Here is a 288,358-nt window from a genome sequence, read left to right on the forward strand (position 1 = left end):
TTCAGGAAACATAGGCTCTAGCTTGGAGACAAAAGATAGAAGTAGGTAGTAGATTTAGTCCATGATTAGGATCATCTGTGAGATAATTTATAGAGGCTTCTCTCTCCTGTGGCTTAATGTAGAATTAAGCACTCCCTCTGAAAGAACAGGTCCATAGTCTGGGGGTGCTCCTGGATCCATCTTTGTCGCTAGAGGCCCAGGTGACTTCAGGGGCTAGGAGTGGCTTTTACCAGCTTTGGCTGGTAAGACAGCTGCAGTCATTTCTGGACCTGGATAGCCTGACCACTGTTGTCAACTTACTGGTAACCTCCAGGCTGGACTGCTGTAATGTGCTCTATGTGGGGCTGCCCTTGAGGTTGGTCTGGAAGCTGCAGCTGGTGCAAAATGTGGTGGCGAGACTGGTCACTGGGGCAGGGTATCGCCAACATGTCACCCCGCTGCTGAAAGAATTGCACTGGCTACCCATTTGCTACGAGGCCAAGTTCAAGGTTCTAGTTTGATGTAGAAATCCCTATACAGCTTGGGACCAGGATACCTGAAAAGCCATCGTATCCCTTATATACCCAGTTGATCACTGTGCTCTGCAGGTGAGGGCCTCCTGCAAATACCATCTTATCAGGAGGTCTGTTCTGCACAACATAGGAAACAGACCTTTAGTGTGGTGGCACCTACCCTGTGGAATTCCCTCCCCTTAAATATTAGACAGGCGCCATTTCTGTTATCTTCTTGGTGCCTATTGAAGACCTTCCTCTTTCAACAAGCCTTTTATGTTGAGACCTTATCCCAGTCTGCGTCTGTGTTGGAATTGCTTTTTAATATGTTTTTAAACCTTTTTTTAAAAAACAATGTTTTTAACTTTTTAAAAAAGATTTCTTGAAAGCTTTAAAAATGTTTTTAAAGATGTTTTGTTTTAATATATTTTAAAGTCTGTTTTTATGATGTTTTGAAGTGTTTTTAGTGCTTTTGTTTGCCGCCCTGGGCTCCTGCTGGAAGGGCGGGATATAAATCAATCAAACAAACAAACAAACAAACAAACAAACAAAGAGAACAACATCTATTAACAAAGAAGAGGAAGAGAAGTGAACTAACACCCACCAATAGGAAGTTACACCACAGTAAACAGGCATAGAGGTGTCCCCAAATTCTGGCTAGAAGGGAAATTTCCCTATTAAAGGGCATGCAAGCTTGCTTATCCCAACAACTTAGACCTAGGTGGTAGCCTCATGTACCTTCAAACCATACTCTGAGACACTCTGTATGTGACACTGCCTTAATGTGCACATTGTGTGTGTGTGTGTTTAATGCCCCCTCTTTGATGATCTTCTGCTGGGCCTTGAAGACCTGGCTCTTCAGGCAGGCTTTTGGGGTGGGTTAAGTTTTACTTACTGTTGGTTTTAATGTTCTAATGTAATTATATGTTTTTATTATGTATGTCGCCCAGAGTGGCTGGACAACCAGACAGATGGGCGACTAATAAATAAATAAATAATTCAGTAATAATATGACACATGAGCAACCAAGCAGAAAATAAATAACTGTAGAGGACTCATGAAAAATAGTAATAAGAGGGGGGATTAATGGAAATTAATGTCCATTAATTGAATGGAATTAATTCAATTCCACAAGAAATATTTGATTGGGATTAGGCCTACTTTTTCTTTAACATTTGACCAGAAAAACTAACATGTTTTCATCTAGCATTAAAGATATCAGAACTGAGAGAGCTGGGATAGGAAGAGAGTATGCAGTTGCTCTCCCTTGCTGTTGTTATGGGCCTTCAAGTCGATTACGACTTCTGGTGACCCTATGAATCAGTGACCTCCAATAGTATCTGCTTATGCTGCTATGCAAAAAAACCCCAAGCATACGTAAACCGAATTCTTATCACAAGCCAGTAATTGCTCTAATTTTCTTGGAGTCTGCATAGGAGCCTTACTGAAATGAATAAACGTTCTACAGCAGCAGCACTTAGTGGGTTGTATCCCATGGCTTTTCCACGACATGCCCAAAGGAAGTTATAGCTAGGGACAAGACTGAGACAACCGAGACATTTGCTTGATGTGTTATCGTTAACTAAATAGTAAATATGCTTTCAGAAGTGCTTTCAATGATGTAAATATTTGTGCTTGCAAAATTCTTGCACCAGAATGTCAGCGAACAGATTGTCACCATAAGGCTTATTCTTTAAAGCTGCATTTTTATTCTACTAAATTATCTATGTTAAAAACAAATCTGTGCCTGGTGTGGAATTTTACTGCAGCAAGTGTTACAAGTAGCAGAATGCATGACATGTAAGAACAAGTGTTAGGAAACATGGAAATAAATTAGCACATAATTTACAAAAGCAAATAATAATAATAACAATGTAACAGTGTACCACATTAATACTGAGTATAAAATAATAAGCAACTAATCACAATAATAGAAAGGTTCTTTTTTCATTCTTTACTGTTAAGGAAATGTGATATCCATACCATTAACGATGATCCCTTAAGATGGAATATTTCTAGGAGTGTACATTTTGACATGATGTACAGGCTTTTTTCCCCGTATGACAGCCTTAGTGTCAGTGACATTGCTCAATGGAAATACCAACAACACAGTGTGAGTTAAATACCCTACTACTGAATTCCTAGGTTTCCCATCTTTGCGTAGCCTACACAAATGGTCCTGTTGTTATTATTCAGAAATATAATATTTTTAATATTTTAGCTTAGATTACATATATATGGCTATAGTGTAGCAGCAGCAATGTTCTGTGCTGTGGAAACGAATGATTTACCTCTTTAATTCAGGCTTTTATTTCAGGTCTGGAGCTATATCAGTCCATTTGTAACCCAATACATTCTGCATTTCATTCCCTTTAGTAATGAAACTCAACATTGCTCCAGGGAGTTTTGTAAATTCCAAACTCAGTGCTCTTCTAAACTGCCGAGTAAACATTGGACTCCCAGGTCTTCTAGCACCAATGAAAGAGCAAAATGTGTTTGCGGAAACACTTTTTGCAATGTCAATGTCCTATAAGTGAGGTAAAAGGAGTTTTGTTTTGAATAAATCCCATCATTTCATGCTGATTGAAAAGACATATAAACTAATGAATGTATTTATGCCTCAGAGCAAGCCAGAGTATGATAGACTGTAGTCTCTTGTCTGGAAAATACCCATGCAATATCTATCCCTTCTATTATTATTTTACTTAGCCAAGGCATTTTAGCACCAAGATATTTCCTTATTGGACATGTACAGAGGTCATTTACTCATTAGCTACACTGCCCTCAGGCCTACATGTTAACTCCCACATGTGTATAGTTTTCCTTTCTAAGCTTCCGTGTCAATGAGAGTGAAGGAAATTGCAACTGAGCACCAAATAGCTCCAAGTAAACAGATTTGCCACATATGAACTCTACTGCTCATAGGTATATGAAAATGAAACATACTGTCAAGAGGTAGAACATGACAAAAGTTGGATGGTTATGAATAAAAGGATTACAGAAAACCCCACTGATGGATTACCAAGGTTTCCTCACACACATATAGTACAACTCTCTTTCTCTTTGTTTTTCCTATTAATTCACATTAGTAAATATTGTTCAACACATTTGGCTTACTGCAATTTGTTAAATATACTGACATATTTAGATATCATATACACGTTATAAAAACTTGTCTCATTTTTTATAAAAGTGCTGTTTGACTTCTAGTATTAATACAAGGTGGTGGTGTTCACATCATCTCAATTACACTACAACAAAGGAGGCAAGTTGGACACAAAGCACATTCATCAAGTACCTGCTACAAATTGCAAGTGTTCAAGTACAGTATAATAATATAAACAAGTACCCACTTTCCTTATCTCTTTGTTGTGTCACTGACAAAGCAGGGAATGAGAGAGAAGTATGGCCATTAGTATTAGCTCCCACTGGATTCTGGAACTGATTTTACCCAAGGAGCTTGGCTTCACATTGAAATACAATTCAGAGTATTAATATATTGATATGGTGAATATAAAAAACTATGGTACTTAGACTTGAAAGTTCCCATAAGTTATGTACTCTTTGGTTGGTTGTTCTGTAAGAGTCTCCAAAAAATAGGCATATACATATTTTCTCTTCTCCATGGTCTCTCATAAATCAGTGTTCTCCTATTATATAAATGAAGGAAAAACTGGAAAGCCACTGTAATTTTCAGCATGATCAGCAGAAGAGACTCTACCCCACTACAGTCAGTTTATCATGAGTAATTACAGAGTAACAAAGCCAGTTAGATGTTTGCAGAATGGATGATTCTTTGTAACTGAAGTTAAAAACAGTGAATCTGATGATAACAGCCTTAAGCAGTGAAATAGTAGGAAATATGCTATTCACAACTGGAATATGAGCCATTTATTGAATGGATATATTCCCTTGTAGTGGAAATCCTGATTTAAGTGTGAAATGGCAAGATGGCTATAAACCTGCAGCACATGTTTCTTTAATGTTGGATGCATCTAGGAAATTCCTGTTGCATCTCTTTACTCTTATGTTTCTCATCATTTTAGTTTAGCTTTAGATATGGCTCACAGCAGTCTTCAGGAAATATGGATTATTCTCTAGAGAATGAAACAAAGGAAAATACATTTCTTTTACTTCTGATTTATAATTGTTCCTAAAATAATATTCCCAAGCCCACTTCTTGAACTTAAGTTGTGGTGCTATGTAGTAAGATAAAATAGTTATTAATTATAAGCTATGACAACATTTTAAAAATTCTTCTTTACTTCTGTAGTTGACCAAACCATAACAGCTACATTTTAAACAATATTAAATACAAATGTATTCAGTGTCACTGCTAAGTCCATAATAAAAATTATCTTAATGGTCCAAGGAGGTAAACAGACTAGTGGATTTTGTCAAAAGCACACATATGTTCCACCATAAGTTACTCGCTATGCACTGTGTGTATTTTTCCATTTTGGCATGCCCTCCTTATATTGTGTCCAGCACTTTGGATGAATAAATCCCACTTCACAGAAGTTAAAATAATATTGAAATTCTATCAGCTGAGGCTGACCAGTGGTTACATTTTCCACAGGGTGATGCATTTACAAGGACATCTGTCTGGTTGCATTGTGCAGCAATCTTTGATAGACACATTTCCACAGTGAAATAGCAAGGCACTTTCAATTTCTGTGGGTCAATGTCCTTGGCAGGTCTTGCAGCACATCTGTCTGAAGTATGCTCGACTGCAGAACTTGAACTTCAGCACCAGTGGGCAATAAGCCACTTTGTTCACATCTTTGCATTCTATTGGAGGCATACAAAGGCAAAATGATTACATAAATTAAAAAAAAGCACAGAGGAAAACAAATAAGTTGCTTTTGTATCTGTCCTCTGCATGAACTTCACATTCTGATACAGCTTACTGCATGCAAAATAACTTTAAAATTCAGACACTGCACCAAGGCCTTTACCAACAGCTATTTCCAAGCATCCATTTGTTCTTTAGGGAACCAATCACTAGAGATTGTTAAAAAAAAACCCAAAAACCAAGGTTTTCTTCACAGGTATTTACAGCATTTCCCCTCGAAGTCTAGTTGGTATCTCAATAAGAAGTTATCCAAAATCTAAATGAAGTGGTGCTGTTTACTGTCTTGTTTGGGAATTGATTCTTGAACTAAAACATGTATTGCAGTTGTTGATGCCTCTTAAAATAAGCAGAATTGCTAAGTGCATTGATAATGTGAGTTCAGAAAATTGATGGCCTAGCTGTTACTAATGTAGCATACATGGCTAATGTCAACATGTGGGAAGTATTCTATATGTAGGCTCTTGGGTAGCCTGTATTATGGATGGAAGGATCTCTCAATTTTGGTTCTTTCAGTTTCTCATTTTTCCAATCTTAAATTCAGTCCTCCACATTTCTGTAGCAATTTTTTTTTAAAATATCCTCATAAAACCTCTTTAGTATCTTAGTGTGAATTTCTCCCTATTAACACTTTTTTGCATGCAGTTTTGACTAAGGTACATATTTTTGCAAGCAATTTCTCCTAGTATAATACATTTTTGTATGTTATTTTGACACATATATTAATTGTTATGAATATTTTCCCCTAACATATGCATTTCTGTAAACATTGGTTAGAGAACTGCATTGCAAAATTCAGGTAAGTGCAAATTTAGAAAAGTGCCTGTGTTTTGGTTCTCATATTGCTTTGATAAGTGCAAATTTGATAGATTTGGCTTGAAATGTGAAATGAATTGAATTTCTCACCCATCCCTAGCCCCCTATAGTAGATGGCAAAGGTCTCCCTAGAACAGATATAACAGAAGACAAAGAGATTCTCCTACTAAGCTCTGAGCTTCTGCTGGAAGGAAGGGCGGGATATAAATCAAATAATAAATAAATAATACTACCCACAATGCATTATCTATTGCTTTCCAACTGCAAAACAGTGAGGATTGGCATGGGTTGCTTTTGTCTTTTTGTCTTTTTATTTTTTAACTTTGCCAAATTGAATATGTAACATTAAATAAGAAACATATATTGAAATTTGAAATAAATTTGAAAAAAAATTGCAACACATTCAAGTAGGAGCATTATAAAAGCAATACTAAAGATTACAGATACCATAGCAAAATACAATATCCAGGCCAGCATTACAAGAGCCTACATAAGAGAGTCTTTCACCCTAAACCACAGTAGTTACATGGATATAGACATGAACCATGTATACATAAAAGTATCCTCACTAATCAGCTTCTTCAGTAATCTATTGTTTTGCTAATTTTTCAGCTAAGGTGAAACCAAAGAACACAATCCCTTCAGTGAAAGCTCTACAGATGTCTAACAGCTCCTAGATATCTCCATTCTGGCTGCCACTAGAAGAAATGTTATAAAATCCTTATGAAGCACCTTCACACCAGTATATATTGACAAAAAGTCTGATAAAGGAGCTTTTGGAATTGTTTGCATTGTTACACTGAATATGTGCTCCAACACAAGATCCCAAAATAAACTCATATTAAAGCAGTGCCACGATAGGTGCATAAGCATTCCCCTAACGTCACAAACTAAATTACATAAATAATAATTTTATCTCCTAAACAGATACCAATAATATGTTCCCTGATGGAGGCTAAAATTGCCTTAAAAAGCACCTTTTCCCAAATATTGTCCCAGGGGGTGTCAGATATATGACTCACAACTATTCTTGTCAAATATAGATTTATACCATTTGGTATAATAAAAATCCTTAGGCAGTTAACATAAAACCCAGTGACATCAAAACACTGTGGTTTTAGCTATCGAATGATGCATTCAGAATATTATAAATCTTAGGAATTATCCCTTTCTGGTGATCTATTTGTTGAAAGCACTCCCTTTCCGATAGAGGGAGGGACCTGTGCACTCCTTGTCTAAAGCTCATGGAAGGCTCTGGGCTGGAAGTATTTGCAAGTAGCTGAACCCTTGGGTTTGGAGCTGCACTGAAACCCACTCTGTGCAAAGCAGCTTGTCCTGTTTGAATAGATTCCTTATACTGCAAATACTGGCTTGTTCCCACTTTTTGAACTGCCCATATTTTTCCTCCCTTGCAAAGAAGACAACTAATGGAGATGAATGTCTTGTTCCATACTTTCCAATGCATTAATGTGGTTTTAAAAAATGGGCTGTCAATCTTCTGCAGCACTGACAGTGATAAAGAACTAAAAAGGAAGGCTAGCAGTCTCAGGCTTCCAGAGACATGCTCAATTCCTGGCTTTTGATTATTACTGGAATGATCCCTGGTCTGCATATAGATGATTTTAATTAATACCCTAGATCATTTGTCCCTGCAACTGCTGTACAGATAATGCTACTGGCAATGCTACTGGAAGAGAAAATTAAACTTTGGCAGAAACATATTTTTTATTGCAGAGATTCTACCTAACCATGACAAATTTAAAGTATGCCAAGAACTAAGATCCTTTTAAAACTTTTTAAGAAGAGGGTCATTGTTATGTTTTCTTAGTTGACTTAGGTGGTGCTCAGAGGTGGCTGTTATCTCACAAACAAGTTATTCAGATATGATTTTTTTGTGGGCGCAATTGGCAAGCAAATATCCACACACAACTGTTCACAGCAGTTGGCAGAGTTTGACTAAATATATCTAGGCTGTTCTTTTGTCCCTTCCCTCAATAACCTCTTCCCCACCCTCCCCTACCTTTTAAAATTCTGTGCATACACACAGGTATCTCTGTGCACACATACTTTTGGAACAAATCAGAGGGAATGCCAATGAGAGCAAAAGCAAATGCCCCAGTCTTAGTTATCATGTTTCACAATGGCAAAATAAAGGCTTCTGCTTGGGGTGGGGGGTGTTTTGTTTTTTAATTTTTTAATACTGAGGTCTTGTGCAAGACTGATATTTGTCTGACTAATACCCAACAAATAACAAAGAAAACAGTGGCTAGTAGAGTTACCAGGTCTCTAGTTTTCGGCCGGAGTCTCCGGTTTTTTGGGGCCCTTCCGGCTCTCTGGCTAGCACCCCATAATCTCCAGACTCTCAGCTTCAATTAAAAAAAATTAAGTTTCTAGGTGGTCTGGTTCCCAAGATATACACCAAAACGTCAGCCGCTGCCCCCCGCAACTGTTTAATCTATTTAACTGATACGATGCTGAAGTTGGTTCCTAGTTCCCAGTTCCTTATTTGCTTGAAAGTTCAAAAAACTAAAAAAAAAGAGTTGACAACTACAGCAACTTCAAACCAAACTTAACATGTCTCTGAACCCCAAAATATATGTTGGGGTACCCTGTATGATATATCACTGTGATCGGGGGACTCTCCCCATCAAGAATAACAATCATTTAGGCTTCTGATATTATCATAAATACATAATGATGTCATAAAATAATAAAAACATAAGTAACTGGGGGTGCCCACCGCAAACTCTGCTCTGGGACAGGACAAATCATATACCCCAGGAAAAGGGAGGGTGTCCTCTACGAGATGCCACTGCGTCCCGCCTGGCCCAGAGCTTCTGCAGGGCGCAGGGCACGGAAGAGGGCATCTATGCAAAATCAAAGCAGACCAAAACATACAGGAAAAAATAAATAACTGGGGGTGCCCACCCCAAAATCTGCTCTGGGACAGGACAAATCATATACCTCAGGAAAGGGGAGGGTGTCCTCTATGAGATGCCACTGCGTCCCACCTGGCCCAGAGCTTCTGCTGGGCGCAGGGCACGGAGGAGGGCATCTATGCAAAATCAAAATGGACAGAAACACGTAGAAAAAAATAAGTAACTGGGGGTACCTTCCCCGAAATCTGCTCTGAGACAGCACAAATCATATACCCCAGGAAAAGGTAGGGTGTCCTCTATGAGATGCCACTGCATCCCACCTGGCCCAGAGCTTCTGCTGGGTACAGGGCACAGAAGAGGGCATCTATACAAAATCAAAGCAGAAAAAGACATACAGGAAAAATAAGTAATTGTGGGTGCCCACCCCAAAATCTGCTCTGGGCCAGGACAAATCATACACCCCATGAAAGGGGAGGGTGTCCTCTATGAGATGCCACTGTGTCCTGCCTGGCCCAGAGCTTCTGCTGGGTGCAGGAGAAGGATGAGGGCATGAATCTTCTTACTCTTACTCATTTCGCAGACCTCTTTCTGAAGTGAAGGGTCAAATCTGTAAAGAAGTTTGGAGCAGCTACATTAAAAGATAAGGGCAGGGCATTCCAGGCAGGGGATTGCCAACCCTGCTTGGATATGGATGTCTTTGCAGAGGATCCCTAGTCAAGCTTTACCAACAGCACAATCCAAACTTTATCTACTCAGAAGTAAGTCCTATGGGGGCTTAGTCCCTTAATACGTGTGTTTAGAATTGCAGCCTTCAGGGGCATCCATCTTTACTCCCAAATGCTCCCATCTAACATCTCCACAACACTAGGCTCCTTTCTTTCTACAGTGACCTTCTGGTGACTGGCCTGGCCTGAAGGCACTTAAACCCTTCTTGCCGAAAGCAAGTAGGCTAGATTAAATGTTCCCTACCCAGGCTCCATCTTTTAGCTAAAATGTCTAGCTTAATTTCCAGTCAGATTTTTTTTTAATTGTATGCTTCAAGCAACTGTGATTGATGCATAATGTATCATGCTTAATGACACCATTCGGGCCCACCCTGTGACATCACTCGGGCCCACCCCGTGACATCACTCCAGCCCGCCCCTAAAATCTCAGGTTTTGGGATGCATCTGACCTGGCAACCCTAGTGGCTAGCCTTCTTTTGGAAAATACACATGGGTGACTGTTGGAATCATAAAGATTTGGGAGGATCATGTTGGTGGGTAAGAAAGAACAAATATCCTCCATTTATTTTGCAAAGCACCTCATACTTTAAATAGTAGCCTTCTACATCCACTCCCATCAGCTGAATCTGTACTGTGAAAATCTCCCTTATAATCTGCCTCTATATATGTGTGTGTGTGTGTGTGCACGCGCGTGCACGTGTGCATGCACATGTGTGTCCAATTAATGCCAATTCCAGACATTAATAAGGACAAGTGCAAACCAGATTGGGCAGACTTCAGCTAAAGCATTTATGTCTGCATTTATTTAGGCTGTATTTCTTAACAAGATCCAAACCTGGAAGTTTTATAGAAATCAGGCCCAGAGTGAGGATTCGCCCAGAGAAAACCAGGTAAAGTCCAGATTCCTCAACTGGAATGTGATGTGAGTGAGAGCCAGCTATCCACCCCCCCACTCCCTACTGCCTTAGTTTCCCACAAAATTTGTTTGTAATAAGCACACACATGCACACTAACATACACAAGTAGATAAAAGCAGGGAGTTGGGTCTTTAAAACACCCCTCCCAAAATGAACTTTTCCATGAAGTTCATTTGCCTAGACTTTACACTAAACTGAAACAAAGCCTACGTACATATAACTGTTTTTATATATGTAATTGTTTTATATATGTCATGTTATGTTGGAAATTGCTTTGAAATGCCTCATAAGAAGCAATTCATAAAATGAATAAATAAAACTGTATTTGCTGACATTCATCCTTTGTTAACCTCCTCCTACTCTTTTTGTTTCTTCCACTGTTGAAATTTAGACTGTATGTTCCTCTGGGCGAAGATCAGTCTCTCTCTCTCTCCCTCTCCCTCTCTCTCATGTTACTCTGAAAAGTGCTATGTGTTCTGTTAGTTCTGTATAAATAAATACTCTGGTGGCTTAGATCCAAAGAGCCACACTACTAATACTGCATGCCCAAAGGAGCTTTGGACTCATGCCACATGACAAACCTGTTTTGAAACTGAAGCAGTTTATAACATGTCACAGGGGCTTTCAATGCAAAGGCGGGAGGGGAATGACAACTTCCAGTGGGCACACTGAAGACTGCAGGCAAGCCAGAAGTAGCACTTTGGATCTCAGCCAAAATAGATAAAAGCCAGTTCCCACAGTTCCTTCACACCAACAAACGGAGCCCAGGGCTATGCAAATAAATGTGTCGGCCTATGGAGAAACAAGCCAGCTCCTAAGTAAACAGGTTGCAATATGGAAAAGCATGATTGGGGGCGGGGAGCTTTGTGGTGCTGATGTACTCCTTAGCCATGGTTAAGACCAGTTGTGGCAATTCATACAAAGGAAAGCAGCTGAGGGAAGACAGTGTGTGGCCCCTGGACTGTCCTGGTGAGGGGTAGACTGTTATGACTGCATCTATTATAAAGTAGTTACTCTGCAGGAAGAACATTTATCCATAGAAGATATTTTTAGACAAATAAGACTGCTTCCAGCAAAGTCAAAATATTACCTATTTACCTGACACGCAGGATCTGGTCAAAGTGTACTTTTATGTATTGCTACTGTGAAGCATTTACATTTCAAAACACTGTTTTCAGTTATTGAAATGCTTTAAAGGACAACATAAAGGAAATTGCAGATTGCATAAAAACAGATGAAATGATATCAGGATACTGTTTTAAGTGACCTTGTAAAACCTGTCTTCAGCTGTCATATGTACTTAAATTTAAAAAAAAAATCAGATGTGCTATATCAAATACATGCTGTCAGTATCTCACTTTGAATAGCAAACGTAATGTTAACATCATCACTGGCACCTTGCCAAAACCTAGCTGAAAATGCTTTAATTCTCCATTTAAACGTCTGTATAACAAAGCTAAAGCAGATGTTTATTGTGACAAGATGTCACCACCTTATTTCATCCATTCTTACAACTGTAGATCGTTGTTTCTGCTCATTCATGGACAGATAGTTATAGACTGCCAAAGTCAAAACTGAGTATAATTTTAGCAGGATGGCTATGATGCAAGCTGCTGGCAAGTAACAAACTGAATACAGTTAATTCCACTCATGTTTTGGATGCTTTTTTACAGACAGCTTCCTAAACGTAGGAGGCAAAAACTGCCAACCATTTAACATAGACAAAGCTACTACTTATGCTAATAGCATCTAATTTCAACTTCACACTCATTATCTAGAATAGGAATAGATCTAAAATTCAGGAACATAAGCTATAGCTCAGTTCTAATGTTTTCTTGTATGTGAACTCCACCTATTTGCATGTGATAATGCACATGTCAAAATGTCTCTCTCTTTAAGGGCCAGTTCACATAAACATGTATATTCACCTAAACATGTGTACAAGTGCCACTGAAAAGCACTGTATCTGAGATAAGAAGGTTTCTGTCTGTGCTGTTTGATCTGTGATGGCTCATTCACATACGTATTCACTAAAAGACAAAAAACCTTGCAGTTTAAGATCGTACCTATAGCCCACAAATCTTTCTATCAAACTTTTAAAAGCAGGGGAATTGGGCAGCTACAGTGAATGCACCAGGGGAGCAGGAGACCTGACCTTCTCTCTGAGATATTGAACTGCCCTACATATTTGTCAAAATGCAAACACAATTTGGGTTGGTCATTCACAGTCCAATCCACTTCCTGTGTAGCTTGGAAGAATTTGGTAACATGTGCCTCTGAGCATATGGTGAGTGGTGGCAACATCTGCAATCAGCCCAAATAATAGAAAGAAGACATGTGCTGTGCTGTGCTGATCTTGTTTTAGCAGGGAGGAAACAACATTATTAAGACAGTTGATATAGTTCAGATGGTCACTTTAATTATGTCTGATTTACTTTGCAATTTTAGTGAAGTTTCTTATAGGAAGGGAGGGGAGGTGATTGGGTGGGTTGGCACTGGGCACAGGGGAAGCCCTTCCTTTCTAAAAGGAAAAGATTGTGAACAGTATCATTGCTTTTCAGCATTTCCCCCACCTTTTTATTCTAAGGCAGACACATGTAGCCTCCCACCCAAATTTAAACCAAAGCTGTCCCTGGCCACATCCACACCAGGCCTTTGTTTCACTTTGGGCAGTCATGGCTTCTCTCAAAGAATCCTGGGAACTGTAGTCAGTGAAGGGTGCTGAGAGTTGCTAGGAGACGCCGTGTTCCCCTCACAGACCTTCAATCAGAATGGCTGACTGTTAAACCAGTCTGGCTGCTGGAGCTCTCTCAGTGGAACAGGAGTCTCCTCTCAGCATCCTTCACAAACTACACTTCCCAGGATTCTCTGAGGGAAACCATGACTGTCTCAAGTGAAATCAAAGTCTGGTGTGGGTGTGGCCCCCTGATTATGCAAGCTCAGCAGCTGTGAGTCTAGTTTTTAGAATGCTGACAGTTGGTTCTTACTGAGCATGCCCAACATTATCATAGGGTTCCAGCCAAAATTTCTTAAATTAATTAAACATCAGCCAGGCATTTTTTTAACTTTTAAACTGCAGAGGATAAAGGTCAGAGTATGGGGCAAGGTCAGTATAAGGATTACAGGTACTCTGTGAACATGGCTGATATTTATTGAATTTCAACAGATTATGAGAACTATGACAGAAAAAAGTCCAAAAGGGCTCTGGGGTTTTTTTCTTTCTTTTTAGACTTTGACTGTTTTGTGTATCGCCATGAACATTTACAGGGTTGTTAAGCCAGCGTTTCTGAGTTCAGGACTGTAAGTTTTGCAAGGTTTTGTTTTGAAATGAGCTTATGGGAAGCAGCAGAATAACATGGGGGTATTTTCAATTTAACATTGCGGAATGTGAAAAATCCCCACTGGCTATAGTATACAGCCACTCTTGTGGCTGTATAATCTCATCACAATTATGCAGCAACATACATGCCTGTGTGAACTGGTCCTAAATGGTGATATGACACTGAATTAATTTGAAGTCTGTCCACCTGAATTTATTGCATGGCAAAAGTGGAAGAAACCACAAGTTCCAGTAATCTGCCACTTGTAATGAAATAAGAAATAATAGTGAGATATTCCTTGCAACAGAAGAACTTGCTGTAAGTGGAATCTGCAATAACTCTGAATGAATAAATTCTCTAATGAGACTGGGAGTAATATGATACATGGGAAGCTATAACATCCTTTTGGTTGCATCTGTATTGCGTTACTTCAGACATACATTTTGTGAACACCTGCAGTTTGACCAGTTCAAAAGCCAATATCCACACTGAAAATTCCACCATAAATTGGAAAAAGCACTTATGCTGGGCTCAGATAGTCATGCTAAAGTGGGCTTCTTTAAAATTCAAGGGTGCAAACCATTGTCTTTCCTGAAGAGCAGGATGCCCCCTAACAACACAATTCAAAACTTGCATTGGGTGATGGTTTTGTTTGGTTTCCTGAGGTATAAAATGGGGGTATGCCTTCTTGGGGTTTGAGGTTATCTGAGTATTCCTAGGAACATGGATCATATACCTTCATGCTTTTTGTATTGATTTGTATGAGGAAATTGATGGGTTTGCAGCAGGCATTTTTTAGCTTTTGGTTCAATTTCCAAATTCTGACTCCATAGGGATGAAGCCAGTAATAAGTTTTCCTTAGAGGATTAAAAATATCCAATTTTAATTAATAAACAGAAATAGAAGAATCTTTGGCTCTACAAAATAGTTAAGTGGAATTGTGATTAAGGAACACAATACTTATCGCTAAAATACTAATTTAACTTCAGGCGAGTGCTCTCTATCGAGTCTACTCAGCGGCAACGAAGACAGCAAAGAAAGAATACTTTGCTGCTTCCGTTACATCTTTATTATGCCATCCAGCAGAGCTATTCTTGGTAGGAGGTAGTAGAACCAAATATTGCTTGTTGTGACTTGTTTGCAAAGCATCTTGAGGAGAAAATCACTTGTATCCACAGAGACCTTGACTCCACTGTTATAGCAGATAAGTGTCCAGAACACTGTCTAGTCCTGTTGCATTGGATGAGTTTCAGTTAGTAAGGCTTGAGGACATGGACAAAGTGCTCAGTTCAGTCTAGCTGACCACCTGTGCTCTTGCCCCTTGCCCTTCATGGCTGACAAAAACTAGCAGGGAGGGGGCAGCTGGCTGGGCCAGGGAGATTAATGCTTCCTTGTGTGTGTGTGTGTGTGTGGGGGGGGTGATCCATGACTCATTAAAGAAGGGATGGTAAAACCATTCCTTAAGAAACCCTCATGGGCCAGATCCAGGCTCTCTTGGATGAAACTGATTTTCTAGATCCATTTCAGTCAGGGTTTAGACCCAGTTTTGGCACAAAAACTGCCTTAGTCACCCTCTAAGGTGACCTCTGTCAGGAGAGAAAGAAGGGTAGTGTGTCCCTGTTAATTCTCTTTGATCTCTTAGCAGCTTTCAATATCATTGAACATGGTATTCTTTTGGAGCGACTGTCCAAGTTGGGAGTGGGCAGCACTGCTCTGCAGTGGCTCCAGTCCTACTTGGATGGTCATTGTCAGAGGCTGGTGCTTGGCAAATAATGTTTGGCTCCATGGAGCCTTCAGTGTAGGGTCCCACAGAGTTTGATTTTATCTCCCATGCTGTTTAACATCTACATAAAACTGTTGAGTGGGGTCATCCAGAGTTCTGAAGTATGTTGTCAGCAATATGCTGATGACACACAACTCTTCTTCTCCTTTACATTTGCAGGTGTGGCACTGGATGTGCTAAATCCGTATCTTGCCTTGGTAATGAACTGGATGAGAGCCAATAAACTGAAGCTTAATCCAGGCAAGTCTGAGAAAGTGTTAGTGGCTGGTTCTCTAGACTGGATGGATGGGATGTAGCCTGCTCTGGGTAGGGTTGCACTCCCTCTGAAGGAGCTGGTATGCAGCTTAGGGGTACTTCTTGATCCATTACTGTTGCTTTAGGTTTAAGTAGCCTCGGTGCTGCACAGTGCTTTCCATCAGCTTCGATTGATATCCAAGCTGTACCCCTAACTGGGCAATGACAGTTTAACTTCTGTTGCTGTGCTCTGGTAATCTCTAGGTCAGACTATTGCAATTCATTATATGTGGGACCAGGGGTGTAGTCATCTGGGGTCGCAGGGAAGGTGTAGACCCCTTACTTTTTGGGAGTGGGTCCCAGCAGGGTCCCTATGTCTCCAGTGCTCTACAAGCCAATCAGCCTGAAAGAGGAGCATGTTGGCCACTGCGAAGAATCTTCTGGAAGCTTTTGTTGTTGTTATATGCCTTCAAGTCGATTACGACTTATGGCAACCCTATGAATCAGTGACCTCCAATAGCATCTGTTATAAACCACCCTGTTCAGATCCTGTAAGTTCAGGTCTGTGGCTTCCTTTATGGAATCAATCCATCTCTTGCTTGGCCTTCCTCTTTTTCTACTCTCTTCTGTTTTTTCCCAGCATTATTGTCTTTTCTAGTGAATCATGCTTTCTCATCATGAGTCCGAAATATGATAACCTCAGTTTCATCGTTTTAGCTTCTAGTGATAGTTCTGGTTTAATTTGTCCTAACACCCAATCATTTGTCTTTTTCGCAGTCCATGGTATGCACAAAGCTCTCCTTCAACACCACATTTTATTGTCTTATTCTTGCTGAACTTCATCCTGCATTCATCTCTTGTAAGACACTGAGAGCTCACTTTATTGATAATCTTAGACAGCTGTATAATCTGAGAAGGGGGTGTGGCGTGACTATCATAAAGGGACCTTGTACTTCTGAATTTGCCACTACACTATTGTGTGTGGCTCTCTTTGAAGACTGTTCCGAAACTGCAGCTGGTGCAGAATTCAGTGGCCAGATTGTTGACTGGAACAGGATAGTCTAAACATATAATCTCAATTCTGGCACCACTGCATTGGCTACCAATTAGTTGCTGGGCTCAATTCAAAGTGCTGGTTTTAACCTATAAAGCCTTATGAGGCTCAGGGCCCCAATATCTCAAGGACCATCTCTCTCCATATGAACCAACTTGGACCCTGCAATCATCATCTGATGTCATCTTCATGTGCCCCCTCCTCGGGTGGTAGCAATGCGAGAACAGACTTTTCCAGTGGTGGCTTCTCACTTGTGGAATGCTTTCCTCAGGGAGGCCCGCCTAATGCCACTTTCCTCTTTACCCAAGCTTTTGGCCGTTAATTTGAAGGGTTTCAGGTATATGTGGCCTCTTTCAGTGGGATGGGATCTGTAAGACCTGTCTTTTGTCTGTATAGATATGTTTTTAAGCTTTCATTGGTTGCATTTGTTTTAACGTAAGTTGCTTTGGGTCACTTTTGTGAGGAAAGCAACTGACCAAATAATAAACAAACAAACAAACAAACAAACAAATAAAAGCAGCTACTTAATAGCTAAAATATTAGGTTTTGCTAATAGTTTTCTGCATATTATTGTCTTTTTAAAAATTATTTATTTATTTATTAAATTTATATCCCACCCTTGGTTGCAGTAGGAGCCCAGGGTGGCAAACAAAACACTAATAATACTCTAAAACATCTTAAAAACATCTTTCTTTCTTTCTTTCTTTCTTTCTTTCTTTCTTTCTTTCTTTCTTTCTAGATTTCTATCCCGCTCTTCCTCCCAGTAGGAAACAAAACAAAACATCTTTTTAAAACACATCTCTCTTTTTTGCATTAAATATATTACAAAAGCAAACTCACCTTCCGTGTTGGAAATGGGAGTACTATCACATTTGCTTTCACACTGCTGCATTGATGGAGGCCGTACAGTATCTGGACAGTCACTGGATGCTTGCCCAGTATATGAGAGACATTGCACAGTTCTCATCTGCTGCCCAAGACCACACTGTGCAGAACACTGTAAAAGATGGGATATGAAATAAACAAAAAAGAGAAGACAAAGGTTGTCATATTTTAAGTAATAAACAGAAAAGCAACATGTTGAACCCATTCACATGCACAAAAGAGAATGCTAGGTAACTGATATTATGCAATAGTGTCATCAATGCCACACTGTAAAAATGTCAATTGGGCAGTGTGTTCTACTTTGATAATTAATAAGGACCCACTTACTATTATACTTCTCTCTAAGCAGCCTTTTTTAAAGCCAGGGATCACTTCTTTCTATTTTTTCACAAAATATCCCCAGCTGCCAGCCCTGATATGCTGTCATTTGAAAGCTGCAACTGACCATATGGACATGCCTGGACCACATGGACATGGAAAGGGGGACATGCCTGGAGACTATAAAAATATAATCCTGATTTACATAAAGGATAATAACTACAGTATTTCTGGATTCTAAAAGAAGCAGCCATTTACATTTTATCATTTTTAATATTTTTATTTCTATAGCATACTGGCTAACATTTGTCATGAAATGTACATTCATATAATACATTTTCCAAGAAATTTTTCAGAGTGTGATTATTTGATTCTACTGATACATGGATTTTGTCTTCTGCAATTGTGTGCAAATGTTTCAAAATATGGGAACCACTTATAGTTTGGACATAACACAACATAACATAGGCAGCTGGGATGGGAAGTGTGCCACTCACTAGCAGACACATTACTGGGAGAACAGGTCCTGTGATATTTTCAATTCTTATACTACAGGCACATTACAATTGAATTTGAAAGGGCCATGCTATATAATTGACCACTCTGAGTGACAACTGTGCATTTATTACATAAGATGATTTTTTAGGAAAGGCCTGAAGTGAGCAAATCGAAAATATGCCAATTAACATAATAAGGGAAGTGGCTTCTTAGTCTATTTCTTAGTTATATTTGGCCAAATTGTTGTAATGCAAATAGTAGTTTGCACTTCACAATTAGTGCAGAATATTATGACTATCAACTGGGGTAGATACATAATGAACAGCTCGATAGGTAGCCCCCATCCCTTTAACTTTACTGGGAATGAAGTGACCAGTTTTTTTTTTTGCAGTTGCTTTTTCCACTAATTGTAGATCTCTTGACATTTCTCTGTTGTGTGGAGTCTACTCTAGAGTAGTCTAGACTGTAGTCTCTACTTCCCAGAACCTTTGGGGACTAGCAATAAGCTCTACTTATTTCAATGGAACTCTTTTACACTAGGAAGTGAACTGAAACTGATATCATACATGACAACTTATGTTTTTGTGGCAAGTTGTGATCACTTAAGTTACTTTTTATCTAATACACTGTCATGCAAGGCAAACAATAATTAGTACAAATAATCACTTTTTTTTTTTGTTACCCAGCAAGTCTGCATGTATTACCTGTCCCCAGTCTCCAGATACCCATCGTGGTGGTGGACATCTACCCAAGCTACAACGCATGCGAACTGGTGGCTTGTTTTCTTCCTGGCAATGTACAACTGGAAATGTTTTTGAAAGGTCACTGCTTTTGCAGAGAACAATACGATGCTTGAAACCAGGACCACATTTTGGAGTACACTGAAAGCAAGAAACATAAATATGAAAAATGTAAATGTGAAAAATTAAATAGCCCCTACAAGGATGTCCCAAGGGCCATAGGATATATTGATTCTCTGACCTTGGAGAGGGAGATCTGATGTCAGATCCTCCCTCCCTGCTGCCACTGTAACTTCTGCAGTCCTGGCCCCATGGACACCAGTAGGGGCAAAATGGGGGAGTTGGGCAATTTGGGGGGTTGTTCGGGAAGGACCGGAGTGGGATAGAGGCTAGTTCCAAAAGATTTCATGCCTTTCTAGTCCCCCTAACACAACCCCAAGCCCAGTGGAAATTTACACCAGCTCAGGAACTAGTGTGAATCTCTCCCCTCACTCCAATGGAAGATAGTTTTACTGAAATGAAAAAAAGGGAAAGGATGGAAGACTTCAAGAGTGTTTCTGTGCCTTCACTTCTGTCCTGTAGGTGGTTAACTAGCAAGTGGTTAACTGCCTTCAGATTCCTCCCACCTTAAGTTTGCACAATAAATCATTTTCCTCTCAAATAAAGGTGTCCATTACATCTATAACTCAGGACCTACCCCTCCCACATGGGTCACCAGAGTTCCTCCCTCTTCCCCCTACCGGGCTTGTCAGAGCTCCTGCCTCCTCCCCACCCACAGGGGTCTCCAGAGCATCCCCTCCCTCCAACAGGGGTCACCAGAGTACCCCCTTCTCCCTCCACAGGGAATTCCAGAGCTCCCCTTCCTCCCCACAGGTCATCAAAGGTCCCCCTTTTGTGAGCATGACACTTTCAAATATATATATAAATAGAAAGAAAGAGGTTTAAGCTGCAACCACTACTATGGCATCCATTGGTTGCTTCCACACTAGCTCTTTTCTCTGGAATGGCCATCCTTTGTTAATTTAGTTATTATGGAGAATCCAAATTATTACTTTCTACATTTATATCCTCAGATTTACACACTTTCCCCTCCCTTCCTCTGGTGCAGCTGCAACCAGATCAGAAGCACCCATTTCTCTTTTATGCTAGCTGCATTTACCCATTATGTCATAACTCGGGAAATTCTGGTTAGTTTAACGGTATGCTGAATACCACTCCCCCCCTTTTTCAAGAGAATAATGCATTTTATGTATTTTAAGCATTTTAATTTACTGTAATGTTTGTGTTTTTATTGTGTATTTTATTATACATGTGTGCAATTTTATTGTAGCCGCCCTGAGTGCCCTATTGTAGGGTAGAAGGATGGGATAGAAATATTTTAAATAAAATAAATAACCAGACTGAGTTCCCTGAATTCACATTTAAGAGTAAACTCCAGATTTCATCATCAAACCTTTATGACATACTCCTATACTTCATTTACACAATTTAGAGAGCTTTGGGATACAAAGTTGGGCCTGGCAACCAAGAGGTCTTCTGTATCTAAAGTTGTGGAGGGAGGAGGGTGAATTCCACCTTGTGGTTTTTCCCATTACAGAGTTGCAAGAACACCTGCCCTTGGCTGACTTTCTCTTCTCCTAAAGATACAGGATCAGTCTCAGGCCAAGAACCTGGCAACCCTACCTACCTCACATGGCTGTTGTGAAGATACAGAAGGTAGAATTAAAATGGCTGCAAAAGGAAACAAGGGCTGCAATCCATGTCTACTCAGAAGTAAGTTCTATTGGGTTCAATGGGACTTACTCCCAGGTAAGTGTGTACTCATACACATTTGCTTGGGAGTAAGTCCCAAATCCAATGGAACTTACTTTTGAGTAGACATGTATTGGATTGCAGGTTAGTCCTTATTTGATTGTTACGTGCCTTCAAGTCAATTACGACTTATGTGACTTACGGTGACCCTATGAATCAGTGACCTCCAATAGCATCTGTTATAAACCACCCTATTCAGATCCTGTAAGTTCAGGTCTGTGGCTTCTTTTGTGGAATCAATCCATCTCTTGTTTGGTCTTCCTTTTTTTCTACTCCCTTCTGTTTTTCCCAGCATTATTGTCTTTTCTAGTGAATCATGTCTTCTCATTACGTGTTCAAAGTATTACATCCTCAGTTTCATCATTTTAGCTTCTTCTGATAGTTCTGGTTTAATTTGTTCTAACACCCAATTATTTGTTTTTTTGGTAGTCCATGGTATCTGCAAAGCTCTCTTCCAACATGTTATATTATAGGCATCAAATTTTACTTGCCTTAATCAGACTGATGCATCTTTGTACTATAAAGTGTCATATTTTCTCTCCTCCCCCGCCCCCGCAAATTAGTGTAGCTTCAAGGCTTCAATCAGTCCTTAGGCTTATCCACATGGGAGCATTTCTTCATAGCAAATACCATTGTAATAGATTTGCAAGGTCCACACTTCACGCCCCATAGCAGCTTCAAATCTGTTGTTTTCCATTCACACAAGTAGGCATTCTTCTGGGAAGGATTAGTGTCACTGTTTTCTCGTGGTCCTGCCCTCTAATTTTACATTTTTACTCCCTCTGGTTGCTCAGTTACTGGGCATGTGCAAGTATTTTTGACCTGTACAGGATTTCCGCTCCCTCCTGCCCCTACCACTTCCTGAAGTTTGGCAGTTGAAAAGAAGCGGGGTCATCTGCTTCCCTTTCTCTGCTGTCCCTTGCTTTTTCCGAGTTAATTTTTCCCTGCTGGAAAAACAAATATATTGATATTTTAAAGAAAATATCAGTATTAGTATCAATATTTTGAGAAAATATCAATACCAATATCGACATTTTCTCAAAATATCAATATCAATATTGATACTGATATTTTCTTTAAAATATTGATATTAATATCAATACTTTTGAGGTGACTTTAAAAAAAAATCAACTTAGATTTTTTAGGGAAAAAATTGGAAACCAGGCACAGAGAAATGTTACTTCAAAATTCTCTCTGCAAAGATTGAGAATATGAGAAAGAATGATAAAATCCAATGGCAATTCCCATCGCTTATTACAAGGAGTGAAGGAAGTTCACTCAGGGAGAAACGGAGGAAAAAAGGGAGGGCTGCAGCAAATGGTGAAGGGGGAAGATGGAGCAGTTGGAAGTTGCTAGATAAACTGGAATTCATGGGAGAGTTAGTGGGTAGAGAAAGGGGAAGAGCTGGAAGTGATGATTCACCTGCCCACTAAAAACCATAGAAGCAAACTGTTTCAAAGACATGTGGAGCAGAGTGGAGCTGTATTGTTCTAAACTTTTCGTATTATCAGTGGATTGGGTTAGTACGGATTTACAGGGAGAAAACTGTAATAGTTTCTGTTTACCATTAACATCATGTGAACCATGCAAATTAAAAAGAGATGTGAGTAGCACCACACACACACTAAATCACAGTGTAGATGAGCCCACCTTGCCTAATTAGTACAATCCTACACCCAATTTGTTTTACCTGGGAGTAAGTTCCATTAAACATAAAGAAATTTACTTCTGAGTAGATTTGTAATATTGTACTATTTTTAACAAGTACCTGGACAAGTGCCTGTTTGGAACTCTTTGCATTTCCTATGTGGAGGGGATTTTTTAATTTTCACAAAAGAACTTCCAGGGAATACCTTCCTTAGAAGACAAAGATGCACCCTGGTTGTTAGGAAGAAAGGAAGGGCAGGAAATAAAACTGGAAGCAGCAGCTCTTTAGGAGCCTGGCTGCTTGCTGCTGCAGCTTCTAGCTCACCCCGAAACTGGGGCTATGAGGAGGCTTTTAGCTTTGCTCCTTGCTCTCTCAGCAGCCCCGCCACTTCTAGGCAGCTAGCTAGCAGTGGTGGTCTCTCATCTCTCCACTGGTAAGAGAGGGGAGGTGGGGAGGGAGGCAGAGGCTACCACTCAGAGCTGTGCGTGCCAAATCATGTGCAAACTTCCCCACACTCTCTGTCAGCCAGCAATCATAGTCTCTCTCACGCAACCACCTCCCAAACCCTGCCCTGCCACAAATCAAACATTTTCCCTTGGGGTGCAAAAAAGTTACAACTGCAAATGCAGCCAAGTGCAAACACAGTATTAACACACAGAGAGACTCACACACACTCAAGTCATCATCTCTCACCTCCACAGTTCTTCTTGTCCATTCTGTTGCTGCCTTCTTGCCCTCCAGCTCCTTTCTCCCTCCACTCCATTCTTCTCCACCACTGTCCATTTTTTAAACCATTTCCCCCCCCCACTCCATCCCCACCTCGCTCTCCACCTCCTCCCTCATTGCCTCCTAAACACCCATAGAGCATGAGGGAAGAGCAATGCTGTGCAGAAGCATGTGATTTTTATCCACGAATCAGAGGAGCAGAATGTTTCCCCTGCTCCCCCCCAAGTAACGCCCAAAAGTAATACTGGAAACATTACAATTACAGCTCAAAAGTAATGAAGTTACTCCTTGTTCTATGACAATCAAAACGTAAAGAAATTAACCACTCATTCCTCAAGAAAGTAATAAATTACAAGCAATTTGTTTTTCCTAACAAATTACTTCCAAGGTCTGCCCAAGATAGAGGGTAGATGGAATGGGGAAGCAGTGTTTGAACTGGTCCCACATGGGTAATAAAGCCATGATCCCAGACATCTCTAATTTAGCATACTGTTAACCTGGATTTGACAATGAATGAAAGATTCTGATGTGTATGAAATTTGTTATTTTATGCATTTGTGAGGTTACTCACTTCCGACCAATCCAAAGGAACCCATTGTGGAGGGCAAGACTGGTTGTTACAGGATTCTTTTTCAATTGGCTGGTGTGTTAAACAATGACTACTGTCCAAAGTCTCCTCTTCAGAGGGTCCAATCTTCCTGATACACAAAACTGTTCGTGATCGCATTCCACCATCACAGGTCTTACTGCATTCAGACCAATCTCCTATAAACCATCTTCAAGAAGAATATTGGGGGGGGGATTACTTATTCAACAAATGAAATTGATATTCACATAGTTGACAAGTACACAAATTGAACATATCAGCATTTAAAACATCCAATGCTCCCTTAAGTCCCATTGGAAATATACTGATAAGATTCTCAGGAGAGAGACTATAGGAAAAAAGTGTAAACACAAAATACAGCAATAAACAATTTTAAAGAGTACTCATATATTGTTGCACAACAATAATTTTTTCAGAAAGCTTTTGACAATAATCTGTCACTGATGCATATTGTTATGGGATAAGAGGACAGATATGCTTATAGACTGGTCTGTAAAGCAAAATTGAAAGGTTATGGTGAAAGGCTAAAGTTATTTTATTTAGACTTGGACTTTTTAGTTTGGTGGGGTAAAAATAAATTGAGTGTGGAGGACAGAAGTGATCATGAGACAGGTTTATAAAATTATTGTCAGAAGAGTGTTTTCCTTTCCCCTCTCCTATACTACTAGAACTTGGGGCCACCTGGCAATGTCAATTTGAGGAAGGAAGTGCTTCTTTACACAGTGGCTCTTTTTGCACATAACGCTAAGCCAAACTATGGCTTAGCATGACCAAGCAAATGTGGGCTCCAGACAGGAATTGCAGCCACTTTACTCCTCTTCCGGCCATTCCATTGCTGTGCTGTATTGAGATAAGCCATGGTTTGGTTTAACATGTTGTTCCAATCCTGGCTCATGGTTTACCTCTCTCCAGATAAACCACAAGCTGTAACCATCATCTGTCTTATGATTTATTGCTTGCCGTTTGTCTGGGAGAGCTAAACCACAAACCTAGATTGAAATAACATGCTAAGCCAGGGGTAGGGAACCTTTTTGGCCCAGCAGGCCAGATCCTCATGTACCCTCCCACCCCTGTGGGCCAACTTTGACAGGTGGTTGGACAACTCACATGTCAATCATAATGATGTCAGGTGATTGACACCTGTCAAAGTCCCTTGCACACTTCCCAAATGCTTGCTGGCCAGGCGGCTATTGGGCCCTTGAGAAACACTGCACATTTTATGTGTGAATGAAATCTCTGCATAATTAATTTGTGATAGCTCTTACTTCTAGATGACTTTCAAAAAGGATTAGTCAGATTTATAGAAGTAAGAACCATCAATGGCTAAAATATTCATGCTCCTAGCTTTGTGTCTTCCTAATAAGAATGATTTCTATGAATTATTATTTATTTTTTAAAAGTGATATGCTGTCCTTTGGTATTGCTACTCCCAAAACAGCGAATAGTCAAATAAACACATTAACAATAAAATGTATCATTAAGAGAATGATATAAAAAGAGAAAAGCAGTTTAAATAAAATCTCAGCAGCAGAATAAAACTAAGAAACTCAGCCAGAGTTTTTAAAAGTTAGGAAAATAAAAAAATCTCTGCCAGAACCCAGAAAGATGCAAACCTGGGCATAAAGTATTCTTTTTTTATTGCTTTGATTCAAGTTAAAAAAATATATATGGTCAACATATAAGCACAAATATGCTGTATTTTCTAGATCAGGGGTTCTTAACTTGTGATCCATGGACGCCTCAGCCTCCCGGGGTTTGTGAACTGGGCACAAAAATCAATTTCAAATGCAATAGAATTAATTGTATTTGTTTATTTATGGAGATCCATAGCTTTCTCAGATTCTCAAAGGGGTCCATGACTCCAAAAATGTTAAGAACCACTGTTCCAGATTGTTCTGTTTATATTAAATATATGGTTTGTTATATTTATATGAAAAAATAAAAAGAATAAAATACAAGGTGCATAAAGAGCTCAGTGCTTAAATGATTGCATAAAAAGCAGATTATCAATTGGATTCTGATCTTTATCAGGCTCTGAACTGACATCTCTCTCTAATCTCTAGACCCATAATTTGCCACTACAATATTATATTATAAATAATCAGTTACCTCATGTACTAAGTACTTACTCGGGTGGGCAAGGCTCAGTATTGCAGGCTCTTTGATTTTCTGGTGGTTTACTATCAGGATCACAGTAATTGTTCTGTACTATGGAACTGTCATCCAGCCTTTTGCACACTATTTCTTGTTTCTGTGCACCTTGGGAAGGACAATTAACAGTGCTTATCATTAAGCAGTGTTTCCATTTTGACTTTCCTTATTTCAGGCCAACATAATTTGTGACCCATCAAGCCAAATGACGCCAAACAGCTATACAAAGCAGCCCATCCAGGGCCCAATGGACCTCCTCAGTTTGCTGTCTTCCAGGAGCTACAAAAGTAGGAAGAATGTCAGTCACCTGGTAGAAGGTTGGTGGGCTGCATTCAGCATGGCAGGACACCTACCTTAGTAAATCACTTGTGGTCTGTAAATTTCAGAAAGTACAATTTGATTTGAAGTTCCTGTACCACCGCAAAAAAGTTTAGTTTATAGCAGTGTTAAGCAACCATGTGAAAATATAATGAATGCTACCTTTTTCTAACACAATGAATATTTTTAGTATACAACAGATTGTTCTTACTGTACATCTAATCCCTGGCAAACATCTGCATGCTGCGTTTAAAAAAAATACAAATAGATACTACATGGCTGTATTTCAGGTCAGATTTTTTCATTAAATTAATAAATTAAAAAACAGTATGCATTGTATCTTTAAATATTACAACAGTATAGAATTCAGTATTTTCTATTTGCAAATCATATTCCTTGAGTCTTTTCTTTGTTATAATGATACAGCCATTATTGTTCAGTGTATACTTTTGTTTATCAAACAATTTCCTTAAGGAGTAGGGTACTCCACAGCACAGATGTTGCTCCACTGTCACATCATCTTCTCCATTTGCATCTCTTTGACCTTGCGGAGTTGCCTCCACCTTTGCAATGAATGGAAAGTCTCCTCACATAGATTCAGAGTTCACGCGAAGCTCATATTCAGCATGATTGTCCTTTCCAGTGTACACAATGCAACTTTTCAGAGATTTAGAAAAGGGAAAAAGTATTGGGCTCCTCCCTTGCCCATCTGCCCCTTGAGCAGTGGCTCCATTTATATTCAAAATGGGAGCTGTGGTTAAATATAGGTTTACTACTCAAGATCTTAAACCATAATTCATTCCTGGTTTATGATCCTGGTTAGTAAACCAGCAAACCACAGTTCCTTATTTTGGATATAACAGGTAACTGTAGTTTAAAAAGACCAGGACTAAATCATTGAAACTGACATGTGAGGGGTGCGGACGTATGCACATACAATGGTAATTCCCAGCTTAATAAATGATGATTTATTAAATCAGGAATATTCTGTCTGAACTGGCCTATTGTCTCATGTTTCTATCTCATAGGATGGGCTACAGGTCATTGATAGACTACATGCTTTTCATACATAAGGCCCCAGTTTAACTGTTTACTTCCAGTTAAAAGGATCTCAGGTAATATGTCTATGAGAGCTGCTGCCAGTCAGAAAAGACATTAATAGGCCAGATTGACCAATGGACTGATTCAGTGTAAGGCAGCTTAACATATTGATATATAAATGAACACAATATATCCAGCAAGGTGTATGTGTGCTTCTACTGTGTGGTAGAAGCAGCTCTGCTCCCATGTGCCCAACCTGGATATTGTTATCTATTCCACTCCTGTGGAGGTAGACTTTGGTGGAGTACTTATTTTCTGTCCAGTTGCCACAGTCAAAGCCAAGATAGCTAGAACTGTCACTGACTCTGGTTTGGAAGAAGAACATTGTTAAGCCTTCACATGCAAAGATTCTAACTGCTATCAAGTCAGCTGTTTATGGGATGAATTGTGAGCCAGGAGCTGCTTTGATCACTCAGCCTAAATGCTGCTATCTACTTTGCTGCAGACTGGTTTGGGGGGTGCTCCAGGGGTGTTTGGTGTTTACCCTGCTGTCACCGCTGAAAAGGTGTCATCAACAAGTGCTGAACTGTGCTAGAGGATACTAGTCATCTGCCCCTGCCTTCTAGCTTACACAGGTATAGGGTGAGGGAGTCTGTTGGTTTTGTCTAGGGTTGGAGATCTACATGTGGAAAGCTGCCTTGGATGAGACTGAAAACAATTTTATTCAATTTTCCTAGTTTATCTCCAGAGAAGTTACACAACAATGTAATTTTTAAAAGAACATTGAAAGTCATATTAACAGTTTATAGGCCTGAGCATTTTCAGACTAAAACGTGCAAGATTTAAATCCTTACACTAAATATATATGTCAATGTCATTACTTTAATTTTTCAAGGGATGTAAGGTAATTCAGAACCTTGAAGCTAACAAATCCTGAAGCAAATTCTTCTGTAACCAAATGCTTCTAACATATTAGTTCATATCTTCTGGACTGTAGGGTACTCCAGGCAGAATGGAGAGAAATTCAGCAGGCCAGACACACCTGCTTGCTAAGTAAAATGGCTAACAGAATATGTAGGTGAAAGATGCTCTGTAGCAAAAGCCCTTATTTTCCCTCTTCCAGTTAAACTTCCTAATGTAACACATGCATAAACAGAGCTCCACAAAGATAATCCAACATGCTCAAAAGACCCACACTGTAAAGAGTAATAACATGGTGCAAACTGCATCATGTTGAAGTCTCTTCTTGTTTCTCCCGTACAGGTTAATGCCAGTGGAAGTCTGAAGATGGAATAAACAATATAGCATGAACTGTCCAGGATATCTTAAGGACCGCCTGATCCCTTATATCCCAGCCTGCTTGATCCTTTACATCCTAGCCCGATCACTGAGATATTTGGGGGAGTCAGTGTAGTGGACCCAAGCCTGTGGAACTCCTTCCTAATTGTGATGAGACAGGCACCCATTGTGTTGAACTTCAGGTACATGATTAAGGTTTTGTTTCCTCAGCAGGCATTTTAAGGTAGTGCTTGGTTTCATGATAATTTTATTGTTTTATTTTATGTATGGTTCATTTTTAAGTACACCACTTAGAAACATGAATAACTGTGGTATACAAATGTCTTAAATAAATAAAAATAAAATAAATGAACCAGTAAAATGTTCCTATTAATGGGATGAAATTCTACAATATTTTCATTAAGAAGATAAATAACCATGGGAAATTGCACCCAAACTTCATTAGATCGAACAATCCCTCTTCCCACTACCCACCCACTGTGCTTTTCTTTAAAGCTGACTGTTTAAGACATGGGGATTTGATCAACAGATGTAAGAAAAATGACTCATTTGAAGCCTTGCTGTTACACAAGTTGTTGAATCATAAAAAATCAGACACCCAAACCAGAACAACTTGGGTCAAATCTTCTGTTTCCTACCTGATTATTCTTACTTACCCACATTTCTTAAATCCAAGGCAAGCACTAAAACTGATGTTTTCTTAGTTAATCTACTGTTGCTAGGAATCTGTCGTCCATCATACTTTACAGCCTTGGCTACCTATTAGTTATTAATCTTTTCTGGTTGAAAATATCTCATACTGTTTCTGTGGCAACTGTGATGTTATCTGCAAATAACCACAGGTCCTGCCATCTCAGTGCTTACTCAGTGGTTTCTAATTGAAGGAGCCTGGATGTGAGTGAGTCAACAAAGTATTCAGATATGACTAAAGAAATGACGGTTAGTCAGTGATAAATTAAAGCAACTGGACCAACTTGTGGATTTATTCATCCTGCCTAGTCTTATGCCTCACAAGTTCATGACCCAATTTATTGTATTTCTCTTCCACATTCCTACAGCTGCAGTGTGGTGCATAGGGGCTCCTTGATGGTATTCTGGTCTTATACCCACAACTCATATTTTTCAGTGGGACATTATCCCTGGATTCCTGTAGGTTGCTGCTAGTTATCTACCCACACAACACATCTACCCCCTTCACTGGACTCACCCCCTCCTGTTTACCTGTTGTCTGACCTTCCCTTGGCTTCCCATAGGACAGTGCCTTCTTTTGTCTTCTCCTGTTTTTAGCAAAAGAAATCTCTCTCCTAAGCTGCAGAACACAAACCCTGGAAAACCCTATAGCTACAATAAGTTGAGCCAAGAAGGAATTTGAAGAGCAAATTGCTAAACACATAAAAACTAACAACATATATTTAAACACATAAGAAGTAGGAAACCAGCTGGAGAGTTAGTAGAACATTAACTGACAAAGGTTTAAAAGGATGGTTATGATTATTATAAAATTTATATCCTGCCCTTTCTCCCAGTAGGAGCCCAGGGGAGCAAGGAAGTAGGAGCTCAGAACAGGAAGGAAGATATAAAAATTACAGAGAAACTGAATAAATTAATTGTATCAGTCATCACTGCAGAACATGGTGGAGATATGTGGAAATGGTTCAAGGTTGTTATAAGAACTATGTCAAAAAGAGGTGACAAATGACAAGTGAAAAAAAAGATTGTTGTTGTTATGTGCCTCCAAGTTGACTACGACTTATGGCAACCCTATGAATCAGTGACCTCCAAGAGCATCTGCCATGAACCACCCTGTTCAGATCTTGTAAGTTCAGGTCTGTGGCTTCCTTTATGGAATCAATCCATCTCTTGTTTGGCCTTCCTCTTTTTCTACTCCCTTCTGTTATTCCCAGCATTATTGTCTTTTCTAGTGAATCATGTCTTCTCATGATGTGTCCAAAGTATGATAACCTCAGGTTCATCATTTTAGCTTCTAGTGACAGTTCTGGTTTAATTTGTTCTAACACCCAATTATTTGTCTTTTTTGCAGTCCATGGTATCCACAAAACTCTCCTCCAGCACATTTCAAATGAGTTGATTTTTCTCTTATCCGCTTTTTTCACTGTCCAACTTTCACATCCATACATAGAGATCGGAAATACCATGGTCTGAATGATCCTGACTTTAGTGTTCAGTGATACATCTTTACATTTGAGGACCTTTTCTACTTCTCTCATAGCTGCCCTCCTCAGTCCTAGCCTTCTTCTGATTTCTTGACTATTGTCTCCATTTTGGTTAATGATTGTGCCAAGATATTGATAATCCTTGACAAGTTCAATGTCCTCATTGTCAATTGTAAAGTTGCATAAATCTTCTGTTGTCATTACTTTAGTCTTTTTGACGTTCAGCTGTAGTCCTGCTTTTGTGCTTTCCTCTTTAACTTTCATCAGCATTCGTTTCAAATCATTACTGGTTTCTGCTAGTAGTATGGTATCGTCTGCATATCTTAAATTATTGATATTTCTCCCTCCAATTTTCACACCTCCTTCTTCTTGGTCCAATCCTGTTTTCCGTATAATATGTTCTGCGTATGGATTAAATAAATAGGGTGATAAAATACACCCCTGTATCACCCCTTTCTGATGGGGAACCAATCGGTTTCTCCATATTCTGTCCTTACAGTAGCCTCTTGTGCAGAGTATAGGTTGCGCATCAGGACAATCAGATGCTGTGGCACCCCCATTTCTTTTAAAGCATTCCATAGTTTTTCATGAGAAAAAAAAAGATAAAATGTGGGAATTCAGTGGTGAATGCCTGCAGATGGAATTGGGAAAAGCAGGGTAGATGTCTTTGCTTACTTAAAATGTTTATATATCTTTCCATCAGGAATTATTCCAAGGCAGTTTACAAAAATAATAAAACCATCCAGTCCAAGCCCCTAAAACTTTGTTTCACGTTGCTAGGCTTCAATACTGTAAATAAGCTAAATTGGGAGAAAAAGCACCTAGAGAAGGGCAATAGAAGAAAAGATGTTGTGTGGGACAAGGGTTCAATTCTTTGAAGTCTAGCCGCAGAGACAATTTGTTTGCAAACTCACAAATCTGTGAAATGTACAAAATATTATATAGTAAATACTAATGCTTCCTCATGTCTAATACAGCCCTTTCACTATACAAATCAACACCCAGCAACTTGCCTATCTAAAATTTATTTTTGAAAAGCTGTGCGGAGGATGTTTAAAATGTAAAACCAAGGTCTGTTATGTTAGTTTTAAATGAGCACCATTACTTAGTCCAAAATAGGATAATTTTAATAAAGCTAGTGGGGTGTTGGCTCTCACTGGGAAGAATCCTGAAGCCAAGCAAGACAACCCAGATGTGAATTGGCCAGCCAAAACACATGTTGATCCAGTTAAAAATAAGCTCTTTTGTAAAGCCATGTATTATTGGATTTACTTTATGGTACAATACTGGAAAGTGCCTAGATATATTTCAAAACCACTACTACCTCACTGAAATGCTACTGTAAAGTTTCCATTTAAAAATTATTACTACAAACAACAAATTTGTTAGGTAACAGCCATTTACCCCAGTCCATGGACATATGAACATAGCATAGGTTTAAAGATGTTTTACACCAATATTTCAATTTTCAAATAATCCTGTACATTCAAATTTGTAAACCGCCCAGAGAGCTTCAGCTATTGGGCGGTATATAAATGTAATAAATAAATAAATAAATTTAAATTATATTGGACCCTTTGGTAATATTTGTTGTCTTTAATTTTTTTGATTTGCAGTCTGTTGATGCTCTGGAGCTGTTTGCACAATGCCAGCTAAATAGGGAGAAATCTTTTTAGCATAGGGGAATGACTCACACACATTTGAGAGATTATAGGTAAAACCCCTCAGGACACACTGAGATGCAAATACCAGTAGAGGACAGTGTGGTAGTAGGGTGGTGCTTACCTGACCTCCCAACAGCTGAGTCACTGCTGCTTCCCAGGAAAGAGAGGGGGGAATATAAATATGAACAACATGATTATGGCCCTTAAAAAGGTATTTATCATGTTAAAATACTCCATTAATAAAAATATATTTTTATATACCCAAATGACACTACCTAGAAGAAAACCAATAGATGTGGATGTGTTCATGTAGCCATTATTACATTTTTCATGGAAATCATGGAAAGATGCTGATTACAAAATATTTCTCCATATCAGACAAAATATCAGCAAGGATATTTAAATGGAGCATGTTTTCTCATCACTAAAGGGGGAAGGATTACAAACATAGTAAAATTATGAGAAAAGTCACCTATAGTTAAATTACATGGGTCAGCCAACAAATCTGCCATCACTGCCAATAGGCAATATATGAGATACTGTAATGGTCTGGGAAGGAACAATCATTTTATTAATAACCACAACTGTTAGTTCTCAGCACATAGCATTTTTGTTTCTGATAGCCATGCTGAAGAGCACGTTTAATGAGTACCCATATTATCTTTCTATTACCAGGAACCACGTATACTACCATTTCTGTTTTTTATATCACTTCAAATTTCAGAAGCATTCTGCAAAAAAGCTCATAAAAGGAATATTCTACCTTTGAACAGATAAACTGTATACAAACAAAAAGCTAACCAGTACACTTTTAATTTTGAAGGATATTTGAAAAAAAGGCTCTTAATTATATTCAGTCTCAGCTAAAATATGTTTTCTATCTAGCTAATCTTTCAGCTTTGTTGGGAGAGTTCTTACCTCCAGCACAAGTAGCAGAACATTCTGACCAAGGTAGGTGATTCCATGTAAAGCCAGCTTCACTGTCGCCACTGCCAGTACGAGAGATGGGAACATTGAATTTATACCTTATCCCCAGGTTTTGCTCCTGTAGTAAAATCTGTAGTTGAAAATAACTGGTTATACCATTAAAACACTTGGGAAAGAGTGCTGTGATATTTAAACAGTAGCTGCATTTGCACTAGACCTTTACTTCCAGAGAACATTTTCAAAAAACCTTGCAGTGTTTCTAGAATTTAGAATAATTACTTTGATATTTCCAAACTGAAATAGCTGAATAGCGTGCACCCTCGTTCAAGTGCAGCATGGTTCCTCATGCCATCGCAAGGGAACAACAAATAGCCAGGATACAAGAAAATGTCTTCCAAAGTAAAACAGAGGTTCTGAAAACTCAATGAAATTGTGCATGAAAGTATTTCAGAACACAATGAATAAACACTGAAGCTACTAAAGGACAAGAGCATAACTTTTAAAAAATGTGTATGATTGCAACTGGAATATTTGTTAAACCTTGGGAGGAACACCGACAAAGCTTTCAATACTTGTTTTACACATGCTCCAAACAAAACTAGACTTTGGGTGAAATCCAATATTGTGCAAGCAGACTCTCCCTTCCTCCTCCCCCACCCCCAAATCTGTTCGAGGGTTCCCTAACTCTCTGGAGTAGATTTTGGGGGCGCATAGAAGGAAGGAGAGCAAAGGGAAGCATGTTGGACAAGGAGTGTGTTTCACAGGCACAACTGGATATCATCCTGGGTTTTAAATACACCAGTTTTTCTTTATTTAGACAATATTATTCTTATTTTCTAAACCAGATCTGTCTCATCAGTCAAATGTGACAGGTGAGTGCAGCCGCACACCTGTCAAAATCTCCTGTGCTTTGCAAGTCTCCCCACATTTCCTTTTTAAGCTGCTGATCTTGGAGGCTTAAAATGGCAGTGCAGGGACACTCGCAAAGGGTTCTCTGAAGCTTAAAATGGGAGCAGGAAGAGACTTGGAGGGCCTTTTTCAAGTCTTCCCATGTTTCTGTTTTAAGCCTCCAAGATTGGAGACTTAAAGGGGTAGGGGAGAGACTAGCAAAAGGCATTTTGTGAGTCTCCCACATTCCCCTTTGAAGCCACTGACACTGGGGGCTTCAAGCCTTTTGAAAGTCTCCCTGTTCTCCCCTTTTTAGCTCCCAATCTCAGAGGCCTAAAAGAGGTGCACAGGGAGACTTGCAAAGGGCTCTCCAAGTCTCTCCCCTTTCCCCTTTCAGTCCCCAATCTTGGAGGCTTAAAAGGGCAGCGGAAGTAGACTCCCAAAGCCTTTTGCAAGTCTCCCCACTTCTTTTTAAGCCTCTGAGATTGGAATGGGGGTGGAGAGACTTTCAAAAAGGTTTAAGACAGGCTGAAATGAGAGCACAGGGCCTGTCTTGAAGCCTTTGCAAAAGTGCTCTTTGAAGTAGCTCACACATAAAAGGTGCTTTTGCACAGGGCTTTAATCCCTGTCCATCAGTTAATGAGCAAATATTAAATCCTGCTGCCTTGTCTGCATGATCCTGTTCCCTGCTGGTGATATCAGCTGCTGGGCACAGGTTGGGGAAAACAGCTTTGTGGGCCACATTAGACCCACTAATGGGCCAAGATTGGTCCATAAGCCAGAGGTTCCCCACCCCTGTTCTAAATCAACAGCATTTGCTACTTTCTGTTATATTTTAAATACTGTTAACTACTTCCTGCCAGCTTTATATAAAAAAGAAGTGACATACTAACAGTGCAAGCCTGTACATGTTTACTTGGAAGTAAGCTCAGTGAGTTCAGTGGTATTTGCTCCAAAAAAAGTGTGTATAGGATTGCAGTCTAAATTGTGCTGACTCCAAGGGTATGGAATGAGCTTGCCAAACTCCCTATTATCAGAGACTATTTTTAGAGAAGTTAGGGAACAAATTGGTACTTCCATGTTTGAAATATCTACATGTTTTCTTAATTGAACAATTCAACAACAATAATCTGAATTAAATCCATCAAAGCTCTTGCTTTCTTGAGGGTGAGACAATGCATCACATAAAGCAAGCTTGGCATATGAAGAAAATATGCATTATTATTTTTAAAGACAGCAAAAATGCTATTGCAAGTATCCATGAAAAACGCATTTACTTTTAAATTCCTGCTAATAGGCTTACATAATCTTATTCCCATATAATGTTTCAATTACCTACCTAACATACTCTATCACTTCTGCATATAACTATAATATTAAGTCAGATGGGACTATGCAAGGAATAAATTCCAGAGGGAAACTGGCCTTAAAGTAAAAGGCAACAAATGCAAATCATAAGCAGCAACATATACAGTTACTAGAATCCAAAGAGTTTGAGCATGTTCAGTGAATTCTTCTTATTTTGCACAGTCCCATGTATTCTTACGAACTGCTTTATAAACTCTCATTTTCAAAGTAGTTTGCTATGTTGCAGGAGGGTACAGGCTGTCTGAGAAATACCACTCCAAAGCCCCTGTGGGCATATGGAACTAATTGAGGGTACATGAAATAATCTAGATTTTGGCTCAAGAATGGTCAAAGCAGCATGGAAGAGGAACATGTGAAGAACAGGGAAATCATATCTTCATGTCTAATGAAGGACAAAGCTCAAAATCAAATAATCTGATCTACTCTTCCATGTGTGTGACTTCACTTTTCAATTCCAGTCGGCTAGACAATAAATCATATTTATTTTCAAAAAAGGCAATTAATTTACCATTACTATGAGGTTTTCTGAAATAGGGCCAAGGGCTTCCAAAGATTCTGGTTCATCTGCTGGTCTTTTGTAATGGAAAGCTGTCCCAGCAACATCAAATTTTCTAGGCCAGTCGATAGTCCAGGCACCATTAATGTAATAGTCATCCTCCTCAGATTTTAAAGCTTAAAAAAATGCACAAAGTGACTAAACATAGGAAACAGCAAGTATAATAAAGGCCACAGCTAACTAAATAATTAGCTGACAGTAGCATATATTTCAAGTCAGATGTAAATTGCAGAGGCTCTAGGTCTCAATGGTCTGATTCAGACATAATGCTAACCTATGCTGCAGAATTATGCGTATGAGTCTTGGACTCATCAGCTCCCCCCTCCCCTCTCCTCCTCTGGTGTGGCTTTGAGGAAGAAATTGGAAGCTTTAATTTCTGTGTTTACCTAGTTTGAGTCTATCATTGTATTCGAAGCTGGACAAACTGTGGTTAGCTGTAACTATTGTTTATTGAAACAAGCCAACTTCAAACTGTGATTTATCAAGTCAGTCTGTTTCTTAAACCATAGTTTAGCTTCTGATCTCCTCTTTATGACCATGGTGTACAAGGAGGATGCGATGAAGGAGTACACAAAATACTTTACATACATAAAGATACCAGTGTATACAGTGGGCACAAGTTTATATTAGTACAAAATATTGTTCCTCAAGATTTCTGATATCTATCGCTGTCCAAAAATTTGAGATAGAAACCAGACCATTCGTCTCACCTAAAGCTGGTTTTCCTGGGTATTAGGCCATCAGATGGGCTGTAGAGCTGCACAGTGTCCAAAGGCAGGAATGCACAAGAATGAAGACTTGAGCTTCTCTCCTTCCAGTCCTCACTCTAGTCCATTCCAGACGAGACCAATACAGGATATACTCCCAGCACTCAAACAATGAGCACAAATAACAAACAAGCAAAAGGCAAAACAAAGAAGGAGTAGCCAAAATACATGCAATACAATTTTAACTCCCAAACCCAAATGTAGTAAAAACAGTCTTAGCAAAACCAAATGTAGTAAAAAATAGCCTTAGCATTACAAGATGTGTAAAGAAATAACCACAATAAATTATTTTAAACAAGTAAAAGTACCATCAGAGACATACATGGAAAAAGACAGCCCCCTAACAGGGAGAGTACTGATGATACCCAGGAAAACCACCTATCAGGTGAGACCAATGGTCCATTATCCCTGGGTAGCATGCCATCAGGTGGGATGTACCAAAGCAGTCCCAGCAGGGAAAGTTCATCCAGGCTGCCTAGACCTGAGGCACTATTTGTTGCAGAACATGCCTCCCAAATGAGGCATCAACAGAAGCATAGCTATCTCATAGTACCTAATAAATGAATTTGGTATAGATCAGACAGCTGCCTTACTAATATCTACAAGAGGAGCATTAGTAGCAAATGCAGCCATAGAGACCACTGATCTCATGGAGTATCATGATATTACGAGGCACTGGGAGCTTCAGGGATTCACAGGCCAGGGCAATGTAGGCCCACAACCAGCAGGATAAAGTGGAACTCGAAACCTTCCTTCCCAAAGTCCTTGGATGAAAAGTGACAAATAGTGCTGCAGTCAAATGGATGTCCTGGGATGAGCAAGGTAGACTTTGAGGGCTCTGTGGTCATCAAGTGAACGCCAAGACTTCTCCAGAGGGAGAACCAGAATTGGACAAAAGTATGGTAAGACAATGTCTTGAACTCACTTTAGGCCTGAACGATGGATCAGTACATAAAATGACAAGAGTCTGTGTGGAACACACATAGCCACCCACTCCAACACCCACCAAGCTGAAGTGATGGCAACAAGAAAAAGCACCTTAAAGAAAAGAATTTGCAAAGTTATAGTCCTTAGAGTAGCCTTTCCCAATGTTTGGGTCCCCAAATGTGGCTGGACTACAATTCCCATCATTCCTGATCATTGGCCATGCTGGCTGGGGTTGATGGGAGTTGTAGTCCAGCAACATCTGGGGACCCAAAGGTTGGGAAAGGCTGTGTTATAGGCTCCAATGGAGGACTTGGAAGGGCATGCAACACCTTCTGCAGACTCCTTGAGGGGAAATGGTGAATCACTGGTGGTGAAAGCAGGGCCACCTCCTTCAAGAAGTGTTTGACCAGAGGATGAGACCCCAGGGAAGCTTGTGAAGGTGTAGCCAACAAAACTGAAGATATGCCAGCCAATACAAGGTGTTGGGCTTCAGACCCATCTTCAGCCCTTTATGAAGAAAATCTGTGCGTCTAGAAAGACAAAAACCTCGGGAACACACCAGCTGAAAAACAAAGACTATGGATGGTAGAAAGCTGCCTGGAAGCTGGGATGGTATTGATGACCTCTCCGGAAAATCCCAAGCAGATCAGTTGGTACCACTCAAATGCCAGGCCATCAGGCTCAACCATTCAGGATCTGGATGCCAGATTGGCCCCTGTGACAGAAGATCCAGCCTTGTTGGTAACCTGCTTGGATCCATGCCCAACAGGGTCAGAAGGGCTGAAAATCATGGCTGATGTGACTAGTATGGAATCAGGAGAACCAGCTAGGTGCGTTCCTGATGTGGTTTCCACAGGGCACCAGAGGAAAGGTTTATAAGCAGGCCATTTGGCCAAGTAACCAGAAGAGCATTGACTGCCTCTGCATGCGTTTCTTGATACCTTGAAAAAAACCAGTGAAGTGGAGTGTTTTGGTTTGAAACAAACAGATCCACAATCAGAGGGCTGAACAGGCATTGTAGATGGCAAAAAAGTCCTATGTCCACCGATGGAACGAGGACCGCAGAAAATGAGAGAGATGAAGCCTCATGTGTCTGGAGTTGACAATGTCCAACTGGAAGGGCAACAGCACTCACTGGAATGGACGAGTATGGTGGGGAGCCCAAGGGACGATCTGGATGGTTGGCACAAACAGATCCAGAGCTTTTGGTAGAATCATTATGTTGGCCTCCTTCTGAGACATCAGAATCATGCCATGTCTGTGAATTGATGAAATTTATTCCAGAAACAGATAAACCATGGCTCTTACAGAGCCCAATATGGCCCCCAATTGTTGGAGTTGTTGGGTGAGGGAGAGATGACTCTTCTCCAAGTTGACCAGGAAGCTGTGATCCCTCAAGGCTATGAGAGTGAAACAGAATGAGCTGAAATCTCAGTCAAACTGCCCACCTGCACTAGCAGGTCATCCAGGTACAGGTAGATATGGGTACCCTGGAGACAGATATGTACCACCAGCGTAAAATGGGTACCCTGGAGACAGGTATGTACCACCAGGGTAACCATAATCTTGGTAAACACTTGGAGCTGATGAGAGGCCAAATGGCAGGGCCTGGTACTGGAAGTAAGCTTGGCCAAATGTGGACCTCAGGAACTGCCTGTGAGCAGGCAGTATCAGCATTCAGCACATGGAGATAAACTTCTGTCAGATGGATAGATGCCAAGAAGTCCCCCTCCTGATTCGCCTGCATTATTAATGCTAGGGGCTCCATTATGAAACACCGATATTTCATGAACCTGTTCAGGAATTTGAGGTCTAAGATGGAGCTCCACAATTTGTCTTTCTTGGAAACCACAAATAAGTAGACTACTGAGTAAACTTTGTCTGGTTTCACCGGCTCTATCACTGCTATGTCCAGAAGGTGATGAATGGCCTCTGCCATCACAGCTCCTCTCTCTTGAGAATTGGCTAGAGGAGAGGGAAAAAACCTGCTGGGAGGAAGCTGTTGAAATTCTATAGCATAGCTGTGAATCATCAAGTCCCTTACCGAGAAGTCCATTATCGCTGTTGATGACCACCTTTTCTAGCAGAGGAAGATGGATCTGATCTTCCTGTGGGCTGGTTCTGAGAATGGCCATGGAAACATTGCTTGGTCCAGGAACCTCTTGAAAAAGGAAATTCAGCTCCTCCCTCCAGGCCACACATCACAAAAGGGTAGGAAGGAGTGGTATGCCGTGAACCCATGGAAAGCCCATTGATCATTCCTCTTTGTAGTGGCCAAAATGAGTTTTTGCTTGTCCTTAGGACCCACCAACACAGATTTGAGGGCCTCATCTCCAAAAAGCGTGGTACCCATGTACTGGACTGTCAAAAAATTGATCCTGGATGTAGTGTCGGCATCCCAGTGACAAAGCCAGACGGGCCATCAAGCCACCACACTGGCAGACATGGCACAGGCTGCCAACTGTATTGTGCCAAGGGTTGCGTTGGCCACAAAAGCAGCTGTCTTGTGTAGCTTTATCAGATATTTCACAATTTGGCCAGGTCTGGGTTAGGATAATCTAAAAGTTCATCCAGGAGCATCATGGAGATTCTAGTAAACAAAGACACAGCACAGTTCACCCAAATGGAGTATGCAGTGGCATCATGAGTCTTTCAGAAAGCAAAGTCCAACCTCCATTCAGAAGTATCCTTAAACTGAGAGTTCCTTCTTTAGGAAGGAGAGCTTTGAAGACCAGACTAGAAATTGGCACATTCATGGCTGGGACTTTCAACAGGCTCATGAATGCAGGATCCAATGAATACTATTTGTTAGCATAACCTGTCACCCAGCAGGCATGAAGTGGATGAGCCCATTCCACCTTTCCCAACTTGTCCAAGGGAGTAGGCACCAGAACTGAATTAATAGAAGACTTTCGCACTTTCAAACCCTTGGCATCCTTAATCAGACCTGGGGTGGGCTCTGAAGGAGCTATCTCAAGATCCAATACATCAAGGGTCCTGTGAAACAAAGGCAGAAAGTTAGCCGACTCAAGACGCAGATGGGAGGAATCATCCTCCACCTTAGATTCTCCACTCCACTGATCAGCATCTCTCTTCAGGATCTGGTAGGTCTGCCATCTCAATCTAGGATAATTTGACAGTAGTTCCTGCCTCTAGGAACAAATAAGGGATTAGGAGAAGCATCAGAGAATACTGGGAGTTGGAAGGCTCAATGCAGGAATCCAAATTAAAGCATATCCAACAGGTGGCTGCCTAGCTGCCTCTTGAATTCCTCCAGGGCTGGAGAGCGCATCACCTCCCTAGGTAATTGGTTCTATTGTCATACTGTTCTAACACTTAGGAAGTTTTTCTTGATGTTCAGTTGAAATCTGGCTTTCTGTATCTTGAGCCCATTATTATGTGTCCTGCATTCCAAGAGGATTGAGAAGAGATCCTGGCTCTTCTCTGTGTGACAACTTTTTAAGTACTTGAAGAGTGCTATCATATCTCCCCTCAATCTTCTTTTCTCAAGGCTAAATATGCCCAGTTCTTTCAGATTCTCCTTATAGGGCTTTATTTCCAGTCCGCGGATCATCCTCACTGCTCTCCTCTGAACATGTTGCAGTTTGTCTGCATCCTTCTTAAAGTGTGGTGTCCAGAACTGGACGAAGTACTCAAGATAAGGCCTAACTAGTGTCAAAAAGAGGGGAACTAGTCCTTCATGCAATTTGGAAACTATACTTTTGTTAATGCAGCCTAAAATAGCATTTGTCTTTTTTGCAGCAATAATTCCAACATATCCTCCATCTTATAACTGTGCACTTGGTTTTTTTCCCCTAGGTGTAGAACTTTGCACTTATCCTTGTTGAATTTTATTCTGTTATTTTCAGCCCAATGCTCCAGCCTATCAAGATCACTTTGAATTTTGTTTCTGTTCTCCATGGTATTTTTTAATTTATTTCTCCAGGGTATTAGGTATTCCTCCCAGTTTTGAATCATTTGCAAATGTGGTAAGCGTTCCCTGGACCTCCTTATCCAAGTCATTAATAAAAATGTTGAAGAATGTTGGGTCCAGGACTGCTTGTTACTTCTCCCCACTTTGAGAAGGAACCATTGATAAGCACTCTTTGAGTACAATTCTGTAGCCAATAGTGGATCCAACTGATAGTTGTTCCATCCAACCCACATTTAGTTGGCTTGCTAATCAGAATATCATGGACACTTTGTTAACAGCTTGCAGAAGTCAAGATATATTACGCCCACAGCATTCCCACAGTCTATCAGGGAGGTTACCTGATCAAAAAATGAGGTAAGATTAATCTGGCGGGATTTGTTCTTGATAAATCCATGTTTGCTTCTAGTAATCACTGCATTGTTTTCATGCTGTTCACAGACTGACCGCTTTATAATCTGCTCCAGAATTTTCCCAGTGCTTGATGTCAGACTGACTGCTCTGTAGTTCTCAGGTTCCTCCTGTGTGTCCTTTTTGAAGATAGGGACAACATCATGTCGCTCCTCAGATGGACAGTGCAGGCGGTACCCACTTACAAGCCGTGCTGAAGGTTGAGTTGATGTAGCGGGCCTCCTCAGCTCAGAAGAAATTGAGCTCAACAATGCATCCTTCAACTGAAATAGAAAGTCAGGAGTCAGGTGGAAATCCTGCAGGAGGCAAGGAAGACTGCTGTTCAACAGGATCAGCAGGCTGACAGATGGATGGTGCTTCAGATGAAGGCCCCGACTGAACAGGACCAGAAGCTAACCCTGGTACTGAAGCTAACCCAGGATTCTCAGATGTGGGAGCAGGCTGGGCAGGAAGCAGTAAAAATGCAGATAAATGCCAGCTGGAACTACTGGTGCAGCAAAGAGTGGGCTGAAAAGTCCTCATCTGAAGAGATAGATGGTGAATGAAAAACCTCACTCTTTCTCTTCATATTTGGCATCTTCTAATAGCAGCTCCTCCTCCATAGCAACATCAGAAGCTGGCATCCCCCCATGGGGAGCAGGGCTACCCATGCAGCAGGCTCATCTGGCAGCAGTCTGTCTTGTAGAAAGTTTAGAAGTTGATTTAGAGGGCACCTGCTTGGAGATTTTGCACTTTGATGCCCTGGAACCAGACACGGGCTGAGAAGACAGAGATGTAGCCAAGTGCGCCACGTCACAGGCCTGTAAGACTTTTGGGTGCAGCTTGACCAGCCATGATATACACAGACACAGTACAGGAGTGCGGTATCCAAAAAATCAACACACCCACATTGAAGGAGGGTGGTGAAGCTTCAGTCAATGGAGGAGGCACTCAGAGAAATTTAGCTTTAAGATTAATAAAAAATATTTGAACCACTTAACTCGAGAGGAGGAAGGATTATTATTATTATATTTGATTAATATCCTGCCCTTCCTCCCAGCAGAGTAAAAACAGCATTGAAATTAAAATAAAAGGGTGGAGGGAAGCAGAGATGGTCAATCTCAAGAAAAAGTGCAGGGGGAAAATGGAGACAAAATGGTGGTGGGGGAAGGCAAGGAATAAGAAGCCCAATCAAAATGGTGCCGGGAGCAACAAGGGCGGGAAATCAAACAGCAGAGAGAAGAAAGGGGAACAGGAACCAGGACAAGAAAGCAGGCAACAGCTGCTGTAGAGGACAGAGCTGCAGACACAAGTTCTGAAACAAAAAGAATGGGAAAGAAAAGCTGCCAGAGCAAATGGGGGCTAAAGAAATAAAAGAGCCACAGCCATGAGCTCCTCCTGGGTCAAGCAGGCGAAGAGGAAACAGCAAGCAGAGGCTGGAGAAACAAAGGAGCTGTAGCTGCAAGCTCCATGGAGAAACAAGAAGCCATAGCCGCAGACTTCATGGAGGAATGGGGAACCACAGCCATGAGCTCTGCTGAGGAAACCAAACTGCCGCTGCAGCCTCTGTGAAAACCAAGGGAGCCGCAGCCACAAGCTCTGGTGAGGAGAAGCCAGACAAAAATCCTTCTGACAGGCAAGGGAGACAAACAAGACTAGGAGACAAACATAGACCAAGGGGTTTTTTTAAAAAAGTAAGGAAAACGCAAGGATTAGCAAGGCTAAGGCTCAGGGAGATCCACCTTGAACAAAGGCAATAATGGATAGAAGCAATGACAGGAAGGAGCAGCTCATGTCTTGACTCCTGTACATTCCTGCCTTCAGACGCTAGGCGGTGCTACAGCCCACCTGATGGCATGCTACCCAGGGAAAATGTAATTCTACCAATGGTAGATCTGGCTGACTAAGGCTACAATCCAAAGCCCTCTTCACCCCAGGCTGTAGGTGGTTTGGATTTAGTGGAGGCATCCCTCCATTTGATCAGCTGTCCTCCTGCCACCGTTGGTGCATACCTCCCTCTTCTGCCCACCAAATGTGCAGGTGGGTAGAAAGCCTGCCAGTGGTATCCCTACCAGTGTAACTTGACAGTAGGCCTCAAAACAGGGGCTGAAGCAGGCTAGGATCCATTTGAACCCAAGCCACTCTCACATCTGGCACTGGTCAGCAGATGGCTAATCCTGATTTTTGCAGCAGGCTGAAGCTGGTGCAGGGATCAGGCCCAATTTGCCTCTCCTGCCACCTCCAACGAAAGTAATTCCACTACACTGCAGAGCCATAGCTGTGAGCAATTAGGATTGTTCTGCAAGTGGGATCCAGCTGCATTCATTTAAATCATTCTAGTTTTTGTAATTCAGAATATACAAACCATGTAAGAGGAAACAACTTTGCCTAATCTCCAAATAAAGTTCTTTTGAAGACCAATCGGTTTCAAGTATAACACAAACAAATATTTGCAAACGTTTGAAATTTGGCAAAACTCTGAAGTCTCCATTTACATTTCAAATGAAATTAATGTTTTAATTTTGAGTATGAAATTTTACCACAAAATTCAAAAATTGAGTGCTTTAGAATTGTTTGCATCTATTGATTGCATTGATTTTTGCAGGCACCAAATAGAAAATCTGTTGCATATTAACTTTCAAATGCTCTCAGGTACTAAAGTCGTTATATGTCAGTTTTCAAATATTGTCAAAAATACTATTTACCATCCCATGTAAGCTAGAATCGAATGTTAAACTCTGTGATATGTCAGTGATCAAATATTATGAAATATTGTTGAATGTCAACTATCCAGTAATAAACACCATTCCATATTGACTATCAAATACTGTCCAATATTAAACAGTTAAGTTATAGATTAAAAAAATACAGATATAAAATGTTAGGTAAATATTCAGGAAACATTCTAGCAATCTGAGAACATTCAAAACAAAAATCAAAGAGGAAATTTTGAAGTACAATATTTGAGACTGAACTTGAGTGCTGCCACAGCGAAGGCTTCACTCGCAATAGCTTGGTATTTAGAGTAGGGCTAGCCAACATGGTGCTGTCCAGATGTTGTTCATCTCCAACTCCCATCAGGCCCATCACAGCATGACCAATGGTCACAATAATAGGAATTGTAGTCCAATGTCTGGAAGGCACCCTGGTCCACAGGGTGCCCTGGGAACATCCATCCTGTGGGCCAAACTTGACCCAACCAGCCTTCCCATTTGGCCCCAGAGGCCATTTTGGGTAAGCCACACCTACCCACTCTACATCTGACATCATGCATGATATCAGGTGGGAGCAGGCAAAGGCAAGGCTTCAAAGGAACAATTGAGAGCTGAAAGTGACCTCTCAATTGTTTGTTTGTTGGAGCAAGGTACACTCCCATCATCTATCAGCTGATGGGCAGTGGGAGCATGCTTTGCTCTAGGTGGGGGGACCTATTTCCAGTAAAACTACTTCTAAAATGGAGAGGGGAAATCTCAAGTTTAACAGCGGTTTCAATGGAAACCACTGCTCCCTCTAAGTGCTGTGCTTTGAACCTCCAGAAACAGAAGGTTCAAATACTAACACTGGAGCTGTTTGAAAGTCCTTTTGCAAAATGCCCTGCACTACTCTCTGAACTTCTGGATTTTAGAGATTTAAAGAGCAGCATGGTGCTGTTTGCAAAAGAGCTTTCAAACAACTCCAGCATTGCCTTTTGGAGTCCCAACAACTGGGTTTCAAAGTGCAGCCTTGCCTGATGTCATAGTGACATCAGGAGATTGACAGGTGGGAAGCCCTGCCCACCTGTCAGATTTGAATCTCCAGGGGTAGGGAGATTTCCCATCCCTGGTTTAATGATCATGAGCATTCTGCAACCAGCTTAAACTTGCCAAGGGTTATCAAACAGCTTTTAATATCCAGGATCCAGCTTAAGAAATTTGCATAAATCAATGTTAGCCTTACTTTCTAGAATGGCGTCCACAGTATGATCTGTTTTTAAAATGATGACAAGGTTACTTTCCAAAGATATGTTGTTTTCTAATTATTCTTTTGTGGCAATCATAGTACAGTATAACTCCAGCTCTCTAATTACAGTGCTTCTTCTAATACTTTGTTTGTTTTGGCTTCCATTCTATAACAAGGTAACTACAGAGATTAAAATATCCAGTCGGTATCTTCGTTCTCTAGGGTGTTACAAGGTAATATTTAACAAACATTTTTGCTACTGTGGCTGTAATATGGACTTTGTGGCTTGGGACCATAAGCTGGGGAAAATCACTTGTGGTAGTTGCATTCAGGGACAAAGCTAATGTAGAACTGCTCCAGGTTTTGCAGACAAAACCTAAAGTATACTATTTCATAGAGAAAGAGGGAGGGCATGGGCAACACAGCTTAATTTTTTTTTCTACTTCACTCCCTTTTCTTGTATGACAGCCTTGATTCCATCCTATGTGCTAGCACTTGCCCTTGACACTTTTGAGGTGATACTAAACCATTTTCATTAATGCCACACTACACAGGAAGTGGATTGGACTGTGAAAGACCAACCTAAATTGTGTTTGCATTTTGACAAATTTGTAGGGCAGTCCAATATCTCAGAGAGGAGGTCGGGTCTCCTGCTCCCCTGGTGCATTCACTAGAGCTGCCCATTCCCTGCTTTTTAAAGTTTGATAGAAAGATCTGTGGGCTATAGGTACGTTCTTAAATCACAAGGGTTTTTTGCCAGTGAATTAAATAACAATTGGGGTGGGAAAGAAGGATCAGGACTGTGGTATGCAAGATGAGGAAGTTAGCTCTTTCCACCATATGAAATTAATCCTCCTGAAGGTGCTGCTGGCTCCAGAAGAGAGCTTCTGTGGGGACCAACAAAAGCTTCCCATCCAAAGCTAACAGCAGTTTTGGGGTGGGGTGGAAATGTTTACCAAGACTATAGCAAGGGAAGCATTAAGACCCCCTCCATACATACCATACCCTTCATGTTGCTATTATTTAAAAGAAAAAATGTTAAAATGCCATCACAGATACATATATTCAGATGTTTAATGGGGTTAGGTAAATAGATATAGGACTGCAGCCTTAATGTCATATGCAGCCATAATTCTGTGCAATTGTATGCAATCTGTTGTATGCCTTAGTTTTGTTATTTTAATCCAACCGTAATTTAATTTTCATGCATAACATAATAGCATCTTCTTACCAATATAGTTCTTTGACACAGCCACTTCTTTTATTTCAATGTGAACAGAACCTTTTGGAATTTGAACCACTTCCATGTAGCCTAGAAAACAAAGGTGAAGCTTATTTTGTTTTGTTGTATACAACTGTACCAATGCTTGTAAATTTCCTAGGAATTACAATATAACATTGAAAGGATTGATATAGTCTCAGTGGTGTTTCTTATGGCAAAGGACACAGAAACAAATGATTATTCCATAGGGCTGAAAGAAGCAGAAATGCCACTGTCCAGAGTCCTACATTATTTCTAGATTGTTCTTGGATTCTCCTCTTCATAAATTCATGTCCCAAGTGGGTCACACTTCATTCCCAGAAATCATTATGTTCATTATCTATATTTGCTACCCATATGTGATAAGTAGACATTTTAAGACAATATTACATAGTGTTTGTAGTGGGGAATGATGAAAGGAAGGCTCATTAACAATATTGAGTCAAAAGCAGGCCACAACTTTATATTAACCAGCACCAGAATAGTTTGGTGACAAATGGACAAGGACTCAAGCACAGGAAAAGCCCAGTCATGCCCAATCCAACAACTGGATAGAAAGCATTGAAGGAGAATGACATCTGCCAGAGTCACTCTTATCTTTAGCTCCTTCATGAACTCTAGCCATTTTATAAAAAGTTTGGTATATGCCTTCACGCTTACCTCCTCTTGGCAATGTGTCATTGAAAAAGCCTTCGATAGCTTCACATGTACTCCCATCTCCTCCACATACCCGACACCTGTCTTCTTTAGCATCAGATCCCAAAATATTGTCACATCCAACATGCTGAAAATAGGTGAAATCAGAATAATTATGTAATAAGGGAGTTTGCTGAGTCCCCAGTTGAAAACACTGGTGGTGGTTCTAGAACTTTATGGCCAAAGTAATGGCATTCTTAATTTATTCAATACAAAACTGTTGTGGAATCTCTTGCCTTCCATGCATTTTCTATTTTATGAGAAACCACAAATAATAAAAAAGCTATTATTTCATTACACACCCATCTTAAACATTTGCATTGCCTATCTTTGCATTGCATATTACATTACATCATGACACAGAATATTCTGTAACAGTGTATTGGTGTACCTGTTGTTGTACCCCATCCTAGGTTCTTGGATATTGATGCACCTCAGGATCAGACTGTTAATTTCTTTAGTAATTTTTTAAAAAAAACCAACAAATAGTAGTTAGAATGGGTAGTATCCAACGTACTGCTAAGTCATGGTCCCATCAGTGCAAGGAGGTCCACTTCAACATCCCTTTCCTCCCTGAATCTGTTCTAAGGGGTTCCCCCAACCCTCCACAGTAGATTTGGGAAGGGTGCAGGGTGCACACAGGGGAGGGGAGGAGTCCTGTTGTACAAGCAGAAATCCTTGCACTGATGCAACATGTTAGTTGAATACTGCCCAATATTTTCTAGTTTCCTTCATGCACTTGAAAGCATGTTTTTTGTTTTTCAAAATTGTAGTTTTACCTAGGATGCATTCAGAAGCAGCATTCCAGAGACGTTCTGAATGTTCTGCTATCACCAGTTCCTCTGAGAATCCCCACTCCAACCCAGTTACTGAAACTGGGACAAGTGCTGCTAGTATGGAAACTTCTCCCACTCCCACTAAAAAGGATGAGTACCAAAACAGTTGATCATTGGCAGCTCTTAAACAAGAAGAGTTGCTGACAGGGCAATGTTTTTAAAGTATAAAGTGTATTATTGCAAAATATTTTGTAACTTAATAAGCAATATGGCACCTTGCATTCTCCATTGATACAAATATCCAGTGAATCTGCATTGCACTGTGTTCCATCTATCACTGCAGGGGCACGTTCAGTATAAAAGTTGTAACCTTCTGCTAAGCAGTTTAATGCACATGGTTTAACCCCACCTAGACAAATAAAAATATTTTTAAAGAATTCCTTAATTTGAAGCATTAACAATCCAAAACTTAACATTAACATAATTTCCCCGAAATTGAGACACATAGATTTGTAAACTCGTATGTTCAGAGAATGTAAGTGTCATCAAACCTCCCCCAACAGTCTTTGCACAAGACTGGCACAAGCCACAGTGCTGCCTGATGCAAGCTACCACCACTGCTCCTCCCTGCCACTGCCTGCCCCCTTTCTCTCCCCTCACTTTTAAAATTTTTGCCAGGCTTGCACAATATGGTGAGCGAGGAGAACAAATGCCCATTGTTTATTGCAACTACTGCAACTGCTGTTGACACCAGCGGCTACCCTTGCAAACAGCCTTGGTGCCTGCTGCTGACATTGTACTCTCTGTTGCAACCAACGCCTGTGGCCACAGCAAACAGCCTGAATAATAAATTCCTTAACTATAAATCCAGCTTCAAAGCTATACATTTAACAATGATGGGGATGGCACTGAAAAATTAACATGGACAAAGCTTGTTCTAGGCTTAGGTATTTTAGCCATGCCTGCTGTGCAGTACTCAGTGAATTTTGTTTTTATTTGGCCAGGTGGGCTACACCACTCTTCTTGTTTTGGAAAAAAAAGATCACTTTATAATCAATGCAAATATTCTTTGACAGAGATTCACAAATAGCTTGATATATTTATTATTTGATTTATATCCTGCCCTTCCTCCCAGCAGGAGCCTAGGGCAGCAAACAAATATAGGCCCAAAGAGTACTAATACGTAGCACTGTAAACTCTATTGTTGCTATTTATTGCATTTATTATTACATTTATATCCTGAGTTTCCTCTAAGGCATCCAAGGTGGCATACATGGTTCTCCCCCTCTCCATTTTATCCTCACAACAACCCTGTCAGATTGGTTAGGCTGACAGATAGACTGTCCCAAAATCATGCAGTTAGCTTTAAGGCTGAGTGGAGATTTGAACCTTGGTCTCCCAAGTCCTGGTTCAACATTCTAAACACGACAACATACTGGCTCTCAGAAGCTACAAATTAAAGTAATCAGCAACATGACAACATATGATCTGCACAGGACAAGAAAATATGGATATGCATCTGCTCAATGGTTCTACAGGAATCATAGCCAATAGTGAAGTGACAGTAATGGCATACCAAGCTGGGCTGGGTGCTACTGCCTTTACTGGGCATTATGGATGCCACAGGCTGCATCCCAAGGGCTGGTGGGAAGCTGGGTAGACCAGTGTGCAGTGACCACCCTTGATCAAGCAACAAGTGTATGGATGTAGGATTCAGGATATTCCAGTGCTGCTGATTTACCCAGCACATAAAAGGTGACCCAGTGAGCCAATGATGCTGCAACACACTCTGGTACAAGATGGTCCTCCAGAATAGACTTCTCAGCAAGAACCGCTCTTCTGGCCTACTTGCTCAGCCACAGCCTCATTCTGGCTTGACACTCCCTATACTTGAAAAAGGAATAATCTACTTGCAAGAGGCCTGCAGGAATGGCTATTTTCATATCATTACCTGCTACTCAGATACCAGCCTAAGATACTGTAGAATGCTGAGCAGTGGAGGCTTGGATATGAATACAAACAGTAGTTCATATATCATCTCCAAAGTCCATTTGGACATGTAAAAGTCTCCAAACTATGTCATCAACAAGCAGTGTGATTACCAAACGATATATTACCTCCTGTATATGGTTTCCAGTTGTAGTATTTTCCTCGGAAAGGCATATTGTCAAAATCTGCACATTGTTTTTCTCGAAAATCACGGGCCCCAAAAGGACATGGCTAATAAAAAAAATAAAGTAAGAAGTTAGTGTCTGTTAAACATGAAGATTAAAGGCATATGTGTGTTTCTTATCTATTTCATCTTAAATCAAAGGAGAAGCTCTTTTGGGTGAAGGTTGGGTTTGGATCCCCCATAAGCACATTAATAGCCCTGCATGAAACCACTGAATTACACAATAAAAGTTGTTGCAAATAAAGCTGCCATAAAATATATCACAATTGCTTTTAAAAATCTGTTTCTTTGATTTTAAAACTGGAATGTCATAGTTTCAACAATTATTTAAACATGTAAAATGAACATTTAAATTTGAATACAAGCCATTATTCACTATGCATATTTACAGCTGTATGCCACAATCCTACACTTACAGTGCAGTCCTACACATGCTTGCCTAGTAAGAAGAAAGCCCCACTGAATTCCATGGGGCTTAATCCCAATGTGAATAGAATTGCAGACTCAGGCATAAGTGAAGTATTTTGATTTCAGTGGGCTGTGTCCAGAATTTCAGACTTACTATCTAATGCCATGAGCTACTATGATGAAGCTAAATCTCATAGGTAGAGATGTGAAGGCCCAGGAAAAAAAATGGAAAAGGGAGGGGGGTCCTGAAAAATTGGGAAAATCCAGGGTTTTTCCCAGGCCTCTACATCTCTAACAAGAGGTCTTCTGTATCTTTAAAAGTTGTGCAGGGGGAAGGGAGAATTTCACCTTGTGGTTTTTCCCATTACAATGTTGCAGCCAAAGCTCTGCTCACAGCCGGAGTTCGATTCCAACGGAAGGAGGAAGTCGAATCTCCAGTAAAAGGGGTCAAGGTCCACTCAGCCTTCCATCCATCCGTGGTCGGTAAAATGAGTACCCGGCATATGGTGAGGGGTAAAGACAGGCTGGGGAAGGAACTGGCAATCCCACCCCATATATACGGTCTGCCTAGTAAACGTCGCAAGACGTCATCCTAATAGTCGGAAACGACTCGCACTATAAGTGCGGGGACACCTTTACCTTTAAAGATACAGAATCATTCTCAGGCCCTGAGCCTGGCCACCCTAGTAGAACTACAAGACCTTAAGGCATTATCCTTCATTTCTTACTGTGAGATTCACATACTGCTGAAATGCACCAGTCTTTCCAGTCATTTGGAGAAAGAGCATCTTTCTCTAGGCCATGGCTCTGCAGGTCACCCAGTTAGAAATAGCACTGTGCTCAGTTTTTGCATTACTCAATTTTGGGGTTGAAAGTCACTAGTTTGGTGGGGAGCAAAACTCCTGCCAAAAGCCAAGCCAGCCCTGCAGTGCAATTTCTTTCTCTATCTGCAAGTGCTTTGTACCAAGAGAAGCAGAGAATCTTGCTCTATATTTTGCAGCAGAATGTGTAGTGGATTACCTCCTTCAACTGCCAGATGCCAGTTTAAATTGCACTCCACAGTACAATTGCATTCCACAGTACAATTGGCAGTGCACCTTCTCTTGGCAAAGTACTTTGGCGAGAAAAGGGGAGAGTCTCCATTACAGATTTCTCCATTCAAAGTGGTAGTTGTCATTTTAATGGAGGCATACATATTCAATCATTTTCTGACTCTTTCATTCAGAAGAGATATAAAGAGTGGCTAGCTGTGGTGGAGCCTTGCCCTTTAGAGCAGGTACAGATCTTGAAGCTTACTGACTGCCATCCATCATCTGCTCTCCCCTCCATCCATTGACCAACAAGTATCTGCCCAAAACTGCAAAGTTGGTAGGGTAAATAGACGGACAGATAGAAGGAGAAAGATATGGAATCAAAACAGAAATAAAAAATGTGAATTAACCGACTAAAGCCAAAGAAACTACTTCTGCCAAATGAGCCTAAGAGAATGCTCAGAACAAAAAAAAATCTTGCTGCCTCTGATGATGGGGGGAAAACCGTGAGTGCTCATGATCAGTAAATATATTGTTATGAGCATGGGGGTTGGGATGGATGATTCCTGTGGGTCACCTTTCCAGCCTCTGATTTGGAATCCTATGCCTGGGGGCTGGCTGTGCTAGCCAGATGAATCTCCTTTGTTAACCAAATAGATTGGGCAGGTAAAATAATGGGCTGATCAGTTGCCTAGCAACGGTGAATGGGCCAGGGAGACCCTTTTTTGTCATTTAAACTCTTCAGGGGAGGATCTCTCCCACTCCTGGGAGCTAGCAGGAGTTGTGCTTGTAGTTTTGTGTGTGTTCTAGAGAATGGCTGGGGCTGCAGGCACGCAGAGAGGCTATCCCTCTGCATCATGGCTTTAGGATGCCTCTTGCAACCCAGATGGAAAAGCTGGATATTGGACTGCTGATGCATTGAACCCCTCCATCCTTGAGCTCAGGTTGGAATGTGTGTAAATATTTCATAAAGACACCGCAGTCTCCACTGACCTTCTTCCCCAAAGGAAACCAAACCCTGGATGAGCGCAGGGACCCCCGAAATCTCACCGCTCGGAGATTGGGGGAGGCGCTCAACACTGGTGTCGGAAGTGGGATTGAGTTTCCTGGGAGAAGCATTGGGAGCAAGGTGTGCCTGAGTCAAGATGGAAGAGATAACAGCAACGCCCCAAGACAAAGCACCATGTGGCCAACCGCATGGTTTGCAGGTGGGCTTTGTGCTTATGGGACTGTGTGCTGATGGAATTGTGTATTGATTTGCTGTAGGAATTTTTCTGATGGCTTTAGTATTGCCTTTTGAAATGCTGTTGATTTGTGCTTTTTGCATGAGTGTGGGGATATGAGCTGTTTAATGATTTTTTAGGGATTATGTTGATAGGTTTTTGCAATAAGGTTTTAATGTTAAGATTTACTATTCTGTGACTGTTGCATTATGGGTGTATGTACAACTGTTTAGCGGACCAAGGAAAAAAATGTGTGTGTGCTTGAGGGCATGCTTAAACATGTCAGAAACTCAGTATATTGGCCACTGCCAAGTTATGAGGACTGGGTAAGCTGTTTTGATGTAGGACTGTGACTGGGGGCTCCAAGAAAGAAGAGGAAGGCTAAAGAGAGAGCAGTTAATTGAAGATATGCCCTGGATGAGTGCAGGGACCCCCGAAATCTCACCGCTCGGAGATTGGAGGAGGCACACAACAATATGCCGGCCATGATGGCAGGGAAGCAAGCACCTTGTCTTCTACCAAATCTTTAGAGTTTTTTTGGGGGGGGGGGTCTATACACTGAATCTCAAACAAGAGATTACACCAAGACAAGAAAGGGAAATAACAATTTGTGCTTATTCATTTGCCATCTAAAGGATTCCCACATGTGAAAATATGGGAATCTGCTGTCTGTGAAACCTTCCCACAACTTAATCCATGAGCAGAACTAGGCTATTCTTCATGGACATTTCAATTTGTAGGCACCTACACACGTACACACACAAACGTACACATTGTATATTGGCACCCCTGTAATTATTAAAGGAGTGAACCCATAAGCATATAAATGTACATCAGTATGTGCCTTTAGTGCAGCCTTTCCCAACCAGTGTGCCTCCAGATGTTGTTGGACTACAACTCCCATCAGCCTCAGCCAGCATTGCCAATGGTCAGGAAAGATGGGAGTTGTGGTCCAACAACATCTGGAGGCACACTGGTTTGGAAAGGCTGCTTTAGTGGCTACATATTAGAGATGGGAAATATGAATGAGACAGAAAAACACTTTCTGCTCAAGTTTGTAAAATGCATCAGTAAGAATATCATTTAAACTGATATCATATAACATTTTTATTTAAAAATGTGTTATTCTAAGACTGCAAATCTATGTACACTTATATGGTAGTAAAAGCCTCACTAATCACAGTAGGGGACTTACTTTCAAGCAAAAATGCTTAAACCACTATAATTTTGCTTGTGGGAAGGCAGGCAAGCAAGCTGGCCATGTTTTGGCACTCTACTGTTTACCCAGGGACCCTGAAGTATACAAGCACACAAAGTTATTCATTTAATACCTAGGGCTGGATCAAAAATAATGCTAAACCATGGTTTAGCACTACATGCACAAGCTAGGACAAGCCCAAGTGAAACCTTGGACTCACAGTTTCCTTCCCCCTCTCACACAGCCGATAGAACTTCACTAGCGTTTATTTTTTGTTTCAAAGAATCCTGGCTTGTTGTTACATACAAACTAGAAATTGTGGTTTAAAATACTCTGGTTAGTTAACCAAGTCAGCTCCGTATCCCCTTGATTTAAAGTTGGTTTGATTAGAAACTGATCAGAGTTTGTTTTAAGCCATAGTCTCTGGTTTATACATAATAACAAGCCTGGATTATATGTAATGAAAAGTAAATGCTAGCAAAATCCTTCTTCTATCTATGTATGAGAGAGTGAAGGGAGGAGTGTGTGAGCACATGCCTTCAATTTGGCTTGTTCTGGCTCATAGACACAGTACTAGGTACTAAACCATGGTTTAGTGTTATATGCAAACCAGCCCACAATATAAGAAATATCAGGTAGAGCTGGAAGTTTGTGACACTTCTTGTTTCCAGGTTTTATGGATTAGGTTTATTCTGATTCCCTCAATTTTAACATTAAGAAACATGTTATCCATCAAAGGCCATACAATGTCTGAAAGCTTTTGCTGAAGAGTGTGTCTGCTAGGAGTTGTCTATGCTGGTTCAAAAGGATGAAAAGGGTCAAAGGAAAGGGTGGGAAATGAGATTGTCTCTGAAGTAAAAATGTAACAGAGGATTTTTATTTATGAATAATAACAACTTTAGGGAGTAATATATTTTAAATTACAAAAGAAATAGTGAATGCTGACACAAGAAACCCCTACAAATTTCAGTGGGTGTAAGCAACATATTTTTCATGAAAATAATGACAAGCACACAAAACTTGTGGCCTTTTGATTCACGCATTAATCAAATGTCTCTCCCTTCAAATGTCTTTTGCTTCAAAGAGTGATGAGTAATAAGGTCTGTCATAAATCCTGAAAAGGGGCTGTCTCAGCAACTCTGTATTTCATAAAAGCTATATTAATAACATTACAATCAATGGCTACAGTTTTTAATCACCACCTAGGTTAAAACATAATTTAAATTGCTGAATGTCAGAACATTTTTACATCCCTGGGCTTCTTCTGGGAGTAAGGGCGGGATATAAATTTATTAAATAAATAAATAAAATGCCCTTCATGACATTGCACTAATTCAAAACATGTGTGTATATTACAAATGAAATGCAAACACACTTTTAAGAAGATAACCATTAAAATCATTTGTTACAATAAATGTTAACTATATTAAAATCTAAAAGGAGTGTTCATTAAAAATATTGTTTTTTCCTCCCCTCACATAGTAAATGGAACTGAAACATTGCCACTGCCTGAACTATAGCTTTTATTCCAAAATTAACAATGGGAACACAAACCTCTGAAGGCAAGTCAGTAAATCAGTAATTTGTGGATAACTGTAATGTATACCACTTATAAGATACAGTGTAGTAGACATATTTCTGTACAATCTATGATTCTTCTCAAAATAAATACAGTTCCATGTGATTTAGCATTTTGCACCTTGTAATATTCATGAAAACACGAAGTGGACACAACTTTCTGCCTTTCCTAATTTAAACAGTATTATTTGTAACTAAACCTTGCTCTCAATAGCTCAGTATTAGATTTGATTGTAGCTTTTCACTGTTTCTCTGAACTTACTTAATCCTGTTAAATGATTATTTTTGCTCATTTTTACTCCCCCCTCCCTGCAGCCATACCTTTAGTTGCCTTCATGCTTAACAACGGAAAATAGAAATATTAAGGAGCACTATGAGAGTAACTCTATACTTTAAGTACATCAGCTGAGACGCTATGGGTTATAGTGGAACTTTCACTACATCGGTGGAATCAAGTTATGCTTGCAGAACTTGAGCTAAACCAGCGCAACTGTGATAATATATCAGTTCATCCCTGTACCAGCATATGTATACCAGCATAAGGCTTAAAACAGGGTGGAGATGGAACCATTGGTCTGGAAGGTTTTTCTGGTTGGGTATTAGGATGCCTCCAAGTGAGAATATGTTCCTCCTACTGCTCAAAGGCAGGAAATGTTGCTCCAAAGAAAGCAGTAGTAGTTGCTCTCCCTTGGAGTGTCAGTTCACTTCTGGACAAGCAAGAATCATCTTACTACAAAAATGTGCATAAGGCAGAAGAACATACATAAAAAGAGCATAACAGATCTATACCTCTGAACACAGAGATTTGTCAGGCACACCACTAGACACTGCAGGGCTTACCTGTCACTCCTGTACAGATTAAGAACAGCCAGCTAATCATGTGGCCTTGGAGGCATCTTAATGCCCAATCAGAAACACCTTTTAGATAAGACCATTGGTCTGTTGTCTATTGGGCATTTGGAGACCTCCAAGTGGGATGTCCTAAAGGTGACCAATATTTCTGTGGGTGAGAAGCTGGCAGCTTAAGGCACTGGAAGAATTTGTTGAACTTATTTATTTCAGATATTTATATACCACAATATTCAGAATTTCTAAGAAGTGTACCTAAAAAACAAGAACATACAGAGAATAGGAACAATTAAAATCATCATAAAAACAGGAAACTACCTTAAAATGCCCTCATAAAATGAAGGATGCGTCTTCCAAACACTGCCTCAGCTGAGGCATACAAATCAGCTTTGTAAAAATACTTGACCTAGACCAAGTGGCTGCTCAATGCATTTCCTGAAGAAGTACACTGATGGAAAAAGCTGCCAAGGCAGCCATAATCCTAGTGGAATGAGCAAATATGCTTGCAGGGGAACGTAAATGCAATGAGCCATATGTCAATGTAATACAAGGGTGGCACTACAGATCTTTTCCCACAATGCTGTTTGATGGGACAAGATGAACAGGGAATTAGATTGATTAAAGGGTTTAGTTCTATTAATGTACACTTTTACGGCCATGCACATGTTCAGAGAATACTACGAGCATTCCATGAGGTGAGTGGGCAAGCAAAGAAGGTAAACAAAGTACGTGGAATAGAAGGCTGAATTGACCTTTGAATTAAAGAAGGGGTTAGCTCCCAGGATTACTCTATCCTTGTGAAAGACGCAGAGGTGCTTTGCCACTGTCAAGACACCAAGTTCTGAAATCCACTTCGTTAATGTGATTGTCACAAGGAATAAAACTTTGAAGGATATTATACACAGAGATACAGATTTTAAATTATGAAAAGGTGGGTTTTTGTAAGGCAGTCAAATCACTGTGTAGATCCTAACAGGGGAAACCATGTTGGACTGGTGGGTTAAAGCTGCACCATGAATAAACTGTTTTAAGAAAGGATGGGCAATTGGGGATCTGTTGGTGTCTTTGACAGCACTGAAGAGAATGCCAAGACTTGACATCACAGGGTATTAGGCTTTAGCCCTATCTTCAGTCCATCCTGCAAGAAGGAAAATAATTCTGCAACACCAGCCATAAGACGATGAACACTCCACCCATTACAGAAAGAGTGTATTGGTAGAAGTGCAACACTTACTGTTGCCAAGAAGCTAGGATGGATGAGATGATGTCTGAAGGCAATCCTGCTCTCAAGTGTCACTTCAGCCTCCAAGTGGATAGTTTCAGCCAACCTGGGTCTGATGGAAGAGAGGACTCTGTGACAGCAGATTTGTCCAAAACTGAAAGATGCCATGGTGGTGTCATTGCCACTTGCCACTTACAAAATCAAGGCTTCCTTGAACAGAGTAGCACAATGCCCTCTCTTTTTGGATTTTCTTAAATGCCCAGGCTAAGAGGTGTTGGAGAAAAGACATGTAGGAGGCTGAGACCAGCATGAGTTCAGAGTGCCCATGCCTCCTGTTACCTGTGACAGGAATTTATAGCTGTAATCCACTGTCAGCCATATGAACCTTGCCTGCAGCTCCCTGAATAACTCCTTATATAGCAACCATGTTCCTCAAGACTGAGCCAATACACCTGGACATTGTCTACTCCCCTCATATACTCTGCCACAAAGGAATCCAAGTTGTTCTCTGTCCAGCTAAAGAGAAGAGCCTCCTTCTATTGCCAAGTTACTGATTTCGTGTCCCCTTAGCATATGATGTGTGCTTTTGTGGGGATATTGTTGGCTCCCAGCATCACATGATGGAGACCTCTGTTGTGAACTAAGTGCTGTAGAACCAGATATATTGTCAGTTGATGCTTTGTTTTGCTTCTGCTGGAGACTATGAGCCCTGGACTACTTGACTTTCATGTTGAGCACCCCAGCACATTAGGCTTACATCTGTTGTAATGATGACCTGGGGAAGATCCTTTGGGGTACTCCCTTTCAATGGTTGTTGTCCAAGCCCCACCACCAAAAACAGTATCAAATCTGCCTGGACACACAAATCTGTTTGCAACAGTCATCTGGTGAGGCAGTAATGCCCACTGGAGAGGATGGGAGTGGAATCTGGCCCACAGAGTCACTTGGACCACCAAGACTGTCATGCCCAGGACTTTGGCAAAAATCATGACATCTACTAATCTGGCCCTGAGAAGAGGAGACACTGCTGTCTTGATCTTGTCAATTCTGTCCTCCAAGAGAGCAAGATAGCCTCTGATGGTGTCTATTGTTGCTCCCAAATGCTGACGACAAATACATGGGATAAGGTAACTCTTTCCTCTGTTTACTAAGAAACTGTACACCTTCAGAGTCGCCAACATAATATGAATGTCCTGGTATGCCAGATGGAGATATATCTTGATCTGGTCTCCCAAGTAAGGATACATATTAATTCCTTGCAGATGTAGAGGAGCCACAAGGGTCACCAGGTTCTTTGTGAAGATTATTGGGGCTGATACTAGTTCAAAGGTCATGGCGCTCTACTGAAAATGTTGACCCACATAAATGAGACAAAAAACTACTGGTTTGATGGATGGGTTGGCACATGAAGATAGACCTCAATGGACAGCATCACTTTGTGGTCTTGCAACATCTACCACATGGATGCTAGAGTCTCCATCTAGAATTTTAGATAGACAAACAACTGGTTGAGAAATCCGAGGTTCAATAGTGCCCTTCAAGACCTGCCCCTCTTCGGCACCATGAAGACAGTGATACAGATGGTAGAGAAGGACTGACCTATGAGGACCAGTTCTGTTGCAGCTATTAACAGATGGTTGGTAGCTGCTTGAAATATTTTCCACTTTTCTGGGCTAGATGACACTGGTAATGGAACAAACTGATTTGGAGGATGAGATTAGAGCTCTGTTAGGTAACTGTGATAAATCAAGTTTCATACCCAGCAGTCTGACATTGTGGCTTCCCAGGCAGATGTGAAAAGAAGCAATCTGAAACTCGCAAGAGGTGGCACGGCATCAGAAATTAATGTGGTTTCTCCCCCCTGCACTGGAATGAAGCATTAAACCTTGTATTGGACTGCTGCTATCCCCTTAGTGGTAATCTTGGCATACTCCAGGTAAGGCAATTGGGCCAAAAATTCCAGCCTACAAATCAGGCACCTTGAAAGGACTGGTATGACTTAAATCAACAAAAAGACCTCGGATCCTCGCGCCTATGCACAGAAGGCATGGATTTTTGCTTATCTCTTGTCTCCACTAGAATGTCTTGCAAAGCAATGGCACTAACTTGTTCCCCATGAACTGTTCAGTTGCAAAAGTAGTCAGCAATTCAGATCAGCTTCCCAATGGCAGACCCATAGGGGATGCCGTGCCACCACCTCTGCTGCAGTGGATCTAGCAGCAAATCTTGCAGCCATGATGGCCCATGAGATAAAGAATGCAGCCCTTGAAATCTTCAGTGCAGTCTTCCATAATTTATTAGGGTCTTGAGTCAGGTCGTCCAAGATGTCATCGGCCCAAAGGAAGATAGGAAGCTAATTTATACTGAGTCAGACCATTGTCCCATCTAGTTCAGCATTTTCTACACTGACTGGCAGCAGTTCTCCAGGGTTTCAGGCAGCAGCCTCTCCTAGTCCTACCTGAAGATGCCAGGGATTGAACCTAGGGCCTTCTGCATTCAAAGCAGAGGCTCCATCAATGAGTATGGCCCAGAGCAGCATCACCCTAGAAAAAATAGAAGTGGTGTATGACACCCCAACAGCCAGTGCCGATGCGTTATGTACCTTTTTTCAAAACCTCATCCAACTTACACTTTGTAGAGCCTCTTGTGTGTCCCCATCCTTGAAGAGCAGGTTCTGCAACACCAGTGCTGAAATAGACCCATCTATAACCGCAAGTTTCAGCTGATCCACAAAGTCAGAACCTAAAACATAACATTTGTTAGCAAAGGACACAGCCTTTCTAGATTGTGGTGGTATATCCCACTCTTTACTAACTTCTTGAAGAGAGATGGAACTGTGATTGCTTTCCCAGAGGGTTTGGAATCTGGAAATATATACGCTCCCCTGGAAGTAGAGGGCACCAAATCAGGTGATAGGATTTTAAGATCTATAGCCACCAAAGCCTTACACAGGAGAGGCATGTGATGGGAATCCTGGAAAAGTTTAGTAGAAGCTCCTCTCTGCCACATCTAAATCCTGCACTGGGTCTGTATTAGGGTTGCCAGGTTCAGGGCCTAAGACTGATCCTGTATCTTTAGGAGAAGAGAAAGTCAGCCAAGTGCAGGTGTTCTTGCAACATTGTAGTGGGAGAAACCACATGGTGGAATTCTCCCTTCCCCCTGTACAACTTTTAAAGATACAGAAGACCTCTTGGTTGCCAGGCCCAGCCTCCAAGAAGTCTTCCCTATCTTTAAAAGTTGTGCAGGAGGAAGGGAGAATTCCACCTTGTGGTTGTTCCCATCACAGTACTGCAAGAACACCTGTACTTGGTTGACTTTCTCTTCTCCTAAAGATACAGGATCAGTCTCAGGCCCTGAGCCTGGCAACCCTAGTCTGTACTATCATAGTCATTTCCTTGCAAGGTGGGGCAAGGATAAACATGTCTGGTATTTAAAGGGATTTCTTGACATGTGCCTAAGAAACTGCATGTGGATCAGAGGACCCTTCAGCTTCATCATCACAACCAGGCAATGGCACAGTCTGGACAACCTCTGGAGTACAAGGAGTAGCCATGGTGTCCAGGATTGCCAGAAATATGAGCCATAGAAATCTGGGACCTTGAACTAGGAGCTGAATTAATCTACAAGGTCTTTGACATACAGAAGGAATTTGGTTGGTAGCTTGCCTGGGAACAGCCCACTCACTTGTCTAATCTGATATTAGGGCTTCTTTAATTTACTTAATAATAACCACATCCAGGCAGAAACCTGAGGAGCCAGCTAAATGATGCCCCAAGATAACAGGTTGGGCTTGGGGAGGAAAATCTTCAAAGCCACAAATTTATCCCCAGAGGAGGAGGCAAACCGAAAAAGGTCCTTAGGAGCTGGAGCTGGCTGAGACCCCCTTCCCTCCCAGAGATATTCCTCCTGTCTCCAGTCTAAAACTACAGAGTGCATTCCAAAGTTCCACACTCAGTTCCAACTCACCAATATACCTGGCCCCTCTGCAAGCCAAATCCAGCACTGCCATTGCTACAACAGCTAAGGACAGTTGTTCCAGTCTCCTGATGGGACCTGTGGATCCAAAGCCCCCACCCACTATTCTTGGGGCTGCTCAGCTCTTGCATATCTTTCCCACCATTCACAAGGTTCTTCTCAAAATGGTGGCCAAGCTCAGGTGTGCCGAGTGGCTGCTGCATTCACTTGAGTGCTCTTTGCACTGGTGAAAAGTGTTATCATGCTTGCCGAGTGAGAAGTCAGTATAGGAAGCACATGTGCCTTAGAGGAAGATACTGTGGTTCCCTTCTTAAGAGCCTCCAACATTATGCCCGTCAACAATGGGAATAAACAGAGGGCAAAAAGGGCCAGAAGCAGGAGGGAGGCAGTGGAGACTGAAGGTAAACAGCTATACACACAAACACATATATACACAGAATGCCAAGTAGAGAGAAATTGACAAGTAATAATGTCTTTATTTATTACATTTATATACCACATTTTTCTCCAAGGAGCTAAGGTAGTGTACATGGTTCTCCTCTCCCCATTTTATCCTCACAACAACCCTGTGAGGTAGGTTAGGCTGAGAGGCAGTGACTGGTCCAAGCTCACCGAGTGAGCTTCATGGCTGAGTGGGGATTTGAACCCTGCTCTCCCAGGTCATAGCCCAACACTCTAACCATTACACCACAGTGGCAAGTTGTGGGTAAGCACAGAGCGATGAAAGATAAATAAAAGAATTAACAAAGGAGGACTAACAACTTGATGACACACTGAGGAAGCAGCTTAAAGAAACAAGTCACTGAGAGCAGGTACTGTTCAACAAACATGGGGAACTCAAATAATACTGGAGAGAAAAGTAACTAAATGACAACAAGGGACAGAGAGATTCACAGACACACTCCTACTCCCTAGCTAACACACACACACACATTCACTATAGAAACACAATGCCTGAGATAAAAGAAACAGCAAAGGTGTTAAGATGGTCTGCTTCAAGTAAAGCCAGGAAATGAACTGGCACTCCAAGTGAGGGAGACCCAACAACTACATTTAGAGTGGCAATATTTCCTGCCTTCGAGCAGTAGGAGGAACACAATCCCACTTGGAGGAACACAATCCCACTTGGAGGAACACAATCCCACTTGGAGGCATCCTAATGCCAATAAAGAAGTAAGCAGGGAATGGGCAGGACAAGTATATTTACTGCTTCAGACTTTGTTTCCACCCCTAACAACTTAATGCCAACCATAATACCAGTGTAAGGAAAATCTTACTAGAGAATTCAGTGGAAATCAAGAAAACCACTTGCCCCTACCTTGACTGCCCTGCCCACTTGCAACATGGTGAGTAAGGTTTGGCATAGCTTTGCACTCAATCATAGCACACCAGCACATACATATAAACTGCCAAGAGGGAGACCATGACTCAGATTATATGACATGTAGCATGGGGTTATTATCATCCTGGTCCTAGGTCATGAACAGAGAACACTCAGGGGAGAACTCTGGTATGGGAAATATGGGGAAAGTGTAATTTGGTTGAAAAGGGAGCATTTTGTGCAAACAGACTGTCTTCAAAACACAGGGACTTAAGCATATTTGAGACACTTTTATTTCTAGAAGAGGTGGCAAACCTGTGGTCTTCCTGGTGTTGTTGAGCTCAAACTCTAATCAGCCTCAGCCAGAATAGCCAACAAATATGGATGATGGAACTTGTAGTCCAGCAGCATCTGAAGGGCCAAAGGTTAGTCACCGCTATCCTAGAATTCTTTCAGGAACTCCACCCCAAGATTCCAAACATTCAAAAGCAGCCCCCAGTTTACTCCTATAACTGCCACCCTGGGCTCCTACTGGGAGGAAGGGCAAGATATAAATCTAACAAACAAACTGTGGATGCACTCCACGTAGGTAAGCAAGGAACCTACCTATCTTCTCCCACCTCCATGCTATGTATTTACACTGTGTACACCTGAACTACCCCCAACTGATAGTAGCAATGCCTCCAACACAAGTGACACAAAATGAAGTATACACCCCCATATGGAGGTATGCTGTCTGATGGTGAGGAACTCAACTCCAACCATTGTACATTTGCCTTTCAGAATCACTGGGTAGATCCATGGGAAACATTACAGGGAAAGGAAGCAATCCCTCAGCCACTGCAATCTCTTCCCTCACCCCCAACCATGGGGGGGGGGAGGAGGTAAATTCACTGGTAGAGCACTCACATAGTACCACTCATTCCTCACAAATACTTACTGTGCATCAGGTCCAGGAACCATGTCTTCCAGCTCTAACCATTGCACATTACTTTCTATGTGTCTCCTTTTGCTTCCTACAGGCAGCTCTCCAATCATGAAGCAAACAGGGCCCATCCCATGCTCAGTCCTGTGCACCCAAGGGAGGCCCACCGCATGATTAACAATAGTGCCAGTTGTTCCCATGGGAGCTTCCCATTCTACTTGTTAGTGACATGCTCTTGCACCTTTGCAACCTTCATAGTAGACAATTAAGCAACAGGCAATGACATAATACACCTGGTACCAGCTATCTGCCATGCAACTGTCAAAGGCACAGGCACCTGACTGAGGTGACTGGGTGGCAACCTCATGCTATCAGACTTGACTCTATCCCTGATGATTGGTTAACACCAATGATGGCGTTAACTGTGTAACATATATTGTTTCTTTGTTGCTATAACTGGGTTGAGGGGATTCCTTCCCCACATCCTAGTCCACTTTGGCTCCAGCTGGCCTCAGGACAAAGCACTCTGGGTAGAGAGGGAAGCTTGTTGTTACCATGCAAGCCAGTATTCCCTCCATTCTCTGCAGGTGGGATGGGTGCTGCTGTAATGGTAAATGAAGTAATTGAGCCACTGAACAATAAGGCCTGCTATGATGCAGAGCTTGGAAAAGTTACTTTTTTGAACTACAACTCCCATCAGCCCAATCCAGTGGCCATGCTGGCTGGGGCTGATGGGAGTTGTAGTTCAAAAAAGTAACTTTTCCAAGCTCTGCTATGATGCTTCCCAGGAAGGTGCTGTGCTCTTATGCTGTCTTCTTTGTGGTATGCAGTCAGAAGGATGCTTCTGAGCAATATGCATGTGTCAACAGAAAATGACAATTTGAACTGCTATTTTTATGTCTTCCTAGGGAGTCTGAGTGGATAAATCATTCCTGTCCCTGCCAAAATGCTCATGCAATGAAAGGTGCTCTCTATTGATATCATAACATGCCTGATGAAATATTTGTTGGAGGTGGTATGATGAAGTAAGATGTTCTGGGGCATTGTCTCTATTGCTGTGAATGGAATGGCTTCTTCCCCAGCTGAGCCTGTAATGAGTGAGGGCTGTAGGTGTTGTCATGGATGCCGGTGGTTTTGCTTCATTTTGTGGTATTTTTCTGTGACATTCCCTCTCAGTCTGCTAGCAATATATAGAGTAAGGTGCACATTTTATCACTGTTGCAACAGCTTAAGTCCCTCCTGCTGCCATGTACATGGTATACAGGGTTGTTTGGCCTATTTAAGGTGAAGAGAGGCCTTTCTTAAGTTCTATTTCTGATGCCAATTTTAATTTATAAAGTCGTACATTGACTGCATCTGCTACACATTAGGCTCTCATAGAGAAAGGCACTCCCTATCTGTCCTTCATTATCTGCCGATGACAACCTGATTAACTTCTCTCATTATGAAAGTTTACAATGGCAGGGATCTAATACATAACCTATACACTGTAAATATTCTGACAGTGCTATCCTAAATCTACTCAGAAGTTACCCCTCTAAGTCCAATGGTACTTACTCTTAGATAACTGTATATAGGATTGCAACCATGACCTACCTTAACCCATTTCCAAAGACTTTCAGATTATTTTTTATTATTTTTCCTTGGCTTTTAATATGAACATTTTCTTTTTTTTATCTTATATCCCTTTAATTTTTAGTGTACCGGCCTTTGTTTTTATGCCTATAGATATGAGCTGCTTTATTGTTGGTTTAATTATCTTTGCATGTTTGGTTTTGAAGCATCACTTTGAGTGCCTTGGTTGATAGGTAGGTTACAATGAAAAAACTTGGTTTGCCAAGGCTTTTAGATCTAGGAACGATACTGGTGTCTTTTTTAAATTAATTATTTCTCATTAGCATAGCTGTACTTTTGACGTTCCAAAGAGCTGAATACTGATGCAGACAGAATGCTTAAGATGTAGAATATTGTCTTCATCATGTACATAAGAGTGACCCACAGTTGAGTATTCTGTGGCCATCCTTGGTTCCAATTTTCCACAATGTTTCTATGTCTCAAGCCCTCCGTATTTCCTAAAAGATACATAAATTTTGCTTATACCACTGGTACTACATACTGGAAGTCTTCAGGATTCTATATTAATAGATGATAAAGATAACTGTCCTCTGGAAAATCTGCTCTATTACTGGGGAAAACATCTGAGATAGTTTGTTCAATTTCAGTTTAAATTTGAATTACTCACATCAGTATTACAGGAGCGATATCGTTTCCTTTCTCCAAGGCAATATCTTCCTCCACCTGAAGGTCTGGAAAAAATGTATGAAGTTTATGAATATGTACAAAGGAAACAAGCAACAATGAAAATTCATACTATAGGGCATTCCCTTCCCCTCCCCACAAGTCTTTTCCAATACAGATAGATGATTCTGTATATTTTTGAAACTTCAGATTTTAGTAATACTAACTGAGCTAGCATATATAGATGTAAAATTAGAGTGTAGAAAATGAATATAAAACACTATTTCTTTTATTTTTGTTTCATGACTACCAAAATCAGGAAATATTTTGTTAAATTAATACCCATTCTAAACATTTAATTAAATTAATGCTCAGTTTCTAAACATTTATGCCGGCATCAGCATAATATGCAGCACCAGTGAAAACCTGCAACAATAATATAGCATTTCTAACATTGTATTAGTGAAAGTCATTACTCCTAGATATAAGCACTTATTTGCTGGTGCATAAGCTTTAGTATTAGTTTAAGATTAATCAAAATTAAGGAAACACTGGTTTTCCATTTTTCGGGTCAAGCTGGTATTCTCTAGTACCTGAGTGCCTGATTCTGATTTCAATTCTACAACTGTAAATCTGGAAAAACTAACAGCTGTGATGTTTATTTGGATTTCCAGAACTGAAACTGATCAGAGGTAGATGAGGCCATTTTTAAGAGACCTAGGCACTTAAACTGAAGATGATGAAACAATTTACTTGTTTTCATTACCATTTCATTTTTATAATCCATTAGGGTAGCTGAAAATTTAGGCTGCAATCCAATACACACTTACTTGGGAGTAAGTTCCATTGAACCCAATGGAGCTTATTTCAGAGTAGACATGCATTGGATTGCAACCTTAATGAATTAAAAATTAAAGGAATAATTGTCAGGGGGGGGGTTACACCCAAAAGGAGCTTTGCACTTATGTCTCCTGAATAGCAGCACCCACTCTGCATGGCAGACTATTTTTGAAACTGAGAGGAATTTTAGGAATGGTTTGTGATATTACATTGAGGCATACTATTCAAAAACATCACTCAGCTAGTACAAGTCTCTGCATGTGTTTCAGGTAGTTCTCTTGATCTTGGCCATTATCTTAAACACACACACATATACATTGCAAGGCAATGTCAGTTTAATAACTCAGAGGGCAATCCTATACAGGCATACCAGAAGTAAATTCCACAGAGTTCAAAGGGACTTACTCCCAGGTAGATGCATATAGGATTGCAGACTTCAGAAGACAAATAAACAAAACGAAAGCTAAATTTATATTTTAAAAGATTAATTATAAACAGAGTTTGCAAAATTTCATTATTTCCAAAGTTGCAATTGATATTTGAAAAGAATCAGGGCAATATCACATGACTAGGTGATGGGTAGTTATCAAGAAATTCTAGGATTAAATAGGATTCAAGTATTATCTAGACTGGTCTCTTGAACTAAGCCAGAATTCACCCATTTATTATTTAACATGTTGTTATATGTTATGAAATAATCTGGGATTTCTGGTAACACAAGCAAGCTATCACATGGTGGTTGCAGTATCTTCTGATAAACAAGGTTCTCAAAACCATGTAATATGTGAATGGAGGTTTTTATTACTTTATATAAAACATTGTGATTTTATTTTAATATTCTTTAAAGGCCAAATATAATGGACAGAATCCAGACAGTTTATACTTTTAGGCCTTATTTACTTCAACGAGGGAAGTGTTAAGCACATGGGACTTTAAAATGCTTACCTATGATTAAATGTACCCATTGCTGTTAAATGAAATTAGTTAAGATTGAAAGGGTCACCAAGAGTGCAAAGAGCTCAATGCGCCTAAGAGCTTTCTTGTTTTCTTCTATGCGAAGATGAACATTGGTACAGACAACAGGAAATGTCCATGCACACCTAGAGCGGTTTTCTTCCATAGAGGAGAAAAGAAAGTCCTCTTGCTGGACTGAAGCATAATTCTTTTGATCAATGTGTTTTTAAATGGATACCATTATATGTGAATTAAAACATTAAAGGTATGTCTTAACAAATAATAATTTATAGTCCAGTGCCTGTTAATGCTGGTCATTGGTTAGCAGCTGATGCCGAACAGACCCTGAAACAAATTACACCAGCATGCATTCACTGAAATCAGTCAGACTACTCTGAATGCTAAATGTCTGAGGGCTCTGCAGTAGTGAAGATTAGAAAGGAATGTCCAGACCTATAAAGTTCAGCAATAAGATGAAGACCAGACTGTCTTGCAAAGCCATGCCATAAAAAGCAGAGGTCCAAGCTCTTCAAAGCACAGAGGAAGGCGGAGTGTCCAAGCTCACATCAAAAGGATTTATGTAAGAGCTTGTACAGGGACAATATTGCATTTTAGAAGACAAATGCAAGGAATCCAAAAAGCAAGGTTGTGAACATGTATTTGGTTATTACTGGACATTAACAAAACAAAAGTAATGGATAAATATAAATGTCCTAGCACATAACAACAGTTGATACCACAAAGTTTGAATGAAGAACATGAATTTAAAACAGAACTGCTATATTCCAAAAAGTCTGATGAATTGCCATATGCTACTGTATTTTCAAGGGCTTCTAACGGTTAGATCACTCTATTGCCAGAAAGCATGAACAGACTGCCTCAGATTTGTAAGAGTTTGCTTTATTTCAAGATTTTACAAAAATCACTCAGGTAATATAAAGAATTGCAGATCTTGGTGCTATAGATTTTCCGGACACATACTCTTTGGTTTGCTCAATTCTACCTATATGGTGGACAAACTAGAGGGTGAAAATATTAGGGAACAGGGGAAAAGAGCAGGTTGGTGGTAGGATGGAGGCTTGCATATGAAGATTTAGAGGACATCAAGCAAGTGGATCTGGGACTACAGGATAGTGAGGAAGCATAGTAGAAGGAGAAAAGAACTCTCTAAACATAAGGAGAAGCTAGCAGCATCAAATTAAGTTTCAGTTTCAGACTGTGGCTATCCAGGTTTTACTCAGTATTGTCTTTTGTTTCATTGTTTATTGCCTTCTTCAAGTGTATTTTTAATAATAAAAATAATAAATATTGGTCTAAGTTAAAATAGGCTGATTTTATTTTAAGAGTTATAAACCACTCACATTTTAATATATCAGTGTACAGAAAACAAAAATATGTATAAAATATACATTAAAAGTAATGCAGTTAAAATAACACAATGCTAGATGATCAACAGACAATAACTAAGAATTTCATTCTCAACTTGTTGTTAAATGATAATGTCCGTTTATAATGTAATGTCTGTAATCCATCCTTCCTCAGTAACACAGGTTGGCTACATCCAAATATTAGCTAAAGATGGAACTAAATTGTGTTCCTGTAAAACATTCTCTGGGGAAGATAGAACTTGGGGAAATGATTGTTGTTACAGAGATAAGAAGGTGTGTATTAGAATTTTCCAAGGTTCCATCCTGAATTATCTTCAGGTAGCTTTGCCTTCATTTCTTGTCACCTTTGGTGCTAGCGCAATGGCAACTTTACTCTTCCAAGAGTAAAAGGCTGCAAAACCTGGATCTCAGAAAGGTCTAGAGTGTGTCCATGCCTTCTACTGCAACCAAAGCAGTAAGAATGGTTATGAGATAGAAGGTTGCACAAGCCAGCACTTGTATAAAATTTATATATTCAACCAAGCCATGGTTCATATAACATGGGTCAGCAACATACAAGTGTGTAGCCAACACAAAGTATGCAAAAGCTGTGTGGACTGGACAAAACTCAAACATTATGACACAAGGGAATGTCCACCAAGATTTCCTCTTTAAGGTTATTTCTCTTAAGATTCCATTGCCAGGAACTTAAAAAACAACAATACCCCTTCATTTGTTTTTCTTGATTGGACCTTAACACCAGATTTCTACTTTCTCTATGATCCAATTCATCCTTTCCTTTTTGCTATTTCATGCTCAATTTTTCTCTTTTTTGAGCTGTATCACTTCTTCAGATGGGGCTGCTGTTGTGACTTAAAGTCTGAGAATACGCACACCAGCATAGGCATGTATGCATATGGAGAAAAATATTGTGGAAGTTATCCAGTCATGGATATGGTTATTCCACTAGTGCAGCAACACTTTTCCCAATTATTATTTATTTAATTTATTCATTAGATTTATATCCCGCCTTTCCTCCCAGTAGGAGCAACCAAATGAATTTATGCTGGGTGTATCTGTAATCAATCAGTCCGCAAAAGTGTGAGCCTCAGAGTGGTTGAAAGAGGTTGTATGTGTGTGTGTGTGGGAGTGTTATGTGAACTGGCCATAAGAATGAAGCTGTTTCATGCTGCTCTTTGGGTCTTTTCTTTTGAGAAGACAAATAAAAGTTGTTGAAGAAGCTTATGAGTGAAAAAGCATGAAGAAGCAGTGAATAAATGTAAACACAGGTGGTTGAGGGAACAGTGAGGGACGAAAAACGTTTATGAGACACAAGGAGATATGAATATAGCAGTGGGGAACAAGACAATGTGAAGAACTGCAAGGCAATTATGAATTCAGAATGGCCTCCCACTGCAAGGAGGCAACCCTCCTCAGAGGCCAGCTACTAAGCTTCCACAGGTTCACTGATGTTAGAGAGAGGAGACAGGCTCATTCAGTCCTATGGCTTAGTTTTTTGACAGAGTTCATATGTATGATAATATACATACTGTTTTCCTACGTAAAATGATAATCAACTGTGATGCTATCTTTCTTGAACTTGAATGGAAGAATGAAATTCATGCTGTATTGATTATTTTTACTATAAAATGATTTGCAAAGAAGGCAACAGCCAGAGTGAGCATGAAAACTGCAGTCCCATTGAAAGAGAAAGAAGAATGGACTATTATTTATTAAAAACGTTGGGGTATGTTTCAAAATAGACTCATCTCAAGTTATTTTTTCATAGTTATATGTTTGGAATCTGTGAGCCCTATCTATCATATGGTCTTTCTAACAGCCACATAACAATGTTGTATACTGTTGGGCTTTTACCATTATAATTAGTTTTCTAATGCATGTGCATATTTGTGACTAAAATCTTCAGGTCGTGATCACTTATCTCCCACCTTCATGCTTTTCCTACAGCAAAGTGTTTACATATAAGACATTTATAACATCTGAAATGGCCTCAAAGGTGTCCAGCAGCTGCTTTGTAACAGCTGTCATCTGATGTTAGTTGTAACTAGATGGGAGAAAAGGAGCCCTTTGCAGTATCCTCTTGCTTTAATTCTGTTATGGAATGTAGGTGAGCCATCAAGGCTCTATTAATATACTTCTGTCACTGGTCATAAAGAGGAAGGAAGAGGTCAAATAATCTGATTTCAGTGAACAGTGCTAAAGGATGGAGAAAGGATGGAAGGCTCTGGGTTAGTAGGGCTGTGAATTCTAAGTTAAGATCTCTTGTCCTTGTCTATAACTGCCTGTGAAGCATGGGATAATAGCCTGTTACAATGTTGTGTTTGGAGAACAGCAGCAGCCTTTACTACTGTTTCGCTTTTATTGGCTCTTCAGCACACTTCACAGAAATCAATTATGTGTGGAGTCACATGTATGCATATGTACAGAGCTCTCAGCAAAAGAAGGTCTCAGTACAAGAGCTTTGCTTGCAATCCCTAAACTTATTGCTACATAGCATGCAAATGACCTAACAGGTTGGAACTGCAACATCAGAATAAAGGTAACAACATTATTTGAACAACTCTAATAAGATGATAGATAGATAGTAATTAAGAATGATGAGGGGGGAAATTCCTTACTAAATTAGTGGCAACATAGTCAGGGGTTTTCTGGAACACTAATAAAGAAAATGACAAACTTCCAGATCATGTGAGCAGTGGAGATTAACGCAGCTGAACAGACAGTGCTGCTGGGGAAAGAGACAGGCAGTTTAAGAACAATTTATCTGTTGACTGTATTATATGAAAGTAATCTATTAAAAGCATCAATGGCTTATTTCACACATCAGATTAACACATAGTTTAAAACAATGATTTAATGTGAATGAGCAGCATGCTGGTGCATTCAGCTCAAAGTTCCTGCAGTGCTCCTGCAGTGCTTCATATGTTATGTCATATGAATTTGGGCTTTTGGTGTGTTTCCTCCATAACAAGCTACAAGCTGTAACCAAGGTTTGTTCTTGGTTTGCTGCTCATGGTTTGTTTCGAGGAAACAAAGAACGAGCCTAGGTTCAGACAACATGACAAGCCAGACACTGGTTTGGTTTGTCCATGGCACAACAGCAGCAGGAGCAGAGGAGGAAAAATGTGGGGATTTTTGAGCTTGTCCACATTAAACCATAGTTTGTTTTAAAGTGCAGTTTAATGTGTTTAATGTGACATGCCGGTCAAACCAATGATATTTTTTATAGCTGTAACACAGCCGACAGCTAAAACATTCTCAACAGCCTGTTTCTGTGACATGGAAACTAGGTTATTGTCTCACAGGCACAAATATTAAAAACCGTAAGATTTAGTTTGTATTTTTTATATATTTGCAAAGCTAACAAACTCCAGAAACATGTTTTATTAGCATAATAAGTAGGATTTACTGATTGCTTTGCTTTGTATAAATGGGAGGTGTGAGGAGCAGAAATTACCTGCTAAATATTAAATATAGATTCTATGTTTATAGTATGTGCCTAATGCATATATTTAAAAATGTGAAAGTATGCCTAGTAAGCTTCTCCAGGATAGCTGATCCTGTCTGCTGTTTTAAAGACAAGTATTGGCACAATACTGAAACGTTTTTACAGATAACAAGTGAAACCACACTTTTGAAACATTTCCAAATATGCCTTTTTTGCTGGCTCTGGCTTACTTTAGCTACTTACGCTGGACTGTCACAGTGTCTTATGGATGATGAGACTCCTCCCCCGCAGGTCCTGCTGCACTCTCCCCATATTGACCAGGGACCCCAACCCCCATCTATGCTCTGGGGCCAAGTGCCAAAAGGTACGCACTCTCCCTGATAACACCACTGAAAAGATTTCATAGAAAACACAGAATTAGCTTTGAACTGATAGAGTTATCAGGACAGAAAAATATATGGGTCAGGTATTGACCAAGTATAGGCAACAGCATTCCTTGTATAGATAACATAAATATGTTTAACTTTCTTCAGCCATGTTTAGTCATTGGTGAAGGCAAATGCTATTTGTTATTTCTCTTTAGGCTAAGCCTGAATAATAAATTCCTACCATACATAAAAGTTTAACAAGACAGCATTTTTCATTTCATACACAAGCTTACCATCTCTCATTAAAATAAACTGCAAGTCACTGAAAAAAAATCTTCACATAGTAGGTATACTTTTAAGAGTGTTTAAAAAACAAATGCACACCTATACTTTGACTGATGGTTTAATAGCACAACATGGACAATTCTCCAGTTAGGAATTTTTATGAGGATTATTGCTTTTCCTTTAAAAAACACTGAAGTATGGATGATGTTACAAATGAAGAAGAATTTGAAGCAGTATTTCATCAACACTTGCACTGCAGACATAATAAAAGTAATACCAAGAAACTAGAAACAAAGAAAAAAGTATTCACATTCACTGACTAGCCAATTGGTCAGAGACTGAATGAACATGTAGGCTGAAATTTTAAGACAGATACCAGCTAACCCTTTAACAAAAGGGCATTGGGTTAATTTGAGACAATTTTTTATTAAATGTATAACTTTAGTGGAATATTATAATCACATCAAATTAAACCAAATCATGCTGTCCTAATTTAAGACCAAATCTGGCTGTCTTGTTTCACTGTAGAAAACAGAATATTGCAGAAAATGAAACAATTTGTCCTATCAAAATAGACACGTGACCATATCCAATAAATTTTAAACATGAATTTTACCTGATTAAAGATTTGGCACCAGACCATGATACCCTAATGATCAGGGTTGGGTGGCATGTGTATACACCAACATGATACAAGAATTTTGCTTTAAACTCAGGGTAGCCAAAGTGGTGCTCTCCAGATGTCACTGGACTACCCTTAACCATTAGCCATGCTGGCTGGGTTGCTGGAGATTGTAGTTCAACAACATCTGGAGGTAACAACATTGGCAACCCCTGCTATCAAGTATATATAGACAATAGGCTTGATCCACAATTCAATAAAATACGGAGGGAAGTAGGCTGCAGTTCAAAACACACTTACTAGTAACTAAGCCCCACTGGACACAATGTAATTACTTCTGAGTAACTATGCACAGGATTGCACTGTTAGGCTAGATCCAACCCAATGTCATTAGCAAGATTGCTAATTACATTGATAAAAAATGTTGCTTACCCAAGTCCTGAAAATGATTTATTTTTTAAAAATGAACACAGTAGCAGTCAGATGTCAGGTATAAATGTATGCCGGAGTGGAAGCTATATAATGCAGAACATTCTAAACATTTCAGTTTATTTATTTCTCCAACCTATATGTCCAGAAACCATTAGGGCTCCAAGAAAATGAGAAGGATATTGAGATGAATGAGTGAAGCTTGAGACATTTATTTTCAACCACATTATCTGAGACTATTTCCAATATCCCCTTTTATGGCATGCTATAAATATATTTCATTTGGATGCTGTAAAATGTTTGGATATAAGAGCTCTAGCAATGCTGCATGAGACATGGCATCAGGCACACAGATACTGGATATCGCTGTGTATTGGCAGAAGTCATAGTTTCCTCTAATGACACTCTTGGGTGCTCAAGTGCATACCACTGTGTGAAACAGAAACACCCCCCTCCCCAAAGAAGAGACTGGTTCTATATACATGGGGATATCCTAAGGATGAAGTACTATATGTAAGTTTGTAAATTATAAGAAAAAGTTTTAAACCCCAAAGCAGCCTAGTTTCCATGTCGGAAAACATTTGGGAGGAAAAAAGAAGTCCCCCCCACGAGAGAGAGAGAGAGAGACAGAGAGAGAGAGAGAGAGAGAGAGTTTTGCTATGTGCCTTCAAGTCGATTATGACTTATGGCGATCCTATGAATCAGTGACCTCCAAGAGCATCTGTCAAGAACCACCCTGTTCAGATCTTGTAAGTTCAGGTCTGCGGCTTCCTTTATGGAATCAATCCATCTCTTGTTTGGCTTTCCTCTTTTTCTACTCCCTTCTGTTTTTTCCAGCATTATTGTCTTTTCTAGTGAATTAGGTCTTCTCGTGATGTGTCCAAAGTATGATAACCTCAGATTCATCATTTTAGCTTCTAGTGACAGTTCTGGTTTAATTTGTTCTAACACCCAATTATGTGAATTAGGGAATGGTGGGTCGGTTGTGCACCATGGGGTTCAACACTTCTCCTCTCCATAGTCCAGAGGTTGGAAAAGTTACTTTTTTGAACTACAGCTCCCATCAGCCCAATCCAGTGGCCATGCTTGCTGGGGCTGATGGGAGTTGTAGTTCAAAAAAGTAACTTTTCCAAGCTCTGCTCCATGCTATACTCTGCTCCAGCTACGCTGCAATAAACCACCCAAGTTCAGGGCTAGCAACCAGCCCCGATCTGAGCCCTTTAGGACTAAATAGCGCATCGAGAGGTTTTAGGTCGGGTGGGGCATTTGCCCTTAGGAGCCTTGAACTGTGCTGAGGGATGGCTGAGAAACTTATCTAATTTGCACTTTCTGAAACATAATAACCCAAACACAGCCATTTTTTGAAATTTGCACTTATCCAAATTTTGCAATGCTCTTCTCCAACCAAGCAATATTTACAAAAATGCATATGTAAGAGGTAAGAGTGCATAAAATGAATATTTTGGTGAAAATAATGTATAAAAATGCATTATATTGGGAGAAATTGGTTGCAAAAATGTGTACATTCATCAAAACTGCATACAAAAATGTATTTAATAGGAGAAATTTGCAATAAAATGCTGAATAATTTTCATTAGGATGGATGGCAAGAAAATATTTGGGATAGAGGTAATTCCCATCAGACTCTTATTATATGACTATGGCTTTGACAGCAAGATTATTATGGAATACTGATAATGGAAGATTGGATACTGAAATTACTGGACTTAACAAGACTACTGAAGATGGAAGATGGAAAATGGAACTAATAGGGATAATAGAACAATGGCTACTGAAATTACTGAACCTAACAGATTCTGATGTGATGGATTAATTGAAATGTTTATTTTGACTATGGTTATGACAATAAGATTATCATAATTAGTAATGAGATGGATTAATCGATATGCTTATCTGGAAAAAAAAAATTGATAGATATATTTCTTAAAGAATTGAAACCTCTCTTTGACTTTTTGTGGAAAGAATAAAGTAATGTTTATGAGATTTGATGATTAAGTAAGATAACTACTGGAGGAAAGTGATTTTATAATATGACTTAAGAGACAGGATTGTTATATATTATAGACTTATAACTGATTTGATCTTTGACAAATGGGAAGTCAATATTTTACTCTTTATTTTTTATTTTTGTTTTTTTTTTTCTTTTTTCTTTTTTTCTTTTTGTTTAACTATTTTTGATTTTGTTTTTTGTCTTTGAATGTTTTATGATTTTGTCTTGTATGTTTTATGAAAATCTGAATAAAAATTATTGAAAAAAAAAAAAAAAAAAAAAGGATTTTTTTTAAAAAAATGCAAACTGCTGCAGAAATACGGAGAACTGAATTTAAGATTAGAAAAATGAGAGAGAATTGAAACTGACAGATCATTCCACCACTAACTGTGCTATAAGGCTCCTCTTCCACTTGCCCTGACTACTGCAACATTTTTATATAGGTGGCCACTTGTTTTAATTGAAATTTGAAAGTTCTTGAGCTCTGAAAGATAAGCAAGTAGCTGCAATGCTTTTTAAAAAAAGTACTTTGTTGAACTCTTTCTAATATCTGGAGCCAACTCGGATTTGGCATGGTACTCCCAACAAAAATCACCCCTCTTTGAATATATTTGGTGAGAAGGGAAGCTGCTATTCTTTCTAGTACTTCTAGAAGCTTCTTTCTAGTGCAAATTCCAGGGTTTTTTTTGGGGGGGAGGGGTTGTATATAAATTTAATTAGAACATGGTGTGTGTGTATGGAGGGGGGAGGGTTAAACCACCTTCCCACATACCACCATGCCAATCCAGATCAGGAGCCCCAAAATAGCACATGTAGCTTGATCCTTAGCTTGTGCAGTTAGCTGTTAACTTCAGAGTCCAGGCTGCTGTGGGTAATAACACAATGAAAAGGGAAACAATGGTTTTCATTTAGTGAGAGGCCCTCATGGATAGTATAACTATTTATGCAGTACTGAAAACTGAAGGGATATGATTATAATGTTTGACTCCCTGATCATTTGACTCAAGTATAAATCCTCCTAGCAGATTAAAGAGAATTATTTTCATGCCTTACTGAAACTGAGCAGGTGTGGACCAGACCAGCAACCTGAATGGAAGACCACTGGGAGCTACAGGTAAAGTAAGAGCAGGATAAACACCATACTTTATTTTCAGAGCTTGGAAAAGTTACTTTTTTGAACTACAACTCCCATCAGCCCTAGTCAGCATGGCCACTGGATTGGGCTGATGGGAGTTGTAGTTCAAAAAAAGTAACTTTTCCAAGCTCTGTTTATTTTAAAAAATGTCTTGATATTATAATCATAATTAATAATCACATTTTAATTGAATAATCAGTTAAATGTCAGATAAATTAATTAAAATATTTGTATGTGGTTCATAGATCTAGGTTCCAGGTGATGCTATGAAAAATATCCTGCTTTCTTCTCAAGAGAGAATGAAACTCCTAAGTTACATGTTATTTGTAAATGACATACTTTCTCCATTATAGTATTAAAATATTGCAAGCCCAGTCTCCGAATCTTAGATACCTCTATAGCATTGGGGGGGGGAACAGATAATGATTACTGGGACAGTGCAGATGGTAGCCACTCAGTTAGGACCCAGGTCTGTGGTAGCAGCAGCTCACACCAACTCTTGCCTTCAGCCATTTTTCCTCTCAGGTCACAAAGCTGGGAAAATTCACTGTAAGCAACATTCTTGCCAAATGCATGCAAGCAGTGTAGGCAATAAAATTGTGGCCTATTCAACTGAGTCCTGGGTGTGTTCTCCCCCCCCCCACATTCTGCTCCTCAACTCCCCCATTTTATTCCCAAAATAAAAGTACATTGATTGCTATTATTTTAAGACATTAACGTAGTGGCATACTTTCAGCTGAGGGTTCTCAATGAATGCAAAATGTATTTCATGAGTCCTGTTAATAAAAGATTGGGAGTCAGTACTCTATACTACATCAAGCATTGGTTAAAACACAATTAAGTTGCTAGGATGCCATGGTCTTCAAATAGTCTTTCTTTGACATCTGTATTAGAAAGAGAGGCAGGATGGCCCACAACAGAATTGCCACTTCAAAGGATCTTCCTAAAATATGCTGTCAACAAGGGCACATCATTAATTAAATTTATACACAGAAATCCAGATACATAGCAACCTAACAAACATTGTAAGAAAATTAGGCCTTTGTTCTTTCCACTTTGCAAGTAGTTTCAAGATTGGACTCTTAATTCAGGATTTAACAAAGACAGCTTTAGCAGTAATTGGACACTCCTAAACACTTTCCACACCAGAATTTTGGATTGGAATGATTAAGAAAAAGTGCACTGATTCCCTATTGTGAACTCCCACTGTGACATTCAGGACATTTTCTTACTGCTCCCTCAACAGAACTAGTTTTGTTTTCCTTAGCAGAGGTTCTGAAAGAAGATTTGCTACATCTCTTTCTTTGTTAGGGGAAATGTCTAGATAGACAATATAATCTTTTCATCTCTAACATAAACATACCCATAAGTATATTCTGCTCTTCCTCCAAGGATCTCGAGAAGTTTCCTCAGTTCATCATGCTCTGATGAGGCAGTTTTGAGACTAGCCCAATTTTCGCCTCGGTATTTGAATCTAGGTCTTTGTATTCTAGTTCAACATGTTATTCATGGTTTTAACCTGGTTCTTGCATGAGATATGTAATATAGAATGTGTAAAATGTGCTAGAAGCATGGTAGTCCATTGTTCTTCATGGACAACAAGTGAGCAAAGAAGTAATGAAAAAAGGATTAATTGAAGGATTTCCAAGCCCAAACCCTTAATGGTGCAGCCTACCTACAACACCTCTAAAGTCAGTTGAACACATTTCAATGTTTTAGTTTGCTCTGAAAATACTTGAGAACCTGTGGCCTGAAGAGCCTTTGAACCACTTCATATTGGAAAAGTTGAGAATGTGTGGCATTGTCCCAAGGTGAGAACATGGGATAGTTGGGGGAGAGGCTGGAGCATCACCACTTCTCAGGTAGGAGCAAGGAATTGGAGAGACTGATAAGTGTGTTCTTCATCCATAGATGATAACCATATCTAAATGTGAATGAGTCTTTGGGTGAATAGTGTGAGGTTTTTATTGAGGTTGGTTGAGTCCTTGATTAGATTTGATTTCAGTCTCATAGTGTTAGGATTCTAGTGATGTAGTATGGTCTTTCTGTATGTACCCAGGGATTCTTGGGACTGGTAATCACTGAGAGTAGTACATATATGTGTGTAAGTGTGGGTGAAAGTGTCCAGGTGTAGACTGATTGAGATATAGGTGCATTAGTGGGCCTGGATTTTGTGGGGGTGTTGAGTGAGTGGAATCCTACTTTATGGTTTTTGATATGTTGTATCGTTTTATACTAAACAGCCAGTGTGGTGTAGTGGTTAAGGTGTCAGACTATGACCTGGGAGACCAGGGTTTGAATCCCCACACAGCCATGAAGCTCACTGGGTGACCATGGGCCAGTCACTGCCTCTCAGCCTCAAAGGAAGGCAATGGTAAACCCCCTCTGAATACCGCTTACCATGAAAAACCTATTCATAGGGTCACCATAAGTCGGAATCGACTTGAAGGCAGTCCATTTCATTTTTAATTGTTTTATACTACTTAATAAAAAGTGGCATATTATATAAATACTTGAAACAATAAATAATAATGCATTTTAGGATGCAATCCTAATCCCGCTTACCTGGAAATAAACCCCATTGAATTTGATAGGTCTTACTTCTGAGTAGAGAGGGTCAGGATTACACTGTTAAGTAATATATTAAGAAATATATGAAATTGCTTGAAACTCTGAAGCCAAGGTAAAACACTCGTTCTTTCCTTCTCAGAGGAAAAAAAATATGGAGAAAACCTGAAATGTGTGCAATGCTTGCTTATCAAACCTGAACATTAAATGTATTATTTACAAATTAGGGCATGAACCATCCCTACAGTGGTGTACCTGAATCAGGCTACTGATAAAGGCAGAAGCTGAAACATTTAATTAAATGTTTTAGCACATGTAACAACTGTAGGTTGTAACCAGATTGTACCTATTTTTAGCTCATAGTCAATTGTCGTCAAAGGCTAACTCAGATTAATAGGCTACAATTTCCTCTAATGGTAACAAGATATAGACTGCTGACCAAAACCACAATGGCAGTCTCATACTCAGGGAAAAAGTCAGATTGGCAGAGTTAAATGGCTGTATCCAGATACAATGGATAATATTTGGCTGATATTATCTAGCTCAATAGGTTGAGAATATCCAGGTATGCCAGAAGATGCAGATAAACTACTCATTTAACAACATTCCTCAAAAATGAAAGGCTGGAAAAAAGACAGTAACTGGCTAGCGTATCAATATTTTTAGAAGGTACAAATAATTTAATAAGATAATCCCTAAGCAGTACATCAAGAAGCCCAGCCAACAAAGTCAGTCATAGCTTGCACTCTGGGTTGTTTTTCTTTCTGGTTTGTTCACCTCAGGTCTTATCTGAGAAGTGGTGAGAGTGGATGCATGAAAGCAGCCGTGTCAATTACCAGGATTGACAGTGGAACTAGCCCATCAAGAGAATAGCTGCCAACGTCAGTCTAAAAAAAGTACTATTATTATTATTATTTATTTTTTATTTTATTTATTATTATTTATTAAATTTATATACCGCCCGACTAGCGATAGCTCTCTGGGCGGTGAACATAAAATAGTATAAAAATACAATGAATAACAAAATAATATTAAAATACAATCAACAATACAATAAACATTATTAAAATTAGATCAATGTAACTTAAAATGCTTCAGAGAATAGGAAGGTTTTGACCTGGCGCCGGAAGGAAAGCAGAGTCGGCGCCAGGCGTACTTCCTCAGGGAGACTGTTCCATAGTTCGGGGGCCACCACTGAGAAGGCCCTAGATCTTGTCATCACCCTCCGGGCCTCCCTGTGAGTTGGAACCCGGAGGAGGGCCTTCGTAGCAGAACGTAGTGCACGGGCCGGTTCATATCGGAAGAGGCGTTCCGCAAGGTATCGTGGTCCCGCACCGTATAAGGCTTTATAGGTTAATACCAACACTTTGAATCTAGCCCGGAAACATATTGGCAACCAGTGCAAGCTGGCCAGAACAGGTGTTATATGCTCGGACCGCTTGGTCCTTGTCAGCAATCTGGCCGCCGCATTTTGCACTAGTTGTAGCTTCCGAACTGTCTTCAAAGGTAGCCCTACGTAAAGCGCATTACAGTAATCTAAACGTGAGGTTACCAGAGCATGTACCACTGATGTAAGGTCCTCTTTACTCAAATAGGGATGTAGCTGGGCTACCAACCGAAGTTGGTAAAACGCATTCCTAACCACCGAGGCTACTTGAGCCTCAAGTGAGAGGGAAGAGTCTAAAAAGACTCCCAGACTACGAACCCGGTCCTTTAGGGGGAGTGTAACCCCGTCCAGGACAGGGTATATATCCACCATCCGATCAGAGAACCCGTCCACCAACAGCATCTCAGTCTTGTCTGGATTGAGCTTCAGTTTGTTAACTCTCATCCAGTCCATTGTCGAGGCCAGGCAACGGTTCAGCAAATCGACAGCCTCACCTGAAGAAGATGAAAAGGAGAAGTAGAGCTGCGTGTCATCAGCATACTGATGACAACGCACTCCAAAACTCCTGATGACCTCTCCCAACGGCTTCATGTAGATATTAAAAAGCAGGGGGGACAAAACTGACCCCTGCGGGACCCCATATTGGAGAGCCCGCGGTGTCGAGCAATGTTCCCCAAGCACTACCTTCTGGAGACGACCCGCCAAGTAGGAGCGGAACCACTGCCAAGCAGTACCTCCAACTCCCAACTCCGCGAGCCTCTCCAGAAGGATACCATGGTCGATGGTATCAAAAGCCGCTGAGAGATCAAGGAGAATCAACAGAGTTACACTCCCTCTGTCTCTTTCCCGACATAGGTCATCGTACAGGGCGACCAAGGCTGTCTCAGTGCCAAAACCGGGCCTAAAACCCGATTGAATTGGAAAAAGTACTAGCACTGTGGGAAGTGCCATACCTTAATGGTAGAGAATTTGCCTTGCATGCAGAAGGTCCCAGGTTCAATTTCCAGCACCTCCATATAGGGCTGGGAAGGACTCCTGCCTGAAATCCTGGACAGCTGCTGCCAATCAGTGTAGCTAATACTGCTAGATGGTCTGACTCAGAATAAGGCAGCTTCCTATGTTCCTAGAATTTTATTGACTCCAAATTGCTCTACAAATAAAATAAATTAATAAAATGAAAAATATTGTCCTCCTGAAGATTATTCTTGTTTAGGGTTGATACATAAAATCAGCTAATGTGATACTTATCACATGATAAGTTTCTTACATGTGACTCTTCCCTAAATATGAACCTGATATGAACCTGCTTGTACACTACGCTCCACATCGAAGGCCCTCCTCCGAGTTCCGTCTCATAGGGAGGCTCGGAGGATGGTGACAAGATCTAGGGCCTTCTCAGTGGTGGCCCCCAAACTGTGGAACAGTCTCCCCGAAGAGGTGCGTATGGCGCCGACATTGCTCTCCTTTCGGCGCCAGGTTAAGACTTGCCTCTTTGCTATGGCGTTTTAATATGTAACTCATTTTAGTTTTAAATTTTGTTGTAATTGTTTTTGATTTATTGTTTTATATATGTTTATCCTGTATTTATTATGAGATCTGAGATGCTTTGTATTTTTATATTCTGTTGTTCACAGCCCAGAGAGCTAATGCTAGTCGGGCGGTATATAAATCTAAATAAATAAATAAATAAATACATACATACTGATTGATACCATTTTCACACTTGCTTCTGTCTATGGTACCTGGCATGTTTTAGTACTTTGAAAATTAGCCATCTTTTAAGCAATTGTTGCAGTTATTTGAAAAAATATAGTTGGGTGAGTCCATTCTTAGCTACAGCTTTCAGCAACAGTTTCAGTTGTCTTTATGCATTGCATGCCAGTGCATTTACATTTTCCATTATTCAAAAGGGACTTCAGCCAGGAGGTGAAGGGAATATTAGGACAAAGCAAACTAGGTGGGACACAGAGAAGAAATGTTAAAAAAAAAAAAAAAAAGGCTGTCAGAAAAGACCAGAAAGCGAATAGGAGTGCAAGTGACTGATGCAAGCTGGGGGATATGTTGGGTACCAGGAAATCAGGACAATGAGCTTCAGGACAATGAGCACTGAATCAGTACAATGAGTACAATCAGTACAATGAATACTGAAACTCTTCAGTGAATGCTTAGGGTAAGGTAGACAGTTTCATGCTCACAAAGACTTCAGTGATTCAGCCCTTTTAGCTTGTAAATGAAAAACTGTAGCTTCACAATTTGCATTCTTAAGCCAGGGGTGTTTAGTCTGTCCAGGTGACAGAGAGCAAAGAAAGTGTCTCTCCTCCCATTACAGCAGAAAACAATTCATTTATCTGTCTAAATAATCTAAATAGGTAGTCAAAAAGTGCAGTGAAAACTAACTGTATTTTAACATTTTGAATAGGAAATTTGTTTTTTGTTTTTCAAATGGCTTGTCATCAGAGTTACTTACCTGAGACAATTGTTCTTCAAGTGTTTCTCTGTTTAGCCACATGTCTAGGATTGACTCTGGCCAGGCCACAGGTAGAATTTGGCAGAACTCATCAGGCATGAAGCAGCACTAGCATTTTACCAACTCACTTGTACCATAGATGTCATGTAACAAGCAAAGAGCAAAGCCAACATCTTCCCTCTCAGTCTCTCTCATAGATTCCACAAGCAAGATATATGAAATTCTATAACAGTCTCTTATAGAAGAGTAGATGGACAGGATTTATGAGTGCACACAGCAAGATTCATGCTGCAGCAGCAGATGCAACAAACTTCCCTTTCTTCTCCTTCCCCCTGCAGCCCCAATCTGTTCCAAAGGGTCTTCCCACCTCCAGAGTAGATTTTGAGGCGCAACAAGGGACTTCAGGGGAAGAAAGGTAAGTCCTGTTTGCCCAAGTTGGATTCCATAATTGAGTATCATCCTCAGAGAACCATTTGAAGAACAATTATAGGGAAGCAACGTAACTTTCTTCTTCATGGAGTCCAGTGATTGGAATGTTAACATATTAATTAGGAGCTAAGTGTAGCAAACTGTCAGGTGAACAAATTCTTCCAGATTGATTCCCCAAAACTTTTAACTCCTTTGGTTTGGATATTCAAAGCATAATGTTATTCTCCAGGCTGCTACTCTGCAGAAATCCCAAATGAGAAGGCTTTACACATGTTGTAGACTCAGAGACTAGATAAAATTTGCTTTGGATATCATAGCAACTCTCAGTGTTCTCAGTAGCCACTTGGATAATCTCTCTGCTGATGCTTGATCACTGGAACTTCCACAGCTTAGAAAAAGATTGTTCATCATGCAAATGTACACATCGCATGGATAAATAAAACTCATTAAAGAAAGAAAGAAAGTGCATTGCCCACTTGGATAAGGTTCTCGGCTGGGCAAGAGGATTGGCAAGGTTCAGATTTGAGATATTACATTTAGTTTGAACCTATGCTCTACAGTGAGGAACATTTTTCTCCTTGAAAAACTGTAGGTATGATAGAAATCCTAATACTTTTCTAGCCAATGTGCAGGATAACCCAGCACAAAGTCAATATGGGTGGCAGGTAGACAGCAGTTTGAATGTGTTACTAATGAAAGATGGAAATACAAAAAGGCAGTTCCATTGAAAAGTCCAGAGATGTGGCACAGGAATCAGGTTTGGCAGTTCTTTTAATATTTAATCATGGGAATAGTGTTTATATGTGTGCTGTGATATAGAATGCTGAGATAACACCTCTAGCTGTCTTTCTAGACATTTAACATTCTGCTGTTCTTGAATGACAGGAGGGATAATTATATACTTCAGAGAGGATTGAGTGCATGAGTGACCAGATGGAAATACCCTGTTCCTCCACAAGTAGCCAGGGTGAGAGTACAAAGTCATGGTTCTGGTATTCTTAGTATTTTCCCTCTTACTTGGAACTGAACAGTCCACCCTTGAAAGGGAGATCTTTGGTCTTCTGTCTGCCCTTATACTATAAGGTTGAGATCTAAGCCATGCATACCTCTAAACAGGTTGTACATTAATTAATGCTCCACACAATCTGCTGCATCTCTAGCTGTTTAATTAAATAAGAAGTTTTCATGTGGAAATATCTGAATTAGTTTTTTATCATTCTCCAAAAGATTTCCAGTGAAGATACCAATCTTTTCTCAAATTAAAACTGGTACACGCCGTAAGTATCAGGTGCAAGCTATCTTTATGATCATGAATGCAGATAAATAGGCTTTGCGGCAGAGTAAGTCAAGATACTCACCACATCTGTTCTATAGTTATGAATGCAGTGTAGATCTCTGATGTTTTTGACCAGCATCTACTACCAAGGCAGGTGGAACAGCAAATTTGTATTAGCAGCCAAAGTCTTACACATATTCTGCATTCACTTAGAACAGTCAGCAGCACCAAAGAAAGCTTGAGCCAGAATTCCTTCAGGAACTGGAGAGTTCTGTAGAATTATGGGAGTCAATCTAATCCTAATAGCTGGACCATAGCATATAGTGTTGTCGCTGAGTATATGCAGTGAGTATAGGAAGCAGAGGAGTATGTTAATACTACAATATTCTACTACAGAGTCTGTGCAGACTCTACATGTCATAGTAACAGGAACCACAGTGTAGTCAAGAATAGCAAGCAGTCTCTGAGGTTCAAAGAGTCAGTTCCATGGAAGTGTTTTAAAACCCACTTCCCTCTATATAAGACTTCTAAGATTCTGGGCTAGATAGATCTGGATTTTCCTTACTGAATTCAGCAGGAATGCCTGAGCCCTGTGCAATATCCTTTGCAACAACTCAATATTCATAACCTGCTGCATAGCAATACGACAAATAATGTTTTGGCATTTTGGATAAGGCAAGTGTGTGAGAAGAGAGATGAGGAGCTCTGGATTATGAAAATTATCCTCGGCAATACAATCTGTCAGTTCTAAGGACACATGTTTATATACACGCACACATCTGTCACCATTTAACTAGTTCTGAGAAAGAGGCAGCCTTAAGGCATTCACTAATTTCAAGAACAAATCTGAGGCAGGTTCCGTTAGCCACTGAGCCCTTCCCTCGTGCCCAGTATGTCTCACATGCTTGCAGAGCTTTACTGGAATGTAGAGCATGTACAAACACACACACACACACACACAAGATAACCTTAACCAAAGAAACCAAATGCAGTATAAGAAGTTAAGGAAACAATTTTTATAATTGTTTCCTTAACTTCATATGCTGTGTTAGAACTATAGTGTTCCCTGAGCATGGGAGTAGGCTAGGGCTGTCCTGGAACTTTTTAGATGATTCTACCTATGGCTTGTACAGAAACTTTTCCATATATAGGGTAGTACAGACAGACCAGAACAAAGAATCCTAACCACCACTAAAAATGCTATTTTAAAAACAAATTACAAAGATTTGTTGTTTTGTAAATTGTTCTATGTTCATTGGTAGAAAAAAGTAAACTTTTCACTCAAACTCTTACACAAACATTTAATAGTTATTTCTTTTTAGCCCGGTATACATTTCTGGGTCTTGCATAGTTAGAAACAATTGCATGATAACCTGAATTAAAAGTCATTTCAACTCACCCCCTTTTCAATACTTCCAGTCTGGCAAAGGGTGCCCTCAGCTGCTGGAATACTGTTGGTAACACAGCGGTTACTTTTGCTGAGACACCAAAGCTCTCTACACACTTCCTGGGAAAGAAGGCAGAAGCAAGTTGTTCAGAATAACTGAATAAAATTTGTTCAAATCCTTCTTAAAATACACACTTATTTTTCCTGAAAGTACAATATATTGTTCTATATACATAACAAGAAAAAGCTGAAATATATTTTAGAATATTTATTAATATGGACAAATTCACATCAGCTTCAAGACAAAATTATCTCCCCACCCCACCCCCAAACTCCTAGTTTAGGTTACCATATATCATAAACCTTATTAACATTACATTTTTATTGTGCTGTGTGCAGAAAGGCCATCAATGGGCTACGTTTGTGATAAAATGTGTAGATAACTAGTGTGAATTGGCCCTGAATATAAGATATTCTATCATTAAAGTCTAAAACTATCGACATAAATCTTGAATTGTGTACACAGATACTCTTTCTTCCAGTGGGACTGTCTGCATGCTCCTAATGCAGATCCTCCAGAAGAGCAGTGCCAATGCTTGGGAGTGCCAATGAGATTGTCTGCTAGAGCTGCTAGGCAAGGAAGGTGTTTTAGTACATTAGATATCGAAACCACCAATTTTCTCTTGGATAGGCAAAGCAACTCCCACCACTACAGAAATATTTAATTCCATTTCTCTTGTCTGACTCAGCATTACCTTCAGCCTCATTAGATGAAATTAAGAATACTTTCCCACTCTCTCTGGTACAAATCCCCTCAACTCACCATAAACAAATTCACTAATAGGTAAAAAACTTTGCAGTTTCAGAATGTACCTATAGCCCACAGATATTTCTATCAAACTTTAAAAAGCAAGGAAATTGGGCAGCTATAGTGAATGCACCAGGGGAACAGGAGACCTGACCTCCTCTTTGAGATATTGTACTACCCTACAAATTTGTCAAAATGCAAACACAATTTGGGTTGGTCTTTCACAGTCCAATCCACTTCCTGTGTAGCTTAGAAGAATTTGGTAACATATGCCTCTGAGCATATGTTGAGTGGTGGCAACATCTGCCATCTCCAAAGATGGAGAATTACATTTTTGTATGTTTGTTGTTTTTTACTTTGCTTCTTTCCTGTGTTACTATTGTTTCTACAGAGAATCGAACCTAAAAAATTGTATTTCTCTCATTATTCATCCTAGAAATCTGTGTCAAATTTTTTTTTATTAATTTCAAAGAGTTTTTATTAGTCAATGTCATATGATGGTGAAGACAGCCTTTTGTGTTTCAAACTGGAGATTATGCCCTATTTCTATTTTGGGTGCATTAATAGTTGAATCTGAAACTGCAGTCTGATATAAAATCAGATGGATTACAATATGTTGCTACTTAAGCAATGACTCTAGCTGTTGGAAAAAACAAAATTGTCCTGCCCAAGATGCATGTTTTCAGCCTGCTATACTTAAACTACTCCACTTAATGAAAGGTGGGCATGATCAATTAAAAACATAGAGCACACCTAGAATTTTGCTAGAATATATTTCACCTCCCACTGTTTTATCTTATGCAAACTGAGACACTCCTCATGTCCACTGGAAACTATTCTGCAGAATAGTCAGTGTCATTATTCCACAATTATTTTTGGAGCTTTTTTTTTAGTGTTGCTGTACTTCACATATTCACAGAAACAGAAGCAAAAGAAAATGATTTACTATAGAAAACTTCACTCAAATTGCAAAGTAAAGCAAACATATTTAAAGTGACTATCTGAACTATATCGTTTTAATATTGTTGCTTCCTCCCTGCTAAAACAAAATCAGCACAGCACACATCTTGTTTGTTATTTGGACTGATTGCCACCACTCAACATATGCTCAGAGACACATGTTACCAAATTCTTCCAAGCTACACAGGAAGTGGATTGGACTGTGAAAAACCAACCCGAATTGTATTTGCATTTTGACAAATTTGTAGGGTAGTACAGTATCTCAGAGAGGAGGTCAAGTCTCCTGCTCCCCTGGTGCATTCACTACAGCTGCCCCATTTCCTTGCTTTTACAGTTTGATAGAAATATCTGTTGGCGGGTGTAGTGGTTAAGGTGTTGGATTACAACCTGGGAGACCAGGGTTCGAATCTCCACACAGCCATGAAGCGCACTGGATGATCTTGAGCCAGGCACTGCCTCTCAGCCTCATGAAAGTCCTATTCATAGGGTTGTCATAAGTTGGAATCGACTTGAAGGCAGTACATTTACATTTATAGGTACGTTCTTAAATTGCAAGGTTTTTTGCCTATTAGTGAATTTCTCTGCTCTTTAATCCAGAAGGTAAGAAATGGGATCCTGTGCAAGTTTGCTGAGAATGGATTGATCATTTGCATGCTTATTGAGTTCAGTGGGATTTACTCCCCTGCAATCATGCTTAGGATAGGTGAAACTGACCACAGGGGATGGAAAGGGGGGGAGGAGAGCAGGCAGGAGGGGGAGGAGGACAGCAGGTTTGATCATTTGCATGTTTATTAAGTTCAGTGGGATTTACTGCTATGCAATCATGCTTAGGATAGGTAAAACAGACCATGGGGAGGGAGGCCTGGAGCAGGCAGGGGAGGAGGAAGAAGAAGGGGGGAGGAGGAAGGGGGAGGAGGAAGGGAAAGGAGGGGAAAGGCAGGTTTGATCATTTGCATGCTTATTGAGTTCAGTGGGATTTACTCCTGTACAATCATAGCTAGGATAGGTAAAACTGACCATGGGGGAGGGGAGAGTAGAGGGAAGGAGGAAGGGGGAGAGGGGAGAAGCAGGGGAAGGGGGAAGCATGGGACTGGAAGTGGAGGGGGGAGGGTGGAAGGAAGGGGAAGGAAAGCAGCAAAAGGGAGGTGATGTGAGGGAGGAGGAGGGGAGGGCAGGTTTGATCATTTGCATGCTTATTGAGTTCAGTGGGATTTATACCTGTGCAATCATGCTTAGGATAGGTAGAACTGACCATGGGGGGGAGGGGAAGGAGGAGGAGAGGGAAAGGAGATTGGAAGGGTATGGGGAGGGGAAGGGAGGAGTGAAGGGGAGGGAAGGGGCAAGAGAGAGGGGAAAGGAGGGAGGAGGAGGGGAGGGCAGGTTTGATCATTTGCATGCTTTTTGAGTTCAGTGGGATGTACTCCTGTGCAATCCTGCTTAGGATAGGTGAAACCAACCTGGGGGAGGGACAGGAAGGGGAGGAGGAGGACAGGAATGGGACAGAGGGAAGGGGGAGGAGATTGAATGGGTGGGCACTGGGCAGAGGGGAAGCCCCTTTAACAAAAAGGAAACATTGTGAACCGTATCATTCTTTTTCAAAGTTTCTCCCACCTTTTTATTCTACAACAGGCATATGTAGCCTCCCAGCCAAATTTAAACCAAAGCTGTCCCTGGCCACATCCATACCAGACCTTTATTTCACTTTAGACAGCCCAAAAAATCCTGGAAAGTGTAGTTAGTGAAGGGTGCTTTGAACTCTTGATTCTCTGACTGTTTTGTGTATCACCATGAAAATTTACAGGGTTGTTAAGCAAGCATTTCTGAGTTCAGGCCTGTAAGTTTTGTAAGGGCTTGTTTTGAAATGAGCTTATGGGAAGCATCAGAATGGCATGGGGGTATTTTCAATTTAACCCTGCAGAATGTGAAAAATCCATGTTGACTATAGTATGCAGCCACTCTTGTCGCTGTATAATACTCTAATCATACTAGGGTTTCCAGATCTCCAGTTTTTGCCTGGAGACCGGGGGGGGGGTTCTCTGGGTGAGTCACCTTAATCTCCAGACTCTTACCTTTCATTTTTTTAAAAAAAAATTAAGTTTCTAGGTGGTCTGGCCCAAAAGATATAAACCAAATTGTCAGCCGTCCCCTCCCTGCAACTTCTGTTAACACCGGCTGCTCTAATCCACACCCTTTCAGATTTTTAGCCAATAAGTGAAGTCAGGGTTGTGATTGAAAAGATTTGTTGACCCCCCAGGCAATAGCTAAACCCCATTTCAAGTTCTGAGAACAGTTTCCTTTTCTTGCTTGTCTCACATCAGGAATTCAGTAAATAAATAGCTTTCAGTAACATAAAGAGTACATTCTCTGTACAGGATTGGGACTTGCTTTTGAGTAAATATGCATAGGATTGCACTACAACAGAAAATCACAGCAGGATCTTGGTAGGCATACAAAGTAAACAATTTTAGTTATAATAAAAATGTACATGCAGGGTTTTTAAAAATTTCTACCAAAAATGGCATATTATACATTTTATGTTTCAAATAATTTTTAACAGAAATTTTAAAAACTGTATATGCTGCAGTGTTATAATTTCTAATTAAGGAGTCAAACAAGTTTAAATTTTACTAATTGTTGAAGAGGGCAGTTTATTTGTCGTATTCATAAACTCTTTTGAAAACCTTCCCAATATGAAGCTTTTCTGGGAGTAAAGCTGCAGTGTTAATTCCACATACCTGGGAGCTAATCCCATGGAATTCAGTAGGACTTACTTTTGAGTAGACATGTTAGGACTGTGCTGAAAATCAATGGGACTTTTGAGTGGGCATAGAAAAGGATTGTGTTGTAAATCTTTCTCTCCCCTTCCGATCCTTTTTAAAAAGTAGTAAGGCAGGGCTTACTTAGGTGTTACTGCTTTTATTTGGTAGGAAACTAATACTTATTTTTTTAAAAAAATGTTCTGCAATGATCAACTGGTTTTGACAATAAACTATTATATGGGGTGTATGCATTTTTACATCTCCAGTGTGTGTGTGTATGGAATATTTCCAACAACCCTGTGAGGTAGGGCTGGAAACCAGGGCAGCTCACATCAAGAAATAAAGTAATTTAAAATCCAATAACCATAAAAACAAGTATAAAACAGTTGTAAAACAGCTTAACATGGCATGAGTCTGAATTTTGGATTGGGTGAATGAAGTTCCTTATCACTGAATTGCAGTCCTATGCATGCTTCTCTGTCTGAGAAAGCCCCATTGAATACATTGGGACTTGCTTCTGAGCAGACATGCATAGGATTGCACTATAAATATCTTTACAGGTTGTGTAAATAACAAACATCTTTGACATTCATGCTTATAAAAATATTTCTTCATACTATGTGTCTTGATATGTATCTGATTTTACACTATGGTTATAAATTATTTCCTCTACATTTTAAATGTCCTTTCTTCCTTGGGGTGGTCATGGTCCCCCTCTGTTGTCTTGATCCTGAGGGGCAGATTAGGCTGAGAGATGATGAGTAGCCCATGGTCACCATGTAAACTTTGTAGCTGATTTCCATTTTAAAATTTAATTAAAATGATTTACATGCAGGCAACGTTTATGAAGTAATGCCAATCCACATAGTAAAGAACATAAGAACATAAGAAGAGCCTGCTGGATCAGGCCAGTGGCCCATCTAGTTCAGCATCCTGTTCTCACAGTGGCCAACCAGGTGCCTGGGGGAAGCCCGCAAGCAGGACCCGAGTGCAAGAACACTCTCCCCTCCTGAGGCTTCCGGCAACTGGTTTTCAAAAGCATGCTGCCTCTGACTAGGGTGGCAGAGCACAGCCATCACAGCTAGTAGCCATTGATAGCCCTGTCCTCCATGAATTTGTCTAATCTTCTTTTAAAGCCATCCAAGCTGGTGGCCATTACTGCATCTTGTGGGAGCAAATTCCATAGTTTAACTATGCGCTGAGTAAAGAAGTACTTCCTTTTGTCTGTCCTGAATCTTCCAACATTCAGCTTCTTTGAATGTCCACGAGTTCTAGTATTATGAGAGAGGGAGAAGAACTTTTCTCTATCCATTTTCTCAATGCCATGCATAATTTTATACACTTCTATCATGTCTCCTCTGACCCGCCTTTTCTCTAAACTAAAAAGCCCCAAATGCTGCAACCTTTCCTCGTAAGGGAGTCGCTCCATCCCCTTGATCATTCTGGTTGCCCTCTTCTGAACCTTTTCCAACTCTAGAATATCCTTTTTGAGATGAGGCGACCAGAACTGTACACAGTATTCCAAACGCGGCCGCACCATAGATTTATACAACGGCATTATGATATCGGCTGTTTTATTTTCAATACCTTTCCTAATTATTGCTAGCATGGAATTTGCCTTTTTCACAGCTGCCGCACACTGGGTTGACATTTTCATCGTGCTGTCCACTACAACCCCGAGGTCTCTCTCCTGGTCGGTCACCGCCAGTTCAGACCCCATGAGCGTATATGTGAAATTCAGATTTTGTGCTCCAATATGCATAATTTTACACTTGTTTATATTGAATTGCATTTGCCATTTTTCTGCCCATTCACTCAGTTTGGAGAGGTCTTTTTGGAGCTCTTCGCAATCCCTTTTTGTTTTAACAACCCTGAACAATTTAGTGTCATCAGCAAACTTGGCCACTTCACTGCTCACTCCTAATTCTAGGTCGTTAATGAACAAGTTGAAAAGTACAGGTCCCAATACCGATCCTTGAGGGACTCCACTTTCTACAGCCCTCCATTGGGAGAACTGTCCGTTGATTCCTACTCTCTGCTTTCTGCTTCTTAACCAATTCCTTATCCACAAGAGGACCTCTCCTCATATTCCATGACTGCTAAGCTTCCTCAGAAGCCTTTGGTGAGGTACCTTGTCAAACGCTTTTTGAAAGTCTAAGTACACTATGTCCACTGGATCACCTCTATCTATATGCTTGTTGACACTCTCAAAGAATTCTAATAGGTTACTGAGACAGGACTTTCCCTTGCAGAAGCCATGTTGGCTCTGCTTCAGCAAGGCTTGTTCTTCTATGTGCTTAGTTAATCTAGCTTTAATAATACTTTCTACCAGTTTTCCAGGGACAGAAGTTAAGCTAACTGCCCTGTAATTTCCGGGATCCCCTCTGGATCCCTTTTTGAAGATTGGCGTTACATTTGCCACTTTCCAGTCCTCAGGCACGGAGGAGGACCCGAGGGACAAGTTACATATTTTAGTTAGCAGATCAGCAATTTCACATTTGAGTTCTTTGAGAACTCTCGGGTGGATGCCATCCAGGCCCGATGATTTGTCAGTTTTTATATTGTCCATTAAGCTTAGAACTTCCTCTCTCGTTACCACTATTTGTCTCAGTTCCTCAGAATCCCTTCCTGCAAATGTTAGTTCAGGTTCAGGGATCTGCCCTATATCTTCCACTGTGAAGACAGATGCAAAGAATTCATTTAGCTTCTCTGCAATCTCCTTATCGTTCTTTAGTACACCTTTGACTCCCTTATCATCCAAGGGTCCAATTGTCTCCCTAGATGGTCTCCTGCTTTGAATGTATTTATAGAATTTTTTGTTGTTGGTTTTTATGTTCTTAGCAATGTGCTCCTCAAATTCTTTTTTAGCATCCCTTATTGTCTTCTTGCATTTCTTTTGCCAGAGTTTGTGTTCTTTTTTATTTTAGATATTCTAGATCCGTTTTATTCTAGATCCGTTTCAATCCGGTTTCAGGCCCGGTTTTGGCACCGAAACAGCCTTGGTCGCCCTGTATGATGACCTGTGTCGGGAGAGGGACAGGGGGAGTGTGACTCTGTTGATTCTCCTTGATCTCTCAGCGGCGTTTGATACCATCGACCATGGTATCCTTCTGAGGAGACTCGCGGAGTTGGGTGTCGGGGGCACTGCTTGGCAGTGGTTCTGCTCCTACTTCGCGGATCGTCACGAGAAGGTAGTGCTTGGGGAACATCACTCGACACCATGGACTCTCCATTGCGGAGTCCCTCAGGGGTCGGTTTTGTCTCCCATGCTTTTCAACATCTACATGCAGCCGCTGGGTGCAGTCATCAGGAGTTTTGGAGTGCGTTGCCATCAGTATGCTGATGACATGCAGCTCTATTTCTCCTTTTCATCTTCTTCAGGTGAGTCTGTTGATGTGCTGAACCGTTGCTTGACCGCGATAATGGACTGGATGAGAGCTAATAAACTGAGACTCAATTCAGACAAGACCGAGACATTGTTGGTGAATGCCTTCCCTGCTCAGATGGTGGATGTTAACCCTGTTCTGGATGGGGTTACACTCCCCCTGAAGGAACAGGTACGTAGTTTGGGGGTTCTTCTCGACTCTTCCCTGTCTCTCGAGGCCCAAGTGGCCTCGGTGGCACGGAATGCGTTTTACCATCTTCGTCTGGTAGCCCAACTACGCCCCTATCTGGACAGGGACGACCTCGCCTCCGTTGTTCACGCTCTGGTAACTTCAAGATTGGATTACTGTAATGCGCTCTACGTAGGGCTGCCCCTGAAGACAATTCGGAAGCTTCAGCTGGTGCAGAACGCAGCTGCCAGACTACTGACGAGGACCAGTCGGTCTTCGCATATAACACCTGTCTTGGCGCGTCTGCACTGGCTTCCTATTTGCTTCCGGGCAAGATTCAAGGTGCTGGTTCTTACCTATAAAGCCTTACACGGCATGGGACCTCAATACCTTGTGGAACGCCTCTCTCGATACGAACCTACCCGTTCACTTCGTTCAGAATCTAAGGCCCTCCTCCGGGTACCAACCCATCGGGAAGCCCGGAGGGTGGTTACTAGATCTAGGGCCTTTTCTGTGGTGGCCCCTGAGTTGTGGAACAGCCTCCCCGAAGAGGTACGCCTGGCGCCTACACTTTTATCTTTTCGGCGCCAGGTAAAGAACTTTTTATGCTCCCAGGCATTTTAATTTTCTTAACCATTTTAATCTTTTAATCCGTATTTTTAATTTTTGTCATATTGTGTTTTTGTAGTTTTTGTTGTTGTTTGTTTGTATATGTTTTTATGATTTTTATTATGATATATTGTATTTTATCTTGTTTGTTCACCGCCCTGAGAGCTATTCTGCTAAGGGCGGTATATAAATTGAAATAATAAATAATAAATAAATAAATTTTCTTCATTCGGACAAGACTTCCATTTTCTGAAGGAAGACTTTTTGCCTCTAAGAGCTTCCTTGACTTTGCTCGTTAACCATGCTGGCATCTTCTTGGCCCTGGCGGTACCTTTTCTGATCTGCGGTATGCACTCCAGTTGAGCTTATAATATAGTGTTTTTAAACAACTTCCAAGCATTTTCGAGTGATGTGACCCTCTGGACTTTGCTTTTCAGCTTTCTTTTTACCAATCCCCTCATTTTTGTGAAGTTTCCTCTTTTGAAGTCAAATGTGACCGTGTTGGATTTTCTTGGCAATTGGCCAGTTACATGTATGTTTAATAGCACTGTGGTCACTGCTCCCAATCGGTTCAACAACACTTACATCTCGCACCAGGTCCCGGTCCCCACTGAGGATTAAGTCCAGGGTTGCCGTCCCTCTGGTCGGTTCCATGACCAACTGGTCTAGGGAATAGTCATTTAGAATATCTAGAAACTTTGCTTCTTTGTCATGACTGGAACACATATGCAGCCAGTCTATGTCCGGGTAGTTGAAGTCACCCATTACTACCACATTTCCTAGTTTGAATGCTTCCTCAATTTCATATCTCATCTCAAGGTCTCCCTGAGCATTTTGATTAGGGGGACGATAGATCGTTCCCAGTATTAAGTCCCTCCTGGGGCATGGTATCACCACCCACAACGATTCTGTGGAGGAGTCTGCCTCTTTTGGGGTTTCGAGCTTGCTGGATTCAATGCCTTCTTTCACGTATAGAGCGACTCCGCCACCAATACGTCCTTCCCTGTCCTTCCGATATAGTTTATATCCAGGGATAACCGTATCCCACTGGTTTTCTCCATTCCACCAGGTCTCCGTTATGCTCACTATATCAATGCTCTCCTCTAAGACCAAGCACTCCAGTTCTCCCATCTTGGTTCGCAGGCTGCTAGCATTAGCGTACAGGCACTTGTAAGCAGTGTCTCTCTTCAAGTGTCTTTGGCACTTGTGGTTAGGCCTGTGGTAATTTTGCTCTTCTGAATTTATATCCTGTGCCCCTGCTCTCACAATGCCTACTTCTAGGCCTACCCCTTTTAAAATTTCATCATTTCTTTGGTTTTTATCCCAGGGGGGAGGTTTATTCCGAACCGGACCTTTCTCAGCTCCTGTCGGGTTTCCCCCCTCAGTCAGTTTAAAAGCTGCTCTGCTACCTTTTTAATTTTAAGTGCCAGCAGTCTGGTTCCATTCTGGTTCAAGTGGAGCCCGTCCCTTTTGTACAGGCCCGGCTTGTCCCAAAATGTTCCCCAGTGCCTAACAAATCCAAACCCTTCCACCCGACACCATCGTCTCATCCACGCATTGAGACTGCGAAGCTGGGCCTGTCTGGCTGGTCCTGCGCGTGGAACTGGTAGCATTTCAGAGAAAGCCACCTTAGAGGTCCTGGCTTTCAGCATCCTACCTAGCAACCTAAATTTTGCTTCCAGGACCTCACGGCTGCATTTCCGCATGTCGTTGGTGCACCACGACCACTGACTCCTTCCCAGCACTGTCTACCAAACTATCTAAACGATGGGCGATATCCGCAACCTTCGCACCAGGCAGGCAAAACACCTTGCGGTCTACACGCCCATCACACACCCCACTGTCTATGTTCCTAATGATCGAATCACCCACTACAAGGATCCCTCCACCCCCTGGAGATATATCCTCGGCACGAGAGGATAGCTGCTCATCCCCCAAGGAATGGGTCCCTTCTAAGGGATCGTTTCCCTCTTCCTCAGCTGGATGCTCTCCTTCCCCGAGACCATCGTTCTCCATGATAGCAGATTAAAGCATATCCAACTCACATTTAAAGTGAATACATTAAAGCATATCCAACTGACATTTAAAGTGCATGAATTCCTCCAAAGAATCCTGGGAAGTGTAGTTTCCCATCCCTTAACAAAATACAGTTCCCATGTATGTTCATAGAATCACAGAATCATAGAATAGTAGAATTCGAAGGGGCCTATAAGGCCATCAAGTCCAACCCCCTGCTCAATACAGGAATCCAAATCAAAGCATTCCCGACAGATGGCTGTCCAGCTGCCTCTTGAATACCTCTAGCGTCGGAGAGCCCACTACCTCTCTAGGTAATTGGTTCCACTGTCGTATGGCCCTAACAGTTAGGACATTTTTCCTGATGTTCAGTCGAAATCTGGCTTCCTGCAATTTAAGCCCATTATTCCGTGTCCAGCACTCTAGGACAATCGAGAAGCAATCCCGGACCTCCTCTGCGTGACAACTTTTATGCACTTGAAGAGTGCTATCATATCTCCCCTCAGTCTTCTCTTCTCTAGGCTAAACATGCCCAGTTCTTTCAGGCACTCCTCATAGGGCTTTGTTTCCAGTCCCCTGATCATCCTTGTTGCCCTCCTCTGAACCTGTTCCAGTCTGTCTGCATCCTTCTTGAAGTGCGGAGACCAGAACTGGATACAGTATTCAAGATGAGGCCTAACCAGTGCTGAATAGAGGGGAACTAATATTTCACGCAATTTGGAAGCTATACCTCTGTTAATTTATAATGCTTTATAATCTGCTCCAGAGTTTTCCCAGGGATTGATGTTAGGCTGACTGGTCTGTAGTTCCCTGGTTCTCCCTTTTTGAAGATAAGCACAACATTAGCTCTCCTCCAGTCATCCGGCACTTCACCAGTCCTCCATGATTTCGCAAAGATAATAGACAGTGGTTCTGAGAGTTCTTCAGCCATTTCTTTCAATACTCTGGGATGCAGTTTATCGGGCCCTGCCAATTTCAACTCATTCAAAGTGATTAGGTATTCCTTGACTGATAGACAATCAGTCTCAAGCTCCAATCCTGACCCTTCTACTTCAAGTTTCCTGGGAGGGTCATAGACCCTTTTTTGGGAGAAGACTGAGCCAAAGTAGGAATTGAGCACTTCTGCCTTTTGTCATCCGTTGTAATTTTGCCATCCTCATTGAGTAGCTGTGCCACTATTTCTTTTCTCTGTCTTTTACTATGGACATACCTGAAGAAAGCTTTTTTGTTGCTTTTCGAATTTCTCACTAACCCCAGCTCATTCTCAGCTTTAGCCTTCCTGACACCATCCCTGCAATTCATTGATACCTGCCTGTACTCTTCCTTTGTGGCCTGGCCTTCTTTCCACTTCCTGTATGTGTCCTCTTTTGTTTTCAGGTCATCTCTAAGTTTTTTGTGAAGCCACATTGGCTTCTTCTGCTATTTCCCCCCTTTTTTCCTTGTTGGAATTGCTTGCCATTGCACTTTTAGAATTTCCTGGTTTAGAAACTCCCACCCATCTTGGACTCCTTTTCTGATTAGGGTCGCTTGCCATGGAACTGTACTTACAATTGTTCTGAGTTTATTAAAATCAGCTTTCCTGAAGTCCAGGGTGCGCGTATGGCTACTCTCAGCTTTTGCTACTGTTAAAATCAAGAATTCAAGTATGGTGTGGTCACTTTCTCCCAGAGTTCCCGTAACTGCCACTTCATCCACCAAATCATCTCTATTGGTTAGAATCAAGTCCAGGATAGCTGATCCTCTGGTTGCTTCCTCCACTTTCTGCAGGACAAACCTATCTCCAACACAAGTCAGAAATTTCTTGGAGGGGCCTTGTTTGGTAGAATTTGTCTCCCCACCGATAGTTGTTCAAATTTTCTGGGTCCAGGGAAGGTTTCTTCAGGAGTGGTCTCACTACTGCCTCTTTTAAGCAACTAGGGACCACTCCATCTCTTAAGGAGGCATTTATCACTTCCCTGGCCCATCCGGCTGTTCCAGCCCTGCCAGCTTTCACTAGCCAAGAGGGGGAAGGATCCAGTACAGAGGTGGTTGCACGCATCAGTCCAAGCACCTTGTCAACGTCCTCAAGCTGTACCAACTGAAACTCATCCAATAAATAAGGACAAGACAGTGCTCCGGATACCTCATTAGGTTCGACTGCCATAATACTGGAGTCTAAGTCCTGGCGGATGCATGAGATTTTATCTTGGAAGTGCCCAGAGAACTCGTTACAGCGGATGTCTGAAGATTCTATAATTTCCTGAGGGCTAAGATGTAAAACCCCTCGGACAATTTTAAAGAGCTCCGCTGGGTGGTTGAGAGATGATTTAATAGTGGCAGCGAAATATCGCTTTTTTGCTGCCCTCACCGCTTCTGTATACAGTTTAGTGGAGGCATTTACCAAGGCGTAATTGCATCCATCAGGAGTACGCCTCCATCTGCACTCAAGCCTTCTCCTCTCTTGCTTCATCGGTCTCAGCTCCGGGGTATACCACGGGGCTGCATGAGCTCTGCATGGGATAGGGCGCGCAGGAGCGATCGTGTCCACGGCCCGGGTCATTTCCATGTTCCACAGTTCGACCAGGGCTTCGACAGGAGCGCCTGTCTTATCAGCCAGAAAATCCCCCAGAGCCCTTTGGAAACCCAAAGGATCCATTAGTCTCCGAGGTCGGACCCACTTAATAGGTCCTCCACCCTTGCAGAGGGAAAGGGCGGCTGTAAGCCTAAACTTCAGCAAGCGGTGATCTGTCCATGACAATGGGGTCGAAACAAAACTCCCTACCTCCAGACCACCATCTCCATGTCCAGTGGCGAAGATCAAATCAAGAGTGTGCCCCGACACATGCGTTGGGCCAGTGGCAAATTGAGACAGCCCCATGGTTGCCATGGAGGCCATGAAGTCCTGAGCCGCCCCAGATAAGGTAGCCTCAGCATGGATGTTGAAGTCTCCCAGTACCAATAGTCTGGGGGACCTCAACAGTACCTCCGAGACTACCTCTGACAGCTCAGTTAGGGAAGCCGTTGGGCAGCAGGGTGGACGGTACACCAACAAAATTCCCAGTCTGTCTCTTTGACCCAACACAAGGTGGAGGCATTCCAAGCCAGTCGTCACCTGGACAGGGTGCTTGATGAGTGAGAGAGAACTCCTATAGGCCACAGCCACCCCACCTCCCCGACCCTCGGATCTACCACAGTGCTGAACCGTATACCCAGGTGGGCAAAGCTGGGAAAGAGTAAGTCCTCCCTGAGCACCCACCCAGGTCTCGGTTATGCACGCCAGGTCGGCACCCTCATCGACAATTAAGTCATGGACGAGGGAGATCTTATTGTGTACCGACCTGGCGTTTAGAAGCAGCACTTGGAGATCCGAGAGCTGGCTGATAGGACAACCAACATTCCTGCGGATGTGAGAAGGACCGGAACAAGGTACAGACACAACTTGTCTGGGACGAGTTCCCCTTATCTGGCATGTTCTTCTCACAACACCATACCTCCCATTACCCGTCACTACGTTGATTGGGGCCCCCGAAAGTCCCCCCGGTCGGAGCAAGGCCCTCTCTCCCAGACACATGATAAAATACACATAAATTCACACGCATACACTCATATACTCACTCAGTCTCATTCACACTGAACACACTCCATAAATTAGCCACACAAAAATTCAAAACTAATACAATTCATATAAAGACTCAAACTCATTCACACTAAACACAATCACAATTAAAACAATAGCAGCAGACGATGAAATATGTCTCTACTCCGCCGATGTCACAAGCCAGAAGGGCGTTTCACTCCCCCCATCAGTGCCGCGGGGTGGGGGAGGCGCCCGTCAATGTCTTGGGCCAAAAAGCGAAGGGCTGCGAAGCGAAGGTGTCCCGTATTATGCCGCCGATGTCGCCACGTCCTTCTACCCCTTAGATCTTGCTCATTCAGAGTCACCAACTGAGGGCAAGCCACACTCTAGGTGTAGCCTCTCTCCTCCCCGGGATCGGATCTGCCGCTCCGTCGTTCTATCTCTCCAGCCCAATGCGGGCCAAGCAAACAGCGGCCCACGTCTGTCGCCTCTCCGCTTAAGGAGGAAACGCCGCCCCGCCCCACTTCACAGGAGGCAGCCAGCAGAAGAGAAGGCCCCCGCAGGAGGCAGTGAACGGCTACGGCAGGAATGCCAGCCACAACGGCTGCCCGAAGACTCAACAAACAGCGACCCAGTCCGCCGCCTGCTGTCGCCCAAGGAGGGAACGCCACCCCGCCCCACCTTGCAGAAAGCAGCCAGCGCAGGAGGCCGCCAGCAGCCACGGCAGGAACGCCGAGCACACGAGGAGCGCCCACGACCAACCGCCAGGAGAAGGCAAGGACTGGGGGGGCCCCCACAGATAACATCGATAGGGAGACGGGGGAGGGGTGCTCACCCACAGTCACCACGCAAACGCCAAGATGTTTTTTAAAAATATTAAAGGAGTGCGCGGCAGAGCTCCAAACAGCACGTCCTCCTACTCCACCGCCATCCTTCATAATCATACTAGTACTCTTCTTGTTGTGGGGCATGGTTTCATTGCCCCTGCTTGATTGAGCTTCAGCCTCTTGCTCATTGTTGCATAGGGTCTCATGTAATTCCTCCACCACAGGCTGTCCTCCAGTCTCATCCTCGAGTGGTTGAAAGCAGTTCCATAGTTCCACTGGTGAAGGGTGTCTTCTAGCTCTTCTGCTCCTAACTGTCACCCTTTCCCACGGAGTTTCCTCCATTTTGTTGTTCCTCTCCAAAGCAGTCTCCGCTTCTGCTATCACATGCTGTTGTTCTTCCACCCCAACTTCACTTTGCTGCTGTTGTTCCAGTGTTCTTTCTAAGAACTCTTCATCTTCTCTTATAGTCCTCAGTGTGGCCACCCGCCGTTCCAAGCCTCTCACTTTTTCTTCCAACAGTGCCACAAGCTTGCACTTGTTGCACGTGTACGCCATGCTGTTCTCAGGCAAGAAAACAGACATGGCACACACCTTGCAGGTCACAACCACTGGAGTATCCTTCCCGTTCATACTCTCTTCTACCTTTTGTTTCTTTCTAACTACTTGTTTTGGAGTGGCCTGTGCTTTGCCCTGTCCTACTTCAGGGTAAACTTGAAAGTCCCACTGGTATGTGGTGCACTGTACAAGAATTAGTAATTTTATTTATTTATTTATTTTAGGGACCTCCCCCTTGACCTCCCATGTCGAACTCCTTTGTCAAGCTCCTGTTTGCTTTCACTATTCACTCGCTCTCTGAAAGCTGGCTTGTTTGCATCTCCTCTCCTGTGGACCAGCTGGGACAGCTCCCTCTGCTCTGCTCAGTTAGGAGTCAGGAAACAGAATGAAAGTCCCAGCACACACAGCTGCTGCTTGTTGACCTCAGCAGTTCTCAGGCCACGCCCTTAAGCCAATAGCTATCAGGCCACACCCCTTCCAATTCCAATACATGTTGAATGTACTTTAAATGCATGGTGTGGATCTGCCCTAATATGCTGTGCATTCATTTGTGAATTGAAAAGAACAATTTTAAAATATACTTTTTTAAATAGAGAAAGTGCTGTAGCTCAGTGGTACGGCACATGCTTTGCATGCAAAGGTCCAAAATTCAATCTCTGGAAAAGACTATTGCCTGGCATCTTGGAGAGCCAATGCTAGTCCATGTCATCAGTACTGAGCTAGATAATCCAAATGGCCTGACTTGGTATAAGGCAGATTTCTTTGTGCCTAAAAGAGGAAAGAGATCCAAGGGCTACAGTGACTCCAAAATGTATTTATGTATTTTATTTAAAATATTTATATACTGCTTTTTGTAAAAAAAAAAAACCTCAAAGTGGTTTATAGAAGGAATTAAAACAATAAAATTATTGGCAAAAACAGTTAAAGAGAGGTATTGAAAAACATTCAAAATAATAAAACTAACAATGAATTAAAAACAGAAAAAATATAATGGCTTCTACATGCCTGGGTAGGCTTCCCTAAACAAAAATGTTTTTAGCTGGTGCCAAAGTAAGTACAATGAAGTAGCCTGCCTAATGTAAATAGGCAGGGAGTTCCAAAGTGTAGGTACTGCCACACTAAAGGATCGATTTCTTACAAGAGCAGAACAAGTACCATATGGAAAGCACACCTTGAACTTGGCCTGGTAGCAAATAGGCAACCAGTGCAGATTTCAGAGCAGAGGTATTATGTGCTATCAGGGTCTCACTCATGTCAGCAATTGTGCCATAGCATTCTGCACTAACTGCAGCCCGAGTCAGGTTGTGCTGCATGGGGATTTCTGTGACCTTGGCTGACTGGCTGCCAAGATTTTTTTAGTTTTGATTAGGAACCCTGACTGGTTGTAGGATGCTGAGTTTTCTGTCTAACTCATAGGAATCTTGTTGTGATTGGTATGGTATTGCATTTAGGAAATCATCATTGTATTTTGTTTTTGTTTTTCTATTTGAATGTCATTTACCTTTATCCTCACTCCCTTTCATCCATAGAAGCAACAACAGTGGTTCCATGAGCTCCGCTCAACCTCCTTACACCCACTGATGATGCACCTTGTTATTTGCATGACGATTTGTTTCTTGCCCAATTGTGGTAAAAGAGAATTCACATACTGGAGTGAAGATGCCACTGGTTGCATACAGTTCTTCATTGTGCAACCTTTTCCAGGCTGAGTGAGTAAGTTTAGTCTTTTCATTTCTTCACTAAGGTAGGACATCCTCTGATTGGCTGTGTACTTATGGGGGAGTTTTCCCCATATATATGGTTAGTTGTTGAATGTATAAAGATTATCCAGGATTGGCTCTTTAACCTGCTTCCAATATGCATCTCCATAGTACTTTCTCAGGCAAGTTCTTAGTTAACTCAGTTCGCTGTGGCTTCAATTGCTGTTGTTCCCAATCTACTGCCTATGAAGGTAGATCAAACCATGTGTGTTTTCTCTCTGTCAATAATTACTCACTGGAATTGGGGTGGTTGTCAAAGCGAGTTTATAGCAGCCCACAGAGTAGGCAGGAGAGAACAGAGAATCTTCTTAACTCTTACTCATTTCTCAAGCCTCTCTCTGGAGTGAAGTGTCAAGTCTGTAAAGAAGTTTGGAGCAGCCACATTAAAAGGCAGGCAGGGCATTCCAGGCAGAGGGTTGCCAACCCTACTTTTATATGGATATTGTTACAGAGGATCCCTAGTCAAGCCTTACCAACAGCACAAGGCTAACAATATCTACTCAGAAGTAAGTCCTATTGAGTTCTATGGGGCTTAGTCCCTTAGTGTGTGTAGAATTGCAGCCTTCAGGGACATCCATCTTTACTCTAGAGTGCTCCCATCTAACATCTCCACAACACTAGGCTCTCTTCCTACAATGGCCTTCTGGTGACTGGCCTGGCCTGGTCTGAGGGCACTTAAACCCTTCTTGCCAGAAGCAAGCAGGCTAGATTAAATGTTCCTTACCCAGGCTCTCTAAGCAGGTGAGAAGGAATGATCCTGTCACTTCAGCTGGACCTGGAAACACCCTCATTGAGCTAATATTTCTATCTTAATTTCCAATCAGAGAATTTTTTGTTGGGTTGAATGGTATGCTCAAAGCAGTATGCTCCAAGCAACTGTGGTTGATGCTTAATGTATCATGCTTAATGACATCACTAGGGCCTGCCCCTATGACATCACTATGGTCTGCCCCTATGATATCACTAGGGCCCACCCCTGAAATCTCAGAGTTTGGAATGCTTCTGACCTAGCAACTCTAAATCATACCAGGGTACAATGTCTGGTAAGGCGTCAGTAGTTTGGGCCCCACAGCACTGTGCAATGAAAGGGAAGCATTCTTCTTTCATAGCACAGTGCTGGGGAGGGGGAAACATTCTGCAGGATTTGCACCCTGTCAGAATAATTCTTGCTGACCTTTTGGTGCAGATTTCCCAAGGAAGCTCAGAAGTACTGCAGAATCTTCCCACACTAATACATTGGAAAACAACAACACAGAACTGCCATTTATGACATTCACTTTCCATTGTGGTTCAAGCAGTACACCTATGAAGAAACTACTGTGAGGACTTGTTAACATGATCAGTCATCCTGGAATAACAACTCTTCAATTCATTTCAACCTCTGATAGTTATGCAATCAAAGAGTTGAAAGGGAGTCAACACTGCATAGCAGTATCAGGGACTCCTGACTTGAGCTGCCACTTTTTTTTCCTGGCTGACCTCCTGTGCTTTTAACACCTCTATGACAGGCAGAAAATTTAACAGATAAAATTTTTCCCATATGTGAATGCAATGATGGGGAAACCTTCTGCTGAATTTCTCCAATCATACAAGTAGATAAAAGGATAACAACCTTGTCAGAAAAAAAAGGTACCAACCTTATCTTGACTCACCTTTCATTCCAGGGTAAGCAATCATTAAACTAAAATAGGGTTTAAATCACTTATAGATGGGAGTTCATAGTTCCATGCACAAACAGTGAGTTGTGAATCATTCAAGGTAGCCAGGAAAGGTGTGTGGCAAAAATATTGTACACATTACAATCCTATACATGTTATTCAAAAGCAAGTGCCATTAAGCTAAATGGAGATTGCTCCTGGATAACTGGGTACAGGACTGCAGCCTTAGAGCCTTTATTCATATAGACATGAGTCTGGGGTAACATGAAGTAAATGCATGTTGTGCAATCAAGTCTTAAATTGTTTTCATCAAAGAGATGACAAGAAAATGCTACTGCTTAACATTACAACTTCTGTAACATAGTATGCATTTTGTCTTTTTGTCTATTGCAAGTAATATTATACTTGCTGGTGTATTTACTGTTGTGTTTCCACCCAACTGCAGAATGTGAGGTAAAATTATTTTTCCTCAAAAATTCTGAATTCAAAACACAGTTTCTTTTTATACCTGCAAAACCTAGATCTGAATCCCACTTCTCCTCCAAGGAACTTGGGATGGGATATATATGATTCCATTTAAATCCTGATCAGGTGGTTCTCATTTAAATCCTGACCAGGACCAAACCTAGATAGGGAGCCACTTTAGAGACTATCAGACTATTCCTTAATATATTTATGACTGAAATGTCTTGTAACCAAGAATTTCATATATTTCTGTTGGACTTTTAGCATCTGACTATATCAAAAATAAAAACATCAAGGGCAATCCTCTGCATCCTCCCCTGCCTGTCTTACAAGCACAACTTTGCAAATGACAGAGCCCTGCCACTGTCCCTCACTTCCCCATGCAGAAAGCTGTGATTATGTTGTACACACCCAATGATGTGCCCAGTGTCTTTGTGGGGAAATTGGATCAGGTCCCTAATTTTCCAGATTGGTTCAGTATAAGAGTATTTTTGTTTACTTCCTGCCCTTAAGAACTATCATCTAGAGCCTATCTGAAATATATGCAAATACAGTAAAACCATACCATTATAAGAACATTTGAAAAAGGATTTTAGATGAACTTCCCCACTGCAATCTTACTATAAGCACTAAGTCCTACCCTGGAAGAAAATTTCTACTTAGTTTGCCCATATAAGAGCATCTTATTGTATTAGGTTGTCATATTTTAAATAATAGGGAATTAATTATATTAAGTGGGCTCATACTGGGAGGAAGGGCAGGATATAAATCTAATAAATAAATAAGTGGCAATTATTTACTTAGGTGGCATTTTACCTTGTAAATCAAAATCCATAAACATTTAAATATAATAATGCTAGAGATAGCCTAACATACAACTCAAGTTTTCTTTTTTGTCATTATTTAATAAAAATAACAATAATCAAATGTTTTAAATGTTTTCTCAAAATCAGTTTTTCCATGTACATTACTATTATCCTTCAATATTATTTTTACTCAGTTTGGTCTGAAAATGTATACATAAAGTTACATAAATTAAGATTTTTCTTACCTTTCATATATATAAAAACAGATATATAAAAAATAATATAATTTTCTAATTAGATCCAGTGTTTTCCACAGATATGTGTTTTGGATCTTCTCCAACAACTAAGTAAGATTTCATTCTGTTAGATAACAAAATGTATCTATCCACATTTGTTTTTAGCCGCTATTATACTTACTCCAGCTTATGCAACTCAAAATTGCTAGATCATGTGCCCAGAATAAAAGTCTAGAGAATCTGGCAATTTCAGTTCATTGTTGGAGTGGATAGGAAATCTTTGGGAAGCTACTTTCTAAGGATGTGTTCATACCTTCCTCCTTTCACAGTATCTGCTATTACTGGAATCAGCTTATTTTGTTTGCATTGCATTACATGCCTGCCTTGGTTTCTTGAATTTGAAGTTTTCATTAATTATCAGGCATTTTTCCAAAACCAAGCTCAGAATGGTGACATTGTCCTGACTTGTTACATGCATACTGAATTGTACTATCAATTGCAGTACTCTTGGGTAATCCAATAATGATTTATCCTCCTCAGCAGCTTCTCTGCACTCTGCCTCACATTTCCCCACTTTGTGTAGCCTTTTTCTTTCATCATACATCCAACTACTTTAAAGGTTAATCACAATTCATTAAGGAACCTCTGCACCTCGCATTCTTCTGGATATAGAAGGATGTTTGGGAGCATGAAGATGTTGGTACACATGCAGAGCCTGAGGTGAAAATCAGGAATTTGGGGATACAGTATCATCAGTATACTGGTGATACACAACTCTGTTTTTCTGTAACATCTAATTCAGGAATGGTGATGCAAGCCCTGGATCAGTGCCTGAACACAGTGGTGGACTAGATGAGGGCAAATAAATTGCGTTTGAACCCTGGGAAGCTGGAGGCTTCGTAAGTAGGTGATTCTGTGTCCGGATGATAGGCCAATTGCCAGCCCTGGATGGGGCTGCACCCCCTCTGAAGGAGCAGGTACATAGCCTGAGGGTACTCCTTGACAAATATTTGTCATTAGAGGCCCAAGTGACCTCTGTGGCTAGGATTGCCTTTTGCCAGCTCCATATGATATGCCAGCTGTAGCTTTTTCTGAATCAGGCTAGCCTGGCCACAGTACTCCATGTTGTGGTAATCTTGAGACTGGATTACTGTAATGTGCTCTATGTGGGGCTGTCCAGAAACTCTAGCTGGTGCAGCAGCTAGATTCCTGATGGGGACACATGGCTGACAGCATCTGACACCTTTGCTAAAACATCTGCACTGGCTGCCCATATATTAAAGGGCCAGGTTCAACAAACTTGTGCTGATATACAAAGCCCAACAACTTGGGTCCAGGATACCTTAAGGGCCGCCTGAGCCCTTATATTCCAGCTCAATTACTGAAATCATCAGGAGGAGCATTATTAGTTGTCCCCCATGTTTCAGAAGCCCAACTGGCCTTAACTAAAAGTCAGGCATTTAGAGTGCAATCCTATAGGTATTTATGCCAGTTGAGGGGAGTTAGGATGTGGCATCCTGCCATCTTGTCACGGCCAGCACAGCTGAGACTGGCACAAACATAGCTGGCATGCCAAGAGGGGGATGTTCCAGCAGTGTGTTGCAGCAGATCTGAGGGGAGTGGCTGCATGCTGCCCTCCTCCACACTTTGATCCACACAATGAGAGGTATTGGGGCTGGCCATGGATGTGGCCCCAGCACCTGGGCCAGAGGGGCATGCGGGAGAGTGGAGGCTTGAAGGTGGTCACAGTTGTGCTGCCACCACCTCTATTGGGGAGGAAGGGGAGGGGCACTAGCTGGCTGCCCTCAAGGCCGCCCCTGCTGAAGATGCCCCTGAAGGTATGATCCTGTGTTTTTGGGGGTGGGCTGTGTGTGTGTTTGCCCTGCCCACTCACTGTCTCTGTTGGGATTGTAGCTGTTTATATCTTGTAGGTTGTTTTCAATATATTGTTTTTTTGCATATCTCTGTGCGTGCAGCCTGTTCTGGGGGGTTCGGGGGCTGTGTGTGTAATCTGGGTGCTAGCAATATGTGGTGTGGGTGCGATGTGACATGAGGGGTGTGCTTGTGGTCCCCCATGTGTTTGTTTACTTTGTTGCACTGTGTCACATTGCCTGTGCATGTAGCTGTGTGACTGGCAGAGCATGTGGAGGGCATGCCTGGTGTGTGTGGCGTGTGTGGATTGGCTGCCAGTGTGGCTTTTGCTATGGATGCCATGCTTGCCCTGCTTGGCGATTATTTGCATTCCTATGCTGGCCCTGCCTGTCCACTTCCCATGTCCTGTGTGTGGGCAAGCTCTCTGTTTTCATACAGCTGATAAGGGGGCCTGGGAACTCTCCCCTGTATTTGGCAATGGGGTAGCTGAGCCAGCACTCCGTGTGGTGCTGCTTTTAATTCCTTTCTGCTGAGCTCTGCTGCCTCAGACAGCTTTTTCCCCTCCCAAGGGCTCCTGAACAGATTTAGGATGTGACATAATTTATGCTGGGTTTCTCTTTGCCCATGTTGCCAGTCACATGTGGTAGAACACTCTTCCAACAGAGATTCAGCAGGCATCTTCACTGTTAACTGTCAAGCATCTCTTGAAGATTTTTTTTTATGCTGACAGGCCTATTCAGTTCTTTAATTTTCTTTTTTAGATGAGCCAGTCATTCTTGTGATTATTTTGCATTATTTAACAATATTTTATGTTGTGCACTGCCTTGATATTTTATATGTATGGGCAGTATGAATTATTACCATTATGAATAAATACATAAATAAATGTACTAGTTCCTCCTCCTCCGCTTGTCCAGATTTGAGAGAACTACATGGGTGAAACAAATAAGTGACCAGAATTGATGAAATACTCTTGCTTTTCCCTGTTCTGATATTGGCTCATGAAGCCTAGTGGGGATAGTTTCTAGCATTGAGAGTTCCAGTGAAGTGACTGTGATTTGGACTTCTGATTAGTTAGTCATCTAATACAGAGTGATATATAATAATAAATATTTTTATGCAATTTCACTTTTATAATTCAAAGTTACTCTCTCCACACACAATTCAGTGTCTTCTAATACAATGTAAAACATTTTTATATGAATTAGTTGAATATATTTTGTATGTCTGTTATCTCTGCTGAGTTTTTACTATTCAATAGTCTAAAAAAAGGAGAAATATTGTAGGGAAGGAGGGATATCTTGCATTAAACATTGGACTTAAAGCACGAAAAGCAAAGAAGAAAGCAAAAAAAGTTGCCTAGAAGTCTATGATTTTTATATTTTCATTATCAATATTAATATTTTTTAAAAAATTAAAACATAAGTGTATAAATAGGATTCATGAGTATTTCTAAATTTTCAAATTGAACAATCTAAAATGTCTTTCTGCTTTCATTTTGAGTCTTCTCATCAGTTTTATTTTAACCTACTTTATTTAACAATGATGATAAAAATATTTATATAAAGCTCACATTACTAGGATTTTTGCTGGTAAGCTCATATTTGATCTGCAAACATTAAAATTAGACATGCCAGTTGTATAATTTTGATCCCCATATAGAACATACTGATATTTTGGCATATCTCTCTCCAAAAAGTTTCTTAAAATAGCAAGGGATTACAGTGATTTTGAATGTCAACACCTCAAATTGATCAGACATGTTAAAGTACCAATCTCAATACAGATTTCAAATGTGAAATGTTAAAGCTGCATTATTGCTTAGTGCATTCAATTTAATGGACTTCAAAGATCATTTTAAATTTTTAGTACATTTAATTTCACATCCTTGAGTTTTGACATGTACTAAAATGTACATTATTGCTACCTAAATACTAAGGATACAAAAATAAATTTCATTCAACTACAAGAAACAGATGCAACAGTAAAAATAAGATTATCAGTTAGTTTCAGTAAGGAAGCAGAATCATGATTACTGACTGGGTGAATCTGTCAGACATTGTGTAACTGCAATAAATTCTTAAAAGAATTTTAAGATGGCTCATGCAGGCTCTATTCTTTATTGTGTTTTGATGACAACATTTGACTGAAGTCAGTTGATCCCATTGCTGCAAACCCAGTTAAAATTTCAGCCAACAAATAGTATTTTTCCTGGAAATTTTAGTACGGGTAACAGAAAGGGGATGTACAGAGATTTAAAAAATCAACTATTATAAGGATACAAGGAACTGCCTTGACTTATCTAACCATTGGTCCATCCAATCCAGTTATCACTTTTCTAACAGTGGCTCTCCAAGGTCTCAGCCAAAAGCATTTCCAATGGCTGAAACCAGAGATTGTTGTAGTTAACTAAATATATTGTGGAGTGAACCTGGGGCCTTTCATATATAAAGCTTGGGCTCTGCTGCTGAGCTGTCCCTTCTCTTAGTTTTAAAGCAGAACTCTTCCTTTAAACCAAAAGGAAGTTCTCCTCTAAAAGACAATAGGGTTCTACTCTAAAGAACCTTACAGACTGTGTGTGTATTGCTGAATTTAGAGATCTGCACATGTTTACTGTTCTGGAAACGAAAGCTGTATGGCAGCACCAATCACTTGCTGGAGGATTCAGAGGAGTTCAATTCAGAGCTGATAGCACTGACCATATGGTAAGAGTAAAACTGGGGCAATATGGCTCTGCACAAAAAACTTTATTGGCAGCAAAATCTGAATCACAATTCATTGTTCTGTATAAAAATAATTACTTGATCCTGCATGTGAAACCAATTATCATTTGAATAATTTCCTTTTATAACGATATAGACAAATTGTATGTGCTTTTTAATCTATAGACAAGTTCAAAATTAAAATTGTCACCTTGCCTTTTGCTCTATGACTATGGATTTTAATTCCTATTACTGTATCAGTAACAACTTGGAACAAATGTTTCCAATAATCCTGTGTGAAAATCATCTAAGAACATTGGCCTAGAAAGGATAGACCCAGAGCCAATATCAGCAAAAATGCTTATGTTTTTGAATTAATATTACATGACCCAATAACTCAATTCCAGGTGCTTTTGTTTTATCCTTCGGCATCCAATGTGTATACATTCATTCCCCAACTGCAAATAGATCTTAACACTACTTCCTGAATAACTTGGTGAAAAAGCTGCACTAGGTAAGAGAAACAAAATCTGAAACCTAATCAATCAATTCAAAATCAGCACCTGCATTTGTATATTTAAAAGCTAACAGTTCTCTGAGAGATATGGGCAACTATAGTAAAAACATAAACTGAAGCTGTAGCCTTTCACAAGATCAAGACAATATAGATGACAACCTGTAACGGTGTAATCTTAGGGCTCCATGACTTCAGTTTGGAATTCGGTTGCTTGTATTTGCAGTAAATTAAAGAAAGCTGAACCCATCTAGAGAAAAAAAACAGCAAATCAAATTATCTTCCTTTTGCCTATATGTTATATATGATGGAGCCTTTTTTCTGTATGTCATGCAGAATTTTACATATAGGCATCTTGAAATTATACATCTAAATGATCCTGCATAATAATAAAAGAACAACACAGCTTAGCGTAAATGCATGAAGATCAACATGCTGTGATGTTTCCAAAATATAGAGTGTAACTGAAGTAAAAAAGTTGTACAAAACAATATTTTTCATATTCACAATATTGAGAAAAATAAGATGGACAATACATTAACACATTAGAATAAATTTAGAATGTTATTGCCATATAATTTTGAAATATTTCAAGACATTATTATTCCTTCAGTGTACACTAATCTATAATATGCTGCACCTCTTGATGAGCATTTGTTAAAACAGAGCATTAACAGTTACTTGGATTCTGATTTCCAATTCAGAGCTGCAAAAATATTCAGCTATTTTATTTCCACCCTCATTTTATTCATACTGTTAATCATGTTTTTATATATGTGAGGGTGAGTATTAGAGATGTATGAACCACAGAAGGTTCATCATGTTTGATTAGGTTCAGATAAGCACCCAAAATTTACAAAGCTTAAATGCTCCATTTTCAGAAATGCTCATTATGAAGCGGTGCAGCATGTTATCAATTCATACATGCTGAAGAAATTACGATATCTTAAATCCCTACTGTATAGCATAATATATTCTCATCTTATTTTCCTAAATATTGGGTGCTTATCTGAATCTTACCAAATCTATGAACCTCCCACCTTTCAAACCCACCAACTCATATAACCCTTGTCCCACTTGCCAACTAGCATCTGAACCTTGTCCTGCATTGTAAGCAACTATTCCTTCTACTTGAATCTTACTGGAATCAAAACTGGTATCAAAATTACAAAGGCCAGACCCTCATTACATAGACTCTGCTTTGTGCTTTTAAATATGGCTATGACAGAAATAGGAGTGTGGGTTAAAAATACCTTAGCCGCAGTCTGAAAGTTCAGGGTTAGGAGATTAACATAAAAGTTGAATAGAAAGAGACAACTAGTTATCAGAAAATAGAACTCAACATATGGATCTCAAGTAAACCAAACCAATCATTTAAATTGAAACATACTTCAGAAATAAAACAGATGGCCCATAACCTTCTGGCTATTTAAAGAATGAGCTGGCAAAACTTTTCTCAAGAAAACCCAAAGCACCTTTGGAAGAGGCAACCTATGCAAAAAAACGCCCTATTATTACCAAAATAGAAACAGCTATATGAGCTTTATTTACAAAATATACTACTTTAAAATGTGTCCTTTTGCTGGGGGAGGGGTGGGAATAATTCAAACTCCTGAATCCAGTATGTCACTCTGCACCTGACTCCTATACTCTTTCAGTGTTTATCAGAAGCATTCAATCACTGAAGCAAGTCTAGACATTAGTGCAGCACCTGAATCAGTCGCAACTAGGGTTGCCAGGTTCATGGCCTGAGACTGATCCTGTATCTTTAGGACAAGAGAAAGTCAGCCAAGTGCAGGTGTTCTTGCAACACTGTAATGAGAAAAACCACAAGGTGGAATTCTCCCTTCCCCCTGGACAACTTTTAAAGTTACAGAAGACCTCTTGGAGGCAGGGCCTGGCAACCAAGAGGTCTTCTGTATCTTTAAAAGTTGTGCAGGGAGAAGGGAGAATTCCACCTTGTGGTTTTTGTCATTACAATGTTGCAAGAACACCTGCACTTGGCTGTCTTTCTCTTCTCCTAAAGATACAGGATCAGTCTCAGGCCATGAACCTGGCAACCCTAGTTGCAACATACAATTCAGATGCCGTATCACTCATTGGATGAAAGTGTGCACAGGGCTATAGTGTTATGCAACAGACATTTCTATACAGACAAATTATGGATTGTCCTTTCCTTTTCTAAGCACAGTACACATAGAATTAAAACATGGAAGGACAGGAATATCTCCACCTATTATCCATTGTATTCAGCTGTTTTCAGAACATTTTACTTAATGCTAATTATGTGGGGAAGCATTCTTTCAGTCTTAATATGCACCTCAACCGAAGGGCTTCATGTGTTTTCCTCACTTAAGAAGCAAAGATACATAAGGAACCAGTATCTGCTGTGCAGCTGGGCACTCAAAAAGACCCAGCGTTTGGTATTTATGTACAACTGGGAAGAGATTAGATGCTATTCCCTGAGTTCTGTACATAGATACACAAATGTACATTTGAAACAAAGAATAAAGATCTACCAGTGGTCTATAAAAGGTACCTTAATAGTAGTACAGATCTATTACCAACTTGGCAGTTGCAGAAAGGAGCTTTACAGATAATAAAACGCACCATAGCAAGTCTACCACATGTGTAAAGTATTCAGCTCTATAAAAATGATTCAAGTTTCAGACTAACATAAGTTTTTGGATTTGAAGCAATAAAAATATTTTTCTTCACCAAATTTCTACATTAAATTAACAAATAAATTCAAAGTGAAGAATAAGTTCATTTTCTGAATAAGTTCAGAGGCAAATTATAATCCGTATCTATGCAGATGATAAAGGTGATGTGGAATTGGTTAAACAAGGCATGTACAGAAAGCTGTCCCAAATAATTGTCTTGCATTCTTCTCTATATAAGCACTGTACATTTGTAGCAATAACAGTATTAGGAACTAAAGAATGCAGAAAGAATGAGATCAATAGGGTTCAGACAGAATAACTGAAAGTCTTTGCTCATAGCTACTGCTGCTGTAGGAACATCTGTTTCACAACTCCCACCAGAAAGCTGCTGTAGTGACAGATTCATGCATGCCTGTAATCACACAGAGATGTAGTTATAAGTAGAACAACTTCTGTGACTGCAGCAGATGAATCTCCTTGCTTAAATTTTCTTTCCTCCACGTGTATGTGTGTCCAGATTCTGTTTAGGTTGAGGGGAACATAAAGATATGACCAAGCATTGAAATTCTAAAGGACTTATGAACGTGTTTTGTTGTTTGTTGTTATGTGCCTTCAAGTCGATTACGACTTATAGTGACCCTATGAATCAGTGACCTCCAATAGCATCTGTCATGAACCACTCTGTTCATATCTAGGAACGTGTTAAGTCTAATCAATGAGGAAATCACATGCTTCCCATTAAAGGTGTGTGTGTGTAAGAATGTAAGAACCGAAATAAAAAGGTGCTAGCAGATTAATAGTTAGAAAGAAATAATAAGTAAAAGTTTTAAATACAATGAAATGGCGACCTATGAACCAACTGTTTCTAGAAATAAAATGGGTTCGGAATATTGAAATGAACATTGTCACTGTTGAACATTCCAGTCTAAACGAATAAACTACTCATAGACCTTAGCTGCCAAGATACCTTAATTTGACAGGAAAATTTCTCTATGGACTGTTCTGACTTTTCGGTGAATTTAGCCACTGCAGGATGTATCTGAGATCATTCAAATCTTGAGTTAACCAAATCTTATCTACTTTCATGCAAAAAAGTTGGGCTGAAATCTGCATTGTGTGTGTTGTTTTCTTCTAAGTCTACATATTTCATTAGTAACTATAGGCCTAGAGCTGATCATGAAGCTAATGGATCACCTCAGTTCCAGCTAGCAAGGACAATGTGTTAGCTCATTCTTTCCCTCAGGAAGCAGTGCTCCATTCATTCAGAAATACTGCTTCTCCCCAGAAAGATCCCTCCTTTGCCTCAACTGATCATTCCATGGAATGATGGGACCAATGCCATAACTAATGTAATTTAAAAGTCAACTTCAAGTCTTAATTTGGCTCATTTAGGAAAGGGGGGAGGCAATGAGAGCAATCACGTGTGTGGTTATCTAGCAAGTATTCCTATGTCTTCCAGCTTGCAAAACAGAAGTAATACGTTTGCCTGCTCTCATATGACCCTACTCAGTTTTTAGGATTTCCAGCAGTCCTGGTTCTGGGTGCCTCATCTTCTGAAGTGATGTAGATGTCTCAGGTATAGGGCTTTTTTGGTAGTAGCACATAATCCGTGCAACTCCTGTTCTTTTTCCCCCCTTTCCTTTTTTGTGACCACTGGTAGCACAACTGCTGAGTTCAGAAGATGGAAGGCCCTAGACGTTGCACAGTTATGGGTCATTCTTATTTATTTATTTATTATTTGATTTATATCCCACCCTTCCTCCCAGCAAGAGCCCATTTTTGTCATTCTGACAAAAATCATGGCAGCTGCCACAGCAAAGACAGCAGCCACTAGAGGCTGACATTTATTTATTTAGAAGTATTTTAACCTCAGTCTTCAGCTCAAAAAAGGTCTGAGTGGCTTACGATATTTGTACCAGCCACTGTCTTTTCCCCCCAATGCCTCAGAATAGTGAAAAGGTTGTCTGGGTTATTCTGAAGAAAAAATAGTGGCTGCCAAACTCAGAGCTGTTGTCAGTGCCACTATAATAAACAATGCCCCCCACCAATCCCCGAATGACTTGAGTAGAAGTCCTGAAGTCCTTTCTTACCCATGTCATACCGCTCTCTGCATGTCATACCCCTCTCTGCATTCATTTTGCAATGAATGGAAATTGCATTCAATTCATTACGTTCATTTTTTCATTTGTTTTGAAACATGCACATGCACACATAGATACTAGGACTAATTGAAAAAAACGGGTAATGACTCTATTAAACAACAAGAACAACCAGGAATTGCACACATTCTTGTTGAGAATATATAAAAATAATATTTACACACCTTGTGGCATTAAGATATTCATGCTTACTGCACATAACACAAAATATCCTACATGAAAACCACTTTGGTCATAGTTTCACAGTGACAATGCATGAGACAAGCTGCATTTAGAATTGTCATACATTATCTCCTACACAAGAGATTCATACAAACTCATAGAAGAGAAGGGAGTTATGTGTAGGAATTTTACCAGAAATGAAGCAACCTTAAAATTCTCTCATACAAATATTCCTAAATAACAGAATCAATATTCCAAGCAAGATATATTGTTCTTTGTTTTCATTCCCTACGTTCTCAAACTGTGGACCTGGTTCATCTTACTGGATGCATTGTTTGTTTGTTTTTGCAAAGTATATAATGCCTTTTATTAACTAATTTCAAGGCATTTTAGAAAAGTTAAAAATAGCAAATAAAGCGACAAACAATACAATAAAACCAAGCAGCCGGTAAACATGTAATAATTAGGCATACACTAAATGAAGTTTCCAAACTGCTTTCAAAGGCAGCCCTATGTATAACATATTGTACTAATCCATACAAGATGCTACCAGAACATGGACTATCATGCAAAGTATCTATTTATTTATTTATTAGATTTATATCTCGCCCTTTCTCCCAGTAGGAGCCCAGGGCGGCAGATACAAACATAATACAAGGAGCAGGAGAGTGGAAAGGTTGGAGTATTGAAATTCCAGTAATAATCAGCTGCTCCTCCAATCTCCATCCTAAGCATAACTTCTGATCCTGAGAAGATGGGATAGGAAACTCTGAGCAGAAACTCAGCAAGCAGAAGCTAGAGAAAGAAGCTGTTCATTCCTGCCATTTGCATTAGTGCCTAGAGCAGCTAGAAACTGTAACTTGTTCCTGTCTTTTACCACACAGCCCCAGAGAAGCTATCTGTCTACCTGGATGGGGCACTTCCTTCACCCTGCAACCTATCAGGCAATCAAGGGAAAAAAACAGCATTCAATTATCAACTATTGTTGGTGCTAACCCTAGGAAACCATCCATCTCTCTGTAGCCACCCTGTTAAATTTCCCTCCAAATAGGGTCCTTTTTCAGTCACCAGACAGGAACATCATAGCTGAAGAATCTTCAGTATCCATTCAATCAATCAACTGCCTGAATGCAACCACCCAAAAAAACAAAACACCCTCCCCTGGTATCAGATTGCAGAGGCATAGAAAGTAGTATGGCTAGAGGGGTGGTAATTTTAAAAGTTTGAGAAATACTATTTGCCTATGAAATGTTAATGAAGTTCTTTTCTCCCAAGTACCAATTTTGTTCACTTGCTTGCTCTTGCTTCTTTACTACAGTATAAGGGTTAGATACTTCTTTAAACACAATGCAGTCATTGAAAACTTTTTCCACAAGCTGCTTTTACCTCTACTGGGGAAAATAAGCAAGTACTCATATTCTGGTTTTCATTGAAAAACACTATAAGGTGAAAGGGGTTAAGAAAGGCTGCATTCAACTTCCAATTAAGTTAATTCATCAATTTAAAATTAGAGGGTAAAAAAGGTATTCAGAAGCATACTTCAGGGTTAGTAGCCACTCAAGTCTCTCCCAGACCATGCCCCCTCTCTGTAGGCCACATCCTTTCTCCTAGGCCATTCTCCTCACCAACTCTGTTCCATATCCTCCTTGAGTGCTTTTGCCTGCTGGAATATGTTCTTGAACTGTGATAATTCCTCTTGCTTGCCTAGATGGAGAGTTGGGTGTGTATGTGTGTGTAGCCACCTCTGGTGTTTTTGTGGCTGGAATGCAGGCTATTGTACAATGGAATCACAACTATTGTCTATTCACTATTGCTTCTTGCCCTGGCCACGTTTGGCTCTGGCCCTATCCACCACTGGCATGAGGTCCCCAGAAGGTTGTCCATAAGGGAATGCAGTCCTCAGGGTGAAAAAGGTTCCCCACCTCTCCTAGAGAGGAAAGGATGAAAATGCTGCTGTGGACTGCTCTGTGTTCTATTTTTTTAAAAGGTCACCAACAGAATCACAGAACTATACATTCTGCCCTAAAAAGTCAGCTCAACTGGCTTCTATGCATAGTCTGAACCTTTGAGCACAGTTCTTTCAAGCCCACCCACTATATAAAGCTACACAGTGTTGTCAACACAACACTGAATAAATGTGAATAGGAAGTATGATTTGCTTGTTCAATGGCAACATACACATTACCAATTCTCCAGTGCAAATCAAACATAATATACCTTGTGTTGAGACATCTTATAGTAAGACTGAAATGTCTGCAAACCTTCTGATACTGAATGCACCCTAAAATGGGATTTCTATCTAAAGAGATAAGAAGAAAGGAGAGTATCAAAGCATGTGCACTGGATATAAAGTTATGAGGGGAAATAGAAGTGGTGGAGGGACGGGAGCTTAAATAGAAATAATAAAGGCCTTTGCTGAGAAATCAAGAATGAGAGACCTAACCAGCCAGCCACACACAACTTTTAAATCCATTGCTGTATGAGCTGCCGAGAGTCATCCCAAGAATAATATTGTACTTATCACCCCAGGGATATTAAAAATGAATTCCCTTTGTAACATTGCTCTAACAGACATGAATAGTGCAAGTGATTAGGTATATTATTATACATTATATTATTGGGGCTTTTTAGACTTGGCTAAACATTATAATTTTTTAAATTCTTTTATTTTAAAAGTACATAAAATAATATGTAATTTGGCAACAAAAATCTACAAAATGTACTTTTTAATACTTTTCCATATTTAAACCCAGCTGATGATGGATACTATAGAATCAACTTAACTGATGTTTTAGGCTACAAAAATACTGTTACCAACATACCGGCTACGACATGCCAGTAGTAGTACAATCACCATCATCCTTATCAGTTCTGTTCCTTAATATTAGGATGCTAAAAATTAAACTGATTATTCTTTGAATGTTTAATACTAACATTACAATAACATGACTGAAAAACTGAATTGAATGGTGTAGTGAAAGACCTGAAAGTTTAGTATCTTATGAACCTGTTCTAACAGACATTAGCTACAGTTTACAATTAACCAAGGTGTCAGGAATGGGTATAATGAGTTAGCAAAAGCTTTGAGATTATCCACTTGATTTTGAGGGAAATCAGTTTATTTTTAGTCAAACATTTAAGAACATAATATATACAAATGACTCAAACAAAAGATGCAGCATAAACACCTCATGTTCTTATTAAAACAGTGTTATAGTGCAAATTATTATGGAAAAGTTTGTCACTAATTATTGCATCTAGCTAAACATTTATGTCATTAAAAAACATATACGAAGATACTTAACATAAGGATTAAGACTTCTTACCCCATATTTACACTGGCGTGACGTTGCTCCATACTGGAAGCGACATTGTTCATCAGCATCATACACCTGACCTGGGGCCACCGCAGGATACAGAAAGTCACGCTTGGGAGGCTCATTATCAAGGCAAGTACCACGGCCTGAACTGTTTGACATAAAGGACCAAAGAAATTTTGAACACTAGTAAGTGTTATTATAGTTAACATATGTATCAGGCTCCTGTTGTGTAAAACAAATATTTCAGTAGCAGTAGTGGTAAACAGTAGTGGGAAAGATATAGTTACAATACAGAATATATACTACTTTGCAGCTGTGGCAAGCTGAGCAGGCCCTAGCCAGCTGGGGAGGACTAGCCTCAGAGGGAGGCAATGGTAAACCCCCTCTGAATACCACTTACCATGAAAACCCTATTCATAGGGTAGCCATAAGTTGGGATCGACTTTCAGTCCATTTCCATTTTTTTAGAAATGTTAATGCGCCCTATGTGCATGGGTGTGCATTGTGTTACACTGGATTAAAATCCCTTCCACAAAAATGACTCTTATTTGAAAAAGGAGTCTGCTGCATCCAAAACATAATCACTACAAATACAAAATAACCTGTGAAAGAGTAAAAACTAAATGTAATGCTATTGTACAAATGTTAAAAAAAAGTTTAAAGCCCTCTTGGACACAATGAACAAGTTGCACAATCATTTGGAACCTAGTCTTTCATGTAGAATTATTTCCTGGTAACTTCAAAAGAAATCACCTTAAATGTAAGTGTCTTTATCATTATTACGATTCACTAATACGTTGTATCATTGGTTTATATTTTATGATGGGTTGTATCCGATGCTGCACCAGTGGGGTTCTGGCCCAATAGGGCTTCCAACTTCTTTCCTCCCTCCGCACCCCCGTAAAATCTGTTCCAGAGGGTCCTACAACCCTCCAGAGCTGATTTTGAGGGTGCAGGGGGATTGAAGGGGACAGGAATGTAAGAGGAAGTTTGGTTTTGTGCACAGAAGTCCCAACAGAACTGCAGCATTGGATACCACCCAATCTTTTTAATTTTGTTCAGCCGTAAAACAAATGTTTGTGCACAGTAGTTAATTAGCATTTCGTTTTTACAGATGAATCTGAATGGGAATAGCTTGCTGAAGACCTTCAGTGAGTCCACAGCTGAGTTCAGATTTGAAACCAAATGTCCTAGGTTGACCTTCGAAACTTCATTCATAAGAACATAAGAACATAAGAAGAGCCTGCTGGATCAGGCCAGTGGCCCATCTAGTCCAGCATCCTGTTCTCACAGTGGCCAACCAGGTGCCTGGGGGAAGCCCGCAAGCAGGACCTGAGTGCAAGAACACTCTCCCCTCCTGAGGCTTCCGGCAACTGGTTTTCAGAAGCATGCTGCCTCTGACTAGGGTGGCAGAGCACAGCCATCATGGCTAGTAGCCATTGATAGCCCTGTCCTCCATGAATTTGTCTAATCTTCTTTTAAAGCCGTCCAAGCTGGTGGCCATTACTGCATCTTGTGGGAGCAAATTCCATAGTTTAACTATGCGCTGAGTAAAGAAGTACTTCCTTTTGTCTGTCCTGAATCTTCCAACATTCAGCTTCTTTGAATGTCCACGAGTTCTAGTATTATGAGAGAGGGAGAAGAACTTTTCTCTATCCACTTTCTCAATGCCATGCATAATTTTATACACTTCTATCATGTCTCCTCTGACCCGCCTTTTCTCTAAACTAAAAAGCCCCAAATGCTGCAACCTTTCCTTTCCAAACACTATAAACTATTTTGGCTTTTGCTCAGAATTTGAGTGTAGATTGGCTTAAATCCTAGGCCTTCTTCATAACTAGGATTTAGACTGTGTTTGGTATATTTAAGATTATCACTTAATGATCTATATGTAATAAGAGGGGGAAACAGATAGTCTGAACTGCTTACAAGATAACTAAATGTAGAGTGAATTAGGGCGCAATCCAACTTGTATTTACACCAAGTTGAGGGGAGTTCGATATGGCAGATCCCTGGATGAGCCTGCAGGGTCCTGGCTCTGCCGGCAGAAACCTCTCTGCCATGGTTGAGCTGGGACCCTGCCGACTCAGTTGGGGGTCCACTAGTGAAGCCCAGCCCAATGGAAGGGGTGCTGGCGGAAGCTGGCAGAAGGCCTGACAAAGTGGAGTTCCATGGGCGTGTCGGAGGAGGAGGGGTGATACACAACATCCTACTCCCATTCAGAGCCCTCCTGCAGGTCCTGATCCAGGCCAAAGTTATGCAGAGAAAAAGATTGCTCTAAAAAAGTGATTCTAATGAAAGTCAGTGAGAAGCGCTTACTTGCCAGTAGGGGTATTAGAGAAAGCTGGCCTTTTTTTTCCTTTAGCACATGCAGCTCCTGGCAGAGCAGGAAATGGGATACCATGGAGCTTCCTGCCGGCTCCTCCTCCACCAGCACCCCTTCCACCAGCTTCCCATGAGTTGGATTGTTCTGCGTGTAGAATAATTGGAGACCCACATCTCCTGCTCAAATGCATTTAAAAGAAATATCATGTGGATTCCTCTCTCATGTTCACATGGTAAAATAGACAGTTTCACCTGGACAACAGGTCCAGCTTAACTCTTAAAGAAAAGTCTGAAAATTCACTGGCCATGCTCATGAACAGGTGGAACAAGGCTTGGATTTGTTTCAAAGGTTGCTTCCAGACTGTCACTATTTTGTTGGAGGGATTCAAGTGCATACTGGAAATTTGGGTTTGCACAATTAAAGCATATTAAAGTGTTCTGTCACCCTAATGCAACAAACCCACTTGAGAAAAAAAACCTTTTTACAGTTAGGAAAGTAATGAGGAAATGCACTGAAAAATGTGGGATGAACAAATGATTAACAGAAAGACATATAAACACTCTGCAAGCAAATCAGGAAGAACGCTCAATAAACAGGTAGTCTGAAGGAGTCCAAACAAACCACAGCCATGCAGGAGATGGGAGGGGAGCAGTGTGCAAGCCCAACAGTTGTTCTGGCTTGTTCACATTGTGAACAATTGTTCTTTATTAGATAATAATAATAATAAATTTTATTTCTGAGTCGCCTATCTGGCTGAATCAACAGCCACTCTAGGCGACGTACAATTTCATCAATAAATACAATAAAACCACAAGAATCATAATAATAATTAGTAATATCAGTATTAAAACTAAACCACCCCAGAGGTCCCGTAGGCCTGCTTGAACAGCCAGGTTTTCAAGGCCCGGCGGAAACCTATCAGGGAAGGGGCATGGCGAAGATCGAAAGGAAGGGAGTTCCAGAGGGTGGGGGCCACAGTCGAAAATGCCCTCTCTCTGGTCCGCACCAGCCTCACTGTCCTAACTGGTGGGACCGAGAGAAGGTCTTGCGCGGCTGATCTTGTCAGGCGGCATAATTGGTGATGCTGGAGGTGCTCCTTCAGATAAACTGGGCTGAAACCGTATAGGGCTTTGAAGGTCAATACCAACACCTTGAATTGGGCCCAGTAAACAACTGGTAGCCAGTGTAGATCTATCAACACCGGAGTGATATGATCACGGCGGCGGCTGTTCTTAATCAAACGTGCCGCCGCATTCTGTATCAGTTGCAATTTCCGGACTGTTTTCAAGGGTAAACCCACGTAGAGCGCATTACAGTAGTCTAGGCGAGAGAAGACCAGGGCCTGTATTACCCCCGGGAGCAGATGGGCAGGCAGGTAGGGTTGCAACCTCCTAATCAGATGTAATTGATACCAAGCTGCCCAGCTCACTGCCGAGACCTGAGCCTCCAGGGACAGCCGGGAGTCAAGAATGACCCCGAGGCTGCGGACCTGGTCTTTTAGGGGCAATCTTACCCCATTGAACACCAGGTCTATATCCCCCAGCCTGCCCCTGTCTCCCACAAGCAACACCTCGGTCTTGTCGGAATTTAGTTTCAGCCTATTCCTTCCCATCCATCCACTTATGGATTCCAGGCACTTGGAGATGGTATCCACAGCCAACTCTGGTGAGGACTTAAACGACAGATAGAGCTGGGTGTCATCCGCATATTGGTGGCACCGCAGCCCAAATCTCCTGATGATGGCCCCCAGCGGCTTTACATAGATGTTGAATAATATGGGGGAGAGGATAGAACCCTGTGGCACTCCACAATTGAGAGGCCAAGGGTCTGAAACCTCATCCCCCAATGCCACCCATTGGTGCCTGTCTGAGAGATAGGAACGGAGCCACCGTAAAACAGTGCCCCCTATTCCTAATCCCTCCAGGCGTTCTGAAAGGATACGGGGGTCAACGGTATCAAAAGCCGCTGAGAGATCCAGGAGGACGAGGAAGGTGAATTCTCCCCTATCCAGCGCCCTCCTCATATAATCCACCAGAGCGACCAAGGCTGTTTCAGTTCCATGTCCAGTCCTGAAGCCCGATTGGAATGGATCCAGATAATCTGTTTCCTCCAAGTGTGTCTGTAACTGTTTGGCCACCGCTCGCTCAATCACCTTGCCCAGAAATGGTAAATTAGAGACTGGGCGGAAGTTATTTAACTCTTGGGGATCCAAGGAGTACTTTTTTAAGATGGGCTTTATAACTGCCTCCTTGAGGGCTAATGGTAGTGCACCCTCTTCCAAGGATGCATTTACTATAGCCATGATCCCTTCACCCAGTCTCTCTTTGCAGGTCATAATGAGCCACGAGGGGCAAGGATCCAGTAGACAGGTGGTTGGCTTCACAGTAGAGAGCACCTTGTCCACTTCCTCAGAGGGAAGAGGCTGAAACCGATCCCACCGGACCGGAATGCAACTGGCCGGCTCTGGCTCACTTTCTGTATCCACGGCGTACGGAATCAAGCTCTTCAGGCGCTCGATTTTATCGGCAAAGTGTTTCGCAAACGTGTCACAGGAGGCTTTAGACTGCTCCATGGGTTCCTGAACAACTGGACCGACCAGATTCTGGACCACTTGGAACAACCTCCTGGGACAGCACTCTGCGGACGCAATAGAGGCAGCAAAGAATTCCTTCTTTGTTGCCTTTGTTGCCACCTGGTAGGCGGCTATTGCTGCTCTAACCAGTGTCCGATTGTCTTCAGTGCAAGATTTCCGCCACCGGCGCTCTAGTCGTCTCACCTCCTGTCTCAGACCCCGGAGATGTGGTGTATACCAGGGTGCTATCTGAGCTCTATTCAGGGGGAGAGGACGTTTCGAGCCACCCGGTCTATTGCCCTAGTGATCTCCCTATTCCACTCTGTCACCAGGGTTTCGACCGGGTGGCCTTCAGCCGGCTCCAAATCTCCCAGCGCATTCAGGAAACCTTTTGGATCCATCAGGCATCTGGGGCAGACCATCTTAATAGGTCCTTGTCCCCTGCGGAGGGAGTGTGGCATTGAGAGGTCCATATTTACCAGGTAGTGATCTGACCATGACACGGGGTTAGAAGAAACAGCCCCCATTCTCAGAGCACTTCCCTCCCCTCCCGAGACAAACACAAGGTCAAGAGCATGCCCGGCTACATGGGTGGGCCCTATACTACTAAGGTGCAGTTCCCAGGAAGTCATGGTTTCCATGAAATCCCAAGGGGCTCCAGTGAGGACGGTCTCGGCGTGCATGTTGAAGTCCCCCAGAACCAGCAGGTTGGGGGAGAGCACTCGTACACCCGAGACCACCTCAAGCACCTCGGTCAGGGAGTCTGCTGTGTTGCGGGGTGGGCGGTACACAAGTAGAATCCCTAAACTGCCCTTTGGGCCCAACTTCCAGTACATGCAGTCAACAAACTTGGTCTCATGGAGAGGGGGCCTGGCAAAAACCAAGGACCCTCGATAGATGACTGCCACCCCCCCTTCCCGCCTACCAACCCTTGGCTGCTGTGCGTATTGGAAACCGGCCGGGCACATGGCCTCCAGCGTAGAAGCTGAGCCCTCGTCCAGCCAGGTCTCCGTAATACACACCAGGTCTGCGTTCTCATCCAAGATCATATCGTGGATGAGCGTTGTTTTCTGCACCACAGACCTGGCGTTGCACAATAGCAGTCTAAGGTTGGATGGAGTCCTGCGTCCCCCAGTCGTCTTCTGGTTATGTACAGACCCAGAACAGGGGATGGATATTACGCATCTATCCCTTGTTCCCCTAAACTGGTGTGGCCTGCCACCCGCACCTTTCCAGGATCTGCCGCCTAGCCTTTTAATATAATGGCTCCCCATCCCCCCCACGGTAACCCCCTCCGGTCTGCACATGCCCGCTCCTTATCCGGCAGTCAGGCAGGCCGTTCACTCCTAAAACTGCGATCCTCTGGGTGGAAGACGTGATGTTCAAAGGAGTCCCACTAAAACAAGGGTCCCAGTCTGTCTTCTTAACCGTAGACCTGATTAAATAGGGTTGTTTTTACTGTGGGCTCATCCAGACGACTGCAAAATGTGTGACACGCCCGGTATGTGTGTTCATTATTTTTCGGTCGTCCAAATGACGTCTGGTGCTGTTACGCATTTTCACGGGTTAAATCCGCTCCTTGCAATACTGGCAAAAATGCGATTTGCTGTTTAAAATCGGGAATCATCCGCTGTGCCTTCAGGAGTTAGGATGCAATACCGCGGACTTTACAGCTGATGGGCGGTTTTTGGGCGTTTCCCCTTGCCCCTTCTCCTCATTCCAGCCAATCATGTATCTGCACTTTTGTGCATGTGCGAGAATAAGCCCGGGAAAATTGAACCAATCATCGCAATGGTGGGGTGTTGGGGGGGATCTGCAACTACTGTGCAGATGCATTTTATTTTTTGCCAGCCTGCAAACTGGGCGGCCGCTCTGGGTGAGATATGCAATGTACAGCAAGCGAGAAAGGGGGGGGGTCAGTTTCAGCCTGCCTCCGGAAAGCTTTGTCAATTTCGTTCTCCCTGGGAAGGAAAGGGAGAAGGAGGGGGGGTGACACATTTCTTGCTTTTTTTGAGAAATAAGTACAATTGCCAACGTGTGTATCTCCTTAAATATCAATAGAGGCAGAAAAACATACATTTGTTTAAGTGTAATATCGCAAATGCAAACAAGAAAAGGGCATCTGGTTGGTTTCAAGCCTGCTCCAGAAAGCTTTGTCAATTTCATTCTCTGTGGGAAGGAAAGGGAGAATACAAACAAGGCAGGCGTGAAACCGACCAGCAGCCTTTCCTTCCAAGGCCAGAACTCCTTTACAGCCATATTGTGCTTCATTGCAAAGAGGGAGAGGAGCATACGTAATTTTTTTGCTGACCAATTGGTTGATAGGGGGAGGTTTCAGAGGCGGAGCTTGGAAAAAGCGAAAAGAATGTAGGGGTCTTACCGCTATGTGTGCGGGTGCAAAAAAGCGTTTTTTTTAATTGGGAAAGAGCGAACTAAAAGGCAAAGTGAGGACTATCAGATGACAAACAGAATATGGAAACCGTGGATTATCCCGCTCCATTTGGATAAGCCCTGTCTTAAATTTTACAGAGCATTTTAAGCCAAAAATGCCAGTCTTTCAACACCCAGAGAGAGAGAGAGAGAGAGTCTAGCACTCTTCATACATTCAGTTGAGATTTAAACTAAAGAGGCATCATATCATGAAGCTAAACCTTCAAAATGAAACACCTTATCTGGGCACCTATGCTGGAATAACTAATGGCTGTAGCTCAAAATTACATAAAGTGTGATGTAACTATGGGATGTTCTGAATGGTTATTAAATTCCAAATAATCCTCTTTACAACATTATGAATGCAAGTATGAATAGTTTCCAAACTATGTATCATATGCAAAATAAATCCATCATAAACTGAAACTAGCTATTAAAGTAATCTAAGATTGCTACCATAATTCTTTCAAGTGAGACATTTTAGTAGGGAAGCAGGAAAAGACTGGTAAACTGAGCTCAAGCAGGCTTATTGGGATCAGGATCATATTAATCCAGATCAGTGGTGACTCACTTGTGGCCCTCCGGATGGTGTCTGACTCCAATACCCAGCAGCATATCCTATGGTAAGGGATTATGGGAACTGCAGTCCTAAAAGATCTGGAGGTTTGCCACGCCTGGTCTAAACTGAGTACAGTTGTAGGCAGAATTACATAAATTAACTTTCCACAAAGCCAAAAATATTTGCTTATTAATCCAACATAAAGGCATTCTAGGTCAGTACAGTCCAATGTATATGCATATGTGAAGATAGTTATTAGTTGACTGAAAGTTGGTACATGTATGAGGTATCCCCACCACAATCTTTTGGGGAAAATTTAGAGCTGCTGCTAGGTTTGTAGCTGGGCCGGCTAGCAGTTTGCATTATTATTATTATTATTATTATTATTATTATTATTATTATTATTATTATTATTATTATTACCACCCAGCCTTCACCCAAAGGTCTCAGGGCAGGTTACAACAATTTAAAAATACAGCATAAAAAAATTTAAGAACAACCTAAAATCACAAAATAGGGTGGGGCCAAAAATATATATGTCTCAGGTGTCAAAGGCCAGGTGGGGAGGGAGTTCTACAACAGGCCCCGCCACAGAGAATGTCCTCTCCCAGGTCACCCCCCCAGCTTCTGAGGAACCACCATTTGTGTTTGCCAATGCCTCCAAGCAGGGACGTACACACAGTGTTCCAATTTCTGTGACAGAGGCAGCCTCAAAAAGATGGGTTCAAGTCTCACCTCTAACATGAATTCATTGTCATCTTAGAGAAATTGCTGTCTCTCTGCCTGAGCTCCCTGACAGTAAAATGCCAGTGATCTACTCCACTGGGTTACCACAAGAATTAACACAATAAAAACTGTTAAAATGTTTCACAAATTAAAAATATTATATCAATTATAATTATAAATAAAATGAGGAGCTGTGATACAGCTAAAAGAGGAAAAATCTGAACAACAAGAGTGAATGCACTCATAACCATAAACAATCAAAAAACATTGAATCTGTCTGTTTGTGGAATATATTGCTGTCAATATTATTTGGCTTAGAGGTGGATGAAAATAGCCTCTAATGGTGTGACCTACTATGAGCCAAATTATCAATTCTAGTATTTATTTATAGTACATATACAATTTGACTAGACAATGACCTTGTACATCACTGGGACAGCAGATTGCAAACAAGTCATAAGGACGATATCAATACTGTCATATCCTCATTACTTAGAGAAAATAATCGTAACAAGGACCAGGAAAGTGCAGCGTAGCAGATTCTCCTCCAGACCTGAAGCCCTACCAGCTCATGGGGCAGAGGGTGGGGCTTTTCTATTTTTGCCATATCAGCTCCAGGCTGGCATAATTAAGAGACACAAGGACTAAACAAACCCCTTTAGGGATCCATGGGGCTTTGGATCCAGCAGATCAAAAGCTGCCAGTGCCTCACCCTGAAATGCTGTTTCAAAACTCTCTACTGGCTATTGCAGTAGAGCCCCCAATCAGCAGCACTCCTCTCTACCAATTAAGTTAGACAGAGAGGTAACTGCACATCATCCTAACCCAACCACCTTGAGCCATCAACACTGGTGGAGGTGGGATAGGATTGCTGTTACTTAAGTAAGTCTAACAGGATACTATTGGATACTATTTTACCTGTCATAGAAAAATATGAATGATATGCTATAATTAACTACATGTTAGCTGAATGAATAATAAAGTATAAATGCCCAAGAAATTTCTACTTGTTTTTCATTTCCAACTATTGTTTTTAAATTATACTAGGTTTCTTGAAGCTTATAATGCAATTGGTAATTTTTTATCACTGCTCTCAAGATTAATATAAGGTTTAAAACAACAATGCCTTTTCAAGTGAACAAGTCAAATTCTAATCCTAAAGTTAGTGGCCATGTACAGATAAATTTCATCTAGAACTTTTCTGATCTCCACTCAATGTCTATTGTATTAAACAACCAGTGTACAAGAAACTATGGCAAGAGAGACACAGATGTGATGAAAAGTGGTGTACACATTTTAAAAATATAAAGATAATATATTCTTGCTCCAGTACAAAAAACAATTATATTAAGTACGATAGACAAACCCATACATCTGAAATAGCTAATCACACAACACCCACCCACCCCAAAATACCAGGCTTTTTTGTCGAGTAAGACCCACTAAATTTAATAAGACTTATTTCTGAGTAGACATGTTAGGATTGCTCTGTTAGATAGCAGCCAATAACCTGGTTAAGACTGTACCAAGTCCTTGCCTGTAAGCAAGGCATCCCTTCTTTCCCCTTTATTCCAATTTCTGCTCCCTGTAAGAGCTAATCAGCACTGTCAAACTTGACAGTGATAATCATCTCTTTGTTGGGGGAAATCCCCATATACAGCAGTATATACACAATCCACAGCTATCTGCAAACGTTTCTGGACTAGATCTCATGGGTGCATATTTTCTTTATCATTGTACAATCACTCCAGCATTGTATGCTGGAGTGTGAATTTTATTCAAGAATCTATCATCTCTCTTTAGAGACTACTTACTCTAAAAAACTGGTGATATAATCCCTGCTGCAGGCTGACCATGAGAAGGGGTTGGTGTTTGCTGTAATGTGAGCTGCCATAAGTTTTGCTGCTTCATGACCTTTGGTCCCACAAGAATTTCCAATTCCATCATGGTTCATACCAAAACTGTCCAAAAGAATAAGGAAGGGGAGGGGGAAGAGTCCATTATTTTTAATTGGAACAGACAACCATTTTAACATTATAACTTTTTCAGGGACTTAAAGTAATATTGAAAATTGTACTCAGTGGACAGGAATTAAACAATGGGATATATATACTTGGTCTAAAAACAATTAGCATAGAAGTTTAGGTTTGAAGTCTTATACAATCATAACATAGTGTTACTATTTGTAGCTTTATTTCATAAAAGTTCATTCTAAGCATTTTACTAAATTCAGTAAGCCTCATAATGTAGTTGGATAGAACGGAATTCAAGGAATATAAAATAGTCACTGGTAGTTCCTGTGATTAGTAAAAGGAAGACATTAAAGAAGGTTCTATGTTATCAGCTCAAATGACAACTCAGACTAACATATCGGTTATCTAACTCTTAGTGTGAAATTTACAGACCACAAGAGAGCTCCAGCATCCTTCAAGTAAACAGGACCACAATAGTTTAAGTAATTTCTTCTTCTAATCATTTGTCTCTTGTTCTAACTGCTAAACCTCAGAAACATGGTCATTAAGCATTTTTGCTAGCTATATCTATTATGCTGCCATAAAGATTAGGATTTGTTACTAAAACATCATCTCAAACCATAGTTTGCACTATCCATGGTTTAGAACCCAAACCATAGTTTGATATTACAAATATACAACAGTAATTTGGAGCAGTAGCACAACAAATTTAAACCGTAGTTTAAAGATGTCTGATTTTGGTTTCAACTTCTGTTTTCTGTTCAGCACTAAGCACTTCACGAATCTACAAATTCACAAATGTTCATGGTGAAACAACCTCTGGAGGCAGACGGATGGCTGTAATGATGGTTTGTCAAGTCACACATGACACCAAACTACAGTTAAGAACACAGGACACTGTCTTCTACTAGGTCAGACCACTGATCTATCTTGCCTAGTTATATCTACTCCTGGAATGGAGCCCTCCAGATGTTGCTGGACAACAACGTACAGCAGCCTTGATGATTGGTCATGCTGGCTGGAGCTGATGGGAGTTGTAGTCCAACAACATCTGGAGGACCACAGGTTTCCTATCCTTGATCCAATCTGTCTGGCAGTGATTGTCCAAGATCTCAGGCAGGGGTCTTCTCCAGCCTTGCTATCTGACATTCTTAAAGTAGAGACACCAGGGACTGAATTTGGAACCTTCTGCATGCAAAGCATGTGCTCTGCCACTGAACTATGGTCTCTCCCCAAGGTTATGTGACTTTACATGATTGCCAAAACACTGGAATTCAATTCAAACAGATATATAAGCATTCATATGAAATACAAACATGCCTGGCCCAAATGTTTGACACCACTCCCTCTTTTTTTCTTGGGCAACTTGCTTCTCTATCCAAGATGCATCAGGTATGCATGTGTGGTAAGAACTACTCTCAGACAATTGAATTCAGTGCCTGCAATCTGGCAGAATCCCTGAAGCTTGCATGCATTGTATTTCTTCTTCATATCTGGTCATGGAACTGAAACAGCCTTGGTCGCTCTGGTGGATGATATGAGGAAGGCGTTGGATAGGGGAGAACATACCTTCCTCGTCCTCCTAGATCTCTCAGCAGCTTTTGATACTGTTGACCACGGTATCCTGTTAAATCGCCTAGAGGGATTGGGAATAGGGGGCACTGTCTTACAGTGGTTCCGTTCCTATCTCTCAGGTAGGTTCCAACGGGTGGCAGTGGGGGATGAGGTTTCAGACCCTTGGCCCCTTAATTGTGGAGTGCCACAGGGTCCTATCTCCCCCATGCTATTCAATATCTATGTGAAGCCGCTGGGAGCTATCATCAGGAGTTTTGGGCTGCAGTGTCATCAATATGCCGATGACACTCAGCTCTATCTCTCCTTTAAGTCCTCACCAGAGTTGGCTGTGGAAACCATGTCCAAGTGCCTGGAGTCCGTAAGTGGATGGATGGGCGAGAACATACTGAGGCTTAACCCTGATAAGACCGAGGTGTTGCTTGTGGGTGACAGGAGAAGGTTGGGAAACATCGAACTGGTCCTAAATGGGGTAAGATTGCCCCTGAAGGACCAGGTCCGCAGCCTAGGGGTCATTCTTGACTCCCAGCTGTCCATGGAGGCTCAGGTGACAGCAGTGAGCCAGGCAGCTTGGTATCAATTACATCTGATACAGAGGCTACGACCCTACCTTCCTGTACATCTGCTCCCACAGGTGATACATGCCCTGGTCTCCTCTCGCTTGGACTACTGTAATGCGCTCTATGTGGGGTTACCCTTGAAAACAGTCCGGAAACTGCAGCTGGTACAGAATGCGGTGGCACGCTTGATTAAGCATAGCCGTCGCCGAGATCACATTACTCCAGTGTTAGTAGATCTACACTGGTTACCAGTTGTTTACCGGGCTCAATTCAAGGTGTTGGTGCTGACCTTTAAAACCCTAAACGGTTTCGGCCCAGTTTATCTGCAGGACCGCCTCCAGTATCATCAATTAGGCCGCCTCACTAGATCAGCCACACAGGACCTCCTCTCGGTCCCACCAGTCAAAGCAGCCAGACTGGTGCGGACCAGGGAGAGGGCGTTCTCAGTGGTGGCCCCCACCCTCTGGAATTCTCTCCCTTATGACCTCCGACATGCTTCCTCCCTGACGTGTTTCCGCTGAGCTTTAAAGACCTGGCTCTTCAGGCAGGCCTATAATTTTAGGGTGGATTAGCTTTCTGTTGTATTAATTGATGTTTTATATCATATATATTGTATATTGTAAATTGTTTTTGTATCGTATATCGTATATTGTATTTTAACCGTTGTTGTAAGTCGCCTAGAGTGTCCGAATAGTCAGACAGATAGGCGACTAACAAATAAAATTTATTATTATTTTATTATTATTATATCTGCACATTGCACCAATGATCTATAAATTTGTTTGTTAAAATCAGAGAAGTCTAAAATGTAATTTGGTGTCTTAATGAAGGGAACTGCTAACACAAAACTGAAACAAACAACTGAGTTCATGCACAAGTCTTGCAGGCATTGTTTCTGGTATTTCAGCTAAAATATCTGCTGGTCTACAACACAGATGTCTGAGAAATATTGTAAATCTGTTCTAGAGATCTAATGGCAATACTGGACTGCTGAACTATAAGTCAATTAATTACAATTATTATAACCAGCTTTTCAAGAAGCAGAACCTCTGAAGGCGGCTTATGGTTACTACTACTTGGAAAATTCTTCTTATATACTGTTTTGATTACCCTATATTAATGCTCTATGTTATATGCTGCTCTGAGAGCTTTTCTGGTGAAAGAGTGGGATATAAATGCCTTAAATAAACAAACACACACACAAATATTGGTTTCTTTATTTCTAAGAAACCAGGAGAACTTCTCACATGTTTGTGGAATAGGACTCCTTCCCAAGTCACATGGGAAGAACCCATGTTATGACTCCTCTCCACAACATTATTGCTGCAGTTTCAAGTAAGCATGGCACTGGCATGAAAAAGAGCAGGCATGGAGACAAGTCCAAGCCTGTTAATGTATATTTGAGTTGTAGGAAAGAGTTGCAATGTAATGGCTCCTATAATGCAAACGTTAAGATGAGAAATGGGATCCGTAGGTAATTTATATTCTTAATTGTGCTATAGGAAAGACAATAAAAATCATAAGAAGCTGTAATGGTCCATATGGAAAAATCCTAAACCTAGAGTAGACCAATACCTTTATTAGGTCCAGCCAAAATGTTACAAGTAATGAGCAATCTTTAGAGTTCTTCAAAACTCTTAATCAGGCTGGATGTGAACTAAAATTGGAGTTAGGGGAGAAAAAGTGGGCCATGTTAAAGCTATGAAGTCAGCTGTTGTAAAGGTCTTAAGATAGTATGCTACTGTTTGTTGGGAACATTCAAATATTTGTTATTTTCTTGATGACTTAACTTGACCACTGTCCAGGACAGTGTCCTTAGTATGGTGCCACCAATGAAGCCTCAACACCCCCACTTCCCAGCCGCCATGCAGGCACAAACATGCCGTTATTCTTTTACTGCCACTGCAGCAGCAACATCTTTAATTGTCCTCCAGAAGATATTTTAGCAGTTGGTGGACAATGGTACTGCTTTTGAATGGCAGCCAAACTTAGCTCCCATCTATAGTGGCCAGTTGCCATAATAATTTAGTCAATAAGTAATTCCCTGGCCTACACATAGATGAAATCTATAGATTTATAGAGCTATAGATTTCATAGAGCTATAGCTGGGTTTTATAGATTTGCTAGGGTCTTAGGCTGAGATATTGCCCTTTGGGTATATTATGAGGGGAAGTGGCCACTGAGGATGAAAGCCAAGCTTCACTCCCATTCAAAAGTGGCATTGCCCGCTGCTAAAACGGTCATCCTGGGGCATAGGGGAGGTGCTGAGTGATTATGTGAGGGGCCCTTTCAGGGGGCCAGTTCCTCATGAGGGGTCCTTCAGAGCCCCTAGGACCCTTTGTTAGTGTTTGATCTGGCTAACTGCTTGCACCTGGCCTGTCACTGCGTGCTGCACAACTGGAACTTCGGTCACTTAGAATACTTTTTCCCTAGGAAAAATTAAAATAATATAATTATTTTCAATGAAGATAAACTTGAGCTTCAAGTTGTGCTTGAGATTCTCACTTCCTTTCAGGAAGGTTCTGAAAGAAAAGTCAATACCACAAAATGATGGAATAGCAGGAAGAAAATACTCATTAGATAACTAGCTCATATATGTGGCTGGCAAAGTTAAAGTGTAAATGTCAGGCAGGAAAATTGGAAGGGCAGATTGAGAGGAACCATATGTGGAAGGATTTGGTAACAGGTTCTATGACAGAAGCATCTACTTTGGGGAAACATTAAAGATTTTAAAATCTTGATAACTGTTGGTTCAACAGAAAAGAATCACAAAACAGCTGGGGTAATACCTTTTTCGATGGGGCTGCAACTGATGATCAAACTACACTAAACGGTCCTTATGAAAGTATACACTCATTTATTCTGCAATAAGAGATTTCATTCATGTTCAAAAAAAGTAACTGACCTATTCAAAAAAAATATTTCCTCTTGTGGGGAGCTATTAAATTCTTCTAATTTAAGTTATCAGAGATTCCCCAGAATTTCTACCATCTAAGATATTTTTTTTAAAAAATCAGACTACCATGGGCATCTTTAAGTCATCAGTATTGAATTACATTAAAGATGAAGACTTTCTAAAATGTGTATATTTACTCAAGCAGAAGTACTGATTTACTGTCGATAAACATTATTAGAATTCTTCACTTATTCAATAAAGGAGTGCAGAAAGCAGGGCTGTGGAGTCGGAGTCGTGGAGTCAGAGTCGGAAGTAATTTTGGGTGGAGTCGGAAGTAATTTTGGGTGGAGTCGGAGTCGGAAGCAATTTTGGGTGGAGTTGGAGTCAGTAGAAATGTACTGACTCCGACTTCAAAATAAAATTAATATTTAATATTAATATTAATTTATTAATATTAATACATTAATATACATTTGCCATTTATGAAGGAGTCAGAGTCGGAGTCAGACAGTAGAAAAATTAATATACGCTTGCCATTTATGAAGGAGTTGGAGTCGGACAGTAGAAAAATAGAGGAGTCCGAGCTGGAGTCAGACAGTAGAAAAATAGAGGAGTTGGAGTCGGAGTCGAAGGTTTGACATACCGACTCCACAGCCCTGGTAGAAAGGAGAGAAACAATGAAAAGGGGGGGAAATAGCCAACCAGCCAACAGAACATGCAGATGACAACCTCCTCTTTATCTGCAGCAGAAAAATAAATGTACCTCACTATGAGAGAAATGTATTCACAGCTGGCAACACAAACTACTAATATATACCACTAATAATTGCTAATAACAATTCAGATGCTGAGTTATGACAGCTATGTAGACAAAATTGCAAGAGAGAGGTATCAGAATGCTTGAGGGATTTACAAGGTTTGCAGAATTAGAAAACCCAAGGAGACAGAAAATCAATAAATCCCCAAACAACCCATTTTCAGTGGCCACATAATTTCCATCTCATTCACCAAGAAACTTCGCCATCCCGGGATGATCTATGAGGGCCTGTACCTTGCACTGGACCAGCAGGACTGATTGGGGCTGCTGTTCATGTATCAACCAGCTGACCAAGCTAGTGGAGGTAGTCTCAAATGTGGTGTTGTTGGAGAACCCCAGGACACTGCTTCTGGAAGATTTCAATATCCACACCAAGGCTACTTTGACTGGACCAGCTTGGGACTTCATAGCCACCATGACAATCACAAGGCTGTCTCAAATTGTCACTGGCAAACGCATAGGGCAGAGCACACCCTTGATTTGGTATTGTGGTTTGGGTGTGAGGGGTGGTCTGGATATGGGTGTGTTTGAATTAGCTCCATTGTCATGGTTGGATCATTATCTGGTGAAGTTTGATCTTACAGTGCCAGTTCACCCCTGCAGAGATGGGAGATCCTTTAGGGAGGTTTATGTAATCTGAGGGATTTCTGAATGCTTGGGGAGATTTTCCAGGAGCCAGAACTGACAATCGCATAGACGCCTTGGTTATGCTATAGAATGGTAGGTGCACCAAGCTGTCAACAAGATTGGCTTCTGAGTGCCCCCTCCGACACTCTGGAGCCCAGAGGGTTCCCTAGTATTCCAAGGAGCTCTGAGCTATCAAATGAGCTGTTTCAAGATGGCTTAATCAAGCTAGTTGGGGGAAGGGTGTCAGGAAGTGGTTACCACAGTTTTGCCCAAGGGGGGGATGGCTGATGTAGCAGTAGTGCGGCAGGCTAAAAAAGCCTTCCCTGGACCCTGAGATACTCAACAACTATTGCCTGGTCACAACTACCAATTTATTTATTTATTTATTGAATTTCTTAGTTGCCCATCTGGCTGGCTATCCAGCCACTCTGGGCAACATACAAAATAGGCATACAAATATAATAGACATTAAAAATCTGAAAACAATGATGATAAAATCTAGCCCACCCCAAAAGCCTGCCTGAAGAGCCAGGTCTTCATGGCTCAGTGGAAACTCATTATACAGGGGTCATGGCAGAGATCATTTGGGAGGGAGTTCCACAGGGTGGAGGCCACAATTGAAAAAGCCCTCTCTCTAGTCCTCACCAGTCTGGCTGTTTTGACTGACGGGATAGAGAGAAGTTCTTTTGAGGCTGATCTTGTTGGGCAGCATAGCTGATGATGCTGGAGGTGCTCATTTTGGGGGTAAGGTGCTTAAGACAGTGGTGGCAGTCTGGCTGCAGACACTCTTGGTGGAAACTGATTATGTTGACCCTTTTCAGTCTAGGTTTAAGTCCAGTTTTGAGACAGAATGGGCCTTGGTTGCCCTGATGGACAACCTTTGTTGGGAGAGGGATAGTGGAAGTGCAACTCTGTTGCTCTTGCTTGCACTCTCAGTGGCCTTCAATACTGCTGACCACAATATCTTCCTGTACTCTCTCTCTGAGTTGGAACTGGTAGCATTGTGTCACAGTGGTTCCACTCCTACTTATGGGGCCAAGTGCAGAGAATAGTGTTGTGATATGATGTGTCTGTCCCCTAGCAGTTCTGCTGTGGGCACTGAAGGGCAGTATTTTCTCCCCAGAGCTGTATATGAAGCCATGAAAGCAGTCATTAGGAGATATGGGGAAAGATGTTATCAGTACACTGATGACACTCAGCTCTATTTCTCTGATGTCTGAATCAGAAGAGGCTGTGACTATTTTGAACTTGGGCCTGGATGCAGTGATGGACCGGATGATGGCCAACAAAATTAGACTGAATCATGGTAAGACACTCTGTGGGTGAGCGGTTCCCAGGACCATAAGTTCAGCAATTTGCCAATTCTGGATGAGGTTCCACTCCTTCTGAAGGAACAGGTACATAGTTTAGGGGTGCTCCTAGACTCACCTTTGTTACAGGAGAGCCAGGTAATATCCTTCCTCAGAAGCACCTATTATCAGCTTAGGTTGGTACATCAATTACAACCTTTCCTGGGCAGGGACAGTTGGCCATCATTATTCATGCACTGGTTACCTCACAACTGTAATGTGCTCTTTGTGGGATTTCCCTTGAGACTGGTCTGGGTGTAGCACCAGGTTGCTAAATAGAGCATCTGGATGTGCATATATTAGCACCTATGCTGAGAGAAGTAAATTAGCTGCCTAATAAGTTACCAGGCCATGTTCAAGGTCTTGTTGCTAACACATAAAACTCTAAGTTCCTTGGGACCAGGTTACCATGGGACCTCCAGTCCCTGTATAGACCTGTCTAAGATCACTTACATTATCTGGGGAACTTTTACCTATGACAGCATACGCCAAAGGATATCACAAGGTTGTGACCAAGAAAAAACATTTTATATTATTGCTCCTGCACTCTGGAATGCCATTCCCTCTGCTATACATAAAACATAGTCCATAAATTCATTCAGATGTCTTGCAAAGACTCTTTGCCCAGGCTTTCCCTAATTCATAAGATTGGATCCTGTTATTACTGAATTTCTGTTTTTATGATTTTTTAAATGTCTGTATCTCTGTTTTTATGATATTTAATTGTTTTTATGTTGTATTTTTGTATACTATTTACATTTTTAAATCTTAAGCATTAGTAATGCTTATAAATAAATAAATTATAAATAATTAAATAATACTGAGCTTCTGCTTGTGGGGTGACCCAGAAATTGGGGGAGAAAGGTAAAATGGAATGGTGTACCCTGAAAGAAGGCATGGCTGACCGGCTAGAAAACTGAACAATAGCACTCCATATGTCAACATTTTGTTGCAAGTCCCATTTGTAATCTGTGAATGTAGATACAGAATTGGATACTCTTTTCACATTAAATGTACTGTTACACATTATAAGCACTTACAAAATATATAGTTGCTATGTATTACATTCACAAAATGAATTTCAGAGATTTTAGCTAATTATTTATAGGAGGGGTGGCTAGTCTGTGACTCTCCAGATGTTGTTGGACTCCAACTCCAAAAAGCTCCAACCAGCATGGCCAACAGTCAGGAATGATGGGCACTATCTGGAGGACTGCAGGTTAGCCACCCCTGATGTATAGCTTCAGATATAAGGCTTATAACAGAAGAGCAATATATGGTATCATTAGGAGCCACCCATTAGGAAGCAACCCAAGTGAGCCTGATATTGGCTAATGCTAGGTTAGTAGATAAAAGAACATCTATCTACCATGTCTTGACCTCAGAGGAACCTGCCAACCTGATTTTTAATACTGAAGTTGAATGCATAGATATAACAATAAATGATAAATGATAGCTTTGTTGTGATGAGGACCAGAAGGCATGAGTCTCAGATTCGCATGCTGCCTCATCTAAGTACAAGGGGAGAAGTTTAAAACTTCTATTTCTTGATAAAGACCGAACACAGTTGAAACAGATTTTTAACAGTACTCCACTGTAGTTTCAGGGCACTGATACATGTATTTGTTATGATTATCTATTGTATGCATAGTATATTGTTAAAATGAGAATTTAGTATATACATAAGAAGAACCTGCTGGATCAGGCCACTGGCCCATCTAGATTAGCATCGTATTCTCACAGTGGCCAACCAGATGTTTATGGGAAACCTACATGCAGGACCTAAGCACAAGAGCACTCTCCTCTCCCGCAGTTTCCAGCAACTAGTATTTGGAAGCTTACCACCTCCGACTACAGAGGCAGAGCATAGCCATCGTGGCTAGTAGCCACTGATAGCCTTATCCCCCATGAATCTGTCTAATCCTCTTTTAAAGCCATTTTATATGTATTTGGGCCTTGCTGATGGTTGAACTGTTTTGTGGAAACTCTTATTGTGTTAAGAACTTTGTAAATGAAGTATGAGCTTTTAGTTGTACTCCCTATAAAATGGTATAAAAGAACAAGGAAATATAAACCCAACCTACACAAATAGGTAGCAATACAGAATTGGGTTTGGGTATCCAGATATAAAAAATAATGATACCAAAGTTAATAAAATAACTAAATAAAAATGTCCAAATTTAATCTTGAACAATTAGTAATACAGTGAAAATAGTAACAAATAAAATCGTCTAAAAGCTAATATATCATAATGTCAACTAATCTAGGTATTTCACTATCTAAGTATTTGTATGTCACATTTGGCTAGTCACAACATTGTTGGCTATATTAGTTGACATGCTTTTAGCTTTTATTTTTCCTGTATTGTTTTATACATATATACTAATTGTGCAAGATAAAAGTTGGACATTTTTATTTATTTTATTAACTTTTGTATCAATATTTTTTTATATCTGGATACCCAAACTCAATTCGCTATTGCTATCTCCCTATAAATGGTGCCATTAGTTGCATCTGTTTTATTATTGTTGTTGTGTTATGGCTAGTTGATTGCTCATGAACTGGGCTCCTGCTGGGAGGAAGGGCGGGATATAAATTAAGTAATAAATAAATAAATAAATAAATAAATAAATAAATAAATAAATAAAAGTTCATACTTCACTTACAAAGGCCAGTGTAAACAGGTACATCAGAAATGTAACAGTGTTGATACCAGACACATTTCTATGAGGAGTTCACTAGTTTTAGGGCTGTCACAGAGAGGGCCCTGTCATGAGCCACTCCCCACCCCCCGACCTCTGAGGGCAGCAGCACTACCAACAAGATCTTTTCTATTGATCTCAGACCCAAACTGGCACATATGGAAGGAAGAACTTCAAATATTTGGAGCCCAAGTTGTTTAGGTTAATGTAAGCACCTTGATTTAGGCTCAGAAACAAATATGCAACTGGTGCAGATGCTTCAAGATAGATGTAGTTTGAGTTGTTACAGTCATACCAGACATTCCGGTTGCCACATTCTGCACCAGATGAACCTCCAGACCATCTTCAAAAGCAGCCCACATAAAGTGCATTGCAATACCCTATTGGCATATCTCATCTTGAGTATTTACTGTATGTGCTAAAGCAATAAATCTTTTGTTAAGTGATTGTTAAATTGTTAGTGAACAGGGAAAAATTAAGTGAATCATTAGGATAATTTTATGTATAGAAGAAGCAGTAAGTATGAGAGAATGAAGAAATAGATCATTAAAGTAAGATTTATAAAGATTTAAAAATGTACTCACTTGTGACCAATCTCATGTGCAATGGTAAAAGCAGAACCTAAGCCGATATCTTCATTAATGCTACAGCTCCTTTCAGGCTCACACATTCCAGCAACAGAGGCCAAGCCTGAACAAACAAAAGGAGACACAAAGGGTCATGCCAAGGTGTTTCAATCTTAAAAGCCCTAGTTATAAATGCCTGGATTCTTTTTAATAACCTCCATGCATAGAAGCAGCAGTTGGCAAAAGGTTAACTTTCTAGTCGTTGCAAAATCACTGGGGGGAATTTCACTTTGCCGGCTAGACATTATTATTTTTTGAACTGCAGTCACTGCTGGAAAATGTCTAGACTAGGGGTTAGATTTATAAATTTTACTTCTGGTAACTTGGGACCACCTAGTAACTTGAGCCAGGAGAGGGAATTCATGCAAGCATTTCTATTTTAACATTCTTGAGGTTGCAGAAAGCAAAATGTGTCCACATTATTTTTCTACAGAGATCTGTTTAAGTTTAGTGGCTTCATAAAGCATACAAGAAACATTTTTAGCTACAAAAAAACCCCAAGTAGTATATTTTTAGGAATTTTTATGAAAACAAAAAATTCAGCACACCAACTGCAGATAAAGAAATGTTAACTACATTTACTAAACCATGGAGACTTCTGCTCATCAAAGTTTTCTGAAATTAAATTTTCACTATTATACATCCGTTCTCAAACCTTTTTTACATGGAATAAAAACTTCAGACATTTAGAAGTATTATAAATGCTCTTCAATACTACTCAGGATACAATGTTAATATGTTACCACTATTGATGGATTGACCTGCTACAGCCTTAAAAGATATTCTTCCGTGAGGACTATTATCTGGAAAAACCATTAAGGCTACAATCCATTACATGTCTACTCAAAAGTAAACTCCATTGAGTTCAATGGGACTTACTCCCAGGTAAGCGTGTATTGGATTGCAACCTAACATGTCCTAGGGGATTATGTGCCCTAGAAAACTATTGCTACAAAACAAGGAGTGAAAAGGGATACTTTTAGCACTGAATTATATTATGAAAACAGTAACCCAAATTATGCTAAAATTATCTTAATAGGGATGTGTCACAAGGGACCAAGATTACTCATATGCTCCAGGGTTTACACTAGGTTTGTACCCTTTCCTGTTCAATTCAAGGTTATTATTTTAATCCATAAAGCCCTGCATGGTGTAGAAAAGATCATTACTTCATAGAAACCCTGCTCCCTGCTAGCCTTCTGTGATTCCTTAGTTCAATGGAGAACTCTGCTAACTAAAATTGCTACGTAACTCCCCATGTGGGAAATGTCATCTCCAGGGAGGCCTGCCTGGCACCACCTTTGTCATCATTGCAGCTCCATGCAAAGATGTTTTGTTTTACTGGGTATTTAGACAGCACCACTGACTGGATGTTTTTATTCTAAATGTTTATGTATTTTTATTACTGTATTTTATTTTTGTTGAAAATTGCTTTGGGACTTTTTGTTGTGGGAAGGGATTCATACGTTCAATAAACCTGACATAACCTATGCATGAAATCTGTGGAACAGCAGCCTATACAGCAATATTATCTGAGGCTTCATTCCGCCACTCTTGTTACACTCACCAAGACCTAAGTTTTGAGTACCTTAGGAATATGTTCATATTATTTGAATTAGCTCTCAGTAGCTGGAATCAAGTAGATATGAGTAAGATACGAAGAGGGCAGCCTGATGCTTTATGTTTGAATACATTTTTAATCTATATAATTGTCACTGACCCTGATCTCTTATGATAAGACTGGGACAAAATGAAAACAAACAAAAGAAGCTCTAGTAAAGTAGGTGGAAATTATTTGACCAACTGTAATATCTGACAGGTGAAGGTTACAAACATGTTATTCTTTCCAGTCTATTTAAATAACTACAGATAAAAAGGGGTAATAGCAATGTGTGTGTGTGTCAGGGTTCACTGATGTTGGCTGGCCTTAGTAGCCAGGCATAATTTGTGCTTGCCATGGTCATGACTAGAGGGGAGGAGTCTTTTTTCTGACATCAGACTGAACTTTGGAAGCAGGTTCTCTAAAGCATGAAGTCATGGAAAATTCCCCTTTCCAGTATCAAGCTCCTGGGGTGAGCACAGTAACATCTGTGTAACATTATATTTGACCAACCACAGAGCAACACAGCAGGTTGAGAAGGGCCCTGATGCTTCCTCCTCCCTTTCCCCTGTATCTACATCACAGTCATTGGAGCCTTCTCCTCACACTTTCCTTCCCAGCACCACTTGCTGTTTAACAACGGCATGGATGCCACATGCTCCAAATTTGACCTGGGTTGAAAACGTTGGGTATGTAAAAGAGGTGGGCAGTGATGGCTCCTAAACAATTATAAGCTGGGAAGGAAGGCAGCTGCTGCCCTCAGAACCTGTTGGTACTTGGAAAGGGAAGGAGGCAGAACCAACATAGAGCTTCTGCAGCTCACTGTACGCAGACAGACCCTTAGGGGACTCAATTTGTTTATGCACCAGCAGGAATTAAATCTTAAGACACACTTAATGTCTTAAGGCAGGCCACAAGACCAAGCTAATAATTTGAAATTCTGACAAAGCTTTTAGGTCTGAGAAGACAACAGAGGTCAAAATCAGAGCACAGCACCTGGTCTAAGCATCTGTACCAGGTGCTAGACAGATGTGAAGAAAAAATTATTTCCTGCAGCTACAAAACAGCTGTAGACACACTCCATGAAGGCAACTTAATACGCATAGCTCCTTACATGGCTCCCTGTGCAAGGACAAGGGAATGGGGGGAAAATCCAAAGGTCTGTTCAGCAGCAGATTCTCTTACCTCTCCCATGGATACTCAAGATCATTTTATATTGAAACAAGAATGCCTGATCAATAGAAATGTAATTTCAGGGAGAAACTCGGGGTGCAATTCTAAGCTGCAGATGTAATAAGTGTGTGGCATTTTGATCTAGCAGAAATAACATTCCACAAGCAGAAAGGATGATATGCCAGTGAAACAAAACATTCATCTGTAGAAACCTCTTGGGACACGGCAGAAGGCTCTGCAAGTAATGCTCCATGACTAAAGTGGGTAAAAAAAGGGCAGAGCACAATTATGCTACAAAAAAGGGCAGAGCACAGTTATGCTACATCCTAAGCTGTGTCAGTAAACTGACACACCCTCAACGAGGGAGCAAACACCTCTAGATCAGGGGTTAGTGTAAGTATTTCGCCTGCCACTGAAATCAATACAAAAGTAGAAGGGGTTAAAACTGCATCCTCAGTGCCTCCTGTGAGAACTTGTGCATATTCCTAACAATTCTCTGCCAAGAATCCTTACAGGTATCCTTCACTTTGGGAATCCTGACATACTTCTACAATTAGGCCCATTAGGACAAAGGACCATAAACAGGCAAGTGAAGGAAATGTGAACAAATGCTGTACGGTTCAACTGCTGCAACTGCCTCCCATATTTCTTCCTCCCCAGTACCTATACCATATGTAAATATTTGTCTCCTCTGAATTGTCTCTCTCTAACACACTTCCCCCTCCAACAAAAAGGGGAGGCACCCATCCTCCCTTGCAGATAAACTCTGCTGACAAAGGCCAGGCAGTGTCAGTGCAGGCCAAACACTCATGAGCACAACAAACTAACAACATACCCACTGAAGACCATGGCAATTCCCAAGGGAGAATGGGTATGTATGCTCAGTCACTGCAGTCTCCCCCTCCCCCATGGGGCAGTATGAGACACTGGCACTGCACCTGATGGCACCACTCCCTCTTCTCTCACACACACTTTCTGTGCACACAGATTCAGAGACTACATGCTCCGGTTACTTCCTATTGTTTGTTATTCTGGGTCTCTCATTGCAGGATCAGGATCGAGGCTGCACCCACTTTGGCCCAGTTCCTGACCAGCAGCAGTGACCAGGATGTTTCCAGTTGTTCCTCCATGGGGTTGTTGACCTACATTCTCCAGACTGACTCATGTACTCTTGCAAGTTCCATGACAGACAGTTATGCACAGGTAAGGTATTCCTAGCATAGTAATGATGCCATAACAGACACTACACTTGTTGCCCTGATCTCTATTGAGCCACTGTCCAAGGCACAGGAATCCTGCTGGAGTAACTGATTTGCAGCTTGTGATGTCCCTGTATTTTAATATCTGTAAATATGGTAAGTGCGGGTTTATTAAGTAATATAAGGTAAGTGACTGAGTAAGAGGGAGGAGTACATGGGCTAGAATGTTGGAGAATGTTGGATGATGATTGGCTGAGTGTTTGAACGGCTGAAGGTATAAATGAGAGGATGACAGTTGAGTGGGGGGGGAGTTGTTGGCGGTTGGTTGTGGAGTGCGGATTGGAGTTGGTTGTGGGTTGGATTATATTTGGCTGGTATTTAGGCAGAATATATATGACTGGAAACATAAAGAGTGACACTATATGAAACCATACGCTTGTTGAACATTCCTAAAGTAATCTTATTTCCTGGTGTTATCAAATAAATACTTTTATTTGTTTACCAAAAGCCTGATCCTTGGCTGGGAATACACAGACCAGAAGGGAGGGCAGGGTAATTACCAAGGCTGGAGGGAAGCTGTATCAAATAAGTGGTGGCAGCGGCGAAGGGAGATATTGTAACATCGTCAAGTAGCCAGAGCAACCCAGGATTGTATACTTTATAGACAAAGATACAAGGGGGTTGTGGAGAAGCAAGGACACCCAGACACAAAGTAACAAGCCATAGGGAGACTAAGGCGAAGTCTCTAGCAGTATTGTTTACAGGGAGTAACTGGTGCTGCTGCCTAGCAGTGGGATCGTGTGACAGAACAAATAAAAACCGAGATCCTGACAGGTGGTGGCCCTGGTGTGAGTATCACAGGCAGAGCCAGCTGTGGGATCCTCATACAGCTCCTCCTGTCTTTCTGTTTCAGAATCTTCTCCATCCCAGTTTAGAATCAATAAAGACATTGACTTTATGTTGCTGCGGAATTGGCAAGGAGTGGTTGAAAGCGACCCTATGCCCTAGTTTAATCTGGCTCAGCAGCTTCAGAAGACTTTGAGACAGGAATGGAGTTTCATGAGCTCAGGGGCACTGGCCCCTGCTTTATTTGCTGAGGTTCTCTGGGCTGTGAGGGGGTAGGTCTCTCTGGTGCCCATAATATTGCCAGGCTATATGAGGTAGTCAGTTGTGAGAGAGAAGACGGATGGGGAGGGATGAGGAAGGGTAAAGATGTTGAGGGAGCAGGTGTGATGCTGAGTGATGAGGAGGAGGTGGGATGCTAAGCCCTGCTGGACTGGCCTATCAGGCAACATGGAGAGGTGGTGGATGGTCCCATTAGGGGGAAGCACAAGGGTTGGTTAGTCCATGCAGGGTTAAGACTATTACTCCATAGGTCACTCTTCCTGATTGGCTTAGGTGGATGTGGGGACCCCCATCCACTGTCCTGTTATGGGGTGTTTCCTGGATGTAAACTAGGGGTCCCCAATATGCAAGATGTAAATTCCACCATACCAGAGCTCCTCCTGCATCCTGTGTGCCTATGATTGGATATTGGGGCTGGGGGCACAGAGGGAAAGCAAATAATCCACGATGTGTGTGCTTGGTGTCTGTTGTGACTAAGTGGTTTGGGAGCTGCTCTGGGGTATGCACAGTGTGGGTTTGAGTTCAGAGTACTTCCATCATTCCAGATACAATTGGTGTTTCCCCCCCTTTAACATGCCAAGTGTTAGTGTTGGGGGCATTCTCCCCTTCCCATGGTGAGCCTTGAACTCTTGTCTCCTCCTTCCCAACAGCATGCCCTATGGAGTGTGCCACTGTGGTTTTTGCAAGTTGGGGGCACTGTGGTGACTCTGTATGTGCTCTATGTGTGTTGTAACACAGGGGTATGCTGGGGGAGTGGCCAAACTGGCACCATGTCATTGACTGCCTCCACAGTACCACGGATCATGGGGAGTTGTTGCAGGCTCTATTTCTGATTGGTGGGCTCTCGAGTACTTTTAGATGATGCCGAAAAAATCCTAAAGTTACAATTTAATATTGAGCAAAATTGTAAAGGAGTAGCACACACACATATATTCTTGAAAACTTTCTCTTTTTCTTTCAGTGTACTTTACAGGCACATTTTACTTTAAAAGGCACAGAAAATAGCATCAAAAACACAATACAACCACAATTGCTATTAGTATGCTCCCAAAGCTTCCTGTGGCTGTGTGGAAGTGTTGTTGTTTTATTGTTTTGTTTTTATAGTATGATATACTTGGAGACCTTTGGGTATCAAGCAACTAATAAATCTAATAAATAATAATGATGATGATGATGATAAAGAATTCAGAGATGGCTTTGAGGTAAATATAGGCTTCTACTCCACACAGGATAATCAGTTAAGTGCATGCTTTCTTAAACACATTTTTACAATTAACATTTCTGATCTCTCTCTCTCTTTCGTGCTCTTTATTTGGAATCTATCAGAGTGATCTTCATAAGGAAGAAAGCAATGTGAGCTTCCCTTGTACCCCCTTTTAATTGTAGCTTTGATCGCATTCACGGCTTTTAAAGTGACATAGCTATCAAAAATAACCATTTATATATTATAACCATCGCTTCTTCCAAGCAAAACATGTTTTCAGATACAATTTCCACATAAATATGAATGTCAGGAAATCATCTTTCAAGAAATGAAGTCTAATGAATCAGTAGCAAAAACTGAAATATTCAAGAAAATAAATACCCATATAGGTTACATTTTGCAACCTTACCCAGTGTTCCACAAGGCTTGTTTTTATATGTGCAGATATCATATCTGTAAAGAGGGGAAAGTAGATATATTTATAAAATGTTCAACTTGGTAATACATTTTTAAATTTATCACATTTCTGTAGTGCAACTCCAGTTGCCAGACTGCAATCACTGTAATTATATGCAGCCAGCTGGAGTGTCGGGTCTGCATTCTGGTGTAAACCACAGGCTGCAGTATGCTCACAGCCTCTGGCCTCAGGCCAGTGGGACACCTGCCAGGAAGGGAAAAAAAGGTTAAAGTGGACCTTTGTAATCTCTTGGCTTTATAAAACAGTCTGCCACTCTGTTATGAAGTTGCAGCAATACATCTGCATAGCATCACTATTTCTACAAGAAAACTAACAAATCATTGTTCTAAACCTGTTGACATCTTGTCTTCCAAAGGACACTGCATATTTTAGAATACTGAACAGCAATGTTTTAATCCTAATATTTTGCCTCTTTCTTGACAAAAGTGTTACCTGAAACCAAAATGTTGGCATATTGAGGGATACATAAAAGAAATAATACATCAAGTACTTCATGGTTCAGTCTCAGTTGTCTTAACTTTCTTCCCTAAACTCTAATCATTTTTTAAGGGAAGGGGGGGGAGAGGAAGACACACATTTTTATGTTACTGTCCTATTCCTGAGATTCAAACAATGATTCAAAAATCACAATGGATGCCTAGCATTCTTTTCGAACATCAATTTCTGTGCGTTTCTTACCATTTACGGTATGAGACTTCTTTGCTCAAGGTGATTGCACTTGGAGAAACACATCTAACACTAACATTGAGGAGGGACAACAGCTCAGTGATGGAACATATGTTTTGCATGCAAAAGGCTCCAGCTCCCACCAAAGAGGGGGCTGGGATTACAACTTGCTGCCTCCCTGGCAGGAAGATAGGGCATTTTCCATAGGGCATTTTCACTGGGAGAAATTGATGCTGGAACTAGTCCCAGTCCACTTCTTAACGGGAAAGATCACCCCACCAGGGAGCTGGAGTGCCTGCCACTGATTTTTCCCCTTCTCCTATCCCACATAAGGTCTGTGGACCCTTGAGGGGACGTGGGGGAAGGAAGAGATGCAGAGGCAGACACTTTGAGCAACTACAAGGTATACTGCAAGTGTCTGCAAATATCAAGTATCCCTACTTCTCAACTGCTTATGCTTATTTAGAGGATTTGGCTTGTTGCATCAGAGTTCAGACCTGTAATTGACCTGCTGAATAATAAAGTTGCTAACCACCCTTTCAATGTCAGCTGTACCTCTCACAGTCCCCTTCTTGCTATCAATGTACTTCTTGGGATTATTAAAAACAAACAAACCTATGATAGCTTTGTTATTGGAAAAAAAATTCAAAACAAAACATGTGTGTTATAATTATTATTGGATGAGTTAAAATGAAACTAGTTTAACAAATTACTTGTGAAAATACTCAATGGTAAAAACTGAAATGCAGCTCTTCTGAAGTGAACCAAATCCTTTCAAAGAAAGAGTATCAATCACAAACTAATTTATACTATGATGAAATAGTGGACAATTATCCTAAGTAGTTTTAGTTTTGTTATTGATTTAATTACCCCCACACACACCAACCAGGAACTTTCACGTCTTTCCAGAGAACAACTGAAAAATCTATCAGTATGAGACTGAAATGTGAAAGAACAGAAAGCTCAAGGCATCTCTTCCCTTATTGCAATTTCCATATCTGTTTTTAATCTGTTAGCAACATGACAGTGACTATGATGATGATGATAATTTGCCCATCCTTGACTAATAAGTCCTAGGGCGGGTGACAAAATCTAAAATACAATATTAAAAAGAATTAAACATTTCAATCATAAGAATAGGATGGGTTTTGAAAACATACATCTCAGGAGCCGAAGGCCAGTGTAAAGAGGTGTGTCTTTAGCATTTGCCAAAAACTGTATAGCAAAGGTGCCAGACACACCTCTGTAGGGAGGGAATCCACAGCTTAGGGCTGCCATAGAGAACACCGTCTCCCAGTCACCATGCCCCAAACCTTTGAGGGTGGTGCAACTACCAAGAAGGCCCCCTCTCCTGATCTTAACACCCAAGAGGGTCTATAGGGAAAGAGACAATCTCTGAGCTATTTGGGGCCTAAGTTATTTAGGGCTTTAAACGCTAACATGAGCACCTTGAATTGGGCTTGGAAACGAACTGGCAACCAATGCAACTGTTTTAGAAGAGGGGTCATATGAATTCCAAAAGGAACCCCAGCCAGTAATCTGGCTGCTGCATTTTGGAACAGTTTAAATTTTCAAGTTGTCTTCAAGGGCAGCCTTACATAGAGTGCATTGCAATAACCCAATCTGGAAGTTACCAGAGCACAGAATACTGTTGCAAAGTCATCTGAGTCCAAAAGGGGCCATAGTTTGCAAACAAGCTGGAGCTGGAAATAGGCACTCCTGGCCACTGGAGCCTCCAGTGACAGTGCTGGATTGAGGAGTACTCCCAAGGTATGAACTTACTCCTTCCGGGGAAGTGGAACCCCATCTAGAACATGCCGTCTTCCCATCTCCTGGCTAGGGTTACCAGACCTCCTCCCTGGCCAAATCACCCCCTTCCCTGGATCTCCAGTTTTCTGGTGTGGCGTGGCTGCCCAGCTGCTCACACATTCAGCTCCTCAGGCGGGTCCGGCTTGCCCCCCTCCCCCTCAGCGCCACGTTCCTGGCAGAATCGGCTCCCTGTCCCTCCCATCAGTCCAGGGGCCTGGCCCCATCCCCGCACATGTCTTGGTGTTCTGTCCCCACCCCCTCACATGGCCACGCACCGGGCTCCTCATCTCGTATGTGGCCGCCAGAGCTGCTTGGCGCTGGGCAACAAGGCAGCCCGTTCGCTGGGTTGACCGCTGCTCAGAGAGAGGAGGCGGGGCTCCAGCAGCAGTGGCTGTTCCTGGTCTCCTTTGTGTCCTGAGAGAAGGGGCTGCCAGGCCAGGAAAGGAGGAAGGAAGGAAGGAAAGGAGGGAGCAGGTAATGATGGGCCCCTACCCCTTTTTTGGGTACCCACCTCTGGGTGTGTCACGTGAAAAGGATGGAGGCGCCTCTCAGGAGCACCCCCTCCTCAATGAGGAGTAGTGCCACCTCATGTTACGGCCCCTCCTCAGTAGAGCGCTCTTGCACCCTGGTCCTGCTTACTTGGATTTTCCATAATGGGCAGCTGGGCAGCCACTGTGAAAAGAGGATGTGCTAAACTGGATGAGCCCCCATTGGCCTGATCCAGCACTGCAGGGCTCTTCTTAGGTTCTTAACCTACCATCCTCCATGAGGACTAGAGAGCCACCCTTGATTCTTGGTGCTGCTCTCTCCCCAGGACTGACAGGGAGCTGTCTGGATTAACTGCCCTCTAATAGTCTCCCGCTCCCCATCCCCCCCAAAAAAACCTGAACAGGGAGAGAGAAGCCTGCCCACCCCTCCTCACACACTTGGGTCAATGCAGGTGGGCACCCTCTCATGCCACACCTTTTGCAGGTTGACTTCAGGCTCCTGCCAAAACAGCCACCTCCCCCGGTTTCCCTTCTCTCTCAAACATGCCTTGGGCCACCCCTGGCATCCTCTCCCCCCTCTGAAACTCCCCACACTCCCTGGGGAAGGACTGTGGCTGAGTGGGCAGAGCACCTGCCTTGCATGTAGAAGGTCCCAGGTTCATCTCCAGGTGTGGCTTGGGAAGACTCCCTGCCTGAAACCCAGGGCAGCTGCTGCCAGTCAGTGTAGGCAGTACAGAGATAGATGTCATAGATTGGTGACAGGCAGCTCCCTACGCACCTCATACACCTGAAGCTCAGGTACACAGCCCCTCCTTTTATCTTAAGATGCTGCTGGTGATGCACACACCATACACTAATTAATGAATGGCATATCTATAATTATTAAAAGTTTGTAGACTCTGTGGAACAACTGCCCTGGTGTATTTTCCGGTGCTAGACTAGAAGAGATGTGTTCCATACTTGGGTTTAGGCCTCTAGTGCTTGGAGACTCCAGGACAACACATTTTAAAATAAGAAGCATGTATGAAAGAGTGAATAAACCTAGAAAAGGTAAAAAGCGGAGGGATTTTTAAATGAGACTACTAGTGCTTCAAGCATAAGGCAAAGATATTTCAGAAGGTTTGTAAATAATCTATAATATATCATTTATAAATTAGTAAAATTTTATAGGAGAGCTTTAGATTTTAACATCACAGGATTTAGAAAAATGTTATTGGCTTAAGCTGAGGGTAATGAGAATGTACACCGTGGTGTGCATAGCGAAAGAACTATTTCTCCTAAGGATTACCACAGTTACCTAAAATAATTCCTGCAGGACTTTAATCTTCATCATATCTGAACGTTTAGGTATTTATGCAAGATACTGGATTTATTATCTGGATAGACCATATTTCATGCTCCTGTACTCCTCTAAGATGCAATCAGTGATTTAAATAATTCATTAATTTATATTATTTAGTGCAGCTAGTGTTAATGTTCATTTAGCACGTAAAAAGGACAGATCTGTCCTTTAGAGAAATCCCCCTCTCTCTGTCTGTCTCTCTCTCTACACACCCCTCCCAGTATCCCTAGGTTTCCATCTCTTGAAGTTTGCAAAGAATTTACTAGGTTCTTGCATAGAAGTTGAGAGGAGTTTTGGACAGGAAAGGCATTCTTTTTTGATACTAATGTATCATGCTTAATGAAGTCACTAGGGCCTGCCCTGTGACATCACTAGGATCCACCCCGTGACTTCGCTAGGGCCTGCCCTGTGACATCTCAGGTTTTGGGATGCTTCCAACCTGGCAACCCTACTCCTGGCCTCAAGAACTTGAAACACGTAACACTTCTGTCATTTTAGGATTCATCTTCAGTTTTTTTTACCCAATCCAGCCCATCACTGCTTCCAGATGCCTGTCTAGCACCTCAACTACCTCTCCTGATTCAAATGGCACAGAGAGCTAGAGCTGAGTCATCTGCATATTGGTGTCATCCACATATCTGTGACATTTCATTCCAAATCTCCTGATGACTGCTTTCAGCAGCTTCATATAGATGTTATAGCATGGGGGACAAGAAGGAACCTTGCAGGACACCACAGGAAAGCATCCATGGTGTTGAGCAGAAGCCTCCCATAACTACTTTCTGGAAACATTACTGGAGATAGGAGCAGAACCACTGAAGTACAGTGCCCCCAACCCCCACCCCCTTGAGCAACTGCAGAAGGGTATCATAGCCAATGGTATCAAAAGCCGCTAAGAGGTCAAGAAGAATGAGCAGAGTTGCACTCTCCCCAACTCTCTCTTGACAAATATCATCAACCAGGGCGACCAAGGCAGTTTCAGTGCTATGACTGGGCCTAAAGCCAAACTGAAATGGATCCAGATATTCAGTGTCCTCCAAGCTTCCCAAAGTTGAACCTAGAGATGTAAAGGCCCAGGAAAAAAAGCAGAAAATTTCACAAAAAAACCCAGTTTTTTTCCGAAGCCTTTTTTTCCCCCCGAAAAACTGGAAAAATTGAAAAAAATGAAGAAAAAATAGATTATGGAATGTTTTATTTTAGCATCATAAATAAAATGTTTAACATAAGGGGTTCATATATTTACTTCTCCAAATGATTTCTAAAAACTATGTACAGTATCACATTATTACAATTTCTGTGCACCGAGGACAAGGAACTCCTAGGTTGCAAACTGAGAATACAACTCTCAAATGCAAGAGCAAGATGCATTTCTGCCTCTAGGGGGCACTGCCGTTGTCAAAAGAGAAGGAAAAGGGTTTCAGTTCCTTTTTTGCTTGTGGGTGGATCTGCTTTGTTCTGTCCTCTTGACTAGGCCTCAAAGGACTGGAAGAAAGTACAGAGCAACAAAAAGGAGCTGAAAGTATAATTAATTGAAAGGTTTTTGTTGTTGTGTGCCTTCAAGTCGATCACAACTTATGGTGACCCTATGAATCAGTGACCTCCAATAGCATCTGTTGTAAAGCACCTTGTTCAGATTTTGTAAGTTCAGGTCTGTGGGTTCCTTTATGGAATCAACATATCTCTTGTTTGGTCTTCCTCTTTTTCGACTCCTTTCTGTTTTCCCCAGCATTATTGTCTATTATAGTGAATCAGGTCTTCTCATTATGTGTCCAAAATATGATAACCTCAGTTTCATAATTTTAGCTTCTAGTGATAGTTCTGGTTTACTTTGTTCTAACACCCAATTATTTGTCTTTTTCACAGTCCAAAGCTCTACTCCAACACCACATTTCAAGTAAGTTTATTTTTCTCTTGTCCACATTTTTCACTATCCAACTTTTACATCCATACATAGAGAGGAATACCATGGTCTGAATGATCCTGACTTTAGTGTTCAGTGATACATCTTTGCATTTGAGGACCTTTTCTAGTTCTCTCATAGCTGCCCTCACCAGTCCTAGCCTTCTTCTAATTTCTTGACTATTGTCTCCATTTTGGTTAATGACTGCGCCGAGGTATTGATAATGCTTGACAAGTTCAATGTCCTCGTTATCAACTTTAAAGTTACATAAATCTTCTGTTATTACTTTAATCTACTTGACGTTCAGCTGTAGTCCTCCTTTTCTGCTTTCCTCTTTAACTTTCATCAGCATTCGTTTCAAATCATTACAGGTTTCTGCTAGTAGTATGGTATCGTCTGCATATCTTAAATTATTGATATTTCTCCCTCCAATTTTCACACCTTCATCTTGGTCCAATCCCGCTTTCCGTATGATATGTTCTGCGTACAGATTAAACAAATAGGGTGATAAGATACAACCCTGTCTCACACCCTTTCTGATTGGGAACTGATCAGTTTCTCCATATTCTATCTCTACAGTAGCCTCTTGTCCAGAGTATAGGTTGCGCATCAGGACAATCAGATGCTGTGGCACCCCCATTTTTTAAAAAACATTCTATCGTTTTTCATGATCTACAAAATCAAAGGCTTTGCTGTAATCTATAAAGCACAGGGTAATTTCCTTCTGAAATTCCTTGGTCTGTTCCATTATTCAACATATGTTTGCCATATGATCTCTGGTGCCTCTTCCCTTTCTGAATCCAGATTGAATATCTGGCATTTCTCGCTCCATATATGGTAAGAGCCTTTGTTGTAGAATCTTGAGCATTACTTTACTTGCATGGGATATTAAGGCAATAGTTCGATTATTACTGCATTCCCTGGGATCCTCTTTCTTTGCATTTGGGAAGTATATCGAACGCTTCCAGTCTGTGGGCCATTGTTTAGTTTTCCGTATTTGTTAACAAATTTTTCTCAAAATTTGACAGATTCCATCTCAGTAGCTTGTAGCAACTCTATTGGTATGCCATCTGTTCCTGGTGATTTGTTTCTTCCCAGTATTTAAAGACCAGTTCCTACCTCACATTCCAGAATTTCAGGTTCTTAATCATATGGTTCCTCCATGAATGAATCTGTCATCCTGGCATCTCTTTTGTAGAGTTCTTCAGTGTATTGCTCCCATCTTCCTTTTATTTCATCTTGGTCAGTCAGTGTGTTTCCCTCTTGATTATTCAACATCCCTACCCTTGGTTTAAGTTTCCCATTAATTTCTCTAATCTTTTGGAATATGGCTCTTGTTCTACCTTTTTTTGTTGTCCTCTTCTATTTCTATACAGTAACTACTGTAATAGTTCTCTTTGTCCCTACTTACTAGTTACTGTATTGTTGCATTTCGGGTTCTAACTGTGTTTCTATCTCCTTTTGCTTTTGCTTTCATTCTCTCTTTAACCATTTTAAGAGTTTCTTCAGTCATCCATTGAGGTCTTTCTCTCTTTTTAACTAGAGGTATTGTCTTTTTCCATTCATCCCTGTTAATGTCTCTAACTTCATTCCATAGTTCTTCTGGTTCTTTGTCAACTAGGTTTAAAGCCTCAAATCTGTTCCTTATTTGATCTTTATATTCTTCTGGGATGTTATTTAAATTGTATTTTGGCATTATGATTGCTTTGTTGTTCTTCCGTAGCTTTATTCTGATTTTTGATATGACCAGTTCATGATCTGTACCGCAGTCTGCTCCTGGTCTTGTTTTCACAGAAAGTATGGAACTTCTTCATCTTCTGCTAGGTATTATATAATCAGTTTGATTCCTATATTGACCATTTAGTGATGTCCACGTATACAGTCATCTTTTAGGTTGCTCAAAAAATGTGTTTGCAAGAAACAAACGATTGGCTCCACAGAATTCAGTAAGTCTTTCTCCTGCTTCATTTCTATCTCCTAAGCCCCATTTCCCCACAATTCCTAGTTCTTCTCTGTTCCCAACTTTTACATTCCAGTCCCCCATGATTATCAGCACATCTTATTTTGGTGTGTGATCAATTTCTTCCTGTACTTCTGTGTAAAATCTCTAGAATTCCTCTTCTTCTGCATTTGCCATTGGAGCATAGACTTGGATAATGGTTATGTTAATAGGTTTCCCATTTAATCTCATTGATATCACTCGCTCAGACCTTGCGTTATAGCTCTTAATTGTTTTTGCTACATCACTTCTCACTATTAAAGCAACCCCGTTTCTTCCTAATTTCTCATTTCCTGCATAAAATATTGTGTAGTTGCCTGATTGAAAATGTCCCATTCCTGTCCATTTTAATTCACTCACACAAAGTATTGTAATGTTGATATGTTCCATTTCTTGCTTGACAATTTCTAAGTTTCTCTGGTTCATGCGTCTCACATTCCATGTTCCTATTGTGTGCGTTGTATAACTCCGGACTCCCCTTTCGCATCTGTGCGCATCAGCCTCTGGGCTTCCTTTTGGCTTTGACCCAGCTGCATCATTAGTCACAGCACTACTTGTATTTGTCCTTTGTTCATCCCCAGTAGCTCAGTGAGTGCCTTCTGACCTAAGGGTCTCATCTTCCAGCACTATCTCGTGTTGCATTTTGGATACTCTGTTCATAGGGTTTTCATGGTAAGAGGTATTCAGAGGTGGTTTACCATTGCCTTCCTCTGAGTCTGGATGCATCTTAGTCTGGTGTCTCAGCTTTGACCATTCCGTCTTGGGTGCCCCTGCTAGGAGTCTAGCCTCTTGGTCTAGACTCCTGACGGCATTGCTCTCAGCTTCTTCAACACTCTCAAACCCCCTCACCACGTTAAGGTGTGCATCCTAGAGGGGGATAAGGTAAGAGTTGAAAGGCAAGAGTTTAAATTTATCTGATTTCAGAAAATTGAACCATATTTTAACTGCATTAGTTTGTCTTCATAACCCTTATGTAAATCATAATGTAATTCCTACTAATCTGATGCTTTATCCATCCCCAACCATAACTTAGTGTTTACTTGCAAGCTAGCCACTAGATTAAGTTAAATTAATTTCAATTAACTAAGTGAAATATTTTATTTTAAAAAGGGAAGAATTTTGTTGCCATCCAATTCATGCTGCTGCAAATCTGTTGGATCCAAGATTTCAAGAAGGAAATATAAGTGGTGATAGCACCGCTACTGCATTTGACTGGATTACAAAAAAAGCATCACACTTAGGATTTGATGTTGGAAAGGACTTTCAAATGTTGCAGAATACAGAACATCTTCAGGGATTTGGTCCAGGGATGTAGTTGGGCATCCTGCCAAACATATCCCTCCTGCAAAATGGTGGCAAGGTCTTTGCAAAACACAGCCTCTGAATCCTCTTGCTTCTCGCCTTTTTCAGATTCCTCCATCTTCTACTGCATGTGAAAGAAACTGGTCTATGTTTGGAAACATTCACACCAAATCAAGAAATAAACTGACATGTGAAAGGGCAGGGAAGCTTGTTTCAATCTGGGCAAACCTTCAGTTTTTAGAAGTCCATGATAACTATGATGATGACAAGCATAACGAAGCAGAAGCAGAGACTCAAATTGATAGTGATAGCTACAGCTCAGAAAATGAGTCTGATTAAATTTCCTGCATACTCATTGAATCTTGGTCCCCCCTTTTTCTCAGTTCTTTTTATGGGAATGGGCGCTTTATGTCTGTTTGACACTGTGAAGGACCAGCAGAGACATAAATAATTTTCTTTGTTATTAATGTTGATGGTTTCTTGTTTTGTTTTTTTTAAAAATGTTTTTTCCCTGCTCCTCATAAACTGTCAAAACCAAACAGGTTCCTTATGGTTCAGGCTTTCCTTACAGTCCAGGAGCTTGCAGCTCCATTTGTTACAAAAAAAAGGAAAACTTTTTAAAAAGTAAATTCAATTTGTAATAATGGTTTGAATAAAATGTACTTTTAATATACCAAATGTGATAATTTTATGCCAATGTACCATTTTATGCAAATGAACCAATTTGTATATAATTACATTTTATGTTCCTGAAGTAACAAAGTGACTTTCAATCTATAAAAAGTGCTAATAATGCATTTTTTCAATTTTTCCAAAAAGTTCCCCTCTCCCCCCCAAACCCTCCCATGAAAAATTACTTTTTCCCCTCATGGCTTCAAAATTTCCAGAAATTTTACATCTCTAGTTGAACAGCCATTATCTTCTTGAGCTCCTTGGCCAAAAAAGAGGTATTTGCCACTGGGCGATAGTTATTTAACACTTCTGGGTCCAAGGAAGACTTCCTAAGGAGAGGATGCACCACTGCCCCCTTCACCCTATTCCAGGGAAGGATTAACCACTTCCTAGACCCACCCAGTCAACCCCTCATAGCTAGATCTAAGAAGCCAAGATAGGCAAGGGTGAAGGGAGCAGGTGACCAGCTGCATTTCTTAAGCAGCTTGTCCATATCACATCCGCAATAAGTGAAACTAATCCAGTACAGATGGAACAGACAGTGCTCTGGACACCTCTATTGGACTTGGACCAAGTTGGATGCCACAGTTAATTTTGTCCCTAAAGAGCCTCCCAAAGTTGTCACAGTGGGCTGCCAAAGGTGTCAGACAAAAGGTTTCTTGGCCTGATGACAAGAGTCCAATCACCACTCGGAAAAGCTCTGCTGGGTAGCTACATCCAGAATGATACTGGAAAAGTAGGCTTTCTTAGCTGCCACATGGTAGGAACAATAATGTGACCTCACACATGCTCAGTCAAGTTCAGACCGAGATTTATGTCACCTGTGCTGTATTCCTAAAATAGGTTCCGCATCTTCGACAGCTTCTTAAAAGGTGAGACTAAAACCCAGAGCAGACTCCACTGCCTCACTGACATGGAGCCACCAGCCATGTGGGTGTGGGTGTGTGTGTGTGTGCAGCCAACACCAGAGGTAAGGATCAGGAATTTCTATGCTTAGGCTTCCTCCTAAAACTCATAAGCTCTGCCCAAATGCAGTTACTCTGAGTCATAATATGGCAGCCAAGCAGGGAAACTCAGCAAAGGAAGTTTCTTACCTGATGGCAAGATGATGAAAAACTGCTTGAATGGGCTAAAGCCTCTGTCTTTTTCTGACAATCTAAGTATGTGTGAAAGGAGGAGGGGGTGATATAGGGAGATATGAGAAGGGGGTGGAAAATCTGTTCCTGCCTTCTAGAAAGTGACAAAATTCAAAATGATACAAATTCCTATGCAAAATTAGTGACCTGCTTAGAGTGTGTGAATTTCTTCATTTAGGAAAACAGGCTTTTTCTTAATCCAGCAACAAAATAAGCCCCAAGAGAAAGAGGGAGGGAGGAGCAGAGCCTTTATTACTGTAGGACTTTCTTCAGGGCCAGTGCCCATAGGTAGCCAGGCTGGGCCCTGCCAAGGGCCCCTCCTTAGGGTGGGACAGTGAAGCTTCTGTTCGGCGATCTGTGTCAGTGTCAGGCATGGTAGCACCAGGTTGCAGGACTCAGAGAACTGACTTTGTTGTGGATTGCAGAGCCAGAGTTCCCACAGACCCCCACCCACCTGAACAGGTGGCATGGGGCTTAAATAAGCCCAGCCCCCAACTACCTGTTGCATCAGTGCATCAGTGTGAACGGTGCATCAGTGCATCATTGCACATGCAGGTCTGCCATCACCCAAGATGACAACGGGGGCATCCCTAAGAGGTTGCTGCCTCCGCTGCCATCTTGCATGATGGTAGGCATGCATACGCAGCACACGTCCACAGATGCACTAACAGGTAGGTGGGGTGGGCAAATTTATTTAAGCCCCATGCTGCCTGTATTGGATGGGGGTATTTGGCCTTACAGTGTTGTGGGTCTAGGGCACGCTGGTCATGCCTGGGATCAGCCCTGGCTTTCTAAGTCAGTTGTGCAGGCTCCAATGAGTGTCAATTGCAAGCATGCCTTTTTTTTTGTTCCTACTTCTGAAAGCCAAGTTGTGGAGAGTGAGAATTCTGAAACTGCAGAAGAAGAGACAATGAATCCTACTGGTAGTATCCCACCTACATCATCAAGGAGTTTAGTAGCAGCAGGAGATAAACATGTAGACACTGAATTCAGTAACTCAAGCAGTGTCTCCAACAGTGAGAAAGGGCAGTCAAAGGTGACAGTGACAGAGAAGCAGAAAGCAGTATTCAAACCTGGCAAGATTATTCTATAATCTTAGAAGGGGGCATGGCTGTAGCTATTATGAAGGGACACTGCACTTCTGAATTGGCCACTACATTACTGTCCAAGTCCAGAAATATTTTGCAAATGAAGATGCTCCGAAACCCACAAGGAGCTCCTGCACATGCAGGGGCTTCCTGATTTATTACAATTTAAATCAAATATTCAGCTTCCTCACTTATTATAATTTAAATCAAATATACAACTGAAATGGATGGGAAGGCTGTGATGTTCCTGTATTAGTGTATATATGGTAAGTGCTGTTTGAATAGAAGATACATGGTAAGTGGAGTGAAAGAGGAGGGGGGAGTGAATGGGCAGTAGAATGCTGGATGATTGGCTGAGGGTGGAGAAGGGCGGAGAGTATAAATGGAAGGATGACAGTTAAATCTGGGTGGATGTTAGTGGGTTTTTTTGGTGGGTTTAAGAGAGGAGATTGTGTGGAGAGTTGGTGGATGTGAGGAGAGTGTGGAGTTTGGATTAATACTAAGACCAGTACCTCAGGGAAAGATGAAACCATATGCTTAAGTGCCTTTATAAAGAAATCTTGTTATCTCCGTTATTAAATAAATATATTTGGTTTACCAAAGGCCTGATCCTTGGCTGGGGTTCCACAGACCAGAAGGGAGGGTAAGGTAAATACCAAGGCTGAAGAGTGACAAATGGTGGCAGCGGGGAAGGGAAGAATAACACCACAAGTATTCAGAGCAAACCAGGATTATCTGCATTGATACAAAGGGATTGGGACAGCTTAAGCACGCAGTCACAGAGGTAACCTGATAGAGAGACTCAGGCAGAGTCTCTGGGACTACTGGTTATAGGACGTGACTGGTGGTGCTGCCTAGCAGGGGGATCTGTTGAGATCTGTGCTAGAGCGGGGAGAGAAACCATAAAAAAGGTCAGTCCGGACTGGTGGAGTCCCTGGTGGTGCCTAGTGACAGGCAGTAACCACGAGCAGGTAGGAACCTGACAGGCAGAGCCAGGGAAGGGTGTCACATGTGGTGGCAGTAGCGGTGGGATACGAACCAAAGAGAGTCCCAAAGACACGTGGTGACAAAGGAGAATACGTCACAGGTGTTGGCTGTAGCGGTGGTACGAATACTAGAGAATCCCTAACAGTGGTGTGGCAAACAGAAATAACAAAACAAGATTACTTGTGAGAGTGACTGGCAAAGAGTGTGTGGCAAAGAGTGAGTGAACTCAAACACCATGGCTGAATATATAAAAATGAAAAGAGAGGAGCTGGTGGAGAAGTGCATAACATTCAATTTACCTCACGAGGGTAAAGGGGTAGATGAATTGAGGGTAGCACTTATAGGATTTGCAACTGCCCAGCAAAAACAACCTGTCAGGGAAGAGACCCCAGAAGGATACTTAAGCAATCCCGCTTATATAGAGTATTTGAGAGAGAAGTTAAGATGGGAGGCTGAGGAAAAAGACAAGCAGAGGGAGTTGGAAACTGAGAGATTGAGGATGGAAGCTGATGGGAAAGATAAACAGCGAGAGTTAGAAACTGAGAAGTTGAGGATGGAAACTGAGAGATTGAGGATGGAAGCTGATGGGAAAGATAAACAGCGAGAGTTAGAAACTGAGAGATTGAGGATGGAAACTGAGAGAATGAGAGTGGATGCTGAGATACAAGGGGAAAGATTAAAATTGGATAGAGAGAAATTTCACTCTGAGGAGACAAGGAAAGACAGATATGGAACAAAAATAAAAATTACTCCAAAGGACTTTGCTGTCTATGAGCCTGGTCAAGATCCTCAAATTTATCTCACAACCTCTGAAAAGGCAGCTCAATTGTGGGGGCTACCTGAAGATAAATACATGCAGTATTTATCAAACCTGATCAAAGGGGAATTGGCAGAGGTATACCAATATTTCCCCTCAGACAGGCCCGTCACCTATGCTGAGTTTAAAGAGGCAGTCTACAAAAGATTCAGACTGGGACCTGACTACTTTAGAAAATTATTCCAAAACTGTCAGATCCAAGCAGGGAGGTCTTTTGTTGAACTGGGAGCAAAGTTGATGGATATATTTGGAAAGTGGATGAGTAGTGCCAAAGCTCAGTCAGTGGAAGAGGTGAAAAGCCTCATGATACTGGATCAATTATTCCATCAGTTACCACCAGAAATAAGGCTCCTTGTCAAAGACCGTTCCCCTACATCGGTGCAGGAGGCCACAGAGATAGCGGATCACTTCGCCTCCAACAGAACTGGCTGGGTGGGGAAAACATCAAGAGAGTTTAAACCCAGACCATATAATGGTGGCAGAAAGGATGTGGTGCCACAGCGAGTGAGCCCTCCAGTAAAATGTGAAGGGCACAGGACACCCCAGAGTGGATCTGTGTGCCCTAAAATGGAGGAGAAATTATGCTACAAATGTGGTAGACCGGGGCACCTACGTTTTCAATGTGAAGTTGCCAACCCCATTAGTAATCCTGCTCAGACAAGGGCAGTAAATATAGAACCAAAAGAGCTAACAGCGAAAAAGGTTCAGTTCTGCCAGATAAACTGGACAGAAGTAAAAGACTTGGATTCGAGTGTAAGAGAGGAAGTGTGTGTTCAAGGGGCAAATTATTGGGCATTGCTTGATACTGGTGCCGCTCAGACATTACTGAGGCCAGATTTAATAAAATCTGAGGAAATATTACCTCAGGAAACAGTGACTATCCAAGGAGTGAGGGGAGATCCAGAAAGCTTACCCATAGCCCTAGTGAAAATGAAATGGAGAAATAAAGAGGGAAAATATAAAGTTGGTATTAATGCCCAACAACAAGAACCAGTGATACTGGGAAGAGATGTTATGGGGGCACAGGGGAAAATATATGTGGTGACCAGACAGCAACTTGGCAAAGAAACAGAAGCCATGTTAACACAGGCTGAAGGAAACAGGGTAGAACCTGTTTGCGAGCCTCAGGTCACCATAGCAACCACTAGCAGGCCTGCTGAAAGAAACAACTTGTATCAAGTGGTCTCTGGGGATGAGGCAGATCAATTCAGGGAAGAGCTGAATAAAGATATGTTTGAACCAAATAAAGGAGCAAGCCCTGACCCAACAGATTCCTTTCACTGACAAACTGAGGAATCAAGTTGTGTGTGAGAATGGGATTTTATATAGACTGTGGATGCCTGCTGAGAGAAAGGATGAATGTGAACCAGTGAAGCAATTGATAATATCTAGCAAATACAGAACCAGATTGCTAGAGGTAGCCCACAATGTCCCATGTGCAGGACATCTGGGAATAAAAAAGACCAAGAGGAGATTGGCTGCACACTATTATTGGGCAAATATCTCCAAAGATGTAAAACAACATTGTCTATCTTGTGGTATATGCCAAAAGGTGGGGAAAAGTGGAGTAAAGACTAAGGCACCTTTAAAGCCCCTTCCTATAATTGGACAACCCTTTTATAGAGTGGGAGTAGACTTGGTGGGCCCTTTTTCCAAACCCACAAGGCATGGCAAGAAATATCTATTGGTGGTGGTGGATTTTGCCACCAGGTACCCAGACGCAGAAGCACTAAGATCTGTAGAAGCCCCTGTAGTGGCAGAGGCTTTATTAAAAACCTTTATGAGGCTGGGTTTCCCTCATGAAGTGCTGACGGATCAAGGCAGTGTATTCATGGGAGAAGTGATGCAATGTATGTGGAAATGTTGTGGTCTAAAACATCTAAAGACCACTACTTACCATCCCGCCACTAATGGGCTGAGAGATTCAATGGGGTTTTGAAGGGCATGATAAGAAGCTATGTTCAAGATCACCCACAAGACTGGGATGAACGGTTGGGATGCTTCTTATTTGCATACAGAAAAGTCCCTCAGGAGTCAACAGGCTTTTCACCCTTTGAACGTTCACTAGAAAAGTGAGGGGACCTTTGGAACTGTTAAAAAATTCATGGGAAGGAACCCTGGGAGAGTACAAAACATCTGTAGTAGATGTTGTATTGGAATTCCGCAATAAATTAACATCAATGATGGAAGTTGTGAAAGAGAATCTCAGTCAAGCTCAGCAGAAGCAAAGTTACTGGTATGACAGAACAGCCAGGGAACGTGTGTAAGATGTGGGAGATATGGTTATGGCGTTCATACCCAGGAAACATGACAAATTACAGGCTAACTGGGTGGGACCATATACCATAAGAGATAAGCTTGACACAGTGACGTATGTAATTACCACAGACCAATTAAACAAAAACAAAGTGGTTCATGTAAATATGTTAAAGCCTTACCATACCAGGGATGCAAAGGTGTTGCAAGTTACCTTATTGCCTGAGGGAAGTGGGCCTGAACTTCCGGATTTGGTACAGGAAAGCAAAGACAAAGGAGGGGTGGATCAAGTGGAATGGTCAGAGGAGGTGAAGGAGGAAGTAAAGGAAGAGATTCTGAGAGTTTTGAAAAACTATGGGAATCTCTTCAGCAATAGACCTGGCCGAACCAGTATAGCCAAACATTCCATTGATACTGGAGATCATGCCCCAATCAGATCTATGCCGTACCATGTGAATGGGAAAGTTTTGAGTGAGATCAAAAAGGTTGAAGATATGCTGGAACTAGGAGTGATCCGGGAATCTATCAGTCCCTGGGCCTCAAGTATTGTCCTGGTTCCGAAAAAAGATGGAACAACAAGATCATTGATTATCGGCTAATCAATAAAATTACTGTCCCAGATGCGTATCCTATGCCTAGGGTGGACGCAATGTTAGAGTTGTTGGGGGCAGCAACCATTATCTCTACGTTAGACCTCTGTAAAGGATTTTGGCAAATGGAACTAGACGAGCAATCCAGAGCCAAAACTGCCTTCAGTACACCAGATGGGTTATATGAGTTTGTGACCTTACCCATGGGACTAAGGAACTCACCAAGTTCGTTTCAGAGGCTAATCAATACTGTGTTGCGAGGCATGTCAGATTTTGCAGTGGCCTATATAGATGATGTGGCCATTTTTAGCAAGTCGGTGCCTGAGCATGTCCAACACCTGACAACAGTATTAGAACATAAGAAGAGCCTGCTGGATCAGGCCAGTGGCCCATCTAGTCCAGCATCCTGTTCTCACAGTGGCCAACCAGGTGCCTGGGGGAAGCCCGCAAGCAGGACCCGAGTGCAAGAACACTCTCCCCTCCTGAGGCTTCCGGCAACTGGTTTTCAGAAGCATGCTGCCTCTGACTAGGGTGGCAGAGCACAGCCATCACAGCTAGTAGCCATTGATAGCCCTGTCCTCCATGAATTTGTCTAATCTTCTTTTAAAGCCATCCAAGCTGGTGGCCATTACTGCATCTTGTGGGAGCAAATTCCATAGTTTAACTATGCGCTGAGTAAAGAAGTACTTCCTTTTGTCTGTCCTGAATCTTCCAACATTCAGCTTCTTTGAATGTCCACGAGTTCTAGTATTATGAGAGAGGAAGAAGAACTTTTCTCTATCCACTTTCTCAATGCCATGCATAATTTTATACACTTCTATCATGTCTCCTCTGACCCGCCTTTTCTATAAACTAAAAAGCCCCAAATGCTGCAACCTTTCCTCGTAAGGGAGTCCCTCCATCCCCTTGATCATTCTGGTTGCCCTCTTCTGAACCTTTTCCAACTCTATAATATCCTTTTTGAGATGAGGCGACCAGAACTGTACACAGTATTGCAAATGCGGCCGCACCATAGATTTATACAACGGCATTATGATATCGGCTGTTTTATTTTCAATACCTTTCCTAATTATTGCTAGCATGGAATTTGCCTTTTTCACAGCTGCCGCACACTGGGTCGACATTTTCATCGTGCTGTCCACTACAACCCCTAGGTCTCTCTCCTGGTCGGTCACCGCCAGTTCAGACCCCATGAGCATATATGTGAAATTAAGATTTTTTGCTCCAATATGCATAATTTTACACTTGTTTATATTGAATTGCATTTGCCATTTTTCCGCCCATTCACTCAGTTTGGAGAGGTCTTTTTGGAGCTCTTCGCAATCCCTTTTTGTTTTAACAACCCTGAACAATTTAGTGTCATCAGCAAATTTGGCCACTTCACTGCTCACTCCTAATTCTAGGTCATTAATGAACAAGTTGAAAAGTACAGGTCCCAATACCGATCCTTGAGGGACTCCACTTTCTACAGCCCTCCATTGGGAGAACTGTCCGTTGATTCCTACTCTCTGCTTTCTGCTTCTTAACCAATTCCTTATCCACAAGAGGACCTCTCCTCTTATTCCATGACTGCTAAGCTTCCTCAGAAGCCTTTGGTGAGGTACCTTGTCAAACGCTTTTTGAAAGTCTAAGTACACTATGTCCACTGGATCACCTCTATCTATATGCTTGTTGACACTCTCAAAGAATTCTAATAGGTTACTGAGACAGGACTTTCCCTTGCAGAAGCCATGCTGGCTCTGCTTCAGCAAGGCTTGTTCTTCTATGTGCTTAGTTAATCTAGCTTTAATCATACTTTCTACCAGTTTTCCAGGGACAGAAGTTAAGCTAACTGGCCTGTAATTTCCGGGATCCCCTCTGGATCCCTTTTTGAAGATTGGCGTTACATTTGCCACTTTCCAGTCCTCAGGCACGGAGGAGGACCCAAGGGACAAGTTACATATTTTAGTTAGCAGATCAGCAATTTCACCTTTGAGTTCTTTGAGAACTCTCGGGTGGATGCCATCCGGGCCCGGTGATTTGACAGTTTTTATATTGTCCATTAAGCTTAGAACTTCCTCTCTCGTTACCACTATTTGTCTCAGTTCCTCAGAATCCCTTCCTGCAAATGTTAGCTCAGGTTCAGGGATCTGCCCTATATCTTCCACTGTGAAGACAGATGCAAAGAATTCATTTAGCTTCTCTGCAATCTCCTTATTCTTCTTTAGTACACCTTTGACTCCCTTATCATCCAAGGGTCCAATCGTCTCCCTAGATGGTCTCCTGCTTTGAATGTATTTATAGAATTTTTTGTTGTTGGTTTTTATGTTCTTAGCAATGTGCTCCTCAAATTCTTTTTTAGCATCCCTTATTGTCTTCTTGCATTTCTTTTGCCAGAGTTTGTGTTCTTTTCTATTTTCTTCATTTGGACAAGACTTCCATTTTTTGAAGGAAGACTTTTTGCCTCTAAGAGCTTCCTTGACTTTGCTCGTTAACCATGCTGGCATCTTCTTGGCCCTGGCGGTACCTTTTCTGATCTGCGGTATGCACTCCAGTTGAGCTTCTAATATAGTGTTTTTAAACAACTTCCAAGCATTTTCGAGTGATGTGACCCTCTGGACTTTGTTTTTCAGCTTTCTTTTTACCAATCCCCTCATTTCTGTGAAGTTTCCTCTTTTGAAGTCAAATGTGACCGTGTTGGATTTTCTTGGCAACTGGCCATTTACATGTATGTTTAATTTAATAGCACTGTGGTCACTGCTCCCAATCGGTTCAACAACACTTACATCTCGCACCAGGTCCCGGTCCCCACTGAGGATTAAGTCCAGGGTTGCCGTCCCTCTGGTCGGTTCCATGACCAACTGGTCTAGGGAATAGTCATTTAGAATATCTAGAAACTTTGCTTCTTTGTCATGACTGGAACACATATGCAGCCAGTCTATGTCCGGGTAGTTGAAGTCACCCATTACTACCATATTTCCTAGTTTGGATGCTTCCTCAATTTCGTATCTCATCTCAAGGTCTCCCTGAGCATTTTGATCAGGGGGACGATAGATCGTTCCCAGTATTAAGTCCCTCCTGGGGCATGGTATCACCACCCACAACGATTCTGTGGAGGAGTCTGCCTCTTTTGGGGTTTCGAGCTTGCTGGATCCAATGCCTTCTTTCACGTATAGAGCGACTCTGCCACCAATACGTCCTTCCCTGTCCTTCCGATATAGTTTATATCCAGGGATAACCGTATCCCACTGGTTTTCTCCATTCCACCAGGTCTCGGTTATGCTCACTATATCAATGCTCTCCTCTAAGACCAAGCACTCCAGTTCTCCCATCTTGGTTCGCAGGCTCCTAGCATTAGCGTACAGGCACTTGTAAGCAGTGTCTCTCTTCAAGTGTCTTTGGCACTTGTGGTTAGGCCTGTGGTAATTTTGCTCTTCTGAATTTATATCCTGTGCCCCTGCTCTCACAATGCCTACTTCTAGGCCTACCCCTTTTAAAATTTCATCATTTCTTTGGTTTTTATCCCAGGGGGGAGGTTTATTCCGAACCGGACCTTTCTCAGCTCCTGTCGGGTTTCCCCCCTCAGTTTAAAAGCTGCTCTGCCACCTTTTTAATTTTAAGTGCCAGCAGTCTGGTTCCATTCTGGTTCAAGTGGAGCCCGTCCCTTTTGTACAGGCCCGGCTTGTCCCAAAATGTTCCCCAGTGCCTAACAAATCCAAACCCTTCCACCCGACACCATCGTCTCATCCACGCATTGAGACTGCGAAGCTGGGCCTGTCTGGCTGGTCCTGCGCGTGGAACCGGTAGCATTTCAGAGAAAGCCACCTTGGAGGTCCTGGCTTTCAGCATCCTACCTAGCAACCTAAATTTTGCTTCCAGGACCTCACGGCTGCATTTCCCCATGTCGTTGGTGCCAACGTGCACCACGACCACTGACTCCTTCCCAGCACTGTCTACCAAACTATCTAAACGACGGGCGATATCCGCAACCTTCGCACCAGGCAGGCAAAACACCTTGCGGTCTACACGCCCATCACACAACCCACTGTCTATGTTCCTAATGATTGAATCACCCACTACAAGGATCCCTCCACCCCCTGGAGATATATCCTCGGCACGAGAGGATAGCTGCTCATCCCCCAAGGAATGGGTCCCTTCTAAGGGATTGTTTCCCTCTTCCTCAGCTGGATGCTCTCCTTCCCCGAGACCATCGTTCTCCATGATAGCAGGAGAGCTATCATCGTTGGAGTGGGACACAGCTATAACGTCCCTGAAGGCCTCCTCCACACACCTCTCTGCCTCTCTCAGCTTTTCCAGGTCCGCCACCTTGGCCTCAAGGAAATGAAGTCGTTCCCGGAGAGCCAGGAGCTCATTGCACCGAGAGCACACCCATGATTTCTGTCCAACAGGCAGATAGTCGTACATGCTGCAGGCGGTGCAAAACACTGGAAAGCCCCCACACCCCTGCTGGCTTCTTACCTGCATAGTTTTGTTTAAGGTTTATTATGTCAATGGGTTGGAGACTGCGGTTTAGTTGAGGTCAGGGAACAGACGGGCAGAGTGGGTGGCCCTCGCCCTGCTGCCAAACTCGCTCTGCTGCTTAACTCGCCTGGACGCTTCATCAGCTGGGGCTCCCTCTAGCTTGTGGAGCAGGCTCCCTCGCTAGGGTGCTCTGACTTTATATGTGTGGCTGGTTCCTCCCAGCTACTGCTGCCAGCCAATGATGTGTTACTTGAGGCTGATGGCTATCAGCTGGGGCTTAACTCTTTAGTATTCTCTCAGGCTTCCTTCCTTCCTGAGCGGGGGGCGGGGCTGTTTAAGCTTTTGGCTGCTTTTAATCTAATCAAGGGGCTGCGCCTTCCAGGCAAGTCTTTTGTGTTTGTTGTTTTCCCACCTAGAACAGCCTGACCTTTCTTTAACCTAGGGAAACAGAGCTTGTGGTTGTGTTTCAGGAAGGCTGAAGCTGCCCTTTTTAGCAAGGACTGAGCTGACTCTCTCCCTGTATGTGTCGGTGGAGTTTCCTTTTCCCCCTTCTCTCCGACTGGAATTTAGCCTTGTTTACAGTGTCCCCTGAAGCTTTCCTGCTAGGGTGGTGTTGAAAACTAGCTTTCTATAGGCTTCCTTCTCCTAGGATCTGTCTCCTAAGATATAGGTTCTTTCAGGATTTGGCTCCTAGCTCAGGGTGACCTTGGGCTGCCCTTATTACTTATTGCTCTGAGCTGTTTTACTTCAATTAAATAATGGAATAAATGGGAGCTACTTACCCTCTTTTCGCTCTGCTGCTTAACTCGCCTTGACGCTTTGTCAGCTGGGGCCTTGATGCTTTAGAGACATTAAGAAAGGCAGGCCTCACAATAAAAGCGAAGAAATGCCAGTTTGGGTTGAAGGAGGTGGTCTATTTAGGACATAAGGTGGGGAGTGGGAAAATCACCCCCTTATGGAGCAAGGTGGAGGCAATACAATCGTGGCCTATCCCCTTAACCAAAAAGCAAGTTAGGGCATTTCTAGGTGTGGCTGGTTTTTATAGGAAGTTTGTGAAAAATTTTGGGGAAATCGCAACCCCCTTGCATGAATTGACAAAGAAAACGTGTTCTGAGCGTGTGGTATGGACGGATGAATGTCAGAAGGCTTTTGATCTGCTGAAGCAAGCCTTGTGCCAAGGACCTATATTAATAGCACCAGACTATGAGCAACCATTCATCGTGGCTACGGATGCGTCAGACCTCGCGCTGGGAGTCATCTTGCTGCAGGAGAGAGAAGGCACCAGACATCCAGTGGCGTATCTGAGTCGCAAGCTGACGCCGAGGGAGAAAAACTATTCGTCGGTCCAAAAGGAGTGCCTAGCGATCATGTGGGGACTGAACAAGTTGCGCCGATACGTGTGGGGACGAAGATTTACGGTAACAACGGATCATCGGGCCTTGTTATGGTTACAGACTATGAAAAACCATAATACTATGCTGCAGAGGTGGTCCTGGGCCCTACAAGACTATCAAGTGGACTTCCAGTTTATCAAAGGCAAGGACAATGTATTGGCCGATGGACTGTCAAGGCAGGTGGCTGGGACTGCAGTGACGTGACCAGACGGAGGAACAAAGAAAGACATTTTCCCCAGAGAGACTTGTTTTACTTATTAACGCGACGTATGAATCCTGGAACAGGAATAATACTTTGCCGTTATTTTAAGGGGGGGGGAAATGTGATGTTCCTGTATTAGTGTATATATGGTAAGTGCTGTTTGAATAGAAGATACATGGTAAGTGGAGTGAAAGAGGAGGGGGGAGTGAATGGGCAGTAGAATGCTGGATGATTGGCTGAGGGTGGAGAAGGGCGGAGAGTATAAATGGAAGGATGACAGTTAAATCTGGGTGGATGTTAGTGGGTTTAAGAGAGGAGATTGTGTGGAGAGTTGGTGGATGTGAGGAGAGTGTGGAGTTTGGATTAATACTAAGACCAGTACCTCAGGGATAGATGAAACCATATGCTTAAGTGCCTTTATAAAGAAATCTTGTTATCTCTGTTATTAAATAAATATATTTGGTTTACCAAAGGCCTGATCCTTGGCTGGGGTTCCACAGACCAGAAGGGAGGGTAAGGTAAATACCAAGGCTGAAGAGTGACAAATGGTGGCAGCGGGGAAGGGAAGAATAACACCACAAGTATTCAGAGCAAACCAGGATTATCTGCATTGATACAAAGGGATTGGGACAGCTTAAGCACGCAGTCACAGAGGTAACCTGATAGAGAGACTCAGGCAGAGTCTCTGGGACTACTGGTTATAGGATGTGACTGGTGGTGCTGCCTAGCAGAGGGATCTGTTGAGATCTGTGCTAGAGCGGGGAGAGAAACCATAAAAAAAGGACAGTCCAGACTGGTGGAGTCCCTGGTGGTGCCTAGTGACAGGCAGTAACCACGAGCAGGTAGGAACCTGACAGGGAGAGCCAGGGAAGGGCGTCACAAAGGCCTGCTTACATTTGAAATCCATGTTTGTACTGGTTCTTCAAGGGATGTTTGGATAAAGCTAAATACCTCCAGTATTAAAGAAATTAAGTAGAAATGCCAATTATCCGTTTATTGTTTAAGTTGTTGTATACAACTGAATTTTTTTAGGATTAAATACTACAAACTCATAATTTTTCAAAGTTTTAGTAGACACATGTATTAGGAATAACAATACTTTATACAAGACTTAAAGCTCTTGATTTCTTATGCCATTGCATCTGCTTAATCTTACAGAATGTGGCATACCACAACAGTATTTTGCCTTATATGAAAAGTACACAGTTCATTTGGTTTCATTCTCGAAAGCCTAAATGCCAAAAAAAGAAGAAAGGAAAACTATAATATATATGTCATGTTTCCCAACAGAAATAGCTTTTCTATTTGACATGTCTTATAAAAGTTGCCATAAACATAACAAACCTTTACCTCTACAATATTTCCCTTTGCTATTTTACTTGGTGGAATATATTACCATGAATTATACAAAAAGAAAAATATTTCCTTTTCACTGTAGCAATTCAGTGAAAATGTATATGGAAGTATTTTTAACAGAAATAATACTCCATTGTTGTACATCCTAGTCGTATTATTTTAATACAGAATAAGTCCCAGCATATGATCTGAAGGCACATGAGCTCAGCACTTTGCTGAAGCTAAGCAGCTCAAGGTTTAGTCAATGCTTGCATGGGTATCACCTGTATGCAACCTTGGGTTCCATGACTGCAGAAAGGCAAGATGTACATGTAATAAGATAAATATAATAGAACATCTATGCCTTTCCCATGCTTGGTTTTTCCTGAAGTTGAGTGGAACTACACAGAATGAGAGGCAAGGCTATGCAAATAGCCTCCATTCTATCACAGTACTAACAGAAGCTGTTTGGTTGGAGAGCTCGAAGGTGTGGAGAGACAGAGAAGAGCCTTAGCACAAACTGACACTGCTATCTTCTTCACACTTCTTCACACAGTGCATAGTAAAGCTATGGAATTTGCTTCCATAAGATGTAGTGATGGCCATGTACCTGGTAGGCTTTAAAAGAGGATTAGACAGATTCTAGGAGGATAAGGCATTCAATGGCTACTAGCCATGATAACTATGTTCTACCTCTTTTCAGAGGTCGTATGCCTCTAAATACCTGTTGCTATAAATCACAAATGGGGAGAGTGCTGTTTTACTCAGGTCCTGCTTGCAGACTTCCCATAGGCATCTGCTTGGCAACATAAGAACAGGATGATAGACTAGATGGACTTTAGCTTGATCCAGCAGGGCTTTTCTAATGTTCTTGTCACTGAGGCATCATAACAAAACTTGATACGACAGAATTCTGCTTTTGAAGTTTGAAACGAGTCCAACTCCTGAACTAGCAGGAGAAAGGGAAAGGTGCGGGAAAAAATGAAATTTGAAGTCTTCCCTAATAATTGAGAAATTGGAATAAAAGTTGGTAATCACATTCAGGAGACTATTCTGTGTTTGAAGGTCCAATACTACTAGTTCAGCCCCCACACCTGAAATGAGTAGGGAGAAGCAAAGATGCAAAATATATTGTAACATTATATTTCCTTTGAAAACTGAGATGTCAGAATGAAAGTTGGCATACACCTTCAGGACAGTCTGTTTGAAGTAGAAATCAACATCTTGACTAGGGATTTAAAAGGGAAAGATGAAAATTTATAGGGTTGGATCTGGACTTTACAACACAGAAACAGAAATCTTTTCCCCATCACCCAGCTGGTGGGGTTCCTCAGGGCTTGGCAAGCTACAGAAAGAGCAGCCAAGGGTTACATGGAGCCTGCAGACCAAGGATTACCCACATGTGTTTATACACAGTCAATATCCTAGTTTTGAGTGGTAAGGATTCCATGTTATCAGCTGTATGTACCTCAGAATTTATACTAATTTTTAAAAAAATGTTTTTCTGAAGAGTACTCACTGCAGTCTACAAAGTGCATTGCTGGCATAAATAACTATTCATTTGAAGTCTGCACCACTGGAGATGTGTAAGAGCTGCACAAGCCTTTAATCATTGTTATGCTTTAACTTAAAACAAATACTAGAACCAGCTGATATAGCAAACCAGAACAATGTTTATGCTAGCTCAGACTTCAGATGCAGAGAGATTCTTTTCATGTATAGCAGCCGGAATATAGGAGTACGTTTTAAGTACAAGTGAGGACATCTCTAGAAACATTTAATTTTTGTAAAACTTTCTAATGTCAGAGAAACACAACAGTAATTAAAACTATTACAAAAATACAGAATTCAACACTATCAGGGAAATTCCAACTAAACTATGAGTAACCTTTAAAGTGGACATTTAAACATAACAATTACTATAAAAAATTGCCATTGATAATCCACTCAAGGAAGGGCCCTAGCTCAGTGGTAGAGCATCTGCCTTGCAGGCAGAACGTCCCAGTTCAAACTCTGGCATCTCCAGATAGTGCTGGGAGAGACTCCTGCCTGAAACCCTGGAGAGCCACTGCCAGTCAGTGTGGACAATATTGAGCTAGATGGACCAATGGTCTAACTCAGTATAATGCAGCTTCCTATGTTCCGATGATCCCTATGCTCTTAAAGTAAAAATGTACACGTTTGAAAGGATTTACAAGTGCACAATGAAACAAGTTAGGATTAATTTAGGGGAAGGGCCATCTCTCAGTGGTAGAGCATCTAAGGTTCCAGGTTCAATCCCCAGCATCTCCAGGGAGGGCTGGGAGAGAACCCAGTCTGGAACCCTGGAGAGCTGCTGCCAGTCAGTACAGACAATACTGGGCTTGATGGACCAATGATCTGACTCAGTATAAGTCAGCTTCCTATGTTCCTAATTGTCCTATTTAGACTAGATTTGTTTTCCCATTTTACATTTGCCTATCCTCCCATTTTTGCCGCTGCTATAACAGCTTTTCCGATGCAGCTGAAATCAGCAATGAAAAAGGTCACCAAGATTTCATATCTGATTTAATCACTTTTCTGCTCTAGTCCTAGAGCTTTTTACATTGTTAAAATAAGCCAGTTTCAATATTGGAACCACACAGGCAATACATACTTTTGTGGAATGATCACCACAAGTCAGGACGTAATTACCAGGATACTGCTTCAAAGGTTTGCAAATCATATAGTAGCTCACACATCTCCTCACTAGAACCCAAACTAAAATCCCAGATGCTAGTGGGGTAGCAAATTCAACAAGCTCGGATGTTATTATACAGCCACAAGAGTGGCTGTATGCTATAGTCAGTGTGGATTTTTCGCATTCCGCAATGTTAAATTGAAAATATCACCCATGCCATTCTGATGCTTCCCATAATCTCATTTCAAAACAAAACCTTACAAAACTTATAGTCCTGAACTCAGAAATGCTTGCTTAACAATCCTCTAAATTTTCATGGCGATACACAAAACAGTCAGAGAGAATTGAGAGTTCGAAGTGTAAAAACAGAGACAGAGAAATCAGACCCCTTTTGGAATTTTTCTGTCAGAGTTCTCATAATTTGTTGAAATTAATTAAACATCAGCCATGCTCAAAGAGTACCTGTAATCCTATTACTGACCTTGCCCCATACTCTGACCTTCATCTTCTGCAGTTAAAAAGTTTAAAAAATGCCTGGCTGATTTTTGATTAATTTAAGAAATTTATCATTGACCTCAATGATAACGCTAGGCATGCTCAGTAAGAACCAACTGTCAGTTTTCTAAAAGCCAGACTCACAGCTCCTTGGCTTGCCTAATCAGGGGGCCACACCCACACCAGATCTTGATTTCACTTTAGACAGTCATGGCTCTCCCCAAAGAATCCTGGCAAGTGTCGTTTGTGAAGGGTGCTAAGAGGAGACTCCTATTCCTAAAAGAGCTCCAGTGGCCAGAGTGGTTTAACAGTCAGCTGCTCTGACTGAAGGTCTGTGAGGAGAACAGGGCATCTCCTAGCAACTCTCAGCACCCTTCACGAACTACACTTCCCAGGATTCTTTGGGGGAAGCCATGATTGTGTAAAGTGAAATAAAGATCTAGTGTAGATGTAGCCAGTGACAGCTTTGGTTTAAATTTTGGTAGGAGGCTACATGTGCCTGCTGTAGAATAAAAAGGTGGGGAAAACCCTGAAAAAGAATGATACTGTTCACTATGTTTTCCTTTTGGAAAGGAAAAGGGCTTCCCCTCTGCCCAGTGCCCACCCACCCAATCTCCTTGCCTCCCCCTCCCCTCCCCTTCCTGCCCTCCTCTTCTTCTCCCTGCTCCTCCCCCAGGTCAGTTTCACCTATCATAAGCAGGATTGCACAGGAGTAAATCCCACTGAACTCAAAAAGCATCCAAATGATCCTCCTGTACCCTCCCTCTTGCCCCTTCCCTTCCCCTTCCTATACCTCTCCCTCCCCCTCCCCTTCCAATCCCCTCCTTTCCCTCCTCCTTCTTTCCCTTCCCCTCCTCCCTCCCACTCCTCCTCCCCAATGGTCAGTTTCACCTTACCTAAGTATTATTGCATAGAAGTAAATCCCACTGAACTCAATAAGCATGCAAATGATTGAACCTCCCCTCCCCTCCTCCTCCCTCCCCTTCCCTCCTTTTTACCCCTCCCCTCCTCCTTCCTTCACCCCTCCCCCTCCCCTTCCAATCCCCTCATTCTGCTCCCCTCTCCCCCCTTCCTCCTTCCCCCTACTCTCCCCTCTCCCTCATCCTCCCCCATGGTCAGTTTTACCTATCCTAGCCATGATTGCATGGGAGTACTGAACTCAGTAAGCATGCAAATGATCATACCTGCCTTTCCCTTCCTTCCTCTCTCCTCTCCCTTCCTCCTCCCTTCTTACTCCTCCCCTGCCCACTCCAGGCCTCCCTCCCTATGGTCAGTTTTACCTATCCTAAGCATGATTGCAGGGGAGTAAATCTCACTGAACTCAATCAGCATGCAAATGATCAATCCATTCTCAGCAAACTTGCACAGGGTCCCATTTCTTACCTTCTGGATTAAAAAGCAGAGAAATTCACTAATAGGCAAAAAACCTTGCAGTTTAACAACGTACCTATAGCTAACAGATCTTTCCATCAAACTTTCAAAAGCAGGGAAATTGGGCAGCTATAGTGAATGCACCAGGGGAGCAGGAGACCTGACCTCTCTGAGATATTGGACTGCCCTACACATTTGTCAAAATGCAAACACAATTTGGGTTGGTCTTTCACAGTCCAATCCACTTCCTGTGTAGCTTGGAAGAATTTGATAACATGCCTCTGAGCATATGTTGAGTGGTGGCAACACCTGCAGTCAGCCAAAATAACAGAAACAAGACATTTGTTGTGCTGATCTTGTTTTAGCAGGGAGAAATCAACAATATTTAAACAATATAGTTCAGATAGTCACTTTAAATATGTTTGATTTACTTTGCAATTTTAGTGAAGTTTTCTACAGTAAATCATTTTCTTCTATTTCTGTGAATATGTGAAGTTTAAACATAGCAGGCTGAAAACATGCAACTTGGGCAGGCCAAGTTTGCTTTTTTCCAACAGCTAGAGTCATTGCTTAAGTAGCAACTTATTGTAATCAGTCTGACTTTACATCAAACTGCAGTTTCAGATTCAACTGTTAATGCACCCAAAATAGAAAAAGGCTGTCTTCACCATCATATGACATTGACTAATAAAAAGGCTTTGAAATTAATAAAAATCAATTTGACACAGATTTCTAGGATGAATAATATAATTTTCTAGGTTAGCTCTCTGTAGAAACAGTAGTAACACAGAAAAGAAGCAAAGTAAGAAGAATACCAACAAACATACAAAAATGTAATTCTCCAACTTTGGAGATGGCAGGCATTGCCACCACTCAATATATGCTCAGAGGCACATGTTACCCAATTCTTCCAAGCTACACAGGAAGTGGATTGGACTGTGAAAGACCAGCCCAAATTGTGTTTGCATTTTGACAAATGTGTAGGGCAGTCCAATATCTCAGAGAGTAGGTCAGGTCTCCTGCTCCCCTGGTGCATTCACTATAGCTGCCCAATTTCCCTGCTTTTGAAAGTTTGATAGAAAGATCTGTTAGCTATAGGTACGTTGTTAAACTGCAAGGTTTTTTGCCTATTAGTGAATTTCTCTGCTTTTTAATCCAGAAGGTAAGAAATGGGACCCTGTGCAAGTTTGCTGAGAATGGATTGATCATTTGCATGCTGATTGAGTTCAGTGAGATTTACTCCCCTGAAATCATGCTTAGTACAGTATCTCAGAGAGGAGGTCAGGTCTCCTGTTCCCCTGGTGCATTCACTATAGCTGCCCGATTTCCCTGCTTTTTAAAGTTAGATGGGCATATTTGTTGGCTATAGGTACGTTGTTAAACTGCAAAGTTTATTGCCTATTAGCAAATAACTATACTACTACATTAGATTAAAAACATCTGTAATTAAAGTGATTTATAGAACATTATAAAAATAACTTAGTAGCCAAAAATTGGTTTCCATTCAACCCAATAAAGATGTTTGTAATTCTTGCATAGTGCTTGGGGGGAAATTCATAAATTTAAGGTTCTCAATTGCTGCTCACTCAAAACTTTCAACGTGCTCACTTGTCCCTTTAATGAAGACATCATAGCTAAGCTCTTGGCAAGAATCCACACCTCCAAAGAACTCTGCCACCATTTTTTCTGTATAGCCGATTTATGCTTTAAGTGGGGGACGGATTGGACAAAAATGCAGGAATCCTTTTCTGGCATGTAAGTTTATTAGGGCAGTTGTTAAATTGCTGCCAATATATTCAACTGCATTTCATTTCTCCCAGACCTTTAGCCACAGCTGAGAAAACCTGTTTGTGGATGCAAGTGCAGAGAAAAAGACAGGAAAAGACAATGAGTAGCATCTCAGTCAGTTGTGACAACACTGCTGGAGGTGTTGGGGTGAGAGGAGAGAATAAATGCATAAGCAGTCAAGTTCAGTTTTCAGTTCAGAAAACTATTTAACAACATCTTTCAAAGGGCAAGGATTTAACATTAGTAACAATAAATTAATTTTGGGTTTAGGCTTAAAATCTACAGTAGAATGAGAAGTAGATAAATTTATGAGAAGCCACAAATTTGGTTTAACACAGTATTTATTATTACATTTATATCTCACTTTTTGGTGGGCACAAACATGGTTCTTCCTCTCCTGACTTATCCTCACAGCAACCCTGGCTGAGAGACAGTGACTGGCCAAAGACAACCCAGTGAGCTTCATGGCAAAGCAAGGATTTGAACCCCGGTCTCCCAGGTCCCAGTCCAGCACACTAACTCTTACACCACACTGGCTTTTATATGCATTTTTCATTTGAAAAGGAGGCTGGCTTGCACTTCAAATCATGACTGCGTGTTTGTTTTAAAAAATATACCTAGACTCTAAAGACAGTTTTATTATACCATAGATATTAGCTTAGGGCTGTTTACAGGACTATTCTTATAAGCTGTTGTTGTTTTTAAAGTAGAGCAAAGTAAGTGCCACTTCAATGCAATGTAAAATGTAGTTTAATGAATACCATACATATAAAAATCACTAAAGGTTTCTTCAAACAAATTGATAATATATTTTGTGAAATGAAGTGTTAAGAATTAAGCAAATATATTTTCAGCAATGCTTTTTGATTAAGTTTTTTTTAAGGCAGCTCTAGTATTTTATTATGGTGAGGGGGGAAAACAGGAAAAACAAACATTTATATAGTTCCACCACCTCCCTGCCCACCCTCCTGCAATGGAATAATTATGTCTCACTTTAACAAGTACCCATTAAATCCCATGAACCATATCCTGCAGTTAATGGGCTGTTAAGATTTTAAAGCTTTGCTAGTTCTCCTGAAAATCCCCAAGCCTTCCTCTAGCAGTGACAAGACATAAATAGCAGTAAGAAATCACATCAGCTACAGTTTGTTTGAAAATGAACCAAAGTACACACAAGCATTTTGCAGTTTTAAAAATATTTTGTTTGAATAAATGGAGATTATTTTTGGCATCAACAAAATAAGTTAATTGATAAGGATAAACCATCCCATATTGAGTATACAAATATTGTTGGGGCATCTAACATGGGAAATTACATTTTGCAATAAAATGCCATGCCTTCTCACTGTTATGTTTGGAATACACTAGTCAGTGCAAGGATGCAGTCTTTCCTGAACTAATTGCACAGTTCTGGCTCTGGAGACTATGGCATATGGAGGGCAGAATGTGGATATTCTACAGGCATGAAAACATTGCCACTTGCTTTTTGTTTCAGCAATCATCCAGCCTCTGGAAGCAATACACATCTGGGATCTACCCTCACTGTGAAGGCTTATTCCAATGCACTAGGACATGGCATAGCTTTGCAATAACTTCTACAGCCATGATCTCATTGTAGGCTATACACATTGGCAACAGGATTAAATGCTGCAAGGAAAAGTCTTGGGTCACTCTATAATAAAATAATAATATAATAAAATTTTATTTATGAGTCGCCTATCTGGCCGAATTAACGGTCACTCTAGGCGACGTACACTGACATAATAAATACAATATAAATCCAAAAAACCACATTCAATAATTAAACTAAACAGTATTAAAAGCTAACCCATCCCAGAAGTCCCATAGGCCTGCCTGAATAGCCAGGTCTTCAAGGCCCGGCGGAAACTTATCAGGGAGGGGGCATGACGAAGATCGAAAGGAAAGGAATTCCAGAGGGTGGGGGCCACAATCGAAAATGCCCTCTCTCTGGTCCACACCAGCCTAGCTGTTTTAACTGGTGGGACTGAGAGAAGGTCTTGAGTGGCTGATCTTGTCGGGCGGCATAATTGGTGATGCTGGAGGCGCTCCTTCAGATAAACTGGGCTGAAACCGTATAGGGTTTTAAAGGTCAGCACCAACACCTTGAATTGGGCCCGGTAGACAACTGGTAACCAGTGTAGATCTACTAACACCGGAGTGATATGATCACGGCGACGGCTGTTCTTAATCAAACGTGCCGCCGCATTCTGTATCAGCTGTAATTTCCGGACCGTTTTCAAGGGTAACCCCACGTAGAGCGCATTACAGTAGTCTAAGCGGGAGGAGACCAGAGCATGTATCACCCGTGGGAGCAGATGGGCAGGAAGGTAGGGTTGCAGCCTCCGTATCAGATGAAGTTGATACCAAGCCGCCCGGCTCACTGCAGAAGCCTAAGCCTCCATGGACAGCTGGGAGTCAAGAATGACCCCAAGGCTGCGGACCTGGTCTTTCAGGGGCAATTTTACCCCATTAAACACCAGGTCCATATCTCCCAACCTTCTCTTGTTCCCCACGAGCAACACCTCAGTCTTGTCAGGGTTCAGTTTCAGCCTATTCCTTCCCATCCATTCACTTACGGAGTCCAGGCACTTGGACATGGTGTCCACAGCCAATTCTGGTGAGGACTTAAACGAGAGATAGAGCTGAGTGTCATCCGCATATTGGTGACACTGCAGCCCAAATCTCCTGATGATGGCCCCCAGCGGCTTTACATAGATGTTGAATAGCATGGGGGAGAGGACAGAGCCCTGTGGCACTCCACAATTGAGAGGCCAAGGGTCTGAAACCTCATCCCCCAATGCCACCCGTTCCATGCCTGGCATGGAAAAGCAGAAACAGCCAACATGGCAACTGTTCACAAGGCTGAGTTAAATCTTCTTGCAAAGCTGCCAGCAACAAGAAATTACCTACGTTTTATTAAATTAAGTTCTTCACTTGTAATACCACTCAAAAATCCCCACTGAATGGGGATATAAAGCACAAGCAATATATTTCTCAGAAGGCAGAATAACTAAAATATTCAAAATTATTGGACCCATAAGCTTACCACAATAGAAATTAGTGTTCTAAATGCTCAAAATGGCCAGGTTTGTATTTAATACTATGCCATGAGTGAGCCTTGGGCTTGTGCTCTCTTCCTTCTCACATCCCCTCTCAGGGTTCTGAGGAGAGACTGGAAGTGTCTGTTCCTTGTTTAATATTAACTATGGTTTATCTTTATGTTTGAACATGACAATGGCTGGTTTAAACTATGGTTTGTTGAAACATGCCAGGTTGAAACACCATGGTTATGATCCTGGCTTGTTAATAAATCATCGTTTACATTAAGCACGGTTTGTCCTTTTCGGACATATTGATAAACTGCTGTTAGCATTAAAAAGGAAGCAGATGCTTCCATTCTCCTCACTGAAATGCCAGAGAAGCAGGAGGAGCATGTGAGCTAGAAGCTCAAGCAAGTCTGTTCATGTAAAGCTAAACTCTAGCATTAACATCTGAGTTGAGCCAATTACCTAGTTCAGACACCCAATTCCTGTTTTGCTAACCCCTCCCCCTTGCTTCTTCTCTTCCTCAGCATTTACATCCTCAGAGTTTACATTTAACCACAGGTAGCTGATACATCCAAAACAGGTAACTATGGTTTAATGTCATTTTACTAACTAGGATCTTAAACCACCTTCAAACTGTGGTTGAAGATCCTGGTTAGAAAACTGATACTAAAGCACAGTTCCCCATTTCACACATAATAGTTAAACTGTGGTTTAATTAAATTAATTAATGTAAATGAAAGGAAGATGCAAGGAAAGGGGCGAGAACAAAGCATGCATTACTACCTGCTAAACTATGGCTGAGCAAGCCAGGAATTGAATATCTGAACCAAGCCAACGTGTCTTACATCTGTCAGCTGCTGATATTGGCAACTAATTAGGATAAAAATGCAAACAAAAAAAAATCACTATACAGTAACACCTCAGTTAACAAATCCTCCAGGAAAGAAGCTCCTTTTAACAAAGTCTTTTTTTGGTTCAGGGGACATGGAGGGGGCACACACTCTAACATAGTCAGAATTTGGCTCCTTGTCTAGTGGATTGCAGCTGCTGCATGCAGTTCTGTCCCGCATGGCTGAAATGGCACTCATTGCCAGGTGGTGCAGGCGCCTCCGCAGTAAACAGTGCTTTGGGTGCCTTGGAAGCACTGTTTACTGCAGACACGTCTGCTCGAGTGAAGGGGAGGATAGCAGAGAGAGAGACCAAGTATAGGGTGGTGGTGGTGGTTATCCTTTGTCTGCCTGCTTGAGTGTAGAGAGAGGAGAACTGTGCTCAAAGCTTTAGCCTGCTATAGCAAGATGTTACATGATACAAGAAAAAAGGCAAGGCAGGCATCCCTGGATGCATTTTGGAAGAAGCCTTCAAGTGGTCTGTATGCAAGGGTTACCTGACCTGGTTGTTTCAGACATGTGTATTGTTAATTTTGAATAAAAGGTTTGCTGAAATACGTTGAACTGTTCTTTTTTTGTGGTGTAGGAAACTATCCCAATTCTTTCCACATTATTCTTACCTCTGGTACTGAAGTTTCTGTTAAAGAAGTTATGTCCAGGAATGCATGTAACCATTAACTGAGGTATTATTGTAATTTAATCTTGAAACTTAAACCTACTTTATACCTTAGTATTTTCCTTCAATGCTAAATAACTAGATGCACTGGTTTGCATTTTAAAAAGTACTCACTGCTTTGCTGTATATCCCAGATTTCCCCAAGGCTTACATACAGTCCTTTTATTTTATTTATAAAAGTATTTATATACCTCCCTCTCACAAAACATCAGGATTTTTCCCCAACCAATATGTTTTTAACCCTTTTTATTTAAGATATTTTTAACGTTTTTTTAAAGAATGTTTTTAAAGTTGTTTTGTTTTAATGTATTTTAAGGTCTGTTTTTATGATGTTTTAAAGTGTTTTTACTGCTTTTGTTTGCTGCCCTGGGCTCCTGCTAGGAGGAAGGGCGGGATATAAATTAAATAATAAATAAATAAATGGTGTAGAGCAACATAAAAAAACCCTTTTAAAGCAATAAAGAACAATCATTCAAAAAAAATTTAGACAACTGCATAGGCCTGTTGGCATTAAAATGTCTTCAAGAGACACCTGAAAGTCAAAAGCAAGGTTGCCTGCCAAATCTCTGCTAGAAGAGTATTCCACAGTATGGGACCAACAATAATTAATGCCCAGTACATAAAGTAACTCTTAGAATCCTACTCATCATCATTTAGTACTTCTTTGCATCCATTTGTCTCTAATTTAATCAGCTCCCCTAGCAAGCAAGACTCTTTTCATACACACCTCTGCCAAAATGTTTGGCAGCAAATTTAAGAGAAATTCTCCTTCATGCACATGACTCCTGCACCTGGAGATACAAGCTTTTAAAATCATCTCTCCCCTCAAAGATCTCTCCCATGTTCTATAAGCAATACCTCTGGACTACACTCTAACTGCATAGTTGTACTATAATGAAATAAGATGTGCTAAGGGGAAAAGAGAACATTCTAACACTGTAGTGCAAAGAAATGATATACATAGACAGAACATAACTGCATGAGCAGCTGCAACATTTGATTTGGCATCACAGCAACTCCCAGAGCTGCTTTTAAAGCTTAACAGCAATGTATCCCTTCAACAGTAGATAATAGAAACTGGTTTGGTGGCAACATCAAAACAAACTCTGGCTAAGTATGCAATTGTGTTTCATGCATGCATATAACTTCTTTAGTTTGTAACCTCTATAAGGATATAGTTAGTCAACATACAGCATTTAAAAATCTCTGAAAGCTTCTTTTAAAACCTGACTCTGATTTTATATATCAGTTAATTCAGACTTTATACACATGTGCCAGTGGAACTTAACAGTCTACTCACACTGATTATTTCAACCACTAGTCTTTAACCTTTTTAGGCCTAGACCTTTGAACTGTGACCTGCAATATAGGACACACTTTTTAACAATACATGTCCTTGTTTTTGCTTTTGTCTCCAGGATTACCAGATAAAAGAGAGGTCAAGGATGTATATCTTTCATAGTTGCATTGGCAAGGGAATTTTGGTAGAATATCTCCTTCATGGTGAGAAAAGCTATGTGTCCTTCCAGGGCTGGCACCAGAGGGTGGCCAGGTTGAGCCCTGGATGAGGGCCCTGTGACTTGGAGGGGCCCCTAAAGGGCCCCTCCTTAGGGTGGGAAGGTAGTGCTCCCATTCTGCAATCCACAGCAGTGTTGACTCCTGACCCTACTGCAGATCACACAGAGGGAACTCCCAGCCCCCCCCCAGACGGTGCAGGCCCATGATGCCCATCCACATGCTCCACCTACTTCTCCTGTTACCATGAATGCTGTGCACGCTGCGCTCACATACCTGCCATCAACCAAGATGGTGGCAGAGGCTTCTCTAAGAGATTGATGCCCATGGCACCATCTTGGTTGATGGCAGGCATGTGTGCGTGCATGCATGCCATCAACCAAGATGGCAGCAGGCGCATTTGCCCCTTAGGGAAGCCCCCATTGCCATCTTGGTTGATGGCAGGAATGTACGTGCAACACACAGGGCATTCTCATGACGCGATGGAGAGGTAGGTGGGGTGTGTAGGCAGATGCCACAGGCCCGGGGCAAGCTGGTGCCCAAGGGCCCAGTCATACCTGGTGCCAGCCCTGTGTCTTTCCTTGCAACTATTAAGTCCAGGAATCCTATCTTGTTTTGCATCTGGTGCTAACCCCCTCTTTCTTTATAAAACAAAACCGAAAAAGAAAAAAATGGTGGGTAATGCTGTTGCTAAAAATTACTGCCTGACCCACTTGTGCATCCCAACCTATTACTCATTCCTTGATAAAAGTGCTGTGGGTGCCAGCACACAATCCATGGGCAGCAAAAATAGGAGTGCCAGTACTCCATACTGGTGAGCGCAGTCACATAAAAAGCACAAAAAATGAGAGGACAGCTCTGTTAGGGCCCTGTAATAGTTTTCATAAAAATGTAGGAAGGAAGCCAGACCACAAATAATGTGGTCCTCGATGTCTTTATACTAATGGCCAGAGTACAGGAAACAAACAGGATGAACTTGGACTCTTACTGCAGAAGGGTAAATACAACTTGACAGGTATAACTGAAACTTGGTGGGATGACTCCCATCACTGGAATATAGCAACTGAAGGATATAACTTGTTCAAAAAGAAGAGAAGGAATAGAACTGGAGGCGGAGTTGCACTATATGTTAAATATATATATCCTGGCACGGAAATACAGGAGGATGAACTTGGTAGCCCCACCAAGAGTGGATTAAAATAAATGGGGCAAGGAATAAAAAGAATGTGGTGGTTGGAGTCTACTACCAACAGTCCAATCAAGGAGAAGATGAGGATGAAACTTTTGAAAAGCAAACTGTGTTTCAAGGAGGCATGATGTAGTAGTAATGGGGGATTTCAATTAGGTCAATATCTGTTGGGAGACAAATTCTGCCAAACACAGGCCCTCCAAGAAATTCCTGATGTGTTGCTGATAACTTTCTCCTACAGAAAGTGGAGGAAGCAACTAGAGGATCAATTGTCATTGAGTTGATTCTAACCAACAGAGATGACTTAGTGGATGAAGTGGCAGTTACAGGAATTCTGGGGAAAGTGACCATGTTATACTTGAGTTCTTGATTTTAAAGGAAGCAAAGGCTGAGATTAGCCATATGTGTACCCTGGACTTCAGGAAAGCCGATTTTAATAAACTCGGAACAATGCTAAGATAGGTCCCATGGCAAACAACCCTAATGAGAGTTTCTAAAAAAATAAATTCTAAAGGCACAATCGCAAACAATTCCATCAAGGAAAAAAGGTGGAAGCCAGCACAAAAAAGTTTGATGACCTGAAAACAAAAAAAGATACATATAGGAAGTGGAAGGAAGGCCAGGCCAAAAAGGAAGAGGCTAAAGCTGAGAATCAGCTGAGGTTAGCGAGGGATGCTAAAATCAACAAAAAAGCTTTATTTAGGTACATCCATAGTAAAAGACAGATAAAAGAAATTCAGTGAGGATGGCAAAATGGTAACAGATGACAAAGAAAAGGCAGAAGTGCTCAATTCCTACTTTGGCTCAGTCTTCTCCCAAAAGAGGGTCTATGACCCTCCTTGCAAACGTGAAATACAAGGAGCAGAACTGTTGAAGGGGCAGGATTGCAGCTTGAGATTGACAGACAAATGGTCAAGGAATACCTAATTACTTTGAAGTTGTTCAAATCTCCAGGGCTCGATTAACTGTATCCTAGAGTAATGAAGGAATTGGCTGAAGAACTCTTGGATCCATTGTCTATTATCTTTGCAAAATCATGAAGGTTGGGTGGAAGTGCCAGACAACTGGAGAAGCAAGAAAGGAAGGAAGTGCCGGACAACAACTGGAGAGCTTATGTTGTCTCTTTCTTCAAAAATGGCAAAAAGGAAGAACCTGGGAACTACAGAACAGTCAGCCTGACATCAATCCCTGGGAAAATTCTGGAGCAGATTATAAAGCGGTCAATCTGCAAGCGCCTTGAAAACAATGCAGTGATTATTAGAAACCAACATGGATTTCATAGAATAGTAGAGTTGGAAGGGGCCTATAAGGCCATCAAGTCCATCCCCTCCTCAATGCAGGAATCCAAATCAAAGCATTCCTGACAGATGGCTGTCCAGCTGCCTCTTGAATGCCTCCAGTGTCAGAGAGCCCGCTACCTCTCTAGGTAATTGATTCCATTGTCGTATGGCTCTAACAGTTAGGAAGTTTTTCCTGATGTCCAGTCGAAATCTGGCTTCCTGCAACTTGAGCCCATTATTCCATGTCCTGCACTCTGGGACGATTTGTTAAGAACATATCCTGCCAGACTAATCTTATCTCATTTTTTAAACAGGTAACCTCCCTTGTAGACTGTAGGAATGCTGTGGGCATATCTTGACTTCAGCAAAGCTTTTGTCAAAGTGCCCCATAATATTTTGATTAGTAAGCTAGCAAAATTTGGGCTGGATGGAACAGCTATCAGGTAGATCCACAGTTGGCTCCAGAATCATACTCAAAGAGTGCTTATCAATACTTCCTTCTCAAATTGGGGAGAGGTAATGAGTGGAATACCACGGGGCTCAGTCCTGGGCCCAGTGCTCTTCAACATGACTTGGATGAGCAGGTGTAGGGTAGGCTTATCAAATTTGCAAATAATACAAAATTGGGAGGGCTGGCTAATACCTTGGAAGACAGAAACAAAACTGAAAGATCTAAGGGGTAGAAGGACGTGGCGACATTGGCGGCGCAACACCATACACCTTCGTCTAGCTGCGGGGGTGAGGTGCGGCGCACCCTTTTGGCCCAAGACATCGGCAGCGCCTCCCCCACCCCGCGGCACTGACGGGGGGAGTGATACGCCCTTCTGGCTCGTGACATTGGCGTAGTGGAGACACAATCTTTTGGCCCATGACATCGGCGGTGTGACGCAGCGCGACATACCCTCCTTGGCCTGTAGCACTTGGCTAGCGGTGGTAGTGACGTGGCGCGGCGCAGCTCTTGCTGGCCATCCCCAAGGACTAGGCCTTGGGAGGGGACGAAGAAAGGAGGAGTGGAAGACGAGGAGACACCTGGTCGCGAAGATCTACGCTGGGAGGGTGGTGAGGGTGGGGGTGGCCGCTGGGGTACAGGACTCCATTTAGAGTTATCAAAGGGCACGGGCCTGCCTGACTGACGAACAGTGAGGGAGATATGTGTAGATCGGAGGGGGATACTGTGGAGAGGGTGGGGGGCCATGATATTGAAAGGCTAGGCAGCAGATTCTGCAGAAGCGCAAGTGGCAGGCCACGCCAGCATAGGGGAACAAGGGATAGATGCATAATATCCATCCCTTGTTCCGGACCTGTCCACAACCAGAAGATAACTGGGGGATGCAGAACTCCATCCAATCTTCGACTGCTGTTGTGTAATGCCAGGTCTGTGGTACAAAAAACAGCACTCATCCATGACATGATCTTGGATGAGAACGCAGACCAGGTATGTATTACGGAGACCTGGCTGGATGAGGCCTCGGCTCCTATACTTGAGGCCATGTGTCCAGCCGGTTTCCGATATGCACAGCAGCCGAGGATTGATAGACGGGGAGGGGGAGTGGCAGTCATCTATCGGGAATCTTTGGTTTTCGCCAAACCCCCTCTCCATGAGACCAAGTTTGTTGATTGCATGTACTGGAGGTTGGGCCCAAAGGGCAGCTTAGGGATTCTGCTTGTGTACCGTCCTCCCCGCTGCACAGCAGACTCCCTGACCGAGGTGCTCGAGGTGGTCTCGGGCGTGCGGGTGCTTTCCCCCAACTTATTGGTTGTGGGGGATTTTAACGTACACGCTGAGACTGCACTCATGGGAGCCCCTCGGGATTTCATTGAAACCATGACTTCATAGGATCTGCACCTTAGTAATATAGGGCCCACCCATGTAGCCGGTCATCCGATTGACCTTGTATTTGTCTCGGGAGGGGAGGGAAGTGCTCTGAAAATGGGGGCTGTTTCTTCTAACCCTGTGTCATGGTCAGATCACTATCTGGTGAATATAGACTTCTCGATGCCACACATCCTCCGCAGGGGACAAGGACCTATTAGGATGGTCCGCCCCAGACGCCTGATGGAACCTCAGGGATTCCTGAATGCACTGGGAGATTTCGAGCTGACTGAAGGTCGCCCGGTCGAAACCCTGGTGATGGAGTGGAATAGGGAGATCACTGGGGCTTTGGATCGGGTGGCTCCGAAACGTCCTCTCCCCCTGAACAGAACTCAGACAGCACCTTGGTGTACACCACGGTTGCGGGGTCTGAGACAGGAGGTGAGACGACTTGAGCGCCGATGGCGGAAATCTCGCACTGAAGACGATCGGACACTGGTTAGAGCAGCGATAACTGCCTACCAAGTGGCAACAAAGACAGCGAAGAAGGATTTCTTTGCTGCCTCTATTGCGTCAGCAGAGTGCTGTCCCAGGAGATTGTTCCAAGTGGTCCGAAGTCTGGTCGGTCCAGTGTCTCCAGAACCCATGGAGCAATCAAAAATCTCCTGTGATAATTTTGCTAAACACTTTGCTGGTAAAATCGAGCGTCTGAAGAGCATGATTCCGTCCACCGTGGATACAGGAAGTGGGCCAGAGTCAGCCAGTTGCATTCCGGTCCGATGGGATCGGTTTCAGCCTCTTTCCTCTGAGGAAGTGGACAAGGTGCTCAGTACTGTGAAGCCAACCACCTGTCTGTTTGATCCTTGCCCTTCATGGCTCATAATGAGCTGTAAAGAGAGACTGAGCGAAGGGATCAAGGCAGTGGTAAATGCATCCTTGAAAGAGGGTGCTATGCCATCAGCCCTCAAGGAGGCGGTGATAAAGCCCATCTTAAAGAAACCCTCCTTGGATCCCCAAGAGTTGAACAACTTCCGCCCAGTCTCTAACCTACCATTCTTGGGCAAGGTGATTGAGCAAGTGGTGGCCAAACAGTTACAGACACACTTGGAGGAAATGGATTATTTAGATCCATTCCAATCGGGCTTCAGGACTGGGCATGGAACTGAAACAGCTTTGGTCGCCCTGGTAGATGATATGAGGAGGGCACTGGATAGGGGAGAATATACCTTCCTTGTCCTCCTGGATCTCTCAGCGGCTTTCGATACCGTCGACCACGGTATCCTTTTGGATCACCTGGGGGGATTGGGAGTAGGGGGCACTGTTCTACAGTGGTTCCATTCCTATCTCTCAGGCAGGTACCAACGAATAGCTTTGGGAGATGAGGCCCCTTAACTGTGGAGTGCCACAGGGTTCTATCCTCTCTCCCATGCTGTTCAATATCTATGTGAAACCGCTGGGGGCTATCATCAGGAGTTTTGGGCTGAAGTGTCACCAATATGCGGATGACACTCAGCTCTATCTCTCATTTAAATCTTCACCAGAGTTGGCTGTGGATACCATGTCCAAGTGCCTGGAGTCCGTAAGTGGTTGGATGGGAGAGAACAGACTGAAGCTGAATCCCGATAAGACCGAGGTGTTACTTGTGGGAGACAGAGGAAGGTTGGGTATTACAGACCTGATACTTAATGGGGTGAGATTACCCCTGAAGGACCAGGTCCGCAGCCTCGGGGTCATTCTTGACTCCCAGCTGTCCATGGAGGCTCAGGTTTCGGCGGTGAGTTGGGCAGCTTGGTATCAATTACATCTGATACAGAGGCTGCGACCCTACCTTCCTGTTCATCTGCTCCCACAGGTGATACATGCCCTGGTCTCCTCTCGCTTAGACTACTGTAATGCGCTCTACGTGGGGTTATCCTTGAAAACGGTCCGGAAATTACAGCTGATACAGAATGCGGCGGCGCGCTTGATCAAGCGCAGCCATCGCCGTGATCACATCACTCCAGTATTAATAGATCTTCACTGGTTACCAGTTGGTTACTGGGCCTGATTCAAGGTGTTGGTGTTGACCTTTAAAACCCTATACGGTTTCGGCCCAGTTTATCTGAAGGAGCGCCTCCAGAATCAACAAATATGCCGCCTCACAAGATCAGCCTCTCAAGACCTTCTCTCGGTCCCACCGGCTAAAACAGCTAGGCTGGTGCGGACCAGAGAGAGGGCATTTTCGGTTGTGGCCCCCACCCTCTGGAATTCCCTTCCGTATGATCTCCGACATGCTCCCTCCCTGATAGGTTTTCGTCGAGCCTTAAAAACCTGGCTATTCAGGCAGGCCTATGGGATTGAGGAGGATTAATTTTATGATGTTTTAACTGGAAATTGATTTTAAATTGTTAGGACTGTAGATTGTTTTTGTATATTGTATATTATGTATAGCTTTTAGCTAGTGTAAGTCGCCTAGAGTGTCCACTAACCTGGACAGATAGGCGACCAATAAATAAAATTATTATTATTATTATTATCTTGATGGGCTAAAGCATTGAGCTAAAAACAACAGAATGAAATTTAACAGAGATAACTGCTAGGAAAAAGAAACCAAATGCACAGGTAAGATGGGGGATACTTAGCTCAGCAATGCTACATGTGAAAAGGATCTTGGAATTGTTGTTGATCACAAGCTGAATATGAGCCAACAGTGTGATGTTGCTGCAAAAAAAGCAAACGCTATTTTAGGCTGGATTAACAGAAGTATAGTTTCCAAATCATGTGAAGTACTAGTTCCCCTCTATGTGGCACTGGTTAGGTCTCATCTTGAGTACTGTATTCAGTTCTGAACACAACACTTTAAGAAGGACGCAGACAAACTAGAATGGGTTCAGAAGAGGGAATGAGGATGATCAGGGGACTGGAAACAAAGCCCTAAGAGGAAAGAACTGGGCATGTTTAGCCTGGAGAAGAGAACACTGAGGGGAGATATGATAACACTCCTGAAGTACTTGAAAGGTTGTTACACAGAGGAGGGCCAAGATCTCTTCTCAATCATCCCAGAATATAGGACATGAAATAATGCGCTCAAGTTACAGGAAGCCAGATTTAAGCTCCTGTAAACCTCCTGACTATTAGAGTGGTACGACAATGGATCCAATTATCTAGGGAGGTGGTGGGCTATCCAACACTGGAGGCATTCAAGAGGCAGCTGGATAGTCACGTATCAGGTATGCGTTAATTTGGATTCCTGCACTTAGGACTTGGACTTGGTGGCCTTATAGCCCCCTTCCAACTCTACTATTCTATGATTCTATGAAGCTGATTACCCATATACTCAGGACAAACAAAGGGAGTAGTTCACACAATGTACAACTTAATGTTTTATCTGCTGTCTTTTGTTTTTTATTATTGGTTCTTTTGTATTTTACTGTTCGTTTTATATTGTTATGTTGGTTTATGTTGTTCAGATTAAAGTAGTGGATGGTATGGTGGAGCTGTGCCACTCACCTGACTTCCCTTCAGCTGAGTTGCTGCTGCATACCAGGATGGAGAGAGGCACAGGCGAAGCAGTGCAAACATTCTTGATGGGAGCACCTGATCTCCATCCTGGTATGCAGCACTGACTCAGCCATTTACATCCAGGGATTTCTCACAAAATAATGTCAAGATAGCTTTCTAACAATCTAAATGCCAGTTCAGATCCTACTTTTACTTTAATTATGTATACATTAAGTGCAAACAAATGTAAGCTCTTATTAACATTTACTGGGACTGAGAAATACTGACATTAAATCTTCAAAGTTAAACAAACAAATAAAATCATATTTATATATTAAGAAGCAATTGTTGCTGCAAGTATTCTGATCCCTCAACTGCTCTCCTGGCACAATCCTCAATAAAAAGTACGGCCTTTGGTGGAGCACTTTAAGGATAACAGTTCCTTACATTTTCTTTTGTTTAATCATGTTTTGACATGAGTTTAAGCAGATTCTCTTTATCTAATCTAATGTAAAACAGATTTCTGACACATCTCAGAAACAATTTACCAATTAACAGATGCACAGACATTTTCTTTTTAAATGGTGCACAATTTAGACACACACATCTGACTACTACTTTATTTAAAATGTAGATAATTAACTTTCCCAAGAGCTTTTCTAAGTGGTTTTTCACTTATCTTGCAGTCTACTTATTCAGCTAAGTGACTTCATCTCCAAGCATGAGAGCTTGCTTTCTGCTTTGGTTAATTTCATAGTATCATCTGTGCCCGCCATAATCATACTTGGGCCTGATCCACAGGTTTCCTGCACATGGTATGTTATGTGTAAAGATTTCCATTAGTAAACAGAAGGTTGGTACTGTCAGAATTGTGGGCATCAATCATTTACATAGGAAGAACAGGGAAAGAATACCATTCTTCTCATACCAACAGCACTAATAATTTGTGAGCAGTGCATATGCAGTGCAAACTAATTTTGTCATGCTTGTTGAAGGTTGAAACAGAGTAGAATACTCTCTAAAAACTAAAGAATGTTTTATAAGGTGTAAATATCACTAATATACCTGAGAGAATAAAAACTTATCACCCAAAGGATAACAAGGTGGGTGCCAGGTGTACTCCTTGGGTGGCATTAAATAACTGGGATACCACAAATGGAAAAAAAATCTCTCCCTGGTTGCCATCCATTTTATCTCTGATTTTGAGGACACCTAGAGAAGAGCCTCAGTAGATCTTAGCATCCAAGCAGAATAAGAGAAGGAGATCTTTGAGCTACACAAGTCCAAAGCTGTATAGAGCTATAAAACAAAAAATCAGCATCTTAAAGAGGCTTGGGAATGAACCCGGAGCCAGTGAAGATATTTCAAAACTGGCAAGAGGTAGCAGTAGGCATTTCACTCCGTGCCATTCCAAGCCTTTGTTGGAAACGACACATGCCTAAGACAAGTTAAGATTAGTTATATCTTCACTCTTAATCAATAAATACAAGAATAAAAAAAAATACAAGAATCAATTTAGACTGCACTAGTTAAGGTACAATTTGTAATATTGCTGAAGTTTGTAACTGCCTGGTTCAGAATACAAATTTATCTATGGACACGGGAACATGGAAACATAGAAAGCTACTCTTGTCTGAGGGCTGATCTACATGGTGGTTTACTGTTTGCTTGGTGCTACTCACATCTCCTTTTAATAAACACAGTTCACATTATGCTACTGGCAAACAGTAAATCTGTTCTAACCCAATCCGCTGATAATATAAAAAGTTTAGAACAATACGGCTCTACTCCACTGCACACCTCTTTGCAGACGGTTTGCTTCTATGTTTTTTAGTAGGTGGGTGAATCACCACTTTCAGTTCTTCCCTTTTCTCCACCCACTAACTCTCCCATGAATTCCATTTTGTTTCCAGTGCTTTATCCAGCAACTTTTCACTGCTCTGTCCTCCCCCTTCAGTTTGCAGCCTTCCTTCTTTCCTCCCTTTCTCCCCAAGTAAACTTTTTTCACTCCTTGTAACTAGCAATAGGAATTGCCATTAAATTTTATCATTCTTTCTCATATTCTCTATCTTTGCTGAGAGAATTTTATCTCTCCGCATCTGGTTTCTGGTTTTCTTTTCTAAAAAATCTGAAATGGATTTTTTTAAAAAAAGTTGCCTCAAAAATATCAATATATAATATTGATTTTTTATTTAAAATATCTATATTATATTGATTTGTTTTTCCAGTGGGGAAAAATTAACTCAGAAAAAGCAAGGGCCAGCAGAGAAAGAAGGTGAGTTATCTTATTTTCAACCGCCAAACTTCAGGAAGTGATGGGGGCAGGAAGGAGTGGAAATACTGCGCAGGTCAAAAATATTTGCACGTGCCATGTAATGGAGGAACCAGAGGGAGTAAAAATGTAAAATTAGAGGGCGGGGCCACAAGGGAACAATAACATTAATCCTTCCCAGAGGAACGCCTACTTGTGTGAATGGAAAACAACAGATTTGAAGCTACAATTGAGCATGAAGTATGGACCTTGCAAATCTATTACAACAGTAAAAGCAGTGTATTTGCTACAAAGAAATGCTCCCATGTGGGATCACTCATCCATCTCACTCAGTATTGTCTACAATGACTGGCAGTGGCTCTCCAGGGTTTCATGTAGAGGGCAGTCCCACCTGAAGATACTGGGGATTATGTCTGGGACATTCTGGATGCAAAGCAGGAGCTCTGCCACTGAGTTACTGGAATATATTAGGAAGGAATTATCATTTTTAATGATGTATGATGGGCAAACTGAGAAAGAGGTAGACAAGGGGTGACCTATCTTAATGTGGATGGTGGGAAGCTCGAAGGGAGAAAAGGAGGAGTGAATGGGATAAAGCCAAAATGGATAGAACAATGGAAGCAGAAAAGAAAAAAAACCCGCAGGCAATCAGTTCAGACGTCTAGCAAGGATGAAGAAGCTGAAATGGATGGTACAACTGAAGGGTGGTGGCAATCTATAAGTGATCAGTTGAGATCTCTGGCAAGAGTGATCTGTCCCTCTTCTAGCAGCCTACTGAGCAGGGGGGAGGAGCAACCAAGAGAAGGATGTGTCAGAGGAAAAGGGGTGGCCCTGCTCACTTTTGGCTTAGGCATCAGCTGCTGCAACTCTTGACAAGAAAAAAGGTTTTTTTCATCCCTGTAATAGACATGCAGTCCCTGAACTTTTGTGAACAACAGCTAGGAAACTCCATAACCCAAACAGCTATAGCTTATGCAAAGACCTTCTATTTCTTAACCATTTTAGCTTATGAAGAGGTAAAACAAGACACACATAAAAATATTTATTGTATACAACATGCTTACTTTTATAAACGTTTAAATCTTATTTATCTCTTTTCTACACTAAAAAATCCCAAACATATAGAAGATGGTCCATCCCCTTGATCGGTTATTATTATTACTTCTGCCTGTCATTACCTGCAAGGTTTATTTCTAGCACTTCTTATAAGTCTACAGAGACTGCAATCATATATGCATTTATCAGGGAGTTAAGTTCAACTGAACTAAATGGGAGTTACTTCTGAATAGACATGTATAGGATTGCATTGTAAATCTTTCTACAATGTTCTACTGGCCTACCGTTCAATTTCTTCCCCTTAAAACTCAATGTAGGCCTGAATATCATTTCCAAACAACAAATTAGGATCAGGAAAAAAATGTTAACATCCTGAATAGTAAAATAAAAACTATGCATTAAGCCAGCCTTCTTTTGCAGTTCAGAAATTTGTAATAAAAGGAAAAAAAGGAAAGCAAAACCTCTGATGGTAATAAATGAAATATGACATTAGCTTAGATAAAAACAATTAAACTGAAAGTTGTCAAAAATTATAATAAAAGTACTTTAATTCATTTTTGAAGTGTTATAAAGCATATGAAGAGCAAAAATCCTTTGCCTGTACATCACTAATAAATCATGTATAAACATATGAGGTGGTATCTGACTAAATCGGAGCAGAACCATTGAAAATAATAGACTTAAGTTACTCATGACTAACTTAAGTCCTTTGATATCAGTGGATCTATGCTGAGCTTGATTTAGATAAATGTTGATGTATCTCTAGGCATTTGATGCTCAAAAGAAAGTCCCACTGAATTCAATGGGATGTTTCTTCAGTTAAGTGTGCAAAGAACTGAAGCCTTAAATCACACAGGCAGTGAAATACTGTATAGTGTTGCTTTATCTGCAGGAACATAAGCAATCGCAGGGAAATATAAATGAAAATATGCAAGTTATTATGACTTTAGGCCAGAATTGGGACCCCTGCCCTGCAGAGACTGGGGCTCCAAATGTTATTCAAAAATTATACATGAAACATTACCAATATGTCAGCTAAGAGTATCTTCCTTAATATTCTCTATACTTCAGGATAGTAATAACAGTATGAAAAATAATATTTCTACCTCTGTAACATTTTCTACCTTATTTTAAAATCCATTTCTAAAAGTGCTAAACATATAGTGTTGGATCTTCATTTTGTTATGGCCACTTGGAGCTTCCCCTGAGCAAAGTTCCACTCTAGGGATGCTCCTGTTGACAGTGAGGGGAGGAGATGACTTTGGCTAATTTCACCTCTCTGCAGCCCCCAGTGCAATCTCCCACACTGTTTGAAAGGGTCCCCTTACCTTCTGGAGCACAATTTCAGAGGCATAAGGGACTGCAGGAAGAGGAGGAGTTAGCAAAAAAGTCCTCGTGCCCCATTCCATCACTGGAATCCCTCCACTGGATCAAAAGCTTTCCATGGACAAAAGGAGCCTTTCTATTTATGGGAGGTAAAGTATGGGTTAAACCCACAGACAGTCACATTCATTCATTTCAGATATGCTATGAGTAGACATTTTCCACATTGAATGGAAAGTCATAGTACGAACTACTGACTGTTTTATTACAATATGAAACATAAGCAATATTTTTATCCTGTGTATCATTACTACAAATACTTCAACTCTAGCTCTTTTGTAAAAACAAACAAATAAGAAACAGAAAAGAGAAGAAATGAGAGAATTTCAACAAACCATACCTAGTAATAAGGACCGCATTATCATGGTGGGCAATTCCATTTTCTGGAATGGTGTTTCCATCACTTTGGTGAGAGAGAATGGATTTCTGCCACTTACAGAAGCTATCAAGGGACTTGTCTGCATGGTGATTTATCTCCAAGTTTGGCTGCAATACAACATGCATACCAGAAATGTTCCAAACAAATTACTAGGGTCAGTGGTTAAGACTTCTGAAGTCTAAATCTGATCTATAATTAGAAGCAGTGATTTCTAGGAATAATTTCTTCTTGCCAATTTTCATCTGTGTTAAATCTGGCCTACAATTTATTTTTTGCACATAGATTTTACAGATTTAATTTCAAACTTCAATCATTGTTCTGACAAAAATAAAGTATAGATTAGTTTCAAATGTTACCTTCCCCCACAAAGAAAGTGAGAGATAATCTTCATGTGGGAAAACACAATATTTAAATATTTAAAGCAGCCCTTAGTTTCAAAATACAAAACAGAAAACAAGCAGTGACAACTTTCTAGCAAACTTCCCAAGGATGTAATTTTCCTTAAATAAAAGTGAAAATCTTGAAAAACACTTTAAATTAATATCTTTCTAATCTCTTCTAATTTTAAGATCATAAAATGTCTGCAGATGAGATATTATCATCAAATACTGTTTTTCTAAACAATTTTAGGTGTATATTATTATGAAAATTAGATTGTTTGATTCATATTTTAAGGGACTAAGATTTATGTCACAACTCATTCTTACCTGATCTTCTGTAAGGACAATTAAACGAGTCACTATAATATTCACAACGTTTCCTAGGCTGGAATCACGGTAAAGTTTGGCAACCTGACCTCCAGAAAATAAGAAAAGACATAAAGTCAGACAAAAACATTCTGCAAATGTTTAACCAGGACAAATTGTTAACAGTACTGCCTAAAGTGCTATCAAGTTGTGGGAATTATTTTCCCCAACACAGCATTGTTTCTAAGTGCAATTATTTACTTTTCCTCATAAGAATTAAGGTAGCTATGCATTTATAGAGGAGAATGGCAGAGCAAGTGGGGGTGATAGGGGAGTGTAAGTAGTTAGATGTCAACATAACTTTTACAGGGCTTCTGCATGTGCCACAGAAGCTACAGTGGGTAATATGATTCTGCTGTTAGTTTTAACACAGGGCTTTTGTACTAACAATTTTTCCATAATATTAAAGCTAGTTCCCAGCATGCTATTATACTTTAATGTGACCTAGTTCTCACTGAGATGATAAACCTGTGGGCTGTACTACTTCAGGTTATAGTTGTGGACTCATGTTTGAATGCACTTTTGCATACACTAAAAATTACAGCACATAGAAAATTAGCATGTCACCAAGAAGAGAGAATCTAGGGCCAGAGTTTAAGGGATGGCTGGAGGCAAGGAGCAGATTAGGCTCCCACATCAACAATGTCCTCAAGCGTACCCCCTTTACATTTCACCAGTCTTAGATGCACGTGGGATTAGGGGACTATAGGCGTCCCCTCAAAGTTTATTTACATTGTGCATCTGCATGCTCAGAGGCTCTTCTGCACAGTGGCACCAATAGCCATTGCTACCCTAGCACAAGAGTTGTGACCAACTGCAAGCTCCAACAAAAGGAAGGCAGTGCCCCCCCATCCAGAGTGAGACACTGAAGCAGAAGCAGCTTGCATTTTAGCAGCTTGCACTTGTACTTGCTACTTGGATGCCTACCTACAAGTCGATTTACTTGATAGCAAGCACCTTCATGAGCCATTTCTAAGAGAAAGCTTGTTGGGGACCCAGTTCCTAAAGCAATGTCAGTCCAGACTTTACTAGAAACATTGCAAGAGAACTGAGCAATACACTTGAATTACTTACTTCCCAGTCATTAACCTGGAAAATACAGCTGGTACATTCTTAGATTTGAAAATAACATAATTAATGCCCTCAATGTTAAAATTAGTTACATTAACATATAGAGGGATCAAACTTACAATATTCATGACACTCAAAATGTAATGTTCAATATCTTTGCGACCATGGTATCCCACCATCATTTTGTCTGCTACTACCAGCGTCTCCACAAAACGTTCAGTGCTTATTGATCTCTTCAGTCGATGGTGACTACTTAATTTGTGATTAATTGGACGTAAAGTTGGAAAAGCAAAGGTATTGTTCAACCACCAAGGTTTACTGCTTCCTGTGAGGTCTTCTAGGAATCAAAACAATTAGTGACATCAAATGGGTTGCTATATTAACATCTTCATGTGCATCTGTTTTATGTTTATATTCTCTTCAAAATTCTTGAATAGAGATTTTGTTTTAATGTGAGAAGAAATTAAGCCGTTTTTAATAAACATTATAAGCCTTAGCTTTTCACTAGAAAACATTAGATAGCCTGTTTTGATATTAAAAGCTATATTTGTACTAAGCTTTTTCAAATACTCTTTTGGATACTCTAGCATACTGCTTCTAATAAAAGGCAGGGGAGAATGGTTGCATGAATATACAAATTTATTTATCACTCACCAATGTGACAGATATCCACACTGAATTGCAGGACTTGTACATGGTTAAACATTTGTTCAGAATATGAGACATCCATATTTGGAAGTCCAAATTTTGCAGACCTGAATACGAGTTGGACTAAAATTTTGAACATACTTCTAACCATTCACAAAAACAGCATACAAATAGGTTTTTGCTTCAAGGTGACTAAAAAAAACCAGCCATTGTAGAGAAAAAGAAGAAAATCTAATATGATCATATAAGTCCCACATGGGCTGAAATTCTCTGCTGTATACAAATCGTTTTATAGCTAAATTAAACCTAGGTTTATAATTTAATGCTTCCTCAAATCTGAACCAAAAATAAAAATACTAATGTGGATGCAAGAACCAGTTATGTATGAAATGGTGTGTTTATAATATTAACTTCTTTATAACAAGGACTTGTCCCCACCTGGAGCACATTGGTTATTTTGTCAGAGCATCAATGCTGTGATCCCTCATACTCATGCTCAAAATAACTTTCATTTACCTGAATACATAGAAACACCAGTGAAAGGGGGAAGGTAACTTGCCTACCCCTCATCTCCCTGAAAAGCCTCTCCTGAGAGGTGAATGGCCCAAATCACCCCCTTCTGTGACCATGCCTTTTGCTGGTGTTTTTTTGGATCCAACCCACTGAAATTCCCAGCTGCTTTCACACCCGTTACAAATGTCTCCTGTATTTCTTAATACTTAAATAAAGTATGTTGTTTAAATATTTTACACAATGAAACAAGAATAGCTTGAACCTTGTATAACAAATATTATATTAGTGAGGAATTTCCTATACATTTTGATATATTTTAAGTCCTTATGACTTAATAAAAAACATTTGGAAATAATTACACTAGCAGTAAAGGGTTCAGGAAATCTCATTTTAAGAAAGAAAGAAAGCTGAATCCTATATTCTACTGTGCAAAGGCACTGCAGCATTAAGATAAGGCACATGGTTCCCATTGCTGGCACAATGGCATACATCTAGTTACTTTGTTGCTTGGAGCCAGCTTCATCCCCGGCCTATCCTATGGCAGTAGCAGTCAGTGGCATTACTGCAGCAGAGATAAAAAAGTCAAAGAGAGACAGCCGCACCTCCTAACATTAGCCAACATTATATTAGAAGCAATTTGAAGTAAGAAATGCTGAAAGAATTTTAGAAGGCAAAACGAGGCAGAGTTTGACATATCTGTCTGCTTTTCTCCCTAAAATGCCAAATTAGCTGCAGTGGCACATGCAGTATAGCAGGGGCCACCAACATGGTGCCCAAAGATATACATGTGCCCACAGAGGCCTTCCAAGATCTTCACAGGATCCCTTCTCCCCCCCCCCCACTAAAATTAGGCTTAAAAGAAGCATTCTGTTGTAGCCAACAGACCAGGTTGAAGTGTGTTCTTGGCTGCAGGGTATGTATGGTGTTCACAATTTCTTCAGCTTGCAAATGTGCCCATGGCCCCCAAATGTTTAGGCATAAATCAAAGCATTCTTCTCAGTCTTTGCTTTAAAGACACTGAGCTATATCCAACACTGCAGCTCTGCTGGTGCGAGGGACTTTCATGAATGCAACAGAACTTCTTTTTCCTATGCTGTCCCCTCCAGCCCCGCGCATCAGTTGGGGGACCCTCCAGAGCAGATTTTAGGGGCACACAAGGGGAAGAGAGGAAACAAAATTCCATTATGTTCTAGATCTTAGCCGGGAGGAATTAATTAAATAATAGACTCCTAAGATAGTAGTTCCTTTGAATGAAAATCGCCTTGATATTTTATCAAAGAAAAATAATGAACCCATTACTGTAGTTGTACTTTATTTACCTGTGACACCACAATGGATATGATCATAGAAGAGTCGGTAGTACATTGCAGATTTTTTGTAAATAACATGAGGATGACCACTTTCATAACTAAAATGATTGGAATTTTCTGTTACATTTCTTAGAGGCTCAATAAAATACTCTTCATCTTCTGTAGCAATAACACCATGCTTAAGAGAAAGAAGAAAAAAGAATATATACAAGTTACCTATATCAAAAAATATAATGGAACTGGTCTTTTTGTACAAAATACTTAATTTACAGAAGGGATTAAGAAGTGCTATCCCTATTCACGAATTCAAATATACCATGTACAATGTACATTTCAGTCCATCTCTCTCTTAAATTGGCTCTACTAACTTCAGTCTCTCTCCAAAGCAGTATCAAAATGATAAAAACAATGAGTGATAGCCAACTAAGTTGTACTCAGAAATCAATGGACAACTCCTCTTATTTCAGTGGATCTCCTCTGAGTATATGACATTTGCTATATATTGTTTATCTGTACACTTGTACATTCAGACATTGCTTAAGATACCGTAACCAAATTTGGCACAATGGTTCTTGAGGTCAAAAAGCAGATTTTTGTCAATGTTTGGATACAATTGGACACCATTTTGAGTCAAGGTGGCGGACTCAACATTTCAAAAAATGCGCTGATTTGGACACCTCTGAAGACATCATAACCAAATTTGACACACTGGTTTCTGAGATTAAGGAGCAAGTTGTTGACTATGTTTGGATACTGTTGGATGCCATTTTGACACAAGATGGCAGACTTTCAAAACTGCACTGATTGTCACTGAGAGTTGCTATTGGCTTCTTAGAATTCCCAAGCAATGCTGGGCACTCCCAGCTAGTATAATATAATACAGAGGCTTCTGTTGTTAATTAAATAAGAGTACAGTAGTACCTCCCCATTGTTGGTGAAAGGGCTTAGGCTAAAGCAGACACGCCTATCTGCAGGCCTCCACTGGCAGGAGAGTTCTGTTGCAGTGAAGGCCTCTGCCACAGCTATGGAATGCTACCAACAGTGGTATTCCTGCCAATGGTAGCCAGCAGAGGCACCCAAAATGGGGTGTTAGAGAATGTGGATGGGGCAGAGCCAACCATGGATCCACTGAATCATAAGCTACCTCACTGCCTTGAAACCTGTTCTGGATTTCTCAGCTGCACCAGCCTGCAGCTGGCACAGCAATAAGTAAGAAAAAATTGGGGGCCTTCCTTCTGACACTCCTCCCAGCCTGCTGTTAGGACTGTTCTGCCTGCTGTGCTTCCTGGATTTATGGGTTGGACCCAGACCCAGTCTTTCTTGTTTTATTTCAGTGGGTCTGCTTTAAGCATGACTTAGTATATATCATTGTTTATGTGTATATCAATAAAATTAAAAATGGGGACTCACACACATTTCTCCATACAATATTCCAATGTGGAGACACCTTCCCTTCAGAAAACAGGCTAGCATTCCTGCTTTCATATATATCATTAACATCCAAAGCTACTCTCAGAAAATATATTATTCTAGACTGATATAGTTGTGGTTACAAAGCAAGAAGTCTCAGTGCAAATTATTTATAATTATAAAGTTATAAAAACAAAAAATGCTTGAAAATATTAACACCTATAACAATTATGTCCAAGTAAAATAGTTTCAGTCAAATCATTTAGAGTCTAACCTTAGACAATGACACACAGATGGGAAGGGCCTCAGCTAAGTGGCAGAAGGTCCCAGATTCAATCCCTGGCATCTCCAGGTAGGACTGGGAAAATTCCTGAAACCCTGCAAGAGCCACCCTGAAAAGCCTGAAATCCTGTAGAGCCACTGCCAGTCAGTGTAGACAATACTGAGAGAGATGGTCCAATAGTCCATATCAGTATATGACAGCTTCCTATGTTCCTATGTTGTAGTGGCACATATTGTACTACAAATGGTTAACAATCACATTATATAGTAAAAAGGTATTTTAAGTTACAAGATTTATTAAAACCAATTATTATTAAAAGATTGTTTTTATCCAGATGCTGAAATCTAACACTACATCACCTTCATGTAAGTCAAGACAATTGAAATTTATTAATGCTATTTATATTAATGTATTCATGCTATTTATATTGCTCATAAAAATATTTTAAATACCAACTGCCACCTCTGAGCATCAAAATACTGGAAGAACTCCAACTCAGTTTCCACAGTAAATTGATAATTAATTTAACATTACAATAATACTGAGAGTTGCTGTTTCGCAGTAAACAAAATTGTTTACTTGTAGCTGAGATTGTTTAAATAGATATTTATCTATTTATTACATTTGTATCCCATCTTCCCTCCAAGGTGCTCAAGGTGGTACATGGTTCTCCCCTACTCATTTGATCTGCACAACCATGTGAGCTAGGCTACATTGAGGGGCAGCGACTGGCCCAAGGTCACCCTGGATATTCACTGCAGTTACACACATGGGAATGTACTTGAGCTAATCGCAGGCAGGACCTTCTAGAAAGTTCTGCGACATAAGAGCTGCTGCTCACCTCAACTTACCCAAGAAAAGTAAGTTCCCATAGGCAAAGTGAAGAGGTGGAGCAAGTGCCCCCTCACTATGCTCCATTTAGGCAACTGCAAAAGGCATAAATAACAAAAAAGCTCTATGTGAAGGTTGTGACCAGCACAGATTCCTACTGAAGAAATGGAGGGTAGGGTGTTACACAAACAAAACTGTGTGTAACTGCACAAGGATGCTTTGTCTACTAAGAAAAATTGCAGGTAAATGGAAGGTTTATCCTGAGGATTGATACTTCATGAGCTAAGGTAAGGGATAACATTGTATTAAACCTATTGAAGGTGACAGATGGCCAGAGGTTCAAAGGGTTTGCTCATCAAGGGTTAGGCTCCACAGAAAAAGGAATGAGGGAGTACGTTGACTAAGCCCCCAAGAATGGATTTGGGTTCTTTTTAGGTCATGTGAAAACAGAGAATTATCAGCAGTAAGCTGAGAAGTTATGGTTTGAAGCTTGTTGTTTGGGAAGAGAGACCCAAGTATCCTTCAGATTGAGTGCTGCTGCCAGTGAGATACAGAAGAATTTTGAGTGTGGATAGTATAAAAAGGAGATGTAATAATGCTGATTATCCCAGCTTGTGGTAGAAGGTAGAATGAAGCAGAGACCCCAAAGGTCCCCTACCCATTAGAACTATCTCAGGCTGTCTCTAACCTTTTGGTAGAAACCGCAAGAAAGTCACCTTTTTATCATTTCCCTACTTAATCTAATACTTCCTGTCTGTAAATTTACCCTTAAAAGTGTGATGATAATCTACACTCTATCAGGATAGAAAAGCATTAGGATTGTATCCAGCGTAGTACTAAGTGTCCTGTCAGTAAAATAATTACCACTAGTGCAATGGCACTTCCCAGTCTCTCCCACCATGTGCCCCTTAAATCTGTTCTAGGGGTTCTCCCAACCCTCCAGAGCAGATCTGATGAGGGTACGGGGTGCAAACTGGGTGGAGAGGGGGGGAAGTCTCGTTGTGCTAGTGGTAATCCTCAAGAACATAAAAACATAAGAACATGCCAATGGCCCATCTAGTCCAGTATCCTGTTCTCACAGTAGCCAGCAGTTGCCCATGGGGAGCCTACAATCAGGATCTGAATGCAAGAGCATTCTTCCCTCCTGTGGTTTCCAGCAACTGGTATTCAGAAATACACTGCCTCAGAGCATAGCCATCATGAATAGTAGCCATTGATAAGAGTTATCCTCCGTAAATTTGTCTAATCCTCTTTTAAAGCTATCCAAGTTGGTGGCCATCACTGTCTCTCATGGGAGTGAATTCCATAGTTTAACTATGCCTGCTGTGTGAAGAAGTACTTTCTTTTGTCAGCCGTGAATCTTCACACATTCAGCTTCACTGGATGTCCATGAGTTCTAACATTATGAGGGAGAAAAACTTTTCTCTATCCACTTTCTCCATGCCATGCACAATTTTATACATTTCTATCGTGACACCCTTTACTCACCTTTTCTCTAGACTAAAATGCCCAAATACTGCAACCTTTCCTCACAGGGGAGTCACTCCATCCCCTTGAACATTTTGTTTGCCCTTTCTGAACCTTTTCCAATATCCTTTTTGAGGTGAGGCAACCAGAACTGTACACAGTATTCCAAATACAGTCGCACCATAGATTTGAATAATGGCATTATGATATCCTTGCACTGACGCGACGCATTAATTGAATACCATCCATAATTCTGCATCTGGCAACAAATCTGAAATTGTGAATAGGTCATTTGCTTGAACCTACACTTATTTGCCAGCTTAGCAGCTTATAAGAACCAGGTAATTATATTATTTGATTCTGATTTTTAAAACGCTTGGCTTCTTTTGAGATCAAAAGTAACAAGCATAGCCCTCAAATTTGTCAGTGCCTTGGCCTACCCTGTAAGAATTAGAATCAGAATCAGTGGTGTGCTTTTTTCTGTTATATTTAATGCAAAATTTAGAGCTGTTTACAGATCAGCTTACAGAGAACACATTACCAGAGATTACTAGGCATGGCTACTCAAGTGAAGACATTGTTGCAGCAACTTGACATGCCACCTGAGACCATTTAAGCAACGCTTGTGGCAGGCTCACTACTTACACGGGAACTGTCTCTTGGATCAGGACCAGAAAAGCAAGTGGACAGTCTGTCACAATGTTGGGGGAGCAACCTCAGTCTGTTCACACCTGTGCTGCCACTAGTGCATCTTTGGCAAGGGGGGAGGAGACACCATCAGCCAGTTCTTCCCGTCTCCTCAGTCTCGCCATTTGTTCCTCCTTCCCTGGAGACAGTGCCAGGGGCGAATCAGGAGAACTGGTGGATTCTGGAGGTGTGGTGAGAAGAGGCTTGTCGGCCAGCACTGTCTCTTCAACAGCAGCTGGCGACTCAGAGGTGGGGCTGTTAACGGCCAGACTACTGAACTCTTCTCTGGTTTCAGCCCCCTCCCTCTGCAGACCACTAGGGCTCTCCCCAGGATCTCATTCTTCCTCCTCCTGCTCACTTTGCCAGAAGTTCTCTTTGGGATCCATGACAGTCAAGCACTTTGAGTTATAATCATCATAGTGCTGAGGAGATCTTTCTGTTAGCACAAGCATTTCTGCTTGCCCGAATGCATTGTTCTGGTGGTTCTTCCGACCTCCAGAGCAGATCTGGAGAGGAGGGGGGCGTGCAGGGAGAGGAGAGGGGGGAGGTTCCATTGTGCTGGTGGGAGCATTGCTTTGGCTTCTCCTAGAGCAACAAGTTAATTCAATACACCCCTTAAAGTCTAGCTACACACTTTTAACTGCAATGATTACAATAGTTACTCAGAGGTAAAATGCAATTTAGTTCAACAGACCTTTCTTCAGAGGATTGCAGCTTCAGTCTTACTAGGCCTCAAGCCACTTTGAAAGTTCACTTTTTTCACAGGTTTGAATGGTACTGGCTATTAAAATCATCTTCCATGCCGCTAAAAGCAGTTGTTCCTGTTATTGCAAAGGAGAGCGGAAAAGAAAAAAATGGCCTGGTGAGCTGCCATCATCCAGCTCCCAGTGTTGGCTCCTTTCCTCTAACTGTCACCACAGGGGCCTCTGCAGAACCATCTTGCCCTGAGGGGAGGGGAGAAGCAGCAGCTACAGCTTCTACCACCAGTTGTCTTTTCTTTAATTATGTACTAAATCAATTCAGAGTCAGGAAAAGCCAGCACAAACATTTTATTGTAATTTCTTTTCTTTAATCAGTGCTTATTATTGTAACAATCTTACATAAACTGCTTTGGGCAGTAAGCCTGAAAAGTGATATATAAATAAATAAATATAAGTAATGAATTAATAAGGACAAGCTCATGAGACATCCAGCTCTAATTTGCCATTGTCATCTAAAATATCTTGAGTAATAAATACAATGTCATTGTATTCTCTATTACAGTATTGACACTACCAAGCAGACTGACAAAACCACTATTTGCCTACGCAATGTCTAGGCCAAGCTTAAGGGTGGGGAATGCACAATCTTCCTCTTGCGTTCCACCTCTCCTCTCACTATGGTGAAACAACATTTGACACAAATACAGGTTTCACTCCCCAGAGTAAAAATAAGGCTTAGGCTTACAATCCTATGCATGTGTACACAGAAGTAGGCTCTACTGATCTCAGTACAATTTCATTCTTGGTATATATAGGTTTACACTGTTATTCATCTTTCACTCATATACTAGCGCTATGCCTAGTGTTTTAAAATTGGTAAAAGTTTTAAGACAGTAGGTAGGTAGGTCAATAGCTTCTTTTTTTCCTGTTTCTTTGGAATTTGTGTCATATGAAATTACTATTCTTTTTTAAACACTGACTTTTAAAGAGGTTTCAGCTATTACACATCTATGTCATTCAAAGGCCTCCAAATTCTCTCTCTAGATAATTATCCCCAACTGGCACACAGTTCCAAAAACGGATTCCTGAAGTTGGTCATTCAAATTGGTTTGAAGGAAAATATTTCTAGCTTCCACAGCATAGGACTGCTTCCATGTGTTGGAAGGTGGAAATGGAAGAACTAAATGTTCACTGCGTTACCTTTCGGTAAAATATGGTACTTTTTCTCTTTTGCTAAGGAACCATTAAATACCTATTTTCTCATATGGGCAGTTTGAATAACCTCTCAACATGTAACATCCTGTGTCCCCACCCTCCACCCCTCTTTTTGGTTGCTGAAAATAACTGTAGTAGCAATAGTGGGAAAAGGAGGGCAGTAAATGAATTCCAAGGATTAATATTATCCTCACAAAATGACAGTTAACAGGTTTAGAATCTCACCCCTCCCCCATTCACTTGGAGCTACTATATGCAGGATGAAGGAATCCACATTAACAAGGACTGCCAGTTTTCCCCCCAAAGAAGGGTCTCATGTATGAATGGCACGTAGAGTTCCCAGGGTTGGTTGGTTGGTTTTTAAAATAGAGGCTGCGGAAGTTGCCCATGTAACCCAGTTCAGGAGGGTCTACTCATCAAGCTGAATGCTTCTGATCTCAAGCAGAAGGGCTACAGCAATGGCTGTTTATTTAGCCTCTGTGACAGCTTCGGATGCCAAAGGATTGTGTGAGCATACTCTCCCCAACTTTTTGACCTGATGCAATGATGGCATGGCAATCAGGTCCCCAAAATAGCATCAGGACCACTGGGAGGAGGGAGGTGCTCTCACCCCTTCAGCACCTGAAGACATCACAGAGCCTTGGGCTAGGGCTGAAGTGAAAGGTTTATTCATTTATTAATTTTATTACATTTATATACCGCCCCATCGCCGAAGCTCTCTGGACGGTTTACAACAAATAAAAACATTAAGAACAAATATACAAATTTAAAAACACATTTTTTAAAAAACAATTTAAAAACACAAGCTAAAATGCCTGGCAGAAGAGGAAGGTTGGGGGAATTTTGACTTAGAGACCCGCCTGGGTTCTTAAGCTGCTAGAGCAAATGCCCCTCTTAGCATATGGGGTGGGGATAGGATTTGAGTCAGCAGATATGCATCCACTTCCCCCTCTCTAGGGGTGACACGGAAAGGAAGGAAGCTGCAAGCTCCTTGGAGCCCTTCAGTTGAGTTTATCACCCCAGCTAGCTAATGATGGCTCATGCTTATGGGTTACTCTCTGCTGCCAATCGGCAGCATGATGGCAGTATGCATGTGCAGCTCTCAGCTCCCACTAGGGGTTTTTTTTTGAGGGGGGAGGGAGAGTCCTTTTAAAAATGGAGGTTTTCCTGCATACATGGGGAGTACCCTGCCCCATATATGGGGAGTACCCTGCCCCATCTATGGGGGCCTACTCAAGTCCTCTTGCTCCTCCAGTTTTTGCAGCCAGTGTGTTCACAAACAATATATTCATTTTAATTGTAGGGAATGATTAATATTCCCTATGTGAGGGGAAAAACATATTATTACTGTGGGGCAGAGTATAGCTGTCCTCTTCTGTCACTAATACATGGCATGGGGATGCATGAAAGTAATGAGAAGGTACCTAGAAAAAACAACAAAATCTACATTTTTATTCATCAGCATACTGTTAGGATAATTCATCAACCACTTACAGCCATAAGGGGCATAACTCTCATATCTTAAACAGGGGGCCTGGCACTTCAGCACAAGAACCATTAAAACCAAGCACATTGGGACTGTCTGTGAGCTAGGAACACAATGAAATGTGCAATAACATCTGTGATCGATATGAATTTCCGCATCTCACCATAGCAGTTACAAAACAGTAATTTTAATTAGTCTGTCTTACCTCACAAATCAGTGACACAAGCAGGGCTATTCATATTCAGTCAAAATTACTGAAAGGAAGACTCTAAGAGTAACCATTATCACTGTTTTAAATAATACAGATCACAGAAAAATCTCTCAATTTTGAAAATTGACATGTAGCTGGGAAGAGCTGTGAAAACTAAACTCCGGCCTAGCTAGTGCTCCCCAGAAGGAAGCCCACTGCCAGTCTTCTAGCACTGGTCCTCTTCATTCTTGGTCCTTGGTATCTCTGCTTCTTCAACATGTCCTCGCTAAGCGTATGAAAAGTGACAAGAGCAAGGGAGACAAGCACTCCACTTGCCTTGTTCCCTCCCTCTGGGCAGTGGTGCAGATTGATTCCAGACAGAGAAGGCAGTTAAATGGTACCAGTGGTAATACCATTCAATGAGAAGGAGGGCCCATCCAGCCGGAGAAGCTCACCAAGGGTGTGTTGCCCAAGGTTCCTGCGAAACTTGAATCCAGCACCATTCTAACTGATGAAATGTTCTGGTAATGTATCCCAGTTAACTTGGATCAGAAAGAGAATGAAAAGCAGTGTCCTAAACCCAGGCACTGGTAGGTAAGGATGGGGGAGAAATTCAATTCAGTTCTCCTTTAAAGCCAAATTCGCACTTTCCAAAACAATATGAGAACTGAAACCCAGCCATTTTTGAAAATTCAGACTTATGCAAAATTTGCAATGCAGTTCTACAATCAAGCAATGTCTAAAAAAATGCATATATTAAGGGGAAATGTGCACAAAATGAATATATTGGTGAAAATAACATAAAATGCATTATATTAGGATAAACTGCTTGCAAAAATGTGTAGATTAGTCAAAACTACATACAAAAATATTTATTAGGACAAATTCGCACTGAAATGCTAAAGAATTTTCATGAGGATTTTTTTTAAAAAAATTGCAAATTGCTGCAGTAATATGGAAAACCAAAGATTAGAAAAAATGAGAAACTGAGAGAACTGAAATTGACAGATCATTCCAGCCCTACTGGTAGGACTTTCTCACAAAATGATTGCCATGTGAAAGCTGCTTGAATTTATTTATTACTATTTTGAAAATTTGCATCCTTGTGTGATGACCCACTGAGCTTCATAGCCGAGGAAGGGCTTGAACCCAGATCTTCCCTGATTAAATTTAATGTGCTATGTCTACATCTCACTGATTCTATATCCATTTATGAATATAGACTAGTCAGGAGTGGCCAGCTTGGCATATTAATCCAATGGAGCTACCACCCAGCAGCCATGTCATTGCCACTTAAGGCGGTGGTACAGTAGCAAGGTCAGCCCAGTGTGGCCACGCTGGTGGGAGAGCCAGCTTTGCTCCACCAGTGCACCTGCACCACACCGTCCTTGTTGCTGTAAGTGACAGCAATGGCTTTACCAGGTCAGTTCTTCAGCAGCACCGTCCTACCACTGCTCCTGACTAGGATCCAAAGAACCATGAATATAGTTCTGTGAGCCCAAGCCAAGCATATATTTGTTTTTTCCTGCCACGACATGTGGCAAGCTGATTTTGAGCATGAGGAGAATTTTAGAAGTAATTTGTGATATAGCATGCGAGTCAATTCTTCAAAAGAAAAAAAGTCAACCATTTCACTTGAATAGTACAGACCTGATGTGTGAACTCTCTGGAACTGGCAATTGTTAGAATTGAGCTTCAAGACCAGAAAGGAATCTTCTATTTCCTTCCAAACCTAGTTGCAGCAGACAAACCAGGCCTTGGCTTTCCATAGATCTATAAGGGCTTGTATGGAATTGGAAGGAAGCACAGTCCTTAATCTTGCTGTGAGCAGTTACTGCTGTGAGTAGCAATAGAGAAACCTAAAGAAAGCTGCGTCCCTGCTAACTGCTGTAGCAGAGATACAAGGGCTAATTCAACACAGAGACATGCCCATTCCTAATAGTAAAGAATTCCAAGCACTAATCCTATTTCTAGAAAGTTAATGAAACCTTCAGACACTTAAGTACAACTGATATCCAGTAATGACTGGCGTCTCTGTGAAGAATAGAGAAACAATCTCTACATATCATGGATGATACAGTGTAAGATTTACTACAGTAATGAGTAGTATGTTGGTTTCAAACATGGTGTGCTCTTTTATCATTTTGTAACTGACTACAGTTATTTTTAGGCTTGAATTATAGTACAACTGTACAAGTCTTTTTCCATATAAGACTTACTGCTGGAACAACCCAAAATCCAATCAACAAGTGGGCAGCTTACGAACACACTACTTATGCTTCAACAGTACACCTTTGACTATGATTTATCATAATTGATACTGCAAAAATGTTTCTGCTTTCCTCCATATTCTTCATATTTGTCAGCCAAAGGGATTTTCTCCAATTGGTCCAACAGATGTGCTAGCATCAGAAAATTGTACTCCAGACCTACCAAAAGACATGAGTATTGAACCTGGAGCCTTTTGCATGCAAATCATATGCTCTACTGCTGAGCTATAGCTTTCCCTGGAGTTTGTGGAAATAGTGCATTTTCAGAGTACTGAAACAGCAATTATGCTGTTCTCTTCCCAGACAAGTACATCCCTTTCCAGGTGGAATGTAGAAGACACATGGAACTTGGGGTTGTATGTATGCATGCATGCATGCATGCATCTATGTATGTATGTATTGATTTGATTTGATTTATATCCCTCCTTTCCTCCTAGTAGGCGCCCAGGGCGGGTTGTATCCAACCAAGTCATTACATTCATGCCAAGACTTATGCTTGCACAACGGAACGTTTCCTCCCTCTCTTCCCCATTTTGCCCCCCAATTTGTTCTGGGTTTCCCCACTTCCTTCAGAGCAGATTGTGGGGGCACATGGGGAAAGAAGAGAGAGAAATTATATTGCACAAGGGGAAGTACCTGGACAAACAGACAACTCTGTTGGATACTATTGCCTGTGACACCAGCAGCCAACGAGGCACTGTTACTGAGAAGCTTGATTCAGCTGAAACACTGTATATGCCCCTGAACTATGTGTCCATTTTCAACTTTGCTCTGGGCAATGACTACAACGTCAATTTAAAGAAAGAAGTCAGAGGAAGCTGTGGTGGTTTAACTTAATCCGCCTCTCATAGCAGCAACCATGTATGAGATTGAACCTTTACAGTATCTAAAAGTTAATCACAAGTCTTAACCTTTGCTTTCTAATGCAAGCATATATCTTTATGCCTCTATTCCGCTATTAATTAACTCTTAGAGAGGAACAAAAAGGCTTCCTCCAGCATCTTCCACCAGAATTTAGGTGACGTCTCCTGCTTTCCTCATAAAGCACACCTCAGTAATCCAGCTGTGAGTTCTGATTGACTACATGATTCTTTTGTGACCACTTTCCAACTCTGCAGCAGGAAGAGTATATTGGAATGCCTGCTCACAGCTCACTGCCTGTGTCCTTTATCATTTCATGACCCTACTGTCCCATCCTGTCCTTAACAAGATAACCTTTTGTGTTGTTGTAGTTATTATTATTATTATTATTAAACAATAATGTACTGCCTTCAAGTCAATTCCAACTCATGGTGACCCTATGAATAGGGTTTTCAAGAGGCTGAGAGGCAGTGACTGGCCTAGTGTTATGAGCTAATGCCCATCAAGAAGCCTCTTTCCTATAATTATGCAGCCCTCAAATCCACAAAGTGTTAAAACCTTTGCCCAGGAGACTGTTTCATGGTTAAGCGTTTTGGATAACCTAGGAAGCTGCTCCACGCCTCTCTTCTTCATGCTTGCTCCAAGCCCATGGATGCCAGCACAAGCAAGACTTCTTCAGCCTACCTAGATCCTTTACCCTTGCCTCCTCTCCCTGTCTCCTTGCTTCTCAGCCACAGTTTGTTGTTTCTCTTACAATTAGTCAGGACTCTTTCAGAAAGCACAACACAGTGTGATCCCAAGCGGAAGCTTTTTTTGTTTTTTTAAATGGAAGGGTTCTAAGGAACCCAGGATAGTGAGTTGACTAAGCTCAGGGATGACTTATGAAGATTAACCTAACTTCAGCCACTCCATCAGTGCTTGAGCCTAAACCCATTCTTCTGGATGTGGGTAGATAATAAGAGGTAAGCATCTTGTTATCTTACACCAGGAAAAATGGCCACCAATCAATTTGTGCTTAGTCTTTGCCAGAAACCCTGGGTTCAGCCATGTCAGTCCACTCGTAAGTCATGATTAAACTCAGGAGACCACTTCTCTTTACTTTCCCTTATTATGAGCACCTTCCTCTTCCTATCACTACCTTTCTCATTTTCCTAATTTCGCTGGCTCAAAACGCTTGCATTAGTCCAAGCCCAATCATTTGCATTCAAGGTTTTCTCCTGATGTGTTTGGGCTTCCATTGCAACTCTGCTTGGTTCCCTAGTATCCACCCACACTCCATACAAGCCAATCTCTCCAACTATCTCTATCTCTGTTATAAGAAATGTTTGTGTTTATGGTTGAGGCAGCATGGGTTTGGGTAGCCTGTGTAACTTGCAACTAACTGTCTTGGTGTGTTATATTTCTATATTGGCACTTCAAGCCGCAAAGCCATTTTACCCGCCAGCTTTTTGTGTGAATAGACATTTTATAGTCATTTATATTGGGATTTGTTGATTCTTGCTAAGTCCCCCAAGTAAGCAAGAATTAGTGGGACTTTTTATAGTAATTGTGCCCATTGCAATAATCCCAGTGGCATGCAATTATCTCTAGATTAAATACAGAAAGTGATACTTTCATGAACATGTAAGATATGAATTTACACAGCAACAGATCCATTATTGATGGGGAGGATGCTATCACTGAGAGACAATTAAGAAGCAGAAAAGCCTTATGGCCTTATCAATGGGCACCTGCTGGAGACTGCAAAAGCAAGGGGCAGTTTATTCAGCAATATATAGTCACTGCTGATGTGACATGAAGCAAAACATCTCTCTCTCTCTCTCTCTCTCTCTCACTCACACACAAAATCAATTTTGTGAACTTTTATGTATCTAAAACACTTTAAATACTGAGCACTTACCCACCACAATGTTTATTTCCCATATTTATGTCCTGCCTTTCTGCCTGACAACAGGCCTTCATGTTGGTTGACAAAAAGTGAAAACTGATAAACACAATAATAACATTGTTTTAAATGGCAGAGGTGACTTATGAAGGCTCTGAGAAGATGATGATAGCAAATATCCTCTTCCCAGGCTTCAGATGTTGCTGTTTTGATTGTTTCAACTGCTGCTCTCCATGAAGGATCCATGGATCCATAAAACAGAATAGCCCCTCCCCATGTGTGCTATCTAGCACCCTGGGGCCAGGTAGTACCAGATATTTTAGTCGCTGGGAGGACAAGGCATCTCCTCACACAGATAACTGAACAGTCTGTACCTTCTAACTCTTCCCAATAACAGAGGAGCCTGGTGAAGGTTCTGGGTACACTATCACATGTGTGTGCTCACCTAGCCTTTTTTTAAAGTGACAAACATCTGTAAGACTATCATCACTATCTGCAAGAACCATAATTTCATGAACATTTTGCTTTTATTGTACTTTACAACATTAAGCCTATCCATCAATAGAAAAACAGGTCAAACCATTGTCATTAGAAGGGCATAAAAGACATATTGGCCAATTAAGAAAAATTAGTCATCTTTAGTTGGAAGCAGTAGAGACTGACGGGGCTGCACTGCTCTCCTGACTTCCTAACATCACATATCAGTGCCTGTTATCAAGAGGGGGAGGGGGAGGGACAAGGCAGAGAGAAACTCAGCATGGTGCAGCACAGCTAACCAGACACTTTCAACACACCAAGGCTTGCCCCACCCCCCTCAGTATCTGGCAGTGATGTGTAGTGTTGGGAAGTCAAAAGAGCAATGCAGCTCCATCTGCGCAGCCCCACTGGCCACTACTGCCTGGAACCATGTTCCACTGAGTTCAGTAAGGCTTACTCCACACCAGTGTGCTAAGTTTCTCGAAATGAGAACCACAAAGTTGCTAGAATAGGAAAATAGTATGTCCAGAATCCAAATAATAATTGTAATGAATATAGCAGTGGTGTAGCGATTAGATGTTGGGACTAGGACCTGGGACACCAGGGTTCGAATCTGCACTCACACATGAAGCTCACTGGGTGACCTTGGGCCAGTCACTGCCTCTCAGCCTAACCTACCTTACAGGGTTGTTGTGGGAAATAAATGAGGAGGGGGACAACCATGTATGCCACCTTGAGCTTCTTGGAGAAAAGGTGGGATATAAATGTAACAAAATAAATAAATAAAATATAACAGTGTGACAGACAGATGGTGTAAATTTAAGGGATCAAGAATATTAACATGCTAGAATATATAACTTGAACTTACCAGACCATTGCAGTTGCTTAATGCTACTTTAGTTGTACCATGCTGACCATGTAAATATCCCGTGTAATGACAGTTGTCTAAAAAGTCATGTTTCCACTGAGGTCCACCTTTCCCCCAGTATTCTACTGTGAAGTGTTTGGAGACCAAATCTGTGTTGAGAGTCAGGTTTAAATGAAAGTGCTTGCCATAGGCAGAAAGTTTAAAAAATAATTTAGATACTGCCAGTTCTTGGTCATAATGTTCAGTACTCCTCTTCTTTCTCCTGGAGGGCTTAGTATTTTTCACAATAAAGCTGAGGAAGGCTCCACTATGATCAACCCTTACTGGGATTGTTAGTTGGTAGTGTTCAAGGTAAGACAGGAATTCCTCTTTGAAACCACATGGTAAATCAGTCCAAGAACCGGGCATAAAAGAGAAGAAAATATAACAGGACACAAGAAGGAGTAGTACAACATTATCCATATTTTGCAATATCTAAGCACCTTCAAAATTCACATTCAGGAGAGCACATAAATAATAAAACAAAATGCCTTTACTAAACACCCACTTTCTAAAAGAAAATATTGATCAGGCCCTAATAAAAATTTCACTCATTATTTTACTTAGCTAAATATTTGGCCTATTTCACTGTGCCATTTGGACACTTCATGCTAAGGTTTGCTATTTAAAAATGTGATTACAAGTATACCAGCTATAGAAAAATATAACTTGCATGGAAATAATCATTTTGTAAATGTCTAAGGGTACACTTCAATACCCCACTAATTTCAAAAGAGCACAAAGAAAGAAAACTGTGCTAGGTTAGTGTCCTGATTCAGAAATCAGCTCACAAGCTTCAGTCCATGCACAACCCTCCCTGCCAAAAAGGATTCTCATATTAACTTCCATGGAAGACATAGATATATGCAGGCTGTTATTTCCATTTAAATTAATGAGGGAACCAGCACAAGGTGAAGGTGAACATATATATTGCAGTGTACACAGGACCCTGGATTTGGGCATATATGTTTCACATTTTTAATGAACACACAAAAAGCAAGACATATTTTGGACTACATAAATTATTTCAGTTACTTAAAAAATAATTTACTTTGGGAAATTTATTATGAAATAATAGTTTTAAATATTATTTGGTAATAGAAACTAAAGAAGTATATAATTTTTTGAAACAAATAAATTAAAATAAAAAAGCATCTCTTCAATTTTACTGTCACACAGAATAACTAAGAATTGTACTTCATAAATCATTTGTAGTCTCTCACAATGAATATTGATACTCATGTTAAAAAACTGATTAACTGAAATAAGTGTCAAGACATTAGCTTAAAAAGTTGGAGCCCTACCTTGAGAACTATACGAAAGCCTGTTGTCACCGTGAAATTCTGACAAAACCATAATTAAGCACAAAATCCAGGTCAACATCTTCCACAAAATTTCCATAATTTAGAAGAAGTGGGCTACCTATGTGCTACAGCTTTAACTCCACTCCAACATTGCACCATAACCAGGATTTATTATTTTTCTTCAGGATTAACTATTGTGATTCCACTTCTTGATAGGTGTTTTGGAATAATATACTTTTTTCTATGTCTGCAGACATTTTCAGTCCAAAAGTAATTAAAAATAGGTCCTTCACATGTCAATGATGAGTTAAAGTGAATAGCGAACAACTGTCCATTTCTTTACCTGGAAAGCATAGATAACATTGAAAATCAGTTAAATATTAGACAGACAATAGAATTTTAACATCCAACTGTAGGTAGGACTGCATCAGTCTTCTTTAGTTTTCATTTTGTATGGGTTGTCTAAGGTCATTCCAGTCAGAACCCATGACAGACAACACAGTCTATGACAGAAAGGAGGCTTGTTTTTACCCTAGGGAGCTATAGATTTTGAAGGCTCACTAGGATATGTCCTAGAGGCTTTAAGGAGGTTAGTGAAAGTTTGGAGTCAGCAGAGTAGGAGCTACCCTAATCCTAGCACCCACTATACGATCATTCTGCCATTCTGCCAACCCTTCCTAATCTCTTCAAAGTCCAAAGGATGCTGCCTGATAAGTCCCTGCTATCCAGTAAGGTTGGTACATAGCTCTGCTAAGGTGATGCTAGCTTCCTGCCAAGGGCTACCCCTATCCAGCATGCACCCCCACCAACATGGCTGTAGCCTTACTCTGGTCCACTCCTTCACACTGCCTGAGTTAGAAACAACACATATTTACACAAATGTCCAGGTTGCTGGATGCCTGGTGCTATGGCAAGAGGAATCTTTTCCTCGCCATGCCAAGCAGTGCCAAGGCTGAATGGCCCACTCTTGGAAGAAAGTTCCAGAACATCAGGACTACCACAGAAAAGACCATACTCCTTATAGAGACTAGCCTTTGCATAGAGATCAAGACAGGAGGGCCTAAATCTAGAAGGGTGAACAACTTCTAAGTCACCAACACAGCATCTGTGCATAGGAGAAGGAAGGAGGGCAGTGTCAAAATAGTAATGGTAGATCTGCTACTGCAAATATCATATCACCAACTTAGTGCCAATTACCACACTATTTCCCCTCTTTCCTGGCAGCATAGCACTCTGCAAAGCAGCCCTAGACCATGCTCAGCTTAGTAAGTTGCACTCCATACCTATTACTTGATGCACAAATACTGGGGCATATTTTGCATTCCTTTTTATGTCTATACTTAAATGTTTATACTGAAATTGACACTTAAATGTTTCAGCAGTGAAGAACAGAGCATGATGTGTTGATAGTTAAAAGAAAAATCCGGGGCAAACAAAATATAGCTTCTGGCAAAAAAGTATTTACTTACTTACTTTATTACTGTTTTGCAAGACCATATTGCATACTTTATTCATGCAGAATTCTTGTTGGCCATTAGTAGCAGAAAACTGAGTTCAGAGTTTCAAATTATATATTTCATTAAAAAACCATGAAGCCACAAATGTTATCAAAAATATTCCACATGAAGCTTGGTGTATTTGCAATGATAAGTACACATTTAAATCGTTGAAGAAAATACCCACATTATAAATTGTTGGCCCTTACACAGCATAAAAACTGCAATTTTGTTTTGTTTCTCTCAAAATGCTGGTCTCCAAATATTTTGTACTAATACACAACAGCTGCCTGAGACTTGAGAATATGTATCTACTTGTAGTCAAAACAAAACAATGAAAATTTTAAAACAATGTAAGTAAAATCATACCAAAAACCCTTTCTTAACAGAAGACCATGATTTGAAGTCAACAATGCCAGAAATGAAGGGGGGTATATATTTACAGTGGAGCAACATTTCTTGTGTACAGAGCACATTCAGAATTACCAGCAGTTCCCCTGCCTTCTTATGCTAGGAGAAGAATGAAATGATGTCTCCTCCAATGTAATCTTCCCTGTCCTCTTAAATCAGCCAGGGAGGCTCTTTAGCATATCCCTCCTGTGTCAGAGGTTTGTTTGGTGGTAAAATGTGAGAAACCCTTTTTCATGGCTGCACCCAGGTTGTGAAATTCCCTGACTGGAGATCCATCTGGCTCCCTCCTTAGTACCTTTCCATCACCTCCTTAAGACCTTTTTATTCTGACAGGCATTTTGTTTGATTCACTCTTGTTTTTATTTGCCATCCTGTCTGCATTTAATCCTCTTTCAATGATTTTTAATTTTAAAGTTGTGCTGATTATTTGTAGCTGTTTCTTTGATTTGGATTATTAGCCAACTTGGAAACTTTTTAACAATTTTAGGCAGGCACCATCTCTGCTATCTTTTCGGTGCCTTTTGAAGACTTTCCTCTTTCAACAAGCCTTTTAGGTTGAGACCTATCCCAGTCTGTGTCTGAATTGCTTAATATGTCTTTTAATAATATTTTTAACCCTTTTAAAACGTTTTTTTTAAATGTTTTTAACGCTGTTTTGTTTTAATGTATTTTGAGATCTGTTTTTATGATGTTTTAAAGTGTTTTTAGCGCTTTGTTTGCCGCCCTGGGCTCCTGCTGGGAGGAAGAGCGGGATTAAATAAAAATAAAATGAAGATAGGATCAGAACTTGGTTAAATACAGAAAATGGGCTCCTATTGGGAGAAAGGGCAGGATAGAAATCTCATCAATAAATAAATAAAGTGAGAGAAGTACAGAAGACTCTGAGACACTTCCCATATGACACTTCTGAGACACCATGTATACCTGTGATATGGCCTGTAGCATGCTTGAGGGAAACAGCAGCATACACATGGTCTTTTAAAAAATATTTTTTAACCATCTCATTTCAGGAAGCACTACAGTTGCATACAAAGTATATCAACATACACAAAGTACTCATATGGCAATACATATTCTGGATCTGGTCTTCTGTACTGGGGTGGAGAGTAATAATCTGCAAGTCAGTAATGACTCAGCTGTCATGGTCTGATCAGTTTTGACATGTATGGTGCTTCTACTAACTTCTGTCCCTGGAAGCTGATGGATCCAGAACAGCCTTCCCCAACTTGGTGTCTTCCAGATGTTTGGGACTAAATCATTTCTGACTATTGACCAGGCTGCCTGGAGTTGATGAGAGTTGGAGTCCAAAACATTTAGAGGGCATCAGGTTGGGGAAAGCTGATCCTTATGTCTCTGGGGGAGTTTCCCAAAGATTTTGCTGCTGGTACTGTCAAGCCCCTGATCACTGACTGGAATAGGGAGATGACATGGGCCATCAAAACAATCACTACCTAACATCCTTGGTCAAATCATAATGCTGCAGCAACTCTTTGGTTCTATGAAGAGCTGAGAGCAATGAAATGCATGGAGTTGATGACTAGAGTGAAAAAGGCAAAAATCACAAGGCAAATATTACTGAGTACAGACTAGGTCCCAATTTAGGGCCTATTCTGCGATGGCGGTGAGGAAAGTTGACTTTCCCAAACCTACAAAGGCAAGAAAAATCCTTCTCATAGTCAACAAAGGCAGGGCTAGATCAATTTCTGAAACTTTGGCTGTGGCTTAGACAATATACAAGGTCTATTCCAAAAGTAATGTATAGGCAACCTGATCCTATGCATATTTAGTTGGTAAGCAAGTACTTGTGAAATGAATGAGATTTAATCCCAAATTAAATGTGCATAGGATTGTAGACTTAAACTATAGATAACCCAATGCATACTAATTTGGGAATAAATCTCATGTAACTTAGTGTGATTTATCTTCTCCAGAACAAATAACAATTTGCAACTTACTGCATATTAAGAATCAATTCAATGGTCATCCTATCTGTCTGCATAGTTTTGCTAATCTAATTTAGAGATAGCAGTCTGAGGCTGAGAAATAATGTTGTATCTCCACATATTACTTTTATCTATTGAATTTAAGAATAGCAAAATACATGATATTCAACAGCCAGAAGCACAAAATTATACATTTTGCTTTATGAAATAGCATTACAGAATTTCAGATACTGCTCAGAGAAAAAAATAAGTAAAGAAGAGTGGCCATTTGCATCTGGTGTTCTCTGCCTAACTCTCACATATTTCCCATCAGTTTGGAACGATAGGTTCAGAGTCGATTTACATAACTGATTGGAATACCAGGAGCAAAGCCATGTCCACAAACTCCAGCAGAGGCCCAGCCGTGAAGCCTTTCCAAGTTCTAAAGTGGCTCTGGAGCTTCTAAAGAGGCTTCCTGGGGCAAGTATACCTTACTATCACTGTGTTCTTGTTTCCTATCCCTGAGTTAATGCCCAAAGATCCTCCATAGTTCATTAGTTTGGCCTGTCCTTCGACCCTACTGCTGAGAATCCTAAATACTCCAAGATAAATTTAAAACTTTGTCAGGAGCAATAATCTTTTTGGTCGACCATTGCAGCACCTTCCCTTTGCCAACGCTACTCAATGCTAACCCTATTTCTGTGCTTTTCCACCAGTATACCATGCCAGGCTTGTATACTACAGAAAGGGCAGACCACAGCAAGATCCCCCAGTCTCCCAAGATTCCCATCTTGTACAACCCTTACCATTTTTCTTCCTGTTCTGTGATGTGAACTTGAATGATGGATTTGGTGCTGATAGGAGTGAATTTATTTTTATTTTTAATTTAACCAATCCTTTTTAAAAGCTCAGTAAAAATAATTTCTCCTTCCATTAGAATTACCTGACATATTTTCAACTGACTAGATCAATGTGTTTGTTTATTTCTTATTCCCTACAAACAATGGTCTCCATAAAGTGTCTCCAGGACAGCTCCAATACAACTAATGGTCTAGTAGTTTCCCCTCAAAGATAAGACCACAATCCTCAACACTTTACAAGTACCAAAGACACCTCACTAAAAGTACAATTGCTGACGTTTTTGTTTGTTTGTCATAAAGGCTAGTGAAGAGCATTTTTTTACTTTGTTTATTGCCTAACATTTTTATAGTGTCCTTTATGATTAGAGCCCTCCTGCTGTTAGTCATAAATGCAGCTGTTACCCTTCAATTATATATGCTCCATTTTCTTCAGCTCATCAACAAGACTAAAGTAATGAAGAACACAGAATAAAAGGGCCACATGTGGGTTGAGAATCACCCTCTATCAACACAGGAACTATTTGGCAGAAGCTGTGATTAAACCGCAATTATGTGTGATAATTGAAGACCATGACATAATGAACATTCCCAAAGAGTATAGACCATTACATCATGCATGCACAAAAGACAGTTGACTCAGGATTTTATATGCAGCCTTAACTCTAGCATTTCCCAACAATGCTACACAGAGTGTTAAGTATTAAGACTTTGGGCCCTAGTGTTCTAATTTGGAGACTCCAAATTGCAGGAGAAAGTGCTTGCTTCCTTACTCCTTCTCTGGACAATCCCTATGTTCTGGGCTTCTGCTGTCCACCTTTCCTGGTTTTTTAGGCCACAGCAACTGCTGCCATCTTTCTCATATCAATATTTTAAAGATACTGCTTTTGCATGCATGATGTTGACCTAATAAGTTAGATGGTGGCACTGGTGACACGATTTGACATCTGCTGCCACTGCTGTTATTGCCAGGCATCTTTGCAAGTACAATGCATTTTAAAGACTGCTGCACCAAATTGCTGTGAGATTTCATTTTTAATGCAAAAACATTTACATTTGTCTGAGCATTTGCTGGATCTTGATTTCTTTTTATGCTCAATGATTCCCTGCCTGCTGTTTTATTGTATTTTAATGGCATTTTTAATGTACTTGATCTTCTATAGTATGGTGCCTTGATACCTGTCTGAAAGACAGTGTATACTTTTTAAAAATAATATAAAATAAATAGTAATAGTGTGTGGTGTTTAATGTGAACAAAGGCATCTTTGGATGTTTTTTCTCACCCACATTCTAACATAATTTGTTGACTGCACATCATTGGATTAGTGTAAGGAAATATCACTTCAATTGCCTTTGCAACAGAGACACACTCTGCCTCTGACACACTCTTTCATAAAGGGTAAATCAAATAATCATGAAAAAGGGAAAACAAGTTTCAAATATGTACAGTACCTTGCAAAGGTAATCAGACCCCCTGACCAATGCTCTCATATTACTGAATTACAAATGGTACCTTGTAATTTTGTTCTGTATGATATTTTATTTTGAAACACTGAAACTCAAAATCAATTATTGTAAGGTGACATTGGTTTTATGTTGGGAAATGTTTGTACAGTATACGCTATAATGTACGTCTATTAAAATCTGTTTGCTGTCAGCATTCACACATGAAGGCTGAATGTCTCAAATGAATTTTGTGAAATCTCAGAAAGACATATATATTCCTCCATTTTGCGTGCGCAGGGGGAAATCATAGTTAGGTTAACTCTCAGTGTTCTGTACTGCTGGAGTGCGGAACTGCAGCCCTCTAGATATTGTTGGACTACAACTCCAATTGTCCCTCACCATTGTTCATGCTGACTTGGGCTCTTGCGAGTTCATCTACGCCTGAAGGGCCTTACTATAGTGCTTCCCCAGGTTTTGGAGCATTCACAAATAAAGATTTGTCTGGGATGTGAATATCTACAATCATCATATAAGCCATTCACTGCAACATATATATGCCACTAAACATTACATCTGGTATCTAATAGAGAATTTGGCTTCGTGAGTCATTGTATGTTAGGTTTTTGGTTTTTTAATTGTAGACTGCATTGGAGAAATATTTGAAAATATTTTATTTATTTATAAGATTTCACCACCCTCTAGGATGGACACCTTAACATGGTGAGGGGGGTTGAGAGTGTTGAAGAAGCTGAGAGCAATGCCGTCAGGAGTCTACACCAAGAGGCTAGACTCCTAGCAGGGGCACCCAAGACAGAATGGTCAAAGCTGAGACACCAGACTAAGATCCATCCAGACTCACAGGAAGGCGATGGTAAACAACCTCTGAATATCTCTTAAAATGAAAACCCTATGAACAGAGTATCCAAAATGCAACATGAGATAGTGCTGGAAGATGAGACCCCCAGGTCAGAAGGCACTCACCAAACTACTGGGGAAGAACAAAGGACATGTACAAGTACTGCTGTGACTAATGATGCAGCTGGGTCAAAGCCGAAAGGAAGCCCAGAGGCTGATGCATACAGATGCGAAAGGAAAGTCCAAAGTTGTATGACATACACAATAGGAACATGGAATGTGAGAAGCACGAACCAAGGAAAGTTAGAAATTGTGAAGCAAGAAATGGACTGTATCAACATTACAATACTTGGCGTGAGTGGATTAAAATGGACGGGAATAGGACATTTTCAATCAGGCAACGACAAACTATTTTATGCAGGAAACGAGAAATTAAGAAGAAACGGGGTTGTTGTAATAATGAGAAGTGATATAGCAAAAACAAATAGGAGCTATAATGCAAGGTCTGAGCAAGTTATATCAATGAGATTTAATGGGAAACCTATTAACATAACCATCATCCAAGTCTACGCTCCAATGGCAAATGCAGAAGAGGAAGAATTGGAAAAAATTTACGCAGAAGTACAGGAAGAAATTGATCACACACCAAACAAAATGTGCTGATAATCATGGGGGACTGGAATGCAAAAGTAGGGAACAGAGAAGAACTAGGAACTGTGGGGAAATGAGGGTTAGGAGATAGAAATGAAGCAGGAGAAAGACTTATTGAATTCTGTGGAGCCAATAATTTGTTTCTTGCAAACACATAGAATCATAGAATAGTAGAGTTGGAAGGGGCCTACAAGGCCATCGAGTCCAACCCCCTGCTCAATGCAGGAATCCAAATCAATGCATTCCCAACAGATGGCTGCCCAGCTGCCTCTTGAATGCCTCCAGTGTCGGAGAGCCCACTACCTCTCTAGGTAATTGGTTCCATTGTCATATGGCTCTAACAGTTAGGATGTTTTTCCTGATGTCCAGTCAAAATCTGGCTTCCTGCAACTTGAGCCCATTATTCCGTGTCCTGCACTCTGGGATGATTGAGAGTTCCCGGCCCCCATCTGTGTGACAACCTTTCATGTACTTGAAGAGTGCTATCATATCTCCCCTCAGTCTTCTCTTTTCCAGGCTAAACATACCCAGTTCTTTCAGTCTCTCCTCATAGGGCTTTATTTCCAGTGCCCTGATCATCTTTGTTGCCGTCCTCTGAACCCGTTCCAGTTTGTCTGCATCCTTCTTGAAGTGCGGAGATGAGAACTGGACACAGTAATGAGGCCTAACCAGTGCTGAATAGAGGGGAACTAGTACTTCACGTGATTTGGAAACTATACTTCTGTTAATGCAGCCTAATATAGCATTTGCCTTTTTTACAGCCACATCACACTATTGGCTCATATTGAGCTTGTGATCAACAACAATTCCAAGATCCTTCTCACATGTTGTACTGCTGAACCAAGTATCCCCCATCTGTGCATTTGGTTTCTTTTTCCTAAGTGTAGATCTTTGCATCTATCCCTGTTGAATTTCAAGGTGCTTACAGATTGACTGCTTTATCATCTGCTCCAGAATTTTTCCAGGGATTGATGTTAGGCTGACTGGTCTGTAGTTCCCCGGTTCCTCCTTCTTGCCCTTTTTGAAGATAGGGACAACATTAGCTCTCCTCCAGTCATCCGGCACTTCACCAGTCCTCCATGATTTCGCAAAGATAATAGAGGGCGGTTCTGAGAGTTCTTCAGCCAGTTCTTTCAATACTCTGGGATGCAGTTTATTGGGCCCGATTTGAATTCATTCAAAGTGATTAGGTATTCCTTGACCATTTGTCTATCAATCTCAAGGTCCAATCCTGACCCTTCCATTTCATGTTTTCTGGGAGGGTCATAGGCCCTTTTTTGGGAGAAGACTGAGTCAAAGTAGGAATTGAGCACTTCTGCCTTTTCTTTGTCATCCATTATCATTTTGCATCATTGAGTAGCTGTGCCACCATTTCTTTTCTCTGTCTTTTACTATGGACATACCTGAAGAAAGCTTTTTTGTTGCTTTTGGCATCTTTCGCTAACCTCAGCTCATTCTCAGCTTTAGCCTTCCTGACAGCATCCCTGCAATTCCGTGATACCTGCCTGTACTCTTCCTTTGTGGCCTGGCCTTCTTTCCACTTCCTGTATGTGTCCTTTTTTGTTTTCTGGTCAGTTTTAAGCTTTTTGTGAAGCCACATTGGCTTCTTCTGCTGTTTCCTCCCTTTTTTCCTTGTTGGAATTGCTAGGCACTGAGCTTTTAGAATTTCCTTTTTTAGAAACTCCCACCCATCTTGGAGTCCTTTTCTCATTAGGGTGGCTTGCCATGGAACTGTACTTACAATTGTTCTGAGTTTATTAAAATCAGCTTTCCTGAGGTCCAGGGTGTGCGTATGGCTACTCTCAGCTTTTGCTTCTGTTAAAATCAAGAATTCATATTTTGAGCAACTGAAAAGATGACTGTATACGTGGACATCACTAAATGGTCAATATAGGAATCAAATTGATTATATAATTGGTAGCAGAAGATGGAGATGTTCCATACTTTCTGTGAAAACAAGACCAGGAACAGACTGCGGTACAGATCATGAACTGGTAATATCAAAAATCAGAGTAAAGCTGAAGAAAAACAACAAAGCAATCATAATGCCAAAATACAATTTAAATAACATCCCAGAAGAATATAAAGATCAAATAAGGAACAGATCTGAGGCTTTAAACTTAGCTGACAAAGAACCAGAAGATCTTTGGAGTGAAGTCAGAGACATTATCAGGGATGAATGGAAAACAACAATACCTCTAGTTAAAAAGAGAAAAAGACCTCAATGAATGACTGAAGAAACTCTTAAAATGGTTAAAGGGAGAAAGAAAGCAAAAGCAAAGGGAGATAGACACACGGTTAGAACCCCAAATGCAACTATATAGTGACTAGTACACAGGGACAAAGAGAACTATTACAATAGTTATTGTATAGAAATAGAAGAGGACAACAAAAAAAGTAGAACAAGAGCAGTATTCCAAACGATTAGAGAAATTAATGGGAAATTTAAAGCAAGAGTAGGGATGTTGAACAATCAACAGGGGAGCGCACCGACTGACCAAGATACAATAAAAGGAAGATGGAAGCAATACACTGAAGAACTCTATAAAAGAGATGCAAAGATGACAGATTAATTCATGGAGGAACCATATGATGAAGAACCAGAAATTTTGGAATGTGAGGTGGGAACTGCTCTTAAAATACTTGGAAGAAACAAATCACCAGGAACAGATGGCATACCAATATAGTTGCTACAAGCTACTGAGACTGGTTCTGTCCAAATTTTGACAAAATTTGTCAACAAATATGGAAAACTAAACAATGGCCTACAGACTGGAAGCATTCAATATTCCATTCCAGTTCCAAAGAAAGGGGGTCCCAGGGAAGGCAGTAATTATCAAGCTATTGCCTTAATATCCCATGCAAGTAAAATAATGCTCAAGATTCTATAACAAAGGCTCTTACCATATATGGAGCAAGAAATGCCAGATGTCCAAGCTGGATTTAGAAAGGGAAGAGGCACCAGAGATCATATTGCAAACATACGTTGGATAATGGAACGGACCAAGGAATTTCAGAAGGAAATTACCCTGTGCTTTACAGATTACAGCAAAGCCTTTGATTTTGTAGATCATGAAAAACTATGAAATGCTTTAAAAGAAATGGGGGTAACACAGCATCTGATGCCCTGATGCGCAACCTATACTCTGGACAAGAGGCTACTGTAAGGACAGAATATAGAGAAATCGATTGGTTCCCAATCGGAAAGGGTGTGAGACAGGGGTGTATTTTATCACCCTATTTGTTTAATCTATATGCAGAACATATATGGAAAGTGGGATTGGAGCAAGATGAAGAAGGTGTGAAAATTGGAGGGAGAAATATTAATAATTTAAGATATGCAGATGATACCATACTGCTAGCAGAAACCAATAATGATTTGAAACGAATGCTCATGAAAGTTAAAGAGGAAAGCACAAAGCAGGACTACAGCTGAATGTCAAGAACACTAAAATAATGACAGCAGAAGACTTATGTAACTTTAAAGTTGACAACGAGGACATTGAACTTGTCAAGGATTATCAATACCTCGGCACAGTCATTAACCAAAATGGAGACAATAGTCAAGAAATCAGAAGAAGGCTAAGACTGGGGAGGACAGCTATGAGAGAACTAGAAAAGGTCCTCAAATGCAAAGATGTATCACTGAACACTAAAGTCAGGATCATTCAGACCACTGTATTCCCAATCTCTATGTATGGATGTGAAAGTTGGACAGTGAAAAAAGCAGATAAGAGGAAAATAAATTCATTTGAAATGTGGTGTCAGATGAGCGCTTTGCATATACCATGATCTGCGAAAAAGACAAATAATTGGGAGTCAGAACAAATTAAACCAGAACTATCACTAGAAGCTAAAATGATGAAACTGAGGTTATCATATTTTGGACACATAATGAGAAGGCATGATTCACTAGAAAAGGCAATCATGCTGGGAAAAACAGAAGGGAGTAGAAAAAGGGGAAGGCCAAACAAGAGATGGATTGATGCCACAAAGGAACCCACAGACCTGAATTTACAAGATCTGAACAGGTGGTTTACAACAGATGCTATTGGAGGTCACTGATTCATAGGGTCACCATAAGTCATAATCGACTTGAAAGCATATAACAAATAAGATTTCTTACACACCCTTCACTTCATTTCTTACCCAAATGGAACAAAATATCAATTCAGCAAAAGAGATGGATCCCATAAAACAAAATATTGTAACTGTCAAAGGCCAAGGTAAAGAGCTGTGTCTTCAGCATATGGCAAAAGTTGTACAATGAAGATGCCAGATGCATCTCTGTATGGGCTGCCATTCCCTGCACTTCTGAGGATGGCAGAACTACCAAGAGAGCCCACTCTGCAGATCTTAATGCCCCAGAAGGTCAGTAGGGATGGAAACGGCACTTCAGATGTTTGGAGCCTAAGTCATTTAGGCTGCAGTCCAATACACACTTATCTGGGAGTAAGTCCCACTGAACCCAATGCTTACTTTTGAGTACACATGTATTGGATTGCAGTCCTAGTCATTAATGTGAACACACTGAATTGGGCCAGGAAACAAAGCAGCAACCAGTACAGCTATTTCAGAACGAGGTTTATTTGAGTTCTAAGTGGAATCCCAACCAGTAATCTGGCCTGATCTGGACAGTGCATTTTGAAACAATTGAAGTTTCTGAATTGTCTTCAAGGGAATTGTCTTCAAGTGTACAATACACTGCAATAGTCCCATCTGTTGCTTACCAGATTGTGGAGTACAGTGGGCAAGCATCTCTGGTGCTGTAAACAGTCACTCCTATCTACTAAGGCTACCTAAGCCTCCAGAGACAGCATTGAATCCAGAAGCACACCCAAGCTACAGACGTACTTCTTCTCTAGAAGTGCAACCCCCTCATATGACATCGGGCAAAGAAATCTTAGCACTAAGTGCTAAGATCGAAGATAAGGGATCTCTTATATCCAATTTTAGCATTACGCACCACAATGCTAAGACTAGAGATAAGAGAAATGCTGTGTTTTACTGTTAAAGAATAAAAGGCAGTATTTCAACCCACCTCCACTCCAGTGCTGGGATGTGTGAACATGTTGTTTTTTTACTACTAAAAGATCAGGCAGAGGGATCTTCTCTAGAAGGAACATTTTGGTATTTTATCAGGAAAGCTGAAGCTGAGAATGAGCTGAGGTTAGTGAAAGATGCTGAAAGCAACAAAAAAGCTTTCTTCAGGTATGTCCATAGTAACATACAGATAAAAGAAATGGTGGCACAGCCACTCAATGAGGATGGCAAAATGATAACAGATGACAAAGAAAAGGCAGAAGTGCTCAGTTCCTACTTTGGCTCAGTCTTCTCCCAAAAAAAGGGTCTATGACCCTCCCAGGAAACATGAAGTGGAAGGGTCAGGATTGGACCTTGAGATTGATAGACAAATGGTCAAGGAATACCTAATCACTTTGAATGAATTCAAATCAGGCCCAATAAACTGCATCCTAGAGTATTGAAGAAACTGGCTGAAGAACTCTCAGAACCGCTCTCTATTATCTTTGCGAAATCATGGAGGACTGGTGAAGTGCTGGATGACTGGAGGAGAGCTAATGTTGTCCCTATCTTCAAAAAGGGCAAAAAGGAAGAATCAGGGAACTACAGACCAGTCAGCCTAACATCAATCCCTGGAAAAGCTCTGGAGCAGATGATAAAGCAGTCTATCTGTAAGCACCTTGAAAACAATGCAGTGATTACTAGGAGCCAACATGGATTTATGAAGAACAAATACTGCCAAACTAATCTTATCTAGATTTTTGATTGGGTAACCTCCCTTGTAGACTGTGGGAATGCTGTGGACATAATATATCTCAACTTCAGCAAAGCTTTTGACAAAGTGCCTCATGATATTCTGATTAGCAAGCTAGCTAAATGTGGGCTGGATGGAACAACTATCAGGTGGATCCACAGTTGGCTCCAGAATTGTACTCAAAGAGTGCTTATCAATGGTTCCTTCTCAAACTGGGCGGAAATAACGAGTGGGATACCACAGGGATTGGTCCTGGGCCCAGTGCTCTTCAACATTTTTACTAATGACTGGGATGAGGAGGTACAGAGCATGCTTATCAAATTTGCAGATGATACAAAATTGGAGAGCATGGCTAATACCATGGGAGACAGAAACAAGATTCAAAGGGACCTTGATAGGCTGGAGCATTGGGCTGAAAACAACAGAATGAAATTCAACAGGGATAAATGCAAAGTTCTACACTTAGGAAAAAGAAACCAGATGCAGTTATAAGATGGGGGATATTTGGCTCAGCAATACAACATGTGAGAAGGATCTTGGATTTGTTGTTGATCAAGAGATGAATATAAGCCAACATGTGATGTGGCTGCAAAAAAGGCAAATGCTATTTTAGGCTGCAGTAACAGAAGTATAGTTTCCAAATTGCGTGAAGTATTAGTTCTCCTCTATTCAGCACTGGTTAGGCCTCATCTTGAGTACTGTGTCCAGTTCTAGTCTCCACACTTCAAGAAGGATGCAGACAAACCGGAACGGGTTTAGAGGAAGGCAACATGGATGATCAAGGGACTGGAAACAAAGGCCTATGAGGAGTGCCTAAAAGAACTGGGTATGTTTAGCCTGGAAAAGAGAAGACTGAGGGGAGATATGATAGCACTCTTCAAGTACATGAAAGGTTGTCACACAGACAAGGGCCGGGATCTCTTCTTGATCATCTCAGAGTGCAGGATATGGAATAATGGGCTCAACTTGCAGGAAGCCAGATTTCGACTGAAGATCAGGAAAAACTTCCTAACTGTTAGAGCCATACGACAATGGAACCAATTACCTAGAGAGGTAGTGGGCTCTCCGACACTGGAGGCATTCAAGAGGCAGCTGGGCAGCCATCTGTTGGGAATGCTTTGATTTGGATTCCTGCATTGAGCAGGGGGTTGGACTTGATGGCCTTATAGGTCCCTTCCAACTCTACTATTCTATGATTCTGTGATCTCTGCCTGCCTGCTAGCCTGTATGTGTACCCATGATATATAAATCTTCAGTGCACTCAAGCCCTGGTCCAGTCAAACACCTCTTCAGATCAATGAGATACTCTCCCCCCCAAAAATCTCAATAAGACTTAAGTTGTGACTACCTTTCTCTGAGTTGAGGCCAAGGTTTCTGGGGCTCAAAATATATAGCAAACATCTCAAATGAATTTTACATTATTATATAATGTATTAATACATTATTATATGAATATATTAAAGCTGTGCCACATACCATACTGTATACATGTTCTTATTTTACAGTATATAAAATAAGACCAGTACACCTGTCAGGCCCACAAATACTGGCGAGTCCAATGGGTATTATTTTGCAAGCAGGAGGCATAGTTTTGGCTAAGGCAAATTTGCAGGTGTTGGGAATAGCTGGGTTTATCAGTGTTTTCATTCATATATTTTAATACCAAAGGGGTCTATTACATTACTATGCAGTCTGGCTCTCTTCATAAAAGGCTACAGTATTCTATTCAGTAATTATTATATCAGTCGACCTAAGTTACTTTTTACTGAACAAGTGTTTGTGCATGTATAATATGTTTATGTGTTGGTACAAATGTATGTATGGTTAACAAACTTCACTGTTAAATATGTATGTCTTATTCCTGAAATCTATATACCTTCACTTTGCATCTCTTTGATCTTTGCTCACTTTCTGGCTTTAACTCTGAACTTTTTCTTTAAATATCTTATAAATTAAACTAAGCTATATAAAGCATTTCAGAAAGATTTGAAACAACTCAAATAATGCTGACTCTTTTCTGATTCCATTTGAAGTGGATTCCTTTCACAACACATTTCCAAAGGATGCATATTCTATATGGGTCTGTAACAGACTAAGTGGATTGTGAATGGAGCCCAAACACTATCAAAGCATCTCATCTGCATACAAATAAAACAGTACAAAACATACCCCACTTGGCATTCTGTTGATCCTTACAACCAAATCCTATCACCTTGGTAGCTGTTGTTGCACAGTTTGTTCTGTGGCAGCCAACACAACATCCTGCACAAAAAAACCCAAGCAGAGCAGAACTGGACAGCTCAGCCCACCCACCTCTAAATGGCAAAGAAAAATCCTCGCACTGCAACACAGGCTAAACTGTTGTTAGGGGCTGTAGCCTTGGGAAGTAGTGTATGAGAATGGAGTGATGGGTGAAAGCAGTGCTGATGCCTATCTCCCCACTCCCATACACAACACATCTGCTGGATGCTCCAGCATCACATAAAGGTCTACCCTCCACACTTCCATGCTGAAGCAGCATTGCCAATGGCTGCTTCTGCTTCCACATAATGGGCAGAGCCAGTTCCTAGTGCTATAGCAAGGGAATACAAATACCCTCACACTGATTCTAGGAGCCTCAAAACCCATTTTATGGTTTTCAAATCATGCGGAGCATCACATGGGATGAGGATCTTAGCATCCTAACATGCTTTCACTAGAACTAAGTAAAAATACATTGTACTTAAAATAAAAGAACTGCATGCAGCAAAAGTGTTCTTCTGGATTAATTTATAACACATATGTACATCCAACTGTCATGTGCCTAATGGAAAAAGCCTCTCTGGAATAGTAAAGCCTAGGTGAACAAAAGCTGCAATAAATAGTGCACAGGGGGACCTCTGTGGAGGTGCAGGTGATTGGTTTAGCAGCCTTTCCTGACTGGCACAAACCTGCCTTTCTTCTTCTTCAATGTGCTACAATTAAAACGCTATAAATATATTAGCTGTGGCAAGGACATGATATAGTTACACTGACATTCACCTCAGTTTCCTTCTGTGACGGATAGCTGTTTTAGAAAGCTTGCAATGGCAGAGGCCATGCACAGGACCCTGGTGCTCCTCAGAGAAGCTTTGGCTGGCAGGGAACCACTGGACAAGTGATTAATTTCTAAACAGAGGTCCAGAGCCAAGTCAGCCCAAGAGGGATCCTGCTGGTAGACCAGGCTACTACAGTTGGATTTAGGAATATTCTTATTTTTCACTATTAGACCAGGTATCTGTGTTCAGATTAACTGGGCAGACCAGGGTTCCCCGCCTCATGTCTAGCTATCCAGAGGAATATTGTGGGTAGAGCAGGAGTCAAGTTCCTGGGCCTTCCCAAGCAATACTTCCACGGTATTGCGGCCCACCCTCATGGTTGTTTTGTTTTTGCTGTTGGGCAGGGAGCCCTGATCCCTGGCACCAAGCAGGGCTAGGTCTGGCTGGTACCTTGATGGGAGGCCACCAGGGAAGCCCAAGTGTAATAGGCAAGACCTACCACTTTCCCCCTCAGCTAGTCAGAACGGCAGGTGGGCAGTGGGATAGGGAAGAGGAACTGCTAGAAGGATGAAGGTTCAAACCGTTTCTAATCTTGCTTGGAACAATAAGGGTCCAAAGGGCTCCTAGCCTCACTGGGAAGATATGAATATGCCTCTTAGTCCTGCTTGCTATAAGGACGTCAACTTTAAGATGCTAAGGTTGCTTGCTCCATCTTCCCTCCCCCTGACTGTGCGTCATCATGACGTATTTTAGAGTATAAGCCTTTTGACTAAAGAGTGAGGCAAAAATGGCTTTCTGTCAATCAATCTACCCTGGAAATAGCTGGAGACAGAACCAAGTAATTACTAGATTTTATATTTTCAACCGTGCATATACAATCGTTTTATTGTTGTCCCAATGCCCCAGGATATATCCTGCACCCAATGAGGCTAATTCAATTATGTCTGTATGACTCCTCCTACACTCTACCTTAAGAACTGCAGATGTGGAAGTGAGACACAGTTCCCTGCTTCTCCCCCACCTGCCTAAGTCAGTATCTTTCCTGATGAAAAGTTCTGGAGAACTTGATAGCTTGGTCCTGACTTTGTGACATTTAGGTTGGTCCTAGGAAGACGCAGGAAGATGCCTCATACTGAGTCAGACCATTTGGTTCATCTACGTCAGTACTGTAGACTAGACTAACTGCCTGAGGCTCCCCAGAGTTTCAAACAGAAGTCTTTCCTAGCCCTACCTAGAGAAGTCAGGGACTGAACCTGTACCTTATGCAAGCAAAGCTCTACCATGGAGCTGTGGCCCTTCCCTATATTAAGGGGTATAAAGGTCCTAATAAAGGTATTATTTAATGGCTGTTAAAAAGATATGATTATAATTATGATGATGTGATAAAGGTCCTGTGGATTTCCGATTTCTACTGCTTCATGTTTAATCCTTAACTTATTGTGGGAGAGAAGAAAACAGACTGCAGTGGTGAGAGAAAGACACTTTGCACATGGGCAGCAGCATTTTCTTGAACATTACTTCATATATTTCTAGGTAGATTGCCGACCCTTCCAACCCCAGCAATCTATGCAAGTCACCTCTTCATGCAAACAGGTAGCAGCAGCAAGAGCCTCATCTGGCAAGCTCCCTCCCGCTGCCTCCTCCAAACGGCCTCCCATCCGTCTCCCCCGGAAACTTGGCAACGGTACAGCGCCCGCAGCTCAGTCAGTCACCACCACCAGCCCTGGGACTCTCTCCAAAGGCAGCTGAAGAGAAGCTGAACCGATCGGCTCGCGCCGCGGGCAGCAACAACAGCAGCCGCTCTTCTCAATGAGCCTCATTCTCCAGCCTCACCATCTATCTCCCTGTGCAATGTTTGCTCAGACATAACCCGGCTCTCGCGGTAGCACCTGTGGCCCATTAATGGCCTGGCGCTAAGCTGCAGCACACTGCTGCAAACACATCCGCTCCCGGTGAAAGAGGACGGGGGAGCGTTTGACTAGATCAGGCGTTATCTCTAAAACCAGAGCAAATGGGAAGGTCATCGCCTCGTATGTAAATCTAACCCAAGCGCTGCTGCCAGCCTTGCATGCTGATCCCAAGGATAAAGACCCATTTCCTCTTCTAATGGCTAATGTCTGCTGCAGCTCCGCAGAGCGGCCTTCAGGTTGAGAGACACATGGGTGTCTGGCAGCTACGCCTCTGGGTAAGAGGCAAATATATTCCTTGGCGGGAGCTCCTGGTTCCATATTGACAGAGAGCGCGAGAGATGAAGCCGACCCATCCCCCACCGCTCTGGTTCCTGGCTGCTCATATGCAAGTCACAGAGCCTCCTGGCAAGGAGCTGGGCCCGAGAGAGAGAGAGAAGCGCCTCGAATGGGCAGCACTCTCGAGAAGCGGCCAGTGACCTGGGACGACGAGGGGTTGCTAAGGCAAAACGACAGGCAAGGAGGGAAAGGGGGCATATCAGTCGCAGGTATTAGCTTCTTTGCGTCGCTCTCCCAACCCCCTCAGCTTTTTAAAGAGCTGCCGTGGGTGTTCCACAGACACAAAACACCACAGACACAAATCATCTGAACTGAAGGGCGCACGACCTAAACAAGTAAAAAGCGTGGGGTTTGAGTTCTGGGGGTCTTTCTTACGGCGTTTCCATAATGAGATAATATGGTTGAGCACACACAAAGCTTGTGCAGCCCAAGTAAGTTCCATTGGGTTTAGTGAGGCTTACTCCCAAGTAAGCACGCGTAGGACTGCATCCTTAATAAGAAACGACACGAATAAAGGAGCCGCTGCTGATCTCATTCTCTCTCACACACAGTGCTGCTCGCCAGATCAGCTGCCACCTGGGTGGTGAAGGATGGGGGTGGGGAGAAGGGCAAAACTCAAGTTATCTGTAAAACTTTGCACCGCCCTCCTCCTCTCCCCCCCGGCTTAACTTTCTAAAGGATCAGCTGTCATTTTTACTGCTGAAAGTCCAGACTACTTTAAAAAATATTTTAAACCAGATCCCCCCTACACACACACACTCATTCCTTTTGAGTACAAAAGAACATTTTACATCTACACCCTCAGAGGGAACTCTAAAGAACAAAAGCCCTGTTCCCCGCCTCTCCCCCCCCCCAACCCCAGGGAAGAGTCTGTGGCTGTTCTGGTGGAGCTGATCCTAAACTTAACATTCAGCAGCCCATTTCCAGACAGCAGCGCTAAATCTATTTGGATAAAACGCGTGTGACCCAGACACTTGGCGTGAGGCCCAAATGCGTTGCAAAGGCAGTCCAAATAAAAACAAGAGTCTGAGACGCTCTCGTTCTCGCTCTCTCCTCTTGTACAACAATGAAAGAAATTAGCAAAGACAAGAGACTGGGCACATTAGCATGGAGAACGATTCTAGCTTTCTCCCTCCACTCTCCAGCCACACACCTTTGCCTCCCCTTCCCCAAAAACCCCTTTGCACACACACAGAGGGCGAGCGAGCAATTCAATAGCTACTGTCAGCGTTACGAGACTAGCAAATCCCTCAGCGTCTAGGAGTAAATCAAACCTACACTCTTCCATCTCTCCCATTAGCCTCTTAAGAGCTTAATGTCTCTCTCCTTTAGTCGAGCATCCGGGCTCTAGCTATTACATCAATGCGATCCTTTCAGTCCACGCACAAAAAATATGCACTTGTCTCCCCCATTTATATAGGCACTGACGTGACACAACCAAATGATGGGCTTATAATGGCAGAAGCAAAGTCAATGAGTTTCAAAGAAGCGGCAGACAAAAAGAGTTCGCATTATTTTGCTAAGAATTGTTTTGTTTGCTTCTGAAACATTAAAGTTTTCACTGCTCAAGAGCACACTTAACAAACCAGGCGTCTTTGCCACAGAAAATCCTCGTACTCCCCTTTCTTTCTCCCACTTTTTAATCCCTAAAGCTCAAAGGTTTCTCTGAAATCATTCAAAATCCACTTCACCTAGTGCAGTATAAACCACCCCAACGCCACATCTGAACGCACCATTATGCGGGAGACCAATAATAATCATCATCATAAGGCAAAGAGTCCGTGAATTATTTCCTTACCGTTTTCATCTTCAATTTCTCTGATATAAAGTGAGTTTCAAACAATAGAAATTGCACTGGAGGGCTCCCGTATTCCTCTCTGTGATTTTCCCACTTTTGGCAAGCCAGCCAGAATTATATTCTAGAGCAGAATGAAATCCTCTATGAGCCTTTTCTAAAAAGGGGAAGCTGAGAAAACGGACTGACTAGGCAAGAAAAGGGATGCCATCAATTCATCCAGCCTTATCTAAGCACCCTGCATATTTTTGTCTTTTACAACCAAAAAAATGGGGGCGGGGGGAGGAAGAGACAGAAGGGAAAGGAGAAAGGAAGTGGGGAGAAGGGGGAAAAAGACTTAATTTGGGATTGGGATTTTCTTCTTGGCCACCCCTTCCAACGCAGAGCTATTATTTGAATACCATCAGAAGGAGAGAGAGAAGGAAGGAAAGAAAGAAAGGGGGAGAGGGAGCAGGAAAAACTGGAGAGAAAGTTTTGTTGAAGTAGCTCGAGATCTCTTCTCACTACCGGCCTTCAGCCAAGTTTGGAACTGCAGCAGCAGCAGACTATTTTGGCCTGAGAGGTTGTGCACACTGACGTCAGTCTGCAAATGTGCCTCCGGCGGCCCTGGCGCTGCTGCGCATGTCGGGCCCATCACGTGGAGGGGGAGGGGGACGCGGAGGTACAATCAGGGTAACAATCGAGGGGGCGAAGGAAAAGTCGCGGGGGGCTCGAGGCAATGTCAACTTCTCCCCCCCACCGTCTCGCACTTTTTAACATGTTTCATAATTAAATGCAAAAAACTCTCGCGCCTCTCCTCTCTCCCGCCATCCACCTCGGGCTTATTCTCATTCTTCCTGGCCCGGTATGTGCTGTTTTAAAACTGCTCTGCTGAGATGGAGACTTGGCTTCCGAGGAACTCGTCACTGGGAAAAACGTCCGCTCTCTGAGAACGTGAAGGACCGCTGAAAGCGCGGCGGGATCCAAACGACTGCTGGAACCCTCTTAAACAAGAGGGAGCGGGGAGGGGTCTAAAGAGCAAAGGAAGGACAAACAGGCGGCCCTAGTCTGGGACTTACTCCTGCAGTGCAAATTTGGAGTAGGCTTGCAGTGAGCGAAAAAAACCTGCATGGTGGTCACTTTATGAACAACTACGTGGTAGTTGGGCCGTTCCACACGTAACGTTTTGGCAAACCCTTGTTGGCAACCAAATGTATCCTGGACGGAGAGCTGGAAGTAATCCTGGCTTGCTTCAAGATGCATTTACATTGTTTGATTATTTTCCTCACTGTGCATTCACTGATTTGCTGCCGAATGTGTAAACGGGTCTAATCGACTGAAAAGCAAGAGGTGGAAGGTGATATGATTTATGGATGTTACTTCTTGTTCATTTACACAAGGAAGTTACGACGACCCCTTTTATGCATGCAAAGAACATGGAAGAGGGCCATACAGGGTAGCCCTATCACGACGGGCCTGCGGGTCGTCTTGCTCCACAATTAACTTCCTCTCCCCTCAGTTCGCCAATCAGGCTTCTCTCTCATAGACAATCAGTACGAAGGCAACCCGTGTGACCCCCTTCTTGCATTGTGAGCTAGGCCTGTATGACGCACTTGCTTTCAGATACTTTCATTCATACATTGCATTTAAATGTACAAATAAAAAGTAATGTGTGAAACAATTCTCAGTGATTGGTTTTTCTGTATTTTGGCTACTCTACGCAACCCCACGTTGTTGGGTTGAGTTATAAGATCTTTTATAGGAAGATCTGAGAACACCATCGATTGGTGCCCCCCCCCCGTTCCTGCGTACTGAACTGACCCTGTGCTCTATGAGAGGCTCCCCCCCCCGCGTCAAGCACATTATTTCCAGATGGGGATAAGAAACTGGCTGGCTTTTGAATTGGTAGCCGGTATGGTTATTACGGTTGGTTTGTCCCATCTACCCTTCTCAAAAGTTCACCGAATAGAGGATATCAATGGCTGCAGCAGAGACTACCGCTTTCAGCTGGAGAACATAGTAAAAATCGTATTGGTCCTTCATGTATTCAGCCCTCATTCTTTCAAGCTGCTCACAAACAAGTCACTTTCGCTTTCATTTACGATGACACGAAACCTATTGACAGACACTGGGGCGGGAGAACAGTCCAATTAAAGAAACATAAAGTAAGGAAAGCCTCACAAATATCAGGGGGAGGAGTGATACACCGAGTAGTAGAACAAATGTTGCACCGCACCTCACTCCTAACATGGAAGCCTTTGCGGCTTTGAAAAAGAGACTCTTCGGAAGGGGAAATTTGCCCCTTGAAACCTCATCCCATACAAGTGCCAAGTCCATTTCCGATGGGTCAAAAGAACGGAGCTGGGGGGCGTGAAGAAGCCGAAGCCCTAAAGCTCTGCCACTCAAGCAAGTTTCAAGCTTCTCTGTTATTACATGCTATTCCCATTGCCTATCATTACCATTTTCATCCTACACCGGAGGTAGGAAGGTGGTAATCCTTCTGGTGAATTCATGAACACTTGGCTTGGAGTAACACATTATTCAGAATGAGCAGTTCCGGGAGAGCAGTTCCGAAAAGGAGAGGATCATCCTCAGGCAGAGGCGAAAGTCCCTTTCATGACCTCAGTTAGGAGCCCGCTGAAATGGAGAGAAGGGGCTTTTGTCGTTGGCACGTCCCATCGGGGCGAAGCACGTTGGGTTTGGGCAGGGTTTGTGGGACAAGATTCTTAACCCAGAAATACATCCACCAGTTTCCAAGGGCCAACAAACACCACCGCCTAGTCCCGCGTTTGGATTCGATGGGATTAGAAATCTGTCTGTCTATCCACTGTCTTCAGAAGCCTCTGTAATAATCAACTGCAACAGGGAATGGAATTGTACTGTGCAAATGTGCCTTTAAAAAGTACCATGGATCCAAGAGTAAAAGTATTCCGTTGCAGGCTGCTTTCCCGGCTGTAATTGCTCAAAGAGCGCCATCCAGCGGCCGGCGGCGGTAAAGAGAAAATGGGAGCGAATGGAGGGTACGCACGATATTAATTCATTGCTGCTACAATCTGTGACTACCCGTTAGACGGAAATGTGTACGTTTTATCTGAGTTCATTAATTCTTTCACTGTGTTTTTGCTGTTTATATAACTGGTGTCCGTGGAACCCAGTTTATTGCAAGCTTATGCCTACACACATTCCTACCTCTTGCAAAATTTGTCCTGTTTTTTTTATTTATTTGTGCCTGCGTGAGGTTTCAAAGGTTGGCTAATGGAGTAGAGCATACAGATACAGAAACGTTTTTGTTTTGTTCCCTGACTACTAATTGTGACAGAAGAACTGTTACAGCTTTCTTTGTCCAAAGACAGTGTATATTTGAATGTCATCCCATCCAGAGTCATTATGAAATGGAAGCAGTCAGTAGAGGCTGGCCTGTTAGGGCCAATGGGGCACAGCCCCACCAACCACACACTGCCCTCAGCCAGCCCCCACCTGCCTGCTTTCTTACTTACAATCTACTTCAGTGACTGCCTGTCAACTTCCTCCTCCTTAGTCTAAGATTTTGTTGTGTTGGATGGTTGGATTTTTTGTTGTTGATTTTCTTTGGACTGCCTTTGGGTTGGGCATCAGTGCTTAACACTGAATGATGGCCTGTGAGGAGCGGCAATTTGACATATTGTATTGGGTGACTCGTATCATCTGTGGAGGCCTACCTTCTTCTTGGGCTGGACTTCTATCTCTGGTCTTCTCCATAGTTCTGAATGCTATTATGACTTCCATGTCACTGAACCCAGACTTGGTCTAAATGACAGCTTCTAAACTGTGCACAGACACTTTTTATTATTATTTTGTAAATGCTGTTTCGTTCTGAAACTGAAATTAAAAACGATCACAAGAGAGTGATTTATGTGCATGAATTCTGCAAGGATATATATGGTTTAGATTGTTTCTTTGTGTATTTTCTCTCAAATTATTTTAAAAGGTATGTTTTATATGAATCAGTGTGATGAAGACTCAGTGACACATCACATCCCAAAACAACACCCTGATTAGTATTGACCACCTCTTGGTTGAAGTAATGTTGGGACAGGAAACAAAAAGGAGATGCACCCTTGGAGCCAGAAATGGGGTGCATTTCTGTGAATTATTTCAAAGAGTAACCATTATTGGACACGTTATGAAAGTTCCGGAATAACGTTCATGAAATGACGTTCATGAAAGTAAATGATCTTGTTTCAGTTGTCATTTGTCTGATTATATTGGCATTCTGCAAACTGTAACCTCTCTCCCATTGCGATGTGAAGCTTTATAACGAGCAATGTTACAAGAACAGTTTTCAGCAATGCTCTGTGGAAATCTGGTATCAACAGGTATGGGGCATAGACCTAATAGGAAAAACTTATGCATCAGACTCATTTAATGAAGAACTTAGTCAAACCAGACTCACTGTGCTCTGCACTGCATTCATTTATTACATTTGTGAATCAGAATAGACACCCACATCCCCAACAGCAGTCAGTTTGGAAAGATAAGCTTTGCTGAATTTGGAACTGTAGCTTCCCTTACATTGTAAGGCTTACATCATAATTATATTACTCATAGTGATTCATTTATTTGCTAGCTCCAGGGATGCATAAAAATTCTAGTGATAATCCTTACATGAACTATTATGCCCATACAGGTTTACAGTGTATTTATTTGTATTTCTGTCCTGTCTTTCCTCCAAGGTATTAATGATATGCATTCTTTCTTCCTTACCCCCCTCCTTTTATCCTAGCACCAGCCACGTGAGGTAGGTTAGGCTGAAAGATCATGTCTAGCCCAAGATCACTCCATGAGTGGGGAACTGAACCCAGGATTCTCAGGTTGTAGTCCAACATTCTAACTATTACATCACATTGGCTGTCAATGCTAAGAGTGTGGGGACACTTATAATTTATATCTATGTGAAGCACTGTCCTAGGACTCATCACCAACATGCAAGACTGTGTGCTCTCATGTACTCTGGATTTAAATCCTGTAAGCACAATATTCCAATTAAAAAGGGCTGGAAATAAACTGTGCCTATTGTTCAGAGTTCCATAGATCCCAAGATTACTGCCAACCTTTCCTTGTAGGACTTCATCTCCACGCCCCACGCCATCTTTGTTTCCTCCTTTGTACACATTCCAGTTGGTCAATATTATTCTTAAAACTGTGGTGGCCAGGGGCGTAGTACTCCTTCTAGGAGGAAGGGCAGGATATAAATTCAATTTCTAAACCGTCCCGCCTCAAGGGAAAGTATTCATGCTTTGATGGGTTTCTAGGAAAAGGGGAATTTGACAATTGTCAGGAAGTTTTACTTATAAGCCCTGAATCCATTGGGATATGTCACCCTCTGTATGGTGTATTTTGGCTCTGAAGAGAAGCAACATTCATATAAGTCCAAGGTTTTGTCTCTTGTTCTGACATGATAAAGCTAAACCAATTAAACTCATTACTATGTGCACTGCAGTCTGGGCCGGCCCTACCAACAGCCAGAGTGAAGTGGCCATTTCAGGCAGCACATAATTGGGTGTGAGGTGTGGTGGTGAGATGTTGAAGGACAGATCTATGTATGCCACACAGCCTGCTCTGCACCCCCAAAGCTAACCTCCTGCCCTCAGATATTATGGGGCATCCTGCACTATTGCCAGTATTGAAGCTAGTCCAGTCAGTTTTTGTACAAAGATTCCACATATCTGTATCACAGTGCCAGTAGAAAATTGGTCCCAAGGTACAGTCTGAGGGTATATGCTGCCTTAATGGGCAGGCAATCCAGTCCACACCACCCTAGTGCAAGATAGGTGGGATATAAAATGTTCTTAATTAAAACAAATAAATTCACCTGTTGAATTCTGGGTTCAACAAGCCTTTTAAGTAGAGACTTTATCCAGTCTGCATCCATTTTGGAATTTCTTTTTAAGATGTTTTTAAATATATTTTTAAAAGATCTTCTTAATTTTTTTAAAAACATTTTTTAAAAGATGTTTGTTTTTGAGACGTTTTGTTTTTAGTGTTTTGTCCCTGGGCTTCTTCTGGGAGGAAGGGCAGGATAAAAATTTAATAAACAACAACAACCCTGCTGGGGCATGGGGTGAGGAGACAACCTTACTTGGAAATAAATCATTTCAGCTGAGCTTATTTCCAAGTAAGAGTGCATAGGATCATACCTTTAGAAAGTTCAATGTATAAACTCTTAGCATGAAATATAAACTGGATTCAGCTGCTGCTATCCCTGCTATAGCCATTAAGCGACTGAATATGTCAATAGACACATTACTGAAGAGAAAGAGGGGGGAAAGATCAAATTCAATAGCTTCTTTTCACAACTTTATGAAACGTTCATGTTGTGGTTCCGGCTTACTTGCACAGTATCTGCTAGCAGCTCAGCATTTTAATATAAAATAGCTGAAAGACAACATGAAAGATTGCTTTTCAAGGTGCCAGATGACTGGTTGGGGTACAGGAGGGAGACTTCTATTCTAATTTCTATGTAGCTAGCCTAAGCTCTATATTTTTATTTTAAATTGGTCGTTTGCTAGAAATGTTGGCAACAGCTACAAACACTTCTGTTGCTGAAAAAACTCTTCTTCATGAAATAAACTTCCTTCCTTCTATAAGATAAATACTTCACTTAGTGGTAGACATGATGCTAATCATAACCATGGTTGTGTTGATTCATACTGAAAATTTCATTGGTGGATATGATAAGGCATGGGGACAGAAGATATGATTAGATTTGCAGTGAGTATTAAAATTGGCTTAGTCAGTCATGCAACATCAGTGCCCAGTTCAGACATTAAGGCCCACAGTATTTTCCCTCACATGGTAGACCACCTGAAGACATGCAAACAGTGCCATGTGAATGATGAGTGAGCCTGGTGAATTGTAGCTGTGTGTCCTGTGTTCATACATGCCAAAAGAAGGGGAAGTATCATGCAGATCTATTTTGCATGGTACACTCCACATAAGAGGTCATTGGATGTGGTACCAGGTGCAGATATCCCCCAAAGTCTAGTCCCCATCGTATGGTTTTTTTTAAAATTGTGGATTTTAATGTCTGAACATTACCAAATGGTAACCTGCATGTGTGAATGCGTTATCACAGATTTGTGTTATAATAAGCGCTACACACTTCATGCAGTATCATACTACTCTAATAAGTCATGGCTTCCCCAATCCTGGGAATTGCAGTTTGTTAAAGGTGCAGAGAGTTGTTAGGAGACCCCCTATTCTCCTACAGTTCTCAGAATTACCTGTGAAGAGGGCTTGATTGTTAAACCACACTGGGTCTTGTAGGTATGTGAGGGAAATAGGGGAATGGTTGAATATACTGCTATAAAAATACAGTGCAGATGGAGCACTTGTTTCAGCTCATACACAATTGGTTGAATCCAATGGTAGTTACACTCAGAGTAAATCCATGCACATTAATGGCCATGACTAATTTAGGCCCATTAATTTCAATAGGTTTACTCTGAGTAAAACAAAGTTGGGCATAGCCCATTTCTCGTTCATGCAGACTGTGGCTCATCAAGAAGTGGATAACCAAGTGACAAAAATCCTAATTCCCAGGGGGTTATATTGACCTAAATCCATTCCCCTTTCAAATTGTTACTCACTGGAATTTGGGAAAGCCCAGTAAGTTGAGCCACACTTCAAACTGTGTTTTTCAAATGCAAGAAGAATCCAGACAAACAAATGAACACACAAAACATAGTTAAACTATGGAATTCTCTCCCACAAAATATAAATGATGGCCACCAACTTGAATGGATTAAAAGAGGATTAGACAAACTCATGAAGGATGGCTACTAGCCACGATGGCTATGCTCTGTCTCCATAGGTGGAGGCAATATGCTTCCAAATACCAGTTACTGGAAACTGGAGGAGGGAAGAGTGCTCTTTGCACTTAGGTCCTGTTTGCAGGCTTCCCATAAGCATCTAGTTGGCAACTGTGAAAAAAGAATGCTGGACTAGATGGGCCTTTGGGCTCATCTTATGTTGTTATATTCTTATTATACGCATGTGTGAACTGAATCCCAGTTAGCTACAAAAGGGATCCTATTTCAATAATTTAAGATATGCAGATATCATACTACTAGCAGAAACCAGTAATGATTTGAAACGAATGCTCATGAAAGTTAAAGAGGAAAGCACAAAAGCAGGACTACAGCTGAACATCAAAAGGATTAAGGAATGTCAACAGAAGATTTATGCAACTTTAAAGTTGACAATGAGGACATTGAACTTGTCAAGGATTATCAATACCTCGGCACAGTCATTAACCAAAATGGAGACAATAGTCAAGAAATCAGAAGAAGGCTAGGACTGGGGAGGGCAGCTGTTGAGAGAACTAGAAAAGGTCCTCAAATGTAAAGACGTATCACTGAACACTAAAGTCAGGATCATTCAGACCATGGTATTCCCGATCTCTATGGATGGATGTGGAAGTTGAACAGTGAAAAAGCAGGTAAGAGAAAAATCAACTCATTTGAAATGTGGTGTTGGAGAAGAGCTTTGCGGATACCATGGACGGCAAAAAAGACAAATAATTGGGTGTTAGAACAAACTAAACCAGAACTATCATTAGAAGCTAAAATGATGAAACTGAGGTTATCATACTTTGGACACATCATGAGAAGACAGGATTCACTAGAAAAGACAATAATGCTGGGGAAAAGAAAAGGGAGTAGAAAAAGAGGAAGACCAAACAAAAGATGGATTGATTCCATAAAGGAAGCCACAGACCTGAATTTACAAGATCTGTACAGGGTGGTTTATAACAAATGCTGTTGGAGGTCGCTGATTCATAGGGTCACCACAAGTCACAGGAAGCCCCAACTCAGTGGGAGTGACTCAGCTCCCCAGCTGAGTGAGCCCAAGGAGATGGAGATGGAAGAGTTAGGAAATATAGAATACATTGGTGTTGGTGGCCTCCTGCTCCTCCTCAGGCCCAGTGTCGATGCTGCCTCCGGTGCTGGCGTGTCTTTGGGGCCGTGACCTGGAGTTTGTGATGCGGCAGGCAGTGGTGACGATGGGCTGCAGCTCTTCGCAGGACTCGATGGACTTCAACATGGGCCATTCCAGCTTCATCTTGCGCTGCCACCTGGAGCTTGTCTTCCGCGCCCCGCACGTCTATCTACACAGCCTCAGCAAGAACGGCATCCTTGTCAATGGTGCCATCCAACGCAGGGGCGGCCTGGGCCTCTAGCTGCCCCCACATCCTTCTATTTGCCATTTTTCGGATGCCCTGTGAAGCTTGTGAGACTTTGAGGGTGATTTGTTTGTTGTGTTGGACCCTGGGTGAGAGCCGGGGTGGATGAGTGGAGTCTTGGGTGAGAGCCAGGAGTTTGAGAGATGTTGAGTGGAGACATGCAAGGCAATTGTTTTAATATTTATTTGTTAATTTTTATTATGCATGCATTTCTTTTGTGGCTTTATTGTATATTTTTGTAATATTTGCTGTTGTTTTATCTTCTGTACACCGCTTAGAGATTTTTTATATATATTAAGCGGTATAGAAATGGCTTAAATAAATAAATAAGTCGTCATCGACTTGAAGGCACATAACACACACACACAATTCACAGAAATGTAGGTCCTGTTTTATGCCTATAGTTAAAAACAGACACAAAGCATCAGGTGTAAAGATATTTGTCCAGAATTGACAAACCTCCTCCTGTAGAGCTGTGAATGGTAGCAGATGTGGATAAAACCAATTTACACCTGGAATTAATTATAGACACAAATATTTGCTTACTGCTGAATGCCAAGATCAACCCCAATGGTTAAGACCACTTTTTTTTTTTTTTAGTAATCCTGATATCACTGGGAGAACTGGCAAATATGCAGGTTGTGAAAGGAACGTGGTGGTTTACAACAGATGCTCTTGGAGGCCGCTGATTCATAGGGTCGCCATAAGTCGTAATTGACTTGGAGGCACATAACAACAACAACAATAGCATGAATTTGTTTCAATTGTACGACAGCTGAAATTCTCAGAGGCTCTAGGGCAGGTTTGGGGAATCTTTGGCCCATCAGATGTTGCTGAACTACAGTCCCCATCATCCTTGGGCACTGACCATGCTTGCTGGGGCTGATGGGAGTTGTAGTTCAGCAACATCTGGAGGGCCAAATGCTCCCCACCCCTGCTCTAGGGCTTGAACCAGGAAATTCCAAGGATTCTCAGCACTTAACCAAATCTAGCAAACTGCTCAGGTTGTGTTGGGGTCCCAGTGCCCTCTTCAGGCACAGCAGTGAATTGGGTTGTGCAACCTTGACTCCTCTGATTGGCAAGCAGTAAAATGACTCTGAATTGGCTGGGCTTGGTAAACACTAGGAAACTGAACTTCTACCTTTGTCTTATCAACAAAGCAGCACTTGCTGCCTTTTGCATTCCCCGTTTCAGCAACTGACTGCTGGGATGCTGGGACACTAATCCCAGGTGAGATCTTACTTAATGTTTCATGTATGGCCATCCAAAAGTCCACCCTGGCCCTGAAAAAAATGGGCAATCACTTCCACCTATTTTTTTTAATGATTCATCAGGGTAAGAAAACCTTATTTATAAGATGTGTCAAAGGTGAGGGTTGGTTTTTTTGTGCGTGTTCTCAGATGTGTAATTAAAGTATAGCTGTAATGGTTATATTTGTCAAAAAGTGCTCACATTGTCATAGAAGCATGGAATTTGGCTTAAATGCAGTTTTTTCAAGTTGATCAAAATAGGATATAGGGCCAACTAATATTTGACATTTTATTTTATTTATTTGTTTCATTTATAAACCGCCCATAGCAAATAGCTCTCTGGGCGGTGTACAAAAAGGTTATTTGGACGATGGCTGAATTTCAAATAATTTGTTATGGAAATTGCCAAAAGTGGAAGTGAACATTACGGTGAGCAATCCTAATGTAACTTCATGTGGTCAACTATTTGGGCAACAGGGCTTCTACATTCTTGAGACAATTGGGTTACTTTTCTGCAATGTCCAAATGATTAACATCAAAGTGTAACTGACTATTGGTTGACATTTCAGGAACTGCAGAGAGATGCAGCTGGTACTGTATAATCTTTCTGTGATTTGGAAATGACTGATCTGTTATGGGGATATATCAATGTGAGCTGAACCTGGATGTCATTTATGTAGGCAATTTCTATACCACTTAATTTACAAAAATATCTCTAAGCAATATACAGAAAAGTAAAATAAAAACAAATGTGACAAAATACACAAGAAAATGATAACATAAATATATACATATTACAAGTTATTAATAAACAAATGCCATACAGATTCCTTCACACTTCTCTACTCAACATCTCTTAACCTCCTTGCTCTCACCCAAGGCACAACTCACTCATGTTGCACAACTAAAATTAGGATGGCCACTTATGCATCATGGAGAAAAAAGGAAATGCATCAGCAACATTATAATGCATCAGGTGTTGACTCTGAACCTTTACAGGCTTTGTTGTCAACTCATGAGGGCCCAAAGATATATTACAAAGAATTTGTTACGCACTTGTTGGCGGCAGTACAATTGGAAGTAGCACAACACTGGAAGCAGGCTGGAGGTTGCAATCTGGCAGCCTGGTTCACACATGTTTGGCAGGTTACTCTGTCTGAGCATCTTAACACATCAGGGTTTTTGTCTCGTGTTACTTGATCTCTGATAGTGGGTTCATTTGTCATTTTATTGTATTTTTGCATTGTATTTACTTTATGCTGTACACCGCCCTGAGAGCCTCTGGCTTTGGGCGGTATAAAAATCGAATAAAATAAATAAATAAAATAAAACTTCAGCCACCAAACTCTCAAAGGTCATTTTGGAGAGATGTTTCGAATTAACCAAAAAGGGAGGTACTTGATTTCTGTTGTATACTGTTTATAAATGATAATATGGACCATTGTACTGAAATGTGAGTTTATTGTTATAGTGTTGAAAATGTACAGTAAGAATATTATATAAAAAGGAAATGCACCAGCAAAAGAGGATACATATTTGCATAAATTTTGTATATGTATATGGAAATTTATATGTATACATGGAAATTTATAAGTAGTTCCTAAACTCCTTTCGCGGATTGGACCTAAATCTGCTCCTTGGTTTACCAAGGAGCTGGGTATGATGAAACGCGAAAGAAGGAGACTAGAGCGTCGTTGGCGGAGAACTCAGAGCGAATCTGATCGAACACGGGCTAGAGGCTATTTAAAGACCTATTCTATGGCAGTCCGGGCTCAGAAGAAAGTTTTCTTCTCTGCATCTGTTGCGTCTGCCAAGTCTCGTCCGGCAGAACTGTTCCGAGTGGTCAGGAGCCTTTTAAGCTCCAACCCGTGTGACCATGATGATGACCATTCAGCAGCCCATTGTCATGAATTTGCGCGGCATTTCGCAGAGAAAGTTCCCCAGATTCGTTCTGACTTAGACACCAAAATTAATACAGTCTCTGGGGATATAGCTATGGCTCCTGCTTGTTTGATTAGAATGGATTTCTTTCAGCCTGTCCAACCCGAGAATGTGGACAAAATCCTTGGAGGGGTGCATCCTACCACCTGCATATTGGATCCTTGCCCTTCCTGGCTTATAAAAAATGCCAGGGGGGGCTGGTTGATTGGGCCACGGAGGTGATTAATGCCTCCTTGTTTCAGGGCAGAATTCCGCCCTGTTTAAAGGAGGCAGTAATAAGACCTTTACTGAAAAAACCCTCCCTGGACCCTGCATTGTTAGTTAACTATTGCCCAGTCTCCAATATCCCTTTTTTGGGCAAGATAATAGAGCGGGTGGTGGCTACCCAACTCCAGAGGTTTTTGGATGAAACGGACTATTTAGATCCATTCCAATCTGGTTTCAGGCCCGGTCATGGGACCGAGACGGCTTTGGTCGCCTTGGTGGATGACCTACGCAGGGAACTGGACAGGGGGAGTGTGTCCCTGTTAGTTTTACTGGATCTCTCAGCTGCTTTCGATACCATCGACCATGGTATCTTGTTGGGCCGCCTTGCTGGGATGGGACTTGGAGGCATGGTGTTCCAGTGGCTCCGGTCCTTTCTAGAGGGGCGAACCCAGAAGGTGGTCATGGGGGATGCCTGTTCGACTCCTTGGCCATTGACCTATAGGGTCCCTCAGGGTTCAGTTTTGTCCCCCATGTTGTTTAATATTTATATGAAACCGCTGGGAGAGGTTATCTGGAGTTTTGGGGTTCGGTGCCACCAATATGCAGATGACACCCAACTCTACTTCTCTTTTCCACCTAATGAAACCAAGGAAGCCGTCCAGACTCTGAACCGATGCCTGGTATCAGTGGTGGACTGGATGAGGATGAACAGGCTGAAATTAAATCCTGACAAGACAGAGGTGCTCCTTGTCAGTCGGAGGGCGGATCGGGGAATAGGGATCCAACTTGTGCTGGACGGGGTTACACTCCCCCTGAAATCACAGGTCCGCAGCTTGGGAGTACTCCTGGACTCGGCTTTGAGCCTGGAGGCACAGGCCTCTGCTGTAGCAGGGAGTGCTTTTGCTCAATTAAGATTGATACGCCAGCTGCGCCTGTTCCTTGATTTGTCAGACTTGACTATGGTGACACATGCACTAGTTACATCCCGATTAGACTACTGTAATGCGGGGCTGCCCTTGAAGACTGCTCGGAAACCTAAATTGGTACAAAGAGCTGCAGCCAGAATGTTAACTGGTGCTGGACTTAGAGAACGTACAACCCCTCTATTGTACCAGCTCCACTGGCTGCCAATTTGTTTCCGGGCACAATTCAAAGTGCTGGTTTTGACCTATAAAGCCCTATACGGCTTAGGTCCAAGCTATCTGTTAGATCGTATCTCCCCTTATGAACCTGCTCGGCCTTTGAGATCATCTGGTGAGACTCTTCTTTCTATTCCGTCTTCTTCGCAAGTTTTTCTTGCGCAGACACAGCATAGGGCCTTCTCAGTGGCTGCCCCTAGATTATGGAACTCTCTCCCCAATGAGGTTCGTACGGCTCCCTCGTTATCGTCTTTTCATACCCAGTTGAAGACTGTTTTGTTTAGACGGGCTTTTAATTAATAATGTTTATCATTTGTTAATCTATTTAGGATTTAATGTACTTTTAACTGTTTAATTGTATTCTTGTTTGATTTAATTGTTTTGGTTTTTAGTCTAATTATGTTTTAATTGTAAGCCGCCCTGAGTCTTTTGAGAAAGGGCGGGGTATAAATATTTTAAATAATAAATAATAATAATAAATAAATAATATAATACAACTTAGACTTTAAAATTAGAATTCTAAGTTGTATTAGTTTAGGAACTACTTATAAATTTCCATGTATACATATTTTTATGGTTTAAGCTCCATATGATTGACTTATAGAGATTTATTCTCATCCCTATTCGCCTAGTCTGATTGTAATATATGCTTCACTTCATATTGTTAAGAGTTTTAAGATGTATGTATTTAAATTTAATTGTACGTGAGCAAAATGTATAACTGTTAACAGATGAGGTTAAGAGTTTAAGCTGTTCTTATTTAAATTTAATTGTATGTGATCAAAATGTATTTACCCATGGCTGGTCCTGTGACTGTAATAAAGTACATTCATTCATTCACATAAGTAGTTCCTATCATTTAAACAGAAACACAATACATCGCATCACAGTGGGAAAGACTGTGTGTCTGCTCAGTCTGCTGCCCATGTACTAACTGTTATGGAACAACTTCAAGCTCGCCCACCCACGGCACTCTCCCTTTTTATGATTTTTTTATCTTTAAACTGGACATAGAGGGCTGCTCTCTGTAAAATAAGACACATAGTCACCCAAAATTAAATGCCATTCCAAGGCATGTCTTTGGTTAAGAACATAAGAAGAGTGTAGCAGTGTGACACTGGACTTTATTTGCTTAGTTAAAAATGTATTTTGCTTACTGTGGCCTTGTTTACTGAAAGTAAATGGGTACTGTGCCTGCTTTGAGATAAAAATGATACTGGCTTCATAGACCATGTTTTGATAAGAATGTGGAAAACAACCGTGCTGAAGTGAAAAACAAGTGTTATTTCTTCTGGAGGGCCGGTCCCAAACGAAGAACAATTGTCAATGTTTTGTGATGAAGAGTGGGTGGAGCTGGGCATTGGTTGGCCATCAGGTGGGACATTTAACCTCACTAAGGCTCGACAGCTGGAAGCCACCCTTTACGAGTTGCTGCCAGATGAGGCAACCTCGTGGTGGTATGCACGAGGCTGGAGAGCCATCTGCCTAGACCCCCCACAAGAATGTGCGCTGACAATGGCGCTGGCTCAATGTAAAATTAATGAGGGGAAGAAATTGAAAACTAAGCCCCCAGTCCTCCAGGCAGAAGAAGAGGAATGTTTAGTTTCACCTACGGCCCCACCCGTGATTCCTTTACCTCAGGCTCCGGTGATTCCCCTACCAGCACCAGCACTACCAGTGCCACCACAGGCGGTTCAACCGCCACCAGTTCAGACTCCGCCACCAGTTCAGACTCCGCCACCTCAAACCCAGCCCCCAACATACCAACAGTCGACTGCCCCTTAAATTCAGTCTACTAGTTTTGGAACTCCATCCGGAACTGCAGTAACGTTCCAGGATTTAAGTCAATCTTTAGGGCGGCTAAGACAAGAATATGATATTTTAGACCGTTATACCCATTCTGTATTACAAAGCCAGGATTTAGGAGCCTCGCCTCAAACAATACAACCACGCCTTCGCATAATGGAGGAAGTTAGGAAAGAGAATGAGGGAATGACCCTACGAAGTGGCACACAGTTAACCTCCACTTTAAAAGGCACAGATAGAGGCAACCCCGAATCGGAAGATGTTTTGGCTGGCGGTACCTTTATGGGACCGATGCGACAAATGCTTGATGGACATGGACAGATTGCTTATGTGCATGTGCCTTTTACTACATCTGATCTGTTTAATTGGAAAAATCAGATGCCAGGTTTGAGAGAAGACCAAGATAAGCACTGCCAATTGTGGGAGACTATTTTTGCCAGCCACCACCCCACTTGGGCAGATATACAGACATTAATGAATACCCTCCTCAGTCCGGAGGAGAAGTCATTGGTACTTTCCCAAGCCAATGCTCTTGCATTAGAAGAGCAGAGACAAGGTGGCAACGCGCCCGGTTTGGCACCCAGCATGTGTTTTACCAACAGTAGAACCTCTTAGGTGGATCCAAACCCCAGGAGCAGCGGCCCCTGAAATCACCACGTATAAACGGCTGGTTTTATATGGACATAGGCATGCCATCCCTAAACCAATGAATGTGGCAAAATTATATGAAATTCATCAAGAAAAAGAGGAAACTCCCTCTGCTTTCCTTAACCACCTCACTACAGCTATGCGGAGATTTACTACCCTTAATCCCGAGGCTGCTGAAAACCAAAGGCTCCTAATTTCTTTGTTTATTGGCCAAAGTTCTACAGATATTCGAAAGAAATTACAGAAGGTGGAAGGAGTGATGGGTATGGGACTTGAACAAATAATAGACATTGTGTTCAAGGTCTATGTAAATAGGGATGAAGCAAGTAAGAAGGAAGAGGGAAAGTTGATGAAAAAGCAATATAGTATGATTGAAAAGCAATGCGACATGATTGCGGCAGTGGTTGGTGTAAATCAAAAAGACAGAGAAAGAGAGCCAAGGAGGAGACTGGAAAAAGACCAGTGTGCAAAATGTTTGAAGAAAGGCCATTGGGCAAAGGATTGTAGAAGTGAGAGGGTTCCTAGGGCCCGTCAAGATGGACGGAAGAGAGGTCCCTGCTTCTCAGGACTGGTATAAGGAACCCAGGACAGTTTCAGGTTCTGACCCGAATCCACCCTATGTTCGGATTGCGGCCGCCAGAGGGCAGGAGGAAGAATCAGAATGAAGGTGGACGGGATATGAGGGCGGCTCGTGGGAAGAACCATATGTGTCCCTTACCCTGAATAATTCGGCAGTCCAAGGACTAGTGGATAGAGGAGCGGCCTTCTCTATGATCCCACGAGCAATGTCCCGTCTACCCTTGACCCTCAGCAAAGAAACTAAAGATGTAATGGGAATAGGAGGACAGCGTCGTCGAATCCCTTTGTCCCAACCCATACAGGTACACCTTCCAGGAAGAGAAGATAAACAACAATATTTTACACATCAGTTTTTGGTTTCGGATGGTTGCCCCATTGCAATATTTGGAAGGGATCTTCTAGCAAAGCTCCAGGCCCGAATTACTTTTAGAGGAAACACCTTGGAAGTGGTGATACCAAAGCGGCAAGAATGCGCTTTTCAAATGATCTTAAGGGGGGAGCCGGAAGTTAAAGAGAAACAACAGTGGGAACCTCCGGAAGGAATTCACCCTGATGTTTGGGCCAGAAAGAATAATCCTGCTCGTGCGGTCAATGCTGAACCAGTGAAGGTCAGATTGAAGCCTGGGGCAGGCCCGACTCCAGTACGCCAATTCCCTTTGAAGTATGCCTAAGCTTAAAAGAATTAGTGACAGACTTCATCCAATACCAATGGTTATATCAAACTACTAGTCCACACAATACCCCCATATTTGGAGTTCCCAAGGAAGGCCGCCCAGGACAGTATAGGTTGGTCCAAGATTTAAGAATTATTAATGAAAAAGTTCTGGAAGATGTTCCAGTGGTACCAAATCCGCATACTTTGTTGGCCCACGTTCCTGGCAAGATGATTCGGTTCACAGTCATAGATCTAAAAGATGCATTCTTTTCAATACCCCTTCATGAAGATAGTAGAGATCTTTTTGCATTCCAGTGGGAGGATCCGGTTGACCTTCGACAGTGTCAGCTGACCTGGTCCGTGTTGCCTCAAGGGTTCATCAGTTCCCCATCTGAATTTACCAAGGCATTACAGAAAGATCTGGGACCTTGGTATCAACAACAACCAACGTCGGCATTACTGGTCTACGTGGATGATCTTTTGATCTGTAGCCCAGATGAAAAGAGTAATGAACAAGACGCCGTGAGCCTTCTGAACCATTTGCATGCCTGTGGATATCGAGTGTCCAAGGATAAGGTACAATGGAACCAGGAGAAAGTGACATACCTTGGATACCAACTGTCACGAGAAGGACGCATGTTGTCAACTGAAAGGTGGACGGCAATCTGTGGTCTACCATCACCAACAAATGTTAGGGAGCTGCGGTCATTCTTGGGTCTGGCCGGCTTCTGTCGGCAATGGATACCAAATTATAGTAGTTATGCTCAGAGCTTGGAAGATTACTTTTAAAAAGTAATAAATTACAGTTACAATTACTTGGCCCAAAAAAGTAGTAATTACCGTTACAATTACGATTGCTCTGAAAGTAACTGATTACTTTACTTTTTCTCAAAAGTAATCACTACAATTACATTTCAGTTACTCCTACAAGGTGCTGGCCTTGGCTGCTGCACATCTAAGAAGCCTAAAACAATACTAAAAATAAACACACACACACAGGGGGTAGTAGAATAAAAAAAATTATCCATAAGATTAACATAATGGCATAACAGAATCTCACATCCCCCCAAGCAATGAAGATACCCCAACTCCTGAAATCAAATCTTACACTTGAAATGCTTTTATAATATGTTTCTGTTATGTCTCAAAAGAACAAGATGCTCAAAGAGCATGTCAGACAAGGAATGTCTTTTTACAGTCATTACGTTGCTACCAGTACTGAACAGGCGTTCTACTGCGGCGCTTGAAGGCATGCCTGTGTTGTGCTGCAAAAAACACCGCAGCACATGTGGAAAGCCATGGAGTGATGACACTTCCCTGCTAGGAGACCTCAGGTACCTCACCAGTACCTCTCAGCCTCATGAAAACCCTATTCATAGGGTCACCATAAGTTGGAATCAACTTGAAGGCGGTACATATATTTTTTATTTTGAATATGATGATTATGATAATAAATATGCAGCATTTCAAATTAATTCTGTATGAGAAGCATTCCATGCCAAGCTTGGAAAACCAAGGATGAGTTATAAAATGTAGACAAAAATACTTTTGACAAAATGCCGTTTATTTTTTATCTTTCATATTTTATATATATGAGCCTGGGTAGGGAACATTTAATCTAGCCTACTTGCTTTCAGCAAGAAGGGTTAAGTGCCTTCAGGCTAGGGCAGTCACCAGAAGGCCACAGCAGAGACAAAGGAGCCTAGTGTTGTGGAGATGTTAGATGGGAGCTTTGGGGAGTAAAGATGGAGGCTCCTGAAGGCTGCAATTCTAAACACACTTACTAAGGGATTAAGCACTATGTTTACTCACAAGTCCCATTAATTTACAGCACAATCCTAACCATGTCTACTCAAAAGCAAGTCCTAATGGAGTTCAATGGGGTTTACTCCAGGTACATGCTTTACTCCCAGAAATGGCTTTACTCCCAGAAAAGCAGATATTGGATTAAATACTTTCATATTTCATAGCCCAGGGTCTGACTCTTGGACAGAAGAGGGAAAAAAACATTAAGCCATATTACTTACGCAAACTGTCAGCCACCATGTCCTTTGGTGACATCACAGGCAGTCCCTTGCCCACAGTAACAGCACAACCTCCTGACAATGGTAAGGACACCTCATACAGCGATGTATTCATTTATTATTAAAATATTTCTAGCCTCATGTATAGCTATGGCTTCATGTATACTGATACCAGGGAGAGGCACACCATAACGCTCTGGGATTTGATCTCCCATTACCTGTTTTTGAATAAAGCAAGGGACTCCACAGGAGATGAATACAAAAAACCTTTTATTTAGAAATAAAAGCTGGCTTCTTTAAGCCTTGCAGTCCTCTTTGTCGCTGTCACAGGTAATCTCTTCCAAAACCTCACCAGCTTCAGAGACACCCCTGGAAGGAAAAAAACACAGAAAATGAGGGGGATGGCAACTATCCAACAGCCTCACCCAGGCACCTCCACCAGCATCCGCCTGGCAACTTCATCCTCTAGCTTCCACCTGCCAACATTCACTGGTGTCATTTAGTCATGGTACATCCACCGGTTTGTCACATTCACACACTTACACCCACCCAACCCCTTTACCGCATCCGAAACTCCACTCACACACACACACACGGCCAGCCGACATCCATGAAGAACGCCAGCGACAACATCCGCCCCTTTCTCGCCCCTCCCCATCCATTCACATTCGTTCTCCGGCTTCAACCCACAAATATCGACCGTCAAACAGCTTCCTCCACAAACATCCGCCTGCTTCAGCCTTGCGGCATCCGCCAGCTTCCGAATGCGAAATCCACTGGCTTCCATACACACTGCCAGCTTCCGCTAGGTCCATCGCTAGACATCAACCAGCTTCAGATGTGAGTAGCAGCCACCTTCAAGCCGTGATCCCACTCAGCAAGTAAACTTGCCTCATTATCACTCCATGATGGCATCCCGCAGCCAGATGATCACCTCCTTGCATTTGCCAATTCGCCTTCTCCAAGTGAAAGACCAGGCCATGCTTTTGCTTCAGTCCACTTGGCCCCCCTTTATATCCACTCAACGGCCATGTGCTTCTGTGATGCCACAGGCAGTCCACAGCCTGTGGCAACAGCTGGGGAGGCCTCATCCTCATCTCTTCACACACCTCACAATTGTGGGTGTGACTCAGCTATGATTTATTTGATTGCTCTTTTAATATTAAAAAGTTTTATAGCCCACTCTTCATCTGTACTCATACTGTGCTGGGGAAGATTGTTCAGCCCAAGGATGGCCTTCCCTTGCGGGCAACGTTCTGGGGACACCATGCCAGAGGGGGGCAGGGCCAGAGGCGAAAAGTAGGCATGGCCAAATGCAAGTGTGGGTGGAGCAACGGCCGTGACTTATCTTAGTACATTCGGCTCCATTCCAGTTATGCAAAAATCAAAGGTTTCTGCACTTTCCCATCTCTCCAGTCCACTTAAGCAACAGGCCTCATCACAGTTCAAGGACACAAAAGCACTTGAGGAGGGTTTGGAGCTGGGCCTGTGATGGGCATGGGTAGGGAACATTTAATCTAGCCTACTTGCTTTCAGCAAGAAGGGTTAAGTGCCTTCAGGCTAGGGCAGTCACCAGAAGGCCACAGCAGAGACAAAGGAGCCTAGTGTTGTGGAGATGTTAGATGGGAGCTTTGGGGAGTAAAGATGGAGGCTCCTGAAGGCTGCAATTCTAAACACACTTACTAAGGGATTAAGCCCCATAGAACTCAACAGGACTGACTTCTAAGTAGATATAGTTTGGACTGTGCTGTTGGTAAACCTTGGCTAGGGTTCTTCTGCAAAGACATCCATATCCAAGCAGGGTTGGCAACCCCCTGCCTGGAATACCCTGCCCTTATCTTTTAATGTGGCTGCTCCAAATGTTTTTACAGATTTGACCCTTTACTTCAGCAAGAGGTCTGAAAAATGAGTAAGAGTAAGAAGTATCTTTTAAAATTGTTCTTTTCAATTCACTCTTGAATGAACATCATACCTAGGGCAGATCCACACCATGCCTTTAAAGCACATTCAACACCCATTTGAAGCACATGAATCCCACCACAGAATCATGGGAACTGCAGTTTGTTAAGAGTGGTGAGAACTATAACTGTGAGGGGGAAATGACACTTCCCAGAATTCTTTAGGGGAAGTCATGCGCTTTAAATGCGAGTTGGATGTGCTTTACACATATTGTGTGAATCCGCTTAATAAATTTTGCCTGCATGTAAATTGTTTTAATTAATTTTTCAAAATGGAAATAAGCTATAAAGTGTAGTGGGTGACCATGGGCTACTCACCATTTCTCTGCCCCTCAGGATGAAAACAATGGAGAACCATGACTACCCCAAGGCATACTTAAAATGTCAAGGAAGTATTGTACAACCATAGTATGCAATTGGATACTTATAGGGACACAGCATGACAAAACTGGGTGGAAGTAATGAGTGGGGTACCACAGGGCTCGGTCCTGGGCCCAGTGCTCTTCAACATTTTTATTAACTACTTGGATGAGGAGGTACAGAGCATGCTCATCAAATTTGCAGATACTACAAAATTGGGGGGCATAGCTAATACCGTGGAAGACAGAAACAAAATTCAAAGGGACCTTGATAGGCTGGAGCATTGGGCTGAAAACAACAGAATGAAATTCAACAGGGATAAATGCAAAGTTCTACACTTAGGAAAAAGAAACCAAATGCACAGTTATAAGATGGGGGATACTTGGCTCAGCAGTACGACATGCAAGAAGGATCTTGGAATTGTTGTTGATCATAAGCTGAATATGAGCCAACAGTGTGATGTGGCTGCAAAAAAGGCAAATGCTATATCAGGCTGCATTAACAGAAGTATAGTTTCCAAATCATGTGAAGTATTAGTTTCCCTCTATTCAGCACTGGTTAGGCCTCATCTTGAGTGCTGTGTCCAGTTCTGGTCTCTGCACTTCAAGAAGGATGCAGACAAACTGGAACAGGTTCAAAAGAGGGCAACAAGGATGATCAGGGGACTGGAAACAACGCCCTATGAGGAGAGACTGAAGGAACTGGGCATATTTAACCTGGAGAAGAGAAGACTGAGGGGAGATATGATGGCACTCTTCGAGTACTTGAAAGGTTGCCACACAGAGGAGGGCCGGGATCTCTTCTCGATGATCCCAGAGTGCAGGACACAGAATAATGGGCTCAAGTTGCAAGAAGCCAGATTTCGACTGGACATCAGGAAAAGCTTCCTAACTGTTAGAGCCATACAACAATGGAACTAATTACTAGAGAGGTAGTGGGATCTCCGACACTGGAGGCATTCAAGAGGCAGCTGGACAGCCATCTGTCGGGAATGCTTTGATTTGGATTCCTGTATTGAGCAGGGGGTTGGACTTGATGGCCTTATAGGCCCCTTCCAACTCTACTATTCTATGATTCTATGAAAATATTTATATAAGCATGACTATCAAATGTTTATTTATATAACCTGTAAAGATATTTATAGTGCAATCCTATGTTTGTTTACTCAGAAGCAAGTCCCAATGTATTCAATGGGGCTTACTAAACCAGGGAAAACTGCAGCCTCAAGTGATAAGGAACTTGTTCTTTTAACAAGTCCTTTAAGTTGAGACCTTATCCCAGTCTGCGTCTGTGTTGAAATTGCTTTTTAATATGTTTTTAAACTTTTTCTTAAAAAAAATGTTTTTAAAGCTTTTAAAAATGTTTTTAAAGATGTTTTGTTTTAATATATTTTAAAGTCTGTTTTTATGAGTTTTGAAGTGTTCTTAGTGCTTTTGTTTGCTGCCCTGGGTTCCTACTGGGAGGAAGGGTGGGATATAAATCAAATAATAAAAATAAATAAATAAATAAACTTCATTCATTTTTTTAAAAAATGAGTATTAGTTTCCTACATAATAAAAACTGTGATAAACCCTAATTTCTTTAAAAATAGGGTTGGAGGGAGAGAGATTTACAACACAAACACAAGTCTGCACTATGTTTACTCACAAGTCCCATTAATTTACAGCACAATCCTAACCATGTCTACTCAAAAGCAAGTCCTAATGGAGTTCAATGGGGTTTACTCCAGGTACATGCTTTACTCCCAGAAATGGCTTTACTCCCAGAAAAGCAGATATTGGATTAAATACTTTCATATTTCATAGCCCAGGGTCTGACTCTTGGACAGAAGAGGAAAAAAAACATTAAGCCATATTACTTACGCAAACTGTCAGCCACCATGTCCTTTGGTGACATCACAGGCAGTCCCTTGCCCACAGTAACAGCACAACCTCCTGACAATGGTAAGGACACCTCATACAGCGATGTATTCATTTATTATTAAAATATTTCTAGCCTCATGTATAGCTATGGCTTCATGTATACTGATACCAGGGAGAGGCACACCATAACGCTCTGGGATTTGATCTCCCATTACCTGTTTTTGAATAAAGCAAGGGACTCCACAGGAGATGAATACAAAAAACCTTTTATTTAGAAATAAAAGCTGGCTTCTTTAAGCCTTGCAGTCCTCTTTGTCGCTGTCACAGGTAATCTCTTCCAAAACCTCACCAGCTTCAGAGACACCCCTGGAAGGAAAAAAACACAGAAAATGAGGGGGATGGCAACTATCCAACAGCCTCACCCAGGCACCTCCACCAGCATCCGCCTGGCAACTTCATCCTCTAGCTTCCACCTGCCAACATTCACTGGTGTCATTTAGTCATGGTACATCCACCGGTTTGTCACATTCACACACTTACACCCACCCAACCCCTTTACCGCATCCGAAACTCCACTCACACACACACACACGGCCAGCCGACATCCATGAAGAACGCCAGCGACAACATCCGCCCCTTTCTCGCCCCTCCCCATCCATTCACATTCGTTCCCCGGCTTCAACCCACAAATATCGACCGTCAAACAGCTTCCTCCACAAACATCCGCCTGCTTCAGCCTTGCGGCATCCGCCAGCTTCCGAATGCGAAATCCACTGGCTTCCATACACACTGCCAGCTTCCGCTAGGTCCATCGCTAGACATCAACCAGCTTCAGATGTGAGTAGCAGCCACCTTCAAGCCGTGATCCCACTCAGCAAGTAAACTTGCCTCATTATCACTCCATGATGGCATCCCGCAGCCAGATGATCACCTCCTTGCATTTGCCAATTCGCCTTCTCCAAGTGAAAGACCAGGCCATGCTTTTGCTTCAGTCCACTTGCCCCCCCTTTATATCCACTCAACGGCCATGTGCTTCTGTGATGCCACAGGCAGTCCACAGCCTGTGGCAACAGCTGGGGAGGCCTCATCCTCATCTCTTCACACACCTCACAATTGTGGGTGTGACTCAGCTATGATTTATTTGATTGCTCTTTTAATATTAAAAAGTTTTATAGCCCACTCTTCATCTGTACTCATACTGTGCTGGGGAAGATTGTTCAGCCCAAGGATGGCCTTCCCTTGCGGGCAACGTTCTGGGGACACCATGCCAGAGGGGGGCAGGGCCAGAGGCGAAAAGTAGGCATGGCCAAATGCAAGTGTGGGTGGAGCAACGGCCGTGACTTATCTTAGTACATTCGGCTCCATTCCAGTTATGCAAAAATCAAAGGTTTCTGCACTTTCCCATCTCTCCAGTCCACTTAAGCAACAGGCCTCATCACAGTTCAAGGACACAAAAGCACTTGAGGAGGGTTTGGAGCTGGGCCTGTGATGGGCATGGGTAGGGAACATTTAATCTAGCCTACTTGCTTTCAGCAAGAAGGGTTAAGTGCCTTCAGGCTAGGGCAGTCACCAGAAGGCCACAGCAGAGACAAAGGAGCCTAGTGTTGTGGAGATGTTAGATGGGAGCTTTGGGGAGTAAAGATGGAGGCTCCTGAAGGCTGCAATTCTAAACACACTTACTAAGGGATTAAGCCCCATAGAACTCAACAGGACTGACTTCTAAGTAGATATAGTTTGGACTGTGCTGTTGGTAAACCTTGGCTAGGGTTCTTCTGCAAAGACATCCATATCCAAGCAGGGTTGGCAACCCCCTGCCTGGAATACCCTGCCCTTATCTTTTAATGTGGCTGCTCCAAATGTTTTTACAGATTTGACCCTTTACTTCAGCAAGAGGTCTGAAAAATGAGTAAGAGTAAGAAGTATCTTTTAAAATTGTTCTTTTCAATTCACTCTTGAATGAACATCATACCTAGGGCAGATCCACACCATGGCTTTAAAGCACATTCAACACCCATTTGAAGCACATGAATCCCACCACAGAATCATGGGAACTGCAGTTTGTTAAGAGTGGTGAGAACTATAACTGTGAGGGGGAAATGACACTTCCCAGAATTCTTTAGGGGAAGTCATGCGCTTTAAATGCGAGTTGGATGTGCTTTACACATATTGTGTGAATCCGCTTAATAAATTTTGCCTGCATGTAAATTGTTTTAATTAATTTTTCAAAATGGAAATAAGCTATAAAGTGTAGTGGGTGACCATGGGCTACTCACCATTTCTCTGCCCCTCAGGATGAAAACAATGGAGAACCATGACTACCCCAAGGCATACTTAAAATGTCAAGGAAGTATTGTACAACCATAGTATGCAATTGGATACTTATAGGGACACAGCATGACAAAACTGGGTGGAAGTAATGAGTGGGGTACCACAGGGCTCGGTCCTGGGCCCAGTGCTCTTCAACATTTTTATTAACTACTTGGATGAGGAGGTACAGAGCATGCTCATCAAATTTGCAGATACTACAAAATTGGGGGGCATAGCTAATACCGTGGAAGACAGAAACAAAATTCAAAGGGACCTTGATAGGCTGGAGCATTGGGCTGAAAACAACAGAATGAAATTCAACAGGGATAAATGCAAAGTTCTACACTTAGGAAAAAGAAACCAAATGCACAGTTATAAGATGGGGGATACTTGGCTCAGCAGTACGACATGCAAGAAGGATCTTGGAATTGTTGTTGATCATAAGCTGAATATGAGCCAACAGTGTGATGTGGCTGCAAAAAAGGCAAATGCTATATCAGGCTGCATTAACAGAAGTATAGTTTCCAAATCATGTGAAGTATTAGTTCCCCTCTATTCAGCACTGGTTAGGCCTCATCTTGAGTGCTGTGTCCAGTTCTGGTCTCTGCACTTCAAGAAGGATGCAGACAAACTGGAACAGGTTCAAAAGAGGGCAACAAGGATGATCAGGGGACTGGAAACAACGCCCTATGAGGAGAGACTGAAGGAACTGGGCATATTTAACCTGGAGAAGAGAAGACTGAGGGGAGATATGATGGCACTCTTCGAGTACTTGAAAGGTTGCCACACAGAGGAGGGCCGGGATCTCTTCTCGATGATCCCAGAGTGCAGGACACAGAATAATGGGCTCAAGTTGCAAGAAGCCAGATTTCGACTGGACATCAGGAAAAGCTTCCTAACTGTTAGAGCCATACAACAATGGAACTAATTACTAGAGAGGTAGTGGGATCTCCGACACTGGAGGCATTCAAGAGCCAGCTGGACAGCCATCTGTCGGGAATGCTTTGATTTGGATTCCTGTATTGAGCAGGGGGTTGGACTTGATGGCCTTATAGGCCCCTTCCAACTCTACTATTCTATGATTCTATGAAAATATTTATATAAGCATGACTATCAAATGTTTATTTATATAACCTGTAAAGATATTTATAGTGCAATCCTATGTTTGTTTACTCAGAAGCAAGTCCCAATGTATTCAATGGGGCTTACTAAACCAGGGAAAACTGCAGCCTCAAGTGATAAGGAACTTGTTCTTTTAACAAGTCCTTTAAGTTGAGACCTTATCCCAGTCTGCGTCTGTGTTGAAATTGCTTTTTAATATGTTTTTAAACTTTTTCTTAAAAAAAATGTTTTTAAAGCTTTTAAAAATGTTTTTAAAGATGTTTTGTTTTAATATATTTTAAAGTCTGTTTTTATGAGTTTTGAAGTGTTCTTAGTGCTTTTGTTTGCTGCCCTGGGTTCCTACTGGGAGGAAGGGTGGGATATAAATCAAATAATAAAAATAAATAAATAAATAAACTTCATTCATTTTTTTAAAAAATGAGTATTAGTTTCCTACATAATAAAAACTGTGATAAACCCTAATTTCTTTAAAAATAGGGTTGGAGGGAGAGAGATTTACAACACAAACACAAGTCTGCACTATGTTTACTCACAAGTCCCATTAATTTACAGCACAATCCTAACCATGTCTACTCAAAAGCAAGTCCTAATGGAGTTCAATGGGGTTTACTCCAGGTACATGCTTTACTCCCAGAAATGGCTTTACTCCCAGAAAAGCAGATATTGGATTAAATACTTTCATATTTCATAGCCCAGGGTCTGACTCTTGGACAGAAGAGGAAAAAAAACATTAAGCCATATTACTTACGCAAACTGTCAGCCACCATGTCCTTTGGTGACATCACAGGCAGTCCCTTGCCCACAGTAACAGCACAACCTCCTGACAATGGTAAGGACACCTCATACAGCGATGTATTCATTTATTATTAAAATATTTCTAGCCTCATGTATAGCTATGGCTTCATGTATACTGATACCAGGGAGAGGCACACCATAACGCTCTGGGATTTGATCTCCCATTACCTGTTTTTGAATAAAGCAAGGGACTCCACAGGAGATGAATACAAAAAACCTTTTATTTAGAAATAAAAGCTGGCTTCTTTAAGCCTTGCAGTCCTCTTTGTCGCTGTCACAGGTAATCTCTTCCAAAACCTCACCAGCTTCAGAGACACCCCTGGAAGGAAAAAAACACAGAAAATGAGGGGGATGGCAACTATCCAACAGCCTCACCCAGGCACCTCCACCAGCATCCGCCTGGCAACTTCATCCTCTAGCTTCCACCTGCCAACATTCACTGGTGTCATTTAGTCATGGTACATCCACCGGTTTGTCACATTCACACACTTACACCCACCCAACCCCTTTACCGCATCCGAAACTCCACTCACACACACACACACGGCCAGCCGACATCCATGAAGAACGCCAGCGACAACATCCGCCCCTTTCTCGCCCCTCCCCATCCATTCACATTCGTTCCCCGGCTTCAACCCACAAATATCGACCGTCAAACAGCTTCCTCCACAAACATCCGCCTGCTTCAGCCTTGCGGCATCCGCCAGCTTCCGAATGCGAAATCCACTGGCTTCCATACACACTGCCAGCTTCCGCTAGGTCCATCGCTAGACATCAACCAGCTTCAGATGTGAGTAGCAGCCACCTTCAAGCCGTGATCCCACTCAGCAAGTAAACTTGCCTCATTATCACTCCATGATGGCATCCCGCAGCCAGATGATCACCTCCTTGCATTTGCCAATTCGCCTTCTCCAAGTGAAAGACCAGGCCATGCTTTTGCTTCAGTCCACTTGGCCCCCCTTTATATCCACTCAACGGCCATGTGCTTCTGTGATGCCACAGGCAGTCCACAGCCTGTGGCAACAGCTGGGGAGGCCTCATCCTCATCTCTTCACACACCTCACAATTGTGGGTGTGACTCAGCTATGATTTATTTGATTGCTCTTTTAATATTAAAAAGTTTTATAGCCCACTCTTCATCTGTACTCATACTGTGCTGGGGAAGATTGTTCAGCCCAAGGATGGCCTTCCCTTGCGGGCAACGTTCTGGGGACACCATGCCAGAGGGGGGCAGGGCCAGAGGCGAAAAGTAGGCATGGCCAAATGCAAGTGTGGGTGGAGCAACGGCCGTGACTTATCTTAGTACATTCGGCTCCATTCCAGTTATGCAAAAATCAAAGGTTTCTGCACTTTGCCATCTCTCCAGTCCACTTAAGCAACAGGCCTCATCACAGTTCAAGGACACAAAAGCACTTGAGGAGGGTTTGGAGCTGGGCCTGTGATGGGCATGGGTAGGGAACATTTAATCTAGCCTACTTGCTTTCAGCAAGAAGGGTTAAGTGCCTTCAGGCTAGGGCAGTCACCAGAAGGCCACAGCAGAGACAAAGGAGCCTAGTGTTGTGGAGATGTTAGATGGGAGCTTTGGGGAGTAAAGATGGAGGCTCCTGAAGGCTGCAATTCTAAACACACTTACTAAGGGATTAAGCCCCATAGAACTCAACAGGACTGACTTCTAAGTAGATATAGTTTGGACTGTGCTGTTGGTAAACCTTGGCTAGGGTTCTTCTGCAAAGACATCCATATCCAAGCAGGGTTGGCAACCCCCTGCCTGGAATACCCTGCCCTTATCTTTTAATGTGGCTGCTCCAAATGTTTTTACAGATTTGACCCTTTACTTCAGCAAGAGGTCTGAAAAATGAGTAAGAGTAAGAAGTATCTTTTAAAATTGTTCTTTTCAATTCACTCTTGAATGAACATCATACCTAGGGCAGATCCACACCATGCCTTTAAAGCACATTCAACACCCATTTGAAGCACATGAATCCCACCACAGAATCATGGGAACTGCAGTTTGTTAAGAGTGGTGAGAACTATAACTGTGAGGGGGAAATGACACTTCCCAGAATTCTTTAGGAGAAGTCATGCGCTTTAAATGCGAGTTGGATGTGCTTTACACATATTGTGTGAATCCGCTTAATAAATTTTGCCTGCATGTAAATTGTTTTAATTAATTTTTCAAAATGGAAATAAGCTATAAAGTGTAGTGGGTGACCATGGGCTACTCACCATTTCTCTGCCCCTCAGGATGAAAACAATGGAGAACCATGACTACCCCAAGGCATACTTAAAATGTCAAGGAAGTATTGTACAACCATAGTATGCAATTGGATACTTATAGGGACACAGCATGACAAAACTGGGTGGAAGTAATGAGTGGGGTACCACAGGGCTCGGTCCTGGGCCCAGTGCTCTTCAACATTTTTATTAACTACTTGGATGAGGAGGTACAGAGCATGCTCATCAAATTTGCAGATACTACAAAATTGGGGGGCATAGCTAATACCGTGGAAGACAGAAACAAAATTCAAAGGGACCTTGATAGGCTGGAGCATTGGGCTGAAAACAACAGAATGAAATTCAACAGGGATAAATGCAAAGTTCTACACTTAGGAAAAAGAAACCAAATGCACAGTTATAAGATGGGGGATACTTGGCTCAGCAGTACGACATGCAAGAAGGATCTTGGAATTGTTGTTGATCATAAGCTGAATATGAGCCAACAGTGTGATGTGGCTGCAAAAAAGGCAAATGCTATATCAGGCTGCATTAACAGAAGTATAGTTTCCAAATCATGTGAAGTATTAGTTCCCCTCTATTCAGCACTGGTTAGGCCTCATCTTGAGTGCTGTGTCCAGTTCTGGTCTCTGCACTTCAAGAAGGATGCAGACAAACTGGAACAGGTTCAAAAGAGGGCAACAAGGATGATCAGGGGACTGGAAACAACGCCCTATGAGGAGAGACTGAAGGAACTGGGCATATTTAACCTGGAGAAGAGAAGACTGAGGGGAGATATGATGGCACTCTTCGAGTACTTGAAAGGTTGCCACACAGAGGAGGGCCGGGATCTCTTCTCGATGATCCCAGAGTGCAGGACACAGAATAATGGGCTCAAGTTGCAAGAAGCCAGATTTCGACTGGACATCAGGAAAAGCTTCCTAACTGTTAGAGCCATACAACAATGGAACTAATTACTAGAGAGGTAGTGGGATCTCCGACACTGGAGGCATTCAAGAGGCAGCTGGACAGCCATCTGTCGGGAATGCTTTGATTTGGATTCCTGTATTGAGCAGGGGGTTGGACTTGATGGCCTTATAGGCCCCTTCCAACTCTACTATTCTATGATTCTATGAAAATATTTATATAAGCATGACTATCAAATGTTTATTTATATAACCTGTAAAGATATTTATAGTGCAATCCTATGTTTGTTTACTCAGAAGCAAGTCCCAATGTATTCAATGGGGCTTACTAAACCAGGGAAAACTGCAGCCTCAAGTGATAAGGAACTTGTTCTTTTAACAAGTCCTTTAAGTTGAGACCTTATCCCAGTCTGCGTCTGTGTTGAAATTGCTTTTTAATATGTTTTTAAACTTTTTCTTAAAAAAAATGTTTTTAAAGCTTTTAAAAATGTTTTTAAAGATGTTTTGTTTTAATATATTTTAAAGTCTGTTTTTATGAGTTTTGAAGTGTTCTTAGTGCTTTTGTTTGCTGCCCTGGGTTCCTACTGGGAGGAAGGGTGGGATATAAATCAAATAATAAAAATAAATAAATAAATAAACTTCATTCATTTTTTTAAAAAATGAGTATTAGTTTCCTACATAATAAAAACTGTGATAAACCCTAATTTCTTTAAAAATAGGGTTGGAGGGAGAGAGATTTACAACACAAACACAAGTCTGCACTATGTTTACTCACAAGTCCCATTAATTTACAGCACAATCCTAACCATGTCTACTCAAAAGCAAGTCCTAATGGAGTTCAATGGGGTTTACTCCAGGTACATGCTTTACTCCCAGAAATGGCTTTACTCCCAGAAAAGCAGATATTGGATTAAATACTTTCATATTTCATAGCCCAGGGTCTGACTCTTGGACAGAAGAGGAAAAAAAACATTAAGCCATATTACTTACGCAAACTGTCAGCCACCATGTCCTTTGGTGACATCACAGGCAGTCCCTTGCCCACAGTAACAGCACAACCTCCTGACAATGGTAAGGACACCTCATACAGCGATGTATTCATTTATTATTAAAATATTTCTAGCCTCATGTATAGCTATGGCTTCATGTATACTGATACCAGGGAGAGGCACACCATAACGCTCTGGGATTTGATCTCCCATTACCTGTTTTTGAATAAAGCAAGGGACTCCACAGGAGATGAATACAAAAAACCTTTTATTTAGAAATAAAAGCTGGCTTCTTTAAGCCTTGCAGTCCTCTTTGTCGCTGTCACAGGTAATCTCTTCCAAAACCTCACCAGCTTCAGAGACACCCCTGGAAGGAAAAAAACACAGAAAATGAGGGGGATGGCAACTATCCAACAGCCTCACCCAGGCACCTCCACCAGCATCCGCCTGGCAACTTCATCCTCTAGCTTCCACCTGCCAACATTCACTGGTGTCATTTAGTCATGGTACATCCACCGGTTTGTCACATTCACACACTTACACCCACCCAACCCCTTTACCGCATCCGAAACTCCACTCACACACACACACACGGCCAGCCGACATCCATGAAGAACGCCAGCGACAACATCCGCCCCTTTCTCGCCCCTCCCCATCCATTCACATTCGTTCCCCGGCTTCAACCCACAAATATCGACCGTCAAACAGCTTCCTCCACAAACATCCGCCTGCTTCAGCCTTGCGGCATCCGCCAGCTTCCGAATGCGAAATCCACTGGCTTCCATACACACTGCCAGCTTCCGCTAGGTCCATCGCTAGACATCAACCAGCTTCAGACGTGAGTAGCAGCCACCTTCAAGCCGTGATCCCACTCAGCAAGTAAACTTGCCTCATTATCACTCCATGATGGCATCCCGCAGCCAGATGATCACCTCCTTGCATTTGCCAATTCGCCTTCTCCAAGTGAAAGACCAGGCCATGCTTTTGCTTCAGTCCACTTGGCCCCCCTTTATATCCACTCAACGGCCATGTGCTTCTGTGATGCCACAGGCAGTCCACAGCCTGTGGCAACAGCTGGGGAGGCCTCATCCTCATCTCTTCACACACCTCACAATTGTGGGTGTGACTCAGCTATGATTTATTTGATTGCTCTTTTAATATTAAAAAGTTTTATAGCCCACTCTTCATCTGTACTCATACTGTGCTGGGGAAGATTGTTCAGCCCAAGGATGGCCTTCCCTTGCGGGCAACGTTCTGGGGACACCATGCCAGAGGGGGGCAGGGCCAGAGGCGAAAAGTAGGCATGGCCAAATGCAAGTGTGGGTGGAGCAACGGCCGTGACTTATCTTAGTACATTCGGCTCCATTCCAGTTATGCAAAAATCAAAGGTTTCTGCACTTTCCCATCTCTCCAGTCCACTTAAGCAACAGGCCTCATCACAGTTCAAGGACACAAAAGCACTTGAGGAGGGTTTGGAGCTGGGCCTGTGATGGGCATGGGTAGGGAACATTTAATCTAGCCTACTTGCTTTCAGCAAGAAGGGTTAAGTGCCTTCAGGCTAGGGCAGTCACCAGAAGGCCACAGCAGAGACAAAGGAGCCTAGTGTTGTGGAGATGTTAGATGGGAGCTTTGGGGAGTAAAGATGGAGGCTCCTGAAGGCTGCAATTCTAAACACACTTACTAAGGGATTAAGCCCCATAGAACTCAACAGGACTGACTTCTAAGTAGATATAGTTTGGACTGTGCTGTTGGTAAACCTTGGCTAGGGTTCTTCTGCAAAGACATCCATATCCAAGCAGGGTTGGCAACCCCCTGCCTGGAATACCCTGCCCTTATCTTTTAATGTGGCTGCTCCAAATGTTTTTACAGATTTGACCCTTTACTTCAGCAAGAGGTCTGAAAAATGAGTAAGAGTAAGAAGTATCTTTTAAAATTGTTCTTTTCAATTCACTCTTGAATGAACATCATACCTAGGGCAGATCCACACCATGCCTTTAAAGCACATTCAACACCCATTTGAAGCACATGAATCCCACCACAGAATCATGGGAACTGCAGTTTGTTAAGAGTGGTGAGAACTATAACTGTGAGGGGGAAATGACACTTCCCAGAATTCTTTAGGGGAAGTCATGCGCTTTAAATGCGAGTTGGATGTGCTTTACACATATTGTGTGAATCCGCTTAATAAATTTTGCCTGCATGTAAATTGTTTTAATTAATTTTTCAAAATGGAAATAAGCTATAAAGTGTAGTGGGTGACCATGGGCTACTCACCATTTCTCTGCCCCTCAGGATGAAAACAATGGAGAACCATGACTACCCCAAGGCATACTTAAAATGTCAAGGAAGTATTGTACAACCATAGTATGCAATTGGATACTTATAGGGACACAGCATGACAAAACTGGGTGGAAGTAATGAGTGGGGTACCACAGGGCTCGGTCCTGGGCCCAGTGCTCTTCAACATTTTTATTAACTACTTGGATGAGGAGGTACAGAGCATGCTCATCAAATTTGCAGATACTACAAAATTGGGGGGCATAGCTAATACCGTGGAAGACAGAAACAAAATTCAAAGGGACCTTGATAGGCTGGAGCATTGGGCTGAAAACAACAGAATGAAATTCAACAGGGATAAATGCAAAGTTCTACACTTAGGAAAAAGAAACCAAATGCACAGTTATAAGATGGGGGATACTTGGCTCAGCAGTACGACATGCAAGAAGGATCTTGGAATTGTTGTTGATCATAAGCTGAATATGAGCCAACAGTGTGATGTGGCTGCAAAAAAGGCAAATGCTATATCAGGCTGCATTAACAGAAGTATAGTTTCCAAATCATGTGAAGTATTAGTTCCCCTCTATTCAGCACTGGTTAGGCCTCATCTTGAGTGCTGTGTCCAGTTCTGGTCTCTGCACTTCAAGAAGGATGCAGACAAACTGGAACAGGTTCAAAAGAGGGCAACAAGGATGATCAGGGGACTGGAAACAACGCCCTATGAGGAGAGACTGAAGGAACTGGGCATATTTAACCTGGAGAAGAGAAGACTGAGGGGAGATATGATGGCACTCTTCGAGTACTTGAAAGGTTGCCACACAGAGGAGGGCCGGGATCTCTTCTCGATGATCCCAGAGTGCAGGACACAGAATAATGGGCTCAAGTTGCAAGAAGCCAGATTTCGACTGGACATCAGGAAAAGCTTCCTAACTGTTAGAGCCATACAACAATGGAACTAATTACTAGAGAGGTAGTGGGATCTCCGACACTGGAGGCATTCAAGAGGCAGCTGGACAGCCATCTGTCGGGAATGCTTTGATTTGGATTCCTGTATTGAGCAGGGGGTTGGACTTGATGGCCTTATAGGCCCCTTCCAACTCTACTATTCTATGATTCTATGAAAATATTTATATAAGCATGACTATCAAATGTTTATTTATATAACCTGTAAAGATATTTATAGTGCAATCCTATGTTTGTTTACTCAGAAGCAAGTCCCAATGTATTCAATGGGGCTTACTAAACCAGGGAAAACTGCAGCCTCAAGTGATAAGGAACTTGTTCTTTTAACAAGTCCTTTAAGTTGAGACCTTATCCCAGTCTGCGTCTGTGTTGAAATTGCTTTTTAATATGTTTTTAAACTTTTTCTTAAAAAAAATGTTTTTAAAGCTTTTAAAAATGTTTTTAAAGATGTTTTGTTTTAATATATTTTAAAGTCTGTTTTTATGAGTTTTGAAGTGTTCTTAGTGCTTTTGTTTGCTGCCCTGGGTTCCTACTGGGAGGAAGGGTGGGATATAAATCAAATAATAAAAATAAATAAATAAATAAACTTCATTCATTTTTTTAAAAAATGAGTATTAGTTTCCTACATAATAAAAACTGTGATAAACCCTAATTTCTTTAAAAATAGGGTTGGAGGGAGAGAGATTTACAACACAAACACAAGTCTGCACTATGTTTACTCACAAGTCCCATTAATTTACAGCACAATCCTAACCATGTCTACTCAAAAGCAAGTCCTAATGGAGTTCAATGGGGTTTACTCCAGGTACATGCTTTACTCCCAGAAATGGCTTTACTCCCAGAAAAGCAGATATTGGATTAAATACTTTCATATTTCATAGCCCAGGGTCTGACTCTTGGACAGAAGAGGAAAAAAAACATTAAGCCATATTACTTACGCAAACTGTCAGCCACCATGTCCTTTGGTGACATCACAGGCAGTCCCTTGCCCACAGTAACAGCACAACCTCCTGACAATGGTAAGGACACCTCATACAGCGATGTATTCATTTATTATTAAAATATTTCTAGCCTCATGTGTAGCTATGGCTTCATGTATACTGATACCAGGGAGAGGCACACCATAACGCTCTGGGATTTGATCTCCCATTACCTGTTTTTGAATAAAGCAAGGGACTCCACAGGAGATGAATACAAAAAACCTTTTATTTAGAAATAAAAGCTGGCTTCTTTAAGCCTTGCAGTCCTCTTTGTCGCTGTCACAGGTAATCTCTTCCAAAACCTCACCAGCTTCAGAGACACCCCTGGAAGGAAAAAAACACAGAAAATGAGGGGGATGGCAACTATCCAACAGCCTCACCCAGGCACCTCCACCAGCATCCGCCTGGCAACTTCATCCTCTAGCTTCCACCTGCCAACATTCACTGGTGTCATTTAGTCATGGTACATCCACCGGTTTGTCACATTCACACACTTACACCCACCCAACCCCTTTACCGCATCCGAAACTCCACTCACACACACACACACGGCCAGCCGACATCCATGAAGAACGCCAGCGACAACATCCGCCCCTTTCTCGCCCCTCCCCATCCATTCACATTCGTTCCCCGGCTTCAACCCACAAATATCGACCGTCAAACAGCTTCCTCCACAAACATCCGCCTGCTTCAGCCTTGCGGCATCCGCCAGCTTCCGAATGCGAAATCCACTGGCTTCCATACACACTGCCAGCTTCCGCTAGGTCCATCGCTAGACATCAACCAGCTTCAGATGTGAGTAGCAGCCACCTTCAAGCCGTGATCCCACTCAGCAAGTAAACTTGCCTCATTATCACTCCATGATGGCATCCCGCAGCCAGATGATCACCTCCTTGCATTTGCCAATTCGCCTTCTCCAAGTGAAAGACCAGGCCATGCTTTTGCTTCAGTCCACTTGGCCCCCCTTTATATCCACTCAACGGCCATGTGCTTCTGTGATGCCACAGGCAGTCCACAGCCTGTGGCAACAGCTGGGGAGGCCTCATCCTCATCTCTTCACACACCTCACAATTGTGGGTGTGACTCAGCTATGATTTATTTGATTGCTCTTTTAATATTAAAAAGTTTTATAGCCCACTCTTCATCTGTACTCATACTGTGCTGGGGAAGATTGTTCAGCCCAAGGATGGCCTTCCCTTGCGGGCAACGTTCTGGGGACACCATGCCAGAGGGGGGCAGGGCCAGAGGCGAAAAGTAGGCATGGCCAAATGCAAGTGTGGGTGGAGCAACGGCCGTGACTTATCTTAGTACATTCGGCTCCATTCCAGTTATGCAAAAATCAAAGGTTTCTGCACTTTCCCATCTCTCCAGTCCACTTAAGCAACAGGCCTCATCACAGTTCAAGGACACAAAAGCACTTGAGGAGGGTTTGGAGCTGGGCCTGTGATGGGCATGGGTAGGGAACATTTAATCTAGCCTACTTGCTTTCAGCAAGAAGGGTTAAGTGCCTTCAGGCTAGGGCAGTCACCAGAAGGCCACAGCAGAGACAAAGGAGCCTAGTGTTGTGGAGATGTTAGATGGGAGCTTTGGGGAGTAAAGATGGAGGCTCCTGAAGGCTGCAATTCTAAACACACTTACTAAGGGATTAAGCCCCATAAAACTCAACAGGACTGACTTCTAAGTAGATATAGTTTGGACTGTGCTGTTGGTAAACCTTGGCTAGGGTTCTTCTGCAAAGACATCCATATCCAAGCAGGGTTGGCAACCCCCTGCCTGGAATACCCTGCCCTTATCTTTTAATGTGGCTGCTCCAAATGTTTTTACAGATTTGACCCTTTACTTCAGCAAGAGGTCTGAAAAATGAGTAAGAGTAAGAAGTATCTTTTAAAATTGTTCTTTTCAATTCACTCTTGAATGAACATCATACCTAGGGCAGATCCACACCATGCCTTTAAAGCACATTCAACACCCATTTGAAGCACATGAATCCCACCACAGAATCATGGGAACTGCAGTTTGTTAAGAGTGGTGAGAACTATAACTGTGAGGGGGAAATGACACTTCCCAGAATTCTTTAGGAGAAGTCATGCGCTTTAAATGCGAGTTGGATGTGCTTTACACATATTGTGTGAATCCGCTTAATAAATTTTGCCTGCATGTAAATTGTTTTAATTAATTTTTCAAAATGGAAATAAGCTATAAAGTGTAGTGGGTGACCATGGGCTACTCACCATTTCTCTGCCCCTCAGGATGAAAACAATGGAGAACCATGACTACCCCAAGGCATACTTAAAATGTCAAGGAAGTATTGTACAACCATAGTATGCAATTGGATACTTATAGGGACACAGCATGACAAAACTGGGTGGAAGTAATGAGTGGGGTACCACAGGGCTCGGTCCTGGGCCCAGTGCTCTTCAACATTTTTATTAACTACTTGGATGAGGAGGTACAGAGCATGCTCATCAAATTTGCAGATACTACAAAATTGGGGGGCATAGCTAATACCGTGGAAGACAGAAACAAAATTCAAAGGGACCTTGATAGGCTGGAGCATTGGGCTGAAAACAACAGAATGAAATTCAACAGGGATAAATGCAAAGTTCTACACTTAGGAAAAAGAAACCAAATGCACAGTTATAAGATGGGGGATACTTGGCTCAGCAGTACGACATGCAAGAAGGATCTTGGAATTGTTGTTGATCATAAGCTGAATATGAGCCAACAGTGTGATGTGGCTGCAAAAAAGGCAAATGCTATATCAGGCTGCATTAACAGAAGTATAGTTTCCAAATCATGTGAAGTATTAGTTCCCCTCTATTCAGCACTGGTTAGGCCTCATCTTGAGTGCTGTGTCCAGTTCTGGTCTCTGCACTTCAAGAAGGATGCAGACAAACTGGAACAGGTTCAAAAGAGGGCAACAAGGATGATCAGGGGACTGGAAACAACGCCCTATGAGGAGAGACTGAAGGAACTGGGCATATTTAACCTGGAGAAGAGAAGACTGAGGGGAGATATGATGGCACTCTTCGAGTACTTGAAAGGTTGCCACACAGAGGAGGGCCGGGATCTCTTCTCGATGATCCCAGAGTGCAGGACACAGAATAATGGGCTCAAGTTGCAAGAAGCCAGATTTCGACTGGACATCAGGAAAAGCTTCCTAACTGTTAGAGCCATACAACAATGGAACTAATTACTAGAGAGGTAGTGGGATCTCCGACACTGGAGGCATTCAAGAGGCAGCTGGACAGCCATCTGTCGGGAATGCTTTGATTTGGATTCCTGTATTGAGCAGGGGGTTGGACTTGATGGCCTTATAGGCCCCTTCCAACTCTACTATTCTATGATTCTATGAAAATATTTATATAAGCATGACTATCAAATGTTTATTTATATAACCTGTAAAGATATTTATAGTGCAATCCTATGTTTGTTTACTCAGAAGCAAGTCCCAATGTATTCAATGGGGCTTACTAAACCAGGGAAAACTGCAGCCTCAAGTGATAAGGAACTTGTTCTTTTAACAAGTCCTTTAAGTTGAGACCTTATCCCAGTCTGCGTCTGTGTTGAAATTGCTTTTTAATATGTTTTTAAACTTTTTCTTAAAAAAAATGTTTTTAAAGCTTTTAAAAATGTTTTTAAAGATGTTTTGTTTTAATATATTTTAAAGTCTGTTTTTATGAGTTTTGAAGTGTTCTTAGTGCTTTTGTTTGCTGCCCTGGGTTCCTACTGGGAGGAAGGGTGGGATATAAATCAAATAATAAAAATAAATAAATAAATAAACTTCATTCATTTTTTTAAAAAATGAGTATTAGTTTCCTACATAATAAAAACTGTGATAAACCCTAATTTCTTTAAAAATAGGGTTGGAGGGAGAGAGATTTACAACACAAACACAAGTCTGCACTATGTTTACTCACAAGTCCCATTAATTTACAGCACAATCCTAACCATGTCTACTCAAAAGCAAGTCCTAATGGAGTTCAATGGGGTTTACTCCAGGTACATGCTTTACTCCCAGAAATGGCTTTACTCCCAGAAAAGCAGATATTGGATTAAATACTTTCATATTTCATAGCCCAGGGTCTGACTCTTGGACAGAAGAGGAAAAAAAACATTAAGCCATATTACTTACGCAAACTGCAAAAAACTCAAAGCCACCATATTCTGACGTTCAGCCTAGGCATGCCTGGATCAACAAATCAAAACTCTGGCGTCATTGGCTACAATCATGAAAGGGCGGGGTTATAGCCAGAGCTTTGAAAAGTTACTTTTTTAAACTACAACTCCCATCAGCCCCAGCCAGCATGGCCACTGGATTGGGCTGATGGGAGTTGTAGCTAGAGCATGGATCTGTTTAAAAAAAAGTTGTGCGGGGGGTTGGAGTTTTGGTGTATACCTCGGGAATTAGACCACCTAGAAACTTACTTTTTTTTTTTAATTGAAGCTGAGAGTCCGGAGAGTAAGGGGTGGTAGCCAGAGAGCCAGAGCCCCCCCCAAAACCAGAGGCTCCAGCTGAAAACACACACAACGGGGCACGCACACACACACACAAATCATTGTCATTCACCTCCACAGCTCTTCGCCATTCTGCTACTGCCAGGCCTTCTCCTCCGTTGTCCTGGCTTTTTCCTCTGGTGTCCATTTTGTCCTCTCAGACACTAGCAGGCCCTGCCTACCTCTTCCCTCGTGCCTCCTAACACAGATCACGAGGGAAGAGACAGTCTGCGCAGAGGTCCAGTCAGTGTGAGGCACATGTCTTGTGTTAACCAATCACAGCCAGGAGCTGACTTCCCCTTGTTCCCGCCCCCAAGTAACGTCCAACCTAACGTGGAAACGTTAAAGTTGCAGCTGAAAAGTAGAGAAATTACTAGTCGTTCCTTTACTTGCCAAATGTAATGGAATTACCCACTCGTTATTTAAAATTGTAACTAATTACAAGTAACTCATTAAAAATAACGAGTTACTTCCAAGCTCTGGTTATGCTACTCCCTTGTATGAGTTGTTGAAGAAGGAAACTTTATAGGAAATGGACTAAAGAATGTCATCAAGCGTTTGAAGATATCAAACGAGCTTTACAAAAGGCACCAGCGTTGGCCCTGCCAGATGGACTTAAACCATACAGATTGTATGTTTCAGAAAACAAGGGAACTGCTAGTGGAGTCTTGACACAACAGTGGGGTCCTGATTACCTACCTGTAGGTTATTATTCCTCCCAATTGGATCCTGTGGCAAGAGGATGGCCAGCTTGCCTACGAATTGTGGCAGCCACAGGAATCCTTCTGAAGAAAGCAGAGAAAATCATGATGGGAGCCCCTGTGGAAGTATTGGGACCGCATGATTTGAAAAGGATCCTGGGAGAGAAGGCAGCTAAGGTTCTTAGTCCGAGCCGACTTACCCAGTATGAACAACAGCTGCTGGGACGGCAAGACTTACGCCTGAGAGCTTGTAATACTTTGAATCCAGCGACATTATTGCCTCAACCAGGAGAGTTGGTGCATGATTGCATCCAGACACTGGAATGCTCATTGAAACCCCGAGTAGACCTGACCGATCAGCAGATAGCAGGGCGACATTTATATGTGGATGGAAGCTCGAAGGTGATAGATGGACAACGGTATGCAGGTTACGCCGTGTGTGAGGACCTGAAGGCTATAAAGAGCGTTAAGTTGCCAACTACTTATTCAGCCCAGATGGCAGAACTGGCTGCAGACATAGATGCCCTGCGAGAACTGGACCAGCAAGACGGGAATATATACACTGATTCCAAGTATGTATTCCAAACTGCACATGCTTTCGCTATGCTGTGGAAAGAGAGAGGTTTTATTAAAAGTGATGGACACAGAATTGAGCATCAATAAATGATAATGGAATTCCTGGAATGTGTTCAACTACCAAAGAAAGTAGCTATTATCCATGTGAAGGCCCATGGAAGAGAAATGGATCCAGTTCGGCAAAAGGGAAATCATCAAGCAGATGAGGCAGCAAAGGAAGCAGCGCTGAGTGGACGACCATTGGAGAGGAATTTAATGAATATTATGATTCCATGGAAGGAGTTGGTCCCTCAATATTCTAAGAAAGAGGAAGATGCTGCAGTACAGTATGGAGCTCAGAAATTACCTAGTGGTTGGTGGCAGTTACCTACAGGACTAATCTTTGTCCCAAGGGCAGTGCTTCAAGCCCTTGTAATGGAGACTCATAGACAGACCCATCTTGGAGGCAACGCTTTAGGGGATCTTTTGATCAGACAAGTAGTTGCACCAGGATTATATGAAGAAACAAAGCGAGCGGTATATGGATGTACTATCTGTGCAGCAACTAATCCTGCTCCAAAGCCACCACCGGCCATGGGAGGAAGACCATGGGCCTACTACCTTTTCCAGAGACTACAGATAGACTTTGCAGAATTACCAAGATGTGTGAGGTACAAGTATTTACTTGTCATAATAGATCAGTTGACAGGATGGATAGAGGCTTTCCCCACGCGAACGGCGACAGCAATTACAGTAGCAAAGATACTGTTGAAGGAAATCTTTCCAAGATACTCCATGCCAGAGACATTTGAGTCAGACCAAGGTCCGCACTTTGTGAGTAAGATAATTTGCGCTGTAAGTGCAGCCTTGGGGTTCAAATGGAACCTTCATACTCCTTGGAGACCACAATCATCCTGTCAAGTTGAATGCGCCATCCGGACGGTTAAGACTTTGTTGACCAAATTGTGCCAAGACACCAAGTTGAATTGGGTGACAGCACTGCCATTGGCTCTGACCATTATGAGAAACACTCCAAGGGGAAAAACAAAATTGACTCCTTTTGAGTCACTGTTTGGCAGACCTCCCATTGAGCCTGGGCCCCAGACAGAGATTAATGGGGAATTAGGGAACAGACAGTTATTGGAGTATGTTACTGCCTTGCAGGGTGTTTTGTCCTCTATTCACAGGCACAATCGTGAGTTTCAGAGGTTACCCCTGGATGTGGCGATCCATCAATACCAACCTGGTGATTGGGTACGAGTTCGGAAGTGGAAGCAAGAGCCTTTGCAGCCCACGTGGGGACCACCGGAGCAGATCATTTTAATTACGGAATCGGCAGTAAAGCTTGTAGGCCACAAGCGATGGGTCCATGCTAGTCGTATAAAAAGAGCCAAGCCTGTAATTATCCAGGAACCCGAGCAGGGAGTAGCTAAGGACTCCCCACCTGGAGGGGTGAAGGATCAGACACCTGAAGCCAAGTGGCTGTCGGAAACCGTACCGGGTTTCAGCCTGAAGCTCAAGCTCAAGAAACAATAAACTTGAATGGGCGGGTCTCTTCCCCCTCGCCCAATGCAAGCCTTGCCCAGTGGAGCACCAGTATTTCATAGGTTTAGGGTCACGATTCCAGTAGTAGTCATTCAAGAGAGACCTCCGCTAGGCCATTATAGACGTGACCGATATATTTGGCATCCAGTTACCAATACTCAAATTACAGTTAGATAACTATTTGCAGCGAATGGGAGGCTCTGTACGACCTTTACCTTTGAAAACAGCTGTACGAGAGTTTCCAGGAGATAGCCGACCAGCGGTAGATGTGATAGTATTGTACGCTCGACCTAGGTTAAATCAGAAGGGCTACGTACGAACAAGATACCGTTGGAAAGTGCTGACTTGGGGCTTGTTAACATTTTGGAGATTAGGATTAGAAGATATTAATATAGAATTAGATTATAATTAGTTATACTTTATGTCAAAATGGGTCGAACCCACACAAGTACCAACTCCTTTGGCTTTAAGCCTATACTTGGTACTATCTTGTGTCTTGCTTCTCTATTTATGGTATATGTCTACTTCTCAGCTTCTTTTCCCGCACAAGAAACGAGAGTATGCAGTCGTCAAAGGCGCTCATTCCAGGAGAACAGGGAAAATGTGTTTGTTAAACTTGCCCAGGAAGTAGCAGAAGGATTTAATCTTAGCAGTTGTTGGGTCTGTGGCAATCCAAGAGGGTTTCCACAGTGGCCATGGATGGCAATACCTCTCAACCCAAGTGGTTATTAAGTAACCTTAGTGAGGTACATAATGGAACAGGAGCTTGGGGAACAAGTCACTGGTGGTATCTAAATTGGGTTCCTACTGGCCAGTATTGTGTTTCACAGAACTCTACCAAGACAGTGCATTGGCTCGGAAATAGTAGGTGTAATTGGACTCTCCAATATGCTACTCGACATTATCCAGGACCCAGAGAGACCATCACTCCTTGTGCCCTGTGGAGTAATGGAACACATGTGGCATTAAAGAATGGTACCTGGGCACTGTGTATTCGGATGGAAAAGAATGGGACAAATGACACATATTCGTGTCGTACCCATTGGAGTAATTTAACTCAGGAGGGACAGTTATATGCCTGGTTTCAAAGCAGTAAGAATCAGTCTCTCAATAGGAAAGAATGGGCCTGGCATCATTTGAACGGGACAATAGTGAATGGATTCCAGAATTATTGGGCAATTACTAACCATACAGAATCTGGATGTGCCTGCAAATGGAAAAATGAAACAGGGTTATGGAGATGTACGATAACTCGGGGAGGGGCTAGTTTAAGTCCTCTTGGAAATGAATCATATTACATCCCATACCAAATTACTGGGTCCACGTTTAACAAAGAGGCACTTCCAGCACTAAAAGGCCATTATTGGATTTGTGGATCTATGGCCTACTCAGTTTTACCAGTCAATTGGACAGGCACATGTTATCTTGGGATTATACAACCCCAATATGCAATAAAAGGTGGAAGCTTAAATCCTTTAATTCCAGTATTTGATGAAGAACAGTCTGTGAGGAGGAAATGGGCAATTGATACCTCTTTGACCAAAGGCCAAGGAAATAATTGGGGAGATACTTGGCCTCCAGAACGTATCATCGCAACTTATGATCCGGCCTCATGGGCACATGATGGCTCAGCGGGATACCGTGGCCCGATATATATTTTGAATCGCCTTATTAGACTTCAGGCGGTATTGGAGATAATAACCAATCAAACAGCTAAAGCTTTAACATTGCTTGCTGATCAATCAACACACATGAGAGAGGGTATACTCCAAAATAGATTGGTCTTGGATTATTTGTTAGCCAAAGAAGAAGGGGTCTGCAGACTCCTCAATCTAACAGAATGTTGTTTGAAAATTGATGATAATGGTGAGATAGTAAAAGACATCGCTAACAAAATCAAAAAGCTTGCCCATGTCCCGGTGCAAACTTGGAAAGGAATAGATCTTGGAAGTTGGGGGAGTTGGTTTAATTGGTTTGGAGGAATGAAAACAATGATTGTATTGGTTGTTCTGATTTTATTGGGATGTATGCTTTTACCTTGCTTATTACCTATAATCATGAATGGTATTCGCAGTATAGCAGATAATGCAGCAGCTAAAAGTAGTATGCAAATGTATGGCAAAATTATGTATCAACAAGTGATTCAGAATGAAGAAGCTATATGATATTAAATATCAAAAAGCTTCTAAGGGGGGAATTGTGACACTGGACTTTATTTGCTTAGTTAAAAATGTATTTTGCTTACTGTGGCCTTGTTTACTGAAAGTAAATGGGTACTGTGCCTGCTTTGAGATAAAAATGATGCTGGCCTCATAGACCATGTTTTGATAACAATGTGGAAAACAACCGTGCTGAAGTGAAAAACAAGTGAAAAACAACACCATAAAAGGGCAATGGAATGTTATAGGGAAGCAACATTAAGAAAGATAGAAACTGCACGTATTAATTTCTTGTAAAGCACATGATTTCTTGTAAGGGGCATGTATTAGAATGATGCTTGATGATGCTGATGTAATTAACATATCAAAGTTAATAAGAAGGCTGGCTGTGCTCAGCTTAAGTCAGAACTAGCCTGGCTGCTTCTCCACATGCACGTGTTAGTAATAAATATACTCTTCCTCCATCTTGTTTCGTCGTTTCTGAACTCTATTGGGGTGAGTATTGGGAGCGAACTCAAGCCACCAGGACCTCTAAAAGGGACTGGGGCGTTTTGTTTGTAACAGCAGAATCCGCCCATTCACTCAGTCCGGAGAGGTCCTTTTGGAGCTCTTTGCATTCACTTCTTGTTTTAACAACCCTGAACAATTTAGTATCATCAGCAAACTTGGCCACCTCACTGCTCACCCCTAACTCTAGATCAGTGGTTCCCAATCTTTATGAGTGTACAGAACTCCCTCTGTAACCTCAAAAAATTTCATGATCCTCACATGTTAATTGTTGCCGCCCCCCCCCCCCCGCTGCTGCTGCTGCTCTGGCCATCACCACGATTTGCATGCAGGCGGAGAAACAGAGGCAGAAAAGAGAGAGAAATCTGCCTGGCAGGAAATTAAAGCCCAATAAATATGTAATAAATTTAAACATACAGGTCATGCAAGCCAAAATAGGAGCAGACTTGGATGTCGGGGGTGGGGGTGGGCGAGTGTGAAGAGAGAAATAAAAGATAGAAGTAATACAAAGGGAGGGGGCAGGGTTAAAGGGAGGAAAGGTGTGTCAAGTTGTGGGTGAAGGAGAAGTGCAGTGGGTCAAAAGAAGGCAGCAAGTAAGAGGCTGTAATGGCTGGAAGAGTGAAGAGGAGCATCTAGGTGCTTCCTTTCTTGGAGTGACCTAGTGGGAAGGGGTTGCAAGAAGGCTAGAAGACACACACACACTTCCCACTCAG

General features: G+C 41.6%; 1 protein-coding gene and 1 long non-coding RNA gene across 9 annotated transcripts; both read right to left on the bottom strand.

Moving 5' to 3' along the window:
• Nucleotides 1-2,195: 2,195 nt before the first annotated feature.
• ADAMTS6 (ADAM metallopeptidase with thrombospondin type 1 motif 6) lies at nt 2,196-243,261 on the bottom strand. 7 transcript variants are annotated; one of them, XM_061619173.1, is made up of 26 exons: nt 242,292-243,261; nt 241,481-241,601; nt 221,006-221,348; nt 219,663-220,030; nt 205,041-205,209; nt 202,680-202,897; nt 201,451-201,534; nt 200,705-200,850; nt 150,920-150,963; nt 144,168-144,273; nt 132,902-133,048; nt 122,481-122,622; nt 88,526-88,633; nt 74,393-74,538; nt 67,524-67,587; nt 51,496-51,598; nt 49,654-49,787; nt 48,567-48,690; nt 47,877-47,957; nt 36,644-36,807; nt 33,871-34,009; nt 26,435-26,564; nt 24,270-24,474; nt 19,477-19,653; nt 17,912-18,068; nt 2,196-5,282 (listed from the first exon to the last, which is right to left on the bottom strand). In XM_061619173.1, the coding sequence occupies exons 3-26, from the start codon at nt 221,100-221,102 to the stop codon at nt 5,173-5,175; spliced, it is 3,363 nt and encodes a 1,120-aa protein (XP_061475157.1). In that variant the 5' UTR covers nt 221,103-221,348; nt 241,481-241,601; nt 242,292-243,261; the 3' UTR covers nt 2,196-5,172. The 7 variants fall into 7 exon arrangements, with proteins under 7 accessions (XP_061475157.1, XP_061475166.1, XP_061475174.1 ...); XM_061619182.1 differs by adding an exon at nt 239,014-240,258 and having other exon boundaries at nt 241,481-243,261; XM_061619190.1 differs by lacking the exons at nt 241,481-241,601; nt 242,292-243,261 and adding exons at nt 239,014-240,258; nt 240,961-241,043.
• A 30,451-nt stretch (nt 243,262-273,712) lies between these two features.
• On the bottom strand, nt 273,713-282,381 carry LOC133375686 (uncharacterized). Of its 2 annotated transcripts, none has more exons than XR_009760305.1 (3): nt 282,252-282,381; nt 277,855-278,005; nt 273,713-273,828 (listed from the first exon to the last, which is right to left on the bottom strand). It is a non-coding gene; the product is annotated as an uncharacterized LOC133375686 (long non-coding RNA). The 2 variants fall into 2 exon arrangements; XR_009760306.1 differs by lacking the exon at nt 282,252-282,381 and adding an exon at nt 281,817-281,897.
• Nucleotides 282,382-288,358: the final 5,977 nt, after the last annotated feature.

This window comes from Rhineura floridana, chromosome 1 (assembly GCF_030035675.1).
Source record: "Rhineura floridana isolate rRhiFlo1 chromosome 1, rRhiFlo1.hap2, whole genome shotgun sequence".
NCBI classification, from domain to species: domain Eukaryota; kingdom Metazoa; phylum Chordata; class Lepidosauria; order Squamata; family Rhineuridae; genus Rhineura; species Rhineura floridana.

Bases quoted from the DNA above. Each gene is read 5' to 3' on its own strand.
- ADAMTS6 (XM_061619209.1), bottom strand. From the start codon at position 221,102: ATGGAAATTTTGTGGAAGATGTTGACCTGGATTTTGTGCTTAATTATG. The intron at 201,535-202,679 runs GTAAGTTTGATC...TCTGGAGGTCAG, and splicing joins TTTTGAGTGTCATGAATATT to GTTGCCAAACTTTACCGTGA. The intron at 51,599-67,523 runs GTGAGTAATTCA...TTTTTTTATTAG, and splicing joins ATCGCTCCTGTAATACTGAT to CCATGTCCTTTTGGGGCCCG.